The following is a 243,223-nucleotide window of genomic DNA, read 5'->3' on the forward strand; positions in this document are numbered from 1 at the left end:
AAACCTCTTGAGATTTTCCCTGTGGTTGCTTCCCCCTTCACCCCAGACAGAGCATAAGAAAACAAAACCAGTGCAAACGATTAGCTGTTAAACCATTTTGGGAGAATACTCTCCTATAGACTCCGGTCTGCTGTGTCCTTTACTTGTCCAAAGCTGGACACAGCAGACAGCCCCAACAAAGTGTCTCGAAGATCAGTGGATTCTGGCTGCTTGCAGTGAGGGAAGCGCAGCCACATGTCTTGTTTCTGCAGCTCAGCCTGCCAGCCAGGCGGCTCGTGGCCTTTCCTGAAATCTTCTTGGCCATTCTGGCTGGTTAAGGCAAAGGGACTGGGGTTATTCAACGCCGCCAAGCACTGCTAACATTCGGGAGAGCAACTACTACCTTCGCATATCCCTAGGCCTGCTTCTCATCAAAGGGTGGTGGCTGACGGCCTTTACCAACGCTCAGTTGCTCACTGGGAAGGTACAGTGAGTGGGAATATGGTAGCTTTCCAGTGCCAGGTACAGCTGGACAGCCTCTTCTTGCCCCGCGCTCAAACCTGTCTGTAAACCTGGATGACCCCGGTTAGGGACAGAAGGATTCTTGTGCACGCTCCCGGGCACATATCTGGAGGCACCCCAGGACTTCACAGTAGCGGCTGCAGCAACTGACTGACATTTATTACTTCAGCAAATGAAGGAGTTTATTGAAAGGAAAAACTAAATTGTCACTTAGCATTTCTAATTATTCACTGTCAATGGACATTTACAAGTTATTTTCTGGAGATTAAGAGCACACACCTCAACTTGTGTTCACCATGTCTGCAAAGTCCCCCGCCAACGCTGTGTATCTTTCTTGATTCATAATCCCTGAAATTCAAGCTCCTGCCCAGGTGAAATGCTTGAGCAACATCACTAGTAGGATATGTCAACGCTGCCCTGACTTCAAGCCCTGGGGAAGCAGAAACCATGCTATGGAGTAGAGTCATAGCAGTGGGGAGTGTCTGTTTTCCCTTGTGTCCCTGCCATGAAGAGCACCTAAGCGGGTTTAGTGACTGGAGTTGAAGCGTTGGCCCTGTGTCAGCATGGAAAGCTGCAGGCATGGCCATGGATTGCATCATTTGTGCTGGCTGCATCGCGATCAGATCAGATCGTTATTTATTATTATTGTAATCTCACGTTAGCAGAGGTTTCACAGCTCTGCTTCATCACTCACAAGCCCAGTCAGCCCTAAACAGCACATTTTCTCGCAGACTTGACCAGCCGAAATCCATTTACACTGGCCCTAAATTGGTTGTAAGCAGAAAGGTCCACAGATGGTGACAGAGCTGAACTCCAAGAATGCCAATGTAAATGACAGAGGCCAAGGCTATGTTCAATGTCTTTTCTTTAGGTCTCCTTATGTGGCTACTTGAACTACCCAGCAGTGCTGGGACGCTCAGACTTCTCCGCCACCACCCCATTTATTACTGGGCGGGGGGGGGGAGGGGAACTCCCCGTCGCATTTGGAGGTGCGCACACCTCCAGGTCTCCTTCTTTCTCTCAATCCTCGGTCAGCTTCCTCAGCTCCTTCCGAGGACCACGTCAGCAGTGCTTCTGCAGCTGCCTTTCTACTGCTCCTGGTACTTATCTCTCGCACTCACCTTCCACCCCAAACCAACACCCAGCAACATGCCTGTGCCTTCTCAGGCAGAAACTCCTGCAAATTGGTGTTGTGGATCTTGTACAAGTGGTGATGCAAGGCTGCACACTGATTTTTCTGACCTCTGGAACTTAACTGTTTCTTATGGGTAACTTAAAGCAAGGCTTGTGGGGAACCCACCAGCAGCAGTGATATTTGACCAAAATAGGGCATTAATTGTTATTATTACTAACTGTTATTATCTCAGCTTCTTCAAATGCGATGAAAGCTTCCTCCTAGAATATTTGAATGTTCCCTCCTAGAAAACAATTATGTTTTTGCTCTGATTTTCTAAAGATACAAAGCTGACACCACAGTGTTGTCTATCTATCCACTTCTTCCCTACCCATTTTTGAACCTACTACCCAATTTGGCAAAGGGATAAATATATTTAAATACTTATTTCTATCTGAATTTGTAAGATCTTATAAGCTGGAAAGATGGATGAGAGAAAGAAAATCTGCTGTTATTCTCTTTGATTTTGAGGTTTGTGCATTGGTGGCTGGGACCCCAAAGCATGTGTTGCCCCAGCAGCCAAGAGCTCTGCCAGGCAGAAGCTGGCAGTACTGAGGGGGCTGGGTGACAAGGGAGAAAGTGAGGTGCTGCACTAAGGTGTATCCAGAAATAAGAACAAAAATCTGTAGAAACCTGGAGAAGCTTTACTAATCTTGCTGCTTTCAAAAGAGCTTCCCCTCTCCCAGTCACCTAGGACCATTCACTTTGGCTGCACAGCCATTATTTTGAAATTTTCGTATCGCCTCATATAGGGACATCGGCTGCTGCAGGTCCAACAAATCAGACTTGCTCCTCAGGGTCTCTGTGAAGGAGCCAGGTGTAGTTCTCACACTAAATCCAGAGCGGTAAGTGATTTCTTCTCTGAACTTTTATCCAGGCAAATCATTTGCTGGAGGTCAGTCACTGCCTTGTTCATTACATCTGTAATTTTATTTGTTCTTTTACTAACTCCTAGGACAAATAAAAACAGGTTCCAATGACAGAGTCCAGTGAAGGATTTACCAATTTATTTGCATAGTGCAGTGGGCTTGATAGGGGATTTTTGTTACCTTGGCCAAAGCTGGCAGGCTGTTTCACCACGGCCTTTGTGAAAGAACGCTTGCCCTCTATCCCAGCATCTCTTTTTCTGTGGGGTCGAAACACTGCTGCTAGTGATGATGGTGCATGGGCACCCAGAACTGCAGCAGCAGGGAAGGCTGCAGCTAGCACAGGTGGGTCCGCAGCCACCTCTGTGCGGAGATTACTGTAAAAGAAAAGCAGGTGGGGAAGGAGCAAAGAAGCCAGCACAAGAGGCTGAAGCTGAATGTATTAAAAGCAGAGCTGGAGCTCTGTATTGGCCAAGTCACTGAAGACCCAGCCTGGCGTCTGAAACAGGGCTGTACAAGCCCTCGGGTACTTCTGACGGTGGCAAGGGGCAGCACGGACACTCAGGCTTGACCAGGCCTTGCACTGAGCCCCCTTCTCACCTCTGAAAGGGCTGCCTTTTCCCAGGGCAGAGTACAGCATGCATATGCATGCATACCTATGTATTCAAGCATGCACGTGTGCTATGGAGAGGAGGGCTGCTCTGTGCCTCTTCTATCTGGAGAAGGAATGAGGAGCCTGACCGCTAAGCTGTACTCTCTCATGCCTTTTGCTACCATTAAAGAAAAGCTTAATTAAAAAGAAAGGAGTGGGGGAAGAACAGCCCCCTCCTTCGCAGCTTTGCGCAGCAGAAAAGGCTAAGGCTGAACTGATTAGTCCTGTCACAACAGGCACGGGCCAAATCCAGGTTTAATACGGACAGAGAATTAAGCATTAATCCCCAGTGACAGGCCATTGACAGGAACTGGGAGACAGCCCTCACGTCAGGAGCGTACCCTTTGCCATCTCATAATCCCTTCCTTTGAGAGCTTGGCACGCTGCTGCAGAGGCGGTCGGGGTTAGCCCTGCTCCTGGTGACCAACGCAGCGGAGAAGAAACGATGCGCAAGAAGAATGAGGGACAGGGCTCACCACGAGAGCCCTTCGCTCTGCCCCCCTCTCCGCCAGCATCTCTGCAGCAGGCTGGCTGGCCCCTCACCCCAGCACGGCCCTCCGAGGGCCCATACGGCTCTCACCTCCCTCCCTGCTGCAGAGATACGGCCCTTCATCCGAGGCAGCCGGCAGCTTGCCTGTGCTGCGTAAGTCCTGGCAGCCAGGATCAGTGTCTACTGCAGCGAGCAGGCCCCCGCTCACACCACCCGGGATCCCCCGCGCAGCGCAGCTCCACAGAAAGAACCACCTGCACCTTCCGCCCGAGGCAAAAGGATTTCTAAAAACTAATTCCTCCAAATGAGTGCCAAAAGCTAATGAGCTTTCCTTCTCCCTCCACCCCAAGACTTTCCCCCTTCCCTCTTGAGGTGCTCACGTGGCAGCCAGGCTCACCACAGCTCTTCTCCGCACGTGGCCTTCCCCTGTGAGGTGCCATTTGCCAAAAATCTAGGTGCTAGGCAGGGAGGTAATGTGAGAGGCTGGATTGCCACAAGTTGAGCTGCTCTGGGCAGGAAGGACACCTAGAGCTGCCTCTGTGCATTTCTCTGCTCCCAAATCACTCTGCAAGTCTGGGCAGAGCCCACTTTGGGAGCTCTCTGAACAAGCTTTACCAGACCCTTGGCAAGGAGCAGAACCTAGAAGGTGCAAAGAGTGGCAATAAACCAAGGCCTTTAAAGCAGGATAGGGAAATCCAAAGAGAGCAATTGCTGGACATCTGCCAGGGTTCATGGGAAACCATTGGACAGGTCAGCAAGACCAGGTGAAGGAAGATGTACATTCTCTAGACACTTCCTCCTCAAAATGAAGATGCTGGGAGTCAGTGATTTCAGACCATCCCTTTTCAGGCTGTATCACTCACCTGTCCCAAAAGCCAGCTGTGCTGGCCCCAGCAGCAGCAGGTATCCTGCAGTACCATAGCCCAAGAGTTCAGAATTGGACGGACGGATAGATGGATGCAGAAGTCCTCTGAGTCTGTGTGAGGGATCTGGGCCTACCCTCAGTCTTAGACAACATGTCTCATGGAGCTCGGGCAGTGAGAAGTATGTGTGCAGATCCTGGAGAGGATGCTGTGCAGTGGGGATCCCACTTGGGGCTGTGAAAAGGGTATTTTTCCTGGCAGAGCGCACTCTGGCTGACCCTGCTGAACAGACTGGTCTACACAGCAGAGGGGATTACAAGACCTGATTACCAGAGGTTTCAAAACACCAGTTACCCAAATACCTGGATCTGTGTGTTAATACAGAGCCTGTGGGTTCCCGTTGCTTGGAGGACAGAAACAAAAATCTTACCCTTTAAATTCACAAGAATTGTGGGTCTAATGAAGAACTAGAGCACTTCTGTTCATATACACATGTACACACATGCAATTCTCCATTCAACAAGAAGAATAGTAGATTATATGGAAGGATGGTGGATGGTACCAGGTATAATCGATTCAGTGCCTGAAGTCCTCCTTTTCTTCCACCTCTTTGTCTTCCTCATTAGAGTAGGAAAATCTGAAAACTGGATAAACTCATTGCAGGCTATTTGAAAGATGCAAACACACACTGTATCAGGAGAGGGTTTAAAGTGCACACTTTTATTTTCTATTAAAAAGGCTAAAAGAAGCAGGTTTGGTTTCTTTATTTAAGAACAAAACCAAAAATGTTGTTAAAACATCTACATTATTATCCCGATACTAGACCTTATGAAAGATACTAAGTTTTTTTTAATAGTAAAGCGTGGTATTCTTAAATTATATTAATACAAAGACATATTAAAGGACTCAAAATCATTACTACTTTGCTCAGAACTGCAGCATCCCCTTGCTATCTTCTCCTTTCACTTGCTAAAACCCATCCATTTTTGACATACAATTTCATACAAGCTAAATGGGGTTTTGGTTTTGTTTTGTTTTTCTTCTTTCCCCCCATAAAGGTCAGATTAACTCCAACACCAACATCACATAAATCCCTCCCAGGATATGAGAAAGGATTTTTACTATAAGTCCTTCAGCTTTTAACAAGCTGAGCTAAATCAAAGTGTTTATTTTGTGTGAGCGTATGTGTGGTTATTTTAAGGGATATAAGATTTTCTTCTAAAGCTACAAAATGAAAACATGACTTCTGTTGTTAATTACCCTCAGATTTGGTTCTGCATTGCAAAATTTTCCTCTGCCCTTACATGAATACAGAAAAGGGAGAGTTACTGCAGGGTCTCATGAATGCACCACTAAAGCAGTCCTACAACTTACTTTTGGTTTAATTGCTGCAGAGCTGTTAGCACTGAGCATTTCTGGTGAGAGTACATAACATGCCAAAGAAAATCCCCTTGACGTGATAAAGCGAGCCTAGGAAGTCAAGTGTGAAGCTTCCTGCCTTTCACAATTCCCTTTAAATAATATAAGCAAAGACTTACCATTAAAACTTTATTCACAAGCTTAGCAGTATAATACTCCTTCAGTGAGATGGGACTGCAAGAACATCCCAGAGGGCTCTCAGAAGTATGAACAGGGAAACCTGTCCCATCTCAAAATTTATACCTATCTATATAAAACCCTCCCCTCTTTAATAACTCCTTTTCCCTAACCCAAATAAAAGTCTTCATATTTAAATCGGAGATGCTGCGTTTCCTTGCCCGAGTCCTTTTCCTTTACCCTCATTAAAAAGATTCCTTTGATACCACACACATATAATATTATATAGAGAAATATATTTAATACTTGTGTATATATGCTTTATGGGAGGGATCACATATATACACACTAGAACAAGTCTGGTGACAAAGTACTGCAACACCACAGACCAGGTTATCATATCAGGGAAAACAAAAAGAAATACTCAATGCAATACCCATGACCGTGGGCCTCCCTCGCCTCAGGCACGCTCGCCCTCCCCTTGTCTTGGCCGCAATCCACACCTCCGTCAGCATGGGGTGGAAGGCCCGACGAGCGCCTGAGGTCTCCGAGAGACAAGGAGAGGGGACAGCAACCCGCTCGGTAACCTAAACAAGTTATCGTATTAGAAATCACGGCGCAGCGAACACTGGAGTGACACTAGAGATGCGGATTTATCGTAAAAATAAAAACACATTCCAACATTCCCCGATCCGGATTCACTTCCTTGGCATTTCTGTCCAAGAACAACAGAACAAGACAATCCCCGACATTGATGCCTATTTCCTCCTCCTCATCTCTCACAGTTTCTGAAGTTGGCCAGTTCAGCACAAGGAGCATCAGGAGAAGGTATGATCCTGACAGCTACAACAAAGGGCAGAGGAGAAAATATAGCACCTCTCTGCTCAAAAACTGTCATGCCTGGCAGCGCTACGGACAGTAGGGATCCTTCCACATCCCTTCCTTCTCCTGCACACTGTCCAAGATGGCAATAACCGCTTTCTTCTTCTCGTGAATCTACCATAACCACCAGTATATCAGATGATGTTACAGTCCTGGCCCCTTCCAAGCCAGACCCTAAAGTGTTACACAGCCAAGGAGGGAAGCTCATACCACACCAGTAAACACCATCCATGTCTTATAAGAAAGGAAACAAGCTCAGAGGCACTGGCTTATATGAAGCACATAATATCACTGGAAAGACCCAAGACTAGAATGCAGCTCACCCTGCTGCTGGGCCATAACTACTCCGGCAGAGCTGAGGCAGCTACCTTGCGGCTGGCTTAGAAAGCTGGCAGCTTCCCCCACAGCCTCTGCGTATCTCCACATCTGCCCTCTTTTGAAGCTGGAGATCCCGAAGATATTGCAGTAGGGAGGGAAAAAAGGAGAAAAGGGACCCAGCAATGCCAAACCACCACACAATACAGGGCCAGATTGTATTTACTATGGATACAGCACGGCCAACCCTGAGGGCTCTGAGCTCACAGTCCTGGGAGACTCCACACAAACAGACATCACCCACAAAGGCAGAGGGGGAGATGCATTTGGGCTTGAGTGGATGGTGCCATCCATGCATACAAAACTGCAGAGCACCATTGGGCTGCAGTCAGAGAGGAGAGGGAAGCTCAAGACAGGACACGTTTCCTGCTTACAAGACGGGACTGCCAGAAAGGACAAGGCTGGCATACAGAGAAGTATTATAAAGGCAGCAATGAGAGGCAAAAGCCAAAAGCCCTGGCCCAGAGTTCCCTGTTGGGGCTGGCTGGTTTCACTGCAGAGCATTAGTCAGGCGGGATGCGAGCAGGCGCACGGCTGGGTCCTGCCGTCCTGCTTGCCCTCTGCCCACAGCTATGGTCCCTGCCCGAGGCCATCTCCCGGCTCCCTCTCCCCCGTGCTGTGCTGCGCGCCTGCCAGCTCCCAGTCGCAGCTTAGAGAAGGAAGACACTGCGCCACAGCCTCAGCACTCGTAAGCGACTTCCAGTTGGATCCCCTGCGGCAAAGTGTCGCCAGAGCCAAGCCCTCTGTGTTAGCCCCATGCTGCTCAAGTGTCCTTTCAAACGGGTTCCTACCCGGTTCCTCTGGCAGCGCAGGAAACAGCACAGCTCTAAATAACCAGTTACACACATGCACACTATTTAAAAAACAAAATGGGAACCCCATTACCTCCCTCCCTCTCTTCAGGACAGAAGCTGACAGAAATACAGGCTCCTTTTGCTTACAGCCTTTTTTTCCTGACTGATGTTCCAGAGTAGAATACAGTGACACGGTGTGCTTCTAGATGGCTCCAGTCTTATTTGGACCAGTTGCATCAGCCAAGAAAACAAATCAAAACTACCAACCCCAAATACCTGTTACATATTTGGGGGTCAGCTGCTACATGATGAGGGCTCATCACTTTGCTTTCCTGGTATGGTCAATCAAAACAGGCTAAAGTTACCTACTATTAAGTTCTCAGTGCTGGGACACTGCAGCATACTTGTTTTTAACTACGCTCTACACCAAATGACTAATACCTTCCTCAGCTCCAGCTGATGCCTTAGGGGAACATATACAGTATGGGTTTAAGCCTAGATGTTTTAAACCAGATTTTGTAGCTTCCCTCCTTGGCATCTCAATTCCCAATTCTTCTGGTATTGAACTCCCAGGAGAGTGGGCCAGTTGCAGCCATGTAAGCAGGGCTTGCTCTGTAGCGCTGAAAAAAAGGAGCACGTGCACTTCATGGTCACCCTTTTACCAGATGTCCAGCCCTTTCTCTCAGCTTTCCCTCCCTGTTTGTCCTCCTGACCTCTGCAGCCACACTCTGAACTGAAGGGCAGGGGAACAAGGAAAAAATTCTCCAATTCACACCCCAGTACAAACAGAATTCTTTCCTTAAATAAAGGACAGAGAAAACAGAAAGATGGAGAAGAATAATTGTGGGGGGGGGGGGTAAGAGAGAGAAGAGAGAAGATGAACTCAGTGAGCATGGCGTTCGCTGGCCAAGGAGAATCAAATTCACGATTTCATTCACCACTAATAAATCATCGTCTCGTAATCTTAAAACGAAAGAAAAGAAAGTTCTCTTTGCGAGATATCGATCTCACTCTCCCTGCTATCGCCACTCTCGGAAAACCCACCTCATGTTTCTCCAGCTGACAGGCTCCCCCCAGCCCTTACTATACGCCATCCCGCAATAGGAAGTTGTATTTCCCAAAGTCATCATCCCTGGGGCAGAGCAGCATGTCCTTGCGGGCTTTGGCCAGCTTCTGTTTCAGCACTTCTCTCCGGTCTAGCCACTCCGTCAGCTCCTCCTGGCCATGAGCATAGCGACACTCTTCTCCTTCAGGACAAACCTTGCTCTTCTGAAACCTGCCAGCACAAGCAGCACCATTCAGGAGGCTACTCCTGCCAATGGCAGGGCTTTGAGCTCCCCATGTGTGATATTCAAGTGTGTCCCGCCAAAATACGCTGCAAACTCTCCCTTCGAAGGGAGAGATTATTCTCCTACAACCAGTGTGCAATCAGAGGAAGGCAATATGGAGGCTAGGCACAGAAACAGGGCAGTGAACCCTTCATATGGGGGAATTCAGTCAACAGAAATGACATGAGCTAGAACCGGACCAGCAGGCATGAGAAGAAACAACTACATAAGAGAGGAAAATGCTATGCAACTCTCAACAGCCATGAGGGACACAGCTTTCTCTCTAACCAAAATGGCATTTCTAGCCATCACAAGCCTTCGGGAGACACCTCAAGGCACTGATTCAGAGGGTGTGAGACATTCAAACCATTTAATAAAGCACCTGAGATTCTCTCAAGAACTGGGCCAAAAAGACTCTGTTGAAGAGTGAGAGAGAGGAGAGCATCCTGGCTACAAGGGGCACAGACAAAGACACGAAGTTCTCTCTCATTTTCTAAAGACATGCTCAGGGATGGTATTGGTTTTTTGTAAACCATTGAGCAGCGTGCCTGAGTATCTCCAGGATCCAGTAACACAACCTCACTGTCACCCCAAACTGGCAGCTTGTCCCACTGTTCCTCCACGCTGAAGTCCCCGGGGACTCTATTAGAAAGGAAAGAGGAGCAGGAGCAGGAGGGGGAAGAAGTGGGATGATGGAGGCCCTGGGCCTGTCCCCCCTTCCCTGCAGCAGTGAAACACAGGGAAAATAAGGTAGCGTGTATGGTACCTTTCACAGAGCTGGAACTCGCCCATGGGGAAGCGGTAGCTCCAGCAGCTGGAGTCACTGTCTGAGGTGAAGACCTTCTCCTTGTGCTTCTCCGACTGGATGTGCTGCTGCCACTGTTTCTTGCTGTTGCTGTTCTTCCCGCAGAGCCAGCAATGGTAGCCCATCTAATCGGTGCAGACATGCCAAAGCGCCAGTCAGTGCACTAATATTCACGCCCATTACCTTTCCCTATGTTGGCATTCCCTTCCCCTCCTTCCTCCCACGGCACCTCCCACAGCACCCGTGCTTCCCTGCAACGTCATCTTCAGGGGCATCATGCTGCTGCTAAGGGGGATCAGAAGAGGTGCTCTGTGTAGGCCCACCTGCAGCTTAAACTAAGCTTCAGAGGACAGGACAGCTCAGTAAACTGGCAAAGTCCGTAAGGTCCAGCTACAGGGCACTGGCAATACAGGACTCTTCAGGAGCATAAGCCCTTATGCTGGCCACTGCCCCTGGGCTCAGGAGACACATCTGCATCCAGATTTCCCAGGCCTCTGTGCACTTTGCTCTTGCCTCCTAGCCTCCCCCTCTTTTCCAACAGGACAGCAATGGCTTTGCCAGCTTTCCCAAGAGCAAGCAGGAACCCTGGGAAGAGGCTGGGCCCAAGCAAATGGAAAACTACGGTACATTTCTACAGATAATGGGAAAAGCCTCAGCAGAGTCTTGCTGATTGACTCAATCCCTTCCCACCTCATCCGTGCTGCCCTTGCTGTGCTGCTCCCAGTTGTTAATTTAATCTCTATTAGCACAAGCTTTTTCCCAGCAGAGGAACTTGGTCCCTGCTAGCAGCACAAGAGAGGTGTAGGATGGCAATGCTGAAGAAGGACAAGAGATCAGCTATTACCATGATGTCAGCATAGTCGGTGGGCATCTGGATTTGTTTCTCTCCTTCTCGAGATGTGAGTGGTGTTCCCTCTCCAGGCTTCCCAGGATTGTGTTTCTTTAGCCACATGTCATAGGTCTGCTGCATATCTAGTACTGCACAAAGACGACCGAAATCACTCAGACAGCCTCCTGCACTGTGCACAAACTATGAGAAAAGGATGAATACTGGGGCAGCCCTTCCCCCCCCCCCCAGGGCAGTAGCACCTGCAATCAGAGCGAAGGTCTGTGCTCAGGAGGCCCAGTGTCATCTCCTCAAATGAGGGCCATGGGGAGAGAAGCCAAATTCACACAGCCTGGTTTGTGTCATCTGTGGTTTGAGGGGCAGCCATAATAGCAGCTCACACAAAGTACTCAAGAAGGACGGAATGTGCTTCAAGATCTCCCTGGACCGAAGTCACCTCACAGGGTGATTCTCAGTCAAGCCTGGCTCTGTTTGACCTCAGCAGACATCTCACTCCAGCCACAGGAAAGGCACTGGGGTGGATCTGGATCCACCCCTTTCCTCCATGCCTATGGTTTGTCTGCAGCACTTAAGAGGAAGGAGAGCCTATAAGCAAGCTGGCCACAGGAAGTGTTAAGGAGATGAAGAGAACTTAATGTTAGCCTGTGCCTAGTTCACAGCCTGCCCAGAAGAGTGCAGTCAATGTCTCTTGGTGCTTTCAGTTCAAAATCCACTTACAATGCTAGTGGGAAGGGAAATTTTGGCTAGAAGATTTGACTGCATGTTTGCCTTTCCAAGATGAACTTGTGAGAAAGACCAGGGAAACACAAAGTGGTTGCAGATCGCAATGTGACGCTGTAAGTGCAATGTGTTAGTGATTTACTCCTCGCTAGATGGGTAATTGAGGAACTCAAGGCAATGGGGGATAATTAATGCAAATTCCCCAAAGTGACAACACTGTCATTTGAAGATTTACCCTTCTGCTTAAGGAACACACCCAGACTGGACTGAAGTGCTTGAAAGGCTTCAGCAACAGAAGGACTTGAAATGTACCAAACAGAAGCATGTGGCCCAGCAGAGAGAAACACCTCCTCCACCTGAGCACAAAACCCAGACAACCTCAGTGCAGGCCTGAAATATTTCAGGCTTTCCTGGATCTCCCAACAGACAGATGACCACCTAGACAACTGTGCACTGATTTTTTTTTGTTTTGTTTTTTCTCTCAGCTTGCTGTTGCCCTGAATAAACAAGGATTGCTATCAGAGAGCTGGTGGTTCCTCCACCAGCCCTATCACTGCCTGCACAGGCACAGAACTCCATGGGACTCAGCTGATGTTGGAGCAACTGAAGCAATTTCAGGCAATTGCTACAGCAATAGCTTGAGGCCCTGCTTTGCGAGGAGTAGGATCATGGGATCTTGAGGAGGACGACTATGACCTGGTTGTCTCCCCAGGTTTCCCCCAAAAGGTAAGTTGAGGACGTGTGTAATTAACTTCAGAGGCTTTTCCACAAAGGCACCACCCAACAATGTTCTCATTCAGGATCTCAAATTCACCCCTTCGCAATACAGTGCCATGAACAGGGAGTGCTGCAGCCCAGGAGCAAGGGATATGAGAACTGGGCAAGAAAGCCAAGATGATACAAGCCAGACAAGAAAAACGCAGGAGAAGCTACAGGTCAGGACTAGTACTTTGGCAGCTCCAGAGACATCCAGGCCTGGGACAGTACAGGCAACAAGAGGGACGGCACAGGGCAGGTCTGCAGAGTTGCAGCGAGGGAGGGCAGCAATGAAGCAATGCAAGACATGGAACTGACATGCACTACACCCAGCGTGAGACTGAAGATGTATATAGGTATGTTTGAGAGAGAAGTAGCTCTAAGCAACTATAGATAGACCTTTACCGTAATTCCTAGCTAACTCTGGGGTACCAGGAGCTCTAACCAGTTCAGTCTCCGTTGTCAACAGTGTGCCTTAACAAACCCTGCATCCACTGCCCAAACGTTCTCTTCCCCTCTCCCCAAACTCCTTGACGCATGTTTCCCTCACTCACTTTTATTTTCCTTCATGAAGGTCCACATGTCTCTCTCCTCAGGACTGTGGGCAAAGGAGCAGTTGCCCACATACTGGCATTTCCTGCCATTTTGTGCATGGATACACAACTGTCAAAAGACGAAAAAACAAAATTCAGGGTTCACATAAACCCTCTTTGTTAGAAGAATGGAAGGAAAATGCGTTCAAAAAAACAGCAGGGATGTGAAACTGCACACAGGAGAGGTAGCAAACTGGACATACATCATCAACTCACGCTTCTTTTCCTGAAGCTCTTGATGACACGAAAGGTAAGATTTCCTCATAAACAACACAGGCAGCTCAGTTTGGCACCTAGGCTCTCCTGGGGCGCAGTTAGCTTAGTGATGATCCCAGGAGAGACAGTAGGATGTAACTGGATTGACCCAACAATATCTCCTGCTGGTCATGTTGCTGGACCCCAAAGGGGACTCATTCTGGCGTTTAGACTCACAAGCACACACACCACAACTTTGCCTCACAGTGCCCAACAACCTCATTGCTAGAGAAAATGAGAAGCTTTCCAAGCATCCTATTTACTCATCAACCCTTTTCCTCTACTTTTTTCACCAGGTAGGACAGCACTTGAACACCAGCTGGCCCGTATCAACCAGGAAGACGAGACAACGCTGTTCCTCTCTGGTTATGGCTGGTTGGGAGCTCTGACAACCTGTCTTTGCTGCATGATCTGCAACTCACCTGCTGTCCTTATCTCCTACTTTAGCAGTGATTAATAACTCCTGTCTCCTGCTCAGTCTGCTCCCCCTCTTCTCAGCTTCTAACAACAGGCCTGCAGCTGGAGAGTGCTCCAGGCTTCACACATGGCCTTGCGCCTGTACATTAAGTATTAAGTACTTAAGTAAGGATTAAGTGACAGCAGATCCCTTGTGGTAGGAGGGGGAGCAGCTTTCTCCTTTTAGGGAGAAAGGAAAAGAGAGGGTGAGAAAAATTATCAATTATCACACTCCGACCAGGAGTTGGATATCTGTAGTTTTCCTCACAGTATATGGCTTTTTGCAGAACTCTTTATTTTGCTTTCAAATACCTTGTGAGCAAGTTTCACAATTAACAGCAGAACAGCCACAGCAAAGACACGGATCGGCTTCTCTCAAGTGCCCTGTCTTGCCTCTCACCCAAGCTGAGAAACGCTGACCTGAGGGGAGACTTAAATCTTGTTCCCAAGCCCTGTGCCAGCCAGTTTTTGAGATACTGATGGCATTATCATCAGCACCAGAAACTTGTGTATGTGCACAGAGTGGTTTGAACAAGTGCTGCTCCTTTTTGTACTCCATGTCTGTTGCTGGATATATTTGCAATCTCGTGGCCTTCAGTTTGTCCTTGCCTCCCACCTCAGCCAACAGCTGCCTGCTTCTCCATCAAGTCTACAAGAAATCTGCCCTCAAAGTGCTGCGTCATGCTGGGAGGGAAGGGAAAGGGGCACTCGGCTGTGCAGGACGAGGGGCTTACATCATATTGCTGTGGGAAGTTGCGGATGGAAGGCAGTGGTCGGACAGACACCCACTTCTTCTTTGCTTTGGACATCACCAGCAGAACACGACGTTCCTTTGTCCAACTAAAGGAGAGAGAATAAATCAAGAGAGGAAAAGGAAGGGTAGAACAAGTTCTGTTTTCCTCAGAAACCCTTGAATGTTCAAAGGTGACCAAATTCTCTAGCCCAGGTCATCCACATCACTATCTGGCTGCTGCTAGACATTCACATGTGTGGCAGAGAAGCCAGCAGAAGGGTGTTTTAGGAGGATTTCTCCCACTGTTTCTTGCATATCTCCTGGAGTATCTTTGCATAAAGCCACAAAGGATTCCTCCAACTGTCACGTGACATTACTGTGGGGTACTAAACTACTGCATTCCACTTTCCAATACAGCCAATTCTTGTGCAATCAAGTCCATGAAAAACATTTGGGAATATTTTCTGCTTGACAGGTATAGTAGAAATGCAAGTCATAACAAGCACCGTCTTATGAACAGGTGCCAGCAAGTACTAATTCTCCAGTAGCACTAGCAAGGGATCAGAAGGAGACACCCTGGCCAAAAACCTCAGCTCTATTCAGCAGTTGCACAAAGAAGTGTTATCTTCCTTTTCCAGGAAGCGATCTTCCCCTACTTACTTCCTCCAGTAACTGCTGCTTCTGTCCCTTTTGAGGTCTTATATTTGCAATAAGACTCTAGATAGCATTTCTGGCTTGGGTTATGGGAAGTGAAGTCCCGCAAGCCCTTAGGAAGCTAATTTAAAAGGAAGCAGAATGCCTCGAATCATCACTAATAGCAACATGACAGACATCTTCAAACAGCAAGGAGTATAAATAAGAGCAGAGGAGAACTATCTTAGTGATCTTGCTGAGAGGAAATGATAGAACTGGAAAAGGGGAACCACAGGAACTAGACTTAAAGTGCCAGTCTAGCTGTAATCTACCCTGCACAATGCTGGCAACAATTATCACCCCAAGCACAGAGAGGCTGCTGGAAAACCTCACAGGCTCTTCCAAAAAGGCCAGAAGAAGCCCTGGAGAACATATGGGAGGAAATTCTTGACCTTAAGGAGAGGTGGAGGGAAGAGAAGGTTGCATTGCTCACCAGTGGCGGGCTTTGGCACTACAGTACTTGAGGTCTTTATCTGGCTCCACCAGCTGCCCATTCCTCCAGCATTGGCCACACACAAATTTCATCTGGAGGTCAAAGGTGCTTGATGTGGGAGCCCGGGTGGAAGCCTGGGAAAGAGAACCACCAACCACCACCTCAGGTGAACAGAGCCAAGCTGCACTCCCCAAACAGCATCTCCCAGCATACCCATGGGCCAGCAATGAGCCATCTGTCTCCCCAGTGACATGGCAGAGCTTTTCTTCGCCAGTGTTAGCTGGTTGCCCATTGAGGTACCAGACTGGAGCAAAACCACTCCTTGCTTCAGCATGATTTCTTGGTTTTTGACAACTGGCCAATGGTGCAGTCAGCCTAGCAGCTTCAAACACTGACCAGGCGTGGCTGTAAAACCCCTGCAGTATATCTCCATGTACAGACAAGCTCTGCAAGACTTGCCCCAGTGTTTCACCTCTATTCCCCTGCAGGGAGAGCAATCCACATTCCCCTCACTCTCCATGGAGAGCATCCAAAGGAGCACCAGAAGAAGGAAGCCAGCCATACCACAGCACAGGACCCACCTCTCCTGCTTTTGAAGCAAGAAGCTCATGTTACAACTAGCAGTTGCAGTAGTAAATATTTAAGTCTGAGCTCGGTCCTCAGAGCTGACTTCTCAAAGCCCTTTGTGGGCAGGTTTCCACCCCCGACAGTTCCTTTGTACCATGTTACATAGTTACAGTTAAGCCATGATCTTTGGACAGACATGCAACCTGTAATTCACATCCTTCATGCTCTCTTGGCCGCTTAACTTTATTGGCCTTCTCCTTGTCCCTATGAAAAGGCTGTATTGGGATTAATAGTAACAGACTGAGGAAAGAGGAGTGAATCCTGTATCACCACTGCCTTACGTTTTCTGGGCAAATCTCTGGAAGTCATTTTATTTGCACCACTATTAGAAGACATGAGAGTCTAAAACTGCTGCAAGGCTGGTGTCTCCAGTCCATTTCCAAACCAAATAGCAAATCTGACTGGAAGTCACTGGTCCCAGGCACAAGAGTATGTGAGGGTACAAGCAAGAAACCACAGCCTAATAGAACATCCTGGTGCTTGAACAGACTGTGAAGCACAAAGGTTATATACCAGTAAAACAGCTCTCTGCCTGTCACCAGATAAGCTGTCCACACCAGCTGCCATGTCTTGGCTTCTCATTCTATGCATCTAATAAAGAGCAGACAGGCAAACCATGTCTTTGAGGAGCAGGCTTCTGCCACTAATTAATTAGCAGCAGTGCAAATCCTATGTATATCATCTGGCAAAGGAAAAACAGCAAGCACAGGATGGTGCACAATCAAATCATCTCCCAGGAAAAGCTACATACGCCATCAACTACCACTCTGCATCCTCCAGACCCAGTCTTTTGGAAAAGCAGACCTGACATACAAAGGATCCTCCATCATGATGAAAAACTAACCAGAGAAATGAGCTTTAACTGTGTTGACAACATGAGGCCCTCACTACTCCAAATGTCCCAGCAAGAGGACATTTCTAGAGAATCATCAGCTCTCTTAAAAAAGCACCAGCAATTCTGGCCTATTCATCTGCAAGACCACCTTTCTGGTGGCAAGTAACATGATCCAGTTCATCTGTCATCTTTCACCAATGGTGGTAACCAACAAAAACACACCAAAACTGCAGGTTGAGCAGGGCTGAGACCTAGGATACTGCAGAAGGCAGTAAGCCTCACCAGAAATGTATTCACAAGGTGCTTCTCTTTCAAACATGTGGCTTTTGAGAAGTGTTTTTAATCTCCACTTAGTCTCCAAAGAAAATTATTCTACAATTCAATGGGCTCCAGAAGGTACCACAGATTAGAGGTCAAGAAACTGTTCCTTAGGTAATCTTGGTGATCTGGACTGCTTTTCCATAATTCTGGGGAAAATTGCCCCATGCAGGTCTTCAGGAGAGTAATACAAACTGCTGGTCACCATAGGACATGTATGCTTCCAGGGAATTAGGAGTAGAAAAAAATCAAAGCTGCTGTTGTTGCTGCTGCATGACTGTATTTGTAAAGGCAAGACACATACCTGGCAGGCTGCTGACAACCGACAGTGTGGAAAGAAGGATCAGATGAAGCTCTGGCAGATGAAGCCAGGCAAAAGAGCCTCAGGCTGTGGCACCACCCCTTGTTATGAAGCCAGACAATACAGTGTTAGCTATGCACCATGGCAACCAAATAAATACAAATCTTTGTCATGGCAGTTCTCCACATTTCACAGAAAGGAACGGCCCTAGCACAGTCGAACTCACACCTCCTGACTTCAAAAACCTTTCGGATATTCTGAAGCACTTTCTGAAGGAGTCACAAGTCCTTGGGGGAGTATTTCAGGAGCCTGTGCTACTTGGCCACCTAACCAAGTGAACTGTACTTACGTGCAAGTATCCCTCTTTGGCGGGGGGGGGAGGTATCTTTCCTCTCTCTGCTTAAATTGCTAATTCTGAAGCTGATTTTGATGGGGGTTCTGCAGCTGGCTAATAAGGTAAAACAGAAAAGCCCCCAATGGCTTTGGGAAGTCAGCTGAAGGATAAAAGCCCTCAATTCACACGGATGTGGTAGAGTTGAGGGCACCCAACTACCTACACCAGTCTTCTGATGTCTGCCTTTTCCATTCAGCTACTGGGTTTATTCCTATATCGCAGTAGTTCCCAAACACTTTTCAGATCTCTGCAAGCATGTGGGACCAGATGTGAGATCCATGGTAGGTGCTTAGCAAGTGGAATATCTTCATCTTCCTTTTCTTAGTAGGTCTCCTGACTTGCAACACCAAGGCTGCTGGATACCTTATGCTGTCTGCCTCTTCTCCCCTGTGTGCCCTTATCCGCTGAGTCTGACTGACAGCTATGCCAGAGCACAGCAAAATCCCTGGGAGTGACTTTGCTTTCGCTGATCAGAAGGCGCCAAGTCAAGTGCAGATCACACAGAACAGTGGGAAGGAGGGGTCTGCTTTTACAGTACTCCTGGGAAGCTGTCTTTTCCAGGCAGACAAGTTTGAAAGCTGGAGGGCTGCTGAGAAAACTCTGAGTCACATGAGGCTGCTTGGACTGGAGAAAATAATGGCAAAAGTAAACTTCTCTCAATAGATCACATTAGTCCTGCCCCCAGGGTCTTCGGCAGCAAGCCAATGTCTCATGCTGGAGCCCAGCCCTCTGGCTGAGTATGTGCCAGTGCCAATGCCACGGCTTGCAGTTGCAAACACGGGTGGCTCTGACCGACTCTATCCAGATCCCCACATGGTGCTAGTGCCTGGCTGCCAATCTCTACAGAACAACTAATGGTGCCACCAGTAGGGCCTTTCCAACCACATCAACAAGGCTGCTGCTTTGCCTCATACAAAGCGAGGCCCTGGAAGGGCTAACAGTGCAGTCCATCTCCAGCAGGCATCTGTGGGCTGAAACCAGACCTTGCTCTGGGCCATGAATCCTGAACGCCACCCAAATGGCCCATAAACTATCTCTCTCTGGCCAATCCCTATGGGCAGATGCAGCAGAAGCTGACATTGCTCTTCCTGGTCCTCTGCCCCCTGCAAGCCCCAACAGTCAGAAATGAAACTGTCATTCCTCCTGTACTAACCTGCCTAGGCCCCATGTGCTTCACAGGATGTGCTCAAAGACTTGCTGTCTGAGACATGTTTTTTTCCACTAAAACTGTAGTAAAAATATGAAGATATTCCTAACAATTCTTATAAAACAAATATACACAAAAATCTGAACATATATATAAACCTGAATAGCAGTTTGCTTCCTCACTGAAATGGAAAGAAACTCAGTACTTTGTAACAGCATTTTCCATGGGAGAGGATTGTAATGCTGAGGCACTACACATTGGTGACCTGTATTATTCACATTTAACTGATATAAAGTGACTGGGTTCCCCCATCTCAATTTTCCAGTTCTACCCCAGCAAGAGCAATGCAAGGGAAACACTTACAGTCCTTTTTCCTTGTGCTTCCTTAGAAGTGAATTTGCTATGTGATTCTGTGACAGTAGCCTCACAGAAGCATGTCCCATACTTGAGATTTTTAATGTGGACTGGCTATTCTGCTAAATGCCACTGCCCTTGCTGGGCTAGGCAATGGCCTGTGTTATGCAGGAGGCTACTCCAAATACACAGCATGGCCCCGTGAGCTGTATAAAACCAGACAAGAGAAGGGAGAAAACTAGTCTTGATATTGCAGCAATGCTGCGGCTGGCACCACTGAACACGCCATCCTCATCCCTTGATCAAACCTTCAGTTTGGTGCCAACCTTCTACCTATGGTTCACCTTCCCCTGTCCTTCTGGTATACCTGGATCAGGCCCAACAGGAGTGCTCCTATAGGCTCCACAGAACAGTGAAAATCAGCAAAGAAGGGCAGATTCTCCAGTATGAATCTCCCTACTGCTTTCAGGTGTTCGCCTAGCAGATTCCCCATCTCTGGGTCTTTTGGGCATTACACAAAGTTAGAGACTAGAGTAAAAGCCAAGAAATACCAAATTAATGGCCTACCTCAAGAAACAACTTACTCTTCCAACAGCAGCACCTCCAGACAAAAGTGAATTTGCAACTTCAAGGCTTACAGGAAAACTGTTGTTCAACTATCTTTTCTAACCCCAGATTACACACAGAGAATGGCAAGACAGAGGTCTCTGGAAAATGCAGGCAGATCCACAGCAGGCAGGACAGTCACTAGACTCTGCTCTTTATGGTGAAGTGACTGCTGATATAAATCAAACTACTGTCACTAATTGTGGGAGATTAACACTAAAATTTTCTCCACTGTGCAAATGCAGACAGCTGCCCCTGTCCCTGTACCCAGCTAGAGAGAGATCCTGGCCAGCACTGCCTGAAGGGACCATTCAGATCATCTGAACTCACTTTTCATATAATACAGGCTGTAGAAATTTGCCCCATATCTTCAGCATCAATCCTATGGCTTCCCAAGAGGCTAGAGCAAATTGCTCAGGAAATCAGACAGCTCTGGGGACTAAAACTTGGTTTCTCTGGACAGCTGCTGCTTCCCGTTCCTCAGCCAGCACCTTCTCCCCTGGCCATTTCAGATCATGGGAGCAGTAATAGGATATGCACATATATCACTGAGGGTTTCTTCAAAGTTGGCTCCATCTCATGCAGCACAACCAGTAAATGGGCACAGAGCCTACTGGCAACATCAGTGCACGTCGTCTGAGTCCTTCCCATTGGGTTAAGCCTCAGCCCCCTACAGCTTTTAGTATCTTCCTGCTGGCCCATTGCCAATCCAAAAATGTGGGTGGCTTACACCACCATCCTGCAAAACACCTCTACAAGAGCATTCGAGAGCTGGACTTGGTGGCTGTCTACAAAGGAAACTCTTGGGTGAGATATTCCAAACAAAGGTGAAACACCCTTGCTCTGGCAGTAAGGCACAGGCCAAGGAATGGTGAACCTAGGCCTTTGCAAGTGCAAAGAAAGCTGTCGAGTGGAAACAGGAGGGATTACAACACTTTCCCCACCACTTTGGAGGGGGGAGGACTACTCCCGCACCTCAGAGCTTGCTGGGAGGCATGAAGCTTCTCATCTCATTGCCCATATCTTCTGAAGGCTGTTAAAGAACAGAAGACTCCTTGCTCTAATGGCAAAGCTGCTTTAGTTCAACCCAGGGTTGGGCATCATCTTCACTGGGTGAGCTCTGCTCCTACACTAGAGAACAACTCCTTGACTGAAAAAGATGGTAAAACAGCACCATCCATAGCCAATAGGTTGAAAGAAAGCAATCAAAGAGGTGCCCTTTGCTTATAACTCACCCCTCTAGAGCAAGCTCTTGGCAGTGCCAGAGGGTGCAGCCTGCAGCACGTTCTCTTGCACCAAGAGACTGGTGGCGCAAAGCAGACGCAAAGCTCTCAGCCTTCTCCTGGCAAAGAGCCACTATGATTTTTGATTAGCCTCAGGTGGCCCCTGAGCCGCAAGTTCCACCCACTCCTGCATTCAGATTAATCTTTATGTCATGAGTCATTTATTAAGAGGGACCACTCAAACTGCCATATTGTCCCTTGGCCACTAAAGGGCAACAGGACTTTTTGATCTCCATGCTGTGTGACTATGGTCCCCAAAGTCTCCTGGTTTCACTACCAGGCTGTGGCAGGAAGCACCATTCTCTGCACCTTACCCTCCCAATCCTGGGGGTCTGACCTTGCCACTCAACTGAGCAGATAAAACACTGCAAAACAAGGTACACAGCTCATCACTAGCACAGCAAACAGGGAAGCTCTCAGTCATCCCGCTCCTCAATGTTCAGCCTGGTCTGCCTTTGACCAGTCAGGCACACTGAAGAAGGAGGAGAGAAAGTGCTGGAATATCAGGGAGGAAAACCAGGCTGCAAACCTTGGATGCGTCTTACCATGCTGTTGGTTGGTTTGCTAGCATGTGCCTCCATCTGCTGCCAATACTTCTTGGATTCTTGCACAATATCTTCATGGGTCATTCCTAGGAACAAGGCAGAGACATGACTGAGCTACCCTGCTTTGATCAACCTAAGAGAGGGAGGGAAGGGTTGTAGAATTTCTGGCATCAGGACTTAGGAGCCTTGTGTAGCTGACAAGTCTTGATAGTCCCACAAATAACATAAGCACATGGGTTGTCAGGGGACTTGACATCGTCACTGAGTATGTTCAAGTATAGGCTAGAGAATCTGCTAACTCTGGCACTCCTGCTTTTTTCCTTGAGCCAGACAAGAGGAGAAGACTTCAGCCCCTAGGGCTCATTCAGATTTGGTGTTCTGCTCAGGCTGCACGCAAAGGAAACAGACACTGCCGATTCTTGACTAGGAATTAAGACCTTCACCAAGGCTCTCCTCCAAACCCAAATCAACAGATCCCACACAGGGCCCTGAAGACAATAGTTTGTTACTATTAATCTATTGTATATCGGAGTTTTTGCACTGATACGGAAGATTATAGATATCCCACTGTCTGAGATATCCAGCCTCTCCAAGACCCCAGAAGTCTCATCTAATCCCTGCTGGGATTAATTAGCCTGTTACATACTTCTAGTTGCGTGTGAGGGTCACCAACCAACAAATGAAGAGAAAATTTGAAATTCAATCAAGACAAACAAAAAGTATGCCAAGGTAGCAAGGAAAGGCAAAATGTGCAAAGCCAACCAAGAAACAGCTGTTTGCATATAACCAGCAGGGAAAGATCTACAAGGTCTCATGAATCAGAAATACGACATCAGCCAACAAGTAAAGCTGGCAGAGTTTATCTAAGAAATTAGCTTTTGATCAAATGAAGTGCTGAGGGAACAGCCCTTGCCAGCACAAACCCAGCTTCATGGGCACTAGGATTGTCAGAGCACTAAATAAGAGAAAAGTATATAAGAATAATAGAAACTCTAGCTGCTCATGGTGTGGATTGGCTCTGTTGAAGAAAAGCTGTGTTATTTGAGTGCTATAAAGATCTGAGACGGCAGCCAAAAGAAACTGAAAAAGTATCCTAAAACTGCCAGCTGATGGCAACAAGGAGGGTGCTGAGGGCTGCCTTAATACAGCTCCCCTAGTACAGAGAGGCTGTGAAGTCACTTGCTGTTTGCTAACAGCTTTTATTAAGGTGCTATGTTCCTGAGGCACGGCACACAGACACAGTCCCTGATGTGCAAGCCCATGTATTTCAGGCCATGGGGGACTATGCATGGCTAGCCCTGATCTGTACTTAGGGCACAAAAAGAACAAGTCTGGGAAAATCATATAGAGTTAAAATGTGGCACTAGATCTGGAAGGGAAAGAGATAAAGTAACCACCATTCTCTCTGTTTTGCACACCTGTGCTGCAATCCTAGGAGTTCAGAACAAATGGCAGAACTGCACGCAGCTCTTGTTAAAGGACTGAATTTCAAATTAAGTCCTTGGCACGTGACTGCCTTCTCCAGCTCCCAGAAATCCAGAATAACTCAACAAGGTCTAGAAATGCCATGATTAGGGAAAAAAAAATTCCTGAAGATGTAAAGTTATTTTCCAGTACACTAGCTCCACCACGCATGAACTGTCCCAAAGAGATGCTCTGAGAACCAAAAAGCCCACATGTGTTGATTACTGGTAACATTTTAGCATCTTTTGCAACATTATTAGTGAGGACAAAGACTCTGTGATTCCCACTGCTGGAAGAAGATAGCTCAGTATGTCTGTGAACAGATGCAGTGAGCCAGGAAACAGTCCTGCCCTCCCACATGTTCAGCTCATGGAAACCTTTTCTCTGCTAGTACAGTCCCTCATCACCAGAACAAAGCCACGTGCCTTGTAAAGCTCAAGTGGCTAACACAGCAGTCCACTGACTTACAAATGGAAGATGCTATAAATGGAATGATGCCCCTTTCCCATTCTTTCAGAAAAAATGGTGCCCAGGCCAAGCACTCTGCTGCATAGTTAAAGCCTTCCCAGAGACTAGCCACAGCTACCTTTTGTCTCTAACCAGGGCTCTTTTGTTTCATAACCAGGGCTGCAGTTAGGTAATCAACCACCAGCCCAGGAAAGAAAGCTTACAAAGAGAGCAGGTAGATATATATATCCCTGTAGATAAACAAAAAGATGATGGTGCTTACATTGTTAGAAAAGATGGGAATAAACACACAGCCTACTGGTCACCTTTGCAAGTAAACTCTTAATTTGTTTCATCTTCTCAGCTTCCTCTTTGGAAGTCACTCATTCAAGGAAAGAAGGCAAGAAGCAAAAATCTAATCTATTTCTCCTACAGGCTGAAGAGGAGGGGAGAGGGAAGGAGGGAAGAAATTTCCTTTTTTATGTACACGGGGAGGGGAAGTGAGTAAAGTGCCCAAAGTACTACAAGTCATCTTACAAGTATTCAGGGAAGCAGTCCTGGCCTATGGCTGGTGAGATTCTACTGTAACTTCTTAATTCCCTGTGGCCACAAGTAATTGAGGCCAAACAGGGAAGAGTAAAAGATGGTATCTGCCACAACATCTTACTTGTTCATCATTGTCACTCATGAGCCAAGCAGAGGCAGAGGGCTGCACTGAACTACAGTAGGTGTAAACAGCTGCCCCCAAATAAAGCAAGGAAAGGCAAGAACCATTTATAACACCTTTTCTGTCTAAATTACTCCAGCTACCCTGCTGGCTCTTGCACTAAACAAGACCTCACAGTGAAAAGATCTGGGTAGCATTGTGGGTGGACCAACAAAAGAATCTCGTCAGCCAACAGCAGGAGAAATCCTTGAGCATATCAGAGGGAGAGGACTGAAATTACTGGATATAGCAGTGTCATTATATGAGTGTTCTGAATATCATTTCTGCAAGAGCCTCTTCAGAGGCAGTTTGTCAAAGCCTTTCGGGAAAGGTCAAGTATCTTGTCATTTCCTACTCCTGGTGAACTTGTTCAGAGGAACTGGAGGGGTACCGTTTCCTTTTTATAACTGTTTTTTCACCTATGTGTTCTATGATTCTCACTGGGCCAGACTTTCATCCAGGGGCAAAACTGCTATTTAGGGCTTTCCACAGGATTTAAACACCTAAACACCTTTGGTTATTCAGCCCTACCTAACAATCATTTCAACCTATGCAGCTACTCCCAAGGGAAAGGCTTCCCAGTTTGCAATTTACAGTAGCACCAATAGAGGGACAAAGAGCAAATCGTCTCATAGAACACCCACACCTCATCTCTGTGTCTCAGAGGAGAGGAAGTAAATGTATATTTGACTAACAACTTCTCAGTGCTTCCAAATCACCCTATTTCTCTCCTGACTGGTCCCACGCATGTGCAGGAGGAAAGTTGAGTCTATGCACCACCAGCCCTACACCTGGAGTCACACTCACCTGAATATTGCTGCAGCAGCCAGACCTTGAGCTCGATGAAACTGTGAGCAAAGTGGCAACTGTCCTCCCGCAGGCAGCCATAACGTACCTCATGTCGGCACACGTCGAACTGGAAGTGCTCCTGGAACTGGCGGATCTTGGAGTACTTCAGGGAGGTGGAACGCACGATGTGGACTAGACACCTGCAGCAAAGCCAGAGAAATACAAAGCATCAGTGGACTGACTCCTCACCCCTTCCTCCTTACATGCCATTTCTACAATTCAACTGGGCAGGCAAAAAATACAGAAAAATCAATGCTGGCAGAGGTAAACTCCCACCGCAAAAACCAAACTTCTTCCTGTCCCCTCTGTAGCAACCCTAAGTAGATATTTTCAATCTCTGCAGCCTACTAGTGATGTCCTGCTTGAATTCAGAGATAAGACATATTTCAAAACATGCAGCAAGGACATCAACTAATCTGGCTCAGGAAGTCACCAAGTCTCAAGTCACCAGGAACCAGAAGGGCTTGTGTTTCTGAGTACTTGACATGTTTCTTATACTCATTTTTCTAAACATTCATTACCAGCTAGTCAGAAGCAGAATCCAGACCTAAAGGATCTTTGGTTTAACCTTTATGTAAAGGCCAAACTCAAAGTCAAATTAAGTCCATGGAAAACCGAGATTGACCTCAAAGGGCTTGCTCATGCCTCAAATCCCTCAGCACCAGGAGCAAACACACATATCACATTTCAGGCTTTGAGCTGCCCCATGATGGGCACCCATTGAGGGGAAAGAAAGAAAAAAACGAGGGCCCTGAAGTTAAGCTGGTTGGGCACATGAGAGACTGCTCGCATCGACACAAGCAATGTTCACTCACTTGTTGTCATGGAAACTGTGTTTGGCAGAAAGGTTGGAGCAGACAGATGGTGTGTCCTTGGTCCCTTTGCTGATAATCCGGGGTTTGCTGTCAAAGCAAATCTGAGAAGAGAAAAATTAGCATGCTGGGAAAATCTTAGGAAGACGTGAACCAGAGCCATCTTGCTTGGGAGGGGAAGAAGAACCACAGCCAGCCTATTCTAATGTTCAAAGTTAGACAAAGCCTAGTGAAAACTTAGTGGCAGGACTTTAAAATACAGTAAGTGTATTTTTGGAAAATTTTCAGGACAACATTTTTGGCTTATTCTCAACAATATTTTCCATTGCGGTTGGAAAAATTTTGGTCAGATCCACATATTCTTTCCCAGTTGGCCATCAGAGCAAGAAAAGAGAAATGAAAGAATAGCCAGTTCAGAGCAAGAGAACATGTCCCTTTACGTCTTACACTGCTAGCCTGGGGAACTCACTGCTGCAGAGAGTTAAGAGAGAAAAAGCCAGTCCTTCACTTATTCAGTCAGTGGTTTACATCAAGATAACAGCAACGCATGCCAGATAGGAAGTTGTTGTCTTGTGACGTTCTGTTTTTTTAAAATTACACTTCACAACAGTATCTCAAGATAGAATAAAAGATAGGTAATTAAAACCTGTGTGGCTGTGTGCACCCCATTTAGCTGCAGAGGTAAGGAGGGAAACTGCATCTCTCTCTCTCTCTTTTTTTTTTTTTTTTTTAAACAGTACTGCATCCATTGCTCATTGCCCTTCTGGGAGCAGGACACTGGCTGCAGTGTATCAACAGTCCATCCAGATGCACCCTGAGGAGACGAAGGGCGCCTGCTCCCTCCCCCTAGCTCTGTACCTCACAGAGAAAGGTGAAGATGCCCTGATGTTCCTTCAGGAGCTTGGCAATGGTGAGACTGCTCTGCTTGATCCCACCTAGCGGGTCAAAGAGGAGGTCACGGTTGAGGGTCCCCTTCCTCTCCTCTGTCCACACGTCGATCTCCTCCTGGTGGTACGCGAAGGTGCAGTTATCCCCGTACTTACAGTCCTGCTTGTTAAGCATATCTACAAAGCAATAAACAGCACACACCACCACACAGGGAGGGCGGCCCAGTCAGAAAATAAGCTCTCTCTTGTCTCCTCCCACTGCCCGCACCTCACAAGAAGCTGTAAGCAAGAAAACAGACTTTTTTTTTGGGGGGGGGAGGTTGTTTGTTTGTGTTTTTAAAAGATGCCCCTCACTCTCCCACCTCCCAAGTAGGTCTACACCAGGACACTTGGGTGTCCAAACCATGAACTAAGTAAAAATTTTAAGTAGATTCCACCTGTTGTGAAAACTGTTTTAAAATGGGGGCCTGTTTTAATTCAGTGTCTGGGCAGGGACATACCACGGTTTAACCAAGCCCTTTTAAAGTCGATCCAGATTAAGCTGCCTTCACAGCCCACCACAGATAAGCTCTGTTGGCTCTTACATTCTCCCCACCTCATTAGATGACACTGCCTCAGAGACCAGTTTGGTCACATCTCATGGACATACCAATGGATGGGCTGGAGCAGAGGAATAGGCAGAGAGAGCTTTTCCCAAGGCAGAACCAAAGCAGTGCCGGGGCGGGGGGAGGGCTGCTAGATGGAGCGGGACTAATGTAGGCACAGGTACAGGAGGCAGGCTGTCGGCAAAGCAGGTGCCCACAGGACAGCTCTCAGCCTTTGGCCATGCACAGCACCCCACTAAGTCTTTGTGAACCCACTGCAACTCTTCTGCTCCACAACTTTAAAAGTTCCCTACTTCCCACAGCATGGCACAGGCATGGGAGCTCAGCTCTTTTGACTGCACCAGGCCTGCCATCCCATGGGCTAATGATGGAAGAGGAAAACCCCAAAGGCAGCACATCATCCCCACTGGAAGTCCCCTCCCAGTCTTCACCGGCATGCACCTTACAGCCCCCATCCAGTCACTGACAGCCCTATCCACTTCAGATCACCTTTGCACAGGTAATAGGATCCTACAAAGTTGGTTTTGGTGGGACGAGGACGGATCCTCTTCCAGGTCTTGTCTTCAGAGCTCTTCAGCCTGCCAAGCAGGATGTCCCGTTTGCACTTGTGCTCCAAGCCTTCCCGATAAGTATAATCACCAGCCTTGGGCCCTGCAGGAGAGAAGGACCCCATCAGCTAGGACAAGGGCAAACCCCAGCCAGGCCTAATGCTCTGGGTGACACAGCAAATGCATTACCTGTTTTGGGGTAGCAGATATGACAGGCTTGTTTGAAGACATGAGTGGATGCCAGGGGGTTCTTCACCAACAGGGCTGTGTTGGCCATTACTGTTTCTGGCTGGGATAGCAGGTGCTCGGTGACCTTAGGCACAGCCGGGTGATTCACTCCACCTAGACTGACCTGAGAAAAACCATATATCCTTCTCTCCTAAGCTCTGCAGCCACATGAGTAAGAAAGATTTCCTTTCTAACCCTACATCCCATTCCAGTCTCCCAAAAACCTTCCTCCATTTTCACCCTCATCAAAATGTTCACATCTGGGATAACATCTCCAAAAGAGCTGCATGCAATTTTTTAAAGAGAGTAATGTGAGAAATTCACTTCAAATGAAGTGTCCCTTTCTTTCTTAGTAAGGGGCAACAGTTTTCCACTGTCAGTCACAGAACAAAATGGTCCTCTCTTCCCATTGCTTCCACCACAACCAGCTCTACATTTGAAACTCTCAATCTAACCCTACCCCAACCCAGGTAAAAAAGAACTGCTTATCAAGTTAGTCTTCACAAAGCAGATAAAACTGAGAAGAACCAAGACCTTCCTCTACAGTGACATAATGAGGATAGTGGAATGACAGAAAGCTGAGAAGAACAGTTCTTGTTCCAAACTGGCTGATCAGGGAATAGTCCTCTCCCTTATCCCCCAGACTGGAGACATGGGACAGGGGCAGAACACACCTGGCCTTCTGATGGGGACAGAGAGGAGCAAAGAATTTCATTAGTCTTAAGATGAAGCTGGCTTACAGCACTTCATCCTTCAGGGCTTTGTGGCTGCCAGACATAGCAGGCCACTGGCCTCCATGATCCCCTACTGATTATACAATTGAATTTACATCAACAATACACTGGAGTTACAGATAAAAGATGGAACAAGAGTCTTTTTACTGTCTCTGGGGAAGTCTTTACCTGCCTTGCCACAAGGTGGGAGGCAATGGGAGGCAACATTCATGACGGCAGGTTAAGAAGAGGGGCCCAAATTACCTACATCACCCAAGTAACTACTACCTTGGCTCCAGGGCACCTTGGGACATCAGCATGAGGAATCGTCTCACTCACCACGGGGGATGGCTTTTGGCTGCCAGGTGGGTGTCTCAGTTCCTGAGGGCTGGTTTCTTCTGGGCAAATGAAGAGAAAAAGAAAATCTCACAAAACAAAAACAATCATTTCACTTTCAGAAGCTTTTCTACTCGTAGAAAGACAAACAACTGCTTGTGAAATCCATTTATTTACTTCACAACTTTTTAGTATTTTTTCCCCAAGCCAGCCATTTAAGTCTTGGAAGAGTGCAGGAAGAGCCCTCTTGTCCTCCAAATCTCACTGAGCCAAATTCCACACTGCCCAGTGGTAGCACTCCCAAGGCAGCAGCTCTGAGGTTGCCCAATCCTGAGGCAAAACTAAGCCTACTTTGAGGTGACTGGCCAATCTCTGTTCCTCTCAAAATATTTTTGCTGGCAACATGCAATGCTGGGCATGACCCAGCTGAGAAGCTTGCTTTCCCTCCTGGGGCAGAAAGGGACCTGCTTCTTAACCACCACCCCTGTACAGCTTGGTTCCTTGTAACATGAGAGTGCAGTGCCCCTTGTGACAGGACTGCCCTGAAACCAGGATTGGGACAGACCTCCTAGACCTTAGCCTCTGTCATTCTGCCCACTGCAAGAAGGTCCTACACCACATAAAACCCTCACCAGGATTTTGCCCATTTGGTCCAAAATGAGACAGAGTCATCTGGGGAGGGCAGAGTAATCACTTCATGATCTAGTATGTTTTGCCATGAGATGCACCCTGGATATCAACACAGGATTAAACCTTATTGCTCATCATTGTATATCTTTGATATTCCTTTCTTCTGTGAAATTTCACACCTTGAACATACTGGTTGTCCGGGATTACACACCCATAAACCTTCTCATTACCACTGAGCTGGACATATTCAGCTGCTCTGTCCAAGACAGAGATTTGTACTTCTGTTCTGCAGGACTGGCAGACAAAGGTGTATGACAGACTTCTCAGCACTCAAGGAGCTAACCTTGGCATGCATCTATAGAAAAAAAAACAGTACAACCTTCCCCACTACCCCACACCTACCAATGGCAAAAGAATCCAAGGCATCTAGCGACCCTCTAGTCCCAAAGGAGTCCAGGGCATCGAGCCGTGAGTCTGTGTAGGGGAGCAGATCCAGGGAATCCAGAGAATCTAAGGTGGAGCCACCACTTCCCCCTGGCGGGGGCTCAAAGGCATCCATGACAGAGGAGGAGGAGAGCTGCTTGGTGGGATCCATCACCAGGCCGAAGGAGGCAGGTGGCAGCGGGGTGGAGACGGGGATGCTGGCTGTCACAACTGGGGGCAGCAGTGGGGTTCCCCCAGGAAACACAGGAATCAGCTGTGGCATCTCTGTTGGCAGGTTTGTGGGAATGGTGCCCTGAACCAGAGACTTCAGAAAAGGGAGAATAAACAGCATGTTAAAAATGAGGAGCAGAGAATGAGTGTAGAGAGCACAGAGAAAGCAAAAGGCTCTCACTCAAGAGCATGCTGTATTATTTGGAGAAAAGGATGCCTAACAGCTACATGCTGCATGCAAACTTCCCACAGATCTTCTGATATATCTAAGCTGCAAACAGTTCTCAGCACCAAGGTGTCTGAGGAGGTGTCAGGCTACCTAAGCTAGTCAGTCTGCCAGGCAGAGCTCTGTGCTGGACACTCAAAGCAGCTCAGGTTGAGAAACAGTACAGCTGAGCACAAACAGCACGGAGGTCACAGTAACAACCATTGCTCTTGGCACCTCTCAGAAGAGCTTTTTGGCTCAAGAGGCTTCCTGCATGGATACGATTATATTGCCTCCAGACTCAAGCTAGCTCATGGAACTTCAGTAACACTAGCAACTAAAATCCAGCATAAGCATCAACACAGATTGCCTCTACAGCACCCAGACCTGCTTGAAGAGTTCAGGCTGAATGCAGCCCGCTGAAAATACTAGGAGATTAGATCAGCTTTCCTGTTGCAGCACACTCATTTCTACCTTCACATGTGTTTCAAATCCACAGACACCAGAAGCCAGGAAGAAGGTGGTGATGGGTGAGGGCTATCTTGGGTACCTTTTGAGGGGCAGCTCCATGTAGCTGTATGTGCCACACAGCAAAGCAGGCTTAGAGGGGGCCTCTTTAGATACTCACAAGCCCGTTGCAGAAATAAAGGAAGGAGCGAATAAGTTGCCAGAGCTAGGAAAGAGTAACAGAGAGAAAAGCAGCACACATACATGTGCTCCAATGACCTATTTGGAACAAAAAGCAAGGGACTCGTGCAGCACCCGCTCTTACTAGAGGGTACTGTGACCCCTCGGCAAGGGAGTCAAGGAGGGAGTCCAATTCTTCCCCAATGATGTCGCCATCTGTGAAGTCTTCCACGCTTTCAGGCACTGGCAGAGACACGCAGTCTGAGGATGGGAGCAAGCTGGCAGCAGGGAGTGAGGTAGGCAGGCCCTTCACATCTGAGTCGGAGGGCAAAGGGGCCAACCCTTCGCTCACGGGGATGGAGGTGGCCACAGGAGCTGAGAGGCACTGCAGGTCCACAGAGCAGTCTGTGATGGGGGAGAAAGAGACACAGTCACCCAGGAGAGCCTCTTGCAGGGGACAAGCAGAGTGTGGCCTGGTAAAAACAGTATTGCACAGCTCCATCGAATCACAAACACCAAGAATGCCCAGCTTTCAGAGAGAAGGGACTCTGGTTTCAAGAGTATTTGCCCTTTGATTTTTGTTCTCAATCTCCAGTGGCTCATCAATAGCCAAAATATGTTCTAAGGGTCAGTGCACACACCTACTGTCATGATTTGGCAACCATGTACAGCAACCACAAGCCAGCACAAAGCCTGTTACTGAATCAGTTACTGAATTTGCTGTGGTCAGGACTGAAGGCCAGGGGCACAGAATCTGATTTCTCTGTAACCCACCACCCAGCATCTTCTTTAACATTCCTCACTGATGCATTTGGCATACATCACTGATACAGTGTCCCCAAACTTCAGTAGACTCCCAAAGCCGTCTTTACCCAATTAAACTCTCTGCTCTTGACTACCTTCATATGTCTATGAGTGGCAGGCTGCTACCCACACTGTCCCCAACATCTCAGTCAGCAAACGTCCCCTCCTGAACTTGTTTGAGCAAGAGTCGGGGGAATTTTCCTAAGGTTTCCTTAACTCTCTGGTGGACCGCTACTGAAAAGCTAAGACATTCCCAACATGCACAATAAACCTCTGTTAAGTGAAGTTAAGGTTACAAGCACATATTCTTCACAGAAGAGCATTCTATTCTCAAAAAAAAAAAAAAAATTAACAGTTAAAAAAAAGTTCAAATGTTAGAAATTCCAGAAATGCAGCATTATGTTTGCAGTTCTCAAACCAAACACCCAAACTACCTTAATTCTGCCCCTGGGCAGATGTCCTGGAATAAAAGAATAGAAATCAGAAAAAGATGTAACCTTCTCCATCCATATAGCAGTGGTTGCACTGTAGTTATGGTGGTCTAAGGCTATAAGCAAGACAAAAATTCTGAGGGAGAAACAATAGCTTTTATGAGAGAAACTGGCAAGGAAAAAAAAAAAAAAAAGGAAAGAAACCAGACAAACCTGAGTTCTCACGGTGTTTCACTGTCTATATAAGCTCTGTTTTCTCAGATACCATGAGAACTCAGTTACCGCCTCTTAACTCTGAGTCTGTCATGTTGCTGGCCTATATACCACATGCTCACTGACTATGCTGATGCCATGCTTAGAGAGAGCTCAGCAAATCCCCAATTCTTGCAAATCCCCAAGTTCTGAACAAAATGACAGCAGGAGCTTAGACACACATTGGAGCCATCTTTCCTCTAAGCCCGCTAGGAGCACCATGCAGCCCCTTCAACCTTTCCTCCTGCATTTGCCATGACCAGTGCATGTGGATGGCCAGGGGCAGCTCTGCATAGCCAAAGTCACTGTGTTAGGCACCAGAGGGCACACTGTGACAAAACGCAGAAGAGGTAGCTGGAAACAGCAAGCAATAAATACTGAATCCCTCTCCGAAATCTCACGAGTGCGATCAAATTAAAGTACATGTTTTATCTTAAGGGATCCAGCTCAGCTTTCTAGTGCTGCAGCAGGGCACATTTACCACAGACAACAGCTTAAAAAAAGGCCAGAAACCTCCTTGGTTACGTAGGCCAAGCTGTCCCTCAGATCAGGCTCAGCTTCAGCCTCATGCCCCCTTTGCTAAGACTTCTGCTCAGCTCATCTACCCTTAGCATGAACTCCAGCTAGGCTCAGAAGCCAGTCATTTAGCTTCCCCTCAGTGCAGGTCTCATCACTGCAGCTTAGCCAGGTTTCTCTCAGTAGGCTTGTGCCTTCCCATTTTTTTTTTCAGATGTGTAAATCTGGAGTACTACCGAGATCCCGCCAGGGGCTAAGTAGTTCAAGACATGCTAGAGGGGCCAGGGATGTGTGCAGGGGGGACCAAAGGGCTCACAGTGACATAGCCTCAAAGTATCCAGAAGTTTCAACCTTCTCTGAGGAATGAATGAGGCCCTTCAGTTCCCAGACTGGGAAGCAGAGAGAGAGAGGCACTCATAAACCCTAAGAGGCTAAAAGGCCGAAGAGGCCTGAAAACCTGAAAGTATGGTAGAAAGGCACAGATACATGGGACCCCCTGCACCTCAGTGCATGTGAAATGCAAGGAGAAGAGGACCAACAGATTCTACAAGGAACAAGCAGGGAAGACCAGTTCCTCCTCTCTGACCAGCCAAACCCTCGTTGCCCTTTCAGCCACTTCCTCTCCATTCCCATCTCCTCTACTACTCCTCCTTTCCCATTCCTGCTTTTCTCAGGACTCCTCCATATACTGATCTCACTCACCAGCCACCATGCCCATGTGCTATACACTCTCCTTCCAAAAAAACCCATGCACCTCCTGCACTCACCTAATGTTTGTTCCAACTGAAAAAAGTCAGGCAGGCACATGCCTGCCTTCTTTCCCCATTCCCTTTTTCTGCCAGTGCTATGACACTAAACTCCATATATTATTAGTCCATTATAAATCTAGTGAAGGTCTTGTCTACCTCTTTCCCTGAACCATCCAGCTCCTGCTAAATCTAGCAGAAAGCCTCTCAGGCCATGTCCACACTTTGTAGCTTGTCTGGCTACTTACCTGCCTATCCCTGAGAGGCAAGTACAGTGCTTTTAAAGGCCTTGTTTCTAGCTCTGCCTCCCAAAACAACAGCCATTGTCCAGTGCACTAGCTGGCCCTGCTGAGCCAGATCCGGAATTTGCATCTCAAAAAAAAAAAAAAAAACAAAACAAAACAAAAAAAAAAAAAACACACTTTGCTCAAATATATTTGAATGTGGGACAGTCAAGGTACCCTGCATCCACAGCCCTCCTCATGGTACACCAAACCTGAGGGCAATGGGATGAAGCATAAGACAGTTTCAGTGTCTCTGAAAATATCTCCTAGCAGAAAAGGTTCTCTCTGTCTAAACTACACAGGAGCTGGCATGCTGCTCTTATACAAAATCCTGATTAGACAAAGAGCTTACTGGAAGCAGTCATTCATCACTCTGCAATAAGAGTCCGGTTCATCTTGGTACAGCAAAATGATGTGAAATACTCCCCTTGTTTCACCAAACTGGGTCTCATGATTGTGCTCAGTAACTGAATTGGCATTCAAGAGACAACTAACATGTTTTCCAAAACAGACATCAAAACATCCCAATTATGAAATTAGGGTCTTTCTATAAAAAGAGTAATAGTTAATGCAGTGGTAAATCTTCATACTTAACACTACAGCTGCCTTTAAAAAGAGTAAAACCTGATATGCTCCAAGGCACCATTTAAATGTGCTAGCACACAATGAAGGACAAAACACTTAGCTTTCTACAGGGGCAGAGTTAAGGTCACTTGTTTTATGGCATGAGAAAAGCAGCCACATATCTCTCATTCTGCTCTTCCTCGGTTCCTAGATTCCTAACTGAGAACATGGCTCCTCTTGGATCCCTCCCAACTCCCTTTGTTTTGATTTCCTCCATCTCAACTTCTTGGAGGACAATATGCACACAGCACACAAGCAGTGGCCTACAACCTTAACTTCAGTTTAGCTGTATAGTTCTGGTTGAGAGTTTAAAGCAGAATCTCACTTTGCCGAGACCAGCTTTAGGAAAGCACCACTGCTGGGAGCTGTATACCTCAGCAGACTCTTAATTCCCAAAGGTGTCCCTCAGTGTGCCTGCAAGAAAAGCTTTTCTCTCAGGGGTGCTAATAGGTAAGCACCTGCTTTGCCTCATTTACCCTTCAGACAGTGTCTCAGTAGCTGACCCCGAATTTGGAGGAAGTAAGAAAAAAAACCATCTGAGTTAACAACAAGCCCACACGCAGAAGACAACGAACTTCTTGGACCTTCCAGCCTGGTCAGATACCTTACCGAAGCCACAAAAATCAGAGAGGAGAAATGTCTTTACCTATTTCGATGTCATCGATCGAACCCAAGCCATTGGAAGTGGTCTGCAAAGATGGTGTAAGGAAAATGAGAAAAATTATCACCAGAAATTCATCTTTTAAAAGATATTCATAATTCACAGGTGACCCTTTATCATCACCATATGTCTTTGGCTCTTTCTTTTCCTTTACTGCCTCTTTCAGTGCAAGAGCTGTAAAACCAATAAACTAAAAGTCCATTATTCAAACAGCTTATTCATTTTTAACTCCAGCAGTGGCCAAACCCTGTTGCTGCATAGGAATACTAACTCTGCATAACATCCAACTATGTCAGTAAATCTGTACATAAAAATGGGATTTTCACATGTGTATGAAAGTACCATATCCCAAGTCCCAGGACAAATCAATCAGTCAGCCCCATGCAGTGTGAGATCTGATTACCCTGATCTTACACAACATTCCTTTTCTTAGTTCACATATTTTGCAATCTAATAACCACAAACTTTTACAGCAAACCCAAAACAGGAAAAGGTTTTTGCCAAAACAACTGCTGACTTAAAGCTTCAGGCAAGAAATAAAATAGGCCTACATTTTACAGAAACATAAACAGGGGCAAGTATGCATGATTTTGGCTTAAAATTATAATGGCACTAGAAAAACATTACATTCAAACGAATGCATCTACTGCAGTAGTTTTTGCAACCTATAGTTTTTGCACTATTTTCAATTCTTGTAAAAAGAATTATTTTCAAATCAAAAACAAGGCACAATTATAAAAGAAAGGTGACTTGTTCTGCCACAAAGATGCAAAGACGGGTCACTGAACAGTGGCATGTAAATTGATTCTCTACTATCCCATCTTGTACCAAATGCCCATTTTTATGATTTGATAGTTTGTTTGTTTGCTTTAAGGAGAAATGTCAAATACCAAATACCATGTAAAAACATCAAGGTTGTTCTTTTTGCCAGTTGCAAAGAAAGGAAATCAGCTATTCATTATATTTTGGTTTAGCATTTTGTACAGTCATCTGCCCAAATGGTGACAGGATAATCCAAAGAATACACAAACATTTATTGTATGTACCTTGCTCTGTTCTGGACAATGGAACTAGACCACATGTTTTCACTTTATATGTTTCTTCAGCAGTTGCACTTTCTGATTTTTACTTAATGTTGCCCTACCTATGCAAAAACTAGAAAACTGAAACTGATTTAAAATACAAAAGAAAACAAACATTTGCAATAACTAAGATAAATAAGCATCTGAAATGCTCTAACTGCTGACAGCAGAAGTGTTTTCACTAGAAATATTTTCAAAGAAAGGAATTTTCTTGAAAATATTCCTTAAAAGGGAAACAATTAATATATTTAAATCTTAAAAGATGGCAATCAACTTGCAAGTAAATAAAACCCAGAAGCATTCTAGTAGCACATATCACGAACAGTGAGAATCACAGGATGGGAACTCTACCTGATTTGATAAATTGATTGACGTGCCATTACTGAGTAAAGAGAATGTTTCCAATTCCTGCTGCAAGGAAGAGAAAGGTCTTAGAATAGAAATATCCCCTGAATGCCTGTAAACTATGTAAAGTTGGGTTATAACATGGTTTCCTTTCAGGCACTGTCCACAGATATTAGGGAATGGGATTTCTTTTCATTTTGGCGGGAAAAAAAAGCCACCCCAAAAGGCATACCAATATGACACAAGGGTACAGTTTACAGAATCCTGAAAAGGCTGCATATTTGTTCTGGCCAGCTCAGTGTGAAACACACAACATTCAACACAACAAACTGAAAATTTACCCCCAAGAACAGAAATTCTTGCCTTTTCATTGAAAAATTACTATTCAGAGGAGGCTCTAAAGCCCTGGAATGAAAGATAGAAGTGAAACAAGACACAGCAAGCTGCTATCAAAATACCAATCACTACTTTTCAAATAATAATAATAAAAAAAATATTTTGGAATTTTTTGCTTTTATTTTTCAAGCATACAGATGGTTTAAGCCCATCTCAACTGACTAACCTGACAGCAGCAAAAATGCTGCATTGCAGGGTGCTGAGAGTCACTACAATGTGGAAGGTTTTTTGGGTAGACCAATCACCCACATGAGCTTTGTAATGGCCAGGCACAAGATGTTACATATGGATAGGCAGCCACAGTTACCTCAAAAGCTCTCTGCAAATTGGATGCACACAAATCACTTCACCGCATACTGCTAAGAGGCTCTTCTGGAGGTAGAACTTGCTGGCTTTTTAATGCACTGCACTGCATACAGTGTTGAGGGTGCAACCAGGCAGAGCAGACATGCAAACACAGGCTGTCAATCACTCAGTGAACTTCAGCCAAGACTGCTAGCAAACACCCCTTATTCCTGAAAGTGCATCCTGGGATCTTACATAACCAAGGTGGTTATATTGAGGAGTGCTAGCTGTGGCCCAACCATCTAGCTCCATCCCAGGATATGCATTAAAAAAAAAAAAAAAAAAAAGTAGAATACTGCAGAATTTTCTTTTATTGCCAGGTTATACATCCAGCCATTGTGGTCAATTAATTAGACTCAGGACTCACTTTTTGCAGTCTCCTTTCCTGGCATCTGACCAGATGTGCACTTGTCATGTTACCGAAGGGGAGGTCTTCCCCCCATCATGGAGAAAGTTTATGGGAGAGCAACCCCATCAGCCACTGCTGATACAAAACCAGACACACCTCCGATGTGGCAAAGGATCCCTCCCTTCTGATCTCGTAGCAGAGAAGGGACTCTGATGCAAAACCTCCTTTGGTATCAGGCCACATGTGCTTGTGCGGGGAGAGGGCGATGCTCCTAAAGCATGAGAGGCCTCTCCTCTAAAACCAGCCAGGCTCTACTCTGCTTAGCTGGGGACACAGGAAACACCTCAGCAGCAATGGGGATAGAAATGGATCAGGACAGAAGTGAGTCAGAAGATCAGGACAAGGAGGGTACCCAGGGACCTACTGGAGGGGTCGCAGGCTAGCGTGTGTGTGTGTGTAGCTGCAGAACTGCTTTTGCAAAAGTAAATCTGCAAGATCCAAAGGATAGTTACTCTTACACACACACAAAAAAAAAAGCCATACCTGAGGCCTCTTGTACGCTTTTCGAACTCTCAGTCCCAGCTTCTGGGCCAGCTCCTGTCCTAGCTGTGTGACGCTTTCATCCTAGGGACAAAACCATAGGAAGAACTGTTTCTGTTTTGCCTTCGGGGCACACATAATGCAACAAACAGAAGCACATGGTTGCAGCTACCCGCACTGGGTTGTGGCCAGAAGCCTCACTTGCAGCCAGCCGTAGGCAGGCAACTGCCAGAGGCAGCTCCAGGAGTCCATGCAGACCTGAGCGCTCCTGTCATTTAGCCCTGTAGAGATGTTGAGTTTATACCAGAACCTTTTCCCACGTATTTTCAATGCTGCAGAAAATGAGAAGCAATTGTCTGCCTCCAAGAAAGGATCCACTCTCCAAATGAAGGGTTCATGATCCCCATCGGCAAGACAGACCCTGGAAGGGCTGTCAGGCTACCAGTTCTCATGCCAGAGGCTGATACAGTTTCCACAAAGTCCCTGCATCTGGGAAGAAGAAAGAGCTTAGCACAGCCTGCCCCTTTCCTCTCTGCCAGCCACAGAGCTCATAATCAGCTAATAATCAATTTTGATATGCAGACAGTGCTCACAAATCTTTTATTCTTTTCTTTTCTTTTTCCTTTTTATTTTTTTTTAAAGTCAAAACCAAGTCTTAGTTTCCAACTCACTTACTTGTCACAAGGCATTTTTACTGATTTCAGCTCTGGTTAACCAGCCTCAGCTTAACTAAGCAGATCCTTCTGCTTTCTTCTCTGTACCCCATTAACCATCCTCCCACCTCACTTCCAAGGCCCAGGTCTGCTCCCACACCACCTGGAGCTTTGGAGAAAGCTTTAGGCCATACATACACCATTCCCCTCCTTAGTTCTCTCCTCTCCAATTTTACCTGGACTAACAACCTGCCTCAACCCTCTTCAGTTATTTATCACCAGCAGGTCTTTCCTTCTGCTTTCCTCTTGATCCCCATTTGCAAAAATATTGAGTTTTTTCACTAGTTTCTTAAAAGAAAAAAAAAAGATTTGCTCAATCTGTTGTCATATCTTTCCTTGATGCCTCAACGTCTCCTCCCTCATCTGCAATCTTGAAGCTTGCCCTCTTCTCTCCGCTTACCAATGCGATTCTGGTCTTTCCAACCTCCTCCACCCCCGCAGGTTCATCCTTTTGCTTTCACCCTCTCACTAGCCTCTAGTTTCTCCACCTCACACTATCAACATATTTTCAATTCAGAGTGCCACCTTTTGACTGTACTTGCTCCCCCTCAAGACTGGTCTGGTCACCACCTTCTCTGAACTCAGAATAGACAAAATCTAAACTAGTTTGTTCATTTTCTCTCCTCCATCTATTTTACACCCCTTCAGGGTGTACCTTCCTCTGCTGAAACTATCCCTGTACTCTCCAGGGACCCCTTCTTGGACAAATCTCATAGTCACTGCTCCTGCCCCACTCTCTTGCAACTCTCAGATCTTACTGACACCATCACTCTTTATTAACATCATACCCTGATCATGTTTTCAATGCTCTGTTCTCTGCTGGTTCTTCCAATTTTCCAAAAACCTCAAGAGTTCTTACTCCTGAGACAGACCTATAATACCACCACTTTTCATTGATCTCATGCTCCTAACTACAGGGTTTACCCTATCTAACTCCACGTGCCAGCCTGACTCTGCAGTGTCCTCTCTGAGGCCCAGTAAATATCACGACAATACCAAGAATGCATCTTTCTCCAGACTGCCTCCAATTTCTTTCTTGCCATCATCAAATCAATTATTTTTTCCTCCCCCCCCCACACACTTTTTTTTTTTGGGGGGGGGAGTCAGCAGTCCTGAGGTGGGTTATTTGCTCCTTGTCATTCCCCAGATCTGTTTTTAAGCTTCCCTTTCTTCCAGCCAAATCTCACAATCCGGTGCTTACTACCACCCATTTTAACAAGAAAATGCTCAAAAAAGGAATGCAACATGTTCTCCTGCAACATCCTAAACAAACATGCTACTTCCCTTTGTGCCCTACCAAAAACAGCCAACAGAGGAGTATCAACCTCATCATCCTGGGAACCTCTGCAAACTAGCAGCACTAAACACCTGCACCCAGAACCAAATTAACTCTGCTAGACAATGAATCAACTGAGTGGCAGATCTTTCATCACTGGAAGTTTTAATGCATGCTCTGTACTGACCACAAAGTTCTCAGCTGTTACAGCCTTATAAGCTGGAAGTACCCAGGTGCTCCAGAGGTCTAGCAGCTGGAACAATGGAAAAGGAGTGAGATGATGGATAACATCTTGCCTTTGATGCAGATAAGGCATATGACTTCTGTTAATTGGGTAATAAGGTGATGGTAATTGTTAATTTACAAGAATGGACTCTTTAGACTAGAGGATGCAGACATCTTGACAAAGTATTTGTGAGCCTGAGCTGTCTTGACAAGGAGAATTTCCTAAAAAGTTTATAGATCACAATGACTGTAATGATGACACGGGAAATATGTAAACACAACTGAATTGCTGTCTTAACCATATACTAATGGGGCTCAATTGCACTGTAGGATATATAGCCATTTATAGCTTTACATGAGCAAATGCATTAGACCATTTTTGTTAAAAAGGAGTATGTTTTTTTTTTTTTAAAAAAAAACAGTTCATTGGAACTTCCCTAAAATGATTCCTTTAATGTGTTTTGATCACCTTGTTCTGCCAGACTAAGGAAACTAGGAATTCAACAAGAGTAACTAATTGTTAGAAAGCCTTTGCTTTCAAAAACTGCTTCTGTAATTCTAGCAATGAAGTTAACTTCCCTGATGAAGCAGATGCATTTTGCATGTAACAACATTAACATGATGAATCAGAACCAAATTTAGGAAAGACAGCTAGTAATCACTAGGATCTATCTAATCACAGTCTGGTTTCCTGCTCAGTATGTGGCCCAAACAGAGGATACCAGCTCACCACAAGCATTGTTGGGAAAATACCTAGGGCCCAGTACATGTCAACAGTCCCCTTTGAACACAAGAATTTACACACATACAAACAAAAAAAATAATCATCGCACGTGATGTCAAGGACCCCTTCGCATGCCCCTCAAGAAATAATAAACTTTATCAGCTTGTCTTAAAATTACAAAATAAAGCATCAGATAGTTTCATCTAAAACAGGCCAGGATACATGCTTTCCTTCCAGGGATCCATTTCCCATTTGTCCCGTGCTGATAGCAACTCTTGTTAGGCATATAAAAACAGCTAGTTAAAACAATCTTGTGGCCTTAACTCATATTTTGTCAGGGCAGGTATTTGCACTTCAAAAATTGACCACCAAATCTGCTGCCACTAATCAGTGTCTCCAACTGGCAGCATCCATAGAGGGCAACTTGGATTGAAAAAACATGGGAGTTCAAACACCCTCTCTGAGTCAGTAATACAGGATTGCTCAGCACAACCATGTCTCCAGGTAAAGCCAGCTTTTTCTCTTCCTCTGTCCTCAGGTCTCACACTAAACATTATGTTACAGAGGAGGGAAATGATGAAGTGTCACAGAAGTCAAGATGAGCTGTATGTCAAAAACTTACATGTGGAAGGGACAGCAAACATCGGCTATTACACTCATATGCTTCTTTGTGTCTTCCCAGTTCATTTAAGGAGCGGGCTTTCCGGAAGAGCGCTCGGATGTTCTCCTTGTCTAGACCCAAAGCCTTCTCACTGTCTTCCAGTGCCTTTTCGTACAAACCCTGCAAGTAAGAGAGTGCCTCGAGTCAGTTATGGCACTGCAGTTTCTAACTCCTCTCCCTGTCTGAATGCAAGTGTTTTGCCTCTCAGCAGAAAACAAGAATACGTGAGGCAGTTGAAAATACATATATTATTATATGTATCACAAACAAACTCTTATACAAACACAAAAAAACTACAGTAAAAGCACATTTCGTTAAGGCTTGCAAAACTGAAAAGTTAGAAAATGCCAGAACTAAGGCAGCTTGAGCAGCTTTACCTTACCTCCCTCTCTACCTTGGGCATGTTACATTTGACAGTCTTTATTTATGTGACTGCTTGCTAATTTTTTTCATCGTACTCAGCCTCATATGAACAGGATGGACCTGCTGTGCAGTAGTGCCATAGAAGACAGCTGTTGCATTCCTAAAGAAAATGGAAGCATGCAGCCTTTTAGAGCCTGAATCCTTTTCCACATGTGTGCTGACAACTTTATGTTTATGGGGAGGCAGGCAAACTTTCAGAGTAATGCTGAAAGAGCCAGTTCTGGAAGGTACTAGTCCTTTCCAGTCTGATCCCTACATTTTATTAGTTCCTCCCAAACATGGAGCTGAACTGCATGCTCAGTCCTCTGGCTTGACCAACAACAGTAGGCTTCTTCTCCCTCACCTCCTTCCTCTGATCTTACAAGACACAGTGGGGATATATCAAAGTTTATGTGTTGTTGTCTCCTCCGGTGTTGGAGACTGGGGTGGAGAAAATCAGTTTAATCCCCTCCTGCCACCTTTTCCAATCGCATGGCACAGCAACCCAGACACCCTGCCTAGTTCTTGGAGATGATATGGGGAACTGCTCACCATGGCAAAGTAGCAGGCAGCTCGATTGACATGCAGTTTGCATAGGAGTTCCTTTGGGATGGTCACCTCATCGGAGGCTGCGTAATCCGCCACGTTCAGCCCTTCCACATACTGTACCAGTGAAAGCTTGAAATCCTTCTCTCGGAACAAGTCGTTGCCCTCTGCAAACAGGTTTCGCACCAGCTTCTGCAAAAAGGCCTGGGCAGTAGGGAGAGTGCAAATGACTAAAGCAGATGTTCAAAGGCAGAAAGAACTGCTTCCCAATTTCTCTTCCCTGTGTTTTAGCAGCCTTTCCAACCTTTTAAATTTTCCTGCCTTCCCATCCCCCTGTAAAACACCAATCTTTTTGTAGAGGACAATAATTTAAATAAATCTTCTTTCCTAAACACTTAATTGCCTTCTCCGCTCCCTGAAAGCTGTCCTTCTCAGAATCCTTAATGCTTTAAATTGTAGAAAAATTGTAATACATCATTTCACGCCCTTCACCTCTAGTATGTAAACTAACAGCTGTGCAATGTGAAAAAGGGTACCCAACTTCAGAAAACAAATTTCTGATTACCTCATAATCTTCTTGGCTTAGGGGTAATGTGGACCTAAAAAAAGAGGAAATGCTCATGAAACAGGCATCCATGCAAACATATCCTTCTCTCTGATGAAGAGACCATTTTTATAGTCCTAGGTTTATCTAAGTGAGTTACTGAACATTTGAAGCGCTGGACTGGTCACTCCAAGACCACCTCAAATCCTTTGTGCGATCACAGAAAAGACATACAGTGATAAATGCAATCACTTTCCTCTGCATTACCTCAGCTACACACCTTTAGGCCTACACCATAAAAACAATGTCAAAGAAAGAAGAAAATAATGCAAGTTCTAGATACCCTTTAATTTTATCTGTTCTGGCCAACACTGCCAGACTGGAGACCCACAGAAATGGCAGTTCTTACATGGAGAACATTCATCCCACAGGAGCACTGACACTTAGGCAAAAGGTTACATCCTCTAAATCAGACCACATAGGTCATCCAGGTTTGGCTCACAAAGTATTTATTTTTTCCCTTCAAGAAGAAAACATCAGATTCTAGAGAGCCTTTGCTTAGCACCTTTCCCAGCCCTGTTCACCCTTGATATGTAGCATCACATAAACAATCTTAATGCCAGAGAATAAACTTTTCTGGATTTCACTAATACTGCTCCCTAAAACTAAACAGCAGAAGTGTCATGGCTTTGTAGGAAGTATTTAGGCTGCAGATAAATTTGGGCTACCCCTCTTTCGTATCAAAACAAGCTAATAAATGAAACTTAATCTCGTTCAGACTCCAAGATACACTCCAGAAGCAAGAAAAACACCCTGCATTTCTAAATCATTTTCTTTCCAAGCAGCTTGTGCATTTTTATAAATTTTACCACAAAAATCCCTCAAAGCTGCCTCTCTGAAACTAGTCTTATCAGCCTCACTTGGTCTCAGACTAGGGTGAAAATATCATTGCCAGGCCCCAGGATACAGATATTGACCTAGAAGATCTGGCTTTTTTGTCTCGTGTAGATGCACACAATTCAGCCATAATAAATGCAGGACCCAAAGTAGACCTTAAAAAAAAAAATCTGATTGTAATCTTGCTGCTTCCCTAACCACCATGAGTCTGAGGCTTTTGCTAACTCAGGCATTGGAGGAAAAAACACTATTGTACTTTATGAGGAGGGACTTGGACTCCTACCTACAACATGAATACTCACCCTAAGCTCTAGAAAGCTACAAGATAGTCACAGAAGAGTGACCTGAGACAACTACCAGCTTGGCAACTGTGAAAGAGCCCAGATCATCCACTTCTTCTACAGGTACGATATGGGACATCTGGCAAGTCATTTACCCTGTTTTCCCTACCTGGAAAGTAAAAACGTTATCTTCCTTGCTAAGAAAGGCAGGATAATCTTGTAGAGAGTAGAAGACTTTGAGATCCTTGGGCCACAGATAAAGCAGAAGGCCCAACTAATGTTAGCATTACGGTGACTATAAAGATTATTCTGTAACTGCAGTAGAGGACAAAACCCAAGAAAATTAAAATGATACCATTTCAAATTTAGAGAGCTGGTAGGATAAAAAGCACCTTGAAGAATCACAATGAAAATCCTCAGGACCAATATATCTTCCCCATGCAGCAGCCCCCAAGCAATGAATAGGAAGAACTCAGTTCCCGCAGCCCTTGATACAAAGATAAGCACCTCCAAAGTCACAGGAAACAATGAGGTTATCCACTTACTGAATGAACTGAAGTCCCTTCTCTATTTCTTGTTTTCTCTTCTGTCTCTCCATTATAGTTGCTGCAGAAGAAGAAGAAGAAAAAAAAAACAATACAAAATGAGTCATTACAGGTCTTGCTGGCAGTTAAGCAGCATGCTATTTCGCATGTGCTTGAATTTACTACTAACAAAATGTTCCAGACCAGATGCCCTGAACATTGAAGTCCTTGATTTATCTACACAGCAGACACAGGATGGCAAGCAACTCACTACCCAGCATCTGCTTTTTCTCACATGCCACTGCCAGGATACACAAGCAACAAGAAATTACTTCAGTTTGAGCTCTCTATTTAGACTGCCAGTAAATAAAACAATGGGAACCAACAGTAATCGGGACTGCTTTCTAGGAAAAAAAAGTCACAACACCAACATTTCCCCACACCGACAATGATTTCAGGAGTTTGTGCAGGGACACTCCCAAGATAAGCGGTTCTGACTACCTATCTGAGCCAGATTTAAACTTGTTTACAGCACAGCATACAAAACAAGTAACCTATATAGGGTGTCAGGAAGCATATGATAGAGAGAAACACTAAGGAAGAAGGAATTGCTTGCTATGTTTCACACAGAAGAACAGAGATGAATATAAGCCATGGGAATTTCAGGCTGAAGATCAGCAGACAAACCCTACAGGCAAGGAGAGCAGAGACCTTTGAATGCTCTCCAGGAAAGAGGACAGGGGCCCATGCTGCAGTCTTTCAAATTGGGATGGACAGTGCTTTAAGAAGACTCAAAAGAGAGTAAACTTCCCCAATCAGGGACACAATCAGGCAAAGTAACATGTCTGGGTTCAACCAGCTCTAGTCTGGGTCTCTAAGTGCAGACAAGTTAGGAATATGATGGACTTATTTTGGAGCAACAGCTCTGTTCTCAACTAAAGGGGGTTTGAATCACACCATTAGATACATGTGCTTCATCCTCTGTAGTTTGGGACCAAATCTGGAACAGCTCCCTGCCCTCCCCACAATATACAAAGGGCTGGTGTACAAGGAATAAGGAAGGGGAGAAGGGATGGCACTTTTTGTGGCAAGAAGGCCTGCTCGTGACCACAGATTTCCCAACCTTGCCATCTTCCAGTTGCGATCACTAAGGATGCTCAGCATTTGAGGAATGGTAACTAGGGGACAAAGACAGCAAGCACAGAAATACAGAGATGAGACAGAGCTGATGACACTGCGCTCCCAGCCTGGGATCACCTCTGAAGCGATTATGAGAAAAACTAAAAGTCTCTTCTCAACCCAAGCTACAATAGCTTGGAGAGCACTACTCCAGCTCCCTTCTACACTGAGGCCATTCTTATCATTCTAAAAGTATCTTAAGACATGTAAGGGCCATTCAGACTTGAACAGGGTGAAGGGACCTTTATGGTATGTGAGAAAAAAAAAAGTCAATCTTGACATATTAAAAAGCCCTTATTTATTTACCCTGCACTATACAAAATGTAGAAATACTGATGCCAGCCCTCTACCAAGGAGAGTTGGAAGGAAAAGTTGAAAAAAAAAAAGACAGGAGTGCGATAAACACCAGAAAGAAATCATAGTAGAGGTATGCAAGGATTTGAAAGTGACACTCAGCAGTTTGTAAGTCATCAGACAGTAAATTTGAGAGCAATCTGGTCCAAACAGCAGGCGGAAAATTTTATGCAGTCACATTTGGATTGGGATGGGCATGCACAGCAAGAAAGGGAAAGCCAGGATGCCAACAGAAAAGGTGAGTGACGATCAAGGTCTCTATAAAGGCTTTTAGCAGAAGTGATGGAGAAGAGCACAAGTGATGGAGAAGAGCAGGTAGACTTCAGTACAACATGAACAGAAGGCCTGGAATGATTTATAAATAACATGGATAATGGGCAATCAGGAAAAGAAGGAAATTTAACAAGGAGACTGAGGTTATGATCACTAAAGCTACAGACAGAAAGGCTTGGGGAGTAGAAAAAGAGAGCAAGCCATTGATTTGATGATATTTCTCTTTGCATGAAGTTCTGCAAAGTCAGAAGAAGTAAGATTGAACAGACAAGGTGGAGAGAAGTAGTAGGAACCAGGTAGTAGTGACAGCCATAAAAAAGGACAGAGCTACCCAGAGCAGTGCAGAACAGAACTGTGAGGGTCACCAGAGATGAAGGTGGGGAAAGAGTCAACACAGAAAGTGAGAAGAGATAAATTCGGGGGGGAGGGGAAGAAGAGTCAAGGGGACACTCACAGAGGTTCATGACATAAAGCACAGGGAAGAAGGAGGAGTTTCAAACTGGCTAGGCCCTGAGGGCACTAAGAAGCTTTAAACACCCAGACCAGCCTCACCTGAGACCCCCACCATCCACCCATTGCCCATGGCTCAGGGGCTCTATTTAACTCAGGCCCAGGCACACAGCCCTTGTCTTAGCTACACTGTAGGTTCACCTCTCTTCAGTCCTGTCTCCTAGATAGACCTTGGATCTATGCTCTCGGTAAGCTGTCTCCAGTCCTGTCTCTGGTACCACCTCCTACTGCTGGACTCCCTCGATGGACCTTGGACCAGAATCATCATTTCACCTTGTCTGAGACTGCAGATGGACCCTCTCACCAGCACCTTGCTCTGCCCACCCTGTTCAGATACAGTGGGATTGCACCCCAGTTGGTGAGAGCACACTCACTGCCTGTGCTGTTTTCACCTTTGGCTCCAGGCTCAACCTCCTCTGAGGAGCAGCCTGGCTCTTGAGGCTCCCTGACACAAGCCACATGGGAGAGAACAAAAGGCACAAAAGTGAAGCAGTGGCCCACAGAGTGTATAGATGAAGTGGAGAAAGCAGTTCAACACTGGCTGGTCATCACTAAACCAGTAGCTGCATTCCAGAAATGTTATGGCACACCTTCAAAATTTTCAAAAGAAGGGACATCACCTTGGAAAGTCTGCAATAGACAACTTACGCCAACCTCTGCTACTGACCTCAGCTCTTTTCTTAAAATACTACTTCAAGGAGGGAGGCAGAGAAGATCAGTTCAGTACCTGTTTTCATGGCTACCTTCACCCCACTGATAAAAAATCCTACACAGCAGGAAGAGGGTGTGTGTTACAACCAGAACTGATTACTGCTGCATGTTCACACAGAAGAGCATTCAAATGCTATCAACCAAAGGCTGGAGTGAGGCCAAAAAACTCCAACCAAAGGCTGGAGTGAGGTCTAAAACTTCTTACTCAACTATAGGAAGTTATCTTCTTGCATCCTGGAGCTCCCCTTCAGCTTGTTTTCTCCTCATCACTATTGACAAATTGGCCTACTGTATTCTACTCAATCCAACACACCTATAGGCATCCTTACTTCACTTTGCGGGCTGACTAACCTACTGCACCTCCGTAAGTCCCATAATACCCAACTACAGTTTTGATCCTTGCTACAACTCACCCCCCCAAGATCTCTATCCTTTGCATGCTGTTTACTTTCTTCAGTCCTAGCCTCAGCTTCCACAGGCCTGATCTCTCCTCCACACTGTTGCACTCTGATACTCCCACACATTCCTATCCCCTTTAAAGCAGGTGACCAACTTCCTCTGCAAAGCTCAGTCACATCCTCATGTTTATGTCACAGCCTTATACATAAGACTCATCTTCTCACTGTAACACCCTCAAAATGCATACCACACTCTGCAACCCTAATAACTTCTCGTATCTCTCAGGAACGATGACCCTTCCCATTCAATCTCACTCCATACCACTACCCTCCATCACACAAAACAGGCTTCTCTTCCACCTCATGCCTTCCCCACTCCTGACCATTTTGACCATGCTTACTCCTTTTGCCCCTCATACCTGGGCCACTCCCTAGCAAACTCAGTCACTTCTGCCTCCTTTTTTCATTCCAGCCTCCTCATGGTGCCTTATTCTACGCTTGCATCAAACTGCAGACCCAAATATACAACAACCGGTACATGTCACACTTCTGATGTGCACCATACCACAACTGATTCATAATTAATTATAAGCAAAAAGTCTGTTTAACTTTTGTTTTCTTGATTTTTTAATTATATTTAGAAATATAGTGGAAAGCATCAAGCAATAAGCCTTTTCTCCCCAAATCTGTCTGTCCAGACTTGTCTACTCAAATCACCAGCAGAATTTGAATCCAGAACACACATATCCCCACCACAGAACTCAAGTGTTTGAGTCACAGAGATGATGATTATCCCCCTCTGGTCCAGTATCTACAGGGGACTTTATTCACAGTTTGTCAATGAGTTACAAACTACTTGCCAGACGGAAACAAAATACTGCAGATCAGCAAAACTGTTTCCGTGCTTTCCGAAGGAAGCACAAGCCAGTAAGCAGGCTAACTAAATCACAGACTTGATAGATTCACTCTAAGAGACAACACAAGACAACTGGAAAGACTCAACTCTACCTTATTATGGACCTGGATGTTATTCTCAACCCTGCCAGAATTGAATTTGTGCAAAGTTTTTTATAATGTATTTGTGGCATGGCAATGTGTCCACGCTTGACTGACTTCCAGGCTTCGATTGTAACGTTTCAGCCAGAAATTAATGCACCGAGATGTGAGCGGCAGGCTGCAGAGCCGAGACAGGAACTCGGCCCCGGGCTCTGCGCACGCTCCTCTAGGCAAAAGGCTCCAGGATCTGCTAATCTGCAAATACGGAGTCTCTAATGGGCAGCAATTTGGCCGCCTTGGTTGTGCAGCAGAACAGGTAACTGGATTCACGTCAAGCAGAAGACAAGCCACGTGGCCCACTACAAACGAGGGCTCTCGCTCGCTCTCGGGAGCTGATGCCCGCCACTCCTCGCTCACGGGGCTTGAACACTGCTCACACCCGACCACTCTCTGGGCCCCAAAGCCGCGCTCCGCCACCGCCTCCAACCACCTTGTCCCTACGCCTGCCGCGTCCGTTCCCCCCGCCCCAGACACGCGACGGCCCCTGAGAGCGGCTGCTCTCCCGCGCCCTGGCGCCTCGCCTCGCCTCGCCTCGCCTCGCCTCTCCCGCTCCTTCCCTGCGCCCTGGCCCACGCCACCCGCTGCCCCTGCTCCCCTCCGGCCCCAGCCCGCGAGGCGCAGGGCCGCTTCCCCCCACCCCTCCCAAAAGCTCCCTCCTTATTTCAGGCCCACCCAGCCCCCATTTTCACTTAAAAAGTTAAAGCGCCGGCTCGGTTTTCACACGCGAGAAGCAGCGGCTCCCTCGCTGCCTCCCTCCCCCCCCACACAACCTCGGCGTAGGCCGCCGATCCCCGGCCTCGCCTGGCGGCCGCCGCGGGCAGCAGCGCCTCCTCGCCCGGCCGCGGCCGAGAGGGGGCGGCGGCGCCTGCCCGCGCCCCGGCGGCACCCCCGGGGCCTGCTAGGCCGGGGGGGGCTCTCCCGCGGCCGCAGGCGGCCAGGCTCTCCCCGGGGGAAGAGGGGAAAAGAAGAAAAATAAAGGGGAAAAAAAGGGGAGGAAAAACAAACCCGAACATACTCCTCTTCCTTCCCCAAGCTGCCCTCCCCCAACCTATTTAAATAAAAACCACACATTTCCAGAAGCATGGCAGGCTACTTTAAGGGAAAGGAGGGGGAGGAAAGAAAATATCATCCCCCTTCAACCCGGAAACCATATAAAGCATCAAAAAAATAAAAAAAAAAATAAAATAAAAAAACACGAAACTTCTTATTTGATAAACTTTACAAGCCCCTAAGGAAGGTGCATCCGGAAGGCTATTCCACAAGGGCTGCTCTGCTGCTGCTTCATGGGGTTCATACCAAACAAGAGGGGGAAACTGCAGCCTAAATACAGATCTTCAACGGAGCTTTGAAATCTTGAAACCACCAGCCGGCACAAACACAATTAATACTAAGTTTTTAATATAAACCCAAGGGCTTTTTCGCTAGCTGTTCACTTTTAGACTACTACCATTTTTTTTTTCCACGGGGTGGGATTAGGATCTCTGACAATTATTTTTTTGCAAACCCCACATTTTTGGCGGAAGAGTGGGGGCAGCTTCAAAATCCCGTCGACATAATTTTTCTCCACTTTTTTTTTTTTCTATAACCGGCAATTAAAAAACGTTTCGTCTATGCAGTTACTATTGGAAATGTTTACTTTTTAATGAAGCAACGTCAAGATTTCCTTGTTTCTCAACTCCACCCTTTATACATAAACACATTTGTGTATACATATATATAGTTGGTTTAAGAAAAAAATAACCCTCTCCCCAAAATAACAATAATAAAAGACTCACCTCTCCTTGGGTTCCCCCCCACGCTACGTATAACTTTCCTTGATAAATGGTATTATATTATTAGAAATATTATTAAAGTATTATTACTATAAGTAATAATAATAGTAAATGTTATTTAATTATAGAAGGAAGCATTCTGCTTCTGGATCGGCTGCCCCTGCAGCTCCCTCCATGTGCCTCCTGATCTCTTTACTTTCATTTCCAGGTCTCTCTCTCTCTCTCTCTCCCTCTCTCTCTCTCTCTCTCAGCTGCACCAGCAAGAGAAAATGCCTCCTTGCATATCCTCTGGGCCCTAGAGGCTAGCGGTTTCCATTACAAAAATTCATACATCTTTCCCTTGCGGTTGTTTTTGAAATACTTTTTCCGTGAATTAGCTTTTTTTTTTTTTTTTTAAAAAAAAAAAAAAAAAAGCTTAACTGTTTGAAGCTCGTTCTTATTTTAATACGACAATTTCCTCATTGCCGGTTGTCTGTCGATGTAAACCATACCCCAAACAAAAGCAGAAGATGCAAAGCTGCCTTTGCACAGTAATTTATGCATGTGAGGTGCAGCAATGAACTGAGTTGAATTATGAGACCCTCGTGGGATTAGCACATGCATGAAGTGACCCTTCTGCCCATGCATATATGTTTGCTGGAGGGGGGCCAGGAAAATTACAAACAGAGCTTATTTAGTCCGTCCCACACCACTGAGGGTTTTTCCTGGATACAATATATTCTAAAAATATTTAGTTAATGAACCTTTTTTTGTGGAAAAGATACACAGTGTATATACAGTACATATTATATAATTATACATTTTTGTATATGTCATTACATAATGTTATATACCTATATAATACATATATATTTATAAATTTACAAAAATTTTGATAGCTATGTATTTAGATGTGTTTTTGAAAACTGATTTTTTGTTTGTTTTCATCCCAAATCCTTCAATACTCCCAAGAAATGGCCTGATTTTCTACAGGCTCAACCCCAGGAATGGATTTATCATTTATTCTTGGGTCATGGGAGATGATTGTGAACTGTGAGAAACACAGTCCCTCTTAGACAGGAGTTTCATCCATCTCTGCCCAGCTGCAGTATCATTAACTTCAAATAACCCTCTGGAATGAATTTCACGCTCAACTCCTAATCTACCCTCCCCGGTAAGCTAGGTTTTCCTCTCCCTAAGGATTTCGTCTGCTGTCAGATCGTAATTTCCAGACTGACACTGGTTTAAATTATCACCTCTTTTCAAATGTAATCAGTGACATGTTTACCTCTCAGTGTCTTACTTTTCTATTTACAGTGACCCAAAACAGTGTCACTTTGTGCTTTGCAGCCAATGTTCGGATGCAGGCAGAAAGTATCATCTGAAATGTATGAAACCTGCTTAATATTTAATATTTAAAGCATTCTGGTCTGAATAGGATAGACTTTATTATACTGAGTAGGATTGGCTTCTGGCAGCTCTGTTGACATAATAAACTGGTAATTTATGATATATATAGGCTGCGAATTATATAATGTACCATATGACATTGGAGAACTTTCTTATATTGCTCACATTATTTATCACAATGTACTTTTTTTTAGACATTCCTTATGTTTTCTGATCCAATCCAAAGATGACTGTTATTTTTTGATAAGATGATACTTATTTCTTATTAACTATTCACAATTTGTTACCTTGTATTCTTAGGCAATGATATTATGACATTAAAAAGTCCGGCCAAATTGGGCCTCCACTGCAGAAAGTGCTGTGCAAAATGTACACTAAATGACAATCCATGTTGAGGGAGGCTTTAGGCAGAAGGAAGGTGGGGCAGGCCTGGTGGAGATAGACAACACTGGGAGATCTTACATGCCAGATCACATAGGAAGGGGAATGTCATGGAGCCAGTAACCTTCAGATGAATTACAGTGCCTAAGATGCCTCCATCCCTTCGTCAGAGTGGAAAGTCTGAAAGGCAAGATGTAGCAGCTGCATGAGAGGAACAAGAGAGTTTAGGAGGAACCGAGGAGAAAGAGCAATGAAAACAAAATCTATACATAATCAGGAATGACATGGAACAAGTACAATTCTTTTAATTCAAGAACATTCATTTTTTTTTAAGATTGAATTTCCTCATTGAACGCTACATTACACCCTTTTCCACCCCAATTTTTCTCTGCTTATAATAGTGAGGGCTGTCACATGAAGTCATGATCCAGCATATATTGTCCCGCTCATGAGTAACATCTTTCCTTACTGGTTAAGATCAAAATTCTCATAATTTGCAAATGAAGTTACCTAGGTATAGTATGCACATAGTCAGCAGAGTCAAAAGGTGGCAAATTACTATTATGAACTGTTACATAAAAGTGAGTTTGATTTGTGAAGACCTGTTCCTTTAAGGAGAAGGAATCTGCTACAATGGCCAAAATATACCTTTAGTCCAGTATAGCTGCATTCACAATTGAAGACTTTGTTCTTGCCCCTTTGGCCCATGTAGTTAGACATATTTGGGAGAAAAATAGAGAATGGAATGAGCTAAATCTGATATGATCCTGTTTCTTGCTAAAGATCAGGAGGGCGAATTTCCTTGCTCATAGTTTCTGAGCTGAAGCTCCCTCTCAAGATCACACTAAATTCTCTCATCTGCTCTACATTTTCTGATAGCTTTAAGTTCCTTACACACAAGCATAATCTAGTGAGTGCCTCAGTTTCTTCACTGTCTTCAGTTGCAAGAGAAACTCCCATGATTACTTATGAGTTAGCTTTATCTCAAGCTTTCCAGCCATTGCAGCACCAGTCAGTGGCCTTTTTTTTTTTTTGTCTGTCATGTTCCATAAAGAAACTTATTCTGTTCTCTAAGAATGAAGAAGGACTAGCGTGTCCTTTGCCTCAACATAACCTCCTGCATCATTTAGCATTGCCAGTTACTGATAGTTTTTTCTTGGGTCTGAATAAACATTTGATATTGTTTCTTAAAACGCCAGTCATAGAATAATGAGATAATAAAAAAAATGACTATAATGTTCTGAGACCAAATGGCCTAATAAATCCAGCCAACTGCCAATCTCAATACTCATACTGATCTCATCACATACCTGCAGCTGCCACCTGAAACTGAACTGTTAGTATCTGTAGGCTGTAACTTAGCCAAAAAGGATCAAGGTAAAATGTGCTGTGCAAACATGCTGCTATAGAAGACAGGTTTACACACAGCTTATATTCTTCTATCATATATACTTTTAATTTTATTTCACCGCTCAGAAAAAAAATGCCACACACAGCCTAGTGGCTGGGGGAACAGCACGTGCTGTGTGGGACATAGGGAGAGCAGCCATGTGTCTGTATGCACACACGTGCGCTCTTCCCTTTCGCCCTGACCGCGTCCTGGTGCTCGGGGGCGCCCCGTCCCACGGGGCACCGGAGGGAAGAGCGAGGTCTCCCGCCAGCGCCACCCCTCCAAGCCCTGGGCCCAGGGCTAGGCCGCCACCGCACGGCGGCACGGCGCGCCAGGCATGCCGGGAGCCGCCGCTGCCCCGCCCCTCAGAACTCCATCACCCGTCATGCCCCGCGCCTCACGGAGCGTCACGGCACTCGTAGCTCCGCCCGCGCGTGACGCGGCCGGCCCGCGGCCCTGGGCACGCCGGCGCTCGCCGCCTCCCGCGGGGCGGCGAGGGACGGCTTTTGTGACGTCACGCCAGGCAGCCAATCCGAGAGGGAAGAACAAAACTGCCGGCTTTCAAATCCTCCGCCTCCCCCCCCACCCCCCCCAGCGGCGCGAGCCCTGGGGTGACGCCACTCGGTCGCCTCCACCGGCAGCTAGTGGGGGCCCCAGCGCGCGCGCGCGCGCGCGGCGGCGGCGACACCGACACCGACACCAGCCCCCTCGCGGCGCGGAGGTGAGGTGAGGCGGGGCCGCGGCCGTTGGGTGGGGCGGGCGGGGGCGCGCGAGGCGAGGCGAGCTGAGCTGAGCTCGCGCCCGCCGCCCCGGCTCCTCGCCGCGGGGGGAGGGGCGGCCTCCCGAAGGTCCCACGTGCCTCCCCTTTACCCCCCCCCCCAGGCTGGCGAGGAGACGCTCCTGTGCGTGGCCTGTGGGTGCGGGTCACGCGTGCCCGGCCTCAGCCGTCCCGGCGGGAGTGGGGGGAGGGGGCGATGCGGCGGCTCCCCGGGCGGCCGGGCGCGTTGTGTGGCGCTGCGGGAGTCCCGGGGGCCGTCGCGGAGAGCAGGTGGGAGGCGTGGCGGCGGCGTGGCCGCTGCCTGGCACCTTCCGTGGGGGAAGAGAGGAGCCGTTCCCCGTCGCGAGGGGAAAGCCGCGCTGGGAGCCTGTCAGGGACTTTCCGGAGCGTAACCTTGGGCTGTCACCGAGCTTCCCTGGGAGCGGCATGCGGGCCAGGCTCCCCCTTACACTTGATAGGCGGCATCTTGTCCATTAGCGTGGATAAATCATTATAAATAAAGTGTTCAGCTAAAATAACTTTTTTTTGACCATCAGGAAACATACAGCGTTATGTAGTGGTTAAATAGTGAGGAAGCCTCTCTTCAGGCATTTCTAGAGCTTGTTTTTATTTGCCAAGAATACTATTTTTTTCTGTGTTGTGTGCTTTTTTGATCTTGCAGAAGAGCTGGCAGTGAAGAGACCTTTGGTAGGTTAATAATTGGGTGTGGTTGATGTGTCTGTAATAAAACATGCTTCAGGATGTGATGGAGAAATAGTATGTTGAAATTAGGAAGTAGTCCATGTATAAGGTGAAAAAATAAAAAAGGGATTTAAGGAGAAGAGAAGTGGAGGGAGGGAGTATGCTTGTATGTTATAAAAGAACATTACAGTAGAATGTGGAATTCCTTTTTAAACAGTTCAATGATGAGATGCTCAAAAATAAAGTTGAATAGTTATTCAACTAGGTGAATAAACTGACCTCTCTGGGTCCTATCTAACTTTTGCTTCTGTGTGGTAAAGCCTTTCTGGGTTGGAGAACAATCCTCTCTGTTTCTTTTCTTTGCTGTTGGATTGGAAGAGGTTAGGGATGACTATCAGCATGGTGTCTGAGTGGCCTGATAGGAGTGGAGTAATTTATTTGAGCATCTTTCTGCTGGCAACACCTATCTGAGAGGATGACCATCCTAAAATGGTGGTGTTGATGAACTCAGGATGCTCCCTGCCCCCCTCTGGCATCCAAAAGCCATACAAAAGTTCATAAACCTGAAGAGAAAGCACTAACTGGGCAGAGCTGGAGGCAGGTCCTTTTCCAGCCAGGCAGCAGGAGAAAAGGGTGTATATGTACAACTTTCATTTAGAGGGTGTCTAAAATCATCCCTATTGGAGGGGCTTAAAGAGTGTTGAGCTTTTGTGTCAGACAAGAGTGGAAGGGGCCCAGCCTTCTGCTATTGTAGGGATTAGCTTTCATCCCTGTTAACATCTGAAATTTCTTCTAGAAGTCTGTTTCTTCTAAGTACTAGCCACTTGTAGCCCCTTATTTCAGTGAAGATGGAAAGAAACCATGAAACCACCAAAGAAGCATGCTTCATTTATCCTACTTAATGAAGTAGGATAATGAGGTCAGTCACTTGAGTGATTGCTAATCATCAGATAATGATTTATGGATGCTATGAGCCATGGCTAGCATCAAATTTGTGCCTAGAAGTGAAATGTTCACTAATCCATCAGTGTCATAGCATTCTATTCAACATGTTTGAGTACAGTTCTGTGGGACACCCAAAAAGAAAGTAAGCCTACAAATCTGAGTGAGACTTTTGTAGCTAATACACATGATGTTTTTCAGCAGCTCAGTGATTCTAGAACTGTGCTGACATGAGCACTAATAGGGATATAACTGAAAGGGGAAAACAGTTGTGTTCATTTTAGTTTTGTTTGGGGAAGAGAGGAAACATGCAGCATGTATAATTAAAGGATAAGGTTTGGATAGAAAAGAATACTATATTTTCATTGTGAAAGTGTATACGAAACAATGTCTTAATGTGGTTTTGGTAGGTGCTTTTAGCTATTAGTTGTTTATGAAGTGCTACAACTCCATCAAAACATAAGTTTCTTCAGGATTGGAAGAATCAACAGCATCTTACTTTGAAATGTTAATCTGGCCAAACTGCCATGAGTGAGCTACAGGAGAAAACCACTAATGACGCTGAAAATTCAAATAGATATCTCAAGAACAAAAAACACATTAGTATTTAAATACAATTATTAATATAGATTACGTAGTGCAGTTTTTTTCTAATGTTTTCTAATGTTCTTTTAATTAACAGCTTCTAAAGTTTGGGAAAGCAGAAAAGATGGCATCAGAAGATATCACTAAGCTTGCAGAGTCACTTGCAAAAACCAAAGTGGGTGGAGGACAGTTGAGCTTTAAAGGCCAGAGCCTTAAACTCAATACAGCAGAAGATGGTAAGAGAAAATATCCTTGTGTTGGGGAAATTTCTCCCTGTAATTCTGAAGTCTTACAGTAAATCTCTAGCTCATCTCACATGGCTGAGTTGTCATATTAGCTGTGATGCGAGGGTTATTTAGTTACAGCTACTTCTGGTAGAGATGTTTCCTTCCCTTTTCCCAGGCTGCTTCAACCTGGTACTCTGGTAGTGCTACTTGATGGTAGACTTGGGGTTTGGCTCTCTGGTATATAGTTCTTGTTTTCCTGACATTTCTGTAGAGTGCTTTTGACAGCCACTGTGTTAGATGTCAGTTCTCATTTTAAAAACACTAAGCAACATCATAGTGCTTGGAGCTACTGCATACTTTGAAGACTTGCGTAGAGGAACGGTTGATATATTAGTCTGCTGCTATAGTGCCTCTCTCTCCCCCAGCACCCCAAACTGATTGTTTTAGACTTCTGTTTTTTCTGGAGCCTGTCTCTTGCAGTTGTATGTGTTTCCCAAGGAACAATGTCTGTCTTGCAGTGGCTGTTATTGTTGTAAATCACTGCTATAGCTATAAATATATATGTAGTGTGTGTGTGTATATATATATGTGTGTGTATGTATATAAAATATGAAAATACACACACACGCATGTGCACACAGGTCAACACTCCTACCACATCAAGAAACAGTGTGTTCTTGAGGGGCTATTATTTGTCTGTCTTGCAGTGGCTGTTAGTGTTGTAAATCACTGGAATATAGCTATAAATATATATATATATAGTGTGTGTGTGTGTATATATATATATGTATGTATATATAAAAATACACACATACATGCATGTGCACACAGGTCAACATTCCTACCACATCAAGAAACAATGTGTTCTTGAGGGGCTATTATTTGGTAGAGTGTGTATTTTTTCTTAAACATAAGATTATCCTTGAGTTAAATTGCTTCCCTCTGAACAGGTATCTACTTTTGTCAGTCATTGGGAACTTTTTATTGTTGATGGGACACCTATCACCATCATTTTTTAGCCTGGTCCTTGCATCTTTGATGTGTGTACTCCAACTCCTAGACTATGTGCTGAATAGCAAATGAAGTAAGACTTAATTTTGTAAATATGAAGATGGCTATCTGATAACAGAACTAGAAATAAATTATGAAAAGGGAGAACAGAGAACACGTTCTCTCTAGTGACATGACAGTTCAGCTCTGCTCTCCATTACTGTTTCAGGATTCTTTCAGATAATGTTGCTCAGCAGTTTTGACTGAGTCTGGGTTGAGCAAGTGCATCAGAGTGTTACTGCGGTACCTAAGATGTTAATGAAAAGGCCAACAAGACTGTCTCTTCTTTGCAGCTGAAGAAGTGATCAAACAAATTGAGGAATTTGATGGCCTGGAAGCATTACGCCTAGAAGGCAACACAGTGGGCGTGGAGGCAGCAAAGGTCATTTCCAAAGCCTTGAAAAAAAAATCAGAGCTGAAGGTGAGATCCTCAAGAGGGTGGTGAAAGGGGAGAAGTACTGTAGAAATACTGAAGGCCTATTTACACTCTTCCCACAGCAGCTTGCTTTGAGTTAGCCTTAAAAACTCATTTTATTATTCCAGTAGGAAGAACAACCACGTGAAAATGTGGCAGAACTTTGGGACTTTGGAATAGCATGAACGTGTTGTGTGTTCTGAACTGATCCTGTTCCAATCTTAAAGCTGAGAAACTGTCCAAGGAAGAGCTTCTCAGGACAGGCAACATTTGTAAACAAAGAACTGAGTAACAAAAGACCAAGAGAACTTATGTTCTAATGGAAAAGCTAGGTTGGATCTTCTGGCTGCTTAATGGAGGAAATGCACAAGGAGATTCTTTTGTGCTCTCACTATGCTTCCTACTACTCTTCTAGCCTAATGTTAGAGGAGCATTGTGCTGCTGTGCTTTGCAGGGAAAGAGTATGAAATGTTGACTTGCATTAATAGCCCAAGTGTGGCTTTTTGAGCAAGTCCAGATTGTTGGACTCTGTACCTTAAGAAAATCCACATTTCTAGTATATCCTTCAGTTTCCTGCTACTTTTTCCTATGGGAACTTTCTTAGCGAAAGAGAATTCTTGTGTAGTCTTTATTTACAATATTCATTTCAATGGCTTTATTTCCTTGCAAGTGAAGCAATTATAATGTTAGTTCTCGTAGCTCTTCGGTATAGTCATACGACACGCCCAAGGGAATGCAGACAGTACTAAGTTGTCCCCAGTGGTGCAATGCAGCTTATGTGTAAACCTCTGAACAACTGTGTTCTAAATATTTTAATGGCCTCTCTTCTATCTGTGTATGTTTCTTCTTTTAGAGGTGTCATTGGAGTGATATGTTCACAGGGAGGCTGAGGTCTGAGATCCCTCCTGCTTTGGTAAGTAAAAAGCTAGATTGGACACTTTGACAGGTGAGAATAGAAGTTATATTAGTCATGCTTTCTGTGGGAGTATGTATCTCTGTGCTAACAAAGCCTTAGAAAACCTCTATGCTGCTAACACTAAGTGTCTCAGTATAGGTTGGTGGCTTTGTGTCCCTTCTGTACAAGATGGAGAAGAGTTGATAAAAGCCCAAACAGAGGTCCACAGTAGTGACCTGAAGAAGCTGGGGAAAAAAAAAAAAAAACAAAACACCACTTCATGCTCTCATAAGTAGTGTGGGAACTAAGCTTTCTAAATAAAAGCATCTGGCCTTTGCTTCCAAGAGTGTTATAGAAACGTACCACCACTAAGTTCTGTGGAGCAAGAACACGATAAACTCAACAGAAGAAAGATAAGTTCCTTGAAGCAGTGTAGGGGAGAAAGTCACTTTGGAGAAAGAAAAAAAAAAAAAAAAGGCACATTTGACCAAAAGGTTGGGAAAACTTTTTGATAACTGTCTTGGAGTTATTCTTAGTAACTTGCTCAACTCCTTCTCTGACTTTAGCTATAAAGCTTTATTCCCCCATGCAGCTTTGCAGAATGCCTTCAAAGCACAAATTCCATTGCAGCATCACTAGCCACTGCAGTCACGCTGTCACTGAAAGTCAATTCATTCTCTCCCTACCCCTCCTGCCATCTGTTTCCTCACAGATCTCTTTGGGAGATGCACTCATCACTGCTGGAGCACAGCTGGTGGAGCTGGACCTCAGTGACAATGCCTTTGGGCCAGATGGTGTGCGTGGCTTTGAGGCACTGCTGAAGAGCCCAGCGTGTTACACTTTGCAAGAACTCAAGCTCAACAACTGCGGCATGGGCATTGGAGGTGGCAAGGTGAGTGCTGTCTCTGCGTTGGAAATGAGGTTAGAGCCAAGACTTGGCTTCAGACTTTACTACACAGAATCACTTGTGGTTGGAAGGCAGCTCTGTAGACTGTCTAGTCCAACCTTCCTGCTCAAAGCAGAGTTGACTAGACCAGGTTGCTCAGGGTTATATCCAGGCAGAATATCTCAAAGGATGGAGACTTCACCACCTCTCTGGGCAACCCATTCCAGTTTTTAAACACCTTTGCTGTAATTTTTTCTTTGTTTTGTTTTTGTTTAAATAGAATTTCAATGTATTGAAGTGTATTAAGTTCAATATATTATTTCATTAATTTCAATGTGCCTGTTCCTTCTTGTCCTTTCACTGGGCACCACTGAAAAGAGTCTAGCTCTGTCATCTTTAGTCCCCCTCCCTGTCCCCTATCATTTGTTTGTACATGTTGATAATATCCCCCTGAGCCATTCTGAACAATCCCAGCTCTTTCAGCCTCTCCCTGTATGCAAAATGTTCCGATTCCTTTGTGGCCCCTTGCTGGATTTATTCCAGTATGCCCATATCTGGGGAGCTCAGAAGGGGATCCAGCACTCAAGATGTGGCCTCGCTGGTCCTGAATAAAGTGGAAGGATCACTTCCCTTGACCTGCTGCTGACATTCTTCCTACTGCTATCCAGAAGCTTTCTCTGCAGTAGGGTCACACTGCTGGCCAGTGGTCAGCTTGTTGGCCATGGGGACTCCTAGGTCTTTCTCTGTTGAGCTGTTTTCCAGCTGCTCAGACTCCAGCCTATGCTGCTGAACAGGGTTATTCCTCTCCAGGTACAGGACTTTGCATTTCCCTTTGAACTTTGAAGAAACAGGCCAACAAGAATCTTACAGCCTGAGATTCCTTCTCCTGGCACTACTGCAATGATTAAATCCCTGAAAAATAATATTCTTGTCAATTTTTTTCCATGCTAGAGAAAGGTCTAGTTTGGACCTTAGATTCCCTTCTCAAGAGAGCTAACAGCATAGAGTTTTGAGAGAATGAGGCTGACATTGAAGAATGCCTGTTAGATAAAATGATAAACCGAGCTGACTGTCATTGTCAGTAAGACCCATCTTTGCCTTTTTGAGTCAAATGTTGTTAATGGGGGCACTGCAATTTTAGTGCTGCCACTTTGTGCCTAAGACTGTTGTGTGCGAGTGTTGTAGCAACACATGGTTCTGCACGCTTTTATATAGAAGCAGGTGTATGTCAGCAGTGACCCATAGTATTTCTTGAGAACTGGATATATAAAACATGTTTGGATTCCCTCAGAATGAGGTGCTGAGGTAGTATAAACTGCTTGTGTTATCTTTAGATATTGGCAGCTGCCCTGAAAGAGTGTCACAGGAAATCAAGTGCCCAGGGCAAGCCTCTTGCTTTGAAAATCTTTGTGGCTGGCAGAAACCGTCTGGAGAATGATGGTGCCACTGCCCTGGCTGAAGCCTTTGGGGTGAGTACCAAACCAGAGCTTCATGATAGCAAATTGGAGCAAGGTGTACTTCAGTGCAGATGCTGAAGGAATGCACATATAGCTCTCCAACTTGGAGACAGTGCTGACCATCAGTTCACTAATGTTATGATGCTGTTTGCTGTTGAAGGTTGGAGACTTCATTGTGCAGTTGGGCTCCCTTTTATGAAGACTCCCATTGGAGTCGTCTACAAGTACGATTAGAGTTGATGACTGAATGTTTCTGTGACCCATTTTCAAACACATAACTAGTTGCTGTGTGAAGCAGTTAGGAGGTGCCTGTTTCTTCCTCAAGTGCTTAATTTAATATTGGTCATATTTCTCCTCCTGTCTGTGCTAATGGAGGTAATTTGGCACTGGAGTAGGTGTATCAGGTGACCTCCTGAATCTACCTGCTTGTTCAATCATCTGGCAAAAGACACCTGTTCTTTCTTCCAGGAACATTCTGTGAGAGCTGTTAGGTGGTTCTTAACTTTTGCCAGCTCTCACTGACGAAATCGCATCCTTATTTGGAGGAGCAGAATTCAGTGTGGTTGGGGCCATCTACCTTTTTCATGTCACTCTTGCTGTGGAAGATAATTCCTGAATTACATTTAATGTATATTGTGGAATGTATTAGTGAAGATACTGCAAGATTACAGATTGTTCTTTTTGTAAAGAGCTATCTGGATGTGATCTTCACAAATCAGTAACGATGGCAAAAATAAGACTTCTTAAATACTTGAAAGGCACATAAAAAGTTACTAAGGAATTCAGACTTAATGGCATTACCAAGATGAGATTCTTTACTGTGTTGTGTGACATACTATCAAGCCCCCACAGAATTTTCATCTTGATTTGTGTCCTCCTCCTGTCTCCCCCCCCTACCTGGTCTGCTTCTGCAGTCAAGGCAAAATGTAGACCTTGAGTTGAAGAATATCATATCAAATGACACTGCTCAGTCTGTCTCAGGGTTGTTGAAACACAGATAGAGAACCGTTGTTTTAAAGGAATCTATAGCAGACGCAGTAGAGCAGACATTAGTGGATACTTTCCATGACTATTAGAATTAGAGGCTTTTTGTCAATCTGTCATTTGCCACAAACCTGCAATTTCACTTAGATTTGTGACATGATTACTGAAGAATAGTTCTATGCAGAAGAGCTCAACGACTTAAGTTGCAAGAGAACAATTGTGAACAAATCCTGAAGAGTGGGGCACTGCATTCTGGAGTTGAAGTATGTTTCCTAATAGCTTTTTTCGTCTGTGTTCTTTGATAGATCATTGGGACTCTAGAAGAGGTCCATATGCCGCAGAATGGAATCAATCATCCTGGCATCACAGCACTTGCCCAGGCCTTTGCTATCAACCCACTGCTTAAGATTATAAACTTGAATGACAACACATTCACAGAGAAAGGAGCTGTGGCCATGGCAGAGGTGAATAGTTATATGTGACTGCTTTGGGTTTTCATCCTCCCTTTGAGGCTCCTCAGATGTAGTTAGTATCAGCATCTCTGGATTTGTGGAGCCATATGCCACGCTGAGGCAGAGGAATAGAGGAAAGATGACCTTCCAGGAGTGATCTGATTGATTTATTTGCCTGTCTATACTCTCAAATTTGTACCGTCTTGCAGACTCTGAAGGCTCTTCGGCAGATTGAAGTGATCAACTTTGGAGACTGCCTGGTGCGTTCAAAGGGTGCTGTTGCTATTGCTGAAGCTGTCAAAGAAGGGCTTCATAAGTTAAAGGTATTACCTTCTGCTGTTCAGCTCTGAATCTCTTGAATGCTTTTTTCCATTCTCTGATTTTTCTGTACATTCATCTACCACTATTGATCATTTTAAAATGGAGTTCACCTGCTTTTTCCACACAACTCAAAGCAATAAGCTATGTTGTAGATCACTGGAATCTCCGCATCTGGGTAAGAGTACTCCAAGTTGAATTGTACCAGTGATCTGGTTAGGTTCTACTTGGGGTTTTTAAAGCTACTGGTTCTACTCAACAAGTGCTATTCAAGAGTCTGATAATGGAAGTATCTGCCTTTAGAGCCTTTTGGAGGGTTATGAGAGGGGATCTGAGGTGTTCATGAACAGCTTATAATCTGTTCAGTACTTCAGAGCTCATACAGTTAATGCTTTTTGTTAGAGCTTGCATCAAAGGTCTGAATATTTCTAACTTCTTGGCAATACCACAACCTCCTGAACCAGTATTTGCCTGGGATTGGCATTTGACAACATTCAAGATGGGACTAAGTCCAATCAGGAGTATGTATAAATTATGATCTGTAGAAACACCAGACATGGATCATAACTGCATTAGTATTCATCCTGAACATGCATGATTCCTGCTCTTGTAAGCTTACAGTCAAACAAAAATTTGTATGAGTTAACATTACTTCTGTATGAATCTGGTACAGAATCTGCTTTGTGATGAGATGTGAGCAGTGCAGGATCCTTTGCTCAGACTTTTCCTGATTCCGCTGGAACTGAATCTTCAGAAAAACTTCCTCTTAAATAGGATTCTAACAGGAGTATTAAGATGAACACCCAGAAATTAAATCCTTTTTTCCAGAGCACAGGTAGTTAAGGGAGCATTAAGCAATAATAGCTGATTCATTCTGTTCAAGGACTATTTCCCTTCTGTTGTTAATATTAAATCCCTTCTCAGGTGTGGATTGATTGAGTACAATGCAGGGTTGCAGGGGGGATGGTGGCTGGCAGTTGAATAACTTAACTCTTACTAGTTTGTCCGTATTTTTTCTCTGCTGGCCATGTTTGTCAGAAATAGTTCTTCTCATAGCTCATCTTTTGGAGGCCTTAACTTGCACAGTAGGTGTTGAAAGGCAAATGTGCTGCCCTATCCTCCTTCAGTAAGACTTACCAGTATGTGAATTCTCAAGTAGTCACAGGGCTAGCAGCTGGGCCGTGTTGGTGTAGAGGGTGCTAGGAAACAAAAATCCTTGGTTTTGGAGAGGAAGAAACCAAAAGGGCTGTCACTAGTGAACCTAGCAGACTGGGCATGCTACTGAATCCCAAGGCAGCCTATCTCATGTTGCAGTGGCATGACAGGAACCCTGACAGGAACTTCCTGCCTGTAAGCACTTTCAGAATTTTTCCCTTGGTTCTGTAAAATGTACAATGTCTTGTGCCTCTTGGATATGTGAAGATTTCTAGTCAGCTGATAAAGCCTGGAGTATCTACTACTTGTAGATGAACAGTCGGTGTTCTCTGTGGCAGTTGTTCTAAAGGGGTTACTTCAGTAATACTGTTCCTTGTGATGGTATGTTTCAAATTACCCCTTTCAGGTATATGAGTAGAAGTAAGTATCTATCAAACTCCCCTTCCACTCCCAATTAAAAATACTTTTTTGCTAAGAGCCTCTTCAGATGAGAATCTTTACAGAAAGCTTGCGAGCACATGAAGCTGATGGGGTGCTGGGTATTATCGCAATTCTGCAGATGAATGCTCTTGTGCTTCTTAGGAACTGAATTTGTCCTTCTGTGAGATCAAACGAGATGCTGCTTTGACTGTTGCTGAAGCTATTGAAGACAGGTCAGAGTTGGAGAAGTTAGATCTCAATGGTATGTAAGTTTGTTAAATCAAAGCACATCTAGCCTGACCCTAACTAGAAACCTTTAGTTTATGTTGACAGTATCATGCATTTTAGCCTTGCAATTGTCAGCCTGTAAAAAATGGTGTCTGAGAATAGCTGAACTCAGATGAGCCTGAGGCAGGAAACAACTTAGTTCTCGAAAGTTTTAAGCCACAAACTTGGTCAATGGTTAAAGGTAAGCTGTTTCAGTACCATTTCATAAGGTGGAAAGTTTGGACTGATATCCGTATCTGTTTTCAAGAAAAACTTCTAATGGTTCAGTGTGATTTCAGATATTTCATACTTGTAAATAAAAGCTTCCTCCCACATCTCTACAGTAGATTGGAAATCTTTGACCAGTGTTGACTTTTGCTATTCTCACCTTAGGTCACTTTTTCAATGGTACTGTGCCCACATGTACTTGTTTCAGAATCACAGAGAACAAGAGCTGTTAACAGAACTAGCAGGAAGTCTCTCAAAGGCACTCTGGCCAATTACAGTTTTTGTCTCTAGTCCTTGTGCAGTGTTGCTAAAAATTGTCTAACAGCTGCTTGATTCTGAATACTGAAGTCTTCATTGCTGCCTCTAAAATGTTGTGTAGAAATGGCTGGCAACTGTTTCATTCCCAGAAATAAAAGATAGACGAGAATCTGTAGTAGGGACCCTAAGAGTGATCTAGTGTATATATTTTAAATCTGTTTGCTTTCCACAATAACCTAGGTAACTGTCTTGGAGAAGAAGGATGTGAGCAACTCCAGGAGATCCTTGAAGGCTTCAATATGGCAGCTGTCCTGGGATCTTTGAGGTAGATCTTTAAGAGGCAATGGGCAGAAATTGAACCACAGGAAGTTCTGCCTGAATGTGAGGGGGAATTTCTTCACTGTGCGAGTGACAGAGCACTGGCACAGGTTGCCCGGAGAGGTTGTGGAGTCTCCTTCTCTGGAGATATTCAAGGCCCACCTGGATGTAGCCCTGTCTAACATGCTCTAGGTGACCCTGCTGAGCAGGGAGGTTGGACTAGCTGATCTCTGGAGGTCCCTTCCAACCTTACTGAGTCTATGATTCTGATTCTATGATTCTGATTCTTGGAGCAAGGCACCGGAGTTTACGTCAGAAGTTTTCCCACAATTATGGATGTTGGTCCGCCTGTGCGGTATGGAAGATTCCAGGAAAGATTCCAATGAAAAATGTTTTGTACCTCACTTTAATCTTTAGTCTTGTCTTAGTGTTATAGACTGCATTTCTGGCTGTTTGCTTGCCAGTGTCTCAACTGGGTGACTGAAGTCTGAGTGACTTCATAGCCTATTGTAGGCCAATAAGATGTACTTCTTCCAGTAGCACTTGGCAGGGAGGAGCTGCTTTTCTGTGCTCTGGAAAAAAAATGTTTCTGAATTCCAGTGTACTAGAGTTGTGAGCAAATAATGAAGGCCTATTTTACATAAAAATTCTCAAACCATAGTGATGATGAAGGGGAAGAGGAAGAAGAGGAAGAAGATGAAGAGGAGGAAGATGAGGAGGAAGAAGAGGAGGAAGAGGAGGAGGAGGAGGAGGAACAGCAGCAGTTGAAGGAGAGAGGACAGGGAGAAAAGGAGTCAGTGACTCCTAAGAAGATACTCGATTCACAGGTAAGCTTACTTTGGGATGCAGTCCTGTTTCCTCCTTTATTCTCCTCCATACAAGAAAATAAGATCTGGAGTGAGTCTGAACTTGAATTCTGGCAGGAGTTCATGTTCCTTTGTGGGATGGCTTTTTGGTAGTAGGCAGGGAGATAAAATGCAGGAAATAACAAAAGAAAGTGGATGATTTGGAAATATTTTTAATTTGTGCCTGTGCACACATGCATGGAGAGAAAGGCTGAGTGGCAATTGTAACAAATACAGTTAGAAAATGTCTCCTCAACTCTGGAAAATGGTGGGAACCCTGTATGTGCAATGGCATGCAGTTGTGCTATCATGCCATGGTTATGCCAATTCTGGGCTCATTGCAACCACAAATGGTTTTCAAATTGGACAAATCCTGATTGCACCCACACAAGTCAGTCCTTTGTGCCTTTGGTATACCAGTTTTTGTTTACTTCCAAGAGTAACTTGATGGTTTTTGTTTCAGGATTCAACTCCAGTGCCATCTCCTCCTGTTGATGTTGCCACATTCCTTGCTTTCCCATCACCAGAGAAGCTACTGCGGCTAGGACCTAAGTGTTCTGTGCTGATAGCCCAGCAGGTAGGTGAGCCAGTGGTTTTCAGCGCTTGATTCTCTGTCATGGTTACTTAATCCCCAGAGATGCAATTGCTTTCTGTTTGAAAACCTGGATTTCCTTTCTTCCCATTGGTCCTACAGAACCTAGGAAGCAAGTGATTCAGTTTATGCTTATAGTGGCACCAAAGGCTCTCCACAGAGTAGCTGGGCATTGTAGTAGTTCTTATGCTTTGAGCTATGGCCAAGACAGTGTTGAGATCAGTCTGCTGGAGGCTGTAATTGTCACTGCTGTAACAGAAGCTTGTCTTCTGTCTGTCTAGCAATGAGCTTAACAGCTTGTGATTTTTCTTTGTCTTTCAGACAGATGCATCTGATGTAGAAAAAGTAGTTACAACTCTTCTAAGGATATCTTCAGTTTTCAAAGATGAAACTCCAGTGAAAACAGCAGTGCATGAAACAACAGGTGACTGGACCTCTCTTAGTTTCATGGTGTGACATGCTCCAGTGTTGGGGTACCCAGTGCAATGCAGAGGAACACCCCTATGGGCTGGGTCAGGCCCCAGATGAACCAGGTCATTTAACTGTCTTGTTATTGGCAGGGTTCAGGAAACCCAAGATAACAAAATATGAGGCAGTGAGAAGCTATTGTGTGGAGTAAAAATAGGAACTCATTCTGAAATTAGCAGATCTTGTACTTCCAAAGTTTGAAGCTCAGTATCCCATGTAGTTGCTGTCTTACTGGAACTGTGCTGGACCCTGCTTGCATCTCTGATGCTATGCTGTCAGTATCTGGGAGCACTGTGTTCCAAGGTCAGTAACTTTCTCAAGGCTGCTTATTTTAAAATAAATAAATAGAAATTTTGCTGAAAGTAGCCTCTCATGTTTAGTATTAAGAAACTGGAGAGAGAGACCTTATTTAGTGTCCCTTCTTATCAGTGTGATGCCTGTTTAGTTTCTTCAGGGAGCAAAGGTTGCATTATAACATGATACAAGGCACAGAAGCCAATGTACAGGTAAGGGACTGTTCCTCACTATATTGTAGTGTAGTGATTTGAGCTAGGTCTGACTTCTTATATTAACATTATTCCTTTACTTTCTCATCTGGAAGCAGGAATTTCCAAGCATCTACTTAGCATCTGGCCATTCTTTAAGGAGAAGGACTTTGTGCCTCATTTCTTCCAAATTCTACAACAGTACTGTTCTCTCCTGCACAAGCTACTTAGCAGAGCAGTGCAAAAGAACTGGATCAATTATATTAAGACCCTTTGGTGTGATTTATTGCAAAAAAATGTGCAGTTTCCTAGTTAACAATTTATCAGTTTCATCATGTCTATGTATTCTGAGCTATGTTAGCTGTTGTGTGTGAACCAGTAGTAAAGTACACAGTTCACTGTACTTGCTTATGGAGCCAACTTAGCCAAAAATAGTTAGCTGGCATTTCATGAACTACTGCTGGACTTGGCTAGTGCTCATTATGAGTTGTCTTCAACTTCAATAAAAGATTCAGTGCAGAATGGTCTATTGACTTAAGTGTACTTGTGTAATGTATTTATCTTGATAGCTATTTCTTACCACACAGGCTTCATAGCAAAGAGTACCTGGCGATCAGTTACTTTTCTCTGAGGAAGATATCAGTTGGTATAGAAGTCTCCAGTCAATGTCTGACAGTGGTTATACAGTCATGAAAGCGAGTTCTGCCCATTCCAAGAAACCAGAATGGTCAAGAGTTAGAATGGATGCATTGCCTTTCTTGTGGACACAAGAGATTGGAGCACAGATTTGCCATGGTTTGCAGCAGTTAGTTGTGAGATAGCCCTGAAAGCAAGTGAAAAAGCTTTCTCGTTATATTGTCATTTGTTTTGGTTTCAAATGAAAGGTAAATTCTTGCTGGCCTTAAAATTGCAAGGCTCCAACTCTTGCTGGACTGCTGGGATATTAGCTCATTCAGTGTGTGCATGCATGCTGTGTATATGCATGTTCAAATGCATTAAAGCATTTTGTGATGCATATGAGTGAAGTGAGTTACATCTGAAGTTAGGCAATGGGTGAGGCTCTTCCTGTAGGCCTTTGTATAAAATTTAGTCCTTATGTTTAAGACCTCATCTGTCTGGTTAGAAGTTACAGCCAGCGTCTGCAGAGACATGTAGAATGTAAAAGCAGTTTTGAGAGGTAATATCCCGTAGCAGCTGCTACTCTGAGATCCTGTGTGGATCAGTTTTGATCTTAAACTGTAGCAAGACCTCTTTCTATAGTTAGCTCCACAGTGTCACCTCAGGGACCTGAAATTACAAATCAGACTGCGCTTGCTGAGAAACAGCAAGCAGAAAAATATTGTGCTTAACATTATGTATTCTTTTTAGATGCCTTAATGAAAAAAGCCTTCACTTCTGCCACATTTAATTCTGATGCATTCATCACAAGCCTCTTGATCCACATGGGACTGCTTAAGGTGAGGAAGCAGGAAAGAGTTAAATTATGCTCTGGTTAGGTTGAAGACCAGACTGGCAGTGTTGTGAGTGACTATGTTGCCATGGAGGCAACTGGGTGCCTAATACCCAGGGACAATGGAGGTCTGCAAATGCAGCAGAAGTTGCAGATTGGAAGATCATACTAGGATGAAGTAGGTGTCAGCTCTTTGCCTCTATTCTGTTTAACGTCTTCTGCATTATCAAAGTTATCCCCTGAAGGTAGGGAGGGTCATGCCAGGAAACTGAGCTGCTGCTGAACTATGAGCTCTTATAGATGCCTATAAAAAGCTGTATTTGGGAGTCTAAATATATATAGCATTTGTTATTAAATTGATCCTCTAGGACATCTTTTAGCAAGGGTCAGAAACAAATATCTAACCCCTTGCATTTGATCAGAAGTATTCAACTTCATCCTTTGAAGTATTTTTGCAATACACTAATGTCAGATGTGTGACATGGAAGACAACTTCTCATTGAAAAAGGGTGGGAGGGTCAGAAAACTTGCTAATTGCATTAGAATACCTGTTGCTTTATTTTCATTGAGATGACTGAAAAGAGGGAGAAGCGCTTTCTGCAAAATAAAGGAGCACTTTTCTGTATTTATGGTGCAAGGGTCAATATTTCTCACCACTTCAAGACCTAGAAACTGAGAAAGGAAGCTTGTACCAAGCCGGTTCCACAGAATTTAGTCTACATTATAGCAGCCTGCTTTTAATTGAGTGTCTGTATTACCTTATGGTAATACCCAACTTGGAAGGCAGATGGCTGTGATGTGCTAGATGTGTCTAAATTTTTCTAAAAATCCATTTATTCTGTTCCTGTGTAGTTGGATGTAAGGCCAAATCCTAAGCATCCTGCTTCTCAGGTCCACAGAACCCCAGAGAGCTTTCTGTTCTGCAAGATGCTTATTTTAGGGACTGACATTTACCTCTTATCCCATACGGAAAAAGCTAAATATGTGCAATGAAGTCTAAAGCACAGATATGTGCTCCACAGGAACTCTTTCAAACTATAAAGTGGTATTGATGATAATGCCTTTGAGGATCAACCAACAGGCTGTTCTTGTTGTGTGGAAGCAGTTCTGTTGATGGATTAGGCGTGTATAGAGGGAGCAGCCTCCATGTTTATCTATCCAGCATATCTGGAGGCACAAAAGCAACAGATATTCTTAGCAACATCAAATACAAGGTCACGCTCTAGGAACAGGTCTAGATTGTATCTACAGGATGAAGGGCTTTAGTTGGGATTGTAGTAGAGAAATAACTAAAAACAGTTTGAGTTAGGGCACATGGGTTAGTGTCATCTTAGCAAGAAGAATTCATCATGTAAGCTGGGGAACAGCAATAGAAATGACTTAACTTTTCCTCGTGCATCAATTGCATGGCCAGTACTGGTAATGCATTGCATTCTGGAGGAAGCATGGAGATGGTGTGAAAAATAGCTAGAATAATAAAAGGTAAAATGTGTAACTAGAACACTCAATTTTTGATAAAATGAAGTAGAGTTGGTTTCCCTAGGAGAACACTAGAACAGGGGGCCTCTGAGAAGATGTAGCTATTTCACTGTTTGATGCAGATACCTTACTTTCCTTTCCTTTCCCCATTGCTTCTGACTAAGCCCTAAAAGATATGTACTATAACATTCCTGATGCTGCTGGCTTTAAGATGTTGGAGCTAGGAGGCCACAGGGTTGGTTACTTTTCTCCCAAGGAAAAGTGCACTTACTACAACAGAGAGGTTTCTCTCCTACTGTGGATGGGAATGCTTCTTTCAACAGAGAAGTTATTGCCTCTGAACTGTAGTGAATTAGACAGGATAGTGATCATGACTTGTCTTGATGTCTGTCTTCTATCTTTTCCTCTTCTCAGAGCGAAGAGAAGATCAAAGCTGTCCCAAGCCTTTATGGTATTCTGATGACCTTGAACCATATGGTCCAACAGGATTACTTTCCTAAATCCTTGGCCCCAGTTCTTTCAGCTTTTGTGACAAAGTGAGTATTGTACTTGCTATGCAGTCTTCTCCATGGGAGCTAGTGAAATGGTTGGAGGGTTAATAGCGACATGCAGCCTCTTCTGTTAAAGCACAATAAATACATGTTCTGAAAGGTTTGTAATGTTTAGAGTAAAAAGTCATGAATCCTGAAGAAGAAATGATGGGAAAAAAACAGCTCGAAACTGCCTCTGAAGCACGGACTGCTGATACCAGTTACAGAAGAGTATTTTGAACTTAAGGAAACCTGCTGGGTTTCTAGCTACTGCTTGAGTGACCAGTGAGTACACTGGATTTAACCAAGCCCTGCAAATGGCCCTGATGTTTACGAAGGTCAGCAGAGCTTTATCTGACTTGTTAAATACAATAACACTGATCAGTAGCAGATCAGAACAGTGCAAAGACTGCGTTTGTTCATAAATGCAGCCATTACAGTCATAGCAGCAAGGTTAGTAGTTTTTGAGAACTAAATCAGGAGTATAGATGTTGAAGGTGCTTGTACTGTCTGTTTCTATTTAATATCATTGCTCCTAATACAGGTGTAGAATCATCCCTCTCTTGCCCCCTCAACCTTGACTCCTTCAATGTCTTAAAGGATTGTAAATGTAATAGCTGTGGCAAAGACAAAGCCATACCTCTTCTGGATTAAATCAGTGAGACCTTCAGGCAACTTAGTGTTGATGTAGTTAGCAAAAAACGCTCAAAATAGTTCTTCCTTTCTTGAGATGAGCATAAATAGTTCTCTTCATGTGGAGAAACAGAGTCTAAAACTCCTTTTCCCCAGGGCAGCAGAGATCTGAAACCTATTTGGAACTTGGGAGCTGTTTGCCACAGCTCAGTGTGGGATATGTGCCATGCAGGCTGAGAGCACCTCTTTAAGCACCTTCAGAACCAGACTTAAACCTTCCTGATTTCTGTGCTGTAGGGAACATATGAAAGCTCGGGAGCTTGTGCTAATGAAAGGCAGAGATAATGAGTACTTGTGAGGGATATGAAGCATGGGCAGGAGGGAGGTAGTCAAATACTAGTAGGCACTCTGTTCTTAACTGACTTGTTTCTAATCCCAGTAGAGCTATGAAGGGGGAGAGGCATTTTTGCAAATGTTGGTGTGGTTGAAGTTGTCAAAGCTGTTGTATAGTTGTGGCACATACGAAGCCATGCTTCACACTACAGTGTGAAGTCAACACTACATACAGCCATGCTAGTGTCAGCTTTGGAAAATAAAACTGTATAACTACCTTTTACTCATGTGCAAGCACTAACCTAAAGGCCCTAACAGTGGAACAGTTTGTCTGGATGGTCCATGTACTTGTGTGTCGTCTTGGCTTGATCAGACTAAGAAATAAGCAGTATACAAGCCAGTGAGCCTGTGCTTTAACAGCTAAATAAATACAATTCCCACTTTATCCTCATAGGTGTAAGCAAGAAGTATTGGGAGGTGCCATGTGAAACTATTCAAACAGATCTTTGGATTTCTGTTTTTCACTGCAGCCTGTGTCGGTGATCTTGTTTGTCAATCAAACAAATGCCTGCAGTGTCAGATTCCAGTACTAGCCCTAAAATAAGAGTGAAGGAAATGACTTGCTTCTCCCATCTGGCACTAAATGCACAGAAAGCTTGATCACTTGGTATCACTTAGTCTCCATCCAGTGCCAGCCCTCCAAACAGAGTATTTAAATCATCTGAACTTGGGGATAGAGAACAGGGGGGCTTTGGTTCAGTGCATCTGACCCTTCTAATTGCTTGTATTACATTCTGGTGTCTAGAGCAGCCTCATAATTCAGCTTGATGCATCCTTCTAAACAAACTTGCTTGCAACAAATACTGCTTCCCTTGCTGTGTGTGTTCCTGCAGGCCTCTCCCAGGCTGTAGGTCTGCAAAATACCAGTAAATGTTCTTCACCTGTAAATGATGCTCTATGTAGACAAAATGATAAGAGTAAAATTCTAGTCCTGTTCAAGACAACAGCAAAAATTCTATTGACTCCATAGCCAGCATTTTGTTACAAGTGCAGGAAGAGGGGAAAGCCTATTTCTGAAAGTGTAAGTGAGGTCTTTCAGAGATCATGTAAAAACTGCAAGAGTCAAACTCACAGTAGGAAGCAGTTTTGTCTGCCTTGCTTCACCATGTAGGGTGCTAATGCTAAGTCTGCTAGCTCATTTATGCTATGAATTCTCAAAGCTGTTGCAGGGTAGACAGTGTGATGCTATTATAAAAACTTATGTCCTATACAGCATGGTGAAGTCAATACTACGTATAAGCAATGTACCTCTTGTTTCATGGGAAAAAGTGTGTGTGTAATTATTAAAGTCCTTTACCTAAGGGAACAAGGGGAACAAGTGTTAAATTCTTTACAAATACCTGGAGAACTGAGAACAAGAGCAGTTCAGTAACTACAAAATCCAATTAAATTGGCTTCCATAAAGTTCTGGACTAATCTGCACCCCAGCTTGTTTTTGTTCAGAGCTGACTCCATACAAAATCACATCCTAACCCTAAACCAAACCTAACTCATAAACCTAGTAACCAGCCAAGTTCTTCTGGGTCAGTTTTTGCAACATGTCTGCTTCTGCTCTGTCAAGCCTGTGAGCCCTTCATTTGCAGCTAAATAGTGGGCACTTCTGTGGCAGCGTTTTTCTAGCTTTTTCTTTAGGATCACAGTTAACACCTTTGGACTTCCAGAGCTGTAAAGTTCTAGCTGTTTAGGGCAGAGCTTTGCTGTCTCCTGCTGTAAGGGACTTATGCTTCTGGAGCAGTCATTCTCCTCACTGCTTCTGTGGCAGTTTGATGGTGTGAGTAGTGGTTTTTTTTTAATAATTATTATTAATAAAAATGGGGCTGTGGACTGTAACCAACATCCATCTTATTCTGCTGAAATTTATGCCGATTTTCTTTTGGACACAAGAGGGTGCTATGAGTCCACAAGCTCTTTTTCCATAATTCTTTAGGAGAAAACACTGCGTGTATCTGGATGCCTGCCTGCCCTCTTGTGATTGGACTGCACTCATTTTTGCTGTTGGATTGGATTGCATCACTTTTGCCAGCCTGTACCGCAGAGTGGCAGGCAGTCTAACTCCACAGCAAGTAGGGAAGCTTCTTGGTGTTTAAGCTGGAATGGAGGCTGAGGGAGCTTGGCTGTGATTTAATATCAACAGTTCAGATTCGCTATTTACGAAAATGTGCCCAAGCAAACTTAATGTGGAGCTGCCTTGACGAAATCAGCCTATTCAATACAAACAGGGCTGGGTCTTCCAAAAACGACTGAAGTGCCTCACCCAGACACTTTAAAAAATAAACTGCAAGTTGTAATTGTTCTGTGTGTTCTTCAGTGGGGGTCGCTGAATGGCTCTTTTGGAAATAAGTGGTTAACTCTTCTCCAAACTGATTAACCACAGTATGCAATAAGCCTCTGTTAAGCTATTGGCTATAGCCTATAAATCCAGAAATTTCTCTCACCTAGAGATTCCCATCTTTATTACAGGTCCCTCTTCTTTTACCAGTCAAATAGCCTTTAGCAAACAATAACAATGATGTCTATGTTCTCATTTGGGACAGAGAGAGGTAAAATTGGATTAAAACTTCTTTGAGAAAATTCCCCTAATGAATGGATACAAAATGCTGCACATTACTGAAATGCTTATTAAATGATTAGCCTGTGGAAACAGGGGATAATATATTTCTAGGAAGGGATAAGAATGCTAGAGACATCTAGTTGCCTGTTAACCTTTATGTGACTGAGTAGTTCAATCATTCTGTTTCAAGAGCAGGGTACTCTGTGTAAGTTGGATCTTGCTGTTGCAGTCTCTGTGCTAGGCACTTTCAGCTGATGGTCTACAGGTTCTGTGGGTTATTTCTAAGGCACCCTGAAAGGTAGCTGAGCAAAGCCAGTCAGCTATTGCTTGATTTAAGGGGATATGAGGCTATATTGCTTCTCTTCAAAGACTTGAAAAAGCCCTATAAATTAAAGAAAGCCAAAGCCACTGTTCTGGTCACAGATAGCAGATGGTTTGGCAAGGAAAGTGGGAAAGATTTGAGTGTACTTATCCTTTTTGTTTTCGGGCCCTAAACAGAAAATGTATATGGGAACTTCCATCCCTCAGAGGAGAGATGGAGGTGGGGTTCCACTTCTGCACACTTCCTGCTATCCAGACTGAAACACCAGATTGGAGAGGTGAACAATCTGATTCTGCCAACTGATGGATGTTTTTTTTTTTTTTTTTTTTGGTTTCTTTTTTTTTGGGGGGGGGGGAGCTGCAGAAATAAATCTTCTGATTGCTGGCTGTAGCCTTTTTGGCTCCTACTCTAACAGAGATGTTATTCCCTCTAGAATTCCCTCCCTTTAGAGCCCCATGTGTGAGCTCTAAATGAAAGTACTGATTTGTACAGAGATCAGGGAGTGGTTTAAGAAGCAAAAAAATATAAGCTTTTGGGAATGCAGTCTTAGTGTGTTTGAAGTGTATTTGGTCATTCAAGTTGGTTGTAAAGCAGTTCTTATGTGTAGTATTTAAAAACTAAATATTCTTTCTCTTCCCACAGACCAAACCGTGCTCTTGACTCCTGTTCTTTTGCCCGCCACATGCTCTTACAAACCCTCCATCAGCTGTAACAGATGTGCTTCTGTGCCCTTCCCTCCTCACTGGATGGTCGTCAGCAGGGAACTTGGAGCTGCGTGGTAGGAGAGGATCCTAGAGCCTGTGCAGACATACTTTCTTTTTCCTTCTCTCTCTTTTTTTTTTTTTCCCTCCCTTGTAGGAGGTCTATCCATCTCTTTCATTTTGCTTTCATAAACTTGGATGAATCCTGCTGATATTTTTTTGGGAGGGTTTTTTTGTTTTTCTTTTTTGTTTTTTTTATCCTCTCTGTGAAATGATTCCCTTGTCTGCAAGGCAGATGCTTGTGCTAGAATAAGTCTGTGCTGTTCTGCATGAATCAAAAAGAAGAATCCTTCTCCACTTCTGTAGCATTGGCAAGGGTGTGCCAAGACTAACATTGGGTCCCGGAACGGTGTCCTCAGGATCAACCAAGTTATCCATTTTATTTTATTTTACTGGACTATGGCTCCTGTCTGATGTTCTTCAGCGCTGTGCAGGAGGGAGGCTACAATGCTGCTGCTGCTCCTGCTTCTTCAGGCCAGGGGAGTGCTTGATCCCCTTCTGCTGCTAAGTCAGAAGGACAAGGTGTACTCCCTTTCATTTCTTGTTTTCAAGTCCATCTGTTGAAGGAACATTGTGGCTATTTCTATTCTAGTGTACCACTCCCCTGTTGCTGTGGTTGGATATCATTGTAGTGTGGCTGACGCTGGCCACTGCTTAAGGGAGCAAGCATATTTTTATTGTAATGAGTTTTTTTTTTCTTTGCTAGTGCCTGTGTTGTTTCCCTCTTCCCTCCCTTTCCCTCTCCCTTGCCCCTCTCTTCCTAATTACAGTAGGCTTGGTTTGGAAGTGAATACAATCCATGAAATCCCTGTGGACTGTGTTCCCTTTCTCCTCCCTTCTGTTCCCCCTCTGATAAAACAGTGTGACTGTGTGGGCTGTTCACATATTTGAAAGCCAAGCACATGTAAGAGCACAAAGATTTAGGGCTGTGCTGACTGTCCTCAGGTAGAGCTGCGCCTTTTCTTGCACTGAAGGAGTAGCTGATGCCTCTAAATCTCTGCATATGGAGTACTGCTTGTGTGCCTGCACATGTATTGATGGCACCTACCTGCACGACTTATGAACGTACGAGATGATTCAAAGGCTAGTCCTGTTCCCACTTGCTTCATGTACGTTTTCAAGCCTCTAGAGAATCAATACATTTGATTCTCTACAGGTAACAAAAGTTTGTCTTCCAACTAATATTGATCTTCCCCTCTATTTATGGTTAGAGGAGGCTGCTCAGCTTCTCTTACCAGGCTTTACAACTGATGTGCAGCATAAACAGGGCTAGCACCAGAAGTCAGTGGCCTCTATGAGAGGGAAGCAGCTGTTCCTTCATTGTGAGAGGCAGCATGTGCCACAGCTGGCACGGGTACACATGCTGACCCTAAATGGAGGAAATACTGGCATTTACTCCCAGGTTTGCAGGCAGCATTGACAGAAGAAAGGATTTGGGTCACTATGTTAAATAAACTGTGTGGCATGTGCAAGACCTATTTACGTGTAATCTCTGCTTAAATTCTTTGAGGTTGTGGGCCTATTCAAAGCAACCACAGGGTAAAAAGGGGAGGGTATGGGAAGTTGTGAGTGGCTATGATCCATCAGTCTCTGGAAAGCAATGGCTCTCTGCTGCTTGGAGAAGAGCTGCCCTTCATATACAAGCAGTGTCCCTTCATAACAAGCTCCTGGGCCTCTTGCTACTCTTGCTGCCCTTTCCCTGGAGGGGATGGTCTGGAGAAAAAGGACATGACATAGGTAGAGCAGGGGTGTATAAATGAAGGCAGGGAGTCAACCTTAACAGGTAGCTTAACTGGGCTGCAGGAATCTGACCCACTGCAGATATTTTTTCCAATTGTCCTCCCTCCAATTCTTTCTCTTAAGTGTCCTCCTTCCTTCCCTACTTTGCCCGACTCCATTTGATGTCTTTAGCCACCTTGTGACTTCCAGCCATCAAGTCCTTGCCCATGGCACTGCTGTGCAGAGTGCTTTGGGAGGTTAGGCTGTTAAAGAGTAACAACTGTGAGATTTCAACTTCAGTTTCTTTTGAGAGCAAACAAAATTTAGGAGCTGAAAATTCTGCTGGCCCTAGTATCCAGTATCAAGATTAGATGCCTACAGGACAAGGGAGAGCGTGTGGATGGAAGTGACAGTGTGCAGGCAACAGATTTACTTCTAGGTAGGACATGGAGACTGAGCCTTCCCCCTTAGAGCTGGCTTAGGTCTCAGTCTCAGCCAAAAAAAAAAAAAAAAAAAAAAAAAAAAAAAAAGAATGAGAATTTCTAACCTTAGTTTGTATTAGGAATTGCTCCTAAAGGGTGGTAAATTCCTAGTGTTACATTGAAGGACTGCGAGTTTGTTCCAGTGTTGGTTCAGCTTGTCTTGTGCAACCAACTCACCCCCAAGAGCACTACTGCTGCAGGAAGTATTTTTAATTTGAACTTTATTAGTCCAGCATAACAGTGATAATAAAGAGAAAGAGATACTATATTAGTGTGTAGTGATCTTTGGGGGTCTGTGAGCAGTGAATCACTTCAGTGGGAGGAAGTGATGAGAGAATAGAAGAGGGCAGGTTTTCTTGCAGGCAAAGCCATTTTTTTTTTTTTTTTTTTTTTTTTATGGAAAGCAAGGGTTATTTCCTTTAATGGAAGTTGAGAATGAAAATGAACTGTTTATGCCTCTCACTTTCTATGTATTCTGTCTTGCTCTTTTGTGAGAGTCAGTCTCCTGCTCTGTTTCCTCCTGTAAAAGGAGGTTGTGGCAGAACAGAAGGCATCTGAAATTACCTGCATTGGGCACTTCAGAAATACTGGATAGCATTTATTGGTTTTGGAAGGTAATTGCACAGCCTCTTGCCTCCTTGTCTTGGGGTGTAACCCCAGTGTCCCGAAAGCAATTAATGGACTTGGAAAAAGCTGAAAAACTGTTTAGGAGCAGGAACGTGCCTAGCCAGGCTGAAATGGCAGGCTGCCACTTGCATTGCAGCAGTGGCCTGAGGTTAGAGCCTGCTTCTTGGAGAGGCAGCGAGGGCTTGGTTGCAAGGAGAGGAGGAGTGAGAGGGGGAGGACAGAAACATATCCTCTGCATCAGTGTTCTCCTTCTGATAGTTGCCACCTGGCCTTCCTCTAGCTGTTGAAGCTCCTCATGTGCTTTGGCTTGGTAGAGGTGGCCTTGGGTGGATTAAAATCATCCGAGCTGAAGTGTCCTCACCTCATGTCCTGACCATTACAGCAAAAAACTACTCCCTTTCCACATCTCTGGAAGATGCCAAAACAGGTAAGTACATTTCTGGGTGAAGAAACAACAACAGCAAGAAAACCTGCAGGGAGGCTGGGAAAATTCCTCATTTCTGATGAGCAGTCATGAGGCTTGGCACTGACTGAGCCTTCATCCAGCACTGGCAGCTTCAGTTTTCACATGCACCCCTGGAGACATCTGAACCTCTGGAGGGTGATACTCATAGGGGCACGTATGTGGGGGCTCAGTGGTGGGGAGTGAGCGCGATCCGCTGGCTCTTTGGGCCGCTGTCTGGCAGGATGCGGGCGGGGTGCTCAGTGCTCGGCTGGGGGCTGTGGAGCTGCAGCTCTGGCCGGCCTCCGATCACCTGGAGGCTCTCGGGTGGGGGGGGAGCAGGGTGGTCCTGATGGTGGCCAGGGCAGCGATGGTGGCAGCGGTGGTGGTCACCGCGCTGGCAAGAGGCTCGCCTCTCGCTGTCGGTGTGGCCGTGGGTTTGCCACTGTCCTTGGGGCTGGTGGTGACGGAGCTCGTGCCTGGTGGGAAGGTCAGCTTCTGCAATTGGGGAGGGGGGAAGGGAGGAACAGAAGGGAACAGCAAGAGAAGGTGTTGTGGGTCTGCATTCGGCTCTGGTGACAGAGCCGGGGTCAGGCGCCCTCCCTGTGCGGCCCCCTTGGCCGGCACGGCTGCAGGCAGCGGTCTCGGGGTGCAGGGGACCCTGAGCCCCGAGCAACGCCGCAGCCTCTCTCTGCGCGATGAGAGCCCTGGTGCTCAGCACATCCCCGCGCCTTTGGTTTCTGTGGCCCCCAGCGGCGACAGGAGCGAAGGAGGGAAGTGGGGATGGGGAAGGGCAGGAAGAGAAGGAAGGAGCGGCTGAAAGCGTGGGGCAAAATGGAAAGGGAAAAACACACGGCTGCTCCCCCACCCTGCAGCCCCAGCCAGGGCCCCAGGCAGCCTCTGAGCCTCCCTTGCTCCCCCCCCTTCTGCCCTGCTCCTGTGCCACCTCCAAGGACCCCTCAGGACTGGTGCCAGGGCTTAAAAAGCCATTTTCTGAGCTGAGGTCAAACGGGGCGGTGCCGGCCAGGGGGACCGAACCTCCACGGTGCCAGCGGCCGCCCTCGCAGCGCCCCAGGGGAGCTGGGCATGGGGAAGAGCTTCACCCCCCCACACCTCTCCCCGGCCAATGCAGGACAACTCCAGAGCACCCATAATCTCCGCAGCCTTCAATTTTGCCTGCTTGGTAGCAGCAAACAAACATGCTCTTTCCTGGCCAGGGCTTCCTGCTGTGGTGCCCATAAAGCACCGCGTCCTTGCCGGGCACCCAGCCTCGGCCATGCTCCGGCCCTCACCTGCGCCGCCTCCCCAGCCACGTCCCCACCTTGCGAGGGTGGCGCAAGCCCGGACCGGCTCACCCGCTCGGAAAATACGGCCTCGGAGGAAAAACCCCGAGCTAGCAATGCCCGGCGCTTGAGGAAGGCAGGAGCAGCACGCCTCGCCGGGGCTGCTTGCTGGCGGGTGGCCCGGGAGGGCAGCCCCCCTCGGACCACGACCAGCACCATGGAAGAAAAGGTCCAACCTAAAGGAAACCAGCACTGCTGGCAAGCCATATTCCACCTCCACACACACTAGAGCTCGCCTGGTAACAAATCCCTGCCCTTTCTGGCTCTTTTTGCTCCCATTCCTCAGGACCAGGAGGTGGCCCTTCCCTGGCCTTGCTGCCCTCCACCAGCTCGCATCTGCTTCTTCTACCTCTGGCAAAAACCCTCCTGCGGCTGGTGTTTCCCAGGGCCCATCACAGCTCCCCCGCATGCTGCCCGGTGCCCACCCAAGCAGCACCGTGAGGGTCACCTACCTGCCCTGGGCGCGCTCAGGGTTTGGTTGGTGCTCACAGTGTGCTGTCACCCTTCTCCCAATGAGTTCGGTGCAGGTGCACTGGAGTTTTTTCCCTCCTCTCAGCTCTGGTACAACCCACGAGGCAGCAGAGCCGGTGGCTTCCTCCTACTGTGTGTGGAGTGAAGAAAGGACGCGGATGACCAGGAGAAAGGCAGCGCCACAAGGCTTGGGCACGGCTGCAAGCGCCTGGTTGTTGCTTCGGGGCACCAAATGTGGGCGACCAGCTGGCTGGGACCCCAGAAAACAGAGCTTGGTGAGCTGATGTGGGCAGCGAGCGCCCACGGCGGAGGTCAAATGTCAAAGCTGGTGCCTATGAGCTGCCCATGGCATCGGGCAGGTTGGATGGCAAGACCAGGCCACCAGAAGGCCCCCCCCCCCTCCCCCCCCCCCCCCCCCCCCAGTTCTCCTTTCAAGCTGGCACAACTGGGAGACCGTTCCCTCCCCCTTTGGTGGCTCCTGGGAGGTCTCACCAAGACTGGAAATGCCACTTGCGTGACACGGGCGATAAGAAGCGCTCCCCATCCTTGGCGCCTGTGCTCCTGGGAGCCCGGCTGAGCTGGTGGGGAGGGGGCGCCCAGCTGAAGCGAAGGCTGGGGAGACTCTGGGAGCAAGCAGCTCCTGGCGGGAGGTTCATCCCTCGCAGGCACACCGGGATGGGACTGGCGCTGGCAGGAGGAGCAGCAGGAAAGCGGCGGGTCGGTGCACGTCTGCTGGCTGCACAGGTTGAGCCGTGTCTCCTCCCCCCCAGCCTGGACCGAAACACGGCGCCTGCTCACGCCGTTGCAAAGGAAAGCGCTGGCCGGAGGAGAGGAGGTGGAAAATTCCTCCTGGCTCCCCCGGGGCGCACCGGGCTCCAGGCCTGCCAGGCTCGTTCCCGCTCACTGCCGGGCAGAAGGGAGCAGCCGCCTGGCCAGGGCAGACGCCGAGCGCAGCCCCGGCAGGAGGGTTGTGCCCGCTGGGGCTGCTGCCACCGCGCGTTTCTTGCATCCTTTCAGGCTCTGGTAAGGCCGTTTGGAGCCCCCCCCCCCCCGCCAAGCAGCGTCAGGTGGGTGTTTTTTACCCATCCCCTGCCCTGGGATTAGTGGAGCTAAATCGCCCAGAGGGACTGCGGTGAAGACTGTCCCCGCAGGAGAGTTTGTGCCTCAGCTGCGGGCTGAACAACTGCTGCTGTTCAACTTAAGAACCTGCGGCTTCTTTTCCCTCCCCTCCCAATAGATGAAGGGTTTGATGGGGGGGGGTGGGGGGAAAAATATTAACATTAAATCCTTTGCAGATTTTGCTACTGCCTTTGAAGCAAGCAAATAAACAAAATCAGGAAAACTAGAGATTGCACGTGCAGAAGGGACGGGAGCAGCGGCCCACGGGGCGCGCGGCTGCTCTGCGCGGCGCTTCGGGAGGGCGCGGGCGGCAGCGGCGGCCCTGGCTCCTTTCGCTCAGCCTCGCCGCAGCAGCTGCGATGCTGGATGGATGTTGACTTTGCGCACGGGCCAGTCACAGTTCCTGCAAACTATGCAGCCAGCAAGGGAAAGGCAGGGCGCAGAGAACGGGGACCTCGACTCCCGCGGCCGCTCGCCGGGCCCGCGCTGCTCCGGGGGGCGCAGGTCCCCCCCGCCAGCGTGGGGGGACGCACCCCACGGGTCGCTGCCCAAGGGGCTCATCCCTTCCTCTCCCCCCCCCCCAGCCTCCTCCTCCTCCCCCCTGCTTCTGCTGGCTCCATCCGGCGAGCCGAGCGCTGCCGCTCACAACGGCCCATTCAGCTCCCGCTTCTGCACGGAAAAGCAGAGAGCGGCGCAGCACCGCGGGAGCCCGGCAGCCGCCCGGCAGCGCTCTGCTCTCGCTTTGCCTCCTCCCGGGGATGAGGCGCCCTCCGGCCCCGGGTGAGCGGGAAGGGGAGGGCGGCCGGCATGCGGGTCAAGCCGCTGGGGACCGGTCCGGCGGCGCTCGCCGGAGGACGGCGCACCGTCGAAGGCGTTGCGAGGACGGAGCCGGGGGCAGGCCCGGGGGGGGGCCGTGTCCGCGGTTCCCGACGTCACCCCCGGCCCCGAGTGGGACGGGGAGGGGGGGAGGTTGTTCGCTGCTGCCTCGTCCTGCCCGCCCGGACCCCGGTGGAGCTCGCACGTCCAAACCGCTCCGAACAGCTCAAGGCGACGTTGGCGCCGGCCGAGCGGGGCGCACGCCGCGCTCGGCTTGCGGCCGGCGCCCGGGGAGCCGGGCGGCCGGGGCGCGGGGGACGACGGCCGCAGCGCTGCGAGGCAGCTCTTCTGCAGCCCACGGACCCGCCTGCCGTACGGAGACCGAGCCCTACCTTGTGTTCGTAACATCGCGCTCTTGGGCAGATCAAGCGAATTTTGTGCTGCTGGCGAGGAAGGAAGAGGGGCTCTGCTCCAAGCCCCGTCCCCAGCGCTGACCCTGGCCTCGCGCTGAGCCCCTCCTCGAGCGAGTCCAGGCAACATCTCCTTCTCAGCAATCTTCAAGGTAAAGATAAAACTTTGCCACTAAGTGTTTATTTTCTCTTCCTTCTGCTTTCCTTCTCATTTACAATCCATAAAAACACAGTTCTAGAGCAAGAGGCTTTCAGAGATGCCCCATGGCTCCAAGTAATGATCTGCTTGTCCCTGCACTCGGTACCAGCGGTAGCTGATACTATTTTGGGAGAGCGTGGGAGCCTGGCCCCACTCCGCAGTTCCTGCCCGGTGCCCCTGCAGCGCCCACAGGGCTACGGCTGGCAGAGCCATCCCTGCCTCTTCCCGTCAACAGCCCTTTGCCCTTGAGTTTATCCAGCCCCTTTCGACTCTGCCGACACCAGCTGCCTCCATCACCTCCCGCAACAGTAAAGTCCAGCAATTCCCAGGAGCGTAAAAAGTTTCTTTTGTCTGGTTGAAACTGTGTCCTGCTAGTGCCCCCTAGGATTTGGTGAGCAGCAGATCTGCAGATTTCACTGTTGTCAGGAGGGATCTTTCCAGCTCGTCCTGCTTCATGCCGCATCTCCTCCAGCCATAGGTGACGTCTGCGATGGAGCTTTCCCTGGGTCTCCTTCTGCTTGCAGCTGTGCTTGTGCTGCAGGAAACAGCTGCCAACCGGTGCCCTCCAGCCTGCATCTGCGACAACATCAGGACCCACGTCCTGTGCCTGAACAGGAACCTCACGGGGATACCCAGCACCATCCCACAGGTTGGCTGGTGAAGGCAGGGGTGGGGATGGAGGCATATGCAACCTCTGGAAAGTCACATCATATGCCACCGTGGTCCTTGTCCCAGAGTACTGGCGTACCCAGTGAGCCTCCTCACCTTGTGCTCTGCATTTGGCATGTGCGCGGGAACAGAGGGCATGAGACCAGCCAGGTTCCACCAGGACCGGGCTTGTAAAATGCTGGCAACAAGCACATAATTTGGCTGAACCAAAAAGACAACTCACTGCTTTCCATGCCATGGATCATCACTGCCCTAACTTAACCCTGCTGTTATGAGGTAGATGATGAAATAAGCCTAGGATAGGACAGTGTAGGGACCACACTGATACTTCCATAACGAGCCCAGAGCCAACATGCTAGATCACTTCTGAGCAGGAGATGAAGCGGGGGAGGTTGTGATTTTACCTCTGGAATAAATCCACACTTGTGTTACCTGCAGATCACCAAAAAGCTGGATCTCCAGGGCAACAGCTTCAAGGTCATCCCTGCAGGAGCTTTCCTCAGTACCCCCTACCTCACACACTTAAATCTGCAGCACTGCAAGGTGGAGAGCATTGAGGAAGGAGCTTTCCGGGGACTGGGAAGACTAGTCTACCTCAACCTGGCCTCCAACATTATAGCCTTCATCTACCAGGAGTCTCTGGATGGGCTGTCTTCCCTCCAACAGCTCATCCTGGAGAAGAATCGCATTGAGGAGATCCAGCCGGGTGCTTTCAGCCAACTGGGGTTCCTCAACTTCCTCAACCTTGGCGAGAATGCCCTTGTCTACCTCCCAGACATGGTCTTCCAGGGCCTGCAGGTGATCAAGTGGCTCCGCCTGTCCCATAATGCCCTTCATGTCTTGGGTAATGAGGCCTTTGCTGGCTTGCCCACCCTGAGGAGGCTAAGCCTGGACCACAACGAACTGCAGGCACTGCCCAGTGAGGCTCTGTCAAGGCTGTCTGGGACGACACGGCTCGAGCTGGGCCACAACCCCATCACCTACATCACCGAAGAGGCCATCGACATGGCTTCGTTGAAGCACCTCTTCTTGGACAACGCGGCCCTCCAGGACATTTCACACAAAGCCTTTGTGAAGAGCCCTCAGCTGCACATGCTGGACCTCCGCAACAACCAGCTGCAGGGGCTCCAGCCGCTGGCTGGACCAGCCAGCATAGCAAAAATCAGCTTGGTTGGGAACCCCCTGCTCTGCTCCTGCCACCTGCGCCCCTTTCGGGAGTGGATGAGGGCGGCACGGGTGCACGTGGAGGCAGTGTGTGCTGGCCCCCCTGCACTCTGGGGGCAGCAGCTGGAGTTGCTCAGGCCCCTTGATATGAGGTGTGGAGACCACCTGATAGGGGCACGGCCATCCCCTAGCCCTGTTCCTCCAGCTGGGCAGCCGGAAGAGGCTGCGAGAAGAAAGTGCCCAGAGGGTTGCACCTGCTCCCCAGATTTCCAACATGGTAACTGTGAGAACAGAAACCTCCGGGAGATCCCCCGGGGCTTCCCCAGCAACACCCAGCTCCTTGACCTGCGCCGAAACAACTTTCAGGCCGTGCCACAGGGCTCCTTCCCCGGTTTGAAGGGCCTGGTCTCGCTCCACCTGCAGAGCTGCAAAATTGCCATGCTGCAGCCCGGTGCACTCCAGGGCCTGGAGAAGTTAGTCTACCTCTACCTCTCTGACAACAACCTCTCTGCCTTGGATGCTGCTGCCTTTGATGGTGTTCCACAGCTTGCCTACCTGTACCTCGACCACAACAGCTTCACCCGGGTACCCCGGGGTGCCTTCAGGCTCCTTCCTAGCCTCTTCTCCCTCCACCTGCAGCACAATGCCATCACACAACTGTCCGAGGGCGACCTAGCAGGGGTGAAGAAGCTGCGCTGGCTCTACCTGACGGGCAATGCCATCAGCAACATATCCCCCACAGCCCTGAGTCCCGCCAAGATGTTGGAGAAGCTGCACCTGGATGAAAATCACCTGGGGGAAGTGCCCACGGGGTCTCTCCAGGGCCTGCCTGCCCTCAGTGAGCTGAAGCTGTCCAAGAACCCCATCAAGTCTGTGGGGGTTGGCGCCTTCCTGCCAGTGGCCAGCACACTGCAGCACCTCTACCTGGACAACATGGGCCTGGAGCAGGTGTGCACAAGAGGGGAGACTCCTAGAGAAAGGGGCCAGGTTGCCTCCACAAAGCTGATGAAGTTAGAGATTCCTGTGGGGTCCCATGTCATTCCTTCCTGTGGGATGTTTCTGCCCTCCCTGTAGGATGTTTCTGCCCTGGACATCTCCAAGATGTCACTGTTCACTTTGGGAGATGCGTCACAGTCCAGCCAAGAGGAGATGCTTCTTCGGGCTCACCTGAAAGTTACCTTGGTCCAACACTCAGCTCCTAGGGGCCAATCTCTTCCTCTGCCTGGCCATCTGGGCAGTCATGGGTCCTCCCACATCCCTTGCCACTCTGTCCACAGTTCCCTCATGAAAACGGAGTCCTGCTCATTTCAGTGGACTTGAGATCATCCCCAAAGCCCTTCTGCCCCAGAGGATCCCCTTCCCACTTGCCTGGCCGTGCATCTCCTTCTCTTGTCACCTCTTCTCCAGGACTCTTCACTACTAATATCCTGAATTTCTCCTTCCTTTCAAGAAACTGGTGGTATTGTCACCATCCTCTTAGGGACCAGGCCCCTTTTACATCATCAAGGGATCACTGTAGTGATTCCTAAAATGTGACTGAAACCAGTTAATTAAACCATTTCTTCCTTTCAGGGTATTAAGCCTGTGTACTGCTATTTAAAACAGTTTTTTCATGGGACCTCCAGACCCAGCACAGGCTTTCACAGTCCCCCCCTCCCACCCCAGACTGCAGGGATTAGCAGTGCACGTGCACACATCTGCTCATCTGCTCCAGCAGGAGCTGCCTGTGACTCACCCTTGCTTCATTGCAGATTTCCTCAGGTGCTTTTGCTGGTCTTGGGCCCAAGATCAAAAGTCTCTACCTGGAGAACAACAAAATGAGCCGTATCCCCGACATGCGCAGCTTCACGGGGCTGGAAATCCTCAACCTGCGAGACGTCCCTTTCCACTGCGACTGCCAGCTCCTTCCCCTGCGCAGGTGAGCTTCGGGAGGCGGCAGGGCCCACGGGAAATAGGGAAGGATAACGAAATAAGAAAATAAGGGAAAAAAAAAACCCAAACCCCCCAAAACTTCCCTGGGAGGGTGGTCAGACACTGGCTCAGCAGCCCAAAGCAGCTGTGGGATCTCCATGTTTGGAGATACTCAGAAGTCACCTGGCGAAAGCCCTGAGAAACCTCATCTGGCTTTGAGATGAGCCCTGTGCCGAGGAGGTGCTGGACCGGAGAGCCCCCATTGGTCCCAGCTGGCCAAAAACCTCTCCGTGGTTTTGAATGGGAGTTGTCAGCTCAGGAAGGACAGAAGCTCCGTGCCCTTGTGTTTGCTCTGGGCCGTGCCAGCCACGAGAGCCTTCTGGTGGTCCGCGCGTGGGGCAGACCAAGACGTGCCCTGCATGGGCCACCTGCTCCCTCATTAGCCCTAGGGCCACGGGCCCAGCGCTGACACCCGTCCGCGCTGGCGAGAGGCCGCAGCGCAGCCGGATCCGGACCCAGGCCGCTGCCTCCACGCCTTCCCGTTCCTTTCTCTGATTTCCTGCCACCTCTCCAGGTGGATCGACAAACTCAATCTCCGCGTGGGGGCCACCTGTGGCTCCCCTGCCGAAGCCCAGGGCCAGAAGGTGAAGTTTTCCACCATCTTCCAAACTTGCCCTGGTTGGGGCCGGGACAAGGCCACTGGAGCCCGTCCTGTGAGCAAGCCCAGCAAGCAAAAGAGACTTGGAAAACCACCAACCAGGGGCCTCAAGAAGAGCAAAGCTTAGGAAAAGAGCACAGGAAGCAACGGGGCCGTCCCTGCCGGGAAGCAGTTTGGTGAGAGCAGTTTTCCCAGACTCGTCTCCGCTGCAGCCACCCAGATATTGTGCAGGGTGCAAAGGAGAGAGCCTGGCACGACTGGACCGATGCCGATTTGTCCTGACCAAGGATCTGGGACCCAGGTCTTGGTCGTGCAGGACTAAGACAGAGGCGCAATAACCTGGCAGGAAGTAGGTCAGAAGCTTTAGTAGTGTTTGCAACGCGCTTCATCTAGTGACTCAAACTGAATCAGACAAAACAAGATAATTATTTTCACAAGGCTTCTCCGTCCACACAGGTCAGGTCTAATATCCAACTGGTTTTTTTGGGGGGGGTTGTTTTTTTTTTTTCCTTTGCCTTTGTAGGGCAAGCGTAATCTGCAGCAGGTTTTTCTTTAAATTGTTTTTAGGGATATTGATGTTTGTGCTTTAGCAGCTTCAGAAAACATCAAAGAGCCCCGAGGAGGACTGCAGAAGGCACTGCCATAATATCCTGCGCTGGCCCGAAACTTTAAAATAATCACCAGAGAAAACGTTTTCTGAATTCCCAGAAGCTATTAAGGATTAAAAGAAAAGCAGGTATAAAACTTCCTGGTTTTCTGCAAGACGGGATTAGTTGTTTCCACATCCTGTTCCTAAGCGATGTGCCCAACCTAATCCCCGTAGCACTCCCCCCCAGGGCTGCCAGGTTTGCATTTCCCCTTCCTCAGGGGGAAGGCAAGAGTCTCCCTCCCCCCCCTTTTTTTTTTAAGTCAAAATTCAGCACTTTGTTCCCCCCCGGGAAGACCTCGAAGGTAAATGCTTACAGACGTCGAACGAGCGGTGCAGAGAGCAGCCCAGGAAAGGCTGAAGTCCTTGGGCAGGTCTCGTGCCCCGAAGGCAACTGTCCTTATCACAGGTGTGGGGAAAGGCGAAATCCCGGGGGGAAGGAAAGAGAGGAACACCCTAAGGCGCCCGCTGCAGGCTGGTTACTCGGCCCGCGGAGCCGGCGAGCGGGCGCAGGCAGCCGTCTCGGGCCAAACCAGGCACAAATACCGCACGGAGGTATTTTTGGAAGGAGAGACGATGCTCTCTATCTGCTAGGGGGAAAGGCAATATAAGAGTTTATATAGATTTATATAAAATTCATTTATACAGTTTACTTTTTCCTAACGTAACAGAATATAAAAGTGCATATAAAAGGATATATATAAAATTCTACATGGAAGTATTTTCCTTTCCCTTTTTTTTATTCACTTCTCTACACTAACTTCTAGAAGAACTTGCAACCAGAAATACGTGTCCTTCGGGACGCGGTGCTGTTATTTATTGTTTAGCTTCAGGAATTTGCCATCGCTCCCGTTGGAGAAGCCGCTTCCCTGCGCTGACCGCTCCTTGGCTGTCTGCCACCTCCGGCTTCGCGTCCCAAACCCCACGGCCCCTGCCAGCCCCCTTCGGAGCGCCCCGAGGCCCACGGCAGCGCAGGGACGAGCCCTCGGCTGGTGCTTCCCCTGGAGCCGGCTCGACCAAACAACCCTCGAGCTTCCCCGGGCCGCCCACGTCGCCGCTCCTCTGCGCGACGCATCCCTCGAGCGTGCAGGGCGGCCTCGCAGCCCGTTGAAACGCCGCCACCGCCCCCTCGTCCAACCCGCTCTGGTCCCCAGCGCCGCTTCGGTCCCCACCTCGGGGCGGCCTCTTCTGCACCCGCAGCCCCCTCCTCGCATCACCCCGCGGCACGGTACCTCGCACAGCCAGCACCCAGCGGGGCCGCCTCTGTGTGCCCAGCCTGCGCGCTCCCGCGGTCTTGGGAACCGTTGGTGGCCCTGGATGGGCCACCACGGCCATGTGGAAAGCCATACGCCACGTGACGACGAGTAACTTGCCCTTCCTGTCCGATCACCTCTGAAAGTTGCGTTCCTTTGCTCTGGGCTCGTTCCTGCCTCCAGAGCAGCTACAGCATCCAGACTCCTGATTCCCCACCTGCACCTTCTCCATGAGCATTTGTGCTATGGGGAAATGGGCAAAAGGAGGCTCAGGGGCTCCCAGCTGGGGCAGGCTGGAGAATGCTCAGCTGCCAGCTGGAGCCAGCTTGAGGCCCAGCTCCACACTCCTACTTTGTGCCCAGTATGAGTGGCCTTTGCTCACCTGAGGGCCATGCTGGCATGGGGCCAGGAGGGCAGGATTGCCTCCCCCAAGGCTCTCTGCTAGAGGCTTGGCCGTTCACAGCGGGCAGAGAAAGGCACTTTCACAAAGTGCCCAGAGTCCTGGTGCTTCCTGGGCCCAAGCTGACGGGACCAGGGTGGCACAGGCTGAGCCATGCCCTGGGGAGGGGAAGAGGACTGGGCTAGTTCCTCCAATGGCCACAAAACAGCTTTAGAGTCATCCCTGCAGGAGCTTTCTCCTCTCTCCTGAGTCTCTCTCACTTAAACCTGAAGTGATGCAAGGTAGAGAGCATCAAGGCAGGCACTTCCTAGGGCTTGCAGCAACTGACCCACCACAACTTGGCTTTCAAGAACATGGTTTCCCTCCATCCCAACAGGGTGATCGTTGGGACACTGAGCCGTCCCAACGGGCCTAACCTCTGGGCACTCAGCCTGAGCAAGAGCTACTTCCCAGAGATAGAGCTGCTCACGTTGGTCACCCGGCTGCAGGAAGTCAGACTGGCAGGGAAGCCCCAGTGCTGTGCTTTCTCCATGCTCCCCCTCCAGGTGTGAGTGCAGAGGGCAGGGGTCAACACAGACACAGCGTGTGCAGACCCACCCATGCTCAGGGCTATAGGTGCTGAGGACCCTCAAAGCTCCCAGCTGCTGAGAGCTCAGGGAAGGTGCTGGCCAGACAGCCCAAGAGTAGCTCACCCTAGTGACACATCAGTGATAGGACCCTGCTCTCCTGCTGGACCCTTTGCTATGGCAACCACACAACCAGCTTCTACCTCCAAGTCTTCCCCCGCTCTGGGGCTAAAACACTTTAAACTGGTTTCCTGCAGGAAGCAGCAAGCTCAGCCTTCACTAGCAATTGCCAGGAGCCAACAGACCTGAGCCTCCAGGGCCATCTGTGATTCCTGCCTGGAAATTCGTGGTAGGAGCATTGGCCAGAGGCAGACACTTTCTGGCAACCCCCCCGCCCCCCCCCGCCCCGGCTCAGAGATGCTGTTTTCCTGGGGGCTTCCACGAGACGCTTCCACAACTGCCCGAATCACAGCTGGGCACTGGCTGGCTGGCACAGCACTTTCTCACCTATGCAGCAGGAGGAAAGAAATATGGAAGGAGAGGATGGTAACCAGAAGAAGCTGAGTCAGGACTATAGACGAGTTTTAGGGAGATTCAGGAAACATGACATTCTTTCCTCACCTGGACAGGTTCTGAACAGAAACTCGTGCCCTGTCTTGCCATCCTGTGCCCAAGCTCAGTGGCACTTTAACACTCACTCTAATGTCTTCACTATCAGCCCTCTTCTCCCCACCTTGGCTAATCCTGGTATTTTGCTGACACAGAAAGCAATATATAAGCCTTTGGCCTCTTTCTCAGTTTAATCCACAGGGTTTTAGGGTACAGATCATTGGTCAAATTTACAAAGGGCCTGCTAAAAAAGAAAAAAATTCAAACTGTGCATCATGTGCTCTGTACTTCTGGGGTCAACAGCAAGAAATTATGTTAATCGAAAAAGTCTCTCACTCCCCCAAGAGTCATCATTCTTCCTTTTTCTCCGCTTTTTACCTCCTTTTGCTCTTCCTATCCCAGCTCTCTCAGGAGTTGCATGGCCTAGAGTGGGGGCACAGCACGGATGTCCTTTGATGACAGCAGCTGATTTCCTGACCCACAGGACTTGCACACAGCTTTGCAGATTGCAGCTCACCACCTCCAGCCACAGCTGATATCCCAAACCGCCCTTCTGTGCCGTGGCAGCCTCACTGGGGTATCCCACTCAGAAACACGACTTTAGCACCAGGCACACACCACCTCAGCAGTTGCTCCGGTCATGTTTGTCAATAAGCCTGCTGCCTTTCTGGAGTCCATTTCCCAGCACTTAAAATTCCAAGTCTAGGAGAAATCCTCTTGCACACCAAGAAAGCAGAGCTGCGATGTTGCAAGGTGATCTGCCTTGACAAGGGAGGACCCTTTTGGTCTCCTGCTCCATTTTGTCAGGGCCTTTCACAAGGAGCCACAAGGTGAAGCCCAGGCAGCTGAGGACAGCTGCGGTACGCTCTAGGTTCAGTCTGCGACCTCCTGCTTTATGCTGCTGACAGGAATGGGAAGCTCTGAGACTCCAAATTCTGCCATGGAGGGGTCGATGGTTTCCTCTTTTACCTGCACAGCAATGACTAGCAAAAGACGGAAAGAGAGACAAATCAACCCATGCTGCCATGTTCTATCTGCAGCTCCCCAGCACCAGCCCTATTCATAGAGATACTCAAATGTCTCTAGTTTCCAGTCCATTTCTTGCAGATCCCTTAGAGAAAGCAGCTCTGTCCTGTTGGAACAAACCAACTGGCGGTCACAACAGCAATCAGGATGGGACTGAATCCTGGCAGCATTCAGCTGTCTGCTGCCTAAACCAACCTCTCCTATGGCTGAGTGAGGAAATGTCAGTATGGTCCTTTGCAGACCTGTAAGGGTCCACACAGAGGAAATTAAACCTTGGTGAGAAACTCAGACCCTTATGAGGCCCTGTCCACTTGCATGCGGAGCACCTCACTTCTCCCCACTACCTGCCAGGTTTGGCAAGTGACCCAGCTGCTAAATACTTTTCTGGTTACTGCATCCCTCAGTGGTCCGGGTGATGGGCTATGCTTCCATGTTGTGGAGCACACCTACAGGAACCAGAATAGGACAGCACATCTTCTGACACCTCCACGTTGTCTCTCCTCTCTAATAGGCCTTGCACGGGCACAGACTGCTCAATAGGGCAGTCAGACCCTCAATAAGCATCAGCAGTGCCAAGGCATCTAGCTATACTGGTGCTATTGAACCTCCTAGGAGGAGGATCACCCCAGGCAGAGCAGGTGAAGGCTTTCATCCACTCCCTCCCCAGCCAAGGCAGCAAACTGCCTTTGGAGGAGTGGGGGAAGGACATGGCACAGCTGGTGGTGTGCTGCCTTTCCCTGCCTGGGGACATTCATGACTTAGCCGCTAAGAGACAGCACAGGCCTCAAGATAGATGGTGATGTGCAGGCAGATGGGCTTGCAGGGCAGAGTCGCTCGCTCTCTTACTCTCATCGGGCGCTGGCTCCGGCAAAGCCTTGCTGGCAGCTTTCGCTTCTCGTTTTGCCTTCGGGCCGGGAGGCTTCTTGACGGTCTGCTTGATGGTGCGGGTTTTCGTAGGTATCTTTTTTCCTTAACAAAGAGATAACAGAGTGTGGGGAAAAAGTGTGTTTCATTCCCTAGGAAAGTCAGCAACCCTGTTCCACCGAGAAACGAGAGGCCAGCATGACACACCAGCCAACTCACGGTCATTAGCTGCCAACTTGTTACTCAAAAAAAGGTCTAATGAAGAAAAACCTCTATATTCATCATCTCAAAATACACTTCATCTTCTGCCTCATTAAAGACAAGGTACTTCAGCATGTGCTTAACTTCCAAGGAGCAGCTCCTGCTGGAGTCTGTTAACAGCTTTGCTTACCTGTCTGGCCTAGCCCTAGGAAATGGGCATGGTGGCTCCAAGGCATGGATACTGTAAGCATTATTATTTTAATTTTTAGATAACAGACTTTATTTTGGTTGAATGTCTTTAGATGTCTTTTCCTCTCTAAACCCTGGCAAGGAATTTCTTGCCTGTCTACACACAACGTGCCACAGCTAACCCCAAATATGACGACAACAACGACGATGACGACGACAACAACAACAACAAATGGAACAATAACATCATCCAGCCCCACCACCAGCATCTTCAGTCATCTTAAGACCTTCCTTCCCCCAGCACAAAGCAGCCAAGGCTGATGTCTAGCTACCCAGCAGTTGTGGCAAAGAATCTCCCTCTGATCATAGACACAGTGGGGAAAGCAGCACACCTCATGCCTGGAAGCAAGCTCCATCTACACCTCAGCTGACAGAATACAGACTACAAAACATAACCTTCCCACACAAACAGCTCTCAGCTGTCCTAGGCAATGGGGGAAGCTAGAAAGGATGAAGCTGTGTTATCAAACCCACAGCTGGCTGAGGGCATCCACAGCAAGATAAGGCCTCTCTCTCCTGCTCTGACAGGACATGGACAGGGTTCCTCTAACTGGGCCCAGCCTGCGAGCGAGCGGGAGGGCGCTAATCAAACATCACTCACTCTTCTTTCCATAGGGTTTCTTCTTCTTCTTGGGCACCTCCTTGGCCTTCACTGGAGTTGTGGGCTCTGTCATGGAGACGAGAGGGAAACGAAAGCCAAGTCCCATAACCAGTAGGTAACTGGGATGAAGTGACATAAGCGAGAAACAAGATATACCCGTTCCCCCCGAGCCAACGCCCTCTCCCCAAGACAACCAGCTGAGGGGAAGGCAGGGCCTTAGTGCTGCGGCTGTGCTCTGCTTCCAGGCGAGGGCCCAGAGCAGCAGGCTGGGGCATCATAGGGGAGAGAGGCCCAATAGAGATTTGGCAGGGGCAGTAAAGAAACGAGTTTTGTAGTTTGGGACAAGAAAAAAAAAGAAGAAAAAAAAATCTGTGAAGGTGAGGCAGTGGCCCCCTCCATGACAAGGGAAGGAATAAACTCTTGAGAGGGATGCTCTTACCTTTACAGACTTAGAGAACTGATGGGCAGAGAAAAGGGAGTGGGGGCAGAGCTGCCCCTGCTAGCTGGCTGAGGTTGTAGGTATGCTCAGTAAATGGGAGGCTGTGCAGGGATAGGACCACGCGGAACTCCTACTCAACTTCAGCAGGAGGAATTCTCTCTTGGTGTGCAGCCAGGGAAACAGAGGGAAACTAACGCCTCAGGCTGTCTTCTCCCCACCACAGATTCTTCTCTGCCAGCTGCTAGGCTGTGAGGCATCAGAGAAGGACTTGCAATAGCACAGATAAATGAGGTGAGCTTCTCCTCTCCACAAGGCCCAAAAAAGCAGGAGCAACTCACAGACCAGGAGAAAGGAAACCTTTGCCTCTAGGCTTGAGGTGTAGGAAACCATAGTCAAGCTTTCACTCACCTGCAGCAACAGGTGGTTGAAGCTGGTAACCCGTCAGCTCACACCATCCCACAGGATAAATGTCTGGAGACTCGCAGTCCACCCACTGGTCATATTCACTGTCCCAGCCATCAAAATGAATGCTGAGGAGACGGTGGACCACACGCTTCACTGTGGCCACGCAGATGAGCCGGGGCTCCATCAAGTCCACAGCTTCTACTTTCATGCCTGCCTTGAAGCCATGGTTTGGGCAGTCCTGAGTGCAGAAAGAAAAAAAAAACAAAAAACAAGGCAATTATATCCACTCCAAGCCCTCATCCAGACATCAATGCCCTAGAACAGCTACAGACTTGCCTCCAGCCTAAACCAAGCTGAGAAAGAACAAGCCCACATCCAAAAAATGTTAGGGACTTCAACTCTCCTATCCAGTTTTATAGCAGAAGTGGGCATACCCAAGGCCAGCTGTGTCATTAGTGAATCTCAACACAGTGTTGAGAAATGAGCCTAAACTAGGAGAAGCAGCATGCAGCAGTTAAAGGACATCTTATCAAACTCATGACCTGAGACAGTGACAGAAAAATCAGAAAAAGAGGCAAGAGCTACACTGTGCTGCAGCACAGTTTTGCTGATGCAAAGCAGACCTCCTCCACGCAAGCGCCAGCTGCATCTTCATAGGAAACAAGTGGTACAGAACCCACCGGTAGCCTAGAGCTCTTAGAAACACTAGAGAATGGCAGGCCACCCTCAGAGCAACCAACACAGTGTTACACCCAGGAATGGAAAACCCTGCTTGTCACAGCCAGCCAAACCAAGGTCTTTAATAAAGACAGTACACACCTCTGTGCCTTGGACACTCCTAGGAAGTGCTGACTGCTGGCACAGAGGAGCCCAGGAGAAACGCCCAGACCTCCTGTGTGTTTCCTCGCTGACTGCAGGCATCCCTACACATATCCCTCTTCTCTCAGGCACCACTCACCGTGTTGAAGAGTCGTGCTGGGACAGGTTTTGACTTTGTCCTTTCCAGGTAACTCTCCCAGTTGAAGGTCTTTGCATCTTGCCCTACAGCAAGAAAAAATGGTCACAGGAAAAAATGCAGTCACTGGGCAGACAAGTGGAAGAAAAAAAAAGAACAGTCAGGAAGGAAACACAGCAACCACTTGCAAAAGATTTCATTAATCAGCACATACAGCCTGATGCTGAACATAAATCTACTGGACAGATTCCACGGAAGGCCAGCACCCCCACCCAGTGGGGAAACAGAAAAGCACAAGCTTTTCACAAGTATGTGAGAAAAACACAACTAAGACCACTCACTCTTTCTCTCATCAGAAGAATCATCAAGAGGAAAGCAGAACTGCAGAATACTGGACTGAAAATGCTGCCACACAGAAATTCAGACCAGGCCTTTTTGGGTATGGTCAGATAAGAAAATAAAAAAAAGCTCCTAAACTGACTGTAACTCCAGATTTTTCAGAAATAAATCAGTCTCATTTATTCATACAAGAAAAACAGAGGTAACTCCTGCCATTTGTAAAACTGAGTCATGCAGCAATGGCTTTGCTCACCCGTTCCCACCTTCTTTGTCCTTAAATTTGTGGACCACATAGCTGTCTTTCTTACCCTCCAGGAGCTAGCTCATGGGTCAAACTTCCTTCCACTGAGTACCAAGATTTGGTATATAGGCCAAGCTCAGGCAGACTGGCCTTCTGAATCAGCTCTATCTCCCCCCCAAAAAAATAGGTAGGTTGGGACACTGAGGTTCTGGTTCATCTGAACCTGACACCTTTCAGCAAAGCACAGCCCAGTGGCCTCTGTGTGCAGGTTTATTCCTGAGAGCAGACGAGTCCAAACCTCACCTTTTGGAGGGGTCAGGTCAATACTGTTCTTCTGGCAGAAGTTGACGGGGAAGATGGCATGTGAAGAGGCATGGTAGCAGAACCAGTCAGAGCCATCTGCAGATGTGGCTCCATCAATGCTGATCATAAGATACCCATCCAAGAGGACCTGTGACAGAAGTGAAAGGGTATGATTAGAGAGCTTAGTTTGCTCTAAAGCCTTTCCTCTCAAAGGATCTCCCAAGAATCCCCATGACTGGATCACAATCACCACTAGGTAGTACAAAGCAATACTGCAAATCCCAGGATGTGCAGCAGCTTCTTGTGGCATGTTAGTCAGCATAAACTAATCCCCAAAGCAGCTGTTTCTGCAGGACTGGGACTAACACCAATGGTCTTGTAATAAGAACGGAGGTATAAAGAGTCAGAAATAGACTCTACTGGCAGCCCGGAGTCCCTCTGTATCAGCCAGATGATGGGTTCATTAGAGAGCTGAAGGGAAGGGCACCACTTTCAACAGCATCAGGACTTGTCTTACCCTGTCACTCACTGGTAATCAGTGCCTATCAATTGTGATTGAAATGTGAAGATGTTAGACTGGTCATGCCTGAGTAGTAGCTGCAGGGAATGTTTTCTGGACACAAAGGACTTCCCCAGCATCCCCCTGCCAAACCCTGGGCATCAAAGTCCTCTGCTGTGGCCTCTACAGGAGCAGATGGTTTCTTGAGGGAGCAGAAAAGCTTATGGCAATACTACATTCAAGACACACAAAGAATCTCATTGAGAAAGGCTAGCTAAACCATTTACTCCCTACACTAGCAGGGCTCACTGCCACCTCATGAGAAAATACAGCAGGAGAGGCAGCCATCCTTAGCTTCTCACGGTGAGCAATGCCACATATGAACTTACACACCACTTGCCACAAAGCTCTCTTCACAAACATTTCCCCCTTTTGACTTTCTCGTCTCAAGGCAGAACCCCTAAAGAGCCCTCTCTGTAGGCCCTCCAGCAAATTCCATGAGACTACCGTGAGAGTAGATCTTTCCTATTGAGTGTCCAAGGGTGAAGGAGAGGTCATTGCTGACAACACACTGGACAGTGAGCTTGCAAGCCAAACATGCTTATCTTCACGTTGTCTGTCGGGGGACAGGTTTAGCTCAGTTGGTTAGAGCGTGATGCTGCTAATGCCAAGGTCACAGGTTCAATCCCTGTAGAGGCTACGCTGAGGGTTGGACTAGATGATCTCCAGAGGTCCTTTCCAACCTTACCATTCTATGATTCTACGTTGTCCATGCATGCATGGACAGGCCTGTCAGACCACTGAGCTAACACCCCAGTCCCTTCCCCACACCTCTTTACAGCCCTCTCCTCTCTCACAGGACTCCTACTCAGCCCTGTCCCTTTGCAAAGGTCTGAGGAAAAGCTGGGATGTCTCAGGTAAACACAGCAGAGTCCCTTCCCCGCCCCCAGTCGACCTTACCTTACAAACAGTGGCCACGCAAATGTTGCCCAGGTTGAGGGGGTCGATGGCCTCCAGTTTCATGCCTTCCTCAAACCACCCACCTTCAGCATAGACAGCTCGTACCTAAGGGAGACCATATGCATATAATGTGCTATGGGAAAGTCCCATCCTGACACCAACCCTCCCCCACGTAAACAGGGTTAGAGCTTCTTCAGTTGGCTCACCCCAAACTGGAAAGCGAGAGAAAGAACAAAGAAAACAAGAAATACAAAGAAGAAACCAACTCAGTGCTGTCTCTATGCCAGCCAGCCCCTGCCAAGGCCTTGGCCAGTCACAGAGCCAGGCCCAGCACCCAGTCCCTGCTTCATGGTAGAATAAACCTCCTAATCTTAATCCTTACCAATACGATTCAATCCCTTGTCTGAACTAGTCTCTTTCATGCAACCATCTTCCCTCACCTGCTCAGAGCTCCAAACTACTGCTCACCCTTCACAATCTCGTACTGTCTTTCAGTTCTTCCATCTTTCTATTTTCACTTAGCCTTCATGCCTGCCCCCCCCGGTAAGGGGGACAAGCGAGTCACCCTCAACAACCCACAGAGCATCATATATCCAAGGAGGAAGTGCTGTTGTTGCTTCCTTTGCTGTGGCCACCACAGAAAGGGAGGGTTGTCCTACCTTCTTGAAGAGATAGGGAACAGCATCACAGTAAATCTTCCGGAAAGTGGGATGGTTTGCCATGTCACTGCGCTTTTCTTCTGTAGGGAATGGAAGAAAGAGGTGAGAAACCTGAAGCAATTCCAGTAAGAAAATATCTGACTAGTTAACTGGTGAGAGCTTAGCAGCTATAAAAGAGCTAAATCAGAGACCATGGCAAGAGTAATAAAAAGAACAAACAGGTCAGTCCATCTACATCTTCCCATAACACAGGCTGCGAGACAGAGCTTGCTCAAAAGCAGATAGCTGATCTTCCTTAGCAGCAGTGATAACAGCACTACAGACAGCTATAATCACCAGGGAGAAGCAGCAAGGAAGTGGGAGAGACAAAACAAAAAGGATCAACAAGTTAAGCAGCTCCAGGGTTCAAGTCTTGCTTTTTCTGGCAGACTAAGCTAAGTAAGAATTCTTCTGTTAAGTCAGAAAAAAAGGTCTCAGAAAAATACAACCTAGTGGTATCCAGTCTTACAGAAACCACCATGAATTTTCTTTAAAAGGTCATAAACATCCATGTTGCAGACTACGCACACTCACACTACAGGGACGCCTACCTGCTTCAGGTGAGAAACCCTACAATCTCTGTGTCCAGACCTATGACTACGAACTGCTCAGCTTTTGTCTATCCAGGGGAAAAGCTAGCAGATGTGTGGCCATGCAGACCTTATCCATCCGGTCTCAAAGTAACTGCCCGGCTCCCAGCATGTCAAGAATGGCACCAACAGCAGGGACCAGACAGCTCATAGCAAACAAGCAGATGCCTGCAGGGGCCTGATCCCTACCTGTCTTCTTCATGCTGTGGCCCACCCTCCGTGACCAGCCCACAGGATGGATGAGAGGGCTCCACATGTGGCACCAGAAGTCGTCATCACTGTCACCATCCTCGTAGAGAAGCCTCAGCCGGCCCCCAATCACTGTGTCCACCACCGCCATGCGTGTCCGGGACACATGGTTCTTGTCCACCACCTCCACACGCATGCCTTGCCGGAACGAATACTTCATGCTCTCCGCCATCTGGTAACAATTAGAGGAAGTGAGATCAATTGCCTCTGGTGTCTTCTTCCTCCAATACCTAAGAGTGCAGCTTTACCCACAGACATCCTGACTGACCCTGCATGCCCAAAGCTGACTGGGAGATATGTCTGGGAAGGGATGCACGGAAGCAGACTAATCAAGGGGATATGGAACCATTAGCACCATGCACAACTGCATGGCTGAACATTTGCAGTCCTACGGTTTCATAACTGCTCCCCCCATCCCTGTGCAGCAGCCATGCTTGGCCAGTGCCCCGTGTAAACGTTCTGGAAGATGAGAAGCAATAAATAGCTCATCTGAAGAAGTCATAAGCATCATTTCTGTTTAGTAGGAATAGGGTAGGGAATTCAGTGCCTTTTTCAGTCATGAAAGCAGCCATAAGAGTTTTAACACTGGCAGCTTCCCAAAGGAAAACACGATTTTCAGCTGCCTTTAAAAGAGATTAGGCTCTTGCTTTCACCTTTTCACTGTGATCAAGCATTGAACAAGAAGATATCTTGTTCACTATCTGCCACTCTACCTCCAGTGTCAAAGCTGCTCTATAGACTGACCTAAAGGCCCAAGTACATAAAGTCACTGGCTGCCTTCTGACAGATTTTTTTTCTGAGACCTCTGGTTTATTGATACAGCATAGTCCTACTGATCCATAAATTCTCAAAGGCATTTACAGAAGACCTGACATTTTGCCTCTAGAGATCCCAGAGTGCTGTGGAGGTGCCAAGAACCACAGCTCAAAATGGACTCAATGGACACATAAGCAGGCCCACATTTGAGTCCAGAGAAGTCTTGAAGGAAAGATTCCCCTCTTCCACCTCCCGTTTTTCATCAGGTGGGAGTGGGGAAGTTGGGAGGAGAAAGATACTGACAACATCAGTCTCCCTCTAGCACTTCCCTGCCATGATGGGAGCTCTCAGGTATGCAATGCGGCTCAGGAACACGCAGTTCCTAAAAAACTCTCAATTTCCTGAGAAGCAACAAAGGAAGTACAAACTACACCAAGCTCAGAGTTACCAATTACCTTACACAGAGGCAAATCTCATCACCTGCCTTCTTGCCTGCCATCTCTAGGACCATCTTCCTTAGCTGCAGTTTCCCTAAAGCTGCCACCCAGGGGATAATCTCTCCTCCCACTTACACTTGGAGAATGTCTAACCTCAGTGCAGACTACATGGAACAACCACAAGAGCTGCAAAACTCCCAAAACCTGCCCAGTCGTTTCTGTACACTTTGAGGGAGCCTGTGCCCCTCATTCCCAGTCCTCTTATCAGGAGGGAAGGAAAGAGTTTTTGACTTGCATAGCTCTGAAATAGGGCAGAATAACACCAGGTGGAGCTCCACTGGCCTCTCCCTGCAGCAAATTTACCCCCAGGATTTTGCAGTAACTATGTGACTACAGCTTTTACACGCTTCTTTGACTCAAAGGAAAAAACAGTGTGCTATGAGGGCCAGGAGACTGTGCCATTACCCACAGCATTGTGATAGATGTATTCTGAGCAAAGTCAAGCACTCACTGTCCCCCACCGTCCCCTGCAACTGCTCTCCTGTCAGGAGTTGTGTAGAACCAGGAGAGATGTTCTATATGTGTCTCCTAGCTTTTTTTTCCCCCCAAGACAGCCTTCTGCATTTACCTTGATGTGGAAATCCACAGGGATGGTCCTGGCTCCCACCAGCTTTTTCATGAGGTAACCCCTCCAGTCAGTGTACTTGGCATGGATGCCTATACAAGCACAGGATAAAAAAAATGCATCTTCATGACAACCAGTTACAGCACTGTAATAGACATTTCCTCCTCTCTGAGGAGGATCCATCTGCATTAAAAGGCCTTCTCCACATTCAGACCTTGTACCTTCTCTCAGGCACATTCTGTGAGCTTGCCCCCACAACAGGCTGCAGGGGACCATTGTAACAGAGCTGACTGTGCCAGGCAGATATCCAACACCATGGATCGAAATGTGGAAGAGGTATTACAGCAAAACACATGAGTTATACCTAAAAGGTTTCAGTGTTGCAAGAATCCTGCTAAATTAGCATCCCTCTCCTGCTCACTGAGCACGGACTGTAGCCAGTGTATTCCCAGAGACAACTGCCCAGGTCATATGGCCATGGAGCTCTCCCAAAGGCTAAGTGTGGACACTATGTGGGTCAGGAGGAACTTGCATTAGCCTCTGTCCACAAGCCTGATACCAGCTCTGCACCCAGTACCCTCTGGGACAGTCACAGGGAGATGCAGGGGAAGACCCCTTGCTTCCCAGGAGACTAAATGCCTCTTTAACTCAGAGCTCACATGGAGCTGCAATTCCACATAATGATGGGAATGTCTGCCCCACTATGTTAGAGATAAACCAAGGCTTCTCCACCCCAAGATACATGCTGACCTCTCTCATCCCACACTCACTCTGTGGCGGAACCAGGATTTTGCTGTTGATGGCACACCAGCCAATGGGATGAATATCCACTGTGCCCAAATTACACCAGAAATCGTGGCCGGCATCATTCTCAAAGCCCTCATACCGCAGAAGGGCCCTGTACCCTGCCAGAACAGAGCAGACAACCAGAGATAGGCATTAAACACCAAGCAGTTCTTCTCTCCCCCTCAGGTACCACAAGCTTATTCTCTACAACATGGCTTTCAGAGCTTTGCATAGATTATCAGGGCTTTTCCAACCCTTTTCCTGAAGGCAAAGTCACCCTCACAAAGAGCCCAGCAACTGGAAGAACATCCAGATGCTGTTTTCCTCCCACCACAAACTATGACATTTCCAGTTCCAAGACTTCTTGGCAGTTGTAGAGCTCCAAAGAGCTAATATTTTGCCTGGCCAGGTATACTCAGCTCTCTAAAGCTTCTTTTCAAAGTTAGCTGTCCCCAGCCACTGGGAGCTATCTTGGAGACATACCTGCAGTCTGGATGACAGAGGCAATCCAGTATACTCGGCTGGGAAGCACAGCATCACTGTTCAGCACTTCTACTTTCATACCTTTCACCACATCGTCCCACTGATCAAAGAGTGGCACCTGAAGAATTGAGGCAGCCATGAAGGGGGGGGGAGGTATTTACAGTCAGAGCAGGGCTCAGATCCTTATTCTAGCTTTCAAAGCCACGTTTTAGACAGCTATGCTTTCACCAGGTTTGTATGCCTTACCCCTCCTAAACCTGCAGACAGCCTGAAACACAATTCAACCATCTCAGGCATCTCAGTGGAGTGTTACTGTAGGATCCCAAAAGGCAGAAAAACTGTACTGCAACACTTCACTGCCAACTGTGCTATTATCCCAAAGTAGCTGTTGCCATTACTCTACTGTATCCAAGTCCTTAATCATCAGGAAAACTGCTACATTTTCCCAACATATCCTCAAGATACACACAATTTTGTCAGTACTACCACAGACTGCAACTCTAAAGCAGTGGAAGAAGTGAATGTTAATATACAGAGAGGACAGGGCTGCTCTAATACCTAAGAATCACCATTTTCCCATTGAATTGTCTTGGCTACTTGACCCACAAAGATTGCAAATCAATGTGACAGAAAAAGGACATGTTAGAGGGGCATCTGCTGCCAGGCCCAAATGAGCCGAGTTCCTCCCTGCACATCACCCTGGGGTGCCCCCACCCACATAACATGCAAAGGCAGCTAGGAGCTTTCTGCTACCTGACCCTCCCAGGCACCAGAACTGGTTCTGTCCCCAGCCATCACCACTGACAGTGCTTCTACCAAGTCCCTGTCTGCTTCCTCTCCAAAACTCATGACCCCTCTGTGGGACCCCCATCCTCAGCTAGGAGGGACCACCAACTCCTTTCCTTGCATCAGCCAGGGCCCAATAATCAGCTTCCCCAGTCCCTCCTCACCACTTGTCAAAGGAGGAGGACAGGAAAGCCCCGCACACACATATCCCATGCACAATGCAATACACAGTAAGGAAGGAGGACTCACATGTTTGAAGCAGCTGACGGGAGCTGCCTTGAAGCCATGCTCCTGCAGATACTTTCCCCAGTCAAAGCCCAGGACGAGTGCTGTGAGCGGACATGAAAGAACATCAGGTGAAGGGGCTGGAGGAGGGGCGCTGAGCACACAGCTGCCCCTGAGCTGTGGCTTGTGACCACATCGGGGGCTGCTCTGGGAGTAGAGCACTCTGCCCCAGCACACAGAGACTCTAGATTTCAATGTATTTTCTCTGGAGGGAAACTAGATACCACAAACCCATGAGAACCAGCTCCTACAGAGGTCAAAGTAATTATTAATCCCTATCATCGCTTGCTTTTCTAGGGGGGCAAGGAAAAGGGTCAGAGTCCAGTCCAGGGCAGAAGCACTCTGGGGAGAGTAAGAACCCCATTCTGCCCACTCTAAACCACTCCGTAGCTTCGCTTCTCAGTGCTTCCACTGCAGAGTTAGATCAGCAGTGCTCGCTTCCCCAGAGGGTGCTAGGGAAGCACTCGGATATTACTCCCAAAGACATTCCTGACCCAAGGCCACAGCTTTTCTGCAACTGCAAAGTCAGCTCAGGCAGCAGTCCCTGCTGCCACCCCAGGGATTCACCTTTGCCAGTCTGGCAGTTTGCTACTTTTTAACCTGTAGTGATACATTGTCTATAAAGATGGCCAGCGAAGGACCAGCATTAAATAACTCCCCCACAATCAATGGGGCAGTGAATGGTGGGGTGCAGTGGCACACCTTTAAATCAGCTTAGCCAGCAGGAGCCAGCACCTTGTGGGACTGTGACTACAGAGCTAACGCACCCGGACAAGCTCTGGTCAAGGAAGCACGCAATGAGCAAGGATGGGGGCTGCAACAACAAACAGGCAGCAACCCACGAATGTTCTGTTAGCACAGGCAGAGAAAGGTAAGGGGAATATCCCCTGCATCAGAGTGATCCACATACATGGTTTTGGTAAAAGGCTGTACACAGAAGGGAGAGAGAGGACTGCAGAATTTACAGTCCTCAAGGAGTGCCCGTTTTTGTGGCTCTCACAGCTGCACCTTCTCCTGCATTGCCTACTCACCATCCTGGCCTGTCAGTGTCCCATCTGCCAGCTGCCCTGTACCCTGCGAATGGAGGAAGGCCCCAATCTTGGCAGACCAGGCTGCCTTGTGCAGGACTTTAGCCTTCTTCGTTGGTGGCTTCCCCTACAAAAGAAGAAAAATTAGAATGGAAGGGCAGGGGAGGGGAAAGGAAGCCAAGCTCTGCAACTGGCCAGCAGGGGGTAAAATAATCCCAAGACAGAGGTTTAAGATCACCACAATTTCTACTAATGCTCAAAGAAACAGCAAGAAACAGAAGTAAAACACAACTGTGCCCTTGCTTCTAGGGAGTACTGCTTTTCAGCTGGCACATTTTCTCCGAGGATCACAGGCCAGAACAAGCCACTGGTAATGTCTGTCAGTAAGCACCTCTGCTGTGCACAGGCATATTCTGTTTTCATCCTCAGCAAAAAATGAAAGATTTTGTCTCACCTGCAGCCTGGCCAGGATGCTGGCCTTCTTGGAGTTTGAAGAGTAGCTTCTGGAGCAGGAGACACTGCAGAAGCGTTTGGTCTTGGAGAAGAAAGCCTCCCTGGTGCCCACGATCCCACACATCTCACACACAGCTGGCAGAATAGGGAAGGCATAAAAAATGTGAGCAGCTGGCCAGCCTGATGAAGTACAAAGACCAGTAGTCGGATCTAGGAGACTAAGCCCTTCTTTGCATCTAGCAGCTCCCCCAGGTAACCCAGAAAACGCAGTTTCAGCCCAGTTCCACTCCCAAATCATAGTCAAGATGCAGTCACATGCCCTTTGGCTTCCCCCAACAAAAAATCCAGCCCTTGCCCTATCACACACATGCTTTAGAAGTGGAAAGGCAGCACAGTACCTGGCTCAGAGCCACTGTCCTCTGTTATTCGGCCTGTGGATGGCGGGTGCTGGTGCAGAGGGGAGGTTGGAAGCTCTCCAGCTTCCCGGTCCACCACCTCATCATCACTGGACTCATCCAGGCATGAGCTGCTGTCACTGCCCATGCTGCTGTTGTAGCCTCGGAAGCTGTCATAACCTCCAAAGATGTCCAAGTCATCATCCTCATCGTCATCATCTTCCTCCTCCATCCGCTCCAAAGATGAAGTCTTGTGGCGGAAGGGAGACACCAACTAGCAAAAGAACCGGTCTGTTTTAAAACAGGCATTTTACACTCCACTCCACAACAAGCCTGCCTTCACTGCCAGGACCCCCTGAACCAGGGATAGGCCTTGGTGAGCGAGGAGTCCACGTAACAAACTCAGATGCAAGAGTCTGAATTCGTAGCAAGGCAGTTCAGAAGCTGTACCAGCAGACAGACAGAACAACTTTGTTAAGAGTCTTTCCCTATAACCAGATCTGTCTGCATCTACATATCTTCACAAACTCTTCATATTAATTGATCAAGTCCAGGGACAGGTCTGACCCTGTTACAGCAAGAGAGCGGAGAGGCAGCAATCGACAGAAAGGCTCAGAAGTCCAGTGACTATTTTTCAGACTAGAAGAATCCTGAACTGGACTCCAAATAAGGGCAAAAGAAGTTGAAAAGGGTGTTAGCAGTTCAGTAAAGAGCACCAAGAAGTCAGCATCAGCACAGGGAGTGAGGGAAGAGAAAGATGGATTACAGCAGCAAGGTGAGGTACCAGAAGACAGTTGTTCATCCAAGCAGGCAGCAACTAAGGATTAGCAGCAAATCCACCCCTTTCCTGTGCTAAATTCTGAACAGTTCCTGGGTAGTATTACAGAGACATAAACAGGAAGATCACAGACTTCACTCACTGCTGTCTCCCCACATCCTCCTGTGTTTTCACGAAAAGCAAACTCAAGTCACCTAGGCTGTTCCCTGACAGTCAGGGCTGCTTTCCTGCAGGTCCACATCCTCAGGTGGTGTTTCCGACGTCTAAAAGGCACTAGACTCTCTCGAAAAGCAAATTTGTCTCCATCTCGCCCCTTTCTGGGCGCTCAGCTTCATTCAACTCGTAAGAAACGAGTATCTTTGGATCGTTACCTCTTTCACCAAACGTGGCTGAGAACTTGCGGACGCCTTACAAACTCCCAGGGCTGTCGAGCGAGGGCAGCACCCATCACCCGTACCCCCATCTCCTCCGAGAGGCGAGGTGGGCGCAGGGGCCCATCCTGCCCGGGGTCGACCAGGCCTCGCTCCCCTCTCTCTCCCCCCCCCCCCCCGCCCCGAGCAGCAGCCCAGTCCCAGGTGGTGCGAAGGCGGGGCGAAGAGCCACGCCGTTTACCACAACACCACGGCGGCCACGAGGAGCAGCGAAAGGAGGCCGCTGCCCGCGGCTCCGGGCGGCCGTTACCCCGCCGCCTCGGCCCACGCGTCGCCCCCTCCCTCAGGGCACCACGTGGCCCAGGCCTCCCCGCCTGCCCGCTGCCCCAGGGCTTCCCCCAGCAGCCGGCAGGCCGCACCGCAGCTGCGGGACCCGTATCCCGTCCTTGGCCCGGCCCGGCCCGGCGCGGCGCCCCTCACCTCGCCGCGCTCCTGCTCCATGGTTCCCGCGACGCCGCCAAGCCGCCTGCCGCGCGGGGAGCGCGTCCCCCCTCCAGCGGCACAGCTGGCTGGCGGGAGGGAGGAGCCAATCAGTGCAGAGGTTGTTCCCGTCGCGCTCCCCGCGGAGCACGACGGGAGTTGTAGTTCCTCCCCCCCACACACACACACACGCCGGGACGGGGGAGGGCGGCCATGGCGCCTCGCGCGGCCCCTCCGCGCCGGGACCCGCTCCCCGGCGGCGGCGCCCCCGCCGCCAGCGCGCTCTGGGGCCGGGCCGGCGGGGCGCTGGCAGCCGGGAGGGGCGGTCCAGGCCCCGCTTTGGAGCTCTCATAGTTTTGACTAATTTTTTTGGCAAGAATCGCTAGGAAACGTCCCTCTTGAGCCACGGTTTCTCCCGCAGGGCAGGGCTAGGCCGCCAGGAGATCTGGTGGCGAGAGGGTGAGACTGCTCACACTTAATCCCGTTAAGTTGCATTTAACCTAATTTTCCAGCGATATGTGGTGCCCAGCCAAACACCCTGCCCGCTTTGCCTGGCAAAGCAAGCGAATGTTCCTAAAAGTGCCCCGGAAGGGGACAGCTCCAGCCACGCGCGCTGGGAAGAGGCCTTGGTGCCAGCGGGGCACCTCCACCCTTCGGGAGGGATCCCTAAAGCTGATCCCGCTGGCTCCGTAGCGGCGCTCGGACAGTTGCACACCACCCCTCAAAACAACCGGCAGGTGCTTCTGTTCGTGTGTGAACTATATGACTTGGATCATTCTTTTAACTGTTGGAAGAAAGACCATTCAGGTGAAATAAATTAAGGTAATTACTGTATGTACAGCACAGAGGGTGGCAGGCCTGGTGCCTCGCTGTAATTCCCCCACGGGCCCACTGTGCTCTTGGTACTGCTAATTCATTCCCTTGCTTCCTGGTTGTGGCATCTTAAATCAGTGATATGTTTATGTGACTAAGATACATAGTATATTGAGACATTGTATTGTAGATTCCTTGTCTAATGAAGTCATATAGCAAGCTCAGTATGTTTTCACACAAAATCACAAGGTTATTTGTCTCTGTCAGATAGTTCCAGAAGGTTTTGCATAAAAAGGAAAAACCCCAATCCACAAAATCCTCAAAACCTAGAACTTCATCCCCACAAACATATTTAATGCCCAGTAACCATCATAATATGGATGCAAATGTAGCATTCTTGAAACAAAGTGAGCTCCAGCAGCAGGGCATATCTCTGCAGATGGTTAGCTAGAATTCAGTGCCTTAAACACAACTGAGGATGCACAAGATTTCCTAGAAATCTTGGTAACTGGGCAAGGGTTTACTTACATATGGGAGGAATGGAGCTGCACAGCACAAGGCAAAGTGGAGAAAGAACAAAATGTTAGATTGGGTCCAAGTTTAAAATTGTCACAAATTTTCTGGTACACTGACAGAGGGATGGGAATAAAAGGAAATGAGAAAAAGAGAAAGGTTGTATGGATCAATGGCAGGAGGAGAAAGGAAAAATCAGAAAGGTGGATACCATCATCCTTTTTCAATCATTGGTTAGTTGGGGAAAAGAGGGTTTCAAGTACAAATGCAGTTGGGAGTTTTGTCTGTCTCTGCTTTATTCTTTACATATTTTCTTGAGTTTGAATCTGCAACTATGCTAGACTGTTGTATTAAAGTACCAGAAACCAAAAAGCAATCTTCTGAGGTCACTGTGTTGTACTGAAGTATCAGAAACCAAAAAGCAATCTTCTGAGGTCACTGCTGTGGCACTCCACATCCCTTGGGCAGGGTGACTGTGATTTACATTTAAATGGACCCTTCCTTTGGTAAAAAACAAACAATCCTCAACCAAGCCCTGAAAACAAATGGGACTGCTATCCCCCTTGCAAGGAGCAGGTGGTTCCTTGGCCCAAGTGCATAAGTAACAGCACAAGCACCGCGCAGTGCATCCTGCTGCAGTCCCCAGTGCAGCATGGCCAGGGCCATCCCTGAGCGGCACACTCTGCTGAGCGCAGCCTGACTGCATCTGCACGGCCTGCTCAGCAGAGGATTAAAGAGGTTCCAGCACCTCTCTGCTCTCCCACTGCTCTTTGCATGTTTCCTCTGTAGGCACACATGGAGGCTTTTGCATAGCTCTAACTTAATGCCACATTATCAACTCCTTTGCCCCTGCCCCCTCCACACTAGGGCCCGCAATCAGCATGTCACTCAGACAGGGGAACTGTCAGCGGATCCAGTAAAACCTGACAGCCAAGTGGAGCACAGAGAGCAGATAACTCACCTCATTCACTCCCATCTGGCTCTGCTCCACACCATCAGAAAATGTGAATTAAAATCTCCCTAGAACTGGACCTGCCATGCTTTAGGAGTGAGCCAAGTATGGATGGCATTTGAGTTGCACAGGTTAGGCCTTCTTTGATACTTCATAGAACAATTAGCTCTTCTTAGCAGGCAGCTGGGCTTGCCTTGTCTTCTTCCCTTTGGTAGATCTGCATGTTTAGTGACCCTGTGGCGGTGCCCATGTCTGCAAGAGAAAATGGAAGTCTAGAGGCTGTTGTGTTAAAGGACCACATGGGAAATGTTCTACATGTGTTAATTACGCTGCTCCCCATGTCCTCAAACAATAAATTCACAGATTTCATACATAAATAGATATTTTATTCGGCAAACAAAGCATTCCCAATGCAATAAAGCTCTTGAAGTGCTTACAGTACTATCGATTGGTTCTAAAATTTGTATGCATTTATATCATAGCTTCTTAATACTAAAATGGCTTCTGTCCCTCTTGGCTTTTTTTTCTTCCATAAGAGACTACTGTGGTCTTAGCCTTATTGCAAGCAACATCCTTCATCCCAGCTCACTGTTGAAGACAGCCAAGAAGCAATTGTCTCTCAGTATGTTTCTGGCAGTGATTCTCTTTTAAGAAGAAGAACCACTGAAGTTGGTTCTACTTTCCACTCTACTCCTTTTTGTTGTTGTTGTTGTTGTTGTTATCCCCTTCATTCTGCTAACACTATAAAAAATAAGCAAATAAGTGCTTGTATTGAACATTTCTACTTTGTGCAGAGTTTGTAGTGAATAGCTGAACAAATAACATGTGAACCATGTACAGTTCCTGTCTTGTGCATATAGTGAAGTGTTAGTTGCAGCCTAAAGTCAAGCAGCAAGAAAAAGCTTAGTTCACTTTTATGTATGTTACAGACCCATATGGATTGCTGTTTCAGACAATCCAAAGGTTCTAAAATGAGGCTACAGCTTGTCCTTCTAATAGCAAAGGAGAGTCATTATCAGCGCTGACCACATAGAGCATTCTGGGCAGTGACTTGGGCAACATTCTAATTACAGATTGAGAGTGGCAGTGACCTCTCAAATCCTGCTGCATGCAACTTCCCTGGCACATTTCAGTAGTATCAGTGATCCTCCAGGTTCAGGTCTCTCAAACAATCCTCCAGAGCTGTTAAAAAAAGAATATTTCTTTTAAAATACTTAAGTAACACAGTTGATAAGGAAGTAAATTATAAAGAATGCTATTCTCTTGCAAATACTGCTACAAACAGTGCACTGCATGAACAGGCAACAAAGATGTTTCCAGATAAGATACAGATACCAAATTAAAGGTTCCTTAAATCTTTCTATAGAATCTTTCATGCAACATATTATGTGCTATTGCTAATCTGTATCCCCTGCTTCCCAGAGCTGAAAAAGCTGAAAAAGCCTTAGGTCACAGACAGGTTGGCTCAAGGCTTGCTGAAAGCTTAAGCAAAAATCAGTATACAGCATAGCCTAAAGCAGCCCCCACCACATGGCTCTTCATGTATCATTGTTGTTTTTAATAAACCTTTTCAATAAGTATTTAAATAATTTCATTGTAATACAATGAAAATGGGATTAAGGAATATATTTTCTTTAAGGAGAAATACTTCATTATGTAATACTTTATTACATGTTATTTGTGATATTTCTCATTGGTAGTTGCCACCCATTCAACTACTGTGTCCAAGTATCTCCATCTCTGAGGAGCAAGTTTGACACCTCCATCTTCACCTCTCTCCACCACTCTGAAGCCCTCCCAGTGGTGCAGTACATTCCTGGCACTTCTCCCTGATGCAGAGATCTTGGGCTTGGCCCCAACACCAGCTCCACGGTGTTGAGAGCTATGGGTGCAGCTCTGGCATTGCACCAGTTCTCCTTGTACAAAGCCTTGGCCCAGAAGCTTCTCAGACTTCTCTTAATCAGAACGCATTAACGTGCTCCATAAAGCTAAATTTCTGTTTCTTGAACCAGCCCTCTATCTATTGTCATATAACAGAAAGATGGCTTTAAAGTCAGATGGTACAAGCCCACTCTCCCAGTGTGTGGTGCTACCAGGAGGTCTGGTTTTGCATCTCACTGTCTTAGCAACACTGTATATTTGTAAAGCCAGCACCTTTCTTTAGGGATACAACAGTACCCTCAAGAAAAGCTCGAGACTAAAACCTGGAACTTAGATCAGACTTCCATTTCTCCACCTTCTTCCCTGCTGCTGCCCTGTACCTGTTCTCCTCTGTTTTGATGCCATCTAGATGGAGCAGAAGTTTTAAAAAGACAGTTATAAAAGGCTGCTGTGGGGTCCGAACTCCACAGAAGGAATGCATGAAAAAATGACTATTCCTGCAGAGTAGAGGTCAGACTGCTTTCTCAGAGCTGGACACAAGTGCTTAGCTCCAAGCTGTAATGCTGGAGAAGCTTTTTGTATCTTGGCACCAGCTCTGTCCCCAACCATCACAACCTCCTGCAGGAGCACTGGGACACTGGCTCTTTGTGCTTTTCTACTGCAGTTGTCCCAGTAGGTTGCATTCCAGGTCTCTGGGCTTTATAAATTCACCCATTGCTCCCCTGCAGCAATAAATTCACCCAGACTCCTCTGGAGTCTCCTCTCTTAGTTCTCCATCATCTGTCATTTCAAAGAACCCATAGGACTCCTGACAGTCCATGGGCTGAAATTCAACCCCAGTACCAAGACGGAGGACACCAGGCAGACTTCCCTGTTTTTGAGTGCAGAGGGTACAAAGCAGTACACAGTTTTAGTAATTTTTTTTCTCATTTCCTATGCAGATTTGACAAGAAGAAAAACATCACATAGGCTTCATTTCAGTCATCAGCACTGGGGAAGGCAGCCATTCTGAAGAAAAACATATTTATAGACTTATAACTCTTGATCATATTTTCATGAGACTGCCCTTTGAAGAGGGAATAGGGGGTAAAACAGCTCAGCAAACCAAAAAGCAAACAGAAGAAATTAGAAAACATGAGTTCTGTTTAACTTTAGGCAGACGTAATTTTACCAAGGTACCTATGAAACAAGAAGAGAGAAACAGTCACCTTACTGATAACACAGGATTACCCTGCACCAAGTAGTAAGTAACACAGCAGTTCTTACTTGCAGACATCCCTGGCTGAGGCTGTCCCAGGCTGGGCCCTTGATTCATGGGAGCCTGTGGCATGCCTGGTGCAGTTGGTATCAGGCTTTGCTTCTGCAGCCTGGTCCTTCATTTTTCTTCCAATTCCTTCTGAATCTTATAGATCTTCTCAGCTAGCAAGTGATAGTACTCCGCCTGTTGGGCAGGAACACAAGTCAGGGGAGCGGACGAGACATACAGTAAGCAAAAGCAACCAGCACAGTGATCAAAGCCTGCACTGGAAAATAGCCTTCCACACGCACTGTTTAGAATGGGTCGCATTGACTCCCCCTTGCCAGGGAGACCTGGGGGTGAGAACGGGCACTGCTCAAGGCATTTCCAGAACCACCATTAGGGCAGCTCTGGAAGTTCTGCTTCTCATGTCCAACACTCTTTAGAGAGAGTCGCAACAAAGAGCTTCGCACCCTGAAAAGTCTCAGGCACAGCACACTAGCATGCCGCTCCTGGCATGCCCAGGCCCAAGCCTGCAGCTGCCTGCTTCCCAGGCCCGAACCAGCAACCCTTTTCTCAACGCCCCGGAGCACGTTCTTCCTCAGCCTCGCGCTCTCATCTAGACTTCTCTCTTCTCCTCCTTCCCAACCACATCATCATGCCCACAGAAACTCTGCTGGTTGTATTTCTACGCTCCTCCTATAACCCCCCCCCCATACAAACACTTCTCAAGAGAGGCAAAGCAGAAGCTCTGTGGTGCGGACAGGTGACGGCTTCTCACCCTGCTGTTTGCCGATTCGTACATATCTCCTTCCACTTTCCGAGCATACGCCACCAGGTTCTCCATGCGTCGATCCTTCAGTGCGGCAGGGTCAGGGGTAGGAAATATGGCTTGCACTCTGAAGACAAAGCAGGCAAGCGGTTAGGGTGGCTCCAAACCGGGACATGGACACCAGCGCAACTGATTCAAAGACAAAGCAGGCAGCGAGTCTTCTGGCAGAGCAAGAGGCCGCTCCTCTTCCCTGCAGGCACCCTCCCCATGCCAACCGCCTCAACGCAAAGCGCGACACTGCCCATACGACAGCCCCAAGCCAGCAGAGGCCCAGCCCCAAGCCAGCAGAGGCAGCTCCGCTCAAGGCAAAGAAAGCACCAACACACCATCTTTCACACCTCTGCTTTTCCGTCTCAGCAACTCTGAAAAAGCTCACACCATGGCTCTTTGGCTTTGGTAGATGGGTTTCCTCCTAGCCACGCGCACCTCCCCTCCCCTCTCCTCCCCTCCCCCCGAGCTCAGAGGCAGCAAGTCACATAACTGGAGATTATTTTGGTATTAGCTACTCACAATTTATGAACAAGATGATTTCGGAGATCCTGAGTAATGTCTTCATGCCACTGCTTTCGAATTCCAGTATTGGATGGTTGAGCTGTTGGCATGGCCCCCAAACTGGCAACACTGGCACTTTCACTCATCATGGTGCTTCAGAAAGAATAAGAATTTGAGGGGTGAAAGTCCAGCCCAAGGTCACTCATCTTACAGTTACATCTTCCAGTCACAGCCTCTTTTAGAATAATGTTAGGCCAAAGAACTATCTCAGTCAGCAACTCTTAAAAATTAAGTTCACAGACCTCACACTGTGGTGCCTTGATTTTGGTAGGTGGGCTTCCTCCCAGCCACCGCCGCACACATATACAGAGCTCAGCGGCAGCAAGTCACTTAACTGGAGATTATTTTGATATTAGCTACTCGCAATCTATGAACAAGACGATTTCGGAGATCCTGAGCAACGTGTTCACACCCCTGCTTTTGGCGGGGCTCACGGCCACCCAGGCACCGCCGCTGCCGTTAGCCCAAGGATCCTCCCACCCCATCCCGGCGAGACGTCGAGAAATTTCCGCAGCCGCCGCCGCCCCGGAAGGGGAGCACAGGCGGCGGCCCGAGGCGGGGGGAGGGCGCGGCTCCCCTCGGCAGCTCGCGGCGCCGCCCAACGGCCACCGGCCGCCGCCTCTGAGGCGCGGGCAGCTCGCGGCGCCGCCCAACGGCCACCGGCCGCCGCCTCTGAGGCGCGGGCAGGGCGCGGCCGCCTCGCCGCCGCGCGGAGCTCGCGTTAGCGGCCGGGAGCGTCCTGCGGCTGCCGGCGCGGCGGAGGCGGGGAGGCAGCGCCCCGCTCTCCCTCGGGCGGGGAACCGCCTCCACGGGGGTCTCCTCTCCGGCCAGGCCCCTCGCAGGGGTGATCCTCGGTTCCCCCTCTCAGGCCGCCGGGAGAGGCGAGTGCCAGGGGCTTGGCTGGCGGGCGAGCGTGCCGCACTGACCCCGAGCCGCGCGGCGCTCGGGCCTCTGCCGCCGGTGCCTAGGGCTGGGGCAGCTCACGCCCATGGCAGCTGGGCAAGTGCCAAGTCGCTCCTCCTTTTTTTTTTTTTTTTTTTCCTGTTTTGACCCGGGGAACGAAACGCCTGCGTCCTTCCCCGGCCGCCACCATCTTAGAGCCCGCAGCAGCGCCGATTGCATCGGTCCTGGGACAGAGGGATGCGACAGTGTTTTAATCAACATTTCAGGTGCTCATTACGTGTGAGCGCTGTGCGTGCCTGCAGATAATTGAATTCTTGGGAGAGCTTTCATGTTTCACAGCAGGTCCCTAAATACACGCAATTCTGGGGAAAAAAACCAACAACAACAACAACAACAACAAAAAAAACTTTCAGCATGGAAACAGCAGGTGTCTCCCTCATTGATCCAGGATCTACGGGCAGAATCTGACTTCTCAAGTGCCATGCAGGCAGCCTGGTAATTGTGTTTTCTTAAGCGAAGGCACATCCTGCAAGAACACGTAGCAGCCTGCTCAGACACGGGGAAGATTTAAGCCACTGCTCTTTTCAAGTTCCCTCTTACAGACTGCAGAACATACAGAAAACCCTTATTAGATCATCCTTAATAAAGTCCCTATTATTTACAGCAACTTATCATTAAATCACACTATGTAATAAATATAACTGCTAACAATTCGTGTGAAGAGCAAATAAAGGTGGAGTCTGATATGAGGGCCAACAAGCAACCCAACTAACGGCACAGATACTGAGTTACCTTATGCCTTCATGGTATTTTCCTACCATGCTAAGTCTGTCAGTATGTGTCAATAGGGCTCAACATACAAAGAATAAAAAACAGTATTTTAAAAAGTGTCTGGATTTTAAAAATATTATATGCCCAGTTCCTAGGCTGCAATGTATTATGGAATTTATTATTATTATTTGTATTTATTTCTCCAAGATGTGCCAACAGCTGTAAGCTTTTTGTTTCTGCAGTTAATACATCATGTCCTGAGTTCTCTTCCTCTCTGGGAAGCTGTCTTTTAACTACTGTATCCCTAACATCGCTATAATTTTCACAGTATTATAATGAAAACTTTTTTTCTCTCAAACTTTTTTGAAGATGGTAAAGAGAATATTTGTGCATAGGCTAAGTTTCCAACTCCCACACTATTTGAATCATCATCCTTTGTTTCTAAACTCCTATCTCCATTGTATGTGAAGGACATATTAAACACCAATCATCTTTACATTTTTAACCTCTTCAAATTTTTTTCAGTCACTGCTATTGCCTTTCAAAGTTTTGAAAAATTTTTCTACTTCACGAGAAAAGCTGATTTCACCACCTACAGAATGGGCAATGCACTGGCAGCAAAGTCTGAGCTCTGCCCTATATCTAGAGTCATATCAATTACAGAGACTTGCAGTGATGATGAAAGGGAAGGATATGCCCATCTCCTCCCAGGTCCCTTGCTTATGCAAGGAGCCACTTTAGACTCAGCATACCCCTGGGCTCACCACTGCAGGCTGTCCTGAGATGGGGAGAAAAGACCAAATTGTCTGGAAGGCAAACATCTTGGTTTTAAGTATTTACTCTATTCCAGTGCAGGACAAAAGCTGGCTATTGAGTGCTGCGCTGTGCTCCCAGTTCGATTCTTCTGCAAGCACAGGAAGATGTGAGGTGCTGCTACGTCCTGCCAGGCTCCTTCCACAGCAGAAACAGTAGTAGAGAGGACCAGGAAGACCAGCTAACAGCAGAAGATGAGAAGTCATGATGTCCATCTGGCCTGGTACGTTATATACAGTTTATCAAGGTGGAATCTTGATCTTCCACCAATTTGAGAGACATATGGAGCTACTGGAGAGAGGCCAGCATAGGGCTACAAAGATGATCGGAAGACTGGAGCATCTGCCCTATGAGAAACGACTGCAAGAGGTGGGCCTGTTCACCCTGGAGAAGACTGAGGGGGGAATCTTATCAATATGTGTAAGTATCTGAAGGGAGGGTGTGAAGGGGTTGGGGCTGAACTCTTTTCAGTACTGCCATGTGACAAGACAAGTGGCAATGGGCACAAGCTGAAACACAGGAAGTGCCATCTGAATATGAGGAGGAATTTCTTCCCTGTGAGAGCGACAGAGCACTGGCACAGGTTGCCCAGAGAGGCTGTGGAGTCTCCTTCTCTGGAGATATTCAAAACCTGCCTGGATGTAATCCTATCTAACATGCTCTAGGTGACCCTGCTTGAGCAGGGAGGTTGGACTAGATGACCTCCAGAGGTCCCTTCCAACCTTACCAGTTCTGTGATTCTGTAATCTCCTTTTAGGTATACTTTCCCAAGTCACAGGCAAGGATCCCCTCTCCCTGGGGTAACACTGGGGAGATGGATGATAAAAAAGAGGTTTGAAATCCTGCAGTATAAGCTTGGACTGAGAAATCAGCAAGTAAATGGAAGAATACCTGAGGTCTGTCATTTTTAAAATCATGATTTTGGGATTCTTACTTCCCCTGACAGCTCTAACTCAGCTGGTGAGTCCAGTTACAAGCCATAACAGCACCTGTGTCCTTAGACCCATGCCCTTCCTCAGCCCTTAGCTTTTCTGACTTTCAATCAACAGGCCTGGAGAGAGATCCTTTGAAAGGCTCCCAAAGCTTCGCTTACCAGGGAGACATTGTATTGCAAGCTCCCTTCAGTGCCACACTCCAGTCTTCACATCTTATTTGATAGAAAAAAAGGGGACACCCCCTCCCAAATCACCCTGGAAATAAGCCTCCCAATTTTAAGTACACACCCTGCTGCAGTGCTGAACGAAGATTTGCTTCAGAAGAAAAATCTTGTTCTCTGCTATCAAGCCTACTGAATTGCAGAAAAACAGCTATGAGCTTCTGTAATAAGAACCTGGCTGAGCCTAACAGAGAAGCAAAATGCATTAGTCACACTCTCCTGCCATCCTTCACACGCTAAGCCCAGAGCTGCAGCAGTACAAACGTACTGAAAACCTCTGTAATGTTATACAGACCTCTGCTGGACTACGTACGACTGCATAGGGTGTGACATACCCCAGTGCAGTCAAAAATGAAGGCAGAAGGAGGGCGCATCTGCTGAAGCCGAGCAGAGGCTGTGGTACGAGCAAGGGGGAGCCATTTTCTTAGGTGGATCACACACATCTCACTCCACAACATGGGCTTTGCAGCAGAAGAACCAGCATGTCCCCAGCATGTGCCTGATCCTTTGAACTTATTTCAACCACGTATATATGGGGGGAACACTGAGCATAAAACACTTGGGGATGGATAAAGTGTCCTGTCACAGAGTGGCCATGATTTGACCACATGCATCAGTCAGGCTCTCCAGCCAGCTCACCTCCCAAGACAGTGAATTTTCAAATCAGAAGATGGTGAGTGCCTCTTCCGGAGTCAATTTGCTCTCCTCACTGCTGAGGAAAAGCTTGAATAAACCCACCTCACAAAATAACTGAGAGAGTTGTACCACTGTTCTGGAAAGCAAGAGCTGTGCTCTCTCAGCCAGAGGAACTGGGGCTGGCAAAGCACATTCATCTTGTAATGCCGCTGTCACTCGCTGTCCCTTCCTCATTTTGCCCTTGGAACAGTGGGTGCACGAGGAGAGGCAAAACACCTACTGACAGAGCTCATGGTTGTGGCCCTCAAGGCTCTCTGCTCCCAAGATGCACCGGAGCCTAGCAGAACTCTGCACACTGGGGAAAAATAACAGTTTGAGCCATTCTAGCTTCACTAGGAGCTATGAAGACCGTCAAAGATGGCTACAGAAGATGGTGCCAGCTATATATAATACCTTCACCTCCTCTAAATCCACTGCACTCCCCAGAACAGGAAGCAGCAACAGGAGACATGGCTCATTGCCCATGAGCTACCCACAGCAGCAGTTACAGAACAGGTTTTCCCTTTCAAACATCCACAGTGTGCACGATTGCCGCTGGGGAGTTACAACCAAGACCCTATTTTAAGGGAGTGCAACTAAGGCAACTTAAGCAAATCATTAACCCCCCATTTTTCTAAACAAAGTTCCGTATCGAGGTTGGGTCAAGCATATGCAATGGAGCAGTTCAGTGGCTTTTCAACAGTGACTCAGAAATAGCTGCTCCTGAAGCCCCTGTGGACAGAGCCTCTTTTGCTCTCCCAAGTTCAGAGCTTGTCTAGCCTCTGTCTCGGTTGTGATCTGTTCCGACAAGCACAAAGAGGAAATGGCTTCTTGCAAAAAAAATGAGTTACCCAAGGGTTGTGTTGATCAAAGGCAGCAGCTAAGAGGATCCTTCACTGCCTTCTCTGCAGAAACAAACATTCCGCAGCCAGGCCAATATATTGCTGATCTTCAAAGAAAAGCTTATTTTAGGGTAGAAGGCCACTTCATACGCTAAGGTAGAGCCAGCCATTAGGAACAGACCCTTTTTGACCACAGGACAGATCACTCTCTGAAGAGGCTGAGAGAGATATCTTGAGTTTAATCAGTATTGAGAGCAGCACAATCAATGACATGGGCTGTGCAAATATAAAAACAACCTGAACCCTCACCTGCACCAAAGGAGACACAGGCAGTGTCTGTGCTTATCCAGATGGAAAATGGAGACTCCCATGGTGATGAAGGCAGGAAACTTGTGACTTCTAGCAACCTCCTAGTAGGGAACCTCCTGCTCTGCCTGTACCTCTAGAACTACTACACAGGTTCAGTGCCCTTGCAGCAGATATAGGGCACTTAGGGTTACAAAGGAGCACATCAAGAATGACTACATGGCTCTGGAGGCAATATCCAATGGCATGGGAGACCATGGTGGTTTTTCTCTTCGATCCCATTGGAAAGGGGGAAGTGCCTGAGGGTGAACAGATGGATCCTGTTGATTTACAACTGGTTACACAGCTGGTGTCAACAACAAGGATTCAGCTTTTATGACTATGGGATCCTCTTTGAGGATCAAGGATTATGAGGAAGAAATGGGATCCACCTGACCAAATTAGGTAAAAGCATCTTTGTCAAGCTGGCAAAGCAACGGGAGAGGGCTATGACAACTGACAGTCAGCTGAGGAAGTGGTAGACTGGGTTGGCAAGAAAGGATGCAGGGTGACATTTATAGGGCAGACCTTGAAAACAACAAAATGGGACAGAAGGGGCTCCACCCCAAGTTTATGCAGACGAATAAGAAAGTGCCAAGAGGACAGCATCACAGGGGAAGCTCTCATGTTTTCTGGGAAATCCTGATGACTGGACGCCTGTATAGAAGCACACAGTGTGGGGAACACACAGGAGAAATCAGAGGGCAGCAGGTAGGTGCGGGGCTATGATTCCCTGGGATCACAGAAGCATGGTATGTCGTGGTGGACGGACACAACCTCTTAAGGAAGGATAGGCCAGAAAGGTGAGGACAGGGAGTTGCCTGTTATGTGAGAGAGCAGTGGGAATCCTTGGTGACACCCAAGGATAGGTGAGGAGCCAGCTGAGAGCTTTTGGGTCAAGACTAGAGAGCAAACAACTTGAGTGATGTTGTGGTGGGTACCTGCTAAGGACTGCCTGATCAGGCAAGTAGATGAGACCTTCATCTGACAACTGAAAGCAGCCTCATGTTCACAGGTCCTGGTCCTCATAGAGATTTGAACCACCATGTCATTTGCTGAAGGGACAGCAGACCAGGGCACAAGCAAGCCAGGAGGTTTCTGGAGTACATTGATGGTAACTTCCTGACACAGGGAATCGAGGAGCTGACAAGGAAAAATGCTATTTGCTCCTGGGGAAAAAAATGGTTAGGAATACAAAGGTTGGGGGCAGGCTTAGCTGTAATAGCCATGAGGAGGAGGAATTCAGGATCCTGAGAGGAAGAAACAAGACAAAAAGCAGGATCACAACCCTGAACTTCAAAAGAGATTTCAGGAAACTGCTTGGAAGAATCCAATGAGATTCCCTGGAGAAAAGAGGGGTCCAGGATACCTGGTGGACTTTCAAGGGCCAGCTCCTCCAGACTCAAAAATGTTCATGCTGACAGAAGAGGAGCAAGTTAGGGAACTAGAAGCGAGTCACCCTGACTTCACTCCCTGGGAAGCTGATAGAGCACATCCTCCTGAAAACCATTTCCAAGTATATTAAGGACAAGAAGGTGATTGGGAGTAGTCAGCCTGAATTTACAAAGTGAAAATCATGCCTGACCAACCTAATAGCTCTCTACAGTGAAACAACTGGCTCAGTAGATGAAGGGAGAGCAGCAGATGTTGTTTATCTTGATTTCAGCAAGGCATTTGATACCATTTCCCATAACATCCTCATAGACAAACTGATGAAGTATGGGCTAAAATGAGCAGACAGTAAGTGGACTGAAAGCTGGCTAACCTACTGGGCTCAAAGGGTTGCGATCAGTGGCGCAATGTCCAGCTGGAGGCCAGTCTCCAGCAGGGTGCCCCAGTGGTCAAAATTGGGGCCAATGCTGTTTAACATCTTCATTAATGACCTGAATGGTAGGAGAGAACGCATCCTCAGTTATGCACAAGTGACACAAAACTGACCGTATCATTGTGCTGCCATTCAGAAAGACTTGGACAGGCTGAAGAAATGGGCAGAGAGGAACCTCATGAAGTTCAACATGGGAAGCTGTAAAGTCCTGCACCTAGGGAAAAATAACCCCATGCACCAATATAGGCTGGGGGCTGACCTGCCGGAAAGCTTCTTGGCAGTAAAGGATCTGGGGGTGCTTTACTTGGTGGACAAGTTGGACATGAGCGAGGAATATACCCTCATGGAAAGAAGGCCAACAGCATCCTGGGCTGCATTAGGCAGAACACTGCTAGTAAGTTAAGGGAGGTGATCCTTCCCATTACTCAGCACTAGTGAGACCACATCTGGAGTGATGGGCCCAGTTCAAAGTTCCCCAGTATGAGAAAGATGTGGACATATTGGAGTGAGTCTGGCAAAGGATCATGAAGATGATTTAGGAGTTAGAGCATCTGGCACAGGGGAAGACAGAGCTGGGATTGTTCAGCCTGGAGAAAACTCAAGGGGATCTTATCAATGTGTATAAATACCTGATAGAAGGAATACAGGAGAAAGAATCAGACTCTTCTCAGTAGTATCCAGTGAAAGAACAAGAGGCAGTGGGCACAAATTGAAATACAGAAGATTCAATTTAAACATATGAAAAAATATTTTTACAGAGAGGGTGGTCAAACACTGGAATGAGTTGCCCAGAGATTACATCTCCATTCTTGGAGATGTAATCTGGACACAGTTGTAGGTGACCCTGCTCAAAGCAGGTTGGACTAGTCTCCAAAGATACCTTCCCAATTTCAATGATTCAATAAATACCAAGTAACTCTGCAAAGAATGGACTATGAGATGCTAGAATGAAGGGGAAAAAAAAAAAGGAGAGGCATACATTCACAGGATGATATGATATTACAGGCCCCATGCTATAAGTGACTCACCAGCAGTCAATTAGTGGTTAGAGTAACTGGGAGCTGGATAAAACCAGTTTTAGGGATAACAAAGAAAAAGTATCCAACGTATGTAAAACACTCCAAACATTAAATTTGGATGAGATATGGAACAGTGAATCATTGAAGACCGAAGAAAAATAAGTCATGAACATTGTATGCCCCATGAAGGGCTCCCTGCGAACTCTCCCCACCTCCAGCTGAAGCCACAGACCTTAGGACCCAAAGTGGCAGTGGGAGGGTGAGCATAACACCAGGGAAAGTAGTAAATATTAGGAAGTTTGCATGTATCAATTAATTGTATAATTATACTAATGCTTATAGTCAAATTATAGCTAGACTAATAATAACTCTTTGATTGTGCTGAAAACTTTAATTAGACCAACAATACTTAGCTTCATGTATACAGCTAGTTCTTTTCATCTGTAACAGTGTAACAAACAGGTGGGAAGTCAACCAACCTACCCTTAACCAGCATGCGGCACATTAGTAACCGTACACACTGCACTGATCCAGGTGACATTCCGTTGTTGCTATCCTGAAGTCCTGCCACTTCCCCAGTCAGCTGCAGTGCTCTCCCAAGAGGCAGTTTCTGGTTCTGCACTGGAATCAGAGAGATTTAGGGAAGGAGCAGTAGGGGGAAGGGAACACCGTGCAAATCCAAGACCAGTAATCATCCACACCAACTTAGAAAAACATTTGAACTTAACTTGGTAACAGCATTTACAAAGAGGAAAGCGGCAGCTGCCCTGTCTTATCAAATCCCTGTGATTTTTTTTTTTAATTTTAAAATTTTTATTTTTTTTTAATAAAATCAAGTCTCCTATTCTGAGGTTCAAATGTGAAAGACCTGTAGCTGTTGGGACTCAAAGCTGCTCTTCAGGGGCTTGAGGCTGCCCCACCTTAACACAGCCCAGGTGCTCCCATCTGGGAGCCATCAGGCAGTCAAAACCCTCCTTTATTCATACTCAGGCCTGAGAATCTCTAAGGCTGAAAAGTCAAACTAGCCCTTGCTCAAATCAGGGGAAGGAAGAGGAATGCTTGCCCCGACTGACATGGAGAACAACCAAAGTGTGCTAACCTGCTGCCCTGGCAATCAACGTGCGGCTTTTTGCTTTCCGCTCCCATTCCGAGCAGCTCAACAGCAGTCCCTCCCACGTCGAGAGAGGGAACCCCCGACTTGGCACAGAGCTGGTCTGTGCCACAGCAGTACGAGCACTACCAACGGCAGGATGCCAAAGCACTGGGCTGCTTTCCTCAAGCCTCCTTGGGAACTTCTACCATATTGTTAAAGCTCTTTACTACCAAATACGCCTTTCCATCCCCAGTTCCTGCTACTGTACGAGAACCATATTTCTGTGCTTATATGCAAGTATCATCACATCTCTTACTCCCCTGACAGCTTTGAACATCCGCTCACATCATGATACATTTGGCAGTTGGGTAGCACCATCATCCATCCAGGTTTTTTCCACACACACCAGCCGTTTCCTGAGGACGGCTTGCCTATGTTCTGCGGTTTTCTGGGATTTGTGGACATCTTGATGCTCACAACGCAGCTGGCGTCACTACACATTGCACTCTGGTCACACCCAGGACGTCCCTGGTGTACAGCGGCCCTGGGTGCAAGTTACTCCGTATGCACCCAGCCCTCGTATTCACGCACACACTCCAGTAAGGCTGTATTTTGGGAAGCCCGAGATGGACGTAGTGCGCACGTGGTGCCCAGCCACAGCACAACACACAGGCAGCAAGCTCTGAAGTGACTGTATTAACTCCGTGTGCACGTAGCTACGGGCAGCACACACAGCTGGGCTTACTACACACACAAACCCCACAAGGACAATGGAGTGCGTGTTGGCAAAATCCCAGAGAGCCTGCATCTGAGACAGTTACCTGCACGCCTTCCAGCAGGGTGAGGCTTACACCACCTCAGTCTTTCCGTGGAAACCGGCCACACGCACCCTCCACCAGGCAGATCCCGTGCCTAAAGGCAGGGGATCCCCAAATTCAGTAATCACAGGACACCCATGAGCTGCCTCAGCGCAGCGCCTATGGGACATCCGCACGAGCTTACCTCACAGGAACAGGCTCACGCTTTGGGGCCCAAAGTTGTACAACATATTCCAAGCGAAATAGGCTCTTTTAATATCACAAATCCAAACAATAGTTCTCATTTCAAAATGCAAAACAGGTCCTTTGAACATCAGCTGCTCCCAGGCTGTCTGGGCAGGGTGCGGGGCAGCTGGCCGGCACAACTGCTGCGATCAGGCCTCATTTCTTTGGTAAGACACATGCCACGAACAGATGCCAATGCAGAGTTGTACCAAAAGTATCCGTTCAGGAAACTACTACTCCACATCCCTTATTATAGATTTGCATTTAAAAAGTCATATACATTAAATAGCTCTCCAGCTGCTAAATAGCAAACATTTAAAGTAGCATATGGTCTGCTCCCCCCCCCCAATTTTAAGAACAAGCAACACATGTGGGAGAGAGGGGAAACATTAAAAACAGGCCGTCTGTCTCACACAGTTTATTTAACAATAGGTAATAAGAAATCAATTTTTAACAGTCTATACAGTGATCGAAAGTTCATATTTATAAGTAATCAACTTTAATTGCATGATTTACAACATTTGAGGGTTTTTTGCTTTCTATTTTCAAGTTTTACAGAAAGTGGAAGAGGGTGGGAAAAGGGGCATAGGAGAGAAAGCAAGCATAAAGAAGAAACCCCAGGGACTTTCTCAGGTTAAAATCATCCCCTCGGAATTGTTTCTTACCCTCTTTTTTATTTTTTTCCTGTTAGATGTAAAAATAACGAAAAAATTCTTTCAAGAAAACAGAAACCACAATATATATACTACATCCATTTGGCAGCTGCCCCTGTGTATTTGCAAAAATGTTGTCTTCTCTCTACATGTACAAATTATTTTAATACTTGAAGTTTTTTTAAGCTCAGACTCTTGTATAGAAAATTCTTGGAGGACAAAAGTAGACTTCAGGAGGGGGGCTGAGTTATTTAATATTTTTACATTTTTCAAAGAATTGACATATTTCCAACCATAGAGGAAAAGATTGGTATTTATTTTAATATATATATATTTATATATGTAATGTATTTTTAAAGCAACATTAACCCCTTTTGTCCTCCGGTTTTAAGAAAACGTTCTCCTGTAGTTTTTTTTTTTTTTTTTTTTTTTTTAGTGACATGAAGAAAAACCAGAATAGGGAAAATGTTTACCATCTGCCTCAGTAAATAATAGCTATCAATATTACATATTTTCATTAATTTAAAAAAAAATAAAACCTATTGGAGGCATGAATAGGGTGTCTTTTGGTGAACAGCCAAAGATCGCCCTCTTTCCCCCACCTCCCCAACGCACACACGCGAGGAAAAAAAAAAAAAAAAAAGAGAAAAGAAAAACAAGAAAAAGGACTGGTTATGATTCCAGCCATAACAAAAATATATTCTTTGTACTCTACTGTCCCTCAGGTTCATTGTTGGTTTGCTTTTTAAAACCACAAACTACTACTGCAGAGTTCAGATGTGTTCCAGGGAAAAATGTTGTTTTAGCTAAGAAAGATTCAAAAAAATTTGTCTTCAGTACAAAAAGTCTTGAGAAAATAAGTTTTTTTTTCTTTTTCTTTTTTTTTTTTTTTTTTTTTGCTCCCAAAATGCTACAATGTGTCTAGTGTATGTCTAGTGTACTCTGTGAAAGGTTTGAATTCAAGTCTGAGTTCTCGGAGCTGAGCCCCAGTTCCGTGGCGCTTGTACCATGGAGGCCTGCCATGCCAGGATTGCTAGCAAGCTGAGAAAGCATTGCACTCTGGTCCGGGCTGGCAAAGTGCCCTTGATCCATGGGGTTAGCCTGGGCAGCTACCAGTCCTGGATGTGGGGAGCTGGTCTGCGGGGAGACGTGGTGTGGAGAAGGCTGAGGTTGCATCCGGGGGGACGGGCTGGAGTGGGGGGGCTGGGACTGGGGCCGTGGCGAGGGTACAGGCTGCGGAGAACGCACTTGATTGGTGAGTGATGAAGGGATCTGCTGGCCCTGTAAGTGTGGGGACTGGGCCTGATTGGGGAGCATGTGCTGCTGGGGGCTCATAGGGTTGGGCTGAGCTGGGGACCCCATCTGCTGTTGAAGTAGCCTCTGCTGGAAAGCCTGCTGCAAACTGGCTCCTGTCTCTGCGCTCATCGCCTGCGGAAGCTGGCTTATCTGTCCCATGTTTCCTTGCTGCATCTGCTGCATGTGATGCTGCATTCGCTGCTGCTGCTGTTGCTGCTGCTGCTGCTGGGGATACCCAACGCCCTGCGGCTGCTGAAACTGGTTGTGGTTGGCCATCCCAGGCCCCAGGGCTGGGCCTGCTCCTTGCTGCTGCTGCTGGTGGCGCTGCTGCTCGATCATCTGGTGCCGCCTCATGAGGAGGTCTCGGAACTGGGGAGCCATCCCAGAGTGATTCATGTTCATCTGCTGCGCCTGAGGATTCATCCCAGCCATGGCCTGCTGCGGCTGCTGCTGCGGCTGCTGCTGCGGCATGCTGGGCCTCTGCACTCCTGCTTGCATGGGGTTCATGTTCTGCATGGCTGGGTTGGGGTGCACCCCTCCTTGCTGCCCTTGCATGGCCTGCTGCGGCTGGAGCCCTGGCTGACCCTGGGGGATCCCAGTCTGACCTGGCATCCCTTGGGGGTTCTGGGACCCCGCATACTTGGCAGCCCGCTGCTTGATGAAAGCTGCCAGCAGCTGAGGATTGGAGTGAAGGATGTTAAGCACCTGCTGCTGCTGCATGGGTGAGCTGGGAGACCTGAGAGTCCGCAGTAGGTTTTGTAAGGCTGCCTGGGGCAGAGGTGGTTGCTTGGGCTGAGCCGTGCCAGGTACCTGACCCATCCCTGGCTGAGGTGCCATATTCATGGGCTGCCCTGGCTGGGCTACTGACATCATGGATGGCCTCTGCATTCCGGGCTGCAGCTGCTGAGGTTGGGGTAACCCTCCCTGCACCCATGGTGGCTGCTGCTGGATGCCTGCTGGCCCCATTCCTTGATCTATATGACCACCAGGACCTCTGGCTATCTGTGGAGGGTTCATTCCCATAGGTGGCATCTGGGGCATCTGGTGCTGAATTGGCCTTTGGAAAATCTGAACCTGTGCCATCTGACGCTGGGTCTCTGCTGCCCGCTGGATCTGCATGGCCATCTCCACTGCTGCAGGAGGAGGACCCTGAACTGGTGGTTGAGGTGGCTGGGGTGGAGTTGGAGGAGTCACCTGGCCACCTGCCTTGCCCTGGGACACAGCACTGGGGGGCTGAGTTCTTGGCATAGTATAGGGTGGCATATTGTTGGGAGGTGCAGGTTGAGGCTGTGAAGCAGGCTGAGGTGGAGGTTGGGGTTGTGGGGTTTGTGGCGTCGGGGGCTGCTGGCCTGTCGGAGTTGTTGGCGTGGCTGGCGTTGGTGATGGTAATCCTTGCTGCTGGCCTACCACGCCGGTCCTCTGCATACTCGCCATCCGCCTTCGGAGCATCTGAGCCTGTTGCAGACGGTGCTGAAGCTGCTGCTGACGAAGCTTGTGTTTGATGTTGAGGCAAAAGGGCACTGGGCACTTGTTCTCCTGGCAGTGCTTTGCATGGTAGCAGCAAAGAGCAATAAGCTGCTTGCAGATAGGGCACCCTCCGTTGGTTTTGCGCTTGCAGCCTTTGGTGTGCTGGACAACCCGCTTCATCTTCTGACAGGATGGCAGTGAGCAGTTGGCATTGCGACACTGGCAGGCATGGACCAGAGACTGGATACAGCGCTGAATGCTCAGGCGGCGGGAATCACCAGGGCTCTGGGTGGTTGCGGTCTGCTGGTTGTTGCTCTCATCATCTAGACCAAGACCTAGTTTCTCCATCTTATGGTCATGGTTCTTAGTGTTATAGCACGTGATGCACAAGTCGTAATCCTGGAAAGACAATGAACGAACAAGTCAACACTGTTCCTGTAACTCCAGAATAAGCGAATGGTGTCACATCATCTCAAATTACGCCCAGACTTTTCCACACAAATTGTTACAAGAGGGAAAAATTCAACTTTTTAGGCTATGTTAAGGTCATGGTTAAGGAATAATTCTGAACAGCACAGACTGGGAAAGTGCGTTGGTGGAAGGATGTCTGAAATTTACACAAATATATACAGCTTGAAAAACAAGTCTGCTTTAAGCTAATAGGTCACACATGATTCAGCTGAGCCAGAAAATCACTTTCTTTCCTGATAGGAAAGGGGAAAGAGAAAGGCAAGGAACAGAATAGCTGCCCATCTGCTGCTTCTTTAATAGAAGGAGGTGGGGGGGGGGAAAAAAAGGCAGGACAGGTACCAATTTTCAAAGATGAAAGGAAAATGCAAGCTGCTTTTTCAATTTTCAGGTGAGCCTGATAAGCAGCAGCGGCCTGACTGAACAATGTGAACTATATTTACATTCAGTGAAAGTAGCACCACAAGATTTAGGGCTCAATATCTGATTTTAAGAAAAAGATGCATGTCCTTAAGATTCATTAATCCTTTGGAAATTAAGAATTTATTTTCTGATACATATGAGGAAATGAGACTGTCACATTTTAATCAGAGGCTGATGCAGAGTCATTTACTATTAGCAGGCTGAAAAATTAAGTTTTAAGTTAAGTTCAGGTGAACTCCAACTTTGGGAAGGCACAGCACTGATTCAGACCACTGGACTTGATCAAGAGTGTTCTTTGCAACTACAGAGTGACTGGGAGAATTATCCAAGTATTTATCAGTAACAGTAGAAGTGCCAAGGACAGTGTAGTGTTTGCTTTAGTGAGGAATCTGATTCATAGCATAGCAAAACCTCCATACCAGTAAACCAGTGGAGAGGCCTAGTTACAGAAGTACTATAGCTCCACACTTCTGACTGTGTAAGAAATAAGGCATTGCTCTTTAGATGAAAAAAAAAAATCCCACTGATCCTACCATTAAGGTTTAAGCACTTGCTACAGTTCCCAACAGCTTAAGCAGCAGCACCTTAATGAACTACAGCAAATGAAACTCTGCAGCTTCAGTTCTCTACAGCTTGGAAGTAGGAGACAAACCACCCTGATGACTACTAGTCTTGCCCACTACAGTTAATGTTTTCTCTCCTTTCTTTCTGAACTGCCAAGTGCTGAGTTGTACAGATGTTTTTAATCAGTTTATACCGATAAATTACTTCAGGTAAAGAGCACTCTGGGCACAGAAATGAGGGGACACAAGTAAGGAAAGCTTGACCGAGCATACCTCACAAACAGTGCAGTGCCATCTGGTCTCCACATGATGTTTGCACTCATTGCAGGTGTAAACAAAGCGGTCTTGGCTCTGCGTGTGCAGTTCCACCAGCATGCACATGGTTGACCACTGAGCCCTTCGTAGTGAGGAGAACTCCAGATGTTTGTCTCTAGCAAGGGTTAGGAAAGCATCACGTCCATCCATCAGGTCACACGGAATGAGTGGGTCAGGCTCAACGATGGGAGGCAGGGAGTTGGCTGCAGGTCCAGCAATGAGACGGATTACAAAGAAGACCTGAAAAGTAAAGCAAATTAGTTACCAGTAGTGATCAAGACATTTTAGTCAAACTTCATTATGCAGAACATAAAATACCAGGACTAACCAATACTTGAATGATGTGCTGACAGGAGTGGTGATTTGGAAAATGTGTATGCACGTATGAGAAAACGCTTGCAAGGACTGGGAAAATTTCAGACCTTTGGATACATTACAGGTTCACCTTCAAGACTGTTTTGTAAAGAGCACCGGGCAGAGCAGTCTAGTTGCCATGACAGTTTTACTGTTCAGAAGATCTGTACAGGCACAATTGTATATACTGCAATGCCCTCACAGCACAGAACGCCCAGACTTACTGTTACCCTTTACAGCGTGACACTCTATACGAATTTGGCTAAGAGTTTTAAATATAGCACATGTTTTTGCTGCAAGGCTTTGTATCAAGTCTTTGTATAACTGTCTACTTAAGCAAAATATATATTTCTCACTATCAATTCTTACCTCTTTGTGCTTCTCCATAGTGGCATATAGCTTTTGGGACAGATCATTGGACACATTGGGCATGCCAGGCTTCTTCTTATTGCCACGACTCAAGCTGCTCTTGTTCTTACTTGTCTTCTTATTGTTCTTCTTTTTGGCATTTTTGCTGTCTCCCTTGCTTACCTATCAATTTTAAAACGCATTTTTTTTTAAAATGTCAAGTATCTGAGTTATACCACATCAGCATTTTGTTACTTTCACACCTCTAATTGAAGAACTAAACACATTTCACAGTGATTTACTCCGAAGACAATTACCACAGTCCCCTGAAAGACTATATTAATTCAACTGGAATCACTGCAGAAAAGATGAGCAATACATAGTTCTAAAAATACTAAAAACATAAATGTTCAGGAGGTGTTTGCCTTCTTTATCCCTTACAGTGTTTACCAAAACCTGTTCATCTACTACAGTTCAATACCGAAGAATACTTCAGATAATCCCAAAGGGCTTCAGCAGATGGGTTGTCAGTGCAATTCAAACTAAAAATAACTGAAAAGCCAAACTAATTCTGTGCTAACATGAGGTAAAAAAAGACTTAATAATTCACCTAGATCTAGTTTCTTAAAATTAGAGACATCTGTCCCTTGTCTGACTTTTTTTTTTAAAAAAATAGACTGCATATAATTGAATATTATATGAAGTTGTTCTCAGTCCAAAAGGCATTACTAGTGCAAATTCTAGCATGAAGATACAACAGGAGAAAGGTGCAACAGTCACAACAGGTCAACTTCACTTCTATTATAATCAATTAGCAATGAACAGCTTATTGCCCTCTGTACTTCTTAAAGGGATCCCTTGAGGCTCTAGAGCATATGATGATCAATATCCAAAGCAGTTCTTATTCAAATAAGCTTTTTCCCACACTTTAAATAACTCGGCTGGAAGTTTCCAGCAAACATGAGTGACTATTTTGTCACTTCATTTAAGAATACAGATTACTATTGCCTCATTTTCAAGAAGTGAGGTATTAGGTAAAGTCTTAAACCTTTATTTTTAATAATGACAGTTAAATACCAATATGCATCAAGCTTCCTCCTCCATGGGATTTTGGGCTAAACTACTGTGAAGAATCAACGTAAGTGTTGACAAATCTCTCACATAGGCAGTTAAGGCGGATGCCTCAAGACTGGTTTCTGGTATATTTGAGAGATAGGAAGTAGTAGCTATGCCAAATGAAAAATTTTAAACAGGCCCTTCCTAAGTAAAATATTAGTTAAATTGCAAAGTTGACAGAGTTGCCTAATTCCCAGGTTGATCTTGCACTTAAGTCTATTTAAAAGCCTTAAAAGGAGGTATGGTGAAGCAGGACACAGGAAAACTACAAACTGTAGTTGCCATGCTAAGCCTAACTTTTTTGATGCACTAATCACTTGAGAAAATAATTCTAAACCCTGCAACTCTCCAACATGTAACAAGGTGACAGAATAGCATTATTTAAACAGGACTAACAAGAAGCACTGTAAACAAAGCTAACTTCATCCTAGATTCATCTCCTTCTCCATAAAAGTCCAGATCAAAGACTGTCAAATGTAGAGTTCAGCATCTTTTCCTTTTCACTCTTGAATTAAGTGCATCTTTTTTGTTCTTTTATTATAGAGTGCAAATGCACAATTGTTGCATACTGTCCAGAAAACGTGCACAAACAGGACACCAGCGAGAACCTTCCTATTTTAAAGTAGTCCAACAACAAATCCTCAACAGTATTTTGTGGGTCACATTCTCAATGACTTAAGACTTTCCACTACAAAAATACCCTACACAGACTGAGCCACTAAATCAGGGCCGTCTCTTATTTTATCAGAATGTTCTGCTAAGATCTGCATTATAACATCTAGGGTAGAGAGAGAAGCATTAGCCACTGTCCAGAAGCTGAAGAATAAGGAGAAAGCTTCTAAGTCAGGCTAAGGTTGCGACATGAACATCAGATGATAATTGGATTTCAGCAGGAAAATATTTAACTAGCAGCTGTTTCAATTTAATTGACTTTAGTAATTAGTTAGGTTTACAGCCAAAAGAATAGCCACTGCTAATGGGAATTAGCTTAGTGTGTGTTTTTTCTTTTTTAATCAGCTTTATTGTAAAATATAAAATTGGTATTTATCTTGCAGCAAAGGTGAAACAGTCAGTTAACCAAAGAGCTTTGGCACGTCCTTTAATTAGCCACAGGTAGTCACAATTATTACATCAGATCATGAAACAGCAGAAGCATTCTTACATCTGTGCTTTCATTGCTAGTGTTTTCTTCTCTCTTCCGCTCTTCCTCCTCTTGTTCTAGTTCCTTAATACTCTCCTCTAGAACATTAGGCCAGAAATCCCCTTCAAAGTATGGTAGCTCTTTTGCACTTGTTAGACGATCTTCTGTTGCCTGCTTAAATATATCCTGAAAAGGACAAAACACTCGGTTATGACTAATACAGATCAAGGGTGTTGAGGCAACCTTTTAAATAAGTGATTAAAAAAAGGCAGAGGGACATCAAGTGCCAGAGACAACTATTTTAGAATCCAGTTTGAGCACTCCATCTAAATGCAGATTTAATACCGCATTTACAGACAGTTCCTCAGTTCGCAGTGATATTTCAAACATTCCCACTCCAAAGAAATAAACCATTAACCATCACTGTAGACTTCAAAGTGCACACGTACCAAAAGGGACAGTATAATCACTATACTGTCCATACTAGCAGAAGTCCTGATAATTTAGAAGATTTCAGATACTTCCAACTGTGTCAGCAGCCGAACACTGCAATCTTATTTTTTTTAAGCATAGGAGAACTGTATTCCCCAAATTGTCTTTACATTGATAAAATGAATTTTTTTCTTACCTAGAATTTCAAGAATGTAGTTTCCTTGCAGAAGGTGCCTCACCATTTCAAATCTCTTGCTAGGATTATTTCAGAAGCACATACTTTAAATACAGTATGTTTTAACTCTAAACATGCACTGTTCGTCTCACTTCAAACTAATACTTACACTAAGAATCCAACACACAGTGCATAAGGTAAGGAAAGAACTAAGACTGGTCAACCCCTCCCCCCCATCCAGACATACACTTAACAAACCTTGTAATCATGAACAATGCGCTCCGACACGGATTTGTCCAGCATCTTTTTGTACCACTCTTGCAGTCGTTTGGGCTTCGGTATCTTTTGGTCAGGAGGATGGCAGTGGAAGATGTAGTCATCTCCTTCACTTGGTGGGCATGCCCAGATATGTCCAGTAGTATACCTACCATGGTTAAAACAAAAAAGTACATGTGGGCTCTCTGGCAATTGTTAATTAAGTTTTCTCACCTCTCTGCCACAAGATGGAGCCACTACAAAATTGGCTGGTGTTACCAAATGGACAATAATTATGGCTCTCCAAGACCTTAATTTTTGTGTTCACTCTAGTTTCACTTATGCATATAACATTAGTGTCTTTTCACTAACTTTCAGAAATTCAGAGCTTCACGCAGAGTGATTAAAGTGTGTATGCTTTCCAGTCTAGAGGTAAAAAACAAAGCCTGATGTACACGTGCAATTACCATCTGCCAAATGGCTAATTATGTAAGAGAAAGATGGAGATCACATATTTTAATGGGAAAAGGCTCAAAGGCTCAATTCTTCTTGAGACAGTGTAGTCACTCATTACCTAGTGACATTTTTTACCTAAACATGCATTTCACTTTATTGTAACTTTTTTCTTTTTTAACTTGAAAAATCAGTTTTAAAAGGTTTCACCATTAGATTTGGGAATAAAGCAAACCAGTCACTGCGAACCCATGCTATTGGGTACAAAATCATAAGCACTGCTAAGACAGAAGGCATCAAAATAGCAGCAGCTGCAGAGAATATAAATGCTGCAAAGCTCCCTATTTCTTCCTCAGTTATTCTCCATTAGTTTTGAAAGAATTCCAGTAGGAGAAATAATCAGAACTCAAGTTAGAGAAAAATACCATGCTTGCCCTGTTGAGAAACATCTGTACAACCCTGCCCAGACCCTGGGAACTGTAGCCAGTTGTCATGCCTTCTGCCTCAGAAGGGAGAGATGATATTGCGTGACCAATACTGTTTTCCCAAAATGAGAACCTGATGTTATCTATTAGCACAGAAAACAGCATCAAGGAAAACTGATGGCCTGAGCACTGTGCAGCAATAGACTTCTATGTTAAAAATATGTAATTAAAAAAAGAACAAAATATCTGACATCTGTCTTCAGATGTACCAAGTACCAAGGAAGATACCACCTCACTTAAGTACTGAAGAGAATACCACCTCCGCTCTGACTCCCCTAATTTCTTTCCTGTGCAACTATTCTAGACATAGTCCCTAACATTTCTTCTTGATTAACTCTTTGCTAAGCTATACCAGATACCTTTGACAATAGATTGATGTTTACTTCACTGCCATTTCTACTTCAGTAACCATGGTCATTTAGTTTCCACCTTTCTCATTTCTTCAGTTGCTCTGTGTTCTTTTGTGCTGTCCCTTGTACACTCTCCTCTTTCTCTTCTAACTTTCAAGATGCTCAAAATTTCAACTACTCCTTCTGTAAGAGATTTCTTAGTAGCCTTCCACAACTGTTACATAGTTAAGCAGTACAGACAGAATACACTTACCTGTCTTCTCGTAAACATGGGTCATAAATATGGGACCTTACTTGCAAGCCCCAAGGTATGACCTGACTGAAGTAGGAGCATTTCACAAAAATTTTGTTATCAACAAGGCCAGCCAAATTTTATGCTCTAGGTAAGCAGGCTCACTTCTTCTACTTAGACTTAAGGAAGTTTCACATCAGTTCTGAAACTCTTTATACATCTAAAGATCTGAAGCACAAGCCTGTCCTGAAAAACCTACAATCTATTTTTATCTTTTCTCTTCTTCTCAATTATACATAGGTATACAAGGCCAATTTATTCTATCACTTGTTAATACTTAGGCTCTGTATTCTGCACAGTAGGACTTAGTAAATTCATTTGCACTAGGAACTACTTATCACAAATGTGGCACAAAAAACATCAAAAAAGACTTACCCTAATTTCTTTACATATTCTAGATATCCAATTAGTATTTCATGATAGACAGCAGTCCTCAAGCATTTGGGGCGGAAGAAGTGAACACTGTCAAGGTAAGATATATACACTCGCCTGAAAAAAAGACAACATAAACGTATCAATATGTAATGTATAATACAATGTATATATATTTGAAGCATCCAGCACAATACCAATCTTCAAAGACTCTGGTCCTAATTTACTTCTAGCAACTCAGTTCTCTTACTATTCCAGCCTCACCTCTCTGGAACTATCCACTTGCTTCCATTAAAAAAACTGACCTGGATCTTGAAGTCAACATGTATCCCAGTCAGCCTCCCCAGTAAGAAGTGATTCTTATTAAAACAATTCTCGTTACAGACACTATTGCGTTACCAGAAACTAAAATAAATTAGTCTTTCGATATATAATACTTAATACTGATATAAAATACTTGATACAGAAAGTTCACCCAACTGAGACAGTACTAAAAATAACGCAGTTCCTCACCTTTGATTGGGTGGGGGACAATCTGAGCCATACTCCTGTACATGCATCCCAAAGAAGCACAAGTCTACGCCATCAATCTCTTCAAAGGCAAAAAGTGCTTTTGTTCGATACGGGAAAGACTCAGCCATCTCTCCACTGTCTACAAACCTGCAGATTACAGGAAGTAAAGGGCAATACCAGATATGTTCACAAATTAGAGAATACAAGGCAGTAAAGACAACAATGATGAATGAGGGCAACTGCAAATATAACTGAGATCATCTTAAAAAATACACTTAAAAGACATCTCAAATACAAGGCACCATCCACTTTTTACTTTGAAAAAAATGACACCGATCACAACTATTTAATATGCTGCTGCTACAATAGCTTTGCCACAAACTGGTCACTGGTGAGGTTTTGAATACAATACAGTCTTTACTTTATCTAAGTAGTAGCACATAAGAAAATTCAAATTGCTTTTTGCTCAGAAGAAAGCGAAATTAGAGGTTGAAAGTACATACCTTGCCTTCATTCCTGGTTTTACTTCTACAGTTTTGTCAGATGCATGTACCACCCTAACCGTAACCTCTCCTGCCTCAGGGTGATTCTGTCGTCTTAGGAAATCATTGACTCTGTTCTCCAAGAAGGTACCAAGTCTTGTAGCAGGTAACCCTACAGAAACAATACAACTCTGAATATACACAAAACTGAACAGTTCAAATGGGATTACTCTACTCAAATGTTAAGTGTTTTCTAATGCAGCCAGCCTTAATTAAAGCTCCTGAACAGAAGCTTTTAATTACTCAAAAAATTGAATTACAAACACTGTTTCCAAACTTAGCTCCAAGAGTTGACATTGCATTTGGAAATATATTCTTCTGATAATGCCAGACTGTAGCCAAGTCAGGATCTCTCCTTACCAAAAGGAAATGCAAATATTGCATATTTTGATAAAAAAGACCTACTAAATACTACTGTATCTGTAGTCTATTTTTGTTGTGAAGTTTTTCCTTTCAAACAAAATTCAAACAGAAGTACAAGCAGAAAGTTAGCTGACAGAAGATCTAAAGTTGAAAGGGAATTTAAGACTCTTGGTGTAACAGGGCTTGTCTCATTGTTTGTAGCTTCTAGTACAGCTAAAAATTCAACTTTTCAATTATTCACTTTCATACCTTCCAAAAGTATCCCTTTCGGATACTTCAACTACATTGAATATGCAATACAAATAGGTAGCTAGAAACATCAACTGAGAAAAAAAAACCCTTGCAGTATTCGCAGTGAATTCAGAAAGTTTGAATTCTGGAGAGATAAAGACACTGAAACCATCTCCATCCACTGATTGGTTTGCTTTTCATTTCACAACTACAGTTAAAGAGAACACTTTTGCTTCTAAGCCCATCAATTCATCCTCTAAGTTTCAAGAGTGCCTCGCATATTCTTCTTTCTTTTTGTCAAAGCAGCATCTTAAAAGTAGTCACATAGCACTACGTTTTTAATGCTTATGTTTAAATCATGTTCAAATCTTGATGCTATTGGGCTTTTTTTTGGAGCAGTAATGCAACTACTCATCATTTTAAAGTAGCACCTCAAGTTAAAGTTTTTGAAACACTTCTCTATAGAACAGATGGACAACTGCATAAATTTCTTCCTATAATGCTTTCAAAACAGCTGCCTTCGTCACAACAAAGATTTGTCATCAGTTGACACAACCTTTGTCTCCAACGCTTTCAAGAGTTGCAGTGGTCGTAGTGACTTGAACATGTTATCATAAACTTAAGTTAGGCTGCAATCACACAGTAGCTATTTCACAATGCTATTAATACTGCAGGTGAGATAAAAGACAAGGTACCTTGCATCAGCAGGACTAATACAGGATATTAACCCTCTGCAGACTATTAATCTGAAAACATCTGTGAATACAAGTATTTCCAGCATCACAGAATTGAATCTGGTCAAAATTATCCTCCCATTTCTAAACTGATTAAAATAAAGGACTGAAATAAATGCAAAATGAGCCACTTCTTCCCCATTCTTAACAAGTTATTTAAGATTTATGGTCTGAGTATCAGAGGCTTACTTTTAGCAGAAAATTTGTTCTCTTTCCTGGTTCGTCCTGTTTTCTTTAGGCAGCCATCACAGACAAAGCTAAAGCAGAAACACAAGAAAGTTAAAGATCATCTCAAATCAGCCTGTAAGTTCCTTAGCATCTGATCATTAGGAGCAAAACTTTTTTATCAGAGGGAGTATGGAAAATACCTTAACTGAAATTTGAAGTGAAAAGAAAAAATGCAAAAGAACACTGCCAGCAAAAGTGGCCCAACTGTTTCAGGGCTGCAAATAGAGCACTGGAGCTCAGAGGGTGCATACCCTATCAGATCCTCCAGTCACCGCCCGCCAGCTTAAGCCCAGACAACAACATCTGAAGACAACATCTTCACTAGGATGTCTGAAAACACTGGCTTAAAATACTCTCTCTCAAACCACCGTATCAGCTGAAGATGAGATACTGAATTATATAACTTCGACCATTTTCTTTAAACATTTGAGTATGCTGTAGTATGTAAATAACGGGCAGATTCTTCCTCAGTTATAGAACACCTACTACTTCAGCACAAATCTAAATGGGGCAACAAATCAGTAAAACTAATAGCTCGTCAAGAACAAAACATCTAAATTCTCTTCAGAGGGCTTTATTTACCTACAATTTATCTGCTTTTTTATAGGTTTTTAAAGCAATTGGAAAATACAGTATTTTTGATCAAGAGCTGTGGATCATCTAAGAGGAGTGTATCTTGTTTTTCAGATTTAATCTGATCATTGAGGTAAAAAAAAAAGCAAATTCATCTGTTAAGTTCTTTAGTGGTTACAAAACTTATTTGAAGAGGATAAAATCTGAATCATACAGAAAGCAGATCAATAAAGAACCATTACAAGAACAAAAAGCAAAATTCCTTTTCACAAAAAACTAAAATCTTTAAATGTAGAATAAGCTTGAAAGCCCTCTTCCAATTACAGAAATGTTAGAAATATTCAAAATAATTTCACACGATACAGTAAGATATGATGTTTACATTAGAGTTTACCATTTATATGTTCTGCAGAAATTTCAAGATTTCAAGTGGCAATGCAATTTTTCCCATTGGATTTTTTTTTTTTTAGGCATAGTTTTAGAGGTAAAGATGACAATGAAGTTTAGACAAAAACACTAACTAATATATCATACTGCTTTTATTAATTAAAGGTAGAAATTCCTCACCCAGAAGGCCAGATTATCTCATTGTGAAGAACACAGATCTGGTGCATTTTTCTTCCACACTCTATACATTCAACAAATCTGTAGGAGGAAAGAAGGTAGGGAAGTGAGGTTAGCAGCAACATTATTTGTAAGTGTATTTTGTAACATTTTAATAGAGGCACTCTAGCACTTAGGCTCTCGAGCCTATTTAACAGAAAGGCATGTCCATACTGAGAACAGCCTGCGCACTGATCTAAGGACCAGTTAAATCAAGTACGGTAGACTGCAGGGACACAATTAGTATTTTCCTGCCTTACTGCCATCTACTTCACTTTATACATAGATACGTACATACACACATGTATAGGGGGGGGGGGCGTTGGAAAAAATATAAATATATTTACAACAAAGCCCTTGCAATGATCAAATCTGAACTGCTTGTAACTGTAATGGAGAGCAAAATGCATTCACAGGTGGCAGAAGTGAAGAACTAGAAGGAACAGGTTGGCTCCAGTTGCCCAATACATTTAAAGCTTAGGATATGTTGCAGGAAAGCGGAAAGTGGGAGGTGAAAAAACAGTAGCAAAGTAAAAGTCACTTTCAGAAGGCCAGTAGAGATTTAAGGACACTTGAACTAAGTTATATGGTCTCCTTCACAGATGTTGGTTTATGTAATTCTCTGGAATACATAAGGTTGTTTCATGTATCTCAATGAACTACTGTCATTTATGTAGGGCATGTTGCATCACACTAAGTTAGGCTTGCATTCTAGTGTTAGGCTGCATCTTCACTATAACAAAAGCAAGACAAGCTATGAATCAAGTTACTATTCCCCCACTCCTGCATCCTTTGTAAAGCAAAAGAACAAACTGGTTGACCTTTAGAAAGGTAGTGTGAGAAGAATACATACCCTTTTTGCTCATTCATTTAAGAGCAAAGATAACATTTTAGGATTAGCAGCACAAGTAGATAACGAAGTGCATGAAGTGGCTTCAAAAAAAGAGAACCCTCAAGAATATAGAGGAAAGTCAATTGAGTGACCAACATCTAAACTTTACTGAGTGTCTACAGTTCTCCTTCCAGAGCAGTGTAGGAGAATCAGTTGATTCAAATTTAACAGATCTTTCCCCTCTAGTACAGTTGCCTGTAAAATATGACAGCCAGAAAAGCCACCAATATCAAAAAAGCTACTGCCAAGTGACACAAATAGTTCTGAGACTTTGTGCACTTGCCACAACAAGGTTTCAAATTGCTGAGCTATATGCATTCATCCCTCTGTTGAGCCTACATTCAAGGCAACCAAATGCGCTAATTCAAGCCCATACATTCAGATTTGTATTTTTCTCAAAAGCAGATACAGTAATTTGGGATCTAAGGACAGAATGTCAGTTAAGAAACACCTATGCTAATTTAGAAAACCTTGAAAAATAAAGGTGGTGATGAATGAATAGTATGCCTTTTCAAAGTAGTTATGATGAAAAAGATCATTCAAAATGTGACAACATTACTTACAGTTCAGGGTCCAGTGTATCATTTTTCCTTTTTGAAAACTGTTCTTTGTTTATTGTGCTATGGAGAAACAGGTGATAAAACTCAGTTTTAACACAAAAAGATATATATGATCATGCCATACCACATTCACCTCCACACATCAAGACCTGCAATTAGGTTTCTTAAACGCTCACTACCACTATAAGTAAGGGAGTTGGATTTCACAGAGGGGGAGATAACTGAAGTATATGGCACCCTTGACTCTGCCTGTGACAAAGATGTTTTTCTATGGTAAAATAACCTGCAGAGAAGCACATTTCTCCCTTATTCAGTTTTACCAATACACAAACTGGTAGCTTGCTGACATTCAAGTTTTGGACCAGTTTGATCAGTCTTTCATAGTGAAATGACTGCTTGATATGCCTACCCAACACTTTGAAGGCAGAGAATTCCAGTTATTTTTGGATATAAGGAAAGGCAGGTTATCTCATTTTCAGATTCCTCTAGCTCTTCTCCTAGATGAAATTCAAAAGAATTTTCAGCTTTTCAACCTACACGCCTAGCCCAGTCGCTACTTTTTACTTGAGCTTGACTTTCCCCCTCATCACTGAAGGGGTCAGCAATTCCATCTGTTTGACAGTGGATTTCAGGTATCTCTTACACCAATCTGGTACAAAGTAGTCCAGAACAATTATGAAAGCAACATCCAGATCTTTGAGAACCTACTTTTAAGAGGGAGCTGTATAGTCTGAGCTGATCAGCACACACTTTCCTTCAGAAGTGGTGACAGAAACTCAACCCAACTTGAATGAGATGCATTAACCTTTCTATCCTTTTATTTCAGTATTTATCCTGAATACAGCTAGCTGCAGAAATCTTCAAGCTTGTTATCTGATGAATCAGCAGGGTTCAATCTCCCAATTACTTCAAATTGCAGTTTTGCTCACCGTATTAATAAATGGAACCTTACATATATGCTCCTGAGCTTTTTTTGCTTTTATTCATTTTAACTATGTGTTGGGATATCTCTCTGGTCCCATAAAATGAGTTCTTGGGACAAAGCTGTAACTGGGTGAGGGAACACATTCAAAAATATACTTGCTCCTCACATGTAGCCTAAAGTCTCCATCTTCACTACATAACAACCAAACATTAAACCAGTTATGAAAAGGAAGTATACCAGGAGCTGGAAGTACTTTCTTACTACCACTTGTGTTCAAAGAGCTTTTAGTTGTTTTAACCAACTTATTTATATACTTTTGTATATATATATGTGTGTGTGTACATATATATATATATATATATATATATACACACACACAAGCACGTATATGTATACAAGATTTTTTTTTTAACCTAGTATCTGTATTGCTGAATTCAAAAGCATTCTATGCCTTCTGTGACAAACTGCCAATCTATATGCAAGACGGATTACACTGTATAAGCAGCTAAGGAAAACATTATACACTAAGTGATTATATTTTGAGGTTTTTTATGCAGATAAAATACAGATTTTATACACACAGAGAGTGGTTTCTCTCACTTACGTACTTCATATCCCAGATCTCTCATTAATAAAACTGGACAACATGAATTAAACTCGGTCCTTGCTGCTACTAGAATGGCAATCCATACTATCCCCAGGGGCACTACCCCAAACCCTGACTCTCCAGAGTATTGGAGTATTGGTATTCATTTGTCCCTCAAGGGCTTCCTTGGTCACTGAAAATCTGTTTCAAATTTTTTCAAGTGTGAGGATAGTACAATGGAATGAAACACTGTCCAAACAATTTGCTGTTACCAGCTGCTGAAAAAGGCAACCAAACCCATGCACAGCTCCAGTGGCATTCCAAAAGTAAAGTATTTGAATGGCAAAAGAAGGTCATCTGCTTCCAATTTACATGAAAATCATAATTTGGAGTTGAATACAAGTTTAATAGCACATCCAGTCTATAAACAGAAGGTTAAGTTTGACTTATTTCAGAAGATGTCTGTCACCTACCTGCCTGCAGGCATGGTTACTTTTCCCCACAATAAAATACTTCCACATTTTTTCAGAAGGAAAAAAAAAAGAAGAGTCTCAGCTTTTCCCTCTAGTAATACAGTTATGGTATTAAGCACCAAGTGCTTATTTATTTCTCTTCACTACAGTTCATTCAATACGGATTTTAAAGAAAAAAATTACAGTACAAATCTGGACTTTTAAAGAAAAGTATTCTGGTCCTCTCCATACTGGCCTAGTAAGAGATAGTTACTTCAAACTAAACGCCTTCCTTTTGAGAAAGCATTTTAGACCACGATACAGCTTCTACAAGCATATCACCAAGAAAGCGTAACTACTCACGTTTGAGGTTGCGATGGGTCATCCCCCAGAGAAACGCTCTCTCCTTGGATTTCATTGAAGCACTTCTCACAGAAATGATACCTGTCAGCAAGAAGGCCATATTTGGGTGAACTGCTCCGTCCACACAACACAGCCCAAGCCAAGCAATGGAGCCACCAATCACAGCAGGCCAAGGAAGGGACAGGAGCAGAGAGTCAGGTCATCAACGGCGGCAGGGATATTCAATGATGCAGATTTATGGGCCCCACATTGTGTTTGGTTGGTTTGGTTTTTTTGTTTTGTTTTGATTTTTTTTTTTTTGCAATCAAAGCCAAGTGCAGACAATGACAAGCATGAAGGAGAAATAAAAAATAATATACACACAAACAAACAAAGAAATGGGGGTTTGCAGAACAAAAAACAAAAACATAGAAGCAGGACAAGACAACACAAAGCAGAAAGCCAAGGCAAAGCACAGATTAGCATTCAATCTCTCAAATGGGTTCACAAGCAGCAAACGATTATAGCAAATTAAACCAAATAGTATTTCATTTTAGCATACCTATATCCTCTTCATTTTAATAATCTATGCCATGTACAGCAAAGAATTAAAATGAAAAAGGGGAAAGAGCAGAAGGAAGGAAGAAAGAACTACTACTCTGACTTGCTTATCAGTGTAGCAATTCTGTCAGTAGGAAAACACGCAGGAAGGTAAGAGGGATAATTTTCCATCTTAAATGTACAAATGCTGAGAGGTCACAGGATTCTCCCTCAATTGAGAACAGAAGCTAACCATCAGAAACTTAAAGGACAATAAAATCTGTCCTCAAAAACCTTTATCCATCAATTTCAAACTGTAAAACTGTATGTTTAGTAAATGCCTAACATTAACTGTACATGCAGTGCTCTAAATTGATATGATTTTGCCATAGTCCAAGAGCATAGAACAGTCCAGGTATCAATACAGCAAGCACTACAGAGAAAAACGTCATTTACACTTGAATGAAACAATGATTCACTCCAGATTCTACTATATCCCTCAGAAGTGTATTGAAACCATGACCTCTCCATTACTACAGCACATTAATCATATGCACAAAATACCTAAGAAATAAAAGAAAATTCAAACAAGTTGCAACAATTTAAAGCTACACAAACTGACACTACAGCAGCTGCTAAGCTAGGAAGACAGATCAGTTAAGCCTCTCTCCAAGTCTTCATCTAAGATAACATATGGAAGAGTGGTACTTCAGTAATTTTATAAATCCATCTACAGATATGTATGTGCATGTATACATAATGTAACTGCATGCATGTGCTTTTTTTCCTTTTATAAACATTAGAAGCAAATATTTGAAAACATGCACGTCTGTCAGATTTTGGAACAATATTCTTTCAAATCTGGTGTGACCAATGGATAAATGTGAGCAGGAAGTACTGACTCAAGATGTGAAGCACTCTAAGTTATACAACTCCAAAATTACAATAATGTTTATGGGATACAAACTTATTTTCTCCTTCATCACTCCTGAATGCTTCCATTCACTACTATAAACCTTCATGAAGTCTGAGAGAGTTAAGATACAACTCCTGTAGTTCTTCAGTGCTTTCACCTGACCAGGGACTTAAACTGCCAGTTTTGCAATATCTTCTTGATTTCAGGTAAAAGCCTTCTCCTCCCCCCCTCCTTTTTGAAAGATGCTGGATAAAACAGAGCAGGAACTAAATCGATGGATGTAACGTAGCTTGCAGGTAACCAGCTCTCTGCTTTAACAGATGCATTCTGGTAACAAGCCAGGGGATATGGGAGTGTTAAAGTACCTATTTTGTTGTTTCTCTCCCCTCCCCCCAACTTCCACTCCCAGTGATAAAAAGGTGCCTTCTCTCAGAAGGCAAATAGGTTTAAATCACTCAATAAACCACAGGTCAAAAAGATTAGTCAAAAGAGCTGTAGAAGTGACAGCACTTTACACAGCTGCTGACAGCCACTGTAAGACAACTCCCCTAAGGAAATTTACGGAGAAAAAGAAAGATTCAATCTACACAAGATCTGAATACACAAATCCTCAATGAAGATTTGTACCTCAAAACAAAATTGGATTGTTCTTCAGCATAAGCATTAGAAAAACAGAAGGACTTCATGAGTATAATACATATTATGAGCTTAATATACTCGCTGAATAGTTTAGTTAGAAACGTTCTACATGAAAAATACAGCTGTATGGTAGGGAGCAAAACCAGACTTTTGTAAATATGATTTATTCAACTGCAGGATAAAAATCTAGTAAACAATATACTTCTGCAAACAAAAGAGGAACAATAAAGATTGCAGTGAACTTTTGTAGAACAAACTTACTAGCACACAAGGCAAGCTATTTGAGGGCACTTCCAGCAAGTCTGTCTTGTGACAAAGGTGTGCACGTACAAAGAGGGTGTATATGTGTATACATGCGTGCCTTTAAATGATTGCAGCATGCACAAAACTGCACCAAGCAAGGTTTCCTTACCTGTTCTGGTAACTGTAATAAGTGGCATCTCGAGGGATTGTGCATAGCTGTTTGCCATAGCAACACAAAGTCTGTGGTGAGAACTCCAACTGCAAAGAGGAACAGATCTCAGTACTCATGCATGTTTTTACTCGCTCTCCAAAGAAAGCGAGTGTGACCCAGACAGTGATTATTAGCATCTCATTCTGTGCACAGATCTCACAATACAGTATGAGTATGAAGTGCTAGTCATTAAAAAAAAAAAAAACACACCCACACCCACCCCCTTCAGTGGGCTGTTACTTTCAAGTTACCTCCAATGAGGAAAACCATATGGACAAGACAATGGAAACAGTCTCAACACACACAGAAATTGAGCACGCTTTTTCTGCGATTAACAGAAACATGTCCCCGTTCATTTCCAACAGAAAATTGGTTTGCCCTAATCAAAACCAAAGCAAGCCTTCAAGATACTGAGGTTTTATTCTAGGTCTTACAAATAGATCATTTAAGTAAGAGAATCAAAAAATACCCCAAACACCCCCAGTAAAACAGGTTGCTCAAGACTCCTAAATCCTATTTACACTTTCAGAATTTGACACAAGTTGCTAACTGCAACTACAGTATTTCCCCCCACCCCGTATCAGCAAGCAAGCAGCAGACTAAAAATGTTTTCTCCTTACCTTTCTTCCACAGCAATAACCAAGGCTCTGCATAACTGGGTCAATCTCTTGCTCAAACACCTCTGCCAGTTTGGAACAGTACTTATACACCCTGGATGTTTTGCGGTTATAGAGCCAGGCATTATTGAACATGAGCCAGATGTCATCTACATATTGCCATGGTTCCTGATACTGTCCTGTGTCTAGCTTCCTCTTGATGGTAGAAAGGTCCATGGGGTTCTTCACTATGTCAAAATAATCCTGCAAGAATAAGCAACGCATCAAGACACTACTACAGAACTATGCTGTGACACGACAGCATATGCACTCCCAGCATACAAATTCCAAAATACATCAAGAAAAACAGGTTCTTCCCTGACTTGATTGTCAAATTCCTTGTGACATACAATGAAATCTCTAAGCAATACCATATCACTTCCCAATACTTCCTTTTTTTTTAGTTATTCCTTTGTTTTTATGGGCTCTATTGCTCTTCTACTGTTGAGGAAATGAAGCCACTCTAACACTAGTCAACAAAAGTTTTACAGAAAGGAGGAAATGGCAGTGTTGTAGCTGATCTGAGGATATATGCTAGAATGTTAAGAGTGACTCTTAAGCAGATCAGCCAAACCAATAACAAAAAACAATTTACTTTAATAAACTGATAAAAGATATCATGTTTTCTCCTACTAACCTTTTACCTAAAGAATGCCTCTTTTCAGTCCCCCTCACCCTCCCTCAGGACCTTTTCTCTTCCTCCTAAGAAAGCCCTCCAAATCTGACAATCAGTTGCAAGTTTGCTTAAGAGTTTCAGAAACACATATGCCTGCTCAGAACACAGCAAGCTTTAAATTCTTGGAGCTTTTATCCTAAAAACATTTAAGGTAGAAATTGTTGCTGAAAACATCTAAGTAGGATTTCTATGCATACATATGATGTTTACATAGTATCTTTGTGCACTAAATCCAGATTGTTTAAAACAGGTCCTTGAAGGACAGCAACTTCTTCTGAAGGTGATTCTAAACGAGCAAAAAAATCTGACCTCAAAAACAAAAACTAGAAGCCCAGTATTCTTTTTGCTAACAGCTTAATCATTTGATGGATTTTTTTTCTTTTAATGATCCAGTTTCCCAGGGAAATTGGTTCAATGAAGTTTTATATATAAGAAACACCTATAGAATTCAGCAACAGAAGCATCACAACATGAAGCAACATCCATAAAAAACCCACACAGCACTAGGATCTGTTGGCAATTACTTCATCATATGGTATGCCTGCTCATTTTTCAAAAGAAACCCAGAATCAACTAATCTTAGAAAAACAAACTTCTGACTCAGATATTGCACATGCTATTACCTAAGTTAACCTCTTCAAATGCATGAATATAAAAATGGGAACAAGACAGTCCTAAGCTGTTTTCAAATGAAGATGTCAGAAGAGTAGCAGTTCTGATATAAAGCCAAAGTATCTAAGACACTCACAGGAATTCCTAGCAGTTGAGGATCCACAGGCTGTCGAAACGGAAGAGACTCAGGATCCTGACGATAAAGTGCCTCCAGCGTTGGCATAAGCGCCTGCCGCAACTCTTCTGGCTTGAAAACTTTTGAAAAAACAATCAACATAAGCAAGGCAGCAGAAATAAAAACCTCTTGAAAATGTGAATTCTAAGAAAAAAAAAAAAAGACTACTGACAACGGATTTAAGATACTTAACATGGCTTGCTTAAACTCTGCAATGCCAATTTTTGTGGAGGATATTAAAATGATCATCTGGACACAAGGAGACTCTTAACATACTGTAAAGGACCTTGTTTCAGCATAGAATGATACCAGTTAGCGTCAATTTACATTCTTAGTGCATCCCCTCTGATGTCAAGAGAACGAACTTGTCTAGAAAATTAACTGAAAAGTATCTCCAATCTCTATTTTATTGACAGTTTTACTAATGCTTACTGTCTAATACTAAAGCCTTAAAGAACTCCTCAAGCAGAGCCAGTTAAGAGCGTATGTATTATTAGACAATTTTGTTCAAGAGCCATTCAGAATCCATATAAGCCTACTGAGTAACAATGAAGAAAGTTCTTTTTTCCTCCAGAGTTTTCTCTATGGAGATACAATAAGCTTCAGTCAGAATAGTGTTCCTGCTTACTTTTTTTCTTAGACTGCCCAGCTGCTGGAGAGGACTGAGTAGCTGGAGTAGTAGGTCTCTCTTCCTCCTCTGGTATTTCAGTCTTCACTTCCAACTTCTTCTCTTCTTGTTCCATGGGGTCTGGTTTACATTCCTCCACCACCGGTTCCACTTTAACCTGGAAAGCGGATTAGAGCTTGTCACCTACTAGTGTCCTACAGTCACCCATCTCCACTTCTGTCCTTTATACCTATCTGCTGTCCTGCCTACCACTATTCCTTAGGACTAAGAATATCTACTCTGTAATCAAAACTGCACCTACAGCTTAAACAGATGTGCTAAAATGCATCTTTAAACACTAGGTAGACTGCACAGTAGTAGCAGTGAGGGGCTTCTTCTAATCGGGGCTGAGCTGCAAGTAGCCACATAAGTACTCATCCAGCTCTTCAGTCGGATCTGACCATCTCTCCTGTACTGGGGCCGCCAGCATGACAGGGCAGCTACACTTCTAGTTGTCATCAGTGACAAGCTATTAGAGCCCAGTGGAGCAGCCAGTCATGTATACACCCATGATAGCTGTCAATAACATTCGAAGGACTGACTTGAGCATCCTCTTACATTACCAAAGTCTCACAGCTGCAGCCACATTATCACGGTCTTTATTGTGGTCAACCCAGGAAACCAGTACAGTTAGCCTATTGGCTGCAACCCACCATTTCACCACAAGACAGAGACCTTCTTTGGAAAGAGGTAGCGGAGATGATGATCCAAATAGCAGCAGCAGGTAGCATCTACAGCTCTCCTTGAGCTCCAGAAGGAATGCCTTGCATGGAGCAGAGAGTATCTAGCAGCACTGGATACAAAAGATATTCCACCTAACAACTGGCCAATCTCACCTCAGATTTCTCCTCCATCTGCAACTCTGCCTGCTCTGGTTCCCCTTCATCTGTTTTAATATCCATTTTCACTTCCTGCAAAGGTGGCTGCTGCTGCTCTGGAGCAGTCTGCTGAGAGTTCACCTCTGTGCTGCTGGTGGATGGGGGGTTGGACACCTGCCCATCAATGCTTACAGCTGGTTGTGAAAGCTGAGAAAAAAATCCACACTCATTACAAATGGGCTTTTAATGAACCTACTATGTTTCTCCATTCTGATCTACATTTTATCTATTTCATACTTCCCCCAAGTTTACGTGCACTCCAGTCCTCACATTTGCTTCACCTGATGAAGGCACTGCTTCACAACTCCGATCACAAAGAGAACATGCAACAGAAACATGCATTGAAAGGCCTAGTACACAGATAACTACATATTCTCTATTGTGCACCACTGTTATGCATATATGAACATAACTGAACTACTGAGGGCCTCGTCCACGTTTTACAGTGCATTTCAAACATGCACTAGAATTCTGCAAAGTAATTCCTGCATGGAAACGTCAGATGATCTACAAACCTATCTACAGACAAGAAGGTTCCTTCCAAAATGTAGCAGAAGCTATTTTGATATTAAACATCCTGGGAGCTATCTTCATCATCAGTCTCGCAAAAAAGTAAAGACTCCTACTGAAAATCAAATCTCACACCTAGTGATTTGCAGAAAGCACAGTTAAAATATTTTCTTACAGGTGTTGTGGGGTGCTGAGGCTGCAGTGGTGCTGTTGGTGTGGGAACAGATGCAGTCGTGCTCTGCTGTGACAGGGGCTGCTGCTGTTGCTCTGCAGAAGGTGTAACTGGAACTGGAGGCTGGACTTGTGGAGGCAGCTGTGCCTGTGGAGGTGTTGGAGTCTGCCTTTGAGGGGGGTGCATAGTTTGAGACTGTGGTCCAGGTGGCATTGCCTGAGGAGTAGAGGTGGGGGCAGTGGTAGCAGCTGCTGCTGCCGCCTGCTGTTGCTGTGATCCCAAGCTAGGGGGTGTGTGGTGAGGTGTTGGGGTTCGACTTGGTACAGGAGAAGGAGAATTTCTGTGCATGGGAGGCTGTGGAAGAGGTGGGCAGTGAATATGGCTCCCTTGAGAACCTGGAGCCATTGCAGGAGAATTCACAGGACAGGACGAGCTGGTCATTTGTGCCTGTGGGAAAACAAGTAGACATTTACACTGACTTGAAATAGAGGAGAGAAGTTATTGCTAAATGGCTGCTTTTCCACAATTACTGGCATACTTCTAAGAAGTAAGTGCAACACAAACTTCTGTTTTAAACTCCATTTCAAAAGAAGAAATGGGCTATTCAATTAAGGTTTCTTCCACATGAACATAAAGCTGCTTTACAGCTTTTTCAGATCTAAAAGAATTTTCAGCACAATAACTAATACTCTGGAGTGCTACAACTGCTACATCTATACTTAGTTTGTAAAAAAAATAATAAAAAAAATTTCTTTCTGAAATCATAGATTTGTACATCATGAATGCAGGGCAAGGCCCCATAGTGAGAAAAGCATTCTAATTCACTTAAAAATGAATTATTCCACTGCTCCCCATCCCAAGATTAGAAACTGAATTGCTCAAAAAAAAATAAGTACAGCTGCAACTGTACTATGAGATCACAGAAAATTTGGTATTGATCAGAAAGAAAGCTGTCACTCTGGAATAATCTTGTCTGCAAACTAAGAAGGAGCATCAAGAAGAAGCAAACTAATGTTCCTTACTTCTTCCTAGCCTGAAAAGTTCTGTCTGAAGAGAGAGAAGAAAAACATAGAAAGAAAACCAACTGACGCTAAGCTGAGATCTTCAGTAGTGATGATAACCTCCACCCTTCCAAACAGTAAGCCAGCAACACACATTTGATGATCCTAACTGGACATGCCTTTTTACTCTTCCATCATCTCTTAAGTCCTCAAACTTCTGATCATTGTTCAGTAATACTGCATTGTTGTACACTGAGTAACAAATTCTTCTTTCCTCCAGGGTAACAAACTCCAGAACAAAAATCCTTTGTCACACTGAAGAAAACTGAGAACAATATTTTCATCCTTGCCATTCCCAAAGTTACCTCCAGTAAAATGCAGCAGCTCAATCAGTAAATTCAAACAACAAATTCTACCACCATCTTGAGAAAACAAGTTCTTCACCACTACAAACTGAAGAATGAAATTTGTATGTGACAGGACCCAGCAATACCACTTTCCATAAACAAGAAACCTACTTGAGAAACTGGTGTCTGATTGCCAGGCTGGGCCATAGGCATGCTTGCTGTGTTCATTCCTGGGGAAGAAGCAGGGAACTGGTTTTGTTGTAGAAACTGATTCTGACTAGAAGGCTGGCCAACTCCTGGCTGCTGCATGCGTGAAGGAAATCCCATCTGTTGAAGAGGAGAAAAAAGAAAAAGGAAACTCATTTCATACCATGTATGTACACCTCCATAGATATTTTACAAAAAGTATTTCTCTTGTTGCAAAAATTGATGCCTGCCACTTTTCTGTATGACAATATGGAAAGCTTGTTAAAGTTCCTCTCAGAAGACAAAAATTACAATTCTGATTAGTCAACTAAAGAAACGAGTATTGTTTTCAGATTGCAACTATGGCTCAAGGTATATCTTTGTTTCCTGTTTTAAGGATGTGACAGCACAAAAACCCCGATAGTCTTAGGGATTTTTTTGAGTTGGTTTTTCCCTACCACCAAGCTCTAAAGGCTGACCATAGACTAGACAAATCTCCCAATGGCAATGCAAAATGATTGGCCAAAGGGCTTACAGAACGAAGAACAAATGCTTTCTTCCCCTGCTTTTCTTCCCTCCCCTCTCCTTAAGGCAATCGCAGCCAACAGGAGCAAACCTTTGGGTTGGCACCAGCCGAAAGGCAACACACACTGACCTGGTTCATGGCCCCAGCCTGGCTTAGCTGTCCAGGGTGCTGAAGAGGAGGGGTTTGCCGGGGTCCCATTGATGACAGCTGCATATTCATCTGGCCAAACTGATTCATTCCTGCACATATATGCCAAAAAAAAAAAAAAAAAAAAGACTTATAAACAAAGGCTTGGGTTCTCCTTTGGGATCATTCAATGTTTGGCAAAGAAATACTGTCAGTTCCTTCCGAATTTCATTTTCTACTAACCAATTTTTAAGCATGCAATATTAGAACAGAAATAACTTACCAAACAATTACATGGAACAATTATAAAGTGTTCAATCTACCACGCCTCTGCAGAGCACATGCTAGTCTCTTCCCAAAAAACTTGTTTCTGCTGACAGTTCTAGATGGCTTGTGTTATCTTAGCTACATATTAGAAGTTCACTTATTTAATTGCAGGCTGTAAATTGTCACATACTTCCCTAAAGCACCTTGCATGCTGGCCAAAGTATTTCTTGAATATGCAAAGGTTCTCCTCTTTTTTTCTAAGCAATAATTCTCATCATCCTCCAACTGCCACTGAGGTGTCCCTCCTCTAAGATGAGAAGGCTCACCATATTTACTTGGCTGACTCCACCGTTCTACGGTCACACGATCAGCACTTTAAAAAGCATCAACCTTTTCACCTAACAAAGCAAGTTCCCTAACAAAAAGCTCTAAAATTCCCAAGAGCAGCATGAAATGCTAATAAAACACATATAGTTTATCTATGTTGTATAACATGTGCATAATCTATTTTCTTAATAGAACAGGAAAACAGGTGAAACTCAGGCTACAACACTTCAGCAAGAGTAGTCTGATTCCTTCAGAGCATAGCACGTTTTCTTCGGATGATTACCTGGCTGTGTCTGCATGCGATTCATCATCTGGTTTGGCACGTTGGCACGTATTAGGGTTGGGTCAGGAAGAGGACCATCTAGAAAAAGGGCAATAAGGTTATGGCACTTAGAAGGCCAGTAGGTTTTATCCACAAGCATTTTTATTTTAACATCTTTTTTATAATATTTTATCACGATGCAGTAACTTTGAACACAAAGTATTGGAATCCTTGAAGCATGAAGCAAAAATAAAAAAACTTCCTTGAAAACATGAGCATATCTTTTGACGAAAAAATATTCTCTGACAGACAGCTTTCAGAAGTTGAGGTCAACTACGAAGTATGTTATCAAGATACAGTAACAACAAACTCTGCATTTCACAAATATTCCAGACCATCAAAAATGACTACAGACCACCCTCCACTTACCACTCTACTAGTCTGAAAACACTATGAGAACTGTGAAGTTCAACTGAAGGTTTACCAAGGGTCTGAAATTTGACAACTGCTGGAATACATGAGAGATTGGAACCAAAGTGTCATACTTACTCCTGAAGATCAACTTTCTACACAGTAAACAAATTCATACCACCACTCTTAAAAGCTTTTATTTCTGGGTCTTTTCATGCTTGAAATTAAAACTAGATTTACCAAGATGCATTCATATTTAAAAGGAAGAAAAAACCCTAAGATTAAGCTTCTTGAAATATAACTCTGGAGTTAGCAGATGGTGCAAGGTTTTTAGAGGGGGAAAAAAAGTTTTGCCTCTCAGTTGACTAATGCCAATCATGACCATCTTTTTACACAATCCATTACAATATCTTTGATAACTATTCATCTGTTCACATGAGATGTCTTAAAAACCTCAATCCTTGACTGTAAAGCATCTAAGAATATCTAGGACTGAACGAACCAAGGAAGACTATCTTTTTCTTCTGAGAGGGTGCCTCTCAGGACAGTTAATCATATGTGGCAGAGGGAGGGTAAGGCAGTGCCCTAGGAAAATATTCACAGAGCTGTTGCACTTATTTTTAAGAAAAACGATTTCAGTTTCCAGAGCTCTCAATTCAGACTGAGACACAAAATTCATCCTAAAGTAAATTTTAGATTTTGGCTCAAATAAATGGAGGGAAATAATAATAATAATAATAATAAAAAGACTGCTCTTGCAGTTAAATCTCAGAGCATAGTACACCATTTTACTCAGAGGAATGTACAGATGAAAATCCTGTATTTCAATTAAAGGACCGTGTAATCTCATTTTTTTCAGTTGATAATGTCAAATAATGTCCCTCTTGTTTTTTAACTGGAAATATCTCCTATAATGAACAATGTTCTGTTCTACCTGTTACCTAGATAAAATATGCTAAATACCTGAGGTAGCCTGCAGTGCCTCACCAGTTTTTAATGTGAGGAGAGTGCCTGCAAGGAACCACTACAATCTTTAGCAGCATTACTTTTGAACATTAGGTTATCTCCATCAATTTTATTCTAATGTACTAATGCCTGTTTAGAAGGAAACCTAATAATAAACTAGCATTAAGAAGGTGAATTCAAAGAACAGAATTACTGTGAAGAAGCCAGATACATAGAAAAAAGCTCAAATGTGTTTTTTTTAGTGCACATGGTAAAGATCATTTGTACAAAAAGCAAATATGGTATACAACCACCACTATCTGAACTTTGAAAGGCATGAACACCTAAGCACTCCACTCACAGTACTCTGCTTAGCAACAATGTTAACAGCTGGGATAACTTCAAATATCACACAACCAAGCATTAAAAAAGTGCATTTCTTTCATATTACATAGTTACCTTTAATTAAATTAATTCTTGAGGTAAAACTAACAAGACCGAAGTTCCACAGTATTAAGGATGCAACCTAATCTCCATTTCCCCAGTCCTCAAAGCAAGTGTACAGGTCTATGACATCTCAGTTAGCTCTTAAGATTAAGCTTTTTCACATGTTACACTCTCATTACCTAGTAGAAAAGCAAGGCAAAAGTTTTGCAAGTACTTCTGAACAGAAAGTAAAAACAAGTTCTGTTTAACTCTGAACTCAGCTACCTGTGAAATAAGAGGGAAACGGTCATCAGCCTACCAAAATGACAGTGCAGGATTACGCTGTACTGGGTAGTAAAGTAACCCAGCAGGATTACACTGTACTGAGTAGTAAAGTAACACAGCAGTTCTTACTTGCAGACATCCCTGGCTGAGGCTGTCCCAGGCTGGGCCCTTGATTCATGGGAGCCTGTGGCATGCCTGGTGCAGTTGGTATCAGGCTTTGCTTCTGCAGCCTGGTCCTTCGTTTTTCTTCCAATTCCTTCTGAATCTTATAGATCTTCTCAGCTAGCAAGTGATAGTACTCTGCCTGTTGGGCAGGAACACAAGTCAGGGGAGCGGACGAGACATACAGTAAGCAAAAGCAACCAGCACAGTGATCAAAGCCTGCACTGGAAAATAGCCTTCCACACGCACTGTTTAGATTGGGTCGCGTTGACTCCCCCTTGCCAGGGGCTGCCAGGGAGACCCGGGGGTGAGAACGGGCACTGCTCAGGGCATTTCCAGAACCACCATTAGGGCAGCTCTGGAAGTTCTGCTTCTCGTGTCCAACACTCTTTAGAGAGAGTCGCAACAAAGAGCTTCGCACCCTGAAAAGTCTCAGGCACAGCACACTAGCATGCCGCTCCTGGCATGCCCAGGCCCAAGCCTGCAGCTGCCTGCTTCCCAGGCCCGAACCAGCAACCCTTTTCTCAACGCCCCGGAGCACGTTCTTCCTCAGCCTCGCGCTCTCATCTAGACTTCTCTCTTCTCCTCCTTCCCAACCACATCATCATGCCCACAGAAACTCTGCCGGTTGTATTTCTGCGCTCCTCCTATAACCCCCCCCCCCATACAAACACTTCTCAAGAGAGGCGAAGCAGAAGCTCTGTGGTGCGGACAGGTGACGGCTTCTCACCCTGCTATTTGCCGATTCGTACATATCTCCTTCCACTTTCCGAGCATACGCCACCAGGTTCTCCATGCGTCGATCCTTCAGTGCGGCAGGGTCAGGGGTAGGAAATATGGCTTGCACTCTGAAGACAAAGCAGGCAAGCGGTTAGGGTGGCTCCAAACCGGGACATGGACACCAGCGCAACTGATTCAAAGACAAAGCAGGCAGCGAGTCTTCTGGCAGAGCAAGAGGCCGCTCCTCTTCCCTGCAGGCACCCTCCCCACGCCAACCGCCTCAACGCAAAGCGCGACACTGCCCATACGACAGCCCCAAGCCAGCAGAGGCCCAGCCCCAAGCCAGCAGAGGCAGCTCCGCTCAAGGCAAAGAAAGCACCAACACACCATCTTTCACACCTCTGCTTTCCCGTCTCAGCAACTCTGAAAAAGCTCACACCATGGCTCTTTGGCTTTGGTAGATGGGTTTCCTCCTAGCCACGCGCACCTCCCCTCCCCTCTCCTCCCCTCCCCCCGAGCTCAGAGGCAGCAAGTCACATAACTGGAGATTATTTTGGTATTAGCTACTCACAATTTATGAACAAGATGATTTCGGAGATCCTGAGTAATGTCTTCATGCCACTGCTTTCGAATTCCAGTATTGGATGGTTGAGCTGTTGGCATGGCCCCCAAACTGGCAACACTGGCACTTTCACTCATCATGGTGCTTCAGAAAGAATAAGAATTTGAGGGGTGAAAGTCCAGCCCAAGGTCACTCATCTTACAGTTACATCTTCCAGTCACAGCCTCTTTTAGAATAATGTTAGGCCAAAGCACTATTTCAGTCAGCCCCTAATCAATTGACAAACTCTGCAGAAACAGCTGCACAAAGACCAAAACAACATATTGATCTCAGAATAAAAGAGGGCTATGAAAGAGTACATGCTGTCCTACCTAAGGATTTGGAAAACTGGCATCAAAGTTACAAGATTGGAAGGGAAAAATAGGAATCAAATTTACTCCCCTGCTTATTCAGAAAGTGCCATGACTGTATTAAGCACAAGGACTGCTCTTACATCTCACTGAATAACCTGCCCCTCAGTCCTATAGCAGGGTAATGGTAGGCTTGTAGTATGACATGATCAGTAGACACAGTGGGGCTTCAGATCTGCACAGACACTGATCCAGCTAGTGTATGCAACCTTTGTGGCCTAAGAAAAGCTGTTAACAAGCACCGAGACACAAAATTAAAATGGACAGTGAAACCTGTGAAATGGATAAGAACAAGAATACTCCAATTGTGAGGCTTCTCTTCCAACTGTCCTTAGCAGCAAGCATCAGTTAAATCCCTCCCAAGATGAGAACAGGAATATCCTTACATATATCCTCTTCCCTTCCATCACGATCGTTCACTGAGGGCAATGATTAGCATTTGCAGCTCAGTAAAATCACTTAGGGTGCAAAGAATGCATGAACTTACTTTTGGGAATTCATGGTTGAATGTAACATTGAGTCAGGCAGCAGATTAGGGGTTTGAACCCCTACTCCTCCATTCACTCCCATTGGATTTGCACCTAGAAAACAAGATTAACGTTTTTAAGAGAATCAAACCACCATGCAAAATCAGTAATTCTTTGGAAATAACAAGGGTCTAGACTTTCCAGTACTTTATTTCGATAGATGGAAATTAATTACCCTTCGCTCTGTACCCTCTTCCTTTTTACTGACTTAGAAGTTGATGAGGCTCAACACTGGTGATCTTCAAGTGAAGCATCACAGCACATTCCTCTTCTGAGCATTTTTCTGAACACAGAAGTAATTTCCATTTGCTGCCAATATTATGTACCAGAATCCTTTTCTGTGACTCTCTAAAGATTCAGTGTTACAAGACACTTCTGCCTTCAGCTTAGTTTTCCTTTGTGATTCAGAGGCTTAGGATATATGCCCAAAAAGCCTTCTTAACTTTCAAAACAGCTATCACCTACATTTGACAAGGTCCCCTCTCACGCCTTCCATACTTAAGCAGCCTGCAACTAATGCCCATGTTTATACTAAAAAGGGGAAAATCTGACAATCCTTTGGAGAGAAAGACACTCCAGAAATATATCTCCTTTTCTGAATTACAGCAGATCTCAATTACTATAGAAATTTCCCGTTTATAATTCACACACCACAATAAGACTCAATTAGTGAAGAAAAATGCAGCATGCTTCTGCCTGAAATACTAAATAGATCACTTTGAAGAAAGAGGAGCAGCATGAAACCCATTATCAAGCTTCATATGAATTTAGGACATCTGAATCCTGCATTTCCTAAATTAGACACTGGATACAAGAGAAATCCACTGAAACCAAGTTTAGCAAGCCTAATATACACCTTTGAAATCACACCCAAACACTTAGGTCTGTTCACAAGGCTGCCTGTATCCTCTTCCTTCAGTCACTTTTTCTGCCTTCCAAAGTCACCTTGCTATGTGAGAGCAAACTAGTCTAGAAGACATAAGTGTTAGCTTCACCCTACTGCTCTCTTTTCAACTGCCAGAGCCTTGACCGTTTATTGATCTATTTAGGATGCCATCCCTTCACAGATCTCAAATCCTGCTATTTCTTCTCATCTCACCCTGTTGTTATGTAGTCCATGAGTAGATGATTCCTAGCTCAGCTGTTCTAATCCCTTCCTTAGCCACCTGCTGCTAATAATGAAACCACAGTCAAATCTACTCCCTCCATTCATGTCCTTTTCACATAAAGCTTCACAGCCCTTCACTCTCCAAGAACCTTTCAGCTCTATCTCTTCAGCTCATTTTGTCTCTGCTCATCACTACTGTGGTGAGAGTTGCCCAGTAAAAAGGTACGGGCTAAATCTCCTGTCTCTGCAAATAAAGACAAAAAGCAGAGATCCATTTCTCTTCAAAAAAAAAAAAAAAAAAAAAAGTACACTGATGCACAGTAGAAATTCATGTTATTTTATCTTCTTGCTTTAGGATCAGGCTCTCAGGAATTAAAACAAATAACAAAAACACACTTTACACACTGGAAGGCAAGATGTTAGCAATACACAAGTTGCATGCAACCTATGAGGATCAGTCATCTCACTAACAGGTCCACTCCAGAAAGCAGTCTTTTCCTGAGCAACTCAGAAACAGGATGTAGTTTGGTGTAGAACAGCACAACCTGCAGCCTGCAACCAACTGCTGCTTTCCTTAGCAACCTCTCAAACCCTCCCTCAGCATCCCTGTTCACACAGCTCGTTCTGTACACATGCTTGTCACTGGGCATAATGCACCACTGCAATCCAATAACAAGCCTGTGATAAATCTCTACCAGCTCATTCTCCTCCTCTCAGTTTAGAAACAACAACAAAAAAATCCCACATCTCCACTTAAGCAACTCAAGCTTAAAGAGAAAAAGAAACAAATTCCTGTGACGTAAGCAAAAACTATCAAAATTAGGTTTGATGGTTAAAGGTTACTTCATTTGACACCAGAAGTGACAGCTAGGGCAGAATTAAATGCGTTTCACATCAAAATTCTTCCATAGTCTTTTGTGGTTTTGCAATAAGCCACACAGACAAATTACTGTTATGAGTCTACATGACAGGACTTAGAGAAAGAGTCAGTGTTCTCTACTTTACATTTTTGAGAACAAGCATTACACAACCAAGATGGAACTGCAAAATGCTGCAATCTGAGTGACAAGGAAGCGCATCTGAGCACAGGTATCTTGTTATTTTCAATTAAAAAGCTTCTTAAAAGCCTGAAACTTGCATTACAAAGCCACAAAACATCAAATCAAATGTTGTGGAAAAATCATTTTTCTAAAGAAAATACTTCCCACAGAAAGGCTTGCTGATTTTCAAGGGAAAACATTTGGGTGCTCTGATGTCTCCTGTTCCACCAAGTAGTTTGTCATCACAAGGTTAGAATATTGGAAACTAAAAGCTAAAATACTAGCTTTTGCTGATTAGCCAGTTGTATTCAGGTAGTAGGTTAAGAAAACCAGCCTTCGATATAGCACAAGTTGCCTTTAATTTGTAATTTACCACCAGCAGATCAACTTACTCATAGGATTCATAGGGCGCAGACCTTGGGGTGACTGTCCTTGCTGCTGATTCTTCACTTGAGCCTGAGATTGTGTCTGCATCTGGTTCCCTTGATAGGTCAGTCCGAGGGCTGCATAGGCTCTCTCAATGGAGCTGGGGTCTATCTGACTGGTAGTGTTTATGCTAGGCGTTGTCTGCTGCCCCACGCCCACAGAGCCAGTATTTGCAAGTCCTACTGCAGCTCCGCCCAGCAGCGCTAGAAAAGAGATACCAAATTGATAAATACAGCAGGAGGCAGCCAAAGCTGACCACGAGAACAGGGAAAGCACGCAAGAGTATTGGCTGATCAGAACCAAAACGTCTCCTTTTAGTAGTGCACAGGTAAGAAACCAGGTCTGGAAAACATGCCATGAAACAACAGGATGACAAGTGTTGGCCTAACTAGTCATTCCAACAACACACAGTTTTCCCGTTGAGCTGCTGAGAGCAAATCCCTTCAGTATTTAGGACAGCTCTGTTTACTTAAAACTGAAAGCAGAGGCATATCATGTCACAGAGGTTAAAAGCAAAGGGTCACTGCCCTTCAACACCCATTCTGATGCCTCCCTCTATTCCCCTCCCCCCCCCATACTCCAGCTCAGTAGTAAGGGCATACAGGTAATTCAGTGACAAACCCCAGAAAAGATTTTGGCCAGAAGACCAAGCGGACAAGAAGGGGAAGAAGAAAGAGCCATCTGACACAAACGTACAGGATGAAGACATAAGAGCACTGGCTAAGATCATTCAGGCCAAAATGATGGGGTGGGGGGTGTGCGTGTGTGCATGCACACACACGTGTGTCTCCCTCTCCAGAACCGTATCAGCTGGAAGCGATGAGAGAAGCACAAATCAGTTAGATAAGAGACAAATATCACCCTTACCACTCTCCTGTTGGGAAAAGCTTAAAGTTAGAAAGTGTTTCAAAAAACTGGCTAGCAGAGGGAGAAATACATTCTGCAACTCCAATGCAAGAAGAAAATCATTATTATACATTCCCAGGTTCCAATAGCACCCCTATCCTCAACTGCGTCAAGCAAAATGAAACCATAAAATGCGTATTTTGAGTTATCAAATGCACAGAACTCCCTGGAAGACTTACATTGCTGGTTTCTTTTGTCCCCAGCGTTTTTGAGAGGCAGACATACAGGACAATCATGTCTCGTACAGTTCTTCCAGTGCGAGATGATTTGTCGGGAAGACGCGCAATGTGCCACTGAGAAAGGGAAGGGATGAAAAGCCTTTAGAAACTACTGCTAACATCTCCACATGGTCAACAAACTCAATACAGAACAGCTATTTCATCACCTCTATATCAACCACAGTTCAGCAAAGTATTATGTGAAGTAGTTCAGCACTAAACAGCCCTGCAAATGCAGCTAGACTGCTGCAAGTACTTATGGTGTCTCAATTAAAGCTTTCTTGGCAGCTCTATGTTAAACATCTAAGACTACATCTCCATAGCTCCATGGATAATACCCTCTATATCTAGAATGAGGCAGACAATATCAGCAGTTGTCACCTCTCAGAAAAGCTTAGGCTACCACAGAGGTGGTCCGCGGACTTTCCGTGGCTATCGGGACAGACTTAATGTTCACTAGTGCCAGTAACAGATAAAGTCCTGGATAGCTATTGCTTAAGTTTTATCCTTCCCTTTAAGGGAAACAGGTATATTCCTCCTTGCAAATTCCTACTTTGTCTGCACTTATCAGAAGATAGCACTTAAAAGGCAAGGTTCACAGTTAAACACAAGATCTTCACTCATCTTTGTGCCACCCTGCCTTTTCTAACTTGCTTGAACTCTAAAGTCTCAGAAGAGGTTTAAGATTTCTATTCCTAATGGGGCAGACAGGATTAAAAAAAAAATCTACTTTCCAAGCCACTCCTAGATTCCCCATGTCCTTTAATGGCATTTGTTCACTATATCCCTTACCAGGGAAGACTTCTGGAAGTGTTGTCCACATCTACACAACCACTTTTCCTCCACTTACCCTGGCAAGATTTGCCAGCCTGACAATGTGTCATGTGGTTCAGGACATTCTTCATAGTTCGGCAATGAGGGAGGTTGCACTGTCGCACCTCACCGTTGGCCTGTTCTCGCCGCTGACACTTGTGAGCATGCAAGAGGAGAACTAGTTGCTGCTGAATGAGCTTGCGTTTTTCTGGATCTGCTGTCGGTGCTCCAGATCCCATTCCTTGTGAAGCTGCTGGCCCCATCCCCGTTTGCTGAACTGGGGGAGCCTGCTGCTGGCCCTGAAGGAGACAGAAAGGAGATACCCAAAAAGAAGTCTAAGAATAGTGCATTTAACAAATAACCGAAGTACACAAGAATCAGTGAAGAAAAATAACTATTACATGTGTGATTAAGGAAATATCCCCTATCTGTATTTCTAAGTGGCCCATACACCAACTCCTGTTGCCAACTACTTTTCCATGTCACTCCCTCCTACTCCTAACTCTTGCTTGATCAACAAAAATTTATTCAATTTTGTATTTGCTCACAGGTCAATCCGCAGTGCTAGGCCAATGTGGAAATTATCATCAATAGGACTTAAACTTCAAATTTCTTTTTAAATGGCCCGATTTGGGAGGCTAAGAAGAATTACATCCACAATTCCCGCATTAAAAGTAGAAGGCACCAATCAATTTTTCCTCAGTTTTTGTATGAAATACCACAGTTCAACCATTCCTAGAAAAGAACAAAGAGGGAGTGATAGGACCTTCTTCCATTACGTAGATTGGACATAAGCATTTAAAAAAAAATTGTTTGTGCTCCATCTCCACCATAGATATGAAGCACAAGTTCTGAATAACTCATTGTAGAGAACCAGTATCAAAAGTGGCAATGTCTAGCACTTCTTCTAAGCTTCTGTGTAGCTTCCAGACTTTGTATTGCTTCCAGGTGATACCTGAGGAGCACTTTGATGATTCATTTCAATTCTATATCCTTCAGTTTCTAACAGACTCTTCACTTCCAGAGGGTATTAGAGGTTCTTTCTAGAGATCTCAAAAGCCTCCACAGACTTTCAGAGCTCAATTACCTACACTCCTAAGCCCCAGTTTTCCTGTAGCTCTTCAAAACTAGCAAGAACCTTTCATTTTGCAAAAGTCTATGAGCTACTTAGTTCCCTCGGGGCTTTTAGACACTCCAGTGTGGCCTCAGTTGCCTTATTTGCAGTCTGTCATTCTAAACATCAATTGAGACAGCAGCAACCTTTTAATTCCTAGGTTCACCTGTGCAGCAATTTAACCCTCTAAAAGTTAAACTTCGCACTGAACACAAGCTTGACAGTTGGGGTCCTGAACAACAAGCTTCTGCTGTTTCTTGATTAGTTCATATGACTGCCTAGTTGCACTAAACTTCTAGGTGTGTCAGCTTCGATTTAAAAAACATGAAATCAAACTCATACGACTGAATTCTTCAATTTAATGGAATAAAAAGTTACCTAGAATAGTTTTTCATTCACCAATAACTACTAAGATCAAGACACTGACTTCCAAGGGGGTGGAGAAAAATCTAAGATTTGAAGCTGCAGGAAATACTAGCTATGTTCAGGAACAAGAATTTGTTTCTCAAGTGAGGAAAATATATAGGGAAAAGTGAAGGACATGTCACATACATTCCCCTAACTAGTTTAAGCTTCTACAACAACACATTAAGCATCTACAAACACATTCAGCCCCTTTGCTCCCTAGACCCTCGGACATCAGGGTTAAGCTCAAGCAAGGGAAGTTAATGCTGCTATCATTTGTAAGTTTGGGCCATCCACTTTTCCCACTGCTCTTACTTCCCCTTTCCTCAAGCCCTGCTGCAGGAACAGTAGGGGGCAGGGCTACTATGGCAACAACTGCCAGGGAACCTCTGGAATCAAGACTGTTGCGTGTGTTCATGTAAGGCCTAAAACAACAGGAACGAATGTGCTCAGAGCTGCTAGGTGCTATCGCAGCACAGAACACGTGTTTGAGAAGGAAGATTTCTCTCTCCCAAAAGCATCAGTGACCCCACACCAGGAACAACCCTCAAGACAAAACTACACGGAGAAGGGGCCCAGAGTGCCAACCTCAGGATAAAAAGGATGGGAGTGACCAGAGGTGTCCAAGCAGGTAGAAAAGCCTACTTTTCATTTTTCTCTGTTAGTAGGGTTTGAAGGGTAAGGAGTGAAGATGGCAGCTTATCAATAGAGAATGCACAAATCAGCCCTCTCCTCCAGACCAGCCCTTTTAGAATTTGGAGCGAGTGCTTTATGTGAGGATTCAGAGCATGCATTCACACTGGATGAGACAGCTGCAAAATTTCATCACGCCTCCTAACATGGCAACACTAGAGTACTGCATATTGCTCCATTTTGGTCTGCTACAACATTTGCTGGAAAGACCTTTCATTCTACTCACCATATTAGGTATTCCTGCCCCAGGAACTGGCTTCTTATCCATTGGAAACTGTGGTAAGCTATTCTGCAGCCCAGCTTTATTCTGCATCTGAGGCCCAAGTCCACTGGTGCCAATCTGCTGCCCAGTATTCTGGCTATATGGCTGGCCATAAGGACTGGGATTGCTCATCATCCCCATCTAAGAATTAAAATAGCAAGAAGTTGAAGTGAGATAGCATAGTTCACAACAAAAGGCAAATAAAAACTTAAACAAGATCAAACAAAGCTATGAACCAGGTGTAACGCAATATTAAGCCACATTCTTCATTTGCTTGTATTTATACCAACCACGTAACATCCAACTCCTCAACTATACAGTTCCTTTAAACAGAGGCAGGCCAACGTAACAACCTTTGATGACAGTCTGGTTAGAATTAGTCTGGCACTTTTCTTGCAGAACTTTTTATTCAAGAAATTTTCATTTCACCTTTTCCAATCACAAATCTGTATCATGGACTATACAGCTCAGAAGGCTGGAACTGTTTTATGCTCTCTGCATCTGTGCACACTCCAAATGAAGACAAATACCACCTTCATTCATATCAGCAGGGTTTATTCTAAATGCCTCCCACCCAACTGTCAGCACTCCCACAGCTCCTCTCCAGACAGCCATAACAGTGCAAGTCCACATTTTCAGTATACAACAGTTTCCAATTTAAGAGTGCATCATAGGCAAAGGTAACACCACACTGAATTGCACAGGCTCACTATTAGTTGGCAATTGCAAGTCCTAGAGGTCAAAGATGATGGTTGCAGGGAACTCTACAAACAAAGTTACTGAATCCTTCACCCACACAGAAAGGAGATTCTTATTTTATACATGCTCCCCTTCTGGAGCATGTATCACCTATTGGCAGTTTTAGCACACCAGAATACACTGTCTGTTGCCTTAGTGCGTTCCAGAATCTAAGTCACAGTTAGGGTTAACCTTTCCAACAGAGGTGACATTTTTTCCCCACTCTTTGCATTCCCAACTTTTTCACAGAAGTTTTGACTTCCAACACTAATTAACTTCTAACTTCTTATTAAGTTACTGTCATTACTTAGGCAGGATCCTAGAAGAGCTGTAACTCAATAAAGGCATGAAATTAAAGAACTGTACCATTTCAGCTCACATTAGTCTCTGACTAGACAGTGTTCAGCCTACTTGAAGTGTTTTTGTTTGACTCGAGGCATTATTTTTCTGTATCCACAGTGCATGCAAGCTCCTGCAGTAGGTTTCCTTCCCATTAGTCCTACACTGATCCTGCACAATACAGCAGGATCAAACACATGTTACTGGAAAAGCACCACAAACCTCACTGAAGAGTCTGCCACTTTGTACCTTATGTGTACAAAGCAAACTCCCCCTCCACACGAACAGTAACCATAATCTCACAGCACAGCAGTAATTTATTAGAGCACCATGGAAGAATCTCTGTGCATGGTAGATGAACAAGCTGTGTTACGAGCAGGCAGAACAAAAAGGTTCTTTTCCTCTCCTTTAGTACTGCCATTGCCAGGTCCTGACTGCAAGCAATACGCATGTGGTGACCAACCAGGCAGCTGCAGCCAAAAATGGAACAGGTAAGGGTCAAAGCCTTCCCACCTCTCCCTAGGGAAGACACCAAATAAGGTCCTTCCTGTGTTGTGCAGGAAAGGGGAAGGGAGAGGGCCAGGGATAAGGGGAAAAAAAAAGAAAGAAAGAAAAAAAAAGAAAAGAAAAAACAGGAGCCAGCAAATACACTTTTATCTTTGAGGACACTTCCCCATCACCACTGCTGCCTCAAGTTGACCAACAGGTTCAAGAGTTAGTGGAAGACTGACAGAGAGAATTATTATTTCTTTAACAAGATCAACTGTTTTCCTGTAGGACAACTGGATTTCCTTTGGTTCCAGAAAAGATGAAATCAGATATGTACCTTAAAGAATGGACATTTCTAGGCAGATGAAAGTTTAAGTTCATTAAATTAATATTCTGAGCTCAAAGTTAGTTGTCAGTTGGGAGCAGAGTGCATTGTTCACAGGGCTAGCTTAAGTGCAGACTAAGTTGGCCATTACTAACACTAAGCACTCAGATGACCTCTGTGATTTATGCTGCTGTCAGCCTCAAAAAAGCCTAATCAACCATAACTCAGATCTGAAGGCTGAATGGTACACATCTCATACCTTGGTGTCACAGGAAGAACTCAAGCTGCACAACAGAGAAAAGACCACTGGAGAGTTCAGACATTGTGCCAAAGTATACAGAACAACCATGGCCTGATGTGCCAGCTCTGTCCTGACTGCAGGGGAAGGAAACCTAGACTTACAAAAGCACCTTTTTCTATGTAACCAGAAACTGAAGCTTTCTGATGAACCTTGGGGATGATGTTTGGCCTTGTCAGCCAGCCTTTGTATCTGCATTATGGCTGAAGCCTCACATAAACTTGACATGAAGCACCTGGCTTTTTAACAACCGCTAATAAAGCTGGCATAGCACATCTCTGATGCTTTCTCAAGCGTGAGCCAGTGGTACTATCTGAAGTGCAAAAACAGTCCCTGGAAGAAATATCTTCCCAGTGCAGAAAGGCAGTGCCCCGCACTCTCTCAGGCTGGGAGTTGTCACCTGCCCTGCCAATGGGTCTCCCCTCCGCCTCACTGCACTTGGGGACCTGAAGGCAAAAGACAGCATGCCCAGCTCAGCCCAGCAGATTCCTGACAAAGGTAATCTTCAGTTCCCCCTCTCAGGTCACAGGAGAGGCAAATGCCATGGGAGCAGATGTCAGGCTAGAGGGCAAGCATGCCAGACTGACCCTGGAGATCACGCATTCAAGCACTGCCTCAACAGGCTGCTAAAAGCAAATGCCTCAAGGTCTCCTGAAACAAGTCTGCAGCTATAGCTAGGTGAGACTGACACCTCCAGGTCCACAGCTGAATCTTGCTGCAACACCCTCCAAGCCCAGCCACCACAGACCCGCTAACCTGTCATCCACAATGCAGACCCAACCCTAGACTGAATCAACAGGAAGGTCGAGGCGATTCCTCACAGCAGTATCATGGGGTCAAAACTTTCCATTAGTGACCCTGGCACAAGAATGACCCTGGCACAAGAACCAGGAGCATGCTAATATCTGCTGCGACGTGTTGGGAAACATCAATAAAAGCAAGACGAAAGTATTCAACAGGAAGAAATGGATGACCTAATGACTAGAGGTACAGAAACAAGAAAGAAGTTCTCCAAGAAACTTGAAGTTCATCAGCTGTAAACAACCAGAAATACTTTGTCATATAGTTAGTTCACTATCATGTAACCTATCCATTTGGAAGGGGATGGGGAAGGGAGAGAGGTAATCAAGTGAAAATCAGCCAAAGCAAGGCAGCACTGAATCCACTGCATGAGACAAGCAAAAGGCATCTGCAATACTGCAGAAAAACACATCGCTGAATCATTGTCCTCACTGACTGTGAACTCTCTCTACACACCTTCCTGGCCTACATCCTTCCACTGCTCTTCTCATTTCTCTTTATTCATCCCATTTGTTGTTTTTCTCCCTCTTCTCTTCACAGCCTCAACTCTCACAAGGACTGTGCACACACAGAAAAGCAAAGAAATGCACAACACAATGAAAAAAGAATCTTAGGGGATAAAAGAAGCAGAAACAGACAGATAAAAGGAAGAGAGCAAGAGAGGATGATGTGTGGCTAATAGATGGTAATCAAACTCCTACTACACACACAGCAGAAAACAACCAGGCTTGACTTATTCTCTCCAGCTGAATGGTGGAAGACGTGCATCTCTGAACACGTAAATGATGTAGTTGTAGTTCAAAAAACATGCCAGTTCACAGGCAAGATCATCATCAGATAGGAGGAAGCTTCTGGACAGCCCTATCTCACAAGAACAACTTTGGAAACGGAGGAAATTCCCTAAAGTTTTGTTCTGACGCCATGAACCAAATACATCTTTGGTTCCAAAGAAGGTCAAGTAACTAAGAACAGTACTCCTAGTTATATTGTTAACACAAACCCTATTTGAGGGGGAACACCTGGTTACAGCAACAAACATAGAAACAGTAGATTTGTAACGTCTACGTAGAAACAACTGCTTCAATAAAGACGATATTTGAAAGATACAACCAGACAGTGGAAATAATATAGCAATACACTGGTATTTGTTGTTCAAAGATGTTTATAAACACGAAGTAGGAAAGAAATAGAATCGGGTGTGGTAACATTCTTCCAAATAATCCAACATTTGCAGCATCCGCTGTGTATCTCTCAGGGTAACTGCAGTGCACATGCTAGTTGAAGACCACAGACGTACCAAGTATTTTTCAGTGTCTACATGTTCAAAAGCAAAACAGTAAAGTTAATCAAATTGCAGCTTTCTCTTAAAATTCCCCTCATAACTACTGTATTTTATATCACTTTCTAGTACCATTCTACTGACCGATTGGACCCAGACACAGTTTAATGACAAAATTTTGCCTGTTTCTCCTTCACCCTTTCCAAGGGCTGTTACTGATTATTATTTACCGCATTATACTTTCAGATATCATTTGCAAGAAGCTAGTACTATTTCACTACCATTTGTGCAAGAAACTCCCCTATTCACCCCAAGAGCCTACAGCTAACAAATGCAAGTTTTTACTGCTCCATTTCTCCCTTATGAACAAATGCATTCCTCCACTACGGTACAACAAAATGAGCAATTTTTCACTTTTCACCTTGCTTCACCAAAGAAAAAAAAGCAAAGGACCAGAACACATAATTACATTTTTAATGGATTAGTACTTGATCATATAGTACACTTGGCCTCAAAAGTCTAAACACTATGCATATATTTACCTCTAAAATCAAATGGCTATTAAAAATAAAACTAACCAAGAACACAGCCCTTCAGCCTAAAAAGGGACATTGAACACTACGTTGAATATTGTAACACTAGGAAACATTAGTTTCTCTTTTTTTAAATTGATATCTAATTTTACATATTGACATCAACTCCTTCAATCTTTCCGCAATTTTGAACAGCAGAATTATAGCTGAAATACTCTGACATTTTTGAATTATTTTAAGGGAGTTATGGAGTTTCTAAAGAATCTTGTTTGTTACAGTAAAACATTACAATCAATTCTTAAGGTGTTAAATGTTGATAAAGCCAAAGATTGCCTCCACTGTAATAGGCTAGAGTCCTATACATACTCAAATTAAGCAGCAAGCCAAACGACAAGGAATTACTACTGGAGCTCTAAGCATTTCAAGTCACCTCACAGGCACATGAAATGATCTCACTGCAGAGCTAGTCATTCCCGCACAAATCTGAACTGCCTTCATACCCATTTTGGTAAGTGTACATTTCTTGAATTAGTGGAACATAAAGGTAAAGCGACTAAATTTGCCTGACCTTCAGATCACTTAGGACAGAGCATAACCACTACAAACGCACATATCAGCTCATATGCAAATTTCTCTCTTCTAATAAGTAACTGGACAAGAAGATAACAACTAGGAAATCTTCGCAAGACCCAGTGGAACAATTAAAACAGAGTAAGGTTTTAACTGCATGTACTTCCAAACGAAGAATGGCTCAAAACCAGAAACACGAATTTGCATTTAAGTCATGAGGCTTGAATTTGCTATCTGTGTATTCTTGAATGAATAAAAGCTATCCCAGCGAAATAAAAAGCCTGAAAACAATGTAAGAATCAAAGAATTGTAAAACAGAGCATTGAAAACTCCATTTTAAAAATAATAAGCAAGTTCATCCCCCTTGTAACTTGCCAACAATCAAGTACACTGAAAACAAAAAGGTTACTCAAGAAAGCAAAACTTGTTATTCCTTCCCCCTCCAAACTTCTAACAGTTCTTCTTAGGCTAAGTTTTCAGAGGTATTTTAAACTGGCACTGTTGCCAAAATAGAGCTCACACCTTCCTCCGATCAGCATTCCACACTCCTTTAACCTGTGCCCACCCAAGTATCAGTACTCTCTCTCCTGCTGATGAGCATGAATTGGGCTAGGAAACTAATCCAAGTTTACCCCCCTCCTTTTTCTAAATGACTAGGTTAGTTTCCAGCCTGGATTAGTTCTTCAACACAATTTGTCATGTAACTGGCACATGGAAGGGGACGGCATGCAGACAGAAGCGCTTCTTTGTATGTCAGTGATTGCTTAGATTATACATAAAACTTTGGCATTACAGAACAGGACATAAGTGCTAGGTTATGGCAATGCAAGTTAATGTGGAGCTGATGACCCCAAATGCAATTTATGTTGACATTTGGGATTTCAAGTCCTAAAAAAGGAATGTTCACAATTGAAGTTGGGAACTATATGCTTCCCTCTGAAAAGCAAGAGTTTCACTCTATGGCTTGCCAATCATTGGGGAGGAGAGGAACCACATGCCTCAGTAACTCCAGAAGGCAACAGAAAAAGCAGAAATGCAACCAGTTTTGCTCTCTGAATTTGAACAGTTGCTTGGAGTTCATCTTTATTATTAAAAAGACATAACCTCCTCCTCTCCACAGGTTAACATCACAGGAAGCACAAGCTACTCCTCTGTAAAAAATAAATAAAATAAAAATAAAATAAAATAAAAAATCCACTGTGGACAAGACACCTCAGTTTTACTGAAAGACAATTCACAGAGGCAACTGTCATCACCTAAACGGACTGACCTCAGCAAGCTAACATTACAATAAAAGTAAAGTTTCTGGTCTTCTGGTTTTTCTCCTCCCAAAGGATAACTCCTGGATAGTGCACATTTTCATTACGATGAAAGCAACCTACGAAATTTATTACACAGACTCCCACATTAACAGTAACACACTATTAAATTTACCAATTTAAAAAATGGTTTTAAAAACAACTGCTCTAGGGTCCTCTGTTTTCATCTACTTTTTGAAGATTCGTAGGTGGGAATAATGAAAGCAGATTGGCAGAGAGATAAAAACGAGCAGACATTACTGTTGTCAGATTTTGCTAACTGCACTGCATGAAGTGAAACACAGGCTCCCTGCCAACAACCAAACCAATTGAAGACATTCTGGAATTTCAGCCTCCATTTCAGACTGTTCTTTCTCATCAGGCAGTTTAAACTGCTTTATGAAGGCTACAACCACCAGACATATGCTATTTTTCTCCCTCAAAAATTAACTCTGCTATATTTCCTGCCACTGGACAAATGGACAAAAAAAGCAGAATTTATCACATATTTGGTCTGACGATTCCCAAAGCACAAAATGCTGCTTAGTTTAGATGAACAGCACATTTCAGAATTTAAAAATGCTGGGAAGACAATTCAGTTTTGGGTCGTGTCAGTTGAAAGCTTGATTTTTGTGGCCTTAGATTTTTATTTCTCCCAGATAAATCAGCTTACAGTTCATAACCCCACTTCAGCTTTGATAAATGAGGATTAAGATGTTGCATTTCACCAAAATACCCAGTATGTCAAATTCTGACCTCTGAACACAGTTCTCTGAAGATCAAATAACTTTACAGACAAGGAATAGTGACACTTTACATAACTGCTCGGAATTATTTTTGCATTGGAGTTACATTTTTCACTATAAACTGTACACAAATACATTTTCTACTGTAGCAATCTGCTGTAGCTTTGTAAGTAGTTTACAACAACATACTTATCGAGCAATAGTATCTACTACAGAATCAACTCAATCATCAGATGTGTACGTAGAAACCATAGTTACCTGAGCTCCCGCAAACAGCTACAATCAAGAAATTTATAATCAATAACATTCATAAGACATTAAAAACATTCTATTGTAAAAAGAAGCACAGAAAAACTATTAATCTATAACATTTTTCACTTTGGTTTCAGATAAATTTATGGACTACGTCAGTTAAAAATGTCAAGCTCTCCGAGTGGACTCATTCTGAGGATTCCAAGGCGGATCTATTCAGGTATCGTAAAGCAACCTAAAACAGCTTTCCCCTCATTAACAAAGAAATACATAATACCAAGAAGAAAATATCCACCTAAATGAATTAAGATATTTAGGTATTGTCTAGACTGTTGATCAAAATGCTAAACTTAAGGAACACTTGGCTAGTTCCCTACTCTTGTAGGGATATTTGTGCATGACAAGAAACCATTTAAATGCCTCCTTGTAATTTAAAGCACTAGGCCATCTCTTGCCTTTTCTGACCCATGATAACAACTTTCTTCTGATTTTCTAAACTGTAAAAACCCAACCATCTCCCCCTCCAACATGTAAAAAGTTTTCATACGATTTACCGTTCTACAGACAAATTTTAAAACTAGAATTAATTAGTCTTTAAGGACCACTCAGCATTTATCTTCAGGTGTATATGTAAGCATCCTTACTCTATCAGTAACTCGAACGATATATTGGTCTTGTTAACAAACACGTATCTTATCACATACAGCATATCAGTCAATTCAAACGCGTTTGGGCCTCTTCTGATTTGCTACAGCATAAACTAATACTCAACAGATCTCAGACAACATATATTCTTGTTAAGTTTCACCCAGAAGAGCACCACAACACCTAAAAGGCGAAATAGGTCTCCTCGTGTTTCTGAAAGGACACAACCCCCCAAAACCTCCAAAATTAATGGCAGCAGTGCTAGCTTATAGTCCTATCTCACTCATAACACCAGCATCACATTAGGTGAGAAAATATCCCATCAAAAACCACGGACAAAAACAAACCAATTGACAAACACGATTAAGTCATTTTTCAGTGCTGCTGATAAACTCTAGCACCACAAGATTTAAAAAATAGGCCTTCTTACCCAGCAATAACCATGCCTGCATAAGACCCAATTTTTGCCTCATATGGGTGCTATGAATACGACTTAAGCTGCATATAAACTATGTACCATGTGATCCAGAGGCCTTAAAGAAAAAACATTCTCTATAAGCCCTAGCACAGAGAAACACTTCTTACAAAAAGGTTGACATCAAGAAGGAAGGTTGTAGAGTCAAGGTTGTCTTACCTTGTTCATGGCTCCAGGCTGTGGCCCTCTCAGTCCAGCCTGCCCTCCCATCTGCGGAGAGCCTTGTTGCAGTGTCTCAGCCAACAAGTTACCAGCATTACTCATTCCCGGATTTGGGTACGGCATATTAGGTCGCCCTCTGCCTGCTCCAATTGAACCGTTCATGACTTGCCCCTGCATTATTCCCTGTCCGTTGCCTGCCGCCAACATCCCAGGATTCATGCCAGCATTCATCCCTGTGTTCATTCCCATGCCAGGCTGATTAACTGGACTGTTTACTGTTGGCATCATTCCTGCTGTGGATTGGGCTGAAGGACCCTGGTTTGGTCCACTTGCACCCATTGCCATATTGGGAGAAGTCAACCCAGCCTGTGCCATCGGGCTTTTCACCATACTGTTTAACATTCCCATTCCAGGACTGTTTTGTTGGGTTTGACTGGCCATGCCCTGGCCAGGGCCACCAACCCCCATATTGAGATTTGGGGAACTGCCAGCCCGTAAAAGTTCAGACAGCTGCTTGTGTTTAGATGCAGCATCTTGTGCCATGCCAAGGCTGGTCTGCAGCTGATTAATGTCACCACCATTGGTGAGTCCCAGTTCCGTGGAGCTGATTAGTTCATCTGGTAAGTCATGTTCCAGATCAAAGAGCGATCCAAAATCTAAGAAAACAAAACAAAACAATTTTTGTATGAGTTGAGAAGAATTAACAATACTTTGAAGACAAACCTTGTTTTACTTAGGTTCCAGTTTTCATTTCATGCAAGGAATAAAACTTCATTTGCTATGTTCCAGTGAAATTCCGGTATCAGTTATTACTGAATACTATCCAATTTGTCCTGATAAAAGTCATCTCTAAACATTACAAAGTCTGTATCAGACAAGATCACACCGCTTCACTCTTCTACAGTTTGGGTTGTATGATTCACTGGGTAGCTCAGATAATGAGCTCTCAACTTGTGAAATCTGAGGAGGGACAGGAGAAAAATGAATTAAAAAGTCTGGTGGAATTAGCCACCGGAACTAAACAAATCTTATTTTAAAAAGTTAAAGTTGATGAGAAAGCACTGTCCTTAACTTTGTCTTGCCACTTTTGGATAGTCATAACTAGCATAATAATGTAATGTTTCTTGGGAAACAATTACCATCTATTTATACAAGCATAAAAACAAAAACTGCAAAATTCTATTCAACTTCACTGGATGGTCAGTATTTTCCATATACATAGTCAGAAACCATTCTAAAGTAACCTTCCTGCCTGTGAAGTTATTCAAAAAACCAGGATTAAAAAAAAAAAAAAAAAAAAAAAAAAAAAAAAAAAAAAAAAAAAAAAAAAGCACAACACTATTCACACACATGCACCCCACAAGCACCCTTGCAAAGTCATCCCCAAGATAACAAGTGGGGAAGGTTCACTGTTTGCGATATGAAGACACAACAATACTGCACAGTATTCAAGATCAATTTGTTCAAGAAAGCAATGAATTCTTAGGCCTGCAGACCTAGCATGCGCCTTTATCTTTGTATTTAATCTACGGCAATTGAAACAAAAGTCACATTAAAAAGCCAAGCTATTGTATGATGTAGCCACTCACAGTAAATAGGTTGTGAAACTTCTCATTTGGAATATGAGAATACAAAGCAGTGGATCATTTTTTTTTAATCTTAATCCTTCTAATAGTTCACCAACATTTTTGCAGGAAAGGTCCTTTCATGGATGCTCAGTAGGAGTACTGCACTGCATTTTCAAAGGCTACAGATCTAGACAACGATCTAAAATACTAATTATTTCAGCTACTGCAAGAACATTTAAAGGAAAATGTCAATTACAGTGATTTCTAGAGAAGATGTCAAGACCACACAAGAGCCAGCAGCACAGCTTAAGACAATAGCAATAAATATCCAAAGAACTGATTGACTTTCCAGTATGCTAAATCCACCGCTAGCCTTGCAATCTTCTTCATTAAGGAGATGCATGACAATTTCTAACTAAAATACAAAGCAGGGCGCAAGAGGAAGGAGTCAGATTTATTCTGCAAAGGTTTGTCCACCTGATTCTATATCCCAAGATCTCCAGGGATATCACAGATAGGGCAAAGTAAGGATATAACACAACAGGCACAATCTGGCCTTAGATCTGTGTAAAAAGACATCCAGTAACATCCACACAGCAAGTGTTAGAAAAAATCTTGATACCATGAGAGTAGTACAGTGTAACTTTACTTATTAAAAGTATCATTAATATATTTCTTCTCATAGGCAATAAGATGTAGAATAGATTACTATTACCATCTAAGATTACTAGGAAAGAGAAGGAAGAATGTTGCTTATACCTTATATACTATGGATTATTTTATTACTTTTGGCCCCTACAAGAATCTGACTTATGACAAATTTGCCTTGGGCAGCATCTGGCCAGCAAGATCCAAGGAAACAGACGAGTCTGGGTTGGACACCCACCTGACATCAAAGCAAGCTTAAAATTAGTACAGATTTAAACTAAGCAAAGTCCTTAAATCATTAGGAAATCTATGCCCTATAAAGTGATCACCTTTCAACTGAGTTGCAAAATACTTAAAGTCCTTTTTACTGCAATAGTACCTAGCAGCCCCAGTGATAAAAGTGTTACCAAAACATGCAAAGCAAGGTAGAGATTAAACAAAAATCATTTCTGACCAAGATGTTTATAATCCGAGGAAAATGCATCCACTCTAATTATTTAGCAGGGAATTCTACAAGCAGGTTCAAGCAGCATGTTAGCTTCTCTTGTAAGCTTTCGCCTACAGTCACGATTCAGTAGTTCTTTCGCATTTCTATTCACCTTCAAGAATAAAATAACCATTTCTATCAATAGGGAGATTATTTGGTTCTAGCAATAGGCTGGAGTGAATAATCTCATTTTTCCTAAGAACTTGCTCATGTGCTACAAGATAGCCCACAATCCTTTACACCCATGTATTGCATCCTCAGGCTCAAGATATGTAAGATACGCAACTCCCTCTTGTAAGAGAGTTGGCACATCTGAAGGACCAGCATTATGTGTGAACAGCGATGCCTGGAGAACCCTGCACGTCAGTTAGGTAAGATTATGACTTACTCCAGTGCTTACCATGTTACTTGACTCGCATTAGGTTCAGATACTTACAGTTTCTGTTACCAGATCTCACTTATCGTGTTATATTCTCAACACACACATATCAAAAAGTCACTGAAGAGTCACCTTTTCCAAAATGTTTCTGGGCTCCAGAAACATATCAGTAGATCAAGCTACATCACAGTTAGTTCACAATGAAACAAGGGGAGAAGGCCCAGTACAGGACACTGAACAGGAGGCAGGCACGGGTCAGTGTTGACAGGAACCACAGCATGATACCTTTGCTGTGCTTCCAGACAAGGATTAACAGTAAGGTGTTGAGTTCCATACCTTCCATGCATGTCGACATGAAAGCTATCCAGGAATCGAACAGGGCGCCTAGATGTAACAGAGAAAATGCCCACAGGACTCTACCAATATGCCAGAGCAACAAGCTATTCAAGCTTGCAACCAAGCATCTGAAAATTAAGGTCTGAAGTGTCCTTAACAACAACAAAAAGCTAAAATTCAATAAATAATGATAGCAGAACTCAAGACAAGGAGTCACCTTTTCTCAAGACAATACTCAGGCATCCATGAAAACATAGGAGAAAAGCCAAAGGTGGAAGCTAAAACACTTAATACATTTGAAGCACAGCTATAAAACAAAGCGCTACCCACAACTAAATCTGAAATGGTTTAGGAGTCAAAGAACCCCTTACTAGGTTATCAAATTGTCAACAGTGATGCATTTCACAAAGGAACTCCGTGCATGGCTAGAAGTGACACAAATAAAAAGGATACATAGCAATAATGTATTGAAGCCTTAGACCTATTCACTGAGGGGACCAACAGATCACCTAACCTAACTTCAACTCAAAGCTGTTAGAGGTGAGCTTTCTTGTCTAGTCCAAAGACTAACTAGAAGAGATGTTCAACTTTTTTAAAAAGTTGGAATCAAATAAAGGTTGGAAGGGATTCAAGATGTCATTTACACCCTCCTGCAGAACAGCAATACATGTACTTCATTTTCTACAGACAGTAGTGTTCACAGTGTCTTCCTAGCATCGCTTCAGTCTTAAAAAAAAAAAACACACAATTCCTTCAAACTTTCCTTATACAACTAGACTTTTAGTCCTCTGTCATCTTATTTTCCTGCAATTTTCCAGTTAGTCTAGATCTATCTTGAGATGCAATAGTAAACTGGATATGGTTTTCCACCAAAACCTGAGCCACTGCCAAATAAAGAGGGAGAGTATTTGCTATTGACTCTCTGCTTTTCAGAACTGCACGTGATCCGTGTTCAAGCCTGCGATCAACCACTTGTGGGTTTTTTTTTTTTTTCTTTTTATTTACTATTAAAATACAATAGCTGCTCATTGCTCCCCAGTCTGTATCAGCACACTTGCCATTCCTATCCAGGTATGCAATTTTGAATGTGCCCCTGCCAAAATTACATTATTTTTTTCAGAACATAATTCCAGTCTGCCAGCCTCATTCTGAATTCTCTGCCTGTCTGCTAGCTCACAGGCAGTCAACTCTTACTTCAGAGAGTTTCAGACAGACACACACAGAGGTTGGAGTAGGGAAACACACCTAATTTTCCACCATTCCTCACTTTCTGCCATTGCATACTACTTGATAGACATGTTCAAACAGTTTGGGGGATTTTTTTTGGGGGGGGGGGGGGGAGGGGAGAAACACATATACATTCTAAGAAAGAGGCAAAAACACTAAGGATTCCTCCCAGGTGGAGCTGAGAGAATCTTGCTGTATAGTATTTTGGAGATCAATTTTTTTATTCTCATTAAAGCCCATTACCAAGTAGGCTTTGCATGCAGACCCTCTATAAGGTCACATTTGGCTAAAGACAACAAGGACCTTGCCAAGCTATTTTTCCTACTTCACATGGTAGAGTTAACTTTAATCTACTAATTTGATGCAAGATAAAAGGAGAACAACAACAACAACAAAAAAAATCAAACAGCTGAAAACATTACAGTCTAGATTCAACATTACAACTACTACTTCCACAATTCTTGGTCATCGGTCTCTATACAACCCTAATCATTACTCACTTCCTGAAGTAGGAGTCTGATGCAGAACTCTTCATTGCTGCTTCTGCCACATCAACTGAGACTCTTCTATTCTGTATTACAGTATTTAGATAACAAGATCTTCAGCATTAGAACTTTGCTATTAGTTCTGTCCTCTGTAAGAAACTGGTGAAGTATTGCCTTCTTGTTTCCTGGCTGATCTAGAAAAGACCTGATTTTTTTCACCATATTAAGGAACCTGAATCAGCTAAAAAAGCAACATCTTATTGCTCCGTATCTCTCTCAGCCTGGTTTTGGGTTTTGGACTTTACTCTTTCTTCCAGCTTTTTTTTTTTTTTTTTTTTTTTGATTGTCTTTTTAAAAATCTAACCTTATCCCTATTCAGACACTGTCTCAAACACACCAACTTTTTAAGAAACAGTCAATTTTGTTCAGAACAATAACCTAGAAGTTTGGCCTAAACTAATATCAACAAAAATGTCCACTTTAATAGACCCTGGATGGGGGCTGGTTCTGAAACTTCAGAGAAGCTCTGCTGTTTTATATAAAACTGTATTTATGACAAATGGTTTTTATTTCCATAAACATACTCAAAGTACTTTTTAAATCAGTATTGAGAAGTACAGACGATCACAGGTGCTTTCCAATACTGAAAACCATAGACAGAAATTGATGGTTATGATTCTAGAAGTTTTTTGTAGCTGTTCTTGAGAAAAGAATTGGTATAATCACATTAAAAAGACTGGGTACAAGAACCAAGATGGAATGCATTAGCAATCTGACATTTACTTAAGGGTTAAGTTCTGAGACACTACTGTTGTGCCTCTAAAAAATAGCATATTTACATTTCTATGTAATACTGCAAGGCTAGTATCTTTTCATTGTGACTGATGATCCAAATAAGATGAATTTTTTGAAATTTTAATTTGAAAATACTGAAGTAAATTTGACTTTACAGTCATTTATTTGTGAACATTTTGCTATTTGCACAAATTTCACTGTTAGCTTTAAGCCTTGTGAAAAGTCCCTATACTAGGATTCTTATTCTCAAGACTATCCTGTGTATGCCACTGAAATTACCAGAAGGAGGATCACATTAAGTTATTTACTATTGGTCTGTGGTATTGTTAGCTAGTAATGCTGGCATTTCAATCAGGAGTCTGATAAGTGGTGGACCACCACGAAAACACATCTAGAAAGTTAGGAACAGCTTTTTGGTTTGCTACACCGCTGGACAAAGAATGGACACTTGCACATAGGAAACGAATACACACACAAACATAAAATGAATCACTTTCATTTTAGAAAAAATTACTTTCAAAAAAGTTACTTTCAAGAAAAGAATGAAGTTCATCATTTCATTGTAAAGTTAATATGAACTTCAAAATGATGTAGTCTGCATATACAGTCACCAGAAATTCAAGTCATTTTTTCTTGTGTTACTGACTTAATTCAACATTACTCCTATGTATAAATCCAGCATTGCTCTTCTGCTTTTAAACAGACAAATGTACACACACACACACACACACACACACACACACACACTAAATAAAAAAACAGAAGTTGGCAGACCAAACTTCTTTATGTTGAACCACTAATTCCCAGAAGCAAGTGAAATGATACCCAGGAATACAAAAAAGCAGCTTAGCTTCAGCAGAACTTGTATTGAGCAAACTAAACATCAGCATTATGTCAGTTTTATTTTTGATTAGAATTCTAAACAAAATGAGAATTAGACTATTTCAGCTCATTAACACAGTACAAGAAATTATCTATTCACTTGTGTTTGGGAGTTCTTCAGAGCAAGAAACAGTAGATCATTTGTTTTAGAAACGCCTCTGTAGAAGAATTACGATGCCTCTCCAGTCCATCATGATTCTTCTTCATAACACCTACAAACAAAAAACTGACACAGTTGTTCAAAGCTCTACTTCTGATAATTCAGGAATAAATGTAGCACAGAGGTGATTCACACCATCAATGGAAAAAAGAAAGTTTGTTCCATTCCACTTCACCATTACCAATAACAGAAAATAATCTGCAGTTTTTGAAGAAGCTGTACCTGGTAATTTCCCCTTTGTGTGATAATCCTAATTTGGACCAGAATTTCTCATCTTCACTGTTTCTGTAAACGCAACCAACATAATCAGTTAAACCATGACTTATTATGATGGGACCTCAAAATTCAACTCTAATTTTCTTGAAAAACTTTTTCATGAAAAGGGTGCTTGAAGATGAATAAAACATGTCAGATTTTTAAGGAATTTTAAATGCAATCATATGCCAATCCATCTTAAGGAAATATGCTGCTATTTAGGAAAATAAAATGTTCTCAAACATGCCATTTAATGCTCAAGGAGAGGATTTCTGCAAATAAAATTGCCATAGTTCAAGTTCTACTTGTTGGCTTCAAGTCACCAAATTCTATGTAACCAAGGATGTTTTGTCAGCGCATACAACCATATGCAGAGACAGATGTATTTTACTTCAGCCTGCTGCTACAGTTTAAGACAAGACAGAAAAGCCAAATCCTTGGAGACAGGTGTGCATTGTTTATCTGTCAGTGAAAGCTACACAACTAAATTACTCCATTTGTCAAAAAATCAAATCTAAATGACTTTTCACCAAACCCCCTCAGATAGGGCACTGGTTCAGTTGAAGTGAAAGATTAAAGTAAGATCATTACATCACTGCAACAAGCACTGAAAGACTGCTTCTGCCAAGGCAGCTAACAAGACACAGAGGTGACACTGAAGATAAACTGCCTAAGGAGAAAAGGCAAAAAAATATATATTTAAATCACATGAATTTTTTCTCTAGTTGTAGAATTAGAAGAAACCAGAATTCCTACAGTAGAAATTTTGTGTTTATCACTAGCACTTCACAAAATCCACACCCCCAAAGAAGTATCCAAACTCTAGAACTCACTGAACTTTGTAGAAAGCCAAAGTCTGCCTGCAAAAGTACACAACTAGTCAACAGCCTGAACCAGGGACTCTCTAAGACTAAATCTTAATCCTGGCTCTGGGAGCATAAGAGACAAAAATGGAAGAATATAAATATTTTGTTTAATATAAGATTTAACTTCTTAACAGCAACATAGGCTTTCCCCTGCAATACCAAACTTGTGAATTTTAAACTTGTGAATATAAACTGGCTTTCTAGTATCAAAGCTTTTTCTTCATAACTGTTCAAGATTCAGTTTTACATCAGAATACATACAGTCTTTAAAGCACGGCGGGTATTTCTTAGAAAAATTAAATACCTTTCTAACACTGCTCATAAAAAGTACATGTCTATGTCAAACACACAATCTACTCTGCGAGAGAGTCAAAATAAGCAGAGCTGTCACAGTTTAGAAATCTAAGAGGTTCAAAACCTGTAAAGATGATTTAAGTGTTATTTATCATCGTAACAACGATCCATTTACCAGTTATCTCAAAAATCTTATTCTTACTGTAGTTAACTGGATAAGTATTTGTCTTGTAGTTACATAGGTTATTTCCTACACAAGCATCCACATTTACAGCACATGCCATCCCCATCAGCCCTAATTTAAGGCATCTCTACTCTTATAACAATTAATACTTGGAAAAAAAAAGATAGAAAAAAAAAATCACACACAACAGGGTATAAAAAAATTTGACAGTCATAAATGTAGCTAATGACTTGATTTTAGTACTAAAAGAATACTTTAATCAACCTTTAATCAGAAAGATGTACAAAAAGTATTTAATCTTAAAAGGAGAAAAGTGTATATAAACAGGAAGAAAAAGAATCCACTGCAGTCTGCAAATATAGTTGAATACCTAGCAAAATGCCTCTGGAGAGAAGAATGAGACAAGAATTAATATGATTCATTTCTAGCAAAGAAACAGCCTGGTACATTTGAAACAACTAAAAGCTGAGTCTCAGTCAAAATCACAGTGGTTTAGATGAGCAGTTACATTACAAGGTCGACACACCTTTACAGTACAGGGGAGTAAAGTTTTAAAGGTCAAATGTAGCTCCTGAAAAAAGGGACTTTCAAATTTTATAAGAGATGGCCATTGGCATGGAGGGAGATTGAAGATACTCTATTACTTGAAAGAATGTGATACTTGGATACAGTAAACTGAAGAAAGTTACAGCACGTATCACAAACATGCAGTGATCTGATTCAACTCACAGGACAGCTAATTAATTGTAGAAAAGTGACTTCAATGCTATGGATCACCAGAAACACTTGGAACTCAAAATCCTGTTTTGAGTCAAGCAATCAAAAGACATGACACCACACAAACATGTTGCAACACAAAGTATACTGAATTTTTACTCCTTGATGAAACACAGTAGTTCTGAACCCACAGCTCAAACAACATTCCTGGTCCACAAAAGTTTATTTCTAAGGGAGTCTGTACAAGATGACTAAACTCACTCTGTCTAAATATACTACTGAAATCTGTGTGGAAATTCCAGTGCATCTTTATTTCCACAGAAAAAAAAAATGAAGGGTTTATTAACAAAAATGTTGAAAAAAAATCACCGATCTGAAGTATAGAGTTACAAATGTATGTTTATAAAAGACTTGCACTCTTTTACTCAAGGAACTAGTTCAAAAACAGGCTGAAAATTCACTAGAGGTGGCAAGTATGGTGCAAACACACTGGTGTACCTAAGTAGTCTGCTAAAACAATGTGTAAGGAGGTCTTTGTTAGACTAGATGCAACGTATCAAAACTGTGTTTCTGCCAGTAAAGCAAGGTAAGCAAAATAAGTTACACTGGCAAATCACTTATGTTAATGTAACCCTGTATACAGATGAGCTGTGCTGGCATAAAAGCATTGCAAAAACTCATCCCATAGTGAGGATTCTGTATCAACAAAGTGACCCCACTGTGGGGTTGTAACGGTCTTGGAGAACTTGATACCTGAACAAGATACATGTGTAATTGTCATTCTTCTCGAGAAATCTAATATTTAAATATAACACAGGCTGTAGAAATCTCTGGCACCTTAAAAGAAACCAAGTAGCTGTGTTCCTGAAGCTAAAAACTGGACAAAATATAACCAAAATAAGAAACAAAGATGAGATTCAAAAATTTACTAGTAACATACTAGAAGATGATGATAATACCAAGACTTTCTGAATTACTTTTAAAATGTTTGTTACAAAGTATCTGCTAAAATCATTTCAGTCTCTGGTAACTATTAACACTACCTCATTCTTATCTTCCAAACAAGAAATTAGAGTAATGAAGTTATTTAAAACTATACTAATAAAGTATGTTCCATGAAAAAGCAAACTCCGCTTTAGAGCGGGGAGCATATGAAGCATTTAAGACCTAACACAGAAGAATATGCAGCACTGCAACAGTAGAAAAAGCAGCTATATTTGGTCGCTGCCAATAAATCAAGCTTACTAGGACAACCTTTGCTGACCTCTTTTTAGAGAAAAAACAGCATCATACAAGCTTTTGAGTACATTCCAAGCCCAGAATATCAGTATCCTACAGGTCTACAATAAAAAACACGTACAAATTAGAGACTAAGTTTTAGCCTCCAACATGCTAATACAATTAACATCTGCAAGATCGGGAACAAAACCTAACTAGATTCAGACATTATTTTTAGATATCTAATATGCTAGATCAGTATTTCAGGTTAAGAAATGAGTCAAAAAATTAACACAGAAGAAACATACTAAAAAGGCCCACCAAGCACAAGTGCTGGAAAAAGTTTCACCAACAGTGCAAGTTTCTGACCACTCTAGATAATGATGTTGCAAATCTAACACTATGTTTAAAAAGAGTGCTTGAGTAAGTACATAAGCACCATGTTTCTGATTTTCTATAATTAACTCAGGAGTGGGGACAATACACCAGCTTCTGTAAGTGGAATTTACTACATAAAAGTTCCTTGTACTATTTCAAAGCAATTTTAAGGAGCAGAGAAGGTGAAAAAGTAAACTTCAATGTTGTTCCCCACAACAGCAAAATTAAGACAAAAAACTCACTCAAGCAGTAAATGAAAAATATAATCCTCAAAGAAGGTTTATTAGTTAAGCAAGTTAGCTTTATTTGTTAATTAGAGAAACAGATATGGTATCACATTAAAAACAAAGTGGAAGTGTCCTAAATCCAGGTAATAAATTGCCAACAACAAAATCCAGAAGAATGAGAATCCTTCAATAGTTTTTTGTAGCATATGTGAAATGTACCTATGGATACCTATCAGGTGATGACAACCTCAACTTCAAAAAAAAAATTTTTTTAATCCCATTTTGCACACTACAATGTTATACTCCATTCCTTTGAATTTGTCCAATAATCCCTAGTGTTTTACCATAACTATACAGAAATCACTGATTAAATTGCCCAGTGTTAAACTAACAACTCAAAATGAATTAAATATTCTGTGAAAATCTGCACCTCTGACACTGAAATAAATTCACTTTATGCAAATCTTATTTGATCACAAATGCCTTAACTTTGATACCGACATTCATCTGAATAAGCCTTCAACTTTCCTACTTTCAAGCAACAGGGTTTCTCTCACAAAATCCATTTTTTTATTTAACCTCCTACACAAACTAAGGCCAACACTGTCAAGAAAAAGAATGAAAATGATTACTACTGAATTAAGCCCTGCTTTCCAAGTCCAGTGTAAAAAAAAAAATCCACAACTAGCTGTAACTACAGAGCTCCTCCAACCCTCTCTCCTACTCTCTTACTAGAGACCTGTTGATACTGACTAGTCATCTGCTCGTTACAACGTAATACTGCCTATATCTAAAATGCTCTAAAAGTTACACATAAACTTAAAAAAAAAAACTAATACATCATTCATCAAGAATAAAGAGAAGGTTAAAAATCAAAATTTTGAAGATTACTCAAAGTGGAATCATATACAGTGCTATGTTAGAAACTGGACACTTAAACCTCCTGTTTACTGTCAAATGACCAGCCATTTTTTTTGTACTCTTCCTTTTCTTGGCAGCTCTGACTTCAGTGAACAAGACTGGTGGCACCAGAAACACCACCACTCACCACACTGGCAGAAGGTGGCCTCCTCCAACTCCTAAAGGCTAAGAAGATCTAGAGTTTAAAGGAACTACTGTGAGACAGGTAACCAAGTACTTTCAGAGCAAACTGACACCAAATGCTCATCTACTTCCTAAGAAGCACTAAAAAGCATAACAGCCCTTTGTTACTCTCCCCCTTCCCAGTACAGCCAGCTCATGTTTGCTAGGGATGGGGAGACCTAAGATATCCAACCTCTAGCTTGACTTCACAGCAACTCTGGAGTTTTCACATAGTAGATTATTCCTCCCTACTAAAACATCACCAAAGACCTTTGCAGGATTGCAGAGAAGTCCCTTTATCTTTCCAACCCATAAGTCTACAGGGGAATTTCAGACATTTTGGTCTTGCAGCAAAGAAATGGGAGATGCAGAATGAATTGCGCTCCATATTGATTCTTAATGCAAATAAGGTAAAATAATATTTTGTTTCTACAATGTTAAGACTCTTGATAAGCCTTAAGCCCCAAACCTGCGATCAGGATTTTGTTTTTATTTTTTTATTTTTAAATGATGATCTATTTGTAACAAAAAACAGGTTTTAAAAATCCTTATGCAAGAAAGAGTAAGAAGGATTTTAGAAGTAAATCAAATAATCAGAGTGCAGGTATAGAGGGTAAAGGAAAAAGAATAGAGAAATTAATCTGTTTCTAAGTTGTAAAAACACCTTATATACAGGCAAAATAAAATAAGAAACAGGCATGCATTTGTGTGCGTATACATGTGGATATAAAGAAATCAACAATAAAGTGTACAAAAGAATAATCGTAAGCACAATTTCGTATTTCTGCAACTGGAATTAAAGGCATATACTTAATCAGGAGCTCTATAATAACTACTATTGTGAAAGACAAGAAAATGACAAACTGTTAGTCTTATCTGTGATCGATCAAAAGCACAATACACTGAACAGCTTTGCTTTCAATCACTTCCAAAAAATAAAAGGGCAAAAACAACCGAACACCCTCCTATGCCATTAACACAAATAAGTGCAAAGAGAACGAAAAAGGGAGAAAGCACAGATAAAGCGGCAGAAGGAAGAAACAAGTTAAAGCAGAAAAAGGGAGGAGGAGATTTAGAAAAGAGGAGAGAAAAGGGCAATAATTGTGGCAGTAAGAGGTTGAGAGCCTGGGCCCCCGAGACTGACCTGTGCCGTCGCTGGCGGACACGGAGAGCGCCGGTGAGGAGAGTTTAGGCCGCTTGGCTGAAGGCGGGCCCGGCTCCACCACATTCTCGGCCATTTTTAATTCTTTTTTAGACAATCACTCAGAGTAGAGAGACGGGGATGGGGGGGCCCAAAACCTTCGCCTTCTTCCCAGGCCCCGAGTCAGCTGAAGAACAACAATAACAACGAGAGCGAGCGAGAAGGATCTGCCGGAGGAGGGGGTCAAGTTCCCCTTTTTTTCTGCCCCTCGGGCTCGGGCTCCGGGAGGGCGGCAGTGGAGAAACGAGGAGAAGGTGGGAGTAGCGAGGGGAAGAGGCCTCTTCCCCCAGGCAAAAGGGCAGAGCGAAGATGGGAAGAGCTGGTAAAGCCCCCGCCACGAAAAAAAAAGGAGGGGGGGGAAGAGGAGAGGCTGGTGGGTTTTTAGTAAAATTAATCCCGGCTGTTGTGCTGCTGTTGCTTCCGCGCCGCCGCCACCATCATCATCTTCATCCTTCGGGGGGTCTCCTCCTCCTGCTGCCTCCTCACCGCCGCCATCAGCCTCTTCCTCCTCGGCGCCGTCCTCCTCCTCCTCATCGCCACAAGGAGGCGGGCGAAGGAGGGGAGAGGAGGAGGAAAAAAGAAAAAAAGATCACCGTCCTCTAGCAGCAGCTCCTTCCCCCTCCAACACCACCCTGCAAAAAAACAGCCACTGCCAGCGACAGGGCTGGGGGGGAGGAGGCAGCGAAGGCGGCCGAGCGTGCGCGGGGTCCCCAGCTCCCCTCGCTTCTTCCTCGCCAGTCACTAATGGCTGCAGAAAGGGGAGCTGTAAGGATGAGGAGGGTGAGGATAAGTCCCAGGAGTCTCCGCTTCACATCTTGTTGTGCAGGGAAGGAGGAGGGGTTGTTGTCCTGATGGAGGCAGCACCGATCGCGGGATGGGAAGGTGGGGGGCGGGTTTCAACACCCTCTCTGCCCCCCCCCTTCTTCTCTTCTTTCCCCTTCCTCTTTCTCTTGCTCTCAGTAGCGGGGCGCCCCCCCCTCCAGCGCAGGCAGAGGGGCCGATCCCACAGCAGCAGCGGCGGCAGGAGGAGGAGGAGGAGGAAGCAGCAGCCGGCCCCTCCCCCCCTCTCTGCCTACCTTCCCCCCTCCCGGGTGGCTGAGGATGGTGGCGAGCGCTGGCTCCGGGCAGGGAGGGAGCTGCCCGTCTCCACCGCCGCCGCGGCACGGGGCGGCGGGCGGAAAAGCGAGGGGCGGGGGGAGCCTCTGGCGCTGCCGGGGCGCGGCGGGGACTCCCTGCGGGCGCTGCGAGGGTGGGGGAGGAAGAGCCGGGGGGGGAGGGGGGGGGAAGAAGGCGAAGCCGGTCAGCGAGAGATTAAAATAATAAAAGACAAACTGCGCTGGGGGAGGGCGAGGGGCTCGCCCCGGGGTGGTTAAATGGCCGGGAGGGGGAGGGGGCCCTCGGCGCTCCCCGGCGGCGGGGAGGGGAGGGGGGGCGGGACGGCACTGCGAGCGCGGGGGCCGAGCGCAGGCTCCCTACTGCCCCTGCCTGGCGCTCAGCGGCCGCCGCTCCTGTGGCGTGTGCGGCGGGGCGGGCAGAAGCGGGGGGCGAAGGGGAGAAGGAAAAGCAGAGAGAAGAAGGGGGAGAAGCCAAAAAATTAGAGGGGGGGGAAAGGAGGAGAAAAAGATAGAGAGAGGGGCGGGTTAGGGGAGGGGGAACGGGCGTCTCAGCTTCTCTCTTCTCTCCCCGTCCCCTGGCCGGGCCCCTGGGTCTCTCTGCGCTGCCCTCCCCCTAGCTCGCCCCGTCCGGCTCGGTCTCTCGCTCCCTCCCTCAGTCGCTCACACACAAACAAAATGGCGGCTGTTGTTTCTTCACTCTCCCGAGTCCTCAGAGGGAAGCGAGCGGCGGCGGCGGCGGCCGGAAATGAGCCAAGAGAAAAAAGGGGGCGGGGCCAGGCGTGGGGGGCGGGGCCCGGCGGCGCTGGCGCACACAATGGAACGCGGGGGGCTTGCGTGCCGCGGACGGGAGGGGGAACCCCGGAGCGGCGGACGGCGTGGGGAGGGGGGAAGGAGGAAGGGGGAGAGCCGGCCGCCGTCACGTGGCCTCGGCCAGCCTATCGGCGCCCGCCGCTCGCCGGGCTCTTCCGCAAACTCCCTTCGCTCCGCCCCTTAAAGGCAACGCGTAAAAGGAAGGGGGGGGGAAGAGGGGGGACGCGCCTTCTCCCTCCTCCCCCCCACCCTTCACTCCCTGTTTTGAGTCGGCCGAAAAGTGCGCGGCGGCCGCGGCAGCAGCCGCAGCCACCGGCGGCGGCGGCGGCGGCTCGGGCAGGCCTGATGGGCGCCCGCCGCGGCGCGGCGCGGCCCCGCCCCGCCAGGCCCCGCTCTGCCCGGGTGTGCGCCGAAAAGGGCCCGGCGAGCAGTGAACGTGCGAGCTGAGCCCCCTCTGCCTCGCTAAATACCCCCCGCCCCCCAGCGCCGCGGGGCTGCGTCAGCCTCGGGAAACCCGAGTTTCTGCCCGAAACCCGCGTCGTTTCGTTTCGTTTCGCTTTTTTTTTTTTTCTTTTTTTCTTTTTTAATTAAGCCGCGTGCTGCCCGAGCGGGTGAAGTGCGTCCGGAGGCAGCGCGCCGAGGCTGGCCGCGGGCCCGCCGTCGGGCCCCGGGCGGCGGTGGGCGAGAGTTGTGCGCGCCGCCGCCGCAACCCTCGCCGAGCCATTTTAGAGCTTACTGAGGATTACGGGCTGGCCAGGAGTTTCTCAAATCTTTAAGCACTCATCTGCCGTCGTTGGCAGGGAAATGCTCCTTCCCCACTTTTTAAATTATTTTTTAATGTGCGTTTGGCCTTTTTTGGGGGGGGGGGGGAGTGGGAAGGGGGGTGTTACACCTTCCTGCGCTATGGAAAGGGAGCGCAGGCCTGCCTGCGTTTTTAACGGCAAAACGCGGTTTCATTCGGTCCGGGTGGGACACTCGTAAAGACCCGGCGCCCTGCGCGTCAGCCTGTCAATGAAATGGAGTCCCGAAAATTGATTCGTGTTTATCTTCTGAGTGCTGGCCGCCTGTGATTCTTTTTTTTTTCAACTTAAACATGAACTTGAGAGGAGGTTAGAGACTTTTATATGCTTGTCTTATTCCTTACCGTGCAAGGTCTGTGAGGCCTTTAAGGCAGGGAGTGCTCAGTCCTCCCCCCACCCCCTTTTTTTTTCCTTACCACCCACACTCAGGATTGAGTTTTCTGCAGTTCTGCCTGTAAGACTTGTACCAGGTGTTTGGGAAAGAGCCTATTACAAGGAGCAGCATAAATACCACCAGAGAGGAGAGAAGGAATGAGTGGAGATTCGCAGCCTTTTAACAGTTATCCAGCAGCTTCCCTCACATACTCACTCCCACACTTTAGCTTCCCTTGTTTGGGCTTTATTTCGGGCAAGATTATTGTTGTCTCCCCTTGGCACAAAAGGGAAAATGCAAATCGGGTTATGCTCAAACTGTTCTGAAAGTGCTTAAAGATTCTGCATGTCTTCTCCTTCCTGAAAAGTCTTGGAGGCATAGGCAGGGCATAAATCTGTACGTTGAAAAAGAAAGGTGGAAGGAGTCTTGCAAGAACAATTAAGTAACACCATCACCTTAGAAACGACATGTGATTCTCGCAGGTTTTTTTGCCTCTTATTGCTACTAACATTCCCAGAAATATTTCCATTACAGAAGTCTGTATTACCTCAATTTATTTTGTCAGATTGAGTGTTTCCCTTGCTCGTGAAGTGCTTTTTTTACACAGCTGTGATTAATTTTAACTTTTTTTAAAGTCTCCTTAGAATTAAAAGTTGACTCAAATAAGTCTATATAAGGTTTTCAGACTCTCTAGAGGCCCTTAATCCATACTTCAATATGGAATTAGTGCCAGCTTTATAAAGATACCAAGGTGCACATAAACACCTAAATACTTTTAAAAGTCTGGCCCTTACTAAACAACAAGCTTGGAGCAAAGCAGATGTTTCAAATAAAAGTTTCGTGACACTAGTTCCTATCTAGAGCCTTGATCCTACCAATAGTTGCATGTGTGCTTAGTTTTATATAGCACATAGTTCCACTGAAATCTCACTGTACTACTCACCATAGTAAAACAAAGCACATGTGTGCTTGCTGGATTACAGCCTCTAAGATAGAAGTTAAAGGACTGTGTAGTTACTTGTTACTCCAGAGAGTATTATATGGATCAGTCAGTTGGTTAGCTAAGTAACAGAAAAAGCTGACAAAAAACCAAACCTTTTTTATGCAGCTTTCTTTCTGCTCTGGCTATCTAGCTATCCTTAGGATGAGTTCAATGAAGGCAGTGTCTATCCTATCTGAACTGTGGAAAACATATATCCTTTGGTGAATGCTGCCGAAACAGCATTAATATGAATTACAGATAGTAAGTAATTAATTGATATATTAGTAAAATCATACATCTGTCCTACGAGTTCCACAACCAGAAGAATACCTTAATTATTTATATATTGAAAAGTTGTATTCAGTTAGCTTTCCACATTAGAGACTTAAATGTAAGCTGAAATACGAGGAAAATAAATTAAAAAGAATCAGGATGAGATGCTACTTGTGGCTTCTGAGAAAGAAAGGCATTTTAAAATGAGAGGGAGAGAAAAAAGGAGAAAACCCAGGCAGCATCAAGACAAATCAAGAAAAAACAGGAAAAAGATTTCAACATCTGTTCATTTTGCTAAAAACACTGAGATCTTCTTAAATGAACCTCAATACATATACACACAACTAATTGCTTCTAAATGCTACCTGCCAAAATAATAACATGCATTATTACTGGAAAATCATAATAAAACATAAAGCATACTGAGAAGCAAATATGTACACCTAAATGAACAAAACAAGGAAAGTATTAAACAATTTAAAAGAAAGCAAACCTAGCAACTCCTCCTTGCCTCAGTTTCTCCATCCTTACCCTAAGAAAAGTAGCATTTATGCCTTGAAAAATAGCTCTAGGAAGAATTAATTAGCTCATTATTGCCAATAATTATAGTGGCTGTTATGTACTTTGAGATAACTGGATGAAAGTCCTGTAAGTCTGATTAAAACGAGAATCGGCTCAGGAGAGCAATAAGAGGAGGAATGCAAGGCCTTGAACTTTTATCGTAGGATCTCATTCAGCCTTAGCTGGTAGCTACTGAAAATTGCGAGCGTGCCCGGCTGTTTTGTGGGCTACGAGAAACCAGGTAGCGTCCTCGCTTGCTCCAAGAGCCGATACAGCCACCAGCGCCGCCTGTCCCAGTGCCAGCCAGGCCAGCAGGCGGAGGAGCGATCGTCTCCCTCGGTCTCGAGGACACCGGGACTGTGGCCTGGGTCCGGCTGTGGGCTGGATAAATAAGCGCGGCGGGATCTCGAAGACACCTGTTCCCTGCTCCCTAACACCCCTTTGCAAACCGCTCGCGCTAAGTGGAATTTTTGCGTGCAAGCAGCTGGTGCAGGAGCATCGCACGCCCCGGCAAACCCGCGACCCGGCTCTCCTCTATTCTCAGCACTGTTTCTCCCTGCAGTTTCCAGCTGTGTTTTCTTTTTTCCTGAATTTTCCAAGGCTGGTGCCTGAGCCTGGCAGGTAATTCCTCCCGCTCCCAGGCTGCTTCCTGCCGTTGCCGACGTTTGCTCATGCAGCACCTTTGCTGGGGTGCGAAGGAGAAGTGTCCCCCGTTCGTACAAACGGGGAGATCGTTGTGGAGGTCCTCTTGGCACAGGTCAGAGGGATGAGGAAATGAGTTAAGGCTGCAATTTTTGCAAGTAATGCCAGGGCGCTGTTACATTTCTGGAAAGCAAGAGCCAGCTGTGCCTGCGCAGAGAACATTGTTCGGTTCAGCGTCAAAACCCAGCAGCATTTTGATACGGGACAGTTTTTATTAAAACCATAAGAAGTAACCATTCAATAACTGGTTCTTGCATCTAGCCTATACATAAAAGAAAAAGCTGGCTTTTTGACAGCAAACAAAATGCTTTCAGTGCTCCCAGGCCCCAGAAACGCAGGCTTCCTTAGTCACAGAGTTTTCAATAGCTGCAAACAGAGAGTTATGTTGCTAAATGTTAAGGGCTCAGCTGTTTACCAGAAGAATGTTTCCTCCCTGGAACACATGTTTTTGCTTAAAAGAAGTTCTCCAAAACACTTTATTTCATTAGCAAATGCAATATTATAGTCCCAACAAACATGCCATACAACCTCCTCTTGCAAGAGCGAAAAGCAAAAGGAGGCAGAATCGACCGCTTGGTTTCGCGAAGGCTCCGACGTTCGCTGTGTATGGGAAGCACCGCAGTTTTGAGGCCAGCTGATTTGGAGCTGAGCTCGTGCTCTGAAATGTACCTAGCCGTATACATTTTTTTGCATGTTTGAGTTCACCTTTAAAGCACAAATGTGGAATAGGACCAAGAGACTTAAGTGCTGTCCCAGCTTCGCCAAGGAGTAGCTGAATCACTTGCTTTCTCTTCTGGGACTGAGTTTTCTTCTCTGTAGCAGGGAGGTCATGCTCCTCACCTCTTACAAAGAGCAGCTCAGAATCGCTAAGTGAAAATGTAGCCATCACTTTTTGTCTGTGACCACTCTCACAGCTTCTAAATGAAATTACTTTGAAAGTAATGCATCTACATCGGCAGTTAATTCATCCCATAGTATTACAGGGACCAAAGCAAGAGATTCTGGAGTGGCAGGATGGTATTTTTAACTAAGAGCTCTTAAGCTTTCCATGGGCTTTGAGATTGTGGAGGCTGAAATAATGGCAAATTTCTGGACAACCTCATCAGCTCAGCACCATATTTGCAATGATCTGCTCAGTATGATCGTTGCGCACTGAAGCTCAAGCTAATATGGGAAATCCTGTGCTGAAAGAATTATGGTTAGAGTAACGACCCGGAGGAAGCACGCTGTTCACATTCCACTTACTTCTTTTGACTCTGGTATCCAATGGGAAAGTTCTTGATAAGCTTTATTGCACTGTGGAAGGTATAAACAATGTGTTTTGAAATCGGCTAACCTTAAGCCCAAAACTTATTTTTTTCATTTGTTTCCTGAATTCTGTTCCACTGATACAAATCCACAGTCCCTGCATATTCTTGTAGAGAACAAAATACAATTATTTCTGTTGTACTTTTCTTTGCTCTTTTTTTTTCATGTGCTTATTGTAGTATTCCTTAATTCAGTAGTGTTTTTCAAATGTTCTACAACAGTCTTCTATATGCTGAGTTTTAACGTGTTGCTTGAGGTCTGCAATCAAAATGTAAAGAAGGAAAAAGTAAAATTATTCTGATTTATTAGTTTTCATGCTTGAAGATACAAAGTGAATCCTTCGATGAGGTCACGAAGGAATTTGCTTTGCAGCACAGAAATGTACTGAATAGAGAGGTTTTCAGTACAGAGGCTATTGGCCTTCTGACGGAGCTAATGGGACCCTGTTGTTCATTGGATAATACACGTAACTAATCTGCACAGTCTGTTTTTAAAGCTGTTTTTATAGTCACCATGGAAGAAAAAAAAATCCGCAGGAAATATAGGTCTGTTCCCCCCCCCTACTTTTCTCTTAACATGATCTTGCTCTTTCTTAGGCTTTTTGCCTTGTTAGGAAAGGCAATGCCTTCACGAGTGCTTTCCTTCTACCCGCAGATAAAAGTCAATAATTAACCACAAACACCAAAAGCCAATTGATTTTAATGCAGCGACTCTGCGTAAAACAATAGGGTTAATCATCAATTACTTACCTTCCTAATTTACTGGGGTTTATCACTTCTCTTCCCAGCAGTCCCACTGCTAGCCCTCAGGTTTCAACACCCCTGAGGTATTTTTTCTCTTACTCTCTCCAAGCAGTGGATGCCAGCGTCAGGCAGCCTTGGACTTTCTGTTATCTTCGAGCCAAGTGGTGAGCATCCTCTGACCACTCGCTGCAGGGGACCTGCGAGCCCCGGAGACGGGAGCAGCAAGATCGCAGACGCTGTACTGGCCTGCGGCAGCGTGCTCTTCCTCCTAGTGCTCTTTCGTTACCTGAAGACCTCAGAAGATGGTTCTGCAGGGCAGGATGAGTTTAGGAGCTAATTTGTAATACTTACTCAATCCTCCTTTACCATCTCAGCTGCTTCTCCTCTAACCCAGAAGGGGCACGGGAGAGGATGCTGCCAAAGTACAGCAAAATAAATACGTGGAGGGGACACAAAGGTCTCTGAGGGCCTTATGTGGGATGCTAGGGGAGAGGTGGTTGCCTGGTCCCACACAGGCACTGCGATAAAGACAGAAGCCACCTGGGATAAAGCTGAAAGCTTCTCGCAGGGCTGGATCTGCCGTGAAAATTTTTCATCCAGCAGCAGGCCCGGTGACCAGCGGAAGTCAGGGCTGGCACGATACTTTGGCAGCCAGGACACAATAAACGTGGCTTAGAGAAGGGAAATGTTGCCCAGAAGGTTGCAGAGGGAGTTTTCCATCCTGCCCCCTTGGGAGAAGATGCATTCAGTACTGAGGTCCCTCTTCCATCAACGTGCGAGTCTGCGCTGTGGCGCTGGGTCTGGGGCTTGAGCGTGGCAGGTATTAGGGGAACGAAGGAAAGGACACTCAAAGTCACGTGAACTTCTGATGCGAGGAGATACTGCAAGCGTCAGAAGGAGGAACTGTTAGTGCTTTTGGGCCATGTTGCCATGAATCCTGTCACACACCAAGTTTCCTGAAACTTTTTAACGTGGCTTTCGATATTCGGTGGTAAAGGACTTTAATTATCCTGTGTTATGGCTGAAGAAACATTTAGGTAACTTTGGGGGGAAACATAAAGGGCTTTGTCTAGTGATCTGAAAAGTAACGACTTCAAGGTCGATGTCGCTACACTTTTGTCAATATTTATATGACTGCAAATCTGTTGGTCTTTAACGACCGGCTTTGGGAAAGCAAATTGCAAAGTGTGAGAACACACAACTAACAGCACAGAAGGGCAGAAAGCTTGTTTTAGCCTTTCCCCGTTCTGTACCTTGGAAGCACGGAGCAAAGATTTTTTGCAAGCCCTTGGGTCCCGTGCAGAGTAATTTGGGCACGGTCCTTCTGCGTGATGCGTGATGCTGCGGCCGAGGCAATGGCCAAGTCTGGGGAAAAGCTTCCCGGGCCCACGGGAGGCCCTGATCTCCCCTACACTGAAGAAAACTACTTGTCTCGTTCCGAGATTCGCAAATCAGCCCGCTGGGCGGGCAAGCAGATGACTCAGCCGATAGGAAACACTGTTGAGCTGGTTGCTGTACTAAATACTGGTACTTGGTATTTAGGACATTCAGAGAAGGAGGTTGCAAATCTCCAGGTGAAGGGAGGAGTTGAGCAAAGTTGCCTGTTCCTGAGCATGTGCTCCAGGCGTGAGGACCGAGCACCCCGTGGGCAAGTGCCCCGAGCACCCTGGACCGCAACGGATGCGGCGACAGCCGCGATCACCCACCTCCGTGGGCAGCGAGGGTGGGCGCTGCGTTTCGGGGGGAAGGCCGGGGGCTGCGCCTGGCCGCGGCGCGCGGGCTCCAGGCGTGCCGGCATGCCGGCCGGCTCCCCCATGGACGTAAGCACGGGGACAACCGGTGTGTGGCTCCCAGACAGCCGCTCAGGCAAAAATGCCAGCGCTGCTGAGCGTGTAGAGAAGAAAAAACACTCGAGAAAGTGGTGCAGCGAAAAGTCTGGCGCCTAGATACGCTGGCTGTCTTAGCAGCTACCCGGCTTTTTTTTCTGATTTGCTCTGTTAGATGTAAACACCTGAATTCCAACGGAAGAGAAGCAGAGGCGTCCGCGGCTTCTTGCGATTCCTGCAGTCTACTGGTTCAGGCGTCTTCCCGGCTGTGGTGCTGCACCTCGGGGGTGTAGAAATTAAATTCAAGCCATCCTGGCCCATTCAGCTGCTGCAATTAAAAAAACTTTAAAATTACCTTCACTTGGGTGAACTTGCTGTCCGTTCGTGGAGGACTGTACTAGCTTGCAGCAGGTGAGACGCCCTGCGTTAAGCCTGGGAGAGATTCCTTGTTCCTGCGTGACGGAGGTGAGCTAAGGGCTCAGCTCCGTGCAAAACGGGCATGTGGATTTCTAGATCTCTTCTAGATATTTGAAGGAAAAGACAGAGGGCGAAGTCCAAGAAAATGCCTAGAATGGCTCGACTCCTTCCCCACAATCTGGAAATGGAAGTTAACGGGGACTAATTCCAGCCCAGCCACGAAACCCCTCCCTGCCAAAGGCTGCATCTCTCGCTCCTTCTGTGTTTGCAAACAGTCTGCAAACAGTGAAATGATGTAGGTTCAAATGCCAAAAATGCACAAGCGGTTTGTGGCTGAAGCAGTGATTGTCAGCTTCAGCGGCAGTCCGTCGTCCGGCCAGCCTAGCACCTAACTGAGGAAGGAGTGATTAAAATCTCGTGGGGAGAAGTCCCGATTAGAAGCAGAGGAATGATTTTAAAAGCAGCCGCCGCGAGCCTGAAAACAAAGCCCAATTAAATCCCGCCATTAACTTAGATTGGCCTCAAACCAGGCTTCTAACAGCTATCCCGGTTAGAAAGAATGCTTGTTTATAATTTTTTAAGCCAGCCCAATGTTCAGGCGATATCTTCTGGCCTCCTCACAAAACTAGCAGATAGCAACATCCATAAAGAATAAGTTTAACTAGCTGAACGGCCAGGAAAGCAGCATCCCATACTCGGGGCACGATGGTCTCTGTAATGCATGCTCTTTTTACTGCTGATTCAGTTGTAGTAGCGTGGGCTGACCTGGATTTGAAAGCACCAGCCCTGACCGCAGCAGAGCCAGTACTGAGGGCAGCAGCAGGAGCGCGTGTGCTGGCCGCAGCCGCTCTGCACGTACCAGCCCGATTCCCTCTCGCTCTGTTTGCTCCCGTCCGGTGCCACGCATGGAGTTGCAGCCCTGTTGTTCCAAATTCATAACTGTCTGCAAGCAAATACCTAACAGGCAGCCTTTTCCTGGGATCTCGGGTGCCACTTTCCTTTCATCGCCCATCCATCTCAAAGGAAAGTCCATCAAGACTTTCACTTTCTGTAGTGCCTACCCCGTGGGGATCATGACCTCTGTTGGTGCCCAAGAGCTGTGATAATGCAAAAAATAAAGAACAGAACGGGATGCTTATGATCGCAGTACTGTGTTATTCTGAATTTTGCACTTTAAATCTCATCTTTTCTTTCAGTTTACTCCTTCCCCTAGGGATTCAGGACAGTCAGAGTTCTGCATGCTTGTGTGTGAAGGCTGATGAAGGATGAAGCACATCTAAAAAGCAGAAGTTCTCAAACCTGGAGCCCAGGATATCCAGCCCCCTCCACCTCAGGAGTGTGATGTCCCAGGAAGGTTTGACAGCTCCTGAGACAAAGTCCTCCACACCGTTCAGTCAACAGCACAACAGGGCGTCTTTGGGAGATGCTGCGGAGCGAACATGGTCGCAGATGACCATAGGCACGTGGTTTGTGGGGTATTGTGCATGTGTCTTACCCAAATTTACCACTGCCCTCAGGTTTGTGACCTCAGTTACTATTTGATAGGTGTATTCCTTACAGGTTTGATTAAAAATGATGAGCAGATAGGGGTACATCTAAGCAAAGATATTGCTAAATTAATTTATTGTTTTTATTAAGCTAATTAAAGGGGGACCAAAGCGGTGATCATACTGCAATCCTGATTAAGATCAAATCAATACATTGATAGATACAAATGATGTAGTCATCAAATTACACGTCAGTCTACCAAAGTGAATTGTGAAGCTGCCACTGAAGGAATTACTTCGATTTAATCTCGTCTAGGGAGATTTCAAGGAGGAGGCAGTGTCTCTTCAGGCTAAAACCCCAGGGAGCTTTCCAGAGGATGCAGTGACCCCAGTGGTGAAGAGCATAGGTCTTTGAAGGATATAAGAATCAGTGAGATGTAGCTGTCCCTTCTTATTTGGATTTTTGCCAAGCTGCATGACCCAGGTCATGCAGTAATCTTGTTTGAGCTCTGCTTTAGGAAGTAAAGTGATAGGTGCCTCCACAGTGACTTTCTTTTAGCACATCTTCTGTCAACCTTAAGCTTATTTTTAATCATGTTTAAGTTGATTGTCTATATTTTCACCATTTCTCAGATTACACAGTTTTCCTCCACTGTTAAGGCAGAGATGGAGTTTAAAGCAAAGTTACTTCTAAGTAAACTTGTTTTCAAGTCAGAAGTCTGTCATCCTAATTCATTAGCAACTTAGCAGTTAATTTGAGTAGTCCTTCGAGGGTATTTTTCTCACCAACATATACATTCCTCCATTCATGCTAACAGAAAATAAGAAAAACAAGAAGTGAAGGAATCCTTTCACTAAAACAGAAGTAAAAATATATAATATAATGTGATTTCATTTGCATCATTTCTTGGGGTTTATAATTTATGTTTGTAGTTCTTTCTTATGTCCAGCATAGCACTGAAGGCTTCCTCACGGCATACAGTGAGGAGGCTACATGATCTCTGAGTAGGCTGTGGACCACTCAGTGTGGTGAGAGCCTTGGCTCAAGCCCTTTTTGTCTTCTTCTGCATAGGTTATCTGGTGCCAGACAGACACATGGTGCAGTTATTTTTTTATTATTATTTTTGGGAATGGATGATACAAAAGAACTGTATTTTCTGCATAGTTATTGCTTGTATAGATGTAATTTCTATTTTGGCCACCCTCAGGTTCAGCCTCTAAGCCTGGAGGGCTCATGGTGAACCCAGGTGTTCTAGGTGACATTTAACATCCCATTCCCTCAAAGGCAATGGTGGAAAGTCCCACCAGTGACCCTTAATTTTACGTGCTCTTGCCTTCCTCAGTAATATAAAATATAGACATATATATGAAGAAGACAGATGTCAGTCTCGCAGCTGAGATAAAGGAAGCACAACACACTGTCAGCAGAACCTAGTTTTCCTAGCAATAACTAGACTTCTGCTGAGCACACTCTCCTCAGACGCTTTTTCTCATTCCAGCTACCCCGCTGTCCTTAGTGGTTGTTGAAATATTGTGAACTGTTCAATGGAAAAGAATTGAGGAACTAACATGGGTAACTGTGACTTATCCTGATGGGTTTGGACCTAAAACTACAAACTGATTTTATATTAATCAGAATTTGAGCATTCAAGTTTTCTCGGGTTCAGCTCTCATTTGGGCCTATTTGCTTCCCACAAACTCGAGTACAAGCAAGGTTCAAAATGTATTTGAATTCTCAATTTATGGAGGCTCCAGGCTTGCTGGTAATGCAATGAGGGCTTTTAACATTTCTGTGTTACTAATGTGAATTACAGTGCACCTGGGGCAAAACAGGAGCTTTAAAAATAAAAAATGAAAATGTAAAATAAAAGATGCTTTAGTTCCCCTTTTGTGGAGAAAGCACAGATCCGGAGGTGAGCTCTGCACGGTGCTTTGGTAGAAAGCAGTTTCCTGATCAGGGCGTCACGCAGCTGAGGATTTTGACTGATCTCATCTGTATGCATATTCAGTCTTTCCAACGGGTTATCAGTAAGCATACCCCAAATTTGAATGTCTTCTTTTATTTTGTAAAGCCTCGTGTTTTTTTTTTTTTTTTTTTTTTTTTTTTGAAGCTGGAGCTTCTCCCGTGTCCGCAGAGCCCGCGGTCCGGTTTGGGAGGGGAAGGAGCTGGGTTCGGCATGGTTTGCTCTCGACAGGGCCGAACCGGCTGCCGCGCATCTTTTTGCTGTGCCCCGGTGAGCTGTGTCCCCGGTTAGGTCTAGGGGCGCCCAGGGCTCCTCTTCTTCCGCCGGCGCGCGGCGGTGGGGGAGATGGTGCCCGGCTGCGTTGTTGGTTTTATTAATACAGTTTTCAAAGTTCTTCCGGGCTCGCTCACGAACAGGCGACGGCGGGGACGCGTTTAGGCACCGCGATCGCTTCTCCTCCCGCGCGCCCCGGCGGCGAGGCTCTTCTGGATGCCGCTCCGCTGGTGCACGGGGTTGGGGGTGGGTTTTTTTCGGAAGTGCCGTCGCCATGGCGACCGCCCGGGGCTTTGCAAGCTGCTTGCTGTCCACCTCGCGCAGCCGGGAGGTATGCCGGAGCTTTTGCACTTGTTAAGGCTTTTGCTTCAGATCGTCAGCGGGTATTTCCGAATCCGAGAGGGAAGCGAGACCCTCGGGCGCCGCTATCGCGTCTGTCGCGGCAGCGAGGAGCTTGCCGGTTTTTACCCGGCGATCGCAACGCGTGCTCGTGGCCTGTCGCCCAGGCGCCTCGCGCGCGCGTCGCCCAGCGCCGCGGCCCCGACGCCAGCCTTCGCCCGCGGCCCGGGCGCCGAGGCGGGACGAGCTTCCCGGCCGAAAACTCGGGGCTCTGCCCGCGCAGCCTGAAGTTTTCGGTGAGCAAATCTTACTCTTCGGCATGTGCTAACGTGTAACTGCAGCTACCAGGCAACAAATAATAAAAATGCAAAGATGCGAAATGGGGAGAAAACTATTTGGGGAGAAAAAGTGAACTCTGCTCAGAATACTTTCAGATAAAGATGAGAAGGATCTTGGGGGAGCGGGCTGTATTTTCAGTTGTATTTTCATTTCCAGCTCAGTTGTTACTGGATTTCGTTCGTTTGGGGCAGTAAAGCTAAGCTACTTTCTTTTTAGATTTCCTAACCTTTCTGCTTCTAGCACACAGCATGGCGCTCTTGGACGTCGTCTCCTAAACGGAGCCTTCGCAGGCGGCAGCGGGAAGGGTCGCGGCCGCTCACGCTGCCGAATGGCTTTTTCTGATGGATACGCAGGGGGAAAAAAAAAGGGGGGAGGAGGAGCGATTAGTGTCGCCGCCACCGCCGGTCGCAGCCCTGATCCGTTCACAGGTGACTTCAGCGCGCGCCGCTGCCAGTCCTGCCGAAAGCCCCGGCTACGGTCCCACGGGGCGCTGCTTCACCGCGATTCCCCTGGCTGCCGGGGCCGGCTCCTCCAAGGAAATCTCTTTCCTGTTTACCCCGACAAATATCCCGCAGAAGCCAGCCCCTAGGGCTGTGCCCGGCTTTAAGAAAAGCCACTTGGAAACAGAACCACATTGAAATTTTTCAGTGCTTTCACCTTACCGTGCTTCAGTCCAACGCCAAGTGCTGCCCCTCGGAAGAAAAAAAAAAAAAGAAACACAAAGCTGAAACGGCATAGCACACTCGTCAACCCTCAAATGAATAGAAAATATTAAATTACTAGACAGCACAAATACAAATGTGTGATTCCTGGCTGGATGCCTGAGACAGGTCTGGTCCAAGGTGCTCTGGCTGATCGCCCGCCACAACCATCAGGAGCCCGACGGGCATCGGCAAGTCCAAAGAAAACAGTAGGTGCTCTGACAAAGTGAAAACTAGATGCAGCCCTTGGTCTGAGGCTTGCGGAGATACTTGACTGCTCTTCCTAAGAAAGCTGGATAGCAATGAAAAATCCCCTGCCTGTTTTGGTGGCCCAGTTTGGACTTTCGGGAGGCTTTTGCTAACAATGACGAGCATCGAGTCGGCCCCGACACTATCGAAAAGCTATTCCAAGCACGCTGGCTGACTGTGTGCATTAGTGACAAGAGTATTAGCATCAGAGGAAATCCCAACTTTTGTTAGGAAGAATGTAAATAACTGCTGTTCACAAAAGAGCTGCTTCATTCGGCATCCGAAAAAACCCACCAAAAAACCCAAACCAAAAACCCACCCTCGCAGGCTGCTGCTGCTCAGCCGGCTTTGGTTCAGCATGACCCTGCTCTGGAGCAAAGGCCTGAAGATTTCAGGGACCTAAGAAAAAGGTTCTCCCGGAAAAAGTGTACACTTAAATCTAGCATTTCGCCTGAAAAAAAAAAATGCATCTATGCAAGTTTAGGAATCACCTTATCCCAAAGCCAGACCCTGTTCCCGGTCAGGAGAGCATCATTTTCACTTTTTCTCCTTTTAGCAAAGTTTTTGCGAGCAACGAAAATCCTGCCTGGGCCCGGAGTTTTCTGAACTTCCGCAGGTTTGGGGTATGAGAAGGGCCATAAGGAAAAGAAGCCGCGAGCTCGCTGCCGTCTGGCCAGCGAGGGTCCAGGCTCCCACGCTGGGATTACCCGTGCCCGAGACCTCGCGGCAGAGCACAGCACGCTGGCGCTGCCCCTGCCCTCCGCTGCAAACTCCTGTCTGTACTTAGCTTTTGTCTTAGGGAACTGAAAGAGCAGCGGCTGAACGCTGGGCGAAACAACGGATTACCAAAGCACGGATGTTTTTGTTTAGTTTTTCCTTTCTTCTTACAAACAGCCTGTCTCCGAGTCTAAAAACAACAATCTTTGGGAAGCCGGTTTCAAACTGCTACCGACCAATCTACTAAGCAACCCCAAACCACCATTTAACCCCGCTTTTTTTCTCGGAGAGATATGTGGATGCCAAGCTGGTGTGAGCATCACGTCGGAAAACGGCGGGCACTGTGCTGGCTGGGGGCAGCCCAGATATAGACGCCAGCGTCGGCGGCACGGGAGTGGCAAAAAGCGGCGGGTAAGGTTGCAGGGACTCGGCGGAGCCGCTCTGCCGTGCATGCCCTCTGGGAGATTTCCCGGCTCTCTGGAGACTACCTCCTTTAGCCGCTGTCCTCCAGCCAAGCCGTGCCCTCGTGCTGCTGCCTGCTGCGCTCCACGCCGGCTGGGCGCTGCAGGCAAAACCCCTGGTCGGTCCCAACGCCGGTGTGTCTGTCCTGGGGAAGCAGCAGACAAACCAGACCTTGCAAGACCGTGCAAACTACTTTCGCTTGCTCAAGGGAAAAAAAAAAAGATAATAAGAGGAAGCGAATAATTTAAAGCAGCAGGATCCAAATTTCTTTCGGAAATGCCTGAACCGTGCACCGTCAGGGCAGGGGGGCTGCAGAGGCGCTAGCGACTGCAGGGCACTTCTTCCCTGCGAGCAGGCACCTACGCCGATGGCAAAGCAAACGACGTGGACCTTGCTAGCTGGTTACTTTTTTTTTTTTTTTTCTTTTTAATCAGAAAGAGCACCCCTTGCAGCGGGCACAACGGCTGGCGTTCGGCTGCAGTTCCCTAGCGCTCCTTCGGACAAACCCCGGCTCTGATGGGCTCCAAGAAGAGGCGAACCCCTGCGGAGAAGATCGTCCACCGAGAGCACTCAGCTTCGGATGCTTTCAGATCGTAGGGAGGCTCAGGGATTTTGCACGGGGTGTTGTGCGCAGGCGCCTGGAAATCCTTCTCAGAGCGCTGTAGCTGCGCGTTCGAAGGCGCTCTGGAATAACGCCGTCGGCAGCATAACCGCCTGGGGGTTCACGGTGGCCCCGGCGTTATATTAAAACGCGTGTTGGGGCTCCCACGCCTTTGGAATAACTGAAGTCTCTGCCAAAACCCTTACCCCAGCCGACAGATTTACGTGCTTGCGAAAGCCCGCGCCTGCCGCGCTCTTCTGCAGCCCTAAACCGGGGAGCCTGAAAGAAACAGCATAACATAGAAACTTGTAATTAAGTCGCCGTCGAGCTGCACGGTGCAGCGCACGCCGTCTCCGAGCTGCGGCTCCAGTGCCTCCAGCGAGGCGGGCAAACGCCCGTCGGGGGAGGCTTTCCGATTTCCTCTCCGCACGAGGGGAGACTGGAAGTTCGATTTATTAAAAGCCACGCGGGGCTGCGATTTCGATTCGGCCGCCTCGCTCCGGGAGCCGGGACCTCGGCGCAGAGGGACGGCGCCTCTCTGCTAATGCAGCACCGGGAGGAAGAAGACGCTTGTGGTCTCTTGAGCCGGCCAAAGACAGAAATGATCTCAGGGCCCGGCTCCTACCTGCGGCTCAAAGAGCGCCGGTGCGTTGGCGCTTGCGAGGATTTTTCGCGCAGGTCAAACGCGCTTCCCCAGTGTGGAACGAACAGAAGAAAAAGCGGCATTAAATTCTGCGTGACTAAAAGCTTGGCGCAGAGCTACCGCGAGTGAAAACCCCAGAGAACCTGAAACACTGTTCGAGTGGTACTACAAGGCTTTGAATTTTTTCCCTCTACCCCTCCGGTGCCTGATACTCCTGCAGTTAATTTAGTCTGAAACATCGTGTGAGGAGAAGGAGGGGACAGGAACGGGGCGTAAAACTAATTGGCTTGGGGGGTTCTTTATATCTGAACAGCAGGATTTGTTAAAAGGCGAGCTCACGTTTTAGGCCCAGTTTAAATCTTTTGTACATTCTGGATAATCCATGGGAAAAAAAAAAGCAGATAAGTATATTTTTGGGAAAAAAACACATGCATACATACATGCACACAGAGGGCCCCATTTACTGCACCTTGCAGAAAGCAGGTGCAGCCCCGGGGATGCTGGACACAGCCGCCCACGGCTCCTCCGGCTCCTCGGAGGCCACCGGCAAGCCCGGAAGCGGCAGCTTGGGACAGGCAACTGAGGACGGGAAGTCACCGATAAATTACTTTTGATCTCTCCGTGACTCACAGCAGAAACTTCCCTACCTTAACACAGGCTGGTCTTTTTAAGCCGCCTTCGCTGAAGACTGATTTTTCATCTTTTTTTTTTTTTAACCAAATTTAGAAAGCAACTCAGACACATTAATGCTGCATAATTGCTGTACGTGTTTACCACATAAATAATAAAAGTGTTTGGGCTGCACTTTTCCTGGCTGGAGCACCAGAGACTCTTTGACTCATCATTTCTAGCCTGGCGCTAGCGCGACGGTGCCGGTTACTTTCCGGGGTCAGCGGATGAGAGAGCTGAGACCGAGGCTGAGGCCGTCGTCCTGCGAAGACTGCAGAGTCAAAACCAGGACACGCGGGTGTGTAGGAGATTTTGTCGGCTGTCCTGGCTGCATGCAGCCTTTTCAAAATGGCAAAGAGAAGACTGATTGCCTGTATTTTTACTCCTGCTGCTCTTTTGACCATCGTGTCCCCCAATGTCGTGTTTGCAAAGCTCTGGCGGAGGTTATACGCATGGAGACTGCTGGCCTCGGGGTGCCTATAGAAGGACAAAGCTGACAGAGGTGCGTGTCATCATACAAATATAAAATTAAAAAAAAAAGAAGAGGAGGAGGAGGAACAAGAAGAAGAAAGAAGAGATATTTTCCTTGTCAAGGAAGCAACTGATGTTCCTCCAGGTGTTCGACGCATGCACACGGACGCCACCGTTGCAGAACACGGTCAGGACACAGTCCCTGAGCCCCAGGACCCGCGTGCTGTTGGGAGCGTCACTGTGCTGGTGGCGCTCGCAGCTTTCGTGCTGCCACGGTCAGAGCGACGGAGATGCCGCAGCGCCTTTGCCTGCTTGTGCTCGCGGCATGCCAAAGCAGCGGGGCTGGAGAACACGCCGTCACGTACATACATGGACTAAATATGTCGAAGCGCGTCCGTTCCAGTATACAGAGGCATCCTTATTCTCCTCAGGTCATCACCCCATATGTATTAGAGTGCAGCTGGATCCAAAGCAATGGTTTAGGGAAAAACAACGATGGAAACAATCTAAGTAAAGAATGAAGCTAAAACAGCTCCGTCAGCTTTTATGTCTCCTCCTAATGTTTGCATGAACATACGTGGCCTTAAGGAAGTGTATACAACTGTAGTACTCTCACAGCAATTTTGAACCAGGGCAGGACTTCATGTAGCTGTCAAGGTGGGAGGATTTCTTGAATGAATGAACAATATTCCCAGGTATGTTTTGGCCGCACAGTCTGTCACGCTGTGACACCCATGTGGATGCTCTCCACGATGATACCTGACCCTCTTGGACATCTTCGGCAGATACTTCTGATAGCCACCTCCCAGCTCGCCAGAGCGCGAGGGAGCGGGGACTCTGCTGCCAGTGCCAATAAGTACATTTGAAGCAAGGCTGAGGCAAGGCCATCAAAATGCAGAGATGTGGAAGTGAGCACGCGGCCTCTCGTTTAAATGGGATTTGCAGCAAATGGAAGGACGACCTAAATCCCATGAAGGGCTGGGTTTCTCATGCAAAAAACTGGTTGAAGGGCTGCTTTAAAAAGTTTTCCTAGAGGATAGAGGTAAAAAATTAAGACATTTTAGAGGCTAGAGAAACAGAAAATACTGTATTTGGGTAAGTTCAGGTATGTTTTTGGGAGATTTAGGGACAGCTTGATCTCCTCAAGGTTCCAAAGGTCAGTCCAAGATAGACTGAAAATTTGAAACAAAACCGAGGGACATTATGCTGTTGTGACCAGATAAACACTCTGTTCCTCTTTCAAAGATAAGCCAATTTTACTGCAGATCTTTCTATTTTTTATGATAATGTTTTGTACTTCCTGATAAAGCGTTCCTACTGGAGTAGGCAACCCTTGGATGTCCACTTTGTTGGCAGGAGCCACCACAGATTCAGCTGGGGAGTGAAATCTTTTATTTGAAAGAGGTTATCCATAATCAGTAAAATGTTTTCTCAAAATTTTATGGAGAGCAACTAAAAAAAAATCTGCCAGAGCTATGTGAGTCCCACAACAAGGAATTTCTTCTATTCTTGCTTTATTCCACATGCAACTGTTCAGCTGTACTTTTACCGTGGTTGTGAGTGAAAACACAAAGTAAATCACAGTCCTAGTCCCAGATTTCTAGTCAGTTCAAAATGTAAACACTTATTGGTTAACAGTTTTAATTCCATTCTTGTTCAGTCTCCAACTTTTAAGCATGCACTTGCCAGTAAAGTGTCACTGTTCAGCCTCTCCCCTCGCCCCCGCAGCTTCAGTGATGTAGACTCTCATCTGAAGGTATCTCTCCATGTCACAGGTACTATTTTATCTGCTTGCACAGTCAGACACTACACAAAAACATACTTTTCAAGAAGCCTCTCACAAACCCCTGGTGATTTCTGAGACTATTATATTCAAGACAAATTAGTTTAGGTCCATAATAAGGAATTTATCCTAGTTCTTTTTCTATTTTGTACGCAATATTTTAGTTCTGATTCTACTCTTGCCAACATTATGAGTTGTTATTTTGTTGCCGTTCCTGCTAATGAAGTAAATGGCTTTACGTTCCAGCTTATAACAACAACACAGCTATTTTCTAAGTTTGTCTTGGCCAAGACCAGCTATTAAAATGAGTTTTGTTTTGTCATGTTTCATTTGCTGAATCATCTTCAGGAGGAGAGGAGCTGGTAGAAATGCCTAAAATCAGCTGAGATTCAGAGGAAGGAAAAACATCTGAGCCTAACCCGCAGTTCCAGGCTCAACGGGGACAAAAGCAATAGCAGAGCTTGTTCCCTAATGCGGTGAAGAGACGTGTGTGGAAAGTCTCATTTTGGAGTGTTTGAAGTCCAACCCCCTTTTTTTTAAAAAAATCTGCCATTTGTAACTCATGAAATATCTGCTCTGATTGCCCGCTGTTGTTTGCTCCAGGAAGGGAAACGCTGGAAAATGCAATGCCGGGCTTTGCTGTGTGCTCCGGTAACCAGGAGCTTCCTGGTTACTGGAATCATTTTGCTCTGCCGTGTTTGTAAAGGATGTCAGATTATTTCACATGACTTGAACTGTGCGGCCTGATATGATCATTAGAAAGCTTTGCCTGTGTTATAAATAACTTCTGATGCTAACACGGCTTCACGCAGCAGCCACTCCTGGATCCCACAGGACTTCGGGATGGAGCCGGCATCTCTTGCTGAATTATGACGGACTCTTTTTCGAAAGGGATCTTCAGATTTCACTGCAGTGGAGAACAAGGCCTTCTCCTCAGCAAAATAAGCCTCTGTGAGGTTGCCAATTAGCTACACAACAGCTTCTGATGCTGGGTAGTGTTTAAAACCCAGATATTCATAAGCCAGTGTCACATGCAGTCTATGGCAAATCAAATCTGGGATGAAAAACGCCTTGTAATAAGAAGATTCAACCCAGGAAGTCTGAAAAACTGTTCATTTTACTGGAGCTGCATCTCTTACTCCATGTCATCATCTTGCAAAAAAGGTACAACAGCAGTGACACCCAAAACACCCACTTGGGAGAACAAGTCTGCATTATTCTTCCCATTGACCCTTTGGAGGAGCATTTTATCTCGTTGGAAGATTTCTGGAGAAACCAGTGGCTCAAAAGCAATCCTCACTGCGCTGTCATCTTTCCTCATAGACTTTCGCCTACAAACAGTTTGGAGATCAGTGATTTATGAGTACGTCAAACCCTCGGTCTCCCCTTAGCCGGCGGGCTGAGCGAGGAGATGCACGGCCGCTCGCTCGGCGTGGAGTAGAAACGTGCCAGAGACCAAGGGGGAGCGGGAAGGGCTGGGGAGCCCTCAGAGCTCCCCCCCAGCCCACGTGCGCTGCGGCAGTCGCGCCGTGGGCAGGGGCTGACGGAGGCGTTTGTTGGTTTGACGTTTTTCTCGCCTTACCGCCAAAACTGAACATGAGGAACGTTTTTGTGGCAAGCGTAATGGCCGTGGATTGAAACTGGAGCCATGTTTTACACAAGGTGAATTCTGGCAAATAGACAATTTTCCAAAAAATCTGCAATCCTGAAATTCTGGGAGGGGAGGGGGAGAGGTACCAAAAACATTAAGACATTTTGCATTAAAAATCATAATATTTCATGTCTAACATGTCAAAATGATTCATTTCAGTGTATCTGATGCAAGCAGGGTGAAGAAAAATGCTCAAAATGCCACTTCTTTCGACGAGCAAGCAGCTTTGATCTGAATCGCCGTTCGTGGCTTTCAGGACGGCCAGGAGGCTCCAGCTGACCACGGCACCCGTCTGTCCCTCGGGATCTCCGTGGCAATGGCATCAGAGAAGGAGAAAGGCCACGATGAGACCCGATAGCAGACCAGACCGGATAACAGAGCGGATTGGAGAGAAGGTGGTGGCGGTGGGTTGGGGCGAACGGCGCGCACTGTTCTTCACGCGCCGCGGCGAACGCAGCAGCCTTGCTGCGAAACTCGTAGCGTCGGGGAAGAAAACAAAAAGTCACACGAAGCAATAGGGGCCATACCAACGTACCGTGGGGCCAAAAGGGAAGGCTTTTGCTCTCCATCCAGCCCTGCACTGGTATTTGCTGCTTGCCACAACATCTACTCACCTCTCTCCTGGTGGTAGCAGCGTCTGGGACAAGCACAGGCAGCAATTTAGTCTTTGTCTCTGCCTCTGCCCATCTCTTCTTCACGTTATCTTCTTGTCTGCTCTTTTCTGTCTGCTTGCTTCTAACTAGGGGAATGAAAGCAAAGGTGGTTACTAGTCAGGGAAGTAGATTTGTTGCCATCCACTGCCCTGACATATTTGGAGGTGGAAGTTTTCCAGAAGACCAAACAGTGCAAATCTCCTCATGCTTCCTTCTGAGGTTGCTCCATTCCTGGAAGCTTGGATCTGCCTGCGCTGGCATGGCTCCACCGTGTTCAACATGTGGGTGATCTTCACATCATGTTTGCCGAACATTTTGTGGCCCCAGGGTACTTCAGGATGTCAGTTAGCTTCTCCGCAAGGAGCTAGTGGGAGAGAGACTGGTGGTGGATGCCGGCATCTTTACTTGCCTGCACAGATCCATGCAGAGGGCTACTGCTGCCCTCCTCACAAGGCCGTATTTTAGCACACCCAGGTGGGATTTCACCGTCACACCTGACCGTACAGCAGCCGGAGCAGTTCCCAGAGCTCTCCGCACAAGGACACCCACAGGGCCACCTAAAGCACTTGCAAAACTTCCTCATCCCAAATGAAGCATCTACATCTCCCTCACAACCAGGCTGAGGCAATAGCCAAGACAGGGGGGCACAACCACGTTTAGTCCACAATTTGTTGCTACAAGCTTGGCAGTCTGGCTGAGGCTTTAACCATTCCTCTCAGACGCAGATGCTTTTTGCCTAGAGCACTCCTGAAAGCATGCCATTTTCCAGTGTACAGCCCATAACATGATCCTGAGGCAGAAAGTACTTAGTACCTGTATTTTTACCTATGAACTGCAGCTCAGCCACTGCACTGTAACACAGATGTTTTGCTCTTTGGTGCCAGTTCACCACCTCTTGCTTTTGCGGGTATGTGGAAATACAGCAGAACATGCTATCTTTGCACCATGTAGGCCTGATTCTGACATTTTTATGGAACAGCAGAAAAAGATTTGGCACCCAAGGTGCAGCCGATGCCACCCAGCATCTGAAGTTTATTGCCTCTCCAAGGAAGAAAAGGAAGCTGCTCTCTGGTCAGGCTGGCTGGCTCCAAGCACTCTCCACTAGGGTCTGTTCAGCTTGACTCAGTTGACAGACGTGTGCAAATCATCAGTTATGTCAAAATTGCCTTCTGCTCTGCAGCAGGTCCACCACCAATTTGTTTCTCTCTAAGTGGGAGCTGTGGGATATGCATTCTATGCAGTTCTATGCTCTCTTTACAATTTTGTTATTTTTGGGTCCATAGTTCAGATTTGTTCTCCATTTACAGAAGTGTCAAAGGACACTAACATAGTCTTCATATTTCCCCTGCACACCTACCTTCCCCCCAGCACACCAAAACTTAAAAACGCGTCCAACTCCTTCCTCCTATCCCCAAAAAGCTGTCTGTATTTTGAAAGAAGGGGAAGCTGTAGCTGAAAATGATTGTTGCTTCAGGAAAGAAAAGACAACAGCTCAAACTAATGCTCCTTCCCCCTCCTACCACCATGATATCCAGATGGAGGTCAAACTGTAAGTCAGGACAGAGTGATGCTATCTGAGTGAGCAACCACACCCCAGGGAAATAGGAGCCTTTTTGTCTTGGGCTAAAACGGATCCCTCGTCCCTTCACTTTACACTCCCGGTGCTGCAGCGCTGCTCTCTTAGATCACTCACAGCAGCTCTTCCCCCTCCCCCAAACGCAATCCTTAACGCGTGCTACAGAAAACTGGGCTGCCAGCAGCCGTGTGCTGGAGCTGCCTCCGTTCCTCACAGCAGATTTTGCACTAGAGGGAATAGGACGGCAGAACCGTTTCGACTGGCAGCAGCTGAAAACGGATTCTCTTTCCTGGGTCTGTGAACAATTGCTGCTTTACAGTCTCTTCCCCCCCACACACTTAGGGAAACCAAGTTTGGGATAGTCTCTAGAAGAGCAAACTGAAATCAAATTTAACAGTTCACACACTGCACCAGAACAGAGTTCAAGGGGCATGGAGGGAGACTGCCTGCCTGGAAATAGCCAGTTGGAAGGACTCTTTTTTTCTTTTTTTTTAAATAAAAAACTGATACAAAAAGAATCTGCTTGCAGGCACAGCCTCGAGCAAAACCACACAGAGCCATGAAGGAGAGGGAAATGCCTGCGCTGATGTGTCCTCAGCCAAAAAAATACGCTTAGGGCAATATGCACAGACTAAAGGGAAAGAAACTAGACTGATGTAGCTGGACCCAAAACAAAGTTCCAGAGAAACTACATGCCTTTATCAGTGAGCATCTGCACTCCAAGCTCCTGAATATTCAAACACTGTATACAAACAGGCTGTCATCAACAGGAACAGACAACATTTTGGTCAGGGAGATAGGACATTCAACAGGAAGTGCAAATTCCAGAGAACAGTATTTAACCTGGCTATCCCACTGCCCGGATGAATGCTTTGACGGCTACATTAGCTGAGAAGGTCATTTTTCCCCCTGCTCTGCTCCATTCCCACTCCCATCACCAAGATTACCTCGATAAGCTTTGAACAAACTCAATTCCAAATTTTTTGTTAAAACAACAACAAAAAACGTTTAGCTATTCCTGACTTCTGTTGCCCCCTTTTTATTCATGAGGGTGGAAAATAGCAAACTGTATCATTGCAGATCACTGACACCTGCTGATAAAATAATCCTGACATTTGCTTGCTGCAGATTAAAGAAAGCCCCAGTGATTACTGAAAAGCTTGTATGTTTTGGTTCTGCTGATGACCATCCTTACTGTCCACCACTACAGTGCACCAGTGCTTAGCATTAGGTAACAAATTTCCTATCCTTAATAACTAGCAAAAGTATGCTCATCCAAAGGTAGCATCACAAACAACTACTGAAAGAAATATACTGTGCATGCCACTGGTGACATGAAGGACACAACCTTTTGTAGTAGGAAGAATTTCTTTTACCTTGTTTGAGTTACAGGCATCTACTAAGACTGTCAACACGGGCCAAAATTTGATGTAATGATCAAGATACCAGGCCATTTGGCACGAGAGATACCAAAGTATTACATACTTTTCACAGTAACTTTTGGCCAACAAGAACTGCATCTTGACTTTAATTGGGGAAATACCAGTAGAAAGCCAACCACGAAAAAGTTTTTTCATACACTGCTTATTTTTAGCTCTGCAGTCAATTTAGCATGTGAGTTACCTAAGCCTACTTTCACCTGACACACAAAAGTGCTTGATGAGCACTGACAAAAACTGGCGTTCAGTTGAAGCATCCCAAGCTAAATAGATAGAACCAAGAATGGTTAATGACATTTTCCTCTGCAGGGGAGCTGGTCTAGTCAAACTCAAGAGTAAAAGGAATAAAAAGTACTTTCCAATAATGACACAATCCTTAATTATATAGATCATCATTTCAACTCCACTGCAAGAAAGTGTGTCCACCTGAGAACACTATTTGCATAAATTACATTTTGCTAGGCCATGTCTTGCTCCCATTATACTACATGACGGAGCCTAATGCTGACTTCAGTGACCCAGAGGTGTGGTTTTAATTTGTTAGGGAGTAAGACCAAACCTTTAGTCAAAGACGGCGGGCAGTGACAAGAGTATTTGCCCTGGAAGTTCTCCTGTGAGAACAGCACATTTGCCTCCCAAAGTGTTGGTGATATTAATGAACAAAAGTGTACCTGAACTCCCCAGTCTCCAGAAAATTATTTTGCTTTCCTGTTCACCAACTTCCCACTCTCAAGCACAAGACAAAAACATAGAGACGAAGCTCCAATAAGATTTTATTCAATGGTGTACCACAGAAAGATATTCAGGTTGAAGCAGAATAGTACACATATTTTTCAAATTGCTAAAACAAACTCATAGTAACATGAACAATCCAGGCTGACAACGTAACACGAAGCTTGGTGAACATCTCTCTAATGTCCATACCTGAAAATATATAATATGTTGCATTAATGCTTTTTGAAATTTTGTATTTGATACCAGTGCTGATTTGGGCAGACTTATTCTCATTCTAACACAATCTAATTAACATGCAACACAGATGTAGATGAAATGCTATGCTATGGAAACCTTAGGAAGTTCTCCACATTTCACTTCCCCCAAGTCTATCCAGTGTTTAGTTATATGGAAGACTACGCAGTTCACCATTTCATATGCAAGAGAACCTCAGTACCATCATTTTCTGCCCTGAATCCCACTTCAGTTATACTCTGAGTGGAAACAAGGCCAAAACCCCAGATGTATTATTAGGCATGCATAAGAAGATACACGTGCATGTTTCTATCACTCACAATGCTGCCCATGCAACATTAGTTTCTAGCCAGACAGAATAGCTGCACCTTGGGCTCAGCTTTCATTAACTGTTCATTAAAATATCTTAAGACCAAAACTATGGAACTCAAGTTATCATGTCAATGAACATTTATACAACTGAATGTGTACCAGATTCCAAGGACAATCCTAAATAGCTACAATATTTGTTTTGATTTAATTTGGATCTTAATGGTCTTTAAGAAAAAGAAAAGGTGAACCCACACTAATGCAAAGAGAGATTAATGGATAAACAGTGCAGAATGAAGCAAGTGACAGGCACATTTCCCAGCTACTGTCCATGTACAGCTAATCCTCAAAAACCCAACCAGGTATCTCCTGATTATTCTAACAGCAGACCTTTGAAGAAAACAAAACAAAAAAATGCAGAAATTCTGAATAGACGGGCCAACAGTAGCAATGGTTACACAGACACTTGCTTTCAAGATACTAAGAAGTCAGCTCTATTAACCTCTAATCTTATTAGAGTTATAAAACAGATCATCAAGGCACAGATGGACCCAATAAAACTTCTGGCATCTCAGCATAAATGCTCTGGGAGAAGCACAATTCAGGTCAGTTTCCAAACCCAAATTGCTCATGCAGCAGTGTTCACCTGAGGCTCTGCTTTCAGTGAATTCCATTTCTCTCTGTTCTCCACTCTTTAGAGAGAATGTCAATAGAAATTGCTACTTTATAACAATGCTCATTTATCCACAGCTAGTCTTCCTTCAGAGCCACCAGGTGACTAAGGAAAGGACACTAAACAGCAAAGTGAAGTAAAATCCTTTCCTAATAGCAACTATGCTGTCAGACCCAGAAACGAGAAAGATTATCCACATATCTGACATTGATCATTTCTGCTGGCAGAAGGACAATTGCATTTTTGATGTTGAAAACTGCAGGATACCTACTTTTGAAACTCCCATTCCCTGTTGTCCAGTGGGCATACTTGGCGAGTTTTGAGCCAGCGAGAGATGCAGTGGAAGTGGAAAGCATGCTGGAAGAGAAAGTTCAAACCACATCATTTCAGAACACAGTATTCATAAACATGCCTCAACGTGAAAGCTAATATATCAAAAGCATCATGGTAAGAAGCAAGTAGCAAGTGTATGCAGACAAAGGTGGGGAGGACTCATCAGCTAGTTCACTCATAAGAGCCAAGGAACTGATCCAAGTTCAGGAGAGAAAGGGAACATTAGTGAAATGGCAGCAGGCAGCCTGTTCCACAGTAGACACAGTGGCAAGTGACTGACTTCTGAGGAGGAAAGAACACAAGTTTAGCAGCTGCTAAAATTGGCAGAGCAGATGCTGATAAGAAGCATAATCAGAGAAGCAAGGAAGAGGATTTCACAATGAGTAGCAGGGTGATATGTATGCAGACAGGCTGAAGCTTTCTGCAAGATCTCTGGACAAACTCAAGTTTGAATAAAAATGAACTTGCAAGACTAGAAAGAAAAAAAATCTCTATCACACATTTACTGCAGACACACTCTTCCATGCCCCATAGAGCTCCTTAAAAAACAAGGTTCCATTTGTGTAACCACTGCACAGAAAGTCATAATATTGACACTAGACTATTCTGACATGGTTAAAAAAAAACGCTCTCATCTTTTACAGACAGAATCATAACATTCATAATCCTGTTTAGGGATTATCACATTGTAACTTGATCCCACAGCATAACAAGCTTGTGACTGAGAAACAAGTAGCTATTTCCATTATGAAAAACTGTATCTTCCAGCTCAGGTCCAGGCTAGCTAGAGATGGTATGCCAGTTTGAGTTCACATGCTAATGGGACCACATATAAAGGAATGCATGCAGCAACAAAGTGGAAGAGCTGGAGATTAGACAATAAAACTGATTTGATATTCTTCCAAAAGGGAAAGTAAATCATCCAGTCACCCCATATTGACTCCTCAAATCAGCCTGCGCAAAGACAAATCAAGCATGCTGACATCCAGGTAACCCTATCATCAGAAAAAAGGTGCAACACCAAAGCAAAACCTTGACCAGGAAAACTATGCTCAAAAATAAAGATCTATTATGCTTCAAAAAAATAAGGACAAGACTTATCTTCCTTCCTCCTCTTCTGTGTTTCCCCATTACACCTTTCCAACTTTCATTCTTCCATTTTCTACTGTCTCCTCTCTACACTGTGCTAAACAAATGGCATCTTAAAGTTCTTTTTTCTGATGGATTACTTGAAGTCTTTTTTATAATTAACTTAGAGAAAAAAAGGGACATCATTATACATTGAGGTCATTAATAGAACAGTTTCCCTTACATTGCAGACACCCCATGCAACTGTGCACTCTTCAGAGGTAGCTGATGCTTGGTTTGCTTGACATTCTATGCCTGTGAAAACAAAGATTAAACACGTATATGCAGGAGTAGAAGATCTACATAAAACAGCAACTGGCAGTTTTCCTTATTACAACAAGTGGACAAAGCTCTTTCTTTTGTTGAATTCATTTCGCTGGAAAGTGTCAAGAGCTGTTGGTTTAAACTGTACTTTTCCCCAAAAAAGTTAGATCAAAAGATAATTCATCCCATTTTCCCCTTTCCTTTAAAATTTAGTATCCCAAAGGACCATACGGCAAGAGTACTTAGCTCATCTACCAATAAGGTGTGTCTGCTTTCCACATTCTACGGACAAATATTTCCAGTTTGGTCTACTGTGCTTTAATACACCTTTTTTGATGATCAGTTACCACAGCAGAAATGTGAAGAAAAAATTACCTGAATTTCTTAACTGGAAATCTTTAAAAATATAAAATCACTGTCTTGTCGGACTTTTTGTACCATAAATTATACTTCCAAAGTCACAGAACAGTTGAGGTTGAAAGGAACCTCTAGAGATGATCTAGTCCAACCCCCCTGCTCAAGCAGGGTCACCTACAGCATGTTAGGCAGGATTGCGTCCAGGTGGGTTTTGAGTATCTCCAGAGAAGGAGACTCCATAACCTCTCCGGGCAACCTGTGCCAGCGCTTTGTCACCTTCACAGGAAAGAAGTTTTTCCTCATGTTCAGATGGCACTTCCTGAGTTCCAGTTTGTGCTCGTTGCCTCATCTTCTCAATGGCACCACTGAAAAGAGTCTGGCCCCATCCTCTTGACACCCTCCCTTAAGGTATTTGTAGACATTTATAAGATCCCCCCTCAGTCTTCTCTTCTCCAGACTAAACAGGCCCAGCTCTTGCAGACGTTCCTCATAAGAGAGATGCTTCAGTCCTCTGATCATCTTTGTAGCCCTATACTGGACTCTCTCCCGTAGTTCCATGTCTCTCTTGTACTGGGGAGCCCAGAATTGGAGTAAATTATTACTGAGTAAATTATATAAAATAATTTACGCATGTAGAGCTGAAGCTTTTCTGTCTCCTCTATATAGCCTGTGACAGATGAGTATATCCCCAAAATACTAATGGAAAATACAGTTTAAACTGTATGCTTTGAGCTTTTAACATCTTAGAGTAGAATAGGATCTAGAGCACCTAGGATGATCCTGAAAAAGGCAAAGATTATAAGATTATTTAAGTTTTTTTTTTTTTTTTTTTGGTCAGGAGATAAAAATGAAGTGTGTGAGGGAGGGAAGAATAGCACTGAGAAAACAAATTCAGGAGCCTGGCTCTCCGTTCTACATCCTGAACAATTCAGTTCTGCTCCAGCTGAAGAAGAAATTTAAGGAGAAAAAGATGACATTTCCAATTTTTCTACAATCAAAAACACAAACACATTTTAAGACCAACATTCTATTCCCAGCTAAAGGATGGTTCTTCAAAACAATGAAAGTCAAGCCCAAAAGGTTTTAAAAGAAGTGCTGATAGATGATCAGCTTAGAATTTGATACACGGGTTGGTTAATTTCTTTTTTTTTTTTTGCAGATCTTTCTCCTGGCAAAGAAAATGTCTGAATGAGCTCCAATTCTCTGTGCACTTTTCGTGCGCCTGAATATGCTTAGAGGAAAAAGAACTCAATTCACCAATTAAAGATTTAAAAATGTTATAAAGCCCCGTGGGTTTAGCTGAAAAATGTGATCTTCATTTGTTCTGTCCTATTCATCCATCCCTCCATTTTTCACTCTCAGGTGTAGAGAGGAACAAAATAAAAGGCCTATTTTTCAAGGGATGTGAGAAAGATCATTTAACCTTGGTCATGAGAACTATCCAAAACAAGGCTGAGACTTAAAGAAACTCAGTTCCAAGAAGTGTTCTGCAGGGTTTGGATGAATGTATATTTATGATACGGTTTACATCAACATATAACATCAGGAAGTCCAAAGCTCAATCTTTGGCCTGTCCATAGAATAGCACAAATTCCAGTGCAGCTGAATTGTCAGATTTCTTAATTCCTTAAGCCTTCAGCACTTACAGCAATATAACTTTACCTAATTAAGTGGAAGATGCTCAAGAACCCAAGAGCTTCAGCTACTTTGGAGAAAAGTGCACCTCTGCTGAACATGTACTACTCAAGACTGCTACAACAATTTTATTGTTACAACAGTACAGATTCATAGTCTTACTGCTTATCACTGGGCATACATGGTTAATTTAATATATTTTCAATGGTGAGAAGAGTAGTGGGAGAAGAAGAGGAAATGCATTTGAAGAAAGAAAGGTCAATTGGTAAGGAAACTAACTCAGGGAGTCCCTGACCACTAAAAGTGAGGAAAATATTCCAGCACACAGTATGCTTACCTTGTTTCTTCTCCTCTTCCCCTGCTGGGAACAGGATATTGGACATATTAGATCTGAAGTCCATCAAGCCTGTTCTTATGTCATTTGGTCCTGGCCCCCCAGTGGCCTCAATCTGTGAGTTGTATGCTTTGGAACACAATGCTAAAACTTTTTCAGGCTTTTAAGGCTGTATTTTGAGTGTGAGGGAGAGGGGAAGAAAGGTAGCTTAGGTAAGGGAGAGAAGCAGCACTGAAATCCATTTTAGTGTTACTCATGTATTTGTTGATCAGCAAGTACAGTCTAAAACAAACGACAGTACCAAAGCTTAAGAGGACAGATGAGCTTTTGCAGAAACAGCTGAGCAGGAGTTCTCTGGTGGTGATGTAAGACCCTCCAACAAGACATCCAGATTTAACTCCCTCATCAAACAGGCTGGAGACTACTGCTGGCACAATCACCTTTGACTGACAAAAAAAAATTAAAAAAAAAAAAAAAAAAAAGCCTCGCAAAAATCACTTCTTGGTTTCCCACTTGCCTGATTTCAAAAAAGGATGATGTATCAACAAAACAGAATAAAACAAATGAACAGTCTTGGTCAGAGAATGAAAACTGATGATTCTAGCCACCGAAATAAAGAAGAGCTATTTACTGGCTACTGACCCAAAGTAAGTAATAAGAGATGGAAAGGAACAAGTATCAGAACTACTACTCTTTTGCCTTGCTTTTGGCAGAGCAACTGGAGCGAGGGCAGAAAAACAGCTAAGACCTGAACTACCTGTAATAAATGTAAAAGATGCAGTGCAAGTATTTCAACTCAGGCAGCTACAGAAATGCACATTGTATAATAACTTTTGAATCTTGGCATCTATTAAGAACCATCCCTCTTCTCCTTCATTTCCTTTTGCAGAAATCTTCTGCATTGTTATACAACAAAAAAAGTAGCTCCATGGTGGTACTTAACAGAAGTAAAGTACCTGTCCTCCATTTGCAGCTGTAGTAACAGGCTGCTGCACGGGTAACTAGATGGCAAAGCTCTTAAAAATGGCTTCTGCTTGAACAGGGGTAACCACTAAATGGGTTCCCCTTTCTCTTTGCTTGTTGCCTTCAGTTTTTTGTTTGTTTGCTTGTTTTTTAATATGAAGGGATTTTTTTTTTTTAGTCATGAAGGGACAGCTTTAGTTGGAAGACCAGAACTAAATATGAATGGCTAACATAGCATGTACTGTATTCAATTAGAAAAAGGAGGAAAAAAGAACAAATAACCAAGCTAATAACCTTGGAGTACACTTGTTACCTACAAGATGCAGCATGAACTCTCCCATTTAGTTTTCAATATTTCAGACGGATTCTAGTACTTCCCCCTCACAGTTTGCTCCTGTTGCTCATAAATTATCCATAGTTTTTTCCCCAATAGTTACCCTAAGTTCCACCTTCGCTGTATTGTCATATGATCCCTTCTACTTACAAAACCCTTCTATGATGCTCACTATTTCCTCTTGGTATCAGACTCTCAAAAATATTTGTACACAGTTATCATGTTCCACTCTTACTTTTAACTTAGCAATTTATCTATACTCAGTTCTGTTCTTTCATTCTTCCCATGAATCCAAGATCATTCAACCTGCTAATCACTTTGAGATTCTTCTTTGGAGTCTATCCAGTTTGTCTATCTTTGTGCAACTACAGTACCTAGTTTGGTATTTTGTATCTTATTATCAAAGGAAGGAGTCAGTATTTTAAGAGCATATTTTATTTATTTCAAAAGCAAATGGGTCACTTTTGCTACCATATTATATTCCACATCTTAGACCAGAAGGTAACTCACTATACTAATCACAGTGTTTCCTAACACTCCCCACTTATCATGCTGCAGCAATAGCTCCAAAGAGCAAGCCCTTGAAGAAATCAAAAATGCTGCTTAAGTAAAATCGAAATAGGACTTGGGTCTTTCCAGAAAACAATGAAAAGAAAACAAAACACAGAAAATTTGCTCATTCATTCTGTACATTGAAAAAAAAATCATACTGAGGGTGGGGGAGAATCCTTTGACCATATCAGTTATGATGTACACGAACTGAAAGGAGTTCACGAAACCTTAACTTTATTACATCCTAGCTTTCGGATGCTTGACTTTATAATGTTAATCCTCCATCAGCATAGCTGGTGTACTTATCACTTATCACTCTTTTAATGTTTCCTCTTTCAAGGCTTCTCTTCATTACCAGAGGATGGAGGCATTTGCATCCTGTATTTTATCAAATTGAATCTTGTGTTGTCCTTCCTTGCACATTCTATTAATTTTTCTCAATTTCCCATCACTTCACATTTTACATTTCAAAATCTGATTAAAGTGGTTTTTTTAAACATCATTAATGAACTGTAACAAGGAAGTAAGTAAAGCCAGATCCAACATGGATCTTGGAGCACCAATTTATATACTTCTTGTACTCTGCATATTGTCAATTCTGGTCCTACATCTGCAATATAGGCTTGTCTTAACATTGTTTATACTATTTACTATATACTATATACTTATTTATATTATTTTATATATTTATTAATTTTGAGGCAGATTCACAGAATGAAACATCCAATATATCCCGCTTATTTTGAGTAATTATACTGACTTACATGATTTTATACATTTGTTCTATTTTTTTAATTCTATAAATAAAACTTATGTCCAAACAGACCTTTAAAATTCCATTTACTTGTTAGCTGCATGTTTTCCTCTGTAACATATCACGAGATACTGAGTTGTATCACTAGTACCCACCTCAACTTCTTTTCAAAATGGCACGGGTACGGGTTGTCAGAAGTAAACTGTTATGTTAAAGGACCTCCGCATATTTCACAACCGTTGTTCTCACTTGCTTTTCTTACTGTTATCATTCTCTTTCTAATAATCAAGAATAAACTGGAGCAAGAATAGGCAGTAGCTGGCTCAAAATACAACCCTATCTGTACAAAAGCAAGGAACTGAACTCACTTAACCTAGTTTCAGTCCTGTGTGTTATGGTGTTTTCTCTTTAATAATTCCAAGGCTACTTTCAGAAGGATTTTATAATTAAATATAAGGTAAAAATCAGATGGATCTCTCACTACTTATTATTATAAACAGGGAGTCTCATTTTTCCGAAACAGTTTTATTGTCATATAGGCTTATTGACAGTAAGTTATCATTACCAGTAATTCCAAAGACTACTGCATAAAAATGAAGTGAAACAAAACTATCCTGATGGAATCCTGACTGCCATTTTCAGACACTGTATTTGTATCTGCTTTTGCTTTTTGAGGTTCTATGATCTTAGTATTTCAGTACTACAGGCAAATAATGCAAATTTCTATCTGGGTAAATTAAAAGATCTTCTGTCCCTCATTACTGAAAAAAGGCAGACAGGTGGACTGTGTCCAAAATAGCCTGTTAGTGTTGAGAAAAAAATACGGTTTTATATTCATTATGACTGAAACCACCACAAACCCATCTCAGGGTAGAAATTTTTAAACTTAACTCCATTATCACTTTATTTTCCTGTGCAGCAAGCACATTTGTTAGTTAAACCATCAAGATTACACAATAAAAACTCAAATCAATATCCAGAATGTTTTGTATTTTCTTTCAGCATTTGATTATTATATTCACAAAGAAAAAAATAATTAGTTCTCTGGGCAACCACACAATTCCCTGCACTACAGCATTAACTAACTTATGCAAAGTAGCTTTTGCAGAATAAGTAATCAAGTGAGGTCACTGCTCTGAGCCATTCCTGGACAGCCAGACACAAAAAGTGTTATAAGATTTCATCCTAATGGGCTTCTTCAAAAATGTGATACTTATACTTCAAACTCCATCACTTCTCTTTGTGAGTATTACCTGTCAACCCTGAATAATTTTACCTCCTTCCATCTCTATTACTATTCCCTTTCCATCCAAAATACACTCAGCAACATCATGTCTTCTGTAGATGTGATAAGAAGCAATTCTATTCCTTACAAGGAAAGAGTGTGAGGAAAGCAGTATGGTGACAGAAGTCACAAAAATAGATTACAAAACTTTAGCATTACACAGGATATAGCATAACATTATAGGCATTGAGAAAAATTATTTCCTAACTGAATGTTATATTTGCATAAACATACCCTGAACAGGGGATATTTCAGCTGTGTACCATGCCTGTGACAAAATTCTTAAGTGTCTTCTCCACCATTTACTTACATAGATCCATAATATGGTTTCTGCAAATGGCACAGTTATCAACCACAATGTCCCATGCCCACAGAGCTACTGCATTCCACTAGAGAGAAAAAGGAAAGAAAAACATAGTTTTAACTCAATTTACAGCACACAGAAAAGATCTCGTGTATTTTTGAAACTAAAAAGCAGGGATATTCTACAAAAAAGATCCTAGAAATCCAGAGCCACTTCTCATGATTTCAATAGTGTTAGAGGAAAGCAATAGTACATTTCCCTCACATATCTCTCAGATCTAATGCTCCCTCCTACTTTAGAAACAAAGGCTACTTCCCTTAGTCCCGTTTTTTGTCAAACAAATGTATTCATCTGCATTTCTATTCAAGATTCCTAGGCAAGAATGCATCTCAAGCCACATCCTCCATTCTGATGAAAAGGACACTGCCTTGGAGAAAGGCCAATCCAGATGCCATTTTGTTAAGAGGAATTTACATTATTTGCAGCTGTTCTAAGAAATAATTTTCTCCCAAAACAGTTGGAACCAACGCCTGGAATCATCTCTTATGCTACCTTCCCCTGACCCCTGAACAACTAAATAGATAGGCTTGCCTTCGATATTCAGAGCAGTCTGACAGCATACAGGTAGCTAGGATAATTTTCATTTACTAATAAATTAAGAGGTCTAGACATTTTGCTTCTTTCCAGCCTACTGACTGAGATACTTATCTTCCAAAGACTTCCTCATTAAGGTATCTAGCAAGGTAAGATCCCAGTACCCTCATCTCTTCCATGCTCTCAAGTACTTAATCACTTGTCTCAGCATACAGCACTGGTGAGACCCACAGGCCTATGCTGAGCCCGTACACACACACACAGAATAGATGTGCCTTGGTACCTTGTTGGGGAGGAGTAATACCACCAATAGATAAGAGGTGCCACTTCCTGCTGTTCTCATATACTGGAGAGGCACAGCTGTAAAGGTACTACTGTTAGAGCTCTGGGAAGGGAATAAAGTGCCACACAATATACATGACCACTATAACAAATGTACTGCAGCGCTACTCATGCACACGGTGTTGTTGCATTGGCATCTGATGGCACATTTATTCAGAACTGCATAATACACAATACTGTGACATCAGTATATTCCCTACCTTTACTTCCAAAGCACAAGTGAGCACTTTACTCAAGCAGCTGCTTCTGCATAGACCCACAGCCCAGCACAGAGCTAACAGTTTCTATCATCACAGATGACAGCTATATTTCAAACAAACTAGCTTGGAAGCCATCCCACAAACAGGAATCACTACATTTTATATATATATATATATATATATATATGTATATATATGTGTGTGTGTGTGTGTATAAAATGTAATGATTGATATATTTTATATATATATATATACATACATACATACATAAAATTATATAATGTCACTATATGGAAGTGCTTGCTGATAACCAGTCTCGAGATTCTTCTTTCTCAGACTCCAGTGTTGTACAACTCCACCCAACCTCCCTACCTCACCTGTGCCCTTGTGTAACAGACTCAGATATTCACCACAATCCACCTGACAAACCAACTAGAGGCACCTAGCAGAAGACCTATATAATGACTGTTTGAGGAAGCAGAGAAAAACTAGTGTGACAAGAGAGTGTTTGCTGACTACACTTGCATCGTTACTGCGCGATAATAAAAATAAAATAAAATAAAATTAAAGTGGGCGTGCAAATTTGCGTGAATCTTCGTACACAGCAGCCTGCAGACAGCTCGAGGTTTCCTGGCGCCTGGGCCACAGCAGCCGGTCTGCAGGGACGGTGGGGGCAGCTCTCCGCTACCGCTTCGCCGCCCCGAGGCGCGCAGAGGCTGCGGGCAGCCGGGGGCCCGGCCAGGCGGGCGGCGCCGGACCCCCCTCACGAGGCAGCCCCCCCTCCCCCCGCGCGGCAGGCGCCAGCCGCGCCCGCTGATTGGGCGGCGGGCACGCCACGTGCAGCAGCCCGCCTCGGCCGTTGGCCCCGACACACGTCACGACCCCCCGCAAGCCCCGCCCCCGCCCGCCCCGGTGCGGAACCGGGCGCCCGGCGGCTTGAGAAGAGCGCGGAGCGGCCCTCCCCCTCGCTCGCCGCCAGCAGGCCGGCCCTGGCCACCCCGGTCCTCCCGCCGAGACTGGCGCACAGAGCGCGCCAGCGGGCCTCACTTTCTTCACTTCGAAACGCTTCTTGCCGGCGCCGCTGTTAGTGCCGCTAGGGGTATCTACATCCATCGCGGCCGCCATTTTGGATGCGTGAATCGCCCGTACCGCTCCGTGCGCATGAGCCGCGGGGAAGGGGGTGTGGCGAGGGCGAGCGGAAGCCGTGGGCGGAGCCCCGGCCGCGCCGGGCCATACCGCGCCCCGCCCACCATCCAACAGGTGCGGGGAGGGGCAGAGCGGGAGGGCGGTGCTACGGTCACGTGAGTTGGGCTCTTAAAAGCGCCGGTCAGGCGAAGCCCCTCCCGCCGTTACCTCATCCACCTCCCCCTCCCCACCCCCCCCCCCCGCGCCGTGTTGCGCAACCGGGGTGGGGGGAGGCGGTGGGGGAGGGGCGGAGCCCTTAAAGGGATAACGGCGGGAGCGCGCCCGCCCCTCACGGCTGGGGCGGGGCGCGGCGCTGCCGGCGCCTCTGTCGCCTCCCGGCGGCCGCTCGGCGGCGGGCGGGGGAGCAGGTGCCGCGGGCCCGGCCGCAGCCGAGAGGCGGAGAGAGCTGGCTGCGGCCCAGCTCTGCGCTGGGAACGGCCCCAGGTCGCTGCCGTCGCGGGGCGTCCCGTCTTTGAAGGGCGGGGCGGGGCTCGCTGCTGCCCCGAAACGGTGCGTGGGCCCGTGCAGCGAGGCGGCGGAGCCGACAGAAAGGTCGGGTGGCTTTTAGGAGCGACCTGAGGCGCTTTGCGTGGTCGGATTCTGGGGTTATTTTTGTGTAGGACGTCGCTGAAAGCAGTTGGGATTTGTCTCTGCACCCGGCTGCAAAATTGGGGCATCAGCCCTTGATACACTTTTTTTTTTTTCCGTTCTAGCTCATCTCCTGAAGGTGCAGAATCAAGTATAGTCATCAATGTTATTACCACAGTCCTTTCATTTAGAAACAGTGTTTGTTTTTAATAGAACGTTGTGGTTGCTAGAGACAATTCGCGTTGCTCACATTGCTCTCTTAGCACGCAAATTAGGTTAGAAATAGGTATTCCACACAGATTGTACCTACAGTGTTAACATTGGCTAAGCCCTGCCTACGCCATTTGAAAAGGTGCAGAAAACAGGCATGGGAACTAGCATGGGAAACTTCCTCTCCATCAGTATAGCTCAAAGTACATCTCAGAGAAGGTCAGTATTCTTCCTCAAGATGTGGAAACCAAGGGGAAAACAATTTCTGAAAGTCCCCCAGCAGGATAACAGCAGATCTTGGAAAGTCGCACAGATTTGGCAGGTATTCTTATGTCTTTATAGACTACACTCTTGATGAAGAGTCAGCTGTTCTCTAATTGGTCTGAACACTATGTTGCTGTATGAACAGAGGAAGGTAGAGGATTTAGAGGCCCAGAAAGAGCATTTCCTTACATGCATGCAGGCAAGGTATATATATGCTGTTCCTACCATAGGCATTTGGGCCAAATAGTACTATCCCAGTCTGGCTCTCTGTATCTGTCTTGCTATGTGTGGCTTGGCCCCTGATACTTTGGGACAGCCGGAAGCAGGAGTCCAGGCTGAGAGTAAATCTGTTCTATCTCTTGTCTTTGCAGCCAACAACACTAGAGCTGAAGGCCCAGGAAGGATCCACAGACAACTTATCTCTGTGGAGCTCGCTACGTGGCTTTATTGTTAGGGCAAAGGGAAAACCTGAAGTGGCTGAGCCAGACCCGTGGCGCATAGTGCCATGCATACTACAGGTAGGTAAGTAGTCAGGTAAACCTACGTTCAGGGTAGGTGCAGATTTGAAATTTCTCTCCTATCATGCCTCACATCTATTTAAAGTCTAGGCTTTGTCCTTGTGGTACAGATGTAAGAAATCTGGGCTTAGGACTGAATTTCAGCTAATTATATAATACAGGTATCACACTATATGTTGAAGTATTTCTGACTTTGTGGCAATTTGTAGAATGCTGCCTCCTCTGTTCACCCAAATATTTATACAGCTTTTACAAGAGATCCAGGTGCTGCTGGGATGCGATGTCTGGAAGTCTCCAAGTAAAACTTCAACTAAAGTAGAGGCCTGCAGTAAGGACAAGATGATTCTGTCATTGAATGTGTTGGATGTCCCATTTTCAATGGGGATCAGATTTGATAGACATGTGACACATGTGCCTCGAGTTAAGCATGTACCTGAACACTTGCAAGATCAGGGCCAAAGCCAAACCTATGGTCAAGGTAAGTTTGAAGAATGCCTGCTCTGATTTACACACACTTCAACACCTCTAATTATCAACATGAAAAGTTTTGATTTCATTTAATTGCCTTGTTCCCCAGATGCTGCTCACTTACAGCACATCTGTTACTGGTGACAATAAAACTAAGTTGATTAAATTCAGCTTCTGGTCCTGTTACTCTTTATTCAAGGCTATAATGTGATGGCCACTGCAAAGGAATGTTTTGGAAGTAGGAGGTGCATGCTTGAAGAAAAATTCATTTTTCACCTGCAACAAAATAGCTGTTTTCGTATGTTATGCTTAATCAATGTCACAACACAAGTAATCAATGAGTAGGATACAACTTACTAATTCGCAGGCATAGGCTATTCACTTATCAGAGGAACAGAAAGAAAGATCAATCAATAGTTAGCAAATAAAGCAGAGTCTATATACCACCAAGTAATTTGGGCTCTCAACCTCGAGGAGTTTCCTGGTCAGGCATCCCTGAACCAGGGAGCAGGCGACTTGCATCTGTCCCTCCTAGGGTAAGTCCCCTTCCCTTACCTATAGATATACCTGACAGTGATGACCACAAGTCATATGACAAAGCTTTATTCAGCCGGTGGAACTAAGATGTGGTTCAGATGAAACAAAGATGTGGTTCCAGGTGGTTGGTTCTTGGCAGATTGTCCTGTTCACAGGACAATACAGCTGTCCAAGTCCTATTAATAAAGCAAGTTGTATCAGCCCTCAGGTATCCGCTCACATTAATAACAGTGACTGGAGGGCAGCCTGTGGAAGCAGGTGTACCTTTGATGTAACAGTGGGGTTCAGTGCAGCCTCCCCTACATCATAGCAGAGTTTGCAAGATTTTTTAAAAATAAAAATAAAAACTTACGCCCTAAATCGGTATTGCAATATCTCCCTTAAGTCAGTAGATCTAAACTCATGCAGCTCTTAAGTCTTGCTAAAAAGATCATGGGTTTTTTTGAACCCACTAACTGCTAAAACAACAAACAAAATTGTGGAGTACCTTAGTGTGAAGCAGAATGCTTATATGTATGTATACAGATATAAGTATACCACTAATGGGAACTTCATTTAGAGATCTCCAGTATGTTTCACAAAGTGAAATTAGTGATGGTGTTCCCTAATAGTCCTTCATTTCAGAAAAGATCTGATTACTCACTTTATCTGTAGGTTACCTGAAAAAATAAATGTTTCTGTTGATTGTCATGTCATCTCAGATTTCTTTGCACCTAGGGAAAGTGCAGCCCCTCAGACCTGTTAAGGCTATACATTATAGAGAGGTGGCATAGCTGCTGCAGAAAGACAGGCTACAGCTTTGAAAAGCATCAGCCTCAGAAGAAATGCAACACTGTTGTCCAAATTACCAGGGATGCTCTGAAGAACGGATCATTTTTCAAATCAGCAGAACATGCAGGGAAAAAATAAAACAGACTGCCAAGCTGAAAAGGCAGGGCGATAGATACACTAGGCGACACAGACACTGCTCTGAATGTGGTTAGTCTCAATTAAAATGAGACAAACTCTCTCTCCCAATTATCAAAAATTTTTCCACCAAGGTAGTTGCCAAAATCTGGTGGCTCCAGCACAGTCACCTTCCAAAACTAGTTAGTCATCATCATCTTCCTTTACAGTCTTTGTGCTGTCATGCTGTCATTTTTTTTTCTGCAGCCACCATGAGGTTTATCCCCCAAATGATTTGCTCCCCCCACTTTGAAAATATATGACTGATTGGACCACTGTGCTGCTGTTAGTGAGGAGCAGCTGCTTGTAGACCGGGCTCTGACCCATACAGGGACCAGGGAGAAAGCTTAGTGGTGGCACTCAAACTCATCCCTCCAAAGGCACCAGAACAGAAGGACGTATGTGTCAAGTGGAGGAGTCCCCCAGCACTACCCAGATCAGAGGGAAGACATGCGCACACGAAAGGTTGCTTTGCTTTTCAGTCCTCACTGCCTGAGCTATTTGCATTCCATCTCCCACCCCACCATCTTGAAACAACCCTCAACAGTTCACACCCACCATTGCTTGACAACTACAGACAGTTACAGGGGGCTGCATCTTCTGTGGAGGGTGCAAGAGGCAAGAAGGGGTGTCATGGGCTGCAGCCACAGATCTGCTCATGGTGACAAAGCTCCTTGGGGCAGTCAATGAACAAGATGAGCAGTGCGTCCTCTGTTAAAATGTCATCCTCAGTGCACTCACTGGTGCCAGGGTATCCATCCTTGTCATCTTGGGAATGTAAATGTCTGAAAGAAAGGGGGGAATTGAAACTTTCTCAAACACATTTTAGCGCAATGCCTTTCCATAACTTCACAGTCATGAGAGTAGGGCTTGGCCTTCCAACACTATCAGGCCCAGAGAGTAAAAGAAAAAGGATGGGGAAGGGGGATGTTTCTCTTCTAAGTGCTTACAAGCCTAAAGTATACAGCTACAAAAGTCTTGCTGCTGTCTTTCTGTGCTTTGCCCTCTCAGTGCTGCTTGCATGAGGTATGATTTCAATGGTGCTCTGAGCAGTAGCAAGTAGAAATTACCTGGTATGTGAGACTAGTTCACATTCAGTGGTTGCAAAACAATAACTAAAAATCAGGCATGTTTTATTGCTTTTTAAGAATTGCAGGGCTAGCAGCCCTCTATTTGCTGGTGCCACTGAAAACATCTGAACTGACGAAGTCTGGATTTCCAGCACCCTTTCCTTTTTTGGATGCCCAAACCCACAAACAGCATTCGTAAGTTTATAACTGGGGTAAAACTGAAACTTTCCGCATTGCCACAAAACTTCTCAAAGTTCATGAAGTGAGCAGACAACCTCCCACCAAGGCTCTACAGCACCCCCCAGCTTATTGAGAATGCTTGGCATAGTAAAGCTGAATTTAAAGAAGAGAGCCAGAGGGGTAGATTAAGGAACTTATAGCATAGATTTCTGGACCAGGCTATGTTTAGTTTCTGTATAAAACCATATGCTCGACTGCTATGCATGATACATCTCACTGCTTTGCAATCCGTCACTAAAATTTCATGGGAGAGATGGGTCCGCCTGCCCCAAATAACCCAGATGAGCTTCTGAGAGAGAAATAGGTTGTAACATTTCATGAAACAGTGACTAATTGTTGCTCTCCCATTCCCATGGCATTTTACCTAGTGCTGTTTGATAACTTGCAGATAAAATAACACACAACTATGACCCAAAACAAGCCTGCAGGTGAATTAGGTGCTTGCAAAACGCATGATACTTAATGGCTATTCCCAATCTCCTGCAGACAGCCTTTCCCCACAGAAAGAGAAGCACATTCATCTTTTGTAACATACCCTCTGGGAGTGCAGTTGTAGGATCAACAAATAACACTGTCCCCACAGCGGGGCATCCGGCCTCATACCATGCCTAACAATCAGTAGCAGCTGATACAGAGAAGTGTGTTTAGGATAGAAGGTTCCCTGTGCATTTTAGTCAAGGTGTTGGGCTGATTTCACTTGGCTTCAAAAAAGGGGTTAGAATCCACCCTATCTATGCATTTACACTCCCTTTGACCCCCCATCCTAATCCTCTCCCCCTAAGGTGCTCTGCCTAAGAAGAAATAAAACAAGTAATCCCATCTTGCCCCTCACAGTCCTGGGCACAGAGCTGCAGATGCTGGTCTCATCCGGCTGTGCTGCCGCCTCCTGAGAGAAACCAGCATCACGGCCTCTGCTCGGAGAGGACATGTTCTGCAGCCAGACTTACAGCCTGTGCTGCAGTCCCCAGAGGACCCAGATCTCTCCAGGCTGCCCAAGCCTGAGGGTACGAGAGGTGGGCCCAAGAGTGACCAGCTGCAACATGGCCTCCTCATTTATTCACAAGGCTGAAGAAGTGGCAGGAGTTGAAACTGTCTACAACAACCAAGGAAAATGCATGTGTGGGAGAGTGAGATCTTGAGGGAGAAAGAACAGTCCTGCTTTAACCTGAGACGAGATCCTGAAGACATGTCAGAGAGAAAGGTTGAGAAAGCGACTTGGAGAGAAGACGGCCAGTCTTTCTTAGAGAAAAATAGAAAAGTGATGGCAGGGCAGTGATTGTTTTTAACCTGAAAACAGACAGCGGACATCCCCGAAGACCTGTGTGTGGTGACAAGAGGCTATTGGACAGCCCAAGGGCAGGAGAGAGCACCACTAACTGCACTCAAGACATCATTTGATTACCAGGTCACATTCTGGATTTTCTTTCTTGCTTATACAAAATTTTCAAAGTGCCTTTTATCCTTTCAAGAAGGATGTAAAAAAGGAGAATGTTACGATAGCTCAAAACAAGTAGTTATATGCTTCTACTATTGTATATAAGCAACACGAGAAAATCTGCCAGGCTAATTAACAGTAGCTAGAAAAAAACACAGGAATAACCAAAGTAGTAACACAAGCTTGCCTGCATATGAATCAATGAACTCCTACTGATTTGGGAAATCTATGTACATTCAGTAACATGAGGAGAGGCAGTTCCAGACTGGTGTGTGGGAGACACTAAAACACTGTTTACAGATACTCTTAATCTCTACAACTTCTCTCTGATAGTCTTAAATGTGGCAGAGTCACAGAGAGGGAATGAGCACTGAAATCAGGAAAACAAAACATCAACAAGGGAGGTCTGGAAACTACATCAGCTAAGTGAAAAGTTTTGATCTTGTTTGAAAGAAGGTGAGAACTGTGAAGCTACAGCTTTGAATTTGTCTTCCCTCACTGAATTCTTTGTCCTTTTTTGAAAAATATAGCAACCCAAAGATATTCCTCCAAAGATCCCTTCTAACTGATCCAAGTTCCTAACTGTAGGCTTTGTACGATGAGAAAAAATTCATTAGCGCTTAGCTTCCTTCTCTGGCTCAATAAGAGAGATTCTGCTATTACTAGAGGCATTTGCTTGAAGCTCCTGACCAGCAGAGTGGTAGTCACGACAAAGGCACTATTTGGTACGTGAAGATAGTACAAATCCAAATCCAAGAGGGATATTACAACAGAAGACAGAACCAGGGAGCCAGCAGTCCCGTGCCTCCCAACCTAGCATACACAGGAAAGAAAAATTGTGATGCCTAACTTAGGTAGTCCTCACAAAACTGAATCAGGTATTTCTGGCATTTAACTGCTCTCTCTATTACCAAGACAATATACCTGGTACAGCCTTACTTTGGACTCTACTGTAAACTTCATTAAGTCATCTAGGTCTGTGAATTTACCCCACAAGAGATGGCCTGCGGGCCAGTTCTGTACTGAATAATTAAATAAATAAATACTTGGATTTCTTAGCTGCATGGATTCAAATACTTTAAAAGTATCTCACCGTGTCAAACATCCTTTCCTTCTATTTCAAAGCTCAGCGCAGCTGGAGCTCCAGAACACCAAAGAAAAGAACGGGCCCGTCTGAAGGAGATCGAGAAAACACAAGCTCCCCAGTTCTGACAGCTTCAGGAAATGGGAACGAGCAGAGGGAGAACGGTAAGGTGCAGGGCCCACTACTTTGGCAATCTTCTCTAGGAAACACCTCTGCCAAGTGACGAATTCCCTTCTCTGCCCCTCCTCACAATTTTTTTTTTCCCTCTGCTCGCCACATTCATGAATCATATTTCTCACCCCAGCTTCAGGATTCACTGATTCCTGTCTGTGCTAGGAGGAAAGGGAAAGAGCCACATCCAGCATGAGGAATACTCTCCCACCCAACTGCTGTACCAGCACAGCTGTGAGTTGTGAGTCCGCACTTCCACGAGACAGCTTGTTGTACGAGTCTGAGCAGGGAATATCATAAGCAGTTCTGAGGAAGCAGGAAAGCTGCGAAGAGAGAGGCCAGAGGTCTGACAATTTCACACACACACAAACCATCAGCAGTTACCAGATGCTTTTCATCCCCTGGAGGCGGGGGAAAGAAAAAAAGAAGAAAAAAAGATAAAAAAAAAAAAAAAGAAAAAAGAAAAATACCAAGGAGCGTGAAAACCCACCCCATTCTCTTACCTTCCTTTGTCAACACCAAGTGTGACAATACCTATCTTTGCATTTACATACATTGATTGCAACTGCTGGGGGGGTTGGATGGCAAACTCAGCCTCCGCGAATGCCTGTCTAATCAAAGCCTTTGGTTAGAAAGGGGCCTGAAGCTGAGCCCTTGTAACTCTTCTTCCACTGAGGAAAACTGACAGTTTACTAAAACAATATGGAGAGCGTAGGAAAAACTGTCCCGTTTCTCTTTCTTATCCCACTTTCTGGACTAGGGGAAAATTGAGTGGATGACAATTTACCTGGGTAAGAGAGGACAAGAGGTTGAGGGACAGTTAGTCCCCAATAGCACTTGTACTCTCCTGCTATCTGATTAATAATAAAGGCAGTTGTTAATGCTAAACCAGTTTTCCATCACTTCACCTTAATATTTTCTTCTATTTACTACTTTCACCTTTGCTTTCTTTCACAGTGTTTTATTGTATTTCTGTACTTTACTGTATTTTTAAATTCCATGCTTAAAATCCAAGTTACAAGTTTGTTGGTGTATAAAATTTATCAGATATTCTTTGACTTCTACAAAAATATTTGTTTCATTTCATCTTGTGTTAAGAACCAATTTGAAGTGCAATTCATTTTGCACCTCCCATTTCTTTGGTGCGAGACCAAAATGTCTGAAATGCTCCTGTAGGCCTACAGGTTGTGAAGATAAAGGGGCTTCTCAACAGTCCTGCAAAGGTTGTTAGTGACATTTTAGTGGGGAGGAATGATCTACTCTGTGGAAACTTGCTGTGAAGTCAAGCCACAGGTTGGATATCTCAGGTGTCCCCATCCCTAGCAAACACGATCTGGTTGTTCTGGGAAAGGAGGGGGATTAACAAAGGGCTGCTCTGCTTTTTGATAACATCATTTTGCTGTGAGATTGCTCAGTTACCTGTCCCTACAGGAGTTTCCTTAAACTCGCTTTAGATCTTCTTAGCCTTTGGGATGTGAAGGCCGGCCTCTTCCCGCCGGAGTCTGGTGTTGCTGGTGCCACCAGTCTTGTTCACCAGAGTCAGAGCTGCCAAGGGAAAAATAGCTGGTCATTTGACAGTAAACAGAAGGTTCAAACACCTAGTTTTCAGCTGAACACTGGGTGTTCACTGGGAAATTTCTTTCAGAGGTTTCTACTAACTCTTCCTTTCAGACCTGGATGAATAGACTTCACTCGTTTAATTACACCTTTCTTCAGTTTTCTGTTGAAGTTAAAAAGAAAGTTCTCAGAGAACTTTCCCAGCACATCTGGGACTTGTGTGCAACACAACAATAGTTTGTTAGCAGCAGCTTAATTTAAATTGGATTTTACATCAATTCGTTGAACAGCTGAGGAACCCTGTGTGGACGCACTTATTTGCCTTAAGAGTTGGCTTAAAATCAGTTCCTAATTGATTTAAGCTGCACTGATCAGATTTAAATATATATTTAAAAGGTCAACACAACCTTTTGCATTGATTTAATGAAATGATATTGAAAGCAACGCTTGAGTAAACTGGTGCAGCCCTGTGTAAAGAAGCTGTTTGAATTAGTGTAATATGGATTGTCAAAAGATGGGGAAACATTTCTCCTCCTCAAAGCTGGCAAATTCAATCTCTTGATTGAATGCTAGAAAGATAGAGGTTGATGGAACTCTCTTCTGATGGAACCATTTATTGATTTTATCATTAGACATACAAAACAAATACCTAATTCAGTAACAGGCACATTTTATGCCTTTCCTTGAAGGTGTTTATCTTAGCCCCACATATATTTTAGCTCCAAGTCATATGCATTCTCTTTTAGTACGTCAGTTTAAAATCCAAACCTGAGGATATTTTTCAAATTCTAATCTTTAGAAGTCTGTAATCTGGTAGAAGCTTTTTAAAATTTGGATAAATAACTGCATGAAAGTATCACTTACGTCAGGAGCTTATTTCACTGTTTAGCAGGTGCAGATATTCACCGTAAATCAAATCTCATTTGTGCTGACTGGTTGAATTGCAGAGGAATCACTATATTGGTATGTGAAATATTTACTATGTATAGCTGGCCAGCTTCCCAGGAATTCTGATGAAACACATTAATGCACAAGAAAGAATACTCTTTCTTCACAAGACTTGTGAAAATGTAAGCTTTGCACTTCTCAGTATCTTATACAGCAGCTTTTTAAACTGCCTGAATTTTCCATACAAATTTATCTAGAATAACTATTAAGATCAAGAAAGATCTTTTTATTTAGACAATTTTCTCTTTATTGAGTAAAGCTGCTGTAATAAACATAAGTGTATTATCCAAGAAAAAATATACTTTTTACAAAATTTTATTTTTCTTCACCCTACTTAGAACTGCCCTTTTTCTTACAGAGGACTAAGAAACCACATGTTGCTTTAAACAATTTCAGATGCCCCAAAAGAGAAGACTGATATTGGGTTAACTTAAAAAAAGAAAAAAAGAAAAGAAAAAATCCTGAGAAGCCAATAACCAACACTTGACTGCAAATTGTTTGCATGTGTCCCTTGAATAAGAGGCATTATTTACTAAGAATGATTTATTTAGAACAGTTCAGCTGTGAATATCCGTAGCTATGGTACAACCAAAATATGGCAGAAAAGACTTCCAGTTACTATCTAAAACTTCTCGGTTTCCATCTGCAATATGAGATCTAGGTTTGCTATGCAGATTAATTGATCTGCATGGCAAATGCAGACAAGTTTACCTCTTAGAAAGTGTTACAATATGCAAGAAAGAAATAGCTTCAGACATAGACAAGAAAAGTTTGAAACAAGTGTAGGCCACATTCCTTGCAGCTGAGAAGCCACATAAAAAAAAGAAAAAAAACTAAATTAAACAGCAATAAAAGCCAATATGAACTATGTTATATTAAAAATCTAGTACAGAGAGCCATGAAAACTCAAGAGTTTCCATGAGCACCCTATAAAACGCCAATGTAACTAACACCAGGAAATTCTGTAGAAACCATCCCTTTGCAAATCCAAAACTATATTAAAAAAACCCCCACAACTATTTCCAGATTTACAAGGTTAAAATTTGTTCTCTGTTCCTGGTTCACAGCCTCATGTTAGAAGAAAGTTCCCAGTGACTGTACTTTTTTAAATTTTATTTTATTTTATTTTATTTTATTTTATGTCACCAGACTATACACACATATTTGGATGGATATGTTTCTCCGAGACGCCTTTCCGTTCTCCAAACATTTATGGCTATGCAAGGGGCTGCAGGTGACAATCTCCCATCCTGCCTTTGACTAAAGAGCTGCTTTAGACTGGCTGCGAATAATAGTATTTATGTTACCTTGGCTCAGACACTTGTAAGAGTACATTGGATATTCATGCATCCTTCCAATTACACAGAACAGACTGGCTGCACATGGCGTAACATGTACGTGCATGTTGGTTTTTTACGTTCTCTGAATGGTTACCGAAAGACAGTGAAAAAGAGGCAACTCAGTATTTTTCGATTTGGTTGTTGTGATGCACAGAAAACTGCTGGAAAGTAGTCAAGGGTCAAATCTTTCACGCCTTTTTTTCCAGTAAGATGCAAACTGCTCAAGTAACGAGCAGCTGAAGTGTTTCTCCATGAACAATGTGGGCATCCAGCTAAAAACCATTATGCTGGCTTATCTTGACACTGAAATTGCAGAATAAGTGAAGAAAACAACTTTTCATTGTAACGCTGAGTATTTTAATTAAAAGGAAAACTGTGGCTTCTGCTGTTCATGCTAACACAAAGATCTGCATGAAAACAACCTTCTTCCACACCGAATGGGAGTTTCTGGCCCCATATGTAGGCTCATATAGCTGGCGGTCTTGCTATATCTAGTTAATACGGCAGCAGCCACAGGCAGAACAGCCCTTCAAATAAAGGAGTGGCCAGATCGGGCGGGAGGACTTTTTTTCCCTGTAATTTGAATGCATCATTAATATTTCATGTTTCACATACTGACTGGAACGTGACAGAGAACATCAGTCACTTCCATCAAGACTGGAATTCACAGCAGCAAAGGTCCTATCCCGACAACTAAAACATTGCTGGGATAACGTGGGGAACACTTGTTCACGTTTCCATAAGCTCAGCAATACATCAGCTGGTCTTTTTATGAAGATCAGTTGAGGGTTGACATGTAACAGCACACCGTACAGAAATTATACTTCAACTCAGAGACTGGAACATGCCAGTTACTTTAACACCAGTCTAATCTCTCTCTCTCCTTTCTTTTTTCTTTCTTTTCTTTCTTTCCTTTTTTTTTTTTTTTTTTTTTTGCTAAGGAGTAATTACACCTGGGACCATTGAACAGTGTACTTTAAAAACTTTCATCTGTAAAGTGGTTATAAAATTAAGTCTAATTTTTATTGATAACATTTCTAAATTGGTTCATCTCCTACTTATAATTTTATTTGTTTTTTATGAATGCGTTCCTTGAATACAAAGACTAGAAATAAGGAATCAACTTCAGCCTTGCCCAGATTTTTATAATCCCGAAGTGCTCTTCATCTTCTAAATTACGTTACAATTTAGAGATCGGGGGATGTGGATATGACCTCTGCCACATCAAGAATGCTTCTCTTTGCTGCGTTTCAAGCAAAATAACATTCTTTTGAGGCACACACATAACAGAGGAGATCACGCAAATCGCCGTTCCTTGACGCTGCTGACCCCTCAAAACTGCTGAAACAGGCTAAGCGCACCGGCTCTGGGGCACACGCAGGTTACGAGAGATTGGATGGAAGAGTCTGAACAGAGCAAAACTTGAAATGAATGGAGGCACGGCAAAGAGCAAAATAGCCATATGACTGACTTGAAAAGATAGAGGAAGCGGTAACGGTTTCAAAATCAGCAATAGAGACTTACCCCCACTGCGCGGCTCGGCTTGCAACTGCTGCACCGTACGGTCACTTCTCTTGGATTAATTCCTGAAAAGAGGAAAACAGGTATGTTTTAACCTCGTTGTATTTGAACGGAAAAGGAAGCCTGCAGAAAAGCACAGTGCCGCATGAAAAACTGAGGGTGCACAGGCTCATACCCCTCCCCGTCCAGGTATGGAATAAAGCTCTCACGGAGACATCGTCCAAGTCGGTGCTCCAGGCTGGGAATGGCAGCCTGGGTGAGCCTCCCCCAGGCTCTGCCCATGCTCTTTTCAGAGCAGATCCAGGTTAGGGACCCTCTGTAAGAGGTCATTCCTCCTTTTAACTACACTCGGTCAAGAGCAGACGTATTTTCCAGCACGCAACCTTGAGCAAGCTTTCCGAACAGAAATGGGCACGTGCTGAAAAAAAAATCAAGTAACAGGATGGCAATGTTTCTTGTCACAGTACAATTCCTGCTGGCTATGTTAGCTGGATCAGTACCAATATAACAAGTGGGATGGAAATAAGTTGGAGGCGGGTGAAATTTATACTGGACCTCTTAGACATCAAATGCAAATGGAGAAAAACAAACGGATATTGTGGATTTCAAGAAAAGAGCTTTGCTGTTGAGGAAGTCAAAGTGTTAATTTAACAAAACACAGACAATTCAAGGAGAGGTCTTTTCTGAACCGGCAATTCCCGAGTTCAGAATGTAACTTAAAAGACACCATCAATTCATGGGTTGATTCAGTTCTCTTCCTTATTACGCTTCAGGATTTGGGCTTGTTCTTTTCCTTTGCATTGGCCCAAGCAGTCCGAACCAGAGAGCTGCGAAGCAGGGTCCGTGGGCCCTGCTGAGGGAGACGGGAGCTGCAGCTAAGGCCTGGGCTGTACTCGCGTCCTGCACGGTCACTTGCTGTTTTAACTGGAGCAAACTCGGGATGGCAAAGAGAGGAGCAGGCCCCAATCTGAACGGCTCCAGCAGAGCCGCTTTGCAGCCACTCCTGCAAATTCACGTTGAATTTTTTAAATACACAAAGATTAGGTTAAGTGCTAGGGAAAAGAAGAGAAAGAGGATGGCACTGTTTACTAAAGACTTGATTTGTTTTTCGGTTGTTTTTTGTGCAGCCATTTTTTTCTGCTAGAGGAATGTCATGCAACACGTACGTGTCTTCGCTGCTTATTTTCTTCCTCTTCTCCCTGGTTCTTCGTCCTTCTGGGTTTGCCTCCGCTGTGAACGGCCCCCTTGAGCGGCTCCCGCAATTTCGCTTCTGTATCATCAGGGTGGATCAACAAAGCTTTTCTTCTGTCTTAGATTTTTTTATTTTAGTGAAAGTAACAACAGCTAGAAGCAGTTGTTCTTTTAGCAGTGATCTAAACAAAAGTGATTAAAAGAGGAGATGAAGGTCAGGGTTACAGACTTTTTTTTTCTTTCTTTTTCTCTCTCTCTCTCTCTTTTTTTTTTTTTTTTTTTTTTTTTAATGGGAGTACAATCACAGTTCCGCTCTCAAGGCTAAACTGAACCCAGAGCAGGTACTCAAGCTCTTCGTCACAAAAATAAATTTTTCTTTATCCTCCCTATAAAGCCTATTGGGGGGGAGGGGGGAAGCATAGATTTTTAATAAAAGGGACCATTAACAGCTAGAGCAAATTACTGAAATCAGCAGTTCTCCATCTCTTCCCTCCCCCAGCCTTCAGATCAAGGCTTGATGCCTTTCTGGGGGATCTGCTGCTGTCACATGCAAGCTACTGGGTTCAGTGCTAAATTAGGCAGGTAAAAATGCAATGGCTGTTACAGGAAGGTGCTCAAACTGCGTGATCAAAGGGTGCCTCCTACCCTGCAATTCTGTGAATCTATTCACTGAAGACAGGCGATGTTCTAGAGGATTTTCAAGTCAGGCCTTTATTAGCTTATGAGTCATTAAAAATGGATTCCCTAAGAAATGTAGCATTTGGTGCATTTCTTGTCTTAAATGAGCTTAGAGGAACAGATTATCAGGTTTTTAATACATTGTTAACACTCACAGAAATTTGGAAGGGAGAGCTGCACACTGGAAGAAATCAGCAACTCTGTATCTAATAGCTGAGATTATTATGTCGGTTATCATGATGATTATATTAGATATTTAAATTTGCACAACAGACCTCCTTTTAGTTAATCTTACACTTGTCCTTTTTTATTTAAAGAAGTTGGAGTGATAAATTTGAGTTCATAACTCACGTTACATGAAACCATAAACAGTTTTGGAGTTTCAAGAGTAATGATTTTATCTTTCAGATAGTACATTCTCACCTTTCTGGAAAGGCATGGGCAGGAGAGTCACGTAATGCTGTCTCCTCAAAA

The 243,223-nt window shown here is 44.9% G+C and overlaps 7 protein-coding genes and 2 long non-coding RNA genes across 18 annotated transcripts; 2 read left to right on the forward strand and 7 right to left on the reverse strand.

Annotated features, from left to right (window-relative positions):
* Positions 1-5,245: 5,245 nt before the first annotated feature.
* On the reverse strand, positions 5,246-52,578 carry ZC3H7B (zinc finger CCCH-type containing 7B). Of its 6 annotated transcripts, none has more exons than XM_062587354.1 (23): positions 52,298-52,578; positions 46,063-46,123; positions 44,361-44,394; positions 43,802-43,999; positions 42,809-42,967; positions 39,252-39,332; positions 37,625-37,681; positions 36,177-36,219; positions 32,019-32,278; positions 30,790-31,135; positions 29,710-29,816; positions 28,670-28,832; positions 28,422-28,583; positions 27,299-27,504; positions 26,444-26,544; positions 25,587-25,768; positions 22,163-22,248; positions 15,753-15,886; positions 14,628-14,733; positions 13,144-13,252; positions 11,111-11,244; positions 10,228-10,391; positions 5,246-9,409 (listed from the first exon to the last, which is right to left on the reverse strand). In XM_062587354.1, exons 2-23 carry the CDS (start codon positions 46,113-46,115, stop codon positions 9,217-9,219), a joined length of 3,078 nt encoding a protein of 1,025 aa, XP_062443338.1. In that variant the 5' UTR covers positions 46,116-46,123; positions 52,298-52,578; the 3' UTR covers positions 5,246-9,216. The 6 variants fall into 6 exon arrangements, with proteins under 6 accessions (XP_062443338.1, XP_062443306.1, XP_062443314.1 ...); XM_062587322.1 differs by having other exon boundaries at positions 29,710-29,819; XM_062587330.1 differs by having other exon boundaries at positions 37,625-37,684.
* A 3,472-nt stretch (positions 52,579-56,050) lies between these two features.
* RANGAP1 (Ran GTPase activating protein 1) lies at positions 56,051-79,757 on the forward strand. Of its 2 annotated transcripts, none has more exons than XM_062587369.1 (16): positions 56,051-56,180; positions 58,538-58,676; positions 60,011-60,138; positions 60,986-61,045; positions 61,740-61,919; positions 63,248-63,382; positions 64,660-64,818; positions 65,016-65,129; positions 66,862-66,961; positions 67,693-67,777; positions 68,432-68,597; positions 69,079-69,192; positions 69,529-69,631; positions 71,529-71,617; positions 73,504-73,625; positions 78,161-79,757. In XM_062587369.1, exons 2-16 carry the CDS (start codon positions 58,565-58,567, stop codon positions 78,228-78,230), a joined length of 1,737 nt encoding a protein of 578 aa, XP_062443353.1. In that variant the 5' UTR covers positions 56,051-56,180; positions 58,538-58,564; the 3' UTR covers positions 78,231-79,757. The 2 variants fall into 2 exon arrangements, with proteins under 2 accessions (XP_062443353.1, XP_062443362.1); XM_062587378.1 differs by having other exon boundaries at positions 56,051-56,175.
* A 6,640-nt stretch (positions 79,758-86,397) lies between these two features.
* Positions 86,398-90,439, forward strand: CHADL (chondroadherin like). Its single transcript, XM_062568835.1, has 4 exons — positions 86,398-86,556; positions 87,015-88,688; positions 89,492-89,658; positions 90,226-90,439. The coding sequence occupies exons 1-4, from the start codon at positions 86,398-86,400 to the stop codon at positions 90,434-90,436; spliced, it is 2,211 nt and encodes a 736-aa protein (XP_062424819.1). The 3' UTR covers positions 90,437-90,439.
* A 3,516-nt stretch (positions 90,440-93,955) lies between these two features.
* Positions 93,956-110,150, reverse strand: L3MBTL2 (L3MBTL histone methyl-lysine binding protein 2). Of its 2 annotated transcripts, XM_062587390.1 has the most exons (17): positions 110,066-110,150; positions 108,440-108,710; positions 108,043-108,176; positions 107,592-107,715; positions 106,525-106,604; positions 105,490-105,607; positions 104,991-105,125; positions 104,224-104,312; positions 102,343-102,574; positions 101,525-101,604; positions 100,866-100,970; positions 99,407-99,554; positions 98,527-98,609; positions 97,572-97,806; positions 96,725-96,790; positions 95,656-95,778; positions 93,956-94,766 (listed from the first exon to the last, which is right to left on the reverse strand). In XM_062587390.1, exons 1-17 carry the CDS (start codon positions 110,084-110,086, stop codon positions 94,657-94,659), a joined length of 2,154 nt encoding a protein of 717 aa, XP_062443374.1. In that variant the 5' UTR covers positions 110,087-110,150; the 3' UTR covers positions 93,956-94,656. The 2 variants fall into 2 exon arrangements, with proteins under 2 accessions (XP_062443374.1, XP_062443382.1); XM_062587398.1 differs by lacking the exon at positions 96,725-96,790.
* A 2,557-nt stretch (positions 110,151-112,707) lies between these two features.
* LOC134146833 (histone acetyltransferase p300-like) lies at positions 112,708-117,320 on the reverse strand. The gene is made up of 4 exons (XM_062587411.1): positions 116,804-117,320; positions 116,243-116,360; positions 115,491-115,665; positions 112,708-113,525 (listed from the first exon to the last, which is right to left on the reverse strand). Exons 1-3 carry the CDS (start codon positions 116,932-116,934, stop codon positions 115,600-115,602), a joined length of 315 nt encoding a protein of 104 aa, XP_062443395.1. The 5' UTR covers positions 116,935-117,320; the 3' UTR covers positions 112,708-113,525; positions 115,491-115,599.
* Positions 117,321-127,732: 10,412 nt separating this feature from the next.
* EP300 (E1A binding protein p300) lies at positions 127,733-191,363 on the reverse strand. 2 transcript variants are annotated; one of them, XM_062587429.1, is made up of 32 exons: positions 189,486-189,544; positions 183,060-183,171; positions 176,150-176,808; positions 167,167-167,343; positions 164,766-165,027; positions 163,877-163,990; positions 162,758-162,994; positions 160,178-160,271; positions 159,290-159,424; positions 158,729-158,846; positions 157,966-158,140; positions 155,791-155,868; positions 154,917-155,026; positions 154,247-154,402; positions 152,731-153,174; positions 152,004-152,192; positions 151,129-151,285; positions 150,462-150,580; positions 149,002-149,241; positions 148,340-148,428; positions 145,854-145,934; positions 143,531-143,587; positions 142,040-142,117; positions 140,861-140,928; positions 139,305-139,455; positions 138,802-138,948; positions 138,292-138,405; positions 136,340-136,505; positions 135,496-135,660; positions 133,239-133,400; positions 132,474-132,755; positions 127,733-131,145 (listed from the first exon to the last, which is right to left on the reverse strand). In XM_062587429.1, exons 3-32 carry the CDS (start codon positions 176,693-176,695, stop codon positions 128,905-128,907), a joined length of 7,152 nt encoding a protein of 2,383 aa, XP_062443413.1. In that variant the 5' UTR covers positions 176,696-176,808; positions 183,060-183,171; positions 189,486-189,544; the 3' UTR covers positions 127,733-128,904. The 2 variants fall into 2 exon arrangements, with proteins under 2 accessions (XP_062443413.1, XP_062443405.1); XM_062587421.1 differs by lacking the exon at positions 183,060-183,171 and having other exon boundaries at positions 189,486-191,363.
* Positions 191,364-216,218: 24,855 nt separating this feature from the next.
* On the reverse strand, positions 216,219-227,970 carry RBX1 (ring-box 1). The gene is made up of 5 exons (XM_062587451.1): positions 227,847-227,970; positions 225,670-225,748; positions 219,066-219,136; positions 217,692-217,777; positions 216,219-216,393 (listed from the first exon to the last, which is right to left on the reverse strand). The coding sequence occupies exons 1-5, from the start codon at positions 227,922-227,924 to the stop codon at positions 216,381-216,383; spliced, it is 327 nt and encodes a 108-aa protein (XP_062443435.1). The 5' UTR covers positions 227,925-227,970; the 3' UTR covers positions 216,219-216,380.
* A 2,349-nt stretch (positions 227,971-230,319) lies between these two features.
* On the reverse strand, positions 230,320-236,996 carry LOC134136781 (uncharacterized). 2 transcript variants are annotated; one of them, XR_009957547.1, is made up of 2 exons: positions 236,934-236,996; positions 230,320-232,299 (listed from the first exon to the last, which is right to left on the reverse strand). It is a non-coding gene; the product is annotated as an uncharacterized LOC134136781 (long non-coding RNA). The 2 variants fall into 2 exon arrangements; XR_009957549.1 differs by lacking the exon at positions 236,934-236,996 and adding an exon at positions 235,353-235,424.
* A 3,397-nt stretch (positions 236,997-240,393) lies between these two features.
* LOC134136778 (uncharacterized) lies at positions 240,394-242,246 on the reverse strand. The gene is made up of 3 exons (XR_009957546.1): positions 242,047-242,246; positions 240,884-240,945; positions 240,394-240,765 (listed from the first exon to the last, which is right to left on the reverse strand). It is a non-coding gene; the product is annotated as an uncharacterized LOC134136778 (long non-coding RNA).
* Between the last annotated feature and the right edge of the window lie 977 nt (positions 242,247-243,223).

This window comes from Rhea pennata, chromosome 1 (genome assembly GCF_028389875.1).
Source record: "Rhea pennata isolate bPtePen1 chromosome 1, bPtePen1.pri, whole genome shotgun sequence".
In the NCBI taxonomy this organism is placed as follows: Eukaryota; Metazoa; Chordata; class Aves; order Rheiformes; family Rheidae; genus Rhea; species Rhea pennata.

What these genes read in the sequence shown, in the direction of transcription:
- ZC3H7B (XM_062587313.1), bottom strand. Translation starts at nt 46,115, where the DNA reads ATGGAGAGACAGAAGAGAAAACAAGAAATAGAGAAGGGACTTCAGTTC. An exon ending in TAAGCCAAGAAGATTATGAG is followed by an intron (nt 44,000 to 44,360) that starts GTAATCAGAAAT and finishes CCTACTGCCCAG; the next exon opens with GCCTTTTTGCAGAAGCTGGT. An exon ending in GCAAACCAACCAACAGCATG is followed by an intron (nt 15,887 to 22,162) that starts GTAAGACGCATC and finishes TCTCTTTCCCAG; the next exon opens with GCTTCCACCCGGGCTCCCAC.
- RANGAP1 (XM_062587369.1), top strand. Translation starts at nt 58,565, where the DNA reads ATGGCATCAGAAGATATCACTAAGCTTGCAGAGTCACTTGCAAAAACC. An exon ending in ACTCAATACAGCAGAAGATG is followed by an intron (nt 58,677 to 60,010) that starts GTAAGAGAAAAT and finishes TCTTCTTTGCAG; the next exon opens with CTGAAGAAGTGATCAAACAA. An exon ending in TCCACATGGGACTGCTTAAG is followed by an intron (nt 71,618 to 73,503) that starts GTGAGGAAGCAG and finishes TCCTCTTCTCAG; the next exon opens with AGCGAAGAGAAGATCAAAGC.
- CHADL (XM_062568835.1), top strand. Translation starts at nt 86,398, where the DNA reads ATGGAGCTTTCCCTGGGTCTCCTTCTGCTTGCAGCTGTGCTTGTGCTG. An exon ending in TACCCAGCACCATCCCACAG is followed by an intron (nt 86,557 to 87,014) that starts GTTGGCTGGTGA and finishes TGTTACCTGCAG; the next exon opens with ATCACCAAAAAGCTGGATCT. An exon ending in CAGCTCCTTCCCCTGCGCAG is followed by an intron (nt 89,659 to 90,225) that starts GTGAGCTTCGGG and finishes CCACCTCTCCAG; the next exon opens with GTGGATCGACAAACTCAATC.
- L3MBTL2 (XM_062587390.1), bottom strand. Translation starts at nt 110,086, where the DNA reads ATGGAGCAGGAGCGCGGCGAG. An exon ending in AATCCTGGTTCCGCCACAGA is followed by an intron (nt 104,313 to 104,990) that starts GTGAGTGTGGGA and finishes GTGCTTGTATAG; the next exon opens with GCATCCATGCCAAGTACACT. An exon ending in GCGTGGCCACTGTTTGTAAG is followed by an intron (nt 99,555 to 100,865) that starts GTAAGGTCGACT and finishes CTTCTGTCACAG; the next exon opens with GTCCTCTTGGATGGGTATCT.
- LOC134146833 (XM_062587411.1), bottom strand. Translation starts at nt 116,934, where the DNA reads ATGATGAGTGAAAGTGCCAGTGTTGCCAGTTTGGGGGCCATGCCAACA. An exon ending in AATCATCTTGTTCATAAATT is followed by an intron (nt 116,361 to 116,803) that starts GTGAGTAGCTAA and finishes CTTTGTCTTCAG; the next exon opens with AGTGCAAGCCATATTTCCTA. An exon ending in ACGAATCGGCAAACAGCAGG is followed by an intron (nt 115,666 to 116,242) that starts GTGAGAAGCCGT and finishes CCTGCCCAACAG; the next exon opens with GCGGAGTACTATCACTTGCT.
- EP300 (XM_062587421.1), bottom strand. Translation starts at nt 189,579, where the DNA reads ATGGCCGAGAATGTGGTGGAGCCGGGCCCGCCTTCAGCCAAGCGGCCT. An exon ending in GGACAAAAGAAACCAGCAAT is followed by an intron (nt 162,995 to 163,876) that starts GTAAGTCTTCCA and finishes TCTCTTTTCTAG; the next exon opens with CGCTGCTGGGCGGAGCTGCA. An exon ending in GGCACTGCACTGTTTGTGAG is followed by an intron (nt 131,146 to 132,473) that starts GTATGCTCGGTC and finishes TTGTCTTTCCAG; the next exon opens with GATTACGACTTGTGCATCAC.
- RBX1 (XM_062587451.1), bottom strand. Translation starts at nt 227,924, where the DNA reads ATGGCGGCCGCGATGGATGTAGATACCCCTAGCGGCACTAACAGCGGC. An exon ending in AGCGTTTCGAAGTGAAGAAA is followed by an intron (nt 225,749 to 227,846) that starts GTGAGGCCCGCT and finishes TTTTCTCTCTAG; the next exon opens with TGGAATGCAGTAGCTCTGTG. An exon ending in TTGCATGGGGTGTCTGCAAT is followed by an intron (nt 217,778 to 219,065) that starts GTAAGGGAAACT and finishes TTTCTCTTCCAG; the next exon opens with CATGCTTTCCACTTCCACTG.